Source organism: Polypterus senegalus, chromosome 1 (genome assembly GCF_016835505.1).
Source record: "Polypterus senegalus isolate Bchr_013 chromosome 1, ASM1683550v1, whole genome shotgun sequence".
Taxonomy (NCBI): Eukaryota; Metazoa; Chordata; class Cladistia; order Polypteriformes; family Polypteridae; genus Polypterus; species Polypterus senegalus.
In genome coordinates, this window is record NC_053154.1 from 252,461,966 (window position 1) to 252,738,273 (window position 276,308).

Genomic DNA, 276,308 nt, shown 5'->3' on the forward strand with positions numbered 1-276,308 from the left:
TCAAATGATGCTATTTAACAAAGTGTATTTAAGGTAAATTCCAGAGATTAAAAGCCTTTCTTCTTCAAGAATTCCTGCCATTTCAATGTATGCCCTATATATCTAATACTGGAGTCTGCCATACCTCAAAATTATCCCATTAAAACGATAATTTTTGGTCAAAGAGCAATGTACAACAGCTTCTGACAAGCACTCATAGCTTTTCAGTGTCAAGACCTCACAGTCCTCAAGCTTAATTTTTCATTATAACTGTATAGAATGTGATAACTGCAGGCCTAGTCACTTAAAGTGATGACTAGAGGGTGACATTAAGTCAAATTGACTCCTGAATGACATGATGCTAATATATCATACATTGTCGTCATATTTCTCTATTTCATGTGCAGTGTGATGGCAGGGTAATATTCTCTAGATTTGCTGGCCTTTGAGTAGTACGGTTACAAATGACATGTCTCTCGAGTCAGGATGATTCAAGTCCTTTGACAGCAAAATCATCACTTTTGTATTATTTAGTTTTTTTTTTATCAGTGATCAGGAAAATAGCACCAAACAACTAATTAGTTCAGCTTTAGTTTCCATGTTAGATGAGAGATTATGAAACAGAAGCACAAATGCAAAAGAACAATTCTGACTCCACCTATTTGGAATCAGGGCCAGCAGTGTCACCTTTTTACTTGTCACCTAACACTTAATACCCAAACTTTTCGCCTTTTTTCCTGCAGTCCCATAGCCAGCTTACTTCCTTAGTTGATGCTTTGTCCTTTTAACATTCTGCCTTCGGACCCAGATGACTAAAGCTGGCTACTTTTCCATACACCCTAAAGGAGTGTCGCAAATGGTTCATGCCATGTAATTGTGATTATCTGGCATAGATCTTTTTAATTTTTTTTTATTTCAAGCAGCACACTTTAATAAATAAATCAGATATCTGCAAATCGGTCAAATGTCATGTTTAAAACTTATGGTCAAATTGAAATATCTTTAATTAAGAGTATTTAAGTGTTTATTTTCTTGCAGTGGATTAGCCTATCTTTAGAAAAGTTCACACAGTAAGCCCAGTAAGCACTTAACTTGATGAATAATATCAAATGCTGCCAGACTCACAACTGCATCTATAAACAACAGGCACTCTTCAAACAACAGCTTTGACAAACCTGAATGTGCATAACATCACGAGATCCATGTGAATAAAGCAAAAAAATCAAGACCACAGCAAAATCAAGTAGAATATCAGGAATGACCTGATCTATGTTGCAAAATATCAGATGTTATCCCAAATGGCCAAAGCCCTCCTTACAGTGTTTTTTTTTCTAGGATCCTATTTATTAAATATAACAATTATTTTTGACTGCCTACCCATCTTTTCATTGTACAAATCCAGAGTAGATAGAAGAGAACACACACTGTTGGCAGCAGCTCCTGATTTCATTCCGTGCAGTTTCAGATTCTCTTGTTTACCTCAACAAGTACAAAGATGTGATTTCATATTGACCGTCTTTTCTAAATTATTCAAGATATGGTTATGGTTGCAGATCCTGTGTGATGGCCTGGTGTCTGATTAAGAAAGTAAATGGTCAGGCCCACAACTATTACTGTTGGTTGGAGTACAAGAAACTGCGGTGTGTCCACGTAATTATGCTTTGAACCACTTAGTTGTCCCTTTACCATACCTCTCATACAGAAGCAAGGTAACTTTTAAACTAAATCCAATGGCTATAACCAAGCTGCCTTTACAATCCACTGTAAGTGCTAATTCAAGTGTGGATATACACACTACATCTACTGATGGCCTTTTTATTTACTGCCCTTATTCTTTCCTGCAGCTGTCTTTGCGTCGTTGGCATGTCCTCAGTCTGGGAATTCAGGTTCTTAAGTATTTTTTAATACTTATTGCTTTGCTTTTTGTCCTCTGTGGTCAAGACTGCATCCCATACATTATGAGTTTTCAGTTTGTGCCCATCATTGCTGGCAAAATTAGCTTTGACTCACTATGATTTTGATGTGGATGTAGTAGTGAATATATCGAGAATTGTTTCTAAAATAACAGTTGCAATTGCTGGCTAAATCATTCTATCCATTTGTCACTGTGGTACCAGATGTGTTATGGGATGCCAGGCTCAGAATTTAATCTGGAGCCCGAATACATATAAGAGCATAAAGCAGGATGCTAGAAAAATGTAAAGAAAAAAAAGTAAAAGGCAGATGTGGTTTATAGATCCTTTCCTGGCAATGTAAGGCAAGCATTGGCCTTACCTGAAGAATAATATCAAGCCATCAAATTTAGCCACCAAAGGAGCAAGAGCCATGTTTGCTAAGAACAACCAGCAATCAAGACCTGTGATGTAATGTACTGTATTCCCCCTGTAGTAGTAGGTTGTTGTACCTTGTTAGCCATTATGGGTGCAATGAGAAAAGAAGCAACTTGACTACAATTTAAATACAACTTGCCTGAAAATTGGGTCTGCGCTGCCTTGAAAGCCTGCAAATTGTAATCTGTTCAGTTAGCCAATAAAAGCTGTCATTTTGATTGACTTTTCGTTGTATTCTTGCTGTAATCAGGAAGGCAAATATCTGTTTCAAAGGTCATTCTCTATTTTATCTGTCCTCTCTCATTTATGTGAAACCCTTGGAGGTGGGGCCACCAGTTGTAAAAGCCAAAGCTGCTGATATTAACTGTCATTTTTGAACTACACTTTGGTTCTGTTTGTTATTTTGAGCTGAGTTTTTTTTTTTTTAATGTTTTCTCTCTCCTATTTAAAGAAGATTTTTTGAGACTTTTTCAACTCTAAAAGTCTAAACCAGTGTAGGCCAGAAAGCCTCCCTTTTGAGTTGGGGTTAGGCTGCCTTTGGAGATGTCAGTCCAGTGGGAACTGACCTGAAATAAGGGTGGGTGTGAACATTTTAATAGTTTTTGGAGGACTGCTTCCCATAATGTGCACTTGTTTAGAACAGAACACAACACTGAACTCCTTATTTTATTTATCTATTGCTTTTACCAAGTTAATTTGAGTCTTGGTCACACAATGAAACTGTTATACCAGTTAAGAAAATAAGAAGCAGCCTGACAGTTCCGCAACTCAGACATCCAACTCATGCTTTTCCCCCAAACTAGTTGCACCAGGTAATCTTTTGACACTGATTATTTAACAGTAAATGCTATGTTGTTTAAAGCAAGTAACCAGAAGATTCAAGTTTCGACCTTTTCCAAAGACTGAAAATAAAATTTAAAACAGAAATAAGCTTTTTCTATAGGATAGAAGTTGCTGTTTAATAGTTGGAAAAGACTATTATAAAAGTCTGTTTCGATTGGACTATATACAATAGTCTGTTATAATAGTCAGAAAAGAGTTGCTCACCAAAATTCTGTTGTTTTACCAGAGGCAATCCACTAAAACGAAAACCGACTTGAGACAAAAGAGTTAAAAGAGTCAAAACCAGAATATAAAATTCTTTTTTTTTAACTTTTATTGAATTTATTTAAAGCATGCAACATTCCATATAATCAAGTCAAACTTAACAAAATTAAATTCAATTCACCTGCCACCCATTAGAAAGAGAGAAAGGCCAACAGCCAAAGTAAAACTTTGAGAGTAGTATAGAGGGAAAGGAGTCTCTCTCCCCAATATAAATGCTTTTTCTAAAATATTATTGATTAGATCTTACCAGGTTTTTAAAAAGTTTTGAACAGATTCTCTGAGAGAGAATTAGATTTTTTCCAATTTCAAATAGTATCAGTTACCCACTGACTTAACAGAAGTGGGCGAGGACACTTCCAGTTGAGCAAGATAAGTTTTCATGCTAATAGTGTAGTAAAGGCAATTACAGTTTGTTTGTCCTTCTCCACTTTAAGCCCTTCTAGGAGTACACCAAATACAGCTGTTAATGGGTTAGGAGGGATTGGGACACCAAAGCTGTCTGACAGGCATTTAAAAATTTTGGTCCAGAATGATATTAATTTGGTACACGCCCAAAACATGTGACCTATTGAGGCTGGAGCTTATTTGAAACGTTTGCAGGTTGAATCTTGCTCTGGAAACATTTTGGACAATTTTAAATGAGATAGATGTGCCTAATAAAAACATTTTAAGTTGAATAATTGAATGATTTGCGCATATGGCGCTGTGTGTGACTGCTTTCCATTCCTTTTATGAAATGTTAAGTGAGAGATCCTTTTCCCACTGTACTTTGGGATCTTTAAAATGGAGGGACTTTAAAATGGTTTTATACATTATAGAAATGCTGTCTGAGTCTATAACACTGATCATTATCTCTTCTGGAATTGATTGTGGAATAGAGTGAATGAAGGACAATTGGGTTGTTAGTATATTGGTGATACCTTGTATTTACTTGTGTAAAAAGCAAGGAATATAAAGACGTACTCCAGGATTTCATTTCTATTGCAGACCAAGATAATGTGTGTTAATCTATTTGTGTCTAGGTTTTTATAGCTTTGTCGCCCAGTAATAAAAATGAAAATTATGTAGAACCATGCCGCCTTCTGATTTAAGTCATTGTAGGGTCACCCTTAGAGGTGTGGATATTTCGAATCCCAAATAAATGAGGTTACAATTGAATCTAATTTCTTAAAAAATGATTTGTTAATGTGTATGGGGATGTTTTGAAATAGAAACAGAAGCTTAGGAAGGATATTCATCTTGATAATGTTTCTTCTCTCTGCTAAAGTAAGATGGAGGGCAGACCATCTATGCACGTCTTGTTTGATTTTGTCCGTGCAAACAGCAAAATTTTGTTGAAAAAGAGCTTTATATTAACTTGTGATGTTTACCCCTAGATATTTAAACCGATCTGCAATGATACTGTAAATGGGAAGTGTCCAATCTGATGCTGTGTGCTAGAGAATTTACTGGAAAAAAACACACTTTTGTTCAAATAAATTTTGAGTCCAGACATTTTTTGATATTTTGCTAGTACAGTTAGGGCTGATATATACAGTACATATAATATGCATATAGTGATACTTTCTGTTCAAGTCCTTCTCTGAAAATCCCTTTTATCTCTGATGCATTTTGAAAGTGACAAGCCAATAGCTCAATGGTGATTACAAACAGCAGTGGTGACAAGGCGCATTCTTGTCTAATACCGCGTTCTAGATAGATAAATAGATAGATACTTTATTAATCCCAAGGGGAAATTCACATACTCCAGCAACAGTATACTGATACAAAAAAAAAAAAACAATATTAAATTAAACAGAAATAAAAATGCATGTAAAAGCAGACAATAACTTTGAGTAATGTTAGCATTTACTCCCCCGGGTGGAATTGAAGAGTCGCATAGTGCGGGGGAGAAACGATCTGCTCAGTTTGTCACTGAAGCTACTCCTCTGCCTGGAAATGACACTGCTCAATGGATGCAGTGGATTCTTCATGATTGACAGGAGTTTGCTTAGTGCCCGTCGCTCTGCCACAAATGTTAAACTGTCCAACTTTACTCCTACAATAGAGCCTGCCTTCTTAACAAGTTTGTCCAGGCGTGAGGCATCCTTCATCTTTATGCTGCCTCCCCAGCACACCACCGCGTAGAAGAGGGCACTCGCCACAACCATCTGGTAGAACATCTGCAGCATCTTATTGCAGATGTTGAAGGATGCCAACCTTCTAAGAAAGTATAGTCAGCTCTGACCTTTCTTACACAGAGCATCAGTATTGGCAGTCCAGTCCAATTTGTCATCCAGCTGCACTCCCAGATATTTATAGGTCTGCACACAGTCACCTCTGATGATCACAGGGTCCATGAGGGGCCTGGGCCTCCTAAAATCCACCACCAGCTCCTTGGTCTTGCTGGTGTTAAGGTGTAAGTGGTTTGAGTCGCACCATTTAACAAAGTCTTTGATTAGCTTCCTGTACTCCTCCTCCTGCCCACTCCTGATGCAGCCCACAATAGCAGTGTCATCAGCGAACTTTTGCAAGTGGCAGGACTGCGAGTCGTATTGGAAGTCTGAAGTATATAAACTGAACAGGACCGGAGAAAGTACAGTCCCTCGGCGCTCCTGTGTTGCTGACACAATGTCAGACCTGCAGTTCCCAAGACGCACATATTGAGGTCTGTCTGTAAGATAGTCCACAATCCATGCCACCAGGTGTGAGTCTACTCCCATCTCAGTCAGCTTGTCTCTAAGGAGCAGAAGTTGGATGGTGTTGAAGTCCAAAAACATAATTCTTACAGCACCACTGCCTCTGTCCAAGTGGGAGAGGGATCGGTGTACCATATAGATGATGGCATCCTCTGCCCCCACATTCTCCTGGTATGTGAACTGCAGAGGGTCGAGGGTGGCGGACCTGTGGCCTCAGGTGGTGAAGCAGCAGCCGCTCCATGGTCTTCATCAGATGTGACGTCAGAGCAACAGGCCGGAAGTCATTCAGCTCACTAGGACGTGATACCTTTGGGACTGGGGTGATACAAGATGTTTTCCAAAGCCTTGGGACTCTCCCCTGTTCCAGGCTCAGGTTGAAGATGCGCTGTAGAGGACTCCCCAGTTCCAACGCACAGGCCTTCAGCAGTTGTGGCGATACACCATCTGGACCCACTGCTTTGCTGGCACAAAGTCTCCTCAGCTCTCTGCTCACCTGGGCTGCTGTAATTGTGGGTGGGGATGTCTCACCTATGCTGGTATCAGCAGAAGGATGGTTGGAGGATGCAGTACTTCGAGGTGAGAGTGGGTTAGGGTGATCAAACCTATTAAAGAAGTTGTTCATTTGGTTTGCTCTCTCCACGTCTGTCTCGATGGTGGCACCCGCTTCGAGCTGCAGCCAGTGATAATCTTCATCCCATTCCACACTTCCCTCATGCTGTTATTCTGCAACTTCTGCTCTAGCTTTATCCTGTACTGCTCTTTCGCTGCCCTGAGCTGGACTCGGAGTTCCTTCTGCACGTGCTTGAGCTCATGCTGATCACCACCTTTAAAAGCCCTTTTCTTCTGGTTCAAAAGGCCCTTGATGTCACTTGTAATCCATGGCTTGTTGTTAGCATAGCAGCGTACTGTTCTTACTGGAACTACAATGTCCATACAGAAGTTGATGTAATCAGTTGTGTCAACAGCCTCTTCAATGTTCTCACTATGTGACCCAGCAATATATCCCAGTCTGTAGTTCCAAAGCAGTCTCTCAGAGCCTGCTCTGCCTCAGGGGACCACTTCCTGAATGATCGTGTGCTTTTAGGTAGCGCCCTCACTCTTGGTTTGTAGTGAGGCTGAAGCAGAACCAGGTTATGATCTGCTTTCCCAAGCACAGGTAGCGGGGTGGCACTGTTTGCATCTTTAACGTTTGCATACAGTAGGTCAATAGTCCTATTTCCCGGGTGTTACAATCCACATACTGGAAGAAGGCAGGTAATGTTTTGTCCAGCGTTACATGGTTAAAGTCTCCAGCGATTAGCACAAGTGCCCCAGGGTGCTGCGTTTGTAACTTAGCAACTGCGGAATGGATGATGTCACTCGCAATCTCCACGTTCGCTTGAGGGGGGATGTAAACAATAACAACAATCACGTGTCCAAACTCTCTGGGCAAGTAATAGGGACGCAGACTTACAGCCAACAATTCGATGTCCCTGCAGCAAGTGGAGATTTTAACGTTTACATGTTCTGAGTTGCACCACTTTGTATTGACATAGAGAGCGAGTCCTCCTCCTTTCTTCTTCCGCTGGTACTTGCGTCTCTGTCCACTCTAACTATGCTAAACCCGTGTAGCTCCACATTAGCATTATCTGGGATGGTAGTGGTTAGCCATGTTTCACTAAAACACAGCACGCTGCATTCTCTGTAGGTTCTGACATTTTCACCAGCACAGCCAATTCGTCAATCTTATTTGGTAGTGAGTTCACATTTCCCAGGATCACAGAAGGCACCGACGGTTTATAACACCATTTTCTCTCAAGCCGCCTGGCTTTTATCTTATCTTTTATCTTTGCGCCAGCTCGGCTGCCCCAATATCGTCTTCTTACCCCGTCAGGTAAATAGGGAACCACACCAGCATAAGCATTTCTTCTCAGTGCTTTAAGTTGACTACTTGAATAGGCGAGTCTCGGAGTGTAAAAATCCATGTCAAGTAGTAAAAATAGTAAAAAGTGTCCAGGGAGCGATTCCACATAAAAGAAAGTGGTAGAAGTGATCAGTGAAATAGAGAAAAAAATAGAAAAAAAAGGTAAAAAGGTAAAAAGATAAAGTCATACATGGAGCTGCTGAAATGGCTGCCACTCGCATGCGGCACCGGAAATTAAGTTGGAATTTAGTTGGAAGTAGTCTGAAACGGTGTTGTTATTACAAACTGAATCTTTTGGACTGGTATACAGTAGTTTGATCCATACACATATGTTCAGGCTAAACACAAATTTATACAAAGTGGTGAGTAAGTAATCCCATTTAACCATATCAAATGCTTTTTCTGCATCTAAAGATTATAAAATGTCTGGAGTGTTGGATTTATGGGTGAATATTTTATAGTAAATAGGCGACAGAGATTGGAACCTAATTGTAATAAATCAAGTTTAGTCTTGTGCTATTACTGAAGTGAGCACTTTTTAATTCCTTCTAGCTAGGACTTTCTTAAGTATCTTAAGATCACTATTCAGAAGTGAGATTGGTCTGTATGATGCACATTGTAATAAGTCTTTGTTTTTCTTGGGAAAAATGGTAATTAATGCTTGGCAAAAAGCTGGAGGTAGAATTTTACTGATTCTGGCTTCTATAAAATCTATACTAATAAAAGGCAAAGCCCTCACTCACTCACTCACTCACTCATCACTAATTCTCCAACTTCCCGTGTGGGTGGAAGGCTGAAATTTGGCAGGTTCATTCCTTACAGCTTCCTTACAAAAGTTGGGCAGGTTTTATATCGAAATTCTACGCGTAATGGTCATAACTGGAAGCTGTTTTTCTCCATTTACTGTAATGGAGATGAGCTTGAACGCCGTGGGGGCGGAGTTTCATGTGACATCATCACGCCTCCCACATAATCGCGCAGTAAGTAGAAAATCAGGAAGACCTCCAAAAAGCGCTGAAGAAAACATTCATTATATAATTGAGAAGGCAGCGAAACAATAAGAAGCGAACGAGTGACATATACAACTATATTGATGAGTTCTGCTACTTCGGAAACAAAGCACGATGTAAACCTACACTTTAAATTAAGTTCATAGACAAGCTGCCGCTGGCGTTTGTAATTTAGTGCCTGCCCATATAAGGCCGTCCGTCAGCGGCAATCCAATAGCAAACTCCCACTAAATATTCACGGGTTAAGGACTGTGCTTATGGAGAGGAAGATGAGATGGTCAGGGTGGTGTTTGGCACAAACTCAGCGAAACTGCGAGAGAAAGTTTTAAGTGCCAGGACTAAGGTAACATTAAATACAGCCATGGACATAGCGAGATGGCACCAGCACAACTGGGAACCTCGCTGCATGTACACCGAGCGGCTCACGTGAACTGGCGCAGTGCACAGATAAAAGGCAACAGTTCCAAAGAGCTGAACAAAACCGAATTACACAATTGAAAAGGCAGCAAAAAATATGAAGCGTCTTGATACATACAAGCATATTCATAAATGCTGCTACTGTGGAAACAAAGCACACGGTGGAAAAAGTCAATGTCCGCTAAAGGAAGACAGTGTAAAAAACCCGTGCATGCAGTGTGTCAGGTCTCAGATAAAGAAGAAGACGAGCTGTTTATTGATGCAGTAAGAAACGAATCGATGAATGAAACCTGTCATCTTTACAGCGATTGACAAACACGGAATGTAACTTGAACACAACACATCCTACAAATACGACCCTGATTGAAAGAAATAATGATAATCAAATCCTTGATGACAGCAACATTCAATAACACTCACAAAACAAATACTGTATATTGACAGTCATGTTACGTTATTTTTAAAATGTTCCCTTTTCTTTTTCATAACTTCTACTTCTCCACTGCGATACGCGGGTATATATTTAAATGTATATATATACCCCGATCTACAGTACATACTCTCGGTTGGACAAGCCATACGCTGTGGCGAATTGTAGAGTCTTAAGCCTCTAATGCCGACATTCGAGGTTCGATTCCGAGAGGGATGCACTGAGTATGTAGCGCTACCGATTCATTTTACCTTCGCATCTCCTTGGTTTGGGGCGTATGAAAAATATTCGGTTAACGAGAATCATGTTACGTTATTTTTAAAATGTTTCCCTTTATTAGCACAAGCACAGCTGAGAAGCTTCGATGCATGTACTCCATAACGCGTTAAAAAAATAACGCATTTAATCACACTTTCAATTCCAAGCAAACGGGAACTTTTGTCAATGCATGATTTCCTGGTACATCCATTACACTGATGCACACATCACAGCTACAAAAATGTTAGAGTCGGAATAAAGCGCGTTCCTACGACTGATCATTTCGACTTCCCGTGCGAAGCCTTGATAAAAGCATGGTTTTGTGCACACTGAAAAGCAAGCAAAATTAGATGCATTACAGAAAGCAGACTTTGTGGCTCTTACTGGGGATCATTGGACTTCCGTGACCGTTAGTAATTCTAAATACATCTAATTACAAAATGTTCAATGATCACACTGTTTTAGCCTAATGTACAAAATAATTTTGGCTAAGGTTACTCAGAGTTTAAAGATTAAGTTGGTCAAATTACCTTTTATGTTTCTGACTTATTTTTTTAAGAAGAAAAACTGCACTTTATGTTGAAATTTTGGTTATTATTATTTAAAGACAATACTATTCTGAAAATCTACTTAAAGTACTTAAACTACCACTTTATTTTTAAGTCTGCCCAATTTTAACCAGGGATGATATTTTTGTTTCTGTTTTGAATTCAAATGCAGTTTAAAGGCTTTTTTTCAGAAATTAAAACAGCTTCAGTTTACAATATTCATGTCCATGTCTATTATTTGATTCTGTCGCCCACTAAAACACTTTTAAATTAAAAAAAAACATTTGCGATTTGGGGCAAATTTACGTGTGCGATTACATACGATTAATCAAGATTAATTCTTACACAGCCTCTAATTAATTGGATTAATTTTTTAATCGAGTCCCACCCCTAATATATATATATGTGGATATATATATGTAGATTTGTATATATAAATGTGTATATACAGTATATATGTATGTGTGTATATGTGTATATATATATAACTATGTATATATATGTGTATAGATGTGTATATATATATATATATATATTTATATATATATATGTTTGTATATGTGTCTGTGTGTGTGTGTGTATATATATATATATATGCCAGCAACACTCATGACAATGACAAAACAATTACATTGTCAATCATGTTACGTTATTATTAAAATGTTTCCTTTTCTTTTTACTTCTCGCTGCCAATCACAGGTATTTTGCTATATATATATATATATGTATATATATAGATATATATATATATATAGATATATATAAATATATACATATATATATAAATATATATATATATAAATAGATAGATATGACAACAACACTCAATATCAATGACAAAACAATTACATTAACAGTCATCTTACGTTATTTTTAAAATGTTTGCTTTTCTTTTTCATAACTTCTTTAACACACTACTTCTCCGCTGCGAAGCGCGGGTATTTTGCTAGTTTGCTAATAAAATGAGAGCTAACTTGATTGAAAATGTATTTATATAATTCAGCAGGGTAGCCATCAGGACTTGATGCTTTCCCACACTGAAGTGAGTTTATAGTGTCTAGTAATTCTGAAAGTGTCAGAGGTTTATCCAGTTCCTCTGCACTGAGAGTATCTAGCTGTGGTATCCGTAATGTATGAAAAAAACACATTAGATTGTGTCTTGTATTCTTTAAACTGAGTTGAATACAAGGACTTATAGTAGTCTCTAAATATGTGCATTATATATTTAATGGCCAGTCATTCTATCGCCGTTTGTGTTGAATACTAATATTGCACTGCAAAATTCCTGTTCGTGAATTTGTTGAACTAAGATCTTATTAGCTTTATTGTTCTTATTGTTCATAGCAATGATGTCACGATTTAAAAATGACTTGTTCTGTTTCTTTTGTTGTCAAAAAGTTGAGTTCTGATTGCAAAGCCTGTCTTTTCCTAAAAAAGTGCCCCATTTAAAGACCTGGGATGTTCTTGATCTATTCTGGTAGTTTTAGTGATTAACTCTGAGGCCTTCTTGGTTTCCAATTTATTTTTGTGGGGGAAATAAGAGATAATATGTCCTATTAAAAATGCCACAGTACTCCTGCCGAAACTTCTGAGGATGCATTTGTCTCTAAAAAATATGTTGACATCAATACTATCTAGCTGCACTTGTTCATAAATCAAATCAATAGGGGGCTCCTCCACTGCACTGCACTATGATTTATCAGTGAGTGTTACATAAATCAGGAGGGATGCTCCTAGCAAATGGGAAATATGCCCTTGCAAACAAACTATCCATCTGTAGCAGCTTCTAAAATGTGACACAACTAAAATATAAATTAAAAAAATCTAAATCTTCTGAAATGTTAAAATCTCCTGAAAAAAAAAAAAAAAAAAATTTTACAAAATACAAAAATACTTTCTAACCTGGCAAAACAATTTCCCCAGTTTTAACAGATTTAAGATTTTTATTAAACTAATAAAGCAAAAATGCAAAAACAAGGAAGCAAGATCAAAAGTAAAAAGTGAAAAATTCAAACTACCTAGAAAACACCTAAATTACAAAATGCAAAAACTGAGTAAAAATAGAAAGCAAAAAATAATACTCGAACTGAACAAAGCCTTCACTCCAAATTTCAAAATCCATATACAAAATTTCAAAAACTGAAAGCTAAAAAGTATGAAATGATCACAAAATCTGTGATACGAGAGTACAAATAGGTGCAGTACACTAATCCCTCCTCGATCACGAGGATTGCATTCCAGAACCCCCCACGATAGGTGAAAATCCTCAAAGTAGAAACCACATGTTTGTATGGTTATTTGTATATATTTTAAGACCTTTAAACTCTGCCACACTGTTTATAAATATTCCCCGCACAGTTATACAGCATAAACCCTTTGTATTCTCTTAGATATTAGGTAGGATTCATTGAGATTATGTATGTAAACACACTGTTTATATACAGTAAAACCTAAATATTATTTTAAAGATATCGAGCATCTCCGATATCACATATGTTACAGACATTACGACAGACAGGCCACCAGCAATAAATACGTACAATGCAAGAAAAATTGTATACAGTAAATGTGTGTACAGTGAAACTAAACGTATGTACATGTAGTAAGTACTGTAAGTAGAAAATTAATTATGGTTACTCACCAACAATGACACGACAGCTTGTCCGATAACGTTGAGTTAATTTTACTGCACAACAAAGGAAAGCATTACATCCCTTCTAAAGGAGCCTCTTTAGGCGACTGTGTAGCACCGCCGTTGTTCTTCTTCCGGCAGTCTTCAATCTAAATCCCTAAAGCAGATTCCATCTCGACTACCGCCTTATTACGTCCACTTACAACTCATTTTGCGCCCTGGTTAAAAGGACACTGCAGCCGTAGATCTTATATTCTTTTCCTCCTTTTTAAATAAAAAGAATTGTGGACTCATTGATGCCGTAATGGCGTCCTACAGCGGTGTAGCTTTTCTCTTCCTTCAACATATCCAAAACTTTTACCTTTTCGGCAATTGTTAACATCTTCCGTTGGCGATTGGGCACGGCCCCTGAAGCAGTAGCAGGAGCAGGTCGTTTTGGAGCCATAATGAAGGGCTTGACTACACACAAATATAAACACAAAAGAGCACAAAAGTATAAAATCCGTAATAGAGTGAAGCCACGAAAGTCGAAGTGAGATATAGCGAGGTATTACTGTACAGGAAATGCTAGCAAATGCCACTACAAAGTTACAATGGCTGAAGGAAGCTTAAACAGTCCTAAGGTACTGAAGAGTAGTAAAATAAATCATGTGGAGTCTCTTTCTTAATTATGGGTCTCACCTTCTCCACCATAAAATACAATTAATAATAGCATAAGAAATTTGACAAACAAGAGGAGTCTGTCTGGCTCGTTTGCTTAACTAATTGCTAAACTTTCCCAGGATCTCATACAGATACTTCTTAAAAGTTGTCAAGAATTTTGATTCGACTACTGTATAGGTCTCAAAAGTTTGTTCCAGAATCTCACAACTCTTTGCATAAAGTGCTTTCTGGCTTCAGTCCTAAATGCATTTCTATCATCATATTCAAAGAGGTGTAATTCTGGGAGGAGACAGGGCGGGACAGCAGGCGTGTGCATGTGCGTTACTTTTCATGCTGACCGGGATTTATGTAGCGGAAGAACGTGGAAGTTGGCAAACGCACAGATTTATGCATCTGGATTTTTTTGTGCGTAATTACATTTCCACTTTTGTGCTTACGTCATGTTATAGTGCGAATTCTACGCATGTACGCGGTGTTATGAATGAGGCCCCATGATAGGTAGTTGGCTTTTTCCAGTCCGCAGCTCTGTCCTGGGGAGACAAAATAAACAGACCAGGAGGTGTTGTCCTGGCACCCATGTCCTTCGGGCATCCTCCATGGACAAACCCTCTAGCCATGGCCATAGCGACCACAGTCATAGCAATGCCGCCCCCCACCAGTTCAATCCCTGTGGGACTGGAAGCAGGATGGAAAGCCCTGCCCCTTCGCAGCGCAGCCCTTCATTGCCTCCGAGGAGACGTGCTCATGCTGCACTGCTGCTACTCCTGCTCCTCCTCTTGCTCTGGGGTGCACCGATGATCTGGGTCCCTTTATGGGAAGAAGAAGGACCCCGTGCCATTTGTGCCCCTTTAGATGCCTGCGAGACTGATACAGGCTGACTTGGTTTGACAGCTGGCCTCCAGTATGCTCCTTTGTCAGCCCCCCCCAGCCACGCTCTCAATCATCACTGAGGTGTCCTGTGTCAAAGGTGTGGCTACTCGGCACGCGGAACCAACCAATACCACAGCCCCTTCGCTCAGCCCTCCCTTTTTTTGTATGGTACAGGAGTCGCTTACCTGTACTGCTGCATCTGTGTAACTGGAGAGACCCGTGCCGAACTTCCTGAGGCACTCCTGCATCGTCCCTAGGGGTATTCCAAGATCTCTATTGCCAGCTTCAGCCGGCAGACCATCTGTAAATAGGCTTGTATGGGTTGGAGCACAATCTCCAAATCCCGTACAGCCAACAGCAGGTTAATATGGCCCCTTTTATAGTTCATCCGGAAGTGCTTCAGGTGCTTGACCACCTGCCTCCGATTGCACCTCCGGGTGTGGCTGAAATACGGCCTAGACGGGCCCAGGAACCCCTGCAGCGTGTCCTGGTGGCCACCCCGGATCCCAACAGGGCTGTGGAGAACTCCATCTCCCATGGAGCCCTATGGGTATCTGAGGCACCACAGTCACCCAGGGGGGCTGCCACCAAGTAGCCCAGGGGAGGTACTGGACAGCCCATGTTTGCTCCCCTGGAACATACACAGAATTGGCGTCCCGGCCAGGCATAGGCCACGGCCGTCCATCACAATAGTCTGAGCATCACAACTCTTGATTTATGTTCAACAGTTTTAACAATATGGGGTAAAAAAACACAGTAAATTAAACTAACAAAACAAGCTAACAGAAGATAATTAGCAATTGCATACATTCAACACAAAAAGGACCTTAAAGAGAACTGTTTAGATAAAAAGGAAAAAAACACAATACAAAAATGGTCTGAAACAAAAGCCGCTGGCCAAATCCATGAAAAAACCATCACTTCAGATGATCACTACAAAATAAGTGGTCGAACAATGAATGAGAGAAGGTTACTACATGAAAGTATGTGAAAACTATTTTGAAGTTTCTACATCCCACTAAAATAAATGGCTATATTTACAATTCTCTAGCTTTCCGGATTTGGCTTTGCTCGATATAAAGTCCCTTGTGTGTGACGCATTGGGATTATTTATAAAACCTCAGCTATGTAAAGCTTTTAGAAATTCATGTGTGGAGCACAGGGAGTCTCAAATTGGCAATGTACATTGAATCTAGAGTGAGTGAAACATGAGGAAAGTCATGTGTGTTAAGCAGAGAGAGAATCACATGTGTGAAATACATATGGCAACCTGGCAGAATGAAATATAAAAATCTCATGTGAACATCAAAGAAAACGGGGCACCGCACATCTAGAGTTTATAACCTTAAATAAAATCTACTGCTCCTCACAATATGGACATTTCTCATTGGATGGATATCATGAACTACTTAGTGTCATGATCTCTGTCTTTTTGGTCTAGATTTTGGATTTTGGAGTATTAAATATGTGTAATTTGGAAATTTATTTTTTGTTTGTTATCTACTGTCTTTTGTGTTCCCTTTGCAATAACATCATCTTATTGTGATTATTGATACATTCATGTAGCACCTTTGCACATAAATTAGTTGATAAAAATTCTGACACAATGTTATTAAAGGTGAAAGAATTTCAGTAATGTCTTTGATATTTACCTAAAAACTGAATGAAAACTATTGCGGAATAGATTATCCAATGAGCTTTATTTAAGAAAGAAAGATTCCTGGTACAGCTTTCCTATTAGGATTTCAGTTTCTACCGAAACACAAAATTTCATCTGATCAGTTGATCCCCACTTGCCGTAAGGTTACGGTTGTTATATTTACCCAAACCTATACCCATATGGGAGGCCCCCGAGTGGACGGAAAGGCATGCCAGCCAAGAAAAGGGAAGGATGTCTCACCCATACAAGGCTTCCCTAATGGATGTAGGAACATCCCGACCAGAAAAGAAAATGGTAACTTACCCGAGTGGGAAGCCCCAGACAAATGGACAGGTTTCCTGACTGGACATGTGTGTAGCACCTTCCCTGGTCAGGATAAAAGTGGAGGACAGGGAAGGACTGTCTTTGGGGGGTGTTTCGGGAATCAACAGGGCATGCCAGAAATTGTAATCTGGCAGTGCAGCCCGTGGGTGCCACAAGAGGGCGCTGCAGGGAAAGGTACTCTTCTGTGACGTGGAACTTCAATTAAAGGGACTGCACTTTTATATGCTTAAATGATTGAGAGTTTTTCATTTTAGATTATAATTAAAGTTGAAATTGTTCATGAAAACATGTTTGTACTTTGCCACTATGGGTTATTGAATGTACAGTAGATTGATTGGCAAATATCACTGATTAAAATGAAATCTACAGCATAATAAAGTGTGCAGAAAATGAGGAGGTCTGGATACTTTCTGAATCTGTACACTGTACATATATATATATATATATATATATATATATATATATATATATATATATATATATACAGTATATATATATATGTATATATATATATATAAACTGCTCACAAAAATTAAAGGAACACTTTGAAAACAAATCAGATCTCAATGGGAAAAAAATCATGCTGGATGTCTATACTGATAAGGACTGGGTAATGTGTTAAGAATGAAAGGATGCCACATTCTTTAATGGAAATTACAATTATCAACCTACAGAGGGCTGAATTCAAAGACACCCCAAAAATCAAAGTGAAAAAATGATGTGGCAGGCTAGTCCATTTTGACGAAATTTCATTGCAGCAACTCAGAATCGTACTCAGTATGGCTCCTATGTGCTCGTATGCATGCCTGACAACACTGGGGCATGCCCCAAATGAAATGATGGATGGTGTCCTAGGGGATCTCCTCTCAGATCTGGACCAGGGCATCACTGAGATCCTGGACAGCCTGAGGAGCAACCTGGGAGATGGACTGAAACATAATGTCCCATAGGTGTTCTATTGGATTTAAGTCAGTTGAGTGTGGGAGCCAGTCAATGGTATCAATTCCTTAATCCTCCAGGAACTGCCGGCATACTCTCGCCACATGAGGCCGGGCATTGTCATGCACCAGGAGGAACCCAGTACAATACAATACAATACAATTTATTTTTGTATAGCCCAAAATCACACAAGAAGTGCCGCAATGAGCTTTAACAGCCCCTGCCTTGACTCTCTAAGAAGACAAGGAAAAACTCCTAAAAATCTTTGAAGGGAAAAAATGGAAGAAACCTTGAGAAAGGCAGTTCAAAGAGAGACCCCTTTCCAGGTAGGTTGGGTGTGCTGTGGTTGTCAAAAAGAAGAGGGTCAATACAATACAATACAATACAGAACGGAACAAATCCTCAATACAGTATAAAAAATGTACAAGCACGGAGCAGAAATTAACAGTAGATGATATCACATAATATGATTTGGATTTGTTTAGAGTCCTGGAGACCTCAGCTATCAAGCTGCCTCCCCCATTTGGCCTTTCCACAGCTTGAACAGCGCTGGGCCAGCCAATTCAATGAAAGGACCCCTCTAACCCATGATTCCTGTGATCCTCCATCAGGGATGATTTTACCTTAGGCAGGCAAAACAACTTGGCAGGTGGGCCGTGGCACCAAGTGCCACATTTGAGTACCGAGAAGAGAAACAGAATAGGTGAGGTTTAGTAACAAATTATAACTATCACATTACTTATGTTTTAGTTCTAATGACTGCCAACAGAGACGCACAGTTAATCAGCAGCTTTAGTCAGGATATGCTAAACTGAAGTAATGAGTCTTCAGCTGGGATTTAAAAGCTGAGACCGAAGGGGCATCTCTTATAGTAGCAGGCAGACCATTTCACAGTTTAGGGGCTCTGTAAGTAGAAGCTCGACCCCTCATTGTTATTTTATTAATTCTGGAATCATAAGCAGACCGGCATCTTGAGAACTTAAGGTGCACTCTGGTTTGTAAGTCATAATAAGTTCAGACTAGTAAGCTGGACCTTGGCCATTTAATGCTTTATATGCTAAAAGGAGGATTTTGAAATCTGCCCTAAACTTAACTGGGAGCCAGTGTAAGGATTTAAGAACTGGAGTTATGCGTTTGTATTTTTTTGTTCTTGTAATAATTCTTGCAGCAGCATTTTGGATTAACTGGAGGCTGTATAAAGAACAGTTTGAACATCCAGTGAACACAGCATTGCAGTAGTCAATCCTACTAAATAAATGCATGTATTAATTTCTTAGAATCCTGCTTATTTAGAAAATGCCTACATTTCCCAACATTTTTAAGATGGAAGAAACATGATTTGGACAACTTTATTAATGTGCACTTTAAATGGCATGCTAAAGTCAAAGATAACTCCTAGATTGTGGGCTGATTCAGTAAAATTAATGGTGGTTCCAACTGAGGTAAACAATAACAGAATATTGTTGTGATCAGCGTCATTCCCTCCAACAATTAACATCTCTGTTTTAACGGTATTTAAAGACAAGTAGTTCTCATCCATCCACTCCTTTAATTCACTAACATAACTAATTGAAGACAACATCAGAGAAACTTCATTTGAAATAGGTCTGTAATTATTAAGTATGTGTGGGTCTAGGTCTGACTTTTTAAATAATGGTTGTGACAGATAGGGGGCACTGTCGTCCCCTTGAACCCTCAGATCAGATGCCAGACACCAGGTAAAAGTCCAATAATAATTTTTATTTGGACACAACAGTGCACAAAGCACCCTCCACTCCACAATACTCATAAATTAAATACCAATTAATAATCAATAAACAATCCTCCTCTCCCAGACGCATTGCCACCCTTCCTCCCGACTCAGCTCAACCCTGGGATCTCCCACAGTCTTTTATATAGTCCTTGACCCGTAAGTGCTTCTGAACCCTCAGTCCATGTGACTTCCTAGCACTTCCGGGTCAGATCAAAACTCTTCTTTTCATCCTGGAAGTACATCATTTCTTCTGTCGCTGTGACTAAGACGTACTTCCGGGTTAGAGGTAAAATAGAAGTCTCCGAGCCTCCCTGCAGCGTCCCCTGGCAGCTCCGACGTTATTCAGCAGGGCTGTACGGGAAAACTCCAATATCCCTGATGCCCTGCTGGAATTCAGGGCATCTATATATGTCGTAGGGATGGCTCCCTCTGTCGGCCTGGGGGTATTGGCCAGGATGAATGTCCAGCCATAGTCCACATGGTTTAATGACTGACACTTTTAGTGAATCAGGTACTGTGCCATGCAATAATGAACTATTGATAATGATTAGAATTGGCACTGAAAGAACATCCATTGCAATTTTTACTAGTTTTGATGGCATTGGATCTAGGGAACAAGTAGTGGGTTTCATTTCAGAAATTAAAGTTAAGACTTCCTGCTCAGTTACAGGATTAAAATTACTAAGCTAGTATGCAGTTTGTACTGTGATGCTAAGAACTGGGATCTTACATTTTTCTTATAGTTTACAATTCTGTTATTCTATGGCAAATGCCAATTAAGCTCCACGGTGCCAGGCAGTGAGCACAGGGCCCACTAGAAGATGTCAGGCCCTCAAGCCACCCTCATGAAGTCTTTCTGATTGGTCAGAGACATTCACACCAATGGCCTACTGAAGGTCATTTTGTAGGTCTATGGCAATACTCATCCTGTTCCAAAGGAGTAGATACCGGTCCTGCTGATGGATTATGGACCCTCTACGGCCCTGTCCAGCTCTCCTAGAGTAATTGCCTGACTCCTGGAATATCCTCCATGCCCCTGAGACTGTGCTAAGAAACACAGCAAACCTTCTGACAATGGCACATATTGATGTGCCATTCTGGAGAAGTTGGACAACCTGTGCAAGCTCTGTAGGATCCAGAGGCCTCATGCATAACGGCGTGCGTAGAATTCACACTAAACCTTGGTGTACAACCAAAAGCAGAAATGTGCGTACGGTACAAAAAAATCCACATGCATAAATCTGTGCATACGCCGACTTCCACGTTCTTCCACTACATAAATCCTGGTCTGCGTGAAATGTAACACTTGTGCGCTCTCCTGTTGCCACACCCAGACTCCTCCCAGAATAACACTTTTTTGAACATGCAAATAAATATAAATAGCCCCTTAAGTTTTGCGTTCTGTGAAAAGATAAGGGGAAAAGCACAGGGGGAAAAAGAAGAATTTCAGCGAATACCAAGCGGAGGCAAGGAAAACATACTATTTGTTGGTTTAAGCAGTGATATAAACAACAAAAGGAAGTTGATCGAGTAACAGAGTGTCAGAGAAACTCGAAAGTTCAAGTTCAGAAAGACGTAAAGTCCCCGAAATAAAAAGAAGTGGTCAGATATCAAAGTTGCAGTGAAAAGACGAGTTGTAGCCAACTGACTGAGTGTCATATGGAAGCGTATTAGGGTACAGAGAAAAGAAAAAAAGGGACACAGTTGAAAAAAATGTCCAAATATCAACTTTAATCTCGAAATTTCCACTCTAATTATTTTGTCATCAAAGTAGAACGTCATAAACTTCGTCTTAAAATTGTTTAATTTACTAGTTTCTGAGATCCCATTGTAACTAAAGTAGCATGTTGAATGCTTTTTTTTGTGTTCTTTTATGTGCTCTATGTGTGTGAATCACTACATGCTTCTTAAATGAGCTTTCTCTTACGTCGACAGGACACAGAATACATTACGTTTATTATATTACAGCCTTCTGAACAATTTTAATATTAAGATGTATACTTGTTACTTATATCATTTTCATAATGATAGGAATCAAAGCATGTATTAAACATGGGAACACTTTGACGCAGTCATTAGCGATGAGATGGCGCCGTGTCCAGAGATTGTTCCTGCCGCCTGCAAGATGCTTGCTGTGCCATGCGCATCCTTCGATGAAATAATTAACTTCAGCAGTACTGTCTCTCTCAAATGTACTAACCTCCAATTCCTGTCCTTCCTTTTCTTTCTTCAAGTAACCGATCGCAACACAATCAGCTCTGTAATAGATGCAAAGCCATCTGTAAGCTTAGAACGCCGATTCTTCAAAAATTTATGAAACATTGAAATATACTCGTCGAACATGTTTAACTATTCCATTCATCTATCCATCCAGGGTCACGCCAGTCCCAGCAGGCATACAGCGCAACGCAGGAACAATCTCTGAATGGGTGCCAACTCGTCGCTGCCGCTGTCCACCGTGTCCTCACATGTTTAATTATTAACAATATACATTATTTTAATGAAGTTTAAAACGTATCTGTATAATGTAATAAACATGCTTAAAAATGATATCAAGAGCTCCAAGAAGATAGCGCTTGGAAATCTAGATCGACATAGAAGCCAATCGTCTTCATATGTAAATACGCACTTTATAAAGTGACTCAGGTTCTGCAATATTATAACTGTAGTGCAAGTTTACAGTGAAGTGATTGTACTTATAAGTAGAAACAGTTCTGCCAGGAACAATTGATGGACTGATTGAGTACGTTTATAGCTCTTGGGATGAAACTGTTTCTGAACCGCGAGGTCCCTACAGGAAAGGCTCTGAAGCATTTGCCGTACTGTATGGGAGAAATTCAAAAAGACTGTGAGCATGGCTGAGACAGCATGTGCTAGATGATGTATCCCGATAATCCGATCAGCTGCTGTACAGCTGTGATTCTACACTGAGATATAGTGGTTTAAATACTCAGTGGTTCACTGGGAATAACAACACTAAAGCAGTGATGGTATTTGGAATAGTTTGGGCATTCAGTGCACCATTGTATGGTTACGGGTTGATTACAATGAGATGCCTTATACTAATAAACGATATGCGGTTAATTTCAATGTATTTGATAAAGCCGCATCAGGGATGTGAATCTGAAAAATAAAGGGAAACCACGCAGGAACAGCAGCACTGCTTTAACGCTCGGTGCTGCCAGTTTGAAAAACCGAGCAAAGAACTTGCATATGGCAGGGATTGAGCTGGCGTGAAAATGTGCATGGCTTTACACCAAGTTTAGTTTTTATACATATGTGAGCACAGAAATGGTATTTGGAATAGTTTGGGCATTCAGTACACCATTGTATGGTTACGGGTTGATTACAATGAGATGCCTTAAACTAATAAATGATATGCGGTTAATTTCAGTGTATTTGATAAAGCCACGTCAGGGATGTGAATCTGAAAAATAAAGGGAAACCACACAGGAACAGCAGCACTGCTTTAACGCTGGGTGCTGCCAGTTTGCAAAACCGAGTGAAGAACTTGCAAATGGCAGGGACTGAGCTTGTGTGAAAATGTGCATGGCTTTATGCCAAGTTTAGTTTTTATACATATGTGATCATAGAAATGGGCATACGCAACATTTTTGTGCATACGCACTGTTTGTACATGAGGCCCCAGGTACCGCCTCATGCTACCAATAGTGACACTGACCGTAGCCAAATGCAAAACTAGTGAAAAAACAGTCAGAAAGAGGACGGAAAAATGTCAGTGGCTTCCACCATTCCTGTTTTGGGGGTTGTTTCAGTGTTGCCCCTCTAGTGCACCTGTTGTTAATTTCATTAACACAAAAGCAGCTGAAACTAATTAACAACCCCCTTTGCTAATTAACTGACCAGATCAATATCCCAGAAGTTTCATTGACTTCATGCTATACTCTGATTAAAAACTGTTCCTTTAATTTTTTTGAGCAGTATATATTTAGAGGTCGGTAACATGATCTTCTTCTTGCAACTGAAAGGACGCGGAGGATTTCTGTCAGCTGGCCGACCAACCACAAGTGTTACATAGTAGGTAACCATCTAAATATTAGATTGTGATCAGACCCATGCATTTAATACTCTGATCTACACCCTATCAAATAAGCAAACCAGCAGCTATCGCATAATTTCTGAGGCTTCACCTCAAGTGCTGACATCCAAGATTCACTGTAAGGGGAAGCAAAAGTGTGTACACCTGATGAGCCCCAAATAGGGCAAAACACGTGTCATGTACTCTTTGTATTATTTGGCTGGTACTATATATACAGTGATCCCTCGCTATATTGCGCTTCAACTTTCGTAGCTTCACCCCATCGTGGATTTTAAATGTAAGCATATCTAAATATATATCATGGATTTTTCACTGGTTCGCGGATTTCTGTGGACAATGGGTCTCTTAATTTATGGTACACGCTTCCTCAGTTTGTTTGCCCAGTTGATTTCATACAAGGGATGCTACTGGCGGATGGCTTAGAAGCTACCCAATCAGAGCATGTATTACGTATTAAATAAAACTCCTCAATGATATACGATATGCTTCCCGCGCGGTGCTTGCTTGATTGTTTGCTTTTCTCTGTCTCTCTCACTCTCTCTGACATTCTCTGTGCCTGACGGAGGGGGTGTGAGCAAAGGGGCTGTTTGCACAGAGGCTGTTTGCCTAGAAGATACGGACGCTCCTTTAAAAAATGCAGCTTTATCGCAGTGCTTCGACATACTTAAAAGCCCAACAGCACGTATTGATTTTTTGATTGTTTGCTTTCCTCTCGCTCTCTCTCTCTCTCTGACATTCTCTGCTTCTGACACACATTCTTTGAAGAGGAAGATATGTTTGCATTCTTTTAATTGTGAGAAATAACTGTCATCTCTGTCTTGTCATGGAGCACAGTTAAAACTTTTGACTAAAGGGTGTTATTTCATGTCTAGAGGGCTCTAATAATGTTAACAGTGTGGGAGAGTTTATAAGGGCTTAAAATATATAAAAATAACCATACAAACATATGGTTTCTACTTCGCAGATTTTCATCTATCGATCGAGGAGGGATTACTGTATACCTACTCTCTATATATAAAATCCTAAGCCTAAAAGTGCAACGATTTTGTGCAACAATTTTATGTGACGTTTTTATGTCACTTTTTTGTCATGCTTTAAATAAAGCTTATTTTATAACCTACATATATATGTTTGGTATCCTACATTTCAGAATTTATCAAACTTTAATGTTATGCTGTTAGATTTTCAGATCTTATTCCATTTTAAAATTATAAACGAGAAAATATCAAGAACTCATGTCCCGCGAGGTGAGGAAATAAAAGACTTGTTTTTCTTGTGAAATTCCTAATAAGTTTAATGAGTCACATGACCCTCTTCCTATTGAAAAAACAAAAGTTGGATCCAAAATGGCTGACTTCAAAATGGCCACCATGGTCACCACCCATCTTGAAAAGTTTTCCCCCTCACATATACTAATGTGCCACAAACAGGAAGTTAATATCACCAACCATTCCCATTTTATTAAGGTGTATCCATATAAATGGCCCACCCTATATATATATATATATACTGTATATATACATACTGTATATATATAAAAATGACCAAGAGGGTTTTCACTTTGCCTGTTTTGCCCCGAGAGTACAGACAGCACAATATATGGCTCCTCACAGGCAAGATTGCTTCAACCCAATGGACTGATAGTATGGAGAGAATGCGAATTTTACATGGGCTGATGCCTCTAGAAAGGTTTATGTCTGTCAAGGGTTAAGACTGGAGACAAGCCGATAGTAATTTCTTCTAAGATAAATAAAAACTTTAACAGATACACAGTTAGTCTTTTAGGGCATTGCTTTACTACAAAGCTATTTTATTTAGTACTAAAAATAAATTTTAATTGATTGGATTCTTCAGCAAGAATATGTAAAACTCTATAAAGTATGTAGTAAAGATAGAAACAGAACAAGCTCCACATATTGAATTGAAATTATCAAAGCAAAATAACATGAGATGCATGTCTGTCAATTTCAGTATCCATGACTGCAACATTCATAATGAGAGAGAACTGCACAAAACACTCAATTTTTTCAAAGATGTTTTTACTTGCACAAATAATTCACATGGATCTCAATACAAATATCATATGTATCTATCTGCTATCTATCTGGCATTACATAATTTTCTTATTTTGTTCAGTTTTCTTTCTTTTTTCAGCAGTATCTCATTTCTTACAATTGCTTTCTGCCCAATATTCAGACATTTGCACCCATCTGGCCTTTTGATGATTAGAATCTGGACCTCTTTGTAAATGGGCTTCTTTTGTATATTATTCATCTGTCTCCATATAATTTCAGTCTTACAGAGCCAGCTGCGTAAATATCCATCTTGATATTTTTCTCATTGGCGCGTCTTATCTTTAGAGGGGAAGAAGGAAAAGAGAATCATTGTCTGTTCCTTACTGCACTTTAGCCATAGTAATCCAAACAACAAGATGTTACATAAAAGTTTTGGTTATTCTTTAAAAAAAAGTGAAAGTAAATACTTGTAAACTGTATTAAATTAAATAGAATAAATTGTGTAAATAACATAATATTCTTAAACCCAAATAATTCATTTCAAGGTTGCAGGAGGCTGGTGCCTATCCTGCCAGCACTGAATACATGGCAGGAAACAGCTCTAGTGTTATGTTAGTTATTTAGTTTCCATGTTTGAAAGTATGCTGTGTCTTATTCCTTGTGTTTTGTGACTGGTTCCCATAGAGGCAGTGCCACCTGTCTGTTACCGTTGAGAGGTTGCACCTTTTCCTTTATACGCTGACTAGAACTGTACGTTATATGCGCTTGGTGGATGGTGATTTTTCCTTTTTTTTTTGCTACTCATATTTCCTTTGTATTTATTGGCTTTTTGGCTATTTTGCTTCTGTTTTTGGGATTCTGATTTCCAGATAGTGTTTTGGGACATGTTTGCTTAGGATTGCCTTCTTGGCAACTCCTTTTGCCACTTTTTTTGCTCTTTTAAGTATCTATATATATAAAATTCTTTTCGCGTTTGAAATGGAAATTACATATGACCACGCGAAACGGAAATTATGTATGACCACAGAACATATTATAATACAGGATCTAATCACTTTGTTTGTGGACGCCATTTTTATGTTGTCTTTATGAATTGTTATTATTTGTGTGAGAGATACTTTACTGATATTGAAAAGAAGTTAACACAAACACACCGATCTATCCCATAGAAGTGCACCCTGCGTCGCCCTCTCCCAGCCCTCCTCTCTGGACTCCAGCACTGAGCCGTTCACCGCCAGGCGCGTTCTGACAGAAAAGTTTTATTTATTCGTCCACATGACTGTCGTGGAAACGTACACATTATAACTTTTTTTTAATTGGCAGTACTTGATAGTAGAAGAGATGAGGAAAACAGCTTTGCGTCTTTCTACTTTTTAACTGCGCTGAGCTGTAAACAATGTGAATGCGACACTGCCTTCAGTGGCGAGGGGTTGTGAGAACAAAGTGGATGCTCTGAGGAGCAGAATGTTGGGCTGCTCTGCCGGGTCGAGAGCTTCGCAGTTTCGGGCGGCGTCCTCTCTTCTCGCACTCTTTGTGACACTTCGAGTGCCCCATTGGCTCCTGGGAGAGTGGAAATCATTGCAAATGAATTTGATCGGCGCCGTCAAAGCAAAACTCTCTTTGTAAATTGTGCTGCACGACTACTTACTGTCCCTTAAGGTGAGTTCAGGTCACTAAAACCCCGCAACATTCAAGGTTGCTTTTGTGATAAATTCTTTTAAGAAGATGGAGGGTTTACATCTAAGAAGATGTATCAACCTCTTCGTGTTAAGTTTTGAACTTGGGAATTGTTTGGACCTTCTGACCATTAAGCACAGAATGGCAGCATCTACATTTCTCAGAATAATTTTTCTCTTAAATCACAGGCACGTAGTGCAAGGTTGTCAGGCAGAAATTTGCAGGATCGCATAGAAAATGTAATTTCTATACCCCACCAGTCGTGTAGCGCCTCTCACAAGGGATCTGCTACAGAGAGATGATCCAAATACGTTTAAGCTGCTGTTAGTGCTACTTACCTGTTGTGTTATAGCACCTTTAAAATGTACTTTACCCGAAAGCACTCCAGTACTGCTCAATGTATCTTTACTTCTTACATGTTAATGTTTTACTGTTTAATAATTTATATGCTACATTTTATTTTTTTCCCTTGCACTCAGTGAGCATAGCCACTGGGTAATATGCTAGTTTTATTATATTATTTTTTTGTGTGTGTGTGACATAAATATCCTTTTATAAAGATTCTTTGTTGGTCCTTTCATCCACAAGCAGGAGGTTTACAGTCACCCTCCATCAGGAGGGGCTTCTACAATAATTTTGTGAACTTTACTGACATTTTTTAATCTAACCTCATTTTGGCTTGGTGTAAACCAAAGCCAGCTATGAGAAGAGGAACTCATGGTGCCTTCAGGGACACCCCCTCCATTGGCTGCATCTGACCAGTCATTTTAGTTTTTTTTTTTTTGCAGTAATTTCTATGGATGGTTTAATGTCTTCAGTGATATTCCTACAAACTAGCTTAAGCAATTTATTTTCTTTTAATAATAATAATAATTTAGCAATTTGTATTTTTGCATATTTTATTCTTGCTTATTTTTCTTATTCTAATTTAGGAACTTTGTGTTGTATTTACAGTATGCAAACTATTATTTGATGTTTAATGTTTGATATTAGTTTTTATACATTGTTACTTTGATTTTTTTCTGTTGTTTTATTCTTTTATACTATTTTCAATATCGTATATACTCGCAGATAAGTTCTCCCACAGATAAGTCGGGACTTGATTTTACAGTATAGTTTCTGGTATTTTATAATGTTGGTCGTATAAGTCGAATGTGGAAAACTCACGCTATTGGTCCAAGAAATTATGATATGCTAATGCCCACCTAAGAGAGTAAGCGTAGAGCACACTGCCTTTTTTCTCTATGTCTGGTACAGCAATGCGCTGTAACAGTGTGTGCTCTTAACCTCTCTCTCTCTGTCTCTCTATTGTGCCGATGTGACCACACGGTAATACCCGAACTATTTTGTGTTTTTTGTATCTCACCCCCTCATACACCTTTATAATAAGAGCATCACTTTTCTACAATGGAGCATTCGATCAGAAGAAAATATGAAACTGGTTTTAAATTAAACGTCGTTGAAGTAACCAAAGAAATTGGTAACTGCGCCACTACAACAAAATTCGATGCGCCTGAGAAACTGATGCGAGTTTGGAGGAGGCAAGAATATGTAAAAAAAAAAAATGAAGCGTTGTATTTTTGAATGGGTGTATAAGTTGGGGTCTGATTTTATGATTGATTTTTCGGATGTCAAGACCTGACTTACACGTGAGTATATGCGGTATTTGCAAAGCACTTTTCATGGCAAATATTATCCTGTTACTAGGCTCACCCACCTTTTAAGGCGACCGACTTTTATGTTGACCACTTTTTAAGGCAATTCAATATGTAGATCAATTTGATATTTTATACAAACTCATTAATTTGGTTATATTGCATTTGAGCGGTATTACTTTAATACTCGTAGTTTCTGTTATTTTTGTGATGAAATTTAAACTTTTTTTCTGTATTGAGGTCGCCCTTTTGAACCCCCCTGATATTTACTACACGGTGAGGCATTTGTACTCCATCAACATTAATTATTTCCAGAGACATAATTTTGTCTATTTTTCCAGCGCATCGCGCACAAAAGCAAGGGAACGATGGAAGCACCAGCACTCTGCTCACATCATGTCGCTTCGTACCGCAAGCTGCAAGTAGTAAGTCTGTGATAAGTGGAATACAGCTACGCTTTCCACTCACGGGATGGAAGGACAATCCCAACCACTTTTATATAGTAAGAAAGAAGAAGAAGATATCACACAGTCTGGAGTAGAAAATCATCTTTTACCTGGAAAAACGAAACTACAAATCCCATCGTGCATTGCAAAATGAACACGGCGTGTGTGAAACTCCGCGCCTGCGTATCACTCACGGGACGGAAGGACAATCCCGACTGCTTTTATATAGAAGGATATCAAAAGAGAATGATCGGGCAGTTCCAAGCAGCTATAGGCCAGTAAGCTTAACATGCATCACAGGTAAATTATTGGAAGGAATTATTGAGGATACGATTGAGAAATATGAAAACAGGAGTTTTACTGAACAGTCAGAATGTGTTCAGGAGACAGAGGTGATGTTTTACCAATATGCTGGATTTCTATGAGGAAGCAACAAAAGGTTACAATCAAAGTGGAGAATATTTACATTTACTTATTTTGCTGATGAATTTTTCCAAAGCGACTTACAGCATTTATTATACCATTGGTTACATCACTTTTGGTTTTCCAGTTGGAGAACAGGCAGGCCAAGTGACTTGCTCATGGCCACATAGTGTCAGTAACGGGATTTGAACACACAACCTAAGGGTTTGAAGTTCAAAGACTTAACCACCACACAATATGATATAAGTAAAAAGATGGTTAGGTTTGCAGATGATACCAAGCTAGGTGGATTGGCAGATAAGATTGAATCCATTGAATCATTACAGAGGGACTTGTATATCATATAGGCTGGGCAGATTTGTGGCAGATGAAATGTAATGAGTGTAAATGTAAAGTATTACATGGAGGAAGTAAAAATGTTAGGTTTGAATACACAATGGGAGGTCTGAAAATCAAAGTACACCTTATGAGAAAGATCTAGGAATCATAGTGTTAAGGATAAATTTTGCACAAACATTAGGAAGTGTGTCTTCACACAGAGAACCATAGACACATGGAATACGCTACCAAGTAAAATACCCCAAGGAAAATTTGCAAACAATGTTCCTCTCCTGTATGGGTACTACTATAAGGGTAAGGGCTATGACTAATCCTTCTGAGACACAATCCAGAGTCAGGAAAATCTCAGAGCACTCTTCTGGATAGAGCCCTATCTAGAGGTCCCAGGTGTCCCTGCAGCTCTGACTACAAATCCTTATTTAAAAGGCCAGGCCGCCTACAGGTTGCCTGTTCAACATATGGGTGAACATAAAGCTGTACGTAGACCATTGTGACTCTCTGCTACCCTTGTCTTCAGTAAGTAGGGAGTTTCTACCAACTAATCCCAGTAACAATTTGTACCCATGGATTGATCAGCTCCTCAATGTCTGCATTATTGAGGCATTATTGTTGGTCTGCTAAGCCTGCCTGTGCCCTTTCTAATACAGTACTTCTTTATACTGATTTATTTTTTTACAAAACATCTAATTTAAAATCTCTTTGGTTTGACTCAGCTTCTGCTAGCCTCTATTCATAACTATTTTTGGAAAGTCTACCAGCAAAAAATATCTTGGACTTTAAAAAACACATCAGGTACCAATTTATTTTACTAGGTAGAAAAGCTTTATCTATTCTATTCCTGATATCCATTTTATTTTCTTTAAATGAAGGGTCATTATTGTCTTGTATACATGGAAATTTTTACTTGCATGTGCTAATGAATGTGCAACACATCACCATGATTAATGAATATAACTACATTACCTCAAAATGTCTTTCTTCCTTATCTGAAAAAATCTCAGAATATGTTTGTCACTACAAATGCAAGTTAAACCAACAGGACATGAATAGTGCAAGGGACAGATCGTCATCCCAGCTGGGATAGACCCTACTTACTTGCCCAGGCAGGAGGCCTTGATAAAGAACGGTCAGCTAGGGAGCTGCAACACTCCCCTTCCATACCTGGACATGGCTATGGAAAAGAACTACAATGGTGCTGTCTTCCCAGTAACCCAGGAAGAACACACTGGATGGGCTTGGGAGCCTGGAAGGACAGGACAATGGGTGCCTCCATACTCTGGGTGGCAGCATCACGTCTGGTGAACCCCAGTATGGATGACCGCAGGGCAGCCTGGGAGTTGTTTTCCCATGGGACTGCCCTGTTGGGATCTATGGGGGCCACCACAGGGAGTGAGCTGCCAGTTATTGATAGCACATGAACCATTGTAGTCCTGTCTGACCCGGAAGTGCTTCCACAGGTCAAGTTAACAAAGAGCCTCCCATTTGACCTCGGGAGTAGCAGCTGGCAGAGAGGATAGGTAACACTCGACAGGCAGGAGTGGAGGAGAGTGCAACGCAACGAAATGTGTAAGAAAATGCAATTTTCTGTTTAAGCTGGACAATTGGAAAAAGGGAACTGTAAAAGGTACACTGTATGCATAAATAAAAAGGCTTTTATTGACTCAGGAATGTGTCAGTAGTAGTTGTGTCTGGGGTTTGGTACTCTGTTTTGCCTCCTAATAGCCTCAATAGAAACTGTGCCCTCTTATCCTTCTTAAAGCTTAGACTGTGTGTTGTAAAAGAATGAGTCTTAAAACACTGGAAAGGTTTGGGGCAGTGACCCATATATTGTCTCTGGCTGCAAAAGGGTTTTTTAAGTAAGCACTGATGTGCATAGATTGAGCTCCAAACTGAACTGGATTGGTAGTGGAGAAGATGGCGGTTTTAAAGGGTGAAGTAAAAACCATAAGTTTATATTGTTATTTTTATATTGTCACACTTGGGTCACAGATTTGCACAGAAACACAGGAGGTTGTAGAGACAGGGACTTTAAAACAATGCAAACAAACATTTGTCTCTTTTTCAAAAGTTTAAACTGTGCTCTATGACAAGATGAGATGACAGTTCCGTCTCATAATTAAAAGAATGCAAACATATCTTCCTCTTCAAAGGAGTGTGCGTCAGGAGCACAGAATGTCAAAGAGACAGAGAGAGAAAAGCAAACAATCAAAAATCAATAGGTGCTGTTCGGACTTTTAAGTATGCGATGCACCACGCGGGAAGCATATCATATATCATTGAGGAGTTTTATTTAATACGTAGCTTCCTCATCCATCCGCCAATAGCGTCCCTTGTATGAAATCAACTGGGCAAACCAACTGAGGAAGCATGTACCATATTAAGAGACCCATTGTCCGCAGAAATCCGCGAAGCAGCAAAAAATCCATGATATATATTTAGATATGCTTACATATAAAATCTGCGATGGAGTGAAGCCGCGAAAGTGGAAGCGCGATATAGTGAGGGATCACTGTACTTTCAAAAATCTGATTTAGATATTGTAAATATATATATATATATATATATATATATATATATATATTATATTGAAAATTCTTTCTCTGTTACTAAAAAATCTTGTGCCATACCCAATGGATGGGGCACTTTCACGTTACTACTGCCAGCTATGGTCATGCTCATATCTCACAAAACTGAACTGTCCTTCTGTAATGGCTGTGCTCTCAGTTATGACAAATCATGCTCTTATAGGTAGCATAAAAAGAATATGTTGCATTTATGCAATCTGAGCTCTCTGTGGTCTCAGAAGCCCTTTTTGATATGTGTTTTATGGCTTTTGACTATTTTTCTTCCAGTGCTCCCTGTTGTGTCTTGTTTCACTGTCAATGTTGCTGATTTTTTGCTGGTTTTGACAAAGGTCTGATATTTATTTTCATTCTTTCCATTTCCCTTGCTGATTTTTGACCTTTGTCTTTCTGACTACTCTGCAGCTTCAGTTCACTGACATTACCCACTTTAAGAGCAGAACTTATATCTAGGAATTAATTATATCAAAGGATTTAAATTAATACAAAAAATAATTTCTGTCATAAATGACTGTCCATTCTCTGCCACCATCCCTGGTAGAAATGAGCTTTTCGATAAACTACAATTAAATAAAGATCCTGGGTTGAAAGCCAGTTTCTGCTGAATCTCTCTTAACAAAAGGCAATCAGTTTCTTTATTCACTATTAAATAATTTGTAAAGACTAATTTGCTCAGGAGAAGACTGTGCAAGCAAAATAATGTTGTTGCTGCCACTTTGCTATTTTTTCTGGGAACAGGTGTATTTTCCTGTTGGCACACATTCTGTTAAAAATTAGTTCTTTTATTTTGTCACTAATTGAAGGCCCACAAACACACTTCAGAACAAGGGGAAAAAACACTCAGAGTGAAAAGTAACATCTTGGCTTTAAATTCTGAGCAAAAATCTCTGATGTCATTGTCTACTGCTTAGTTCTTGGAAAGACAGCATGAACGTGTGGTGGAGGTTCTTTTTATAGCTTTTTTCAGGTATTGTTTCTAAAAATTAGTCAATGTAGTTGTCCTTCGACCTGCTGCTCTCTGTGTCCTACTTAGCATTGTAATTACCCCCTGAAAAATGAGCCAGAGGTGAATTTTTTTTCTACAAGAAAAAAGTTATTATGTATAACAGAAACATGTAAATACCAAAACTGCAACATAATTATGGTAGAAAAGATATGTCTAGTGTCCACCGTTGTACTGATGCAGATTTAGTACCCATCTTTTGTGTGAGCAATGCACAGCCCGACTTTGCACTTGTGTGAAATGTGTTTCTTTGTGCACTTTTCTTATATTTTTTCCACTTCTTCCACACAAGAAGGTAGAATGATAGTTCTTTACATGCATGACTGATGTTCCCCTTGTGTCATTAAAGTCTACCACAGCATAAGGCTTAGAGACTTTAACATCTCCATTTAAAGCCTAACATTGATAGTTGTCACACTGTGAACAATATTTAGGGGCTAACGTCTTGCCTGTCTTTGCACTCTGTCACAATTATTTTGCCTTTTTTGTCTCACAGCTATTGTCGTTGACATGGCCGAATTCACAGGGCGTCTCATGGCGTTTTGATTTCACAGTGCCATATCATGTATCCGTTTCTCTTTCCGTGTCAATGTCTGATTTCTCATTTTCATCACTATCAGTTCAGTTTCAGTTCATTGTAAAACTGCCTTTACGGCTTCTCGCTTGCCATTTGTGTTTTTTGTTGGAGGCTCCGCTCATCAATATTGATGAGATACCTCATACTTAAGTTAAAGTGGCAGAAAGCATAGAAATATATTTTTTTTAACAGCATGACATTATTTCAACCAACAGATGGCTGTACAATACTGCTGAAAAATATATTCAGGCTTAATACTATAAAGCTCATCATTACATGTCACCTCAATTCTGACTCGTGGTTTACTGTAATTGAATAGAATTGTGAGCTTGAGTCACACTTGGGGTTAATGCAAAGGAGGTTAACTGCAATTGCAACTAAACAATTCTTGGTTATATGAAAAAAATACCTCAGAATGTTTACATCTTGACTGTAATGCTAATATATTAGTCATGTTTTTGTTGTGATGTGGCAACACAAACATAAAAAAAGAGTGTGAGGCCTATGAAAAGCTCCATAAAGCAGGTCGGGAACTTTACTAACCTGCCCAGAAATGATAATCGCCAAGTCAGACAGCCCCCAATTTCTACCAGCAGGCTCTGGCATACATAGGCCGAAAAGTGGGGCGCTGGCATTGAAAGATCAAAACAAAACTTGTGTTAACATCTCTGCCTTGATGTGTCATGAAATTGTTGAGTTCAAAACCACAGCTGCAAAATCACTTCTAGTGTTGCCCACTAGAGGGAGAAAACACCATCAAAATACCATCCATCCATTTTCCAACCCGCTGAATCCAAATAGGGTCACGGGGGTCTTCTGGAGCCAATCCCAGCCAACACAGGGCACAAGGCAGGAACCAATCCTGGGCAGGGTGCCAACCCACCGCAGGACACACACAAACACACCCACACACCAAGCACACACCAGGGCCAATTTAGAATCGCCAATCCACCTAACCTGCATGTCTTTGGATTGTGGGAGGAAACCGGAGCGCCCGGAGGAAACCCACGCAGACACGGGAGAACATGCAACTCCACGCAGGGAGAACCCGGGAAGCGAACCCGGGTCTCCTAACTGCGAGGCAGCAGCACTACCACTGCGCCACCGTGCCACCCACCATCAAAATACCCCGACTAGAATCCCATTCATTATCCAACCCACTATATCCTAACTACAGGGTTACGGGGGTCTGCTGGAGCCAATCCCAGCCAACACAGGACGCAAGGCAGGAAAAAAAACTACAAGCACGGCACCAGCCTACCGCAGCGTGAGCACACACACACCAAGCATACACTAGGGACAATTTAGGATCGCCAATGCACCTAACCTGCATGTCTTTGGACTGTGGGAGGAAACTGGAGCAAACCCACACAGACATGGAGAGAACTTGCAAACTCCATGCAGAGAGGACCTGGGAAGCGAAAGGCTGCAGCGCTACCCACTGTGCCACCATGCCGCTGAATCCCAAAGGGCCAAGATTAATCTTGATAAAAATAAAAGTTTTATTTTCACAATAGCCTGTACAGGCACAAAGCTCCGAAGAGCACAAAGAGTTGCCTGAAAGGCAAGAGTAACACGGAAAACAGGGTCCCACTACAGTATTGAAAAAATCTAAGTGAAGACGGAGCAGAGGTTCAAAAAATCAATTACACAATCCCAATACACAAATCCAAAGACAAAGTTGAGAAACACAGCACAGGTGTGATATCTAGAAAATCAAAAGGCAATAGCAAAGACACAGATACTCACAAGAACTTCCCGCTCCAGTGCATTTAATGAACGACAAGGAATCACAGGGAGGCCTTCCTTTAAATAGGGTGGGGGCCACCAACAAAGCACAAGGGTCAAGGACAAATGAACACAAAGAAAAATGTACATAATAAAGAAAATAAACTTTGATACAAATAAATGGCATAAAATTACACAAAGCAAACAAGAAACACAACTTTGAACACTACAAATATGTTGGCTGAACCATGGCTTGATAAGACAAGTCCTATAAACAAAGGTATTTCTTACACAAATGAAAGGAAAACACAAAAGTGGCACAAAGCCAAATGAAAGCCAAAAAAGATGGACCTAAAAAGGTCAACCAAGACAACCAAGTCTCAGTGATACTTCAGTTCAGATATTAATTATAGTTTTCGTTTTTATTTTATTAAAATACATTTTTATTTTTATTTCATGCTAGTTTTCAGTGAAGTCAAAATTTTTTTTTATTTAGTTCTGTGTTTAAAATTTTAGTTTTTATTTTATTTAGTTCTGGCTTTTTTACATAATATTAGTACAATTTTAGTTTTTTTTTTTTCTTTTGCAAGACCACAAATGCTGGACTACACATATATCAATGCAAGTTATGTGTCAGTCAACAAAATACACTCACAGTTTATAATGCTGTTAAACACAACTTGACTATCAATGATCAAACAGATCAAGTGGCCTAATGAGTGTAGTCAGCAAGATCAACCCAAGAAACCAGTCTGTGCAAGCACGTTGCTGTTAAGCTTTAAACAAGCACGCATTCCGAGAGATTTGTTTATGTTGCAATGACGTCCATTGCGCAGATAGCCACACAGTGAAAATATTCACTTGAAGAACACCTGTAATGCAGGTACACAGACAAGATCCTCAGCCACTTGCGCCAGCAGACTGTATGGTAACGATTTCTGCTGCCAGTACCGAAGTAGTGACATGTGGTGAGGTTTATGGCTGGTGAGGCACTGACTCCTTCAGAATCAAAGTTACAAATATATGGACCCAAAAGAGTAGTTTATTCGCTATTCAATTGGCAGCATGCACATTGACTACTGGTTATGTTTCATATCTCCAGTAGTAAGCATACTTTACACACAAATACTGTAGGTAAGGTCCATATTTGGCTAAGAAAGAACGTTACATTTATAGTGGCGAGAGAACATTTGCTCTGCACCCTCCATTTGTTTTAAATTTGCCTCTTTAAAATCACAATTCATTCTCATTGAATACAAAATGAAAGTATAGAGTGGTGTACAAAAAAAAAACATGTTTCCATTTTGACTATGATTGAAATATTTAGTTGTTTTTAAAAGCTTTTAATTCTGATGCTATAATCAGTTTTAATATACTGTTCAACAAAAGGATAACAAGAAAAACAAAAGAATATTTTATTTAAGGTCAAAATTTAGTTTTTAAATATTGGATTTTTTTTTTCTTAGTCTGATCATATTTTTTATAAAATTGAAAAACGTGTATGGTCTTACCTTTATTTGTAAATTAAGTCTATTCGCCTATCCTTCTCCACGAAAATCTCCGTCACTTTCTTATAAAAGTCCTCCTTATTTTCCTTTAGTTTTAAAAGTCTTAATCTTCCATTTTGGCAGTCAGTTGGAACAAAAAATAAACGGACTGCTGCATTGCACTTGACTTTGCGATATCGCTAACATAGAGCATCTGCATAGGAGAACAGCAGCAATGAGCACCTGTTGGGCTCACATACACCCCCTTTAGTGTGGCACAGTACTGCCTGCCTCACCTTGTGCCTTTTCACTGCAGTTTTATGTCCGATCAGCAAGACTAAATATGTCACACACACTCATTAAAGATATTAGCCAGACTGTGGAAAGTCTGGGTGTATAGTAAACATGTCTACAAACATTATATTGGTGACATATAGAGAGACAGCAACAGGCGCATGCCAATTGCATGCATCAACCCAGTGTGTGAGGGAGAGTGCAGTGTGAGGCTCAGCTTGGCTTGTCATATTGCTGCCGCACCTCATGTTTCTCCCCGATTTTTACTATAAAAATGATTAAAACTATCGGAATCATGCAGAAAACAAATTTATAGCACAGACCAGCAGACAAATTTATTTGATGTTATCATTATCTGTTTTTTTTTTTTTTACTTTTCATGATGACAGGTGAGACCGCATGTTCCTGTATGACGTGCAGTCATGGTTCCAGAGAAGTGCTGGAATTTCACTAAGTACTGTTCCAGCTGGTCCTGCACTGAAACTCTGAGACTCTTTTCTTCTTCTCGCTCGCTACATCTTTGCTGTAATTACATTATTTCCACACATTACTTTCTCGCTTTCTCTGTGCAAACAAAACTTGCCATCGTCAACCACACGTGCTTATTGCTTCAACTCTTCGAGCCAAATGTGCTCAACAAACAAACAATGGTCCCTTATGGAAGTTGTGCCACGTGACTATAGTAAGCCCAAGTTACAAGATCACTGCATAGTGAACGGCGCAACGTAGCTGAATGCTCAGGGTGACTGACCCGGTTTGAATGAAAATGCTATTGCTGCTTTTTTCGTTTTTACTCAATTTTTGTTCTCGTTTTAGTTCATTCACATATCACTAATTTATATTTACATTTAGTTTTAGTTTCTCTGTTTGCCTTAATTTTAGTTCTCGCTCTTGCAAAACGAAAAACAATAGTTTTAGTTCTAGTTGTTGTTTTCTTTATGTAAATATCACTGGTCTCAATACATATTTCAGTAAATCAGGATCCCAAAAATTATGAAAAAAATAACAAGATAAAGGAAATACTCAAAAACTACAAAGTCAATGAGCCACTACTGGATTCTCTCTGGCTGAAAAAAAAAGGCAAAGGGAGGACGCAACAGCAGTGATGTCAGGATGGACCCGCCTCCTGGGGCTCTACCCACAAAGGACACAGAATTAAAAATACAGTACATAAATATTAAATAACAAACCAACATCAAAGAAATTACATTAAATAATATAATTATGCTAAAACAACAATAAAGAAATCTGAAAATATATACAAACTAGGTGAAGAAATCCTAGCTGTAAGACACAATAGAATGCATGGTCCTAACCAAAGTTGCTTGCACCATTTTTTAATATTACTGTTGATGCTAGCTATAATCTACCTGTACTTTGTAAAGCACTGTGTAATTATCCTTTCATATGATAAAGGTATAATATGATACAACTGCCTATTTCATTTAATTCACCAATTTTTAATATATCTGAGCCTTAAAAAACTCAAAATTCAGAACTGCTGCCAATATTCACAGCTGTGCTGTACTAGTGTTACCGACAACCCAACATGCCTTAAGGCTCCAAGACTCTTTTGCTTCACCTTTCACATGATCTCAATTTTCTTCAACAAAGTATATGCGGTATATAGTCATTTAAAAGTATGAAAACATGTTTTCACACTTTTGTGTCACCAGTGAGAATGCGATTGCCTTTTTAAAAAAAAGCTTTTATATTTTAAATTCCATTATATTTTATAATACAAAATATCACAAACCAGGCTGAAAAGCATTTTCAAGGATTCAACAGTTATTGTGTTCTAAAAACGTAAGGGAAATCATCCTGGTTTGAATTTCACACCCAGCCATTGTTGGTTTGGAGTTTGCATGTTCTTTCTTGTGTCATCCTGTGGTTTTCCTCCCAAATCCTCAAAGATGCATGTATTAAGTTAAATTGTGATTCCACATTAGGCCAGTCTGTGTGAGTTTGCCCCATGGTGGACTGCTGTTTCTCGCCATGTTTGGCTGCAACCTGCTGCAACCCTAGACTGGGTTAAGGGGTTGAGAGTTTTATGTTACAGTACGTCAAAAGGTAACTGAATGTTACTTGAACATAAACTCAGTCTCATTTATTTCTGCTCTTTGCTACTTTGATTGAACTGTCTATAACATGATCATCCTTCACTCAATACTCATGCTCTAATCCTGAAATTAAAGGTTATACAGCTCTTTTCAGAAACTTTATACCTGAAGAATTAGTTATGTTGTATATATATATTGCAGCAGAATAAGTTGCAAAATTACCAAAAAATGCACTTTGAACTTTGTTATTTCCATAGGTGTTGAAATTATCTTTCAAACACTATAAAGGTATCAGTGAAAGTGTTTCAGACACCCATAAAAATATTGTTATGAAACATCTACAAGTAGGTTTTCTAGTTTTACTGTTCTGAAACAGTACAAAAACTGGATTCCTTTTCTCTGCCTTTCAAATAAGTATCCATAGTATACACACCCAAACGCACAGTCAAGTTATCATTTTAAAGGGCAGATCTTAATCAGAGTATATATAGTTGGTAAAAAAAATTATACTGTGTATTCAAATTACAACAGCAAGAGTTACAGGATTCAAAAATATCTTTACAAAAAAAATAAAGAAAGTAGAAAACATACAGAGAGTAGAATGAGGTGTCATTTGAAAGCTGAAATACCCCTCTTATTTAGTGGATAATTGTATGTCCATCAAATTGCACAAAATTGAATCAGGACATTCAAGAAAGCTGTGGTGGAGGGAACGTTGGGGGCAGATCGGCCATCCTTGAGGGAAGAAAGAAAAACATTGCAATGTGGTATCGAGATATGCAATGCAGCACTTTAATTATAGGAATAAGTAAATTAATAATTTTGTGCAATTTTTTTGCATTTTTGTTTGTTTCCGCCAGGGTTACAATAGGGTTGAGTTTAAAGGGTTAACAGATAAATGTGATATGAATACCTGCTTTGAAGAACTGAAAAATATTAACATTTACAAGATCTGTCAGACTTCACTCCCTCCCATTCCATCATGCGCTGAGCTTTTGGTCTTTCCATTGTAATAAAGGCGCTACATTTTGCCCGACCCGGCACAGACTTGACACAGGAGGCACGTACACTATAAAATGAGAAGACTTTTATTTTTCTTCAGCTGGAGGGCACGTCTTCCCGATAATCCCTCCAGCCACAACACAGTCCCAAGCACAAATAAACTACAACAGTACTATCCTCTCTTCCACCACCACTCCTCCACAAGCCTAGTCTTCCTCCTCCCGACTCTGGCCGCTGAATGGTGGTTGCTGGCTCCCTTTTATCAGGCATCCGGAAGTGCTCCAGGTGATTGATTGCTGTCATCCGGCTGCACTTCCAGGTAAGGTGAAACCAGTGCCCAAAAGGGGCCAGCCACTCCAGTTGCAGCACCCCCTGGCGCCGCCTGCTGAACCCCACAGAGCTGCACAGAACAACCTCCATGAAGCCCTGGGGGAGTCCGAGATACCACTGAAACCCAGGGGTGCTGCCATCTAGCGTCCAGGGGAAGATACTGGGCTTCCCACCCTTGTCCCCCTGGCAAATGTGGTGAAGGGGCGTCCTAGCCAGGCATGGGCCCGACCATCTGTCACACCATGCTTATGTAGCTTTTACTCAGCAGCCAGTCTCTTCAGGCAAGTCCACAATTTGCATGAAAACATTAGAGTACTTTTACAGAGGTTTTACTTTACTTTCTGGTTGTGTATTTTCTCTGCTTATTCAATATTTGTTAGTAATTATTAATTGTTTAGTGTTATGCCTGGCTGAAACCGGCATGCAAGAATTTTGATAAAAGGATTGGGAGATCATAAGCCAGAATTCAAAGCTGGGATGTCAAAGGATTTAATTGTTTTGCTAAACCAGAATCAAAGTCAAAATTCTGGAACCACAAAGAGCAAAAACAATAGGGTGCTAGACTTTTAAGCTTTTTATTTACAAAATAAGCTATTGAACATCAAGATTATATGTGCAATTTCATAGTTTGCTACCTCAAGAAACATGTACCTGGTAAATGACCAATGCATCCCTAGTGACAGAACTAAGAAATGGTGGTGACCACAGAAATAAAATATTGCCATGATTTAAATAAATTATGACATTAACAGACAGTAACAGCTCAAAATAAATCAGCACATAATAATAAAAAATAATAAATAATGAATTTATAGTTTAAATAACTAAGCAGGAGTCAAGCAAAGTGTTGGGAACCAGTGGGCCCCTGTTTCAAAAAAGGTGAAAATAAACAGCACTCACGGGTACTTTAAACATGAAAGAAAGCAGAGCTACTGAGTATTCTGACTCAATCTCTGATGAGTCCAGGACTGACTGCCTCCTTCTCCTGCCAGGTGGTTTTAAGGTGCTGCTTAGTGGGGAAAGGGGTGGGGCTTAATGACAGTGAGTTAGAAGTGAGGACATCTGTCCCCTGACCGACATCCTTCTGAACCGTGCAATAAAAGAGGTGCTGCATTAACAAGAGTGCCCTCTCTCGTCCTGGTCGTAGTATTGCTTACCTGTCCAGAGCCCTGAGGATACCTCCTATCCGCACATGTGTGACAATGGGATTTAAAACTCATGAACAATCCCTTTTTTAAGCACAAAAAATTTTCAAAATCTGTCATGTCATAACATTTAGCAAATGATTTTAGACTTCAATGCCTCACTAAACTTGGACAATGAATGCATACACATTTAGAGTTTGTTATATTAGAGAGAAAATTAATATTCATTGCTTACCTAGTAGTTTTGTCCGAATTTCATTGATAAAATAATTGAAATTATGTCAGTATTCAATGAATTATTTCATACATCCCTCCCCCAATGAATTTAAAGATAAAAAACATGGTCAAATCCTTTCATTTACATGCATTACTTATTTGGATACCTTTTAAATAGATGAAGAACTATATGGCTTCACTCATTAATTGAATTTTAGCAATTTTATTTATTTATGTTTTCTCTTTTTATTTTATGAATTTATTGACAAGCATATTTAATTTTGTAAAGCATTAATTAAAGTGGTCAATTGGGGGCTACTATGTACATTGACATTCTGTGTGAAACATTTTGCAATTTATAAGAAATTAAGTTAACAGCTTTGCATATATATGGTATTTCACATTTATTATAATAAATTTTAGACAAAAATTTAATCAGAATCACATCTAAGACATAATACAAGGCTAATTTGAGCTGTACAGGTGAGAAGGAGCCTCAGGCTGTCGCTTGTATTAGCAATTACTTAATATCTTTTTCTTTCATTTCTGGAGACTATGTGCAGTTCTTAATTAGTCATTTTACAATTCCTCTGTTTGTCAGTACATGCTGCTTATTTATTTCATACACCTTATCAATAAAGTGCTGTGGTTCTTTGTTGTCATGCTACCTTGGTTACCCAAGATGATGCTGTGCAGTGTTGCAAGGAGACATCAAGAGATTTCCAGAGCTTCATCAGCCTACTCAAAGTGTGTGGTGTGTGTGCGCCCATTTATGATTTTTTCTCTTCATCCTTTTATAGCACCTACATGTGCAAGTTACTGCATCACAACTATAGTTAAATGTAGTTAATCAAGAAGAACCATAAACTACAAGCACAATAAATGTAAAAGTAAGGCTGTCACTTACTGCTGGTGAGTACAGTAAATCTGAGGAAGTTCTTAGTTTTCATGGAAAAGATCATTTACTGGCAATTGGTGCTTGTTGGAATGGATCCTCCAAGCTAATAGGCTAGCTCTACTGGGTTTGAAAATGGATGGATGCATTTCCATTATATACATATTGTGATGTTACTGAACTCTATTGGGAAACCCCCACTCCTTCCAAGGGACAACACTATAAGTGCCTATCATCGATGGGTGATGCAAGGAACACTATAAATTTAGGGAAGAGCATAACTTGGCCACTGACCTGGTCCCGACCCTGCATATTTGCTGTTTCTATGATTTGGAGAGTAACAGATCCCGCTGCAATAAATGACAGTGCTGTTCCTGTTTCAAGCAGAATAAAGCTGGTTTTGCTGAAGTACTGAGAATCAGCCTCGTGTTTTGGGGTACAAAACACTGACTCACGCAATACATTACCTGGCCATTATCTGGTGGGGATGTCAGCAGGATGGAAAGAACAGGGGAGATAGCATTCCCAATGCATTACCTCCCCAGGGATGATAGAGGGCAGCCCTCCTGGGCGGCTGTGACAGTTCAGATTGCCGCAGGCTATGCTGGGACTTGGAGTCTGGTGCAGCCCTGTTGGGTTCCATGGGGGACCCCAGGGGGAGCTGCAGATCCCTACCGTGGACTTTCACCACACCTGGGAGTGATTCCAGGTAATACTAATGAGGAACCTGGAGCACTCCCAGGAACTGAATAAAAGAAGCCACCTCACTCCGTTCAAGGAGCCAGTCGGGGGGTGGATGACAAAACTTGCTGAGAGAGAAGTGGAGGTGGGAGAGAAAGAGAAAAGGAAGAGGAAGAACAAAGTCAGGGTGTGCTGTGCTTTGTTGTTCTGTGCTGTGGGAGCAAAGAAAAAGTGCTCCACCCCTGAAATAAAGTGCGTTGTGTGCTGGAACTTGGGTCTCTGCCTGTTTGTGTCGGATTAGGGCAGCTATACATGCCCCGGTGGTCCACAATATATAAATATAAATAAACATATATTGTGAGATTTTTGAGCTCTTCTGAGACCCTACCCAATGGTGCTAAAAGCCGAAATGCGATTGACATGTCTGTCGAGGGTTGCTTTTCTGTCGCTGAGGCAACTGCAGGTTTGCAGTGCAATTGAGGCAACTGCAAGTGTCCAGTCTCCTTGTGTAACACATATGTCGTCCGATAGGTGATGCGGGAGTGGTAGCTCCCATTTGCATAAATACCCTGACTGCTCCTGTTTTGACTGGAATAATTTTGGTTTTCTTAAAGCCTTTGGACTTAGCATCTTCTGTTGGGTGAAGGACAGTAACTCACATGTCACAATATCAATCAATCTATCTATCTATCTATCTATCTATCTATCTATCAATATATTGTATACAGACATCACCATTTTCAGTGATTAGCATGATCCATTCCTATAGAAATTTCCCATGATACTTAAGGGAGTGTACAATTGTTAATCGTATCTTATGTAATGGTATACAGATCACCACAGAACATTAGTTGCTACCTGAGATTGGTTAAAATTGTGTGTTTTTCATTTTCTGACTGTTACTCTCTTTCTTCTCTCTTTATTTGCTAATCTTTTGGATTGTTTTTTGGTTGTGACGATCAATTTTCTTTAATTTTCAGGTATCAACCTGGCTTTGTTTCCCTGAGTACAATTATTTTCTGGTCCCCTCATAAAAAATTGTGCTCACTAGCTTCTAGACAGTACACCAGCTTATGTAGGTAGGGATTGATGATATAATATATCACATAACACCCTGTCACATGATGGGCAATGGGGCTTGGTAGCCCTAAACAATATAGTTGTGGCCTTGAAAACCACACAAAATGCAGTCACTTGTCAGAAATATAAAATGCAGATATGAAAACATGAAAATCTAATACTAATGATTAAAGAATAAATACAAAATTAAAATTACAAAATTAAGTACACAACTAAAATTATGATGTATAAAAACTCAAAACTGATAACTTTCTGATCCTAATATTAATAATGACCTATCTTCTGCACAACATGAGTGGGTGATCATAAAAATTGCACAAAAGAACTCATTAAAAATCCTTCTGTTTCTCTCACCCTTATCTCCCTAGCCCAGAATCTCTTCCTTCTACCAGCAGAGCTTTTGCCCTAACTCACTTCCTGACTATAAACTCAATGTATCAGGGTGTAGTTCTGTTTTAATTTGATTATTTTCAGCTTTTGTCATTTTTGTAAACTATCCTTGTTCCCTTTTTTGATTTTTATTTCATTATTTTACTTTTGTTTCTTTGTCTTGAATCCCAGTGAGCTTGAATTGGCTTTTGCCCCATGTCTGACCATTTCTGGCCAAGCACTGAAATCAGTTCAGAACTAAGGATGAACCTACTTTTCTAGCAGGAACACCAGACTGGTACTCCCTTTTCCAATACTCTGGTGTTCATGCACCCCTGAGCCTTCAGTACCTTTTAAAAGCCAGTTTTTCCAAGGTAGACCACTTGCTACCTGACCTTTTATACTAATATTGCTAGTATTGCTACTATTAAAGGGGCCACCCAGTCCCTGCTCTGCCAGCCTGGGGCTGCTTTGTGCACCTAATGACCAACAGGTTTTTCAAAACTTCTCTGTAAGAATGATTAGCCTTTCTGTCACCTGTTGGGCCATCTGCCACGTAGTGTCCTGGAGCAACTTTATATGCATATGCCCAGACTGCATCCGACAGTCCAGCTGGCACACACCACTGTCTGTCACTTTTCCAGACCATCTAGTACAGCAACAGGGTTTTCTGCCAACTGGGTGAAGCCTTCCTTCTGCTTTGGCATGACTATTAATATTAATTCTTTATTTAGAAATGACTTTATCTAAGGTGACTTAAGAAAACAATTCAGTGTTAATACAGTTAACACTTGAATGAATAGAAAGTACAAAGTTAATAAGCAATAGAGTAGTGGTTGTCAACTGTTTTTGGCCTTGCGGCTGTGTTTGACCTAATTTTGTTCAGTTATGACCCTAATTTTAATGTAAATTAGTCAATATTTTAGTCAAGTTTATTAACAAATAACTAGCTACATATTAAGCATTTAAATATAGTGTACATAAATACACACAGTATACATCCAAAAAAAACTTGACACATGGGTGCTTAATACTAAATGAATTTTAACGTCCATTTATTTTTTAAAGAGGTAACCAGGACTTCATCTTCACAAGTTTGTTAAAATAAGGCATAAGTGAAGAGAGCGCAGAGAGAAATATGTTTTCGTTTGCTGGCGGCTGATTCATTTCGAATTTTGGTTCACACATTAACTGAACAATGCATGATGAGCTATTCTGCAATTGTCTGTGTTTTCTTATATTTGGCAATTCATTGTGTCTGCTGGCTCCTTGTACAACCATGATAGAATGTTTTTTGTGAAGTCAACATTCAATGGAGACACCTAGTAGGGATTAATAAAGAGACCATAGACTGGGGGTACTGAGGAAAAGAACAACACAGGGACTTGTACGTCAAGACAAGAGTTTTGATCTAGCCTCATTTGGAAAGCGCTGGAGAGAGTGAAACAGAGAAGCAGTGCGGGTCAAGCTGTGAGCAGACTACCCACTCGAGAAGAAGAGAGGCAAAAGATTGTGGAGAGAGGTGAGCATCAGGTGAGGCAGTGAGGAGCATTGCTCAAAATTAAGAAGGTTGGAAGCATTGCTAATCAGACCACGTGATTCACCTGGAAGGCTCCGAAAGGATCAAAAATGTGCTACTTTACTGTGTTCTCCTTTTTCTGTATGTCTATCCCTTTTATGCATGTTATACTTTTGTATACTTTAGATTCTTTGGCATTATATTAGAGTTTGATAATGGCTAAGGAGTGTCACCAGTGTTTGAACATTACCAGAATCTATGTGCATTAATTGGAGAATAAAGTCTGTCAGCTGAAAGTCAGTCCGGATAATGCTGCTTACTATGTGCATATCAAGCAGACAAAAGAGAGTTTCAGAAAAGTAGCTTGTTAATATGAAATTTTGCATTGTAAGCACACTACTGTGAAATTCACTACATTTATATGTAATGATGATATATCCCAAATGAAACATAAAAAGACAATAACAATAATAATTTAATATCTCCTAAATGCAATATAAATGAAAGTGTCTCACAGAAACCAGAGGAAGGAAGAAGAAAAAAGAAACTGAGAATGCTCATAATTATAGTCAAAAGTATAGCTTCCTTGTGGGATCATTTGTTTTCAATCCTTTGTTACCCAAACTTTCCAACTGTAATTAAACATGTGAAATGAAAGTATATAACACTAAATAATGTTCCTTATTTAACTTAATATTTAACCTTTCCTTTAATTTTGGATATTCTCACTTGTATTGTCTTATTCCCTTGTACTTCTTTGCCGCCAACATTTTTGACCTCCTTGCTTTTACTTTCTGACTCTGATCTGCCAAGCCCTTCATCTTATTTTTTTGTGGCAGGGAACTTGAGAATTTTTTGGCAGCTTCTCCTACAACGCAAAAAAAAAAACAGATCCAGAATTGTATTCCTATAGTTCACAGATCACACTTATGCTCACACCCACTCGTACTCTCAAATAGTAGCCAGTCTGTCTATATTTGGGAAGTTTGAAGGTACCAAAGGAATCATGCATACGCGGGTAATGAACAGAGGTGAATGTTTTGTAAGGTGTTGTGAAGGCTAGGGGGCACCAGTGAGCCGCAAACCCCAAACATGAACACACAAGATAGTCCTGGATTCATATCAAGGCTGTTTATTAACAAGAACAAAACAAGTCATTTCTTCTTCTCTTTCTCCTCCTCTCCACTGCACCGCTCTCCTCTAGTTGAGTATTGCCTTCCTGCCTCCCAGCTTTGACTCACCTGGACAGGGTAGTGCGGTCCCTATTTATTGAGGACCCAGGAGTACTTCTGATGCTAGGGTTTTTGCCCATTGGAAGCTCTTCCGGGTCAAACAGAAGTCCTGAGTAAAAGGGAATGCATCTCCCTGCAGTGCCCTTTTGCGGCACTCATTGACCCCAACAGGGCTACATTACTGGATTACAATTCCTGGCATTCCCTGCTGGTGTCTAAACAGGCACTGATATCCAGGGCTGCCATTTAACGTCCAGGGGGAACAGACATCCCTTAGAGTCAGTTCTACTCTGTCCTTCCCTTTCATTCTGGTACTACAAATATATCCGGTCTGTAGCCTATCCATCTTGCTGGGGCTTTCTATCCAGATAAGGAATTTTCTCCTTTGGCTGGGCTGTCCATATATCCACCTGAAGAGTCCTGTTTGGGTATGTCCCCTTTCTCTCTCTTGGCGGAGATGCCTGTCATTCCACTTGGAGCCTCAACGTCCAGGTAAGGAACCGTCCCCTCTCCTGGTCGGGATGCCTGTCCATCCCGTGTGGCACTTTCAATGTCTACACTGTCATTGTTCCTTAGATACATAGACAGATAGATATACCCTCTGTGAACGTAACCCGGGCACAGACAGGCAGACATGTTGTTTTTCCACCACCACATGTTTATTTACAATATGTTTACAAGTTAAAGTACACAAAAACCCCCAAAGTCCTCACAGTCCTTGCTCCACAATGCCTTCTTTGGGCCGCCTCCACACTCTCTTCTCCTGCTTAGTCCTTCTTCCACCCGACTCCAGCCTCGATTGAAGGGAGGCGGCCCCTTTTATCCTCACCCGGATATGCTCCAAGTGCTCCCTGGCAATCACCCGCTGACACGCCCCTGTGTGGCGGAAGTGCCGGCTGCATCCCCGGAAGCACTCCGGGTGTCCCTGCTCTTCTTCCCCCCAGCACTTCCTGGTGAGGTCCAGGGCTCCAAAGGCATGGGGACGGCCCCTGGCGGTGACCACGGGCCCCTACAGGGCCCCCAAAGGAACCCGGGCAGTCGCCCCCAGATGGTCTAGGGAAGGCGCAAGCCCTCCTCCAGTCCTCCTGGGTGTCCCAGCCGGGTCGCCACCCCAGCCACCTGTGACACCCCACACTATAGTCTGGCTACATACCAGAAAAGCTTCTGACTTGATTGTCCCAGTCACAGCGAGTCATTATGCAGGAATATTGCTGCTAGTATAAAGGAACCCCAGTAGTGTTTCTTGACACACTTGTTCTGAGTAATTCATTGGCATGAAAGTCCTCAGTGTCATTGTGTCAGAGTGAGGATGTACAGCATTGTTCATAATGGCACTCCATTTTGTTTTAATTCTCTCCTTTGCTACTACCTCCAGTGGGTCCAGAGTGCATCCTATAACTGAGTCTGGTAATTAGCTAGAAAATTGCACTAACAATCACAGAGTTATAGAAGATGTGAAGAATGTCACTTCCAACATTTAAGGAATGCAGTCTTCTAAGGAAAAAGAGCCTCCTCTGCCCTTTTTTATATAACTCCACTGTGTTGCGAAATGAATCACACCTGTTATTGACGTGGACCACCTCTACAGTCCCTCCGTGAACAATGACCGGACAAAGAGGCTCTTAAGTGCAGTGAAAGTCTATAACAAGTTCCTTGGTTTTGATGATGTTAATTTGCAGACAGTTCTTCCTGCACAAAGAAACAAAGTTCTCAGCTGACTCTTATCCTCATCCCACTCTATCAATACTCTCCATAAGTGCAGAATCATTTCGGAATTTCTGCAAGTGAGATGACTTGATGTTATATGTATAGTCGGAGGTGTACAGAGTAAAGAGAAACAGAGACAGGACTGTTCCTTGTGGTGCTCCAGTGTTGCTCACATCCATATCAGAAAACAGGCCTGGGGTCTCACACACTGGGGTCTGCCCAACAGATAGTCCATTATCCAGGACACCACAGGCTCATCCATCTGCATAGCTCTGAGCTTACCCCTTAACAGGGATGGCTGAATGATTTTAAAGGCACAGAAGAAATCAAAATTATTATCTTCCCAGTACTGCCAGCTTTGTTCGATTTAGAATACTACTTGTGGAGCAGACAGATAATTGCATCCTCCTCACCAATCCTTGTCTGATGGGCAAACTGCAGTGGGTCCAGGTGGTCAACCACAAGAGGACTCATATAGTTCAGGACAAGCCTCTGAAAGGTCTTTATAATGTGAGACTAACGGCCACTGGTTTGTAGCCATTAGGTGAAAAGGTGCCTGCTTTCTTTGAAACAGGAACAATGCAGGATGTTTTCCACAGTAGCTGCACTTTCTGGAGCCTTAGACGTACTGAAGAAGATTCAAAACTGTAAGCAAAAAAGAAGAATTGCATACCATTAGGGAAATGATGGCATGTGTTACCATAGACACACACGTTCATTATGTATTGCTATTCCAGAGAAAATCAGTACAGTATATTAATACTTACAGTGTGCTTGAGAACCTTACTTTTTGAAGACTTCAGTACTTGTAATGTTTCACAGGTATTTAGAGGCAGATGTTTGTGCTTGGGTGGCACGGTGGCGCAGTGGTAGCGCTGCTGCCTTGCAGTTAGGAGACCCGAGTTTGCTTCCCGGGTCCTCCCTGTGTGTAGTTTGCATGTTCTCCCCGTGTCTGCATGGGTTTCCTCCTGGTACTCCGGTTTCCTTCCACAGACCATGCAGGTTAGGTGCATTGGTGATTCTAAATTGTCCCTAGTGTGTGCTTGGTGTGTGGGGGTGTGTGTGCGCCCGGGGGTGTGTGTGCGCCCTGCGGTGGGTGTGCGCCCTGCGGTGGGCTGGCGCCCTGCTCGGGGTTTGTTTCCTGCCTTGTGCCCTGTGTTGGCTGGGATTGGCTCCAGCAGACCCCCGTGACCCTGTAGTTAGGATATAGCGGGTTGGATAATGGATGGATGGATGTTTATGCTCCTTTAAATATTTAGTACGAATAACTGCATGAATTATACTGTACATTATGAGTATAGTATACTTCATATAGTTATAGATTATAAGTGATTATAGTTTCATCCTATTTATGTTACAGTATGTATTTATTTTATTCTATATAAAAAATGTAGGCCAACATCCTGGAGAAACATGGCCTCTTTTTACTTTAATATGTTTTCCAAAGAAAGCTCTCAGCAGCCATTTCATTATGTTTTACTTACTTTAACCATAGTGTTTAGACATTTTTGCAAAATTGAAAATAAAAAAGCAACCATATTCAGTAGGTAGTAGCTGGGTTGTTCAATGTCCAAGTGACAGCAGTTCTGTAAAGGACAGGCCAGACAAGAAAAGGTGATTTGAGAGAGGGAGTGAGACATACAGAAGCAGATCAAAGTAAGAAAACATGCACTGGCAGTGCCAACATACATCGCTGTGCCTATGCAAATGTAAGAACACCACCAGGAAGCAATACAGCTTTGGAAAAAAAAAAAATGTTTAGACAGAACACTGGAGGGCAAGCAGCCCGGCAAGGGCCGGCTCTAATTTAAGAGAGAGAGTGAAACGATGGGGGGTTACCAAAAAGTCAGAACAGCTAATGGATGCTAGGCGGCAGCACATTGTCCTAGGACAACAGACTTTTAAAAGTAATTACTGGCAGTAGTCCAGCAGTGGTTCTTTAGCCAGTTACGAGGCCACACATCACCACAGTATAGCTGACCACAAGCTAAACAGTTTCAATATGCTTTACAATTTTAAAGTGGTCTACAATACTATATTAACACTTTTGAATGATCCTATATTTAAAAAATTCAAGTAATTTAAGTACTGTATTTAATTAATATCATACATATGTATAAACGTATAAATAGTTACATGTATAAATAATTACATTATAATGACATTTTAATATTTTACCAATGAAGATAAAAGCACCCCATTGTGTTGCAATGTGAGTGAGGTAAAGGAACAAACATTTAATGGTGGAAAAATACGCGCTTTCTATAAAGTTCAGCTTCTTTAATAACATTTCTACAAAGCCTGCACCACAGTCAAGATCATGTTCTTTGACTTTTTCAGTGCTTTTAACATTATTCTGCCTGGACTGGAGAAAAAGTTTGAGTCTTTGAATCTTGATGCTCCCATACTCTCCAAGCTCATGGACTTCCTGACTAACAGACAGCAGTTTGTGAGGCTCAGGGGCTGGGTGTCAGAGATTGTGGTGTTTAATACTGTAGAATCTCAGGGAGCTGTCCTGTGTCCCTTCCTGTTTACCCTCTACATAACAGACTTTCATTACAATACCAGCGCTTGCCATCTACAGAGATGTTCAGAGTTATCCATCATAGGCTGCATTAATAATGGAGATGAATCAGAGTACTGGAAACTTGTGTTGCAGGGACATTGACTTATAACTCAACATCAGCAAGACAAAATAACTGGTGGTGGACTTCTGACATACCAAGAAGCCTCTGAGACCAGTCACCATCTGGGGGAGGATGTAGAAGGGTTCACATAAACAACAAACTGGACTGGTCTGAGAACGCAGTGCCATTGTACAAGATGGGCCAAAGCAGACTGTACTTACTGAGGAGACTCAGGTCTTTTGATGAGTGCAGCAAGCTGCTGGAAATGTTATACCAGTCCATAGTAGCCAGTGTGTTGTTCTATACTGGGGAAGCAATCTGAACATAAAAAAGCACAATGCCTGAACAAACTTATCAGGAAAGCCTTCACCATCACAGGGCAAACCCTGGACATACTGGAAGCTGTTGTGGAAAAGAGAATGATGGAAAAACTAGATGTCATCATCAAAAATCCCCTCCAGGACGCGCTACCTTGGAGCAATTTCAGCTACAGGAATTAGCTGTAGAAGCACCTCTGGGGGAATGTAAGGCCCAGTGCTATCAGGTAATTCAATGCTTCCACTTGATGTAATCGTTGTTTGTTTGTTTGTTTAATAATTGTTTGGTCTGGCTATATTATTTGTAAGAGGCAGGAACAATCCCTGAACTAGCTAGCGCTTCGAAGCCGTGTCCTCACATGTTTAATTATTAACAATATTAATTATTTAAATAAAGTTAACATTTTATCTGTATAATGTAATAAACATATTTTGCTGCATTTCATCTTAAAAATGATATCGTCATCATATGTAAATACGCTGTGGTAGTAGGGGGCACTAGTGCTCCCTTGAACCCTCAGGTATCACTCCAGACACCGGATAAAAGTCCAAGACTTCTTTATTATCTTTAGCACAGTGCACCAAGCACCTTCCACTCTACTCATAAATTACCAAATAAACACACTATTCCTCTCTCCTCCTCGCCCAGACATTTCGCCCTCCTACCTCCCAGCTCAGCTCATCGTCTGGGTTTTCCCAGAGTCCTTTTATACACCCTGACCCGGAGGTGTTCCTGCCCAATCAGTCAACAGTTCCTTTTTCCTTCAGGGTAAACAGTCCTTTTCTTCAACCTGGGAGCACGCCGTTTCTTCCTGTCACGTGACCGTGACGTACTCCTGGGTTATAGGGCACAGATGAGTCCACGAGCCCCCCTACAGCGACTCCAAGCGGCCCCCAAGGTATTCAGCAGGGCTGTGTATAAACACTCCAAGGTCCATGATGCCCTGCTGGAAGTCGGGGCACAATCCTGCTGTCGGGAGAGCTCCTCCTGGCAGCCTGGGGGGGAGGACCAGAGTATGAAGCCGGCAGTCCTCCACAACATGCTAAAGTGGCTCAGGTTGTGTAATATTATAACTGTATCGCAGTTTACAGTGAGGTGATTGTACTTATAAGTACAAACAGTTCTACAAGGAGCACTTGATGGACTGATTGAGTGCGTTTATAGTTCTTGGGATGAAACTGTTTCTGAGCTGCGAGGTCAGTACAGGAAAGACTCTGAAGCGTTTGCCATATGAAAGCAGTTCAAATAGGCAGCATGGCTGAGGCAGCGTGTGCTTGATGCTGTATACCGATAATTCTCTTTCCGATCAGCTGCTGTACAGCTGTGATTCCACACTCAGATACAGTGATATAAATACTCTGAGTGGTGCAGTAAGAGTAATATGGAAAAGGATGATCTGCTGTGGCAACCCTCTAACGGGAGCAGCTGAAAGAAGAAGAAGAAGGTGCAGTGAGAGTAACAACGCGAAAGCAGCTATGGTATTTGGAATAGTTTGGCCATTCCGTGGACCATTATACTGTTACAGGTTAATTACAATCAGATGCCTTAAATTAATAAACAATATGCGGTTAATTTCAGTGTATTTGATAAAGCCGCGTCAGGGATGTGGATCTAAAAAAGAAAGGGAAACCACACTGGAACAAAAGCACTGCTTTGATGCTGGGTGCCGCCAGTTTGCAAAACCGAGCAGAGAACTTGCATACACCAGAGTTTTAGTTAGCGTGAAAATATGTGTGGCTTTACGCCAAGTTTAGGTGTTATACAGGTGCATCATGATTTGAGTGTGGAAATGGGAGTATGCAACATTTTTGTGCGTACGCACCGTTTATACATGAGGCCACTGATCTGGTGCACCTGATTCTAATTTGAGGAATTTAAGGTAGTTATAAATGCAGAGGTGGGCTTAGTTTTTCCACATGAAAAATTTACATTTATGTTTTTTTAAATTATACAATGGACTACAGAATGTAAATGTGACATGGCGTTTGCTTATAACCACATCACCTTTTTCACTAGATACTGTTTAAATGATGATCACACCTTGATACAGTATGTCCAAGTAGGTACTTACTTTTTCACATGACTACAGCTTATACATTAATTTTACAAAAAGTGTATTGGGTGCGGCTTGCTTAAATGGGGCGGCCTATCTAAAAACATTCGATAAAAGTATAATTCAGTACACAAAAAGACGACATACTCAAATGATTTGTTGAATTTAAATGTACTGTTTACTTCAAAAAATTATAGATAGTGACAATGTTCATAGATACAGTTAAAATAAGTAAGTCCACATTTTGAAAAGCATATGAATTATGAATTGTCCAGTAGACAAAAAAATGATGTCAATTAATAATGATGCCATGGTGTAGCATCTAGCCTCTTCTTCACATTCGTCTCTTTCAGGTTCGTTGCTGCAATGTTAAAATTGAACTTTTTCAGGGCTTTCCTACATTACTAGTATATAATACAAGCTGAAACACTGAAAGGCAAAAAATTATTAGGCTTACCTTTCTTTAAATCCTTCAAAATCAGATCTGTAATTGTTGTTGTCACTGCCCAACAACTCGGCACCTGTGCTGCTTTGCTGTCGCTGATGTCGGACGTGCTTTTGTCACCGGTATCGCTCTCAGATAGTGCAGGCGTTGCTTGTGCAGCTGGTGGGCTTGTAGGTGGAGGAAGGATTCTGGCTTTGCGAAAACCATTCTGTATCCTTTCTGTTTTCACTTTGTTCCACGTCGAAATAACCCATTTACACACTTGACTTTACATTGCAAGTCCCTGCCGGCCAGACAGAGTAAATGTATGTTCACCATTCGTCATACATTTTTCCCATTTGATCCTCACAAGGCACTTAAATGCATAATTGACAGCATTATTAAGTGGCTGCAGTTTGCATGTAAGTCCACCAGGTATTACACAAACATGACCACCAACCTTCTTCACTGCCTTCTGAACACTATCCATCAGATGAGCAGACATAGAGTCGAAAATTAGCAAGGACTTCTTGTTAAAAAATCCAGCTCTAGGCTGCTTTCTGTAGCATTTGTCCACCCATTCCACCGTAACATCTTCATTCATCCAGCCCTTCTTGTTCACTGAGACCTCAATACTCTTAGGTAGTTTTTCCTGTGTCATTGTCACCCTCTTAAAAATCACAAATGGCTTCAGCTTTTGGCCACTTACCGTGCAAGCTAGAACAACCGTAAAACTTGTCCGCTCATGACTTGTAATAGTTACTGATATGGTATTTTTAACAACCTTATCGACAGTGCATGTTGATGGACCATCTGCATCGGGACCTCGTCCATGTTGATGATGTCATCTGGTGTTAGTTTCAGTGTCTTGATTTCCTTGCCGACAAAATCTCTAAAACTGTCAAGTTTCTTCTCTCAGTCATCTGGCAGTCTCTGTCCCACAGTCATTCTGCCTTGGATAAATAGACCATTTTGTTTCATGAAGTGAGAAACCCAATTATGACCCCCTTTGAAGTCATCAATTGCCATTTCAATCACCATTCCTCGTGCCTTTATTTTGATGGCTACTGTTGAAACTATCCGATTGTTCTCACACTGCACGAGAATCCATTCTTTAAGTCACTTCTCCAAGTTTGGCCATTTTGCTTCCCTTGCATGCCTACGATGGCTTCCTCATCTGTCCTCCAGTTTCTCACTTGTTTTTCATCTGCTTCAAAGTGGCATCCAGCTGCACGATCGGCATTTTATTTCACAAAAGCAACAACCTGGAGCTTAAATACTCTGGCATAGGACTTGCGTTTTGGCATGATATCAGTAAGTGCAAAATTTAATCAATTTAATTGTTCATGCTCAACTATAATGCCACTATAGAGTTGCAAATGCCTACAGGGACGTGCCAAATTAGATGCTTTTACTTCAGATTGGTAAATTCAGTAACGCCGTGGCTAATAACATGGGGCAGCATATCTTAGATTTTTAAAATATAAATGAGCATTTTCTGTGGCTTATTTTCTCGAATATGGGGCGGCTTTTCATTGGGGATTTATGGTATATCCCCCAATTGACTACCACATTTTTCAGCATACTGTTTGCTTGCCTTGGTAATCCTGTGGCTTATAGACAAGTGCGAAGTTGCGACGGCGTGCATCAGCTCTGCCAGGTAGACCAAGCTCGAAGGACCCTGTCAGGCAGTCAGTCCAGGAACAGGAACTGTAATTTCAAATCTGATGTGTGAGCAGGTCTTGGTTATGCAAAGAATAGTTTCACTACCAAAACAGTGCTTGTGTCAGGATGGGAATATGGTAGTAAAACTGTTGTTCCAATCTTCTTTGTATGATGTTCAGTCACCACAAAGTGTGCAGTAATGCTAGGATGAGATACTACGTAGTTAGTAGTGGGAAAGGGGATGAACATTTAAGAGTAGCCACATGGAGCAACAGATCAATGACAGCAAAAGTAGTTGACATTGTGATATATGGGCAGTTGGATGCCATGTATGTATAAGATGTCAAAAGGAAAGGCCTGGATTACAAATTAGTGACACAATGGACTGGGGAAAAATTACCCAAAATTCAATAAACCTAAGCACAAACACAGATGGTAGGAAAAAAGGACAAAATTTACTAAAAACCCAAAAAAAAAAGAAAAATAGAGACACGATCATAGTAGTAATGACTGACCAGCAGACCCCTCAACAATGAAGAACAATACTCCGTGATGATAATGAAGGATAAGTTATATAGTAAAAAAAAATGCATATTTTTAAAAAGTAAAACAAATAAAAAATATTAAGGATAAAATATAACTAAAATGACAGTCCTAATGAGGCTATTAAGGCTTTGGTTACAAAGAGATTGGGAAATGTTCTGTTGAAGCATCCCTTCGCTACTGTCTAGTTATTTGTGAGATCATATGCAGGCTGTGTCTACTGTACTATAAATGATTGAATAAATGATAAGTTACTTTTAATTTCCCTGAGCAAATAACATATAAATTTAAAAAGAAAAGAACAATGATAGTGTAAATGGCAAAATATATTTGGTTATTTTATTAATGATTAAATTTAATATGCTAAAAATGCGTGTTATACTAGGGTAACATTTGATGTAAAATACATAAGAGGCTACAGATGAATTTCAGAAGATATTCAGTTAATTCAAAGGAGAGACACATTATTCTGTTATATTAGCTTTGTCCTCAGGAGCGAAATACAATGCATAACAATGAGATTCAGTCTGTATTAATGTTGGTTTTCCAGTCTGAATGTAATTAAGGCTAAAATATACGAGGGAAATTAGGTAAAACTTAATCTGCATCACAATAAACACTAATGAAAACAGAAAATAGTTTTTTAAAAGAATAGACAGCATGGGCTCTATTTTATAATTGCTTAGAAATAGTTATAACATGTTTCCATTTCAACTGACTATTGTGCAAAACACCTGATTAGGCACATTGTTTTGCATTTTACCCTGACAATTAAGCTTCAGGTGTTAAAATAGAGAATTAGGCTATTAATAATTGATCAGCACTGCTTGGAGTTACTGTATTTTCAGCAAAATATATTTGCTATCCCATTTCCTATAAATGTGCTGTTATGGCATGAAGTAAACTCCTCAGGACTGTCATGAAATTGCACTCTAAGAAGTGTGTTAATTATCGTTACACTGAGATTCAGAAAAATGAGTATATATAGTGTAATGTGCTAATGATATTCATAGACTGAATTAACTAGAACCAAAGATTACCATGCTCTGCAGGCTCTAAAATATTCACAGTTTACTTTTTCTGTTTTAAATAATATGATGAATTAAGATGGACATAAATTCCATTCTAGCAATGTGTAGGTTCTGTGCCACTTTGGCCTTGAATTTGATTAAGTGTGTTTGAAAATGGGTGGATGTATTGAAGCATGGGTATATACTGTATATTTAGACCCTTATAAGGCATTATCCAGATTGGCAGCTTTGAGAATACTTAACTACTTTTAGTAAAGTGTAATGTACACTAAAATACAGTACTTTACAAAGGTAGTATAAGGAACTACTGTACAGTATATGTGTATTGGGGGTATATGAATGTGCTCTATAATAGACTAGCACCCAGTCCAGGTTAGGATCCTTCCTTGAACCACCCATTATCCTATACTTGATTAGTTTGGTTTGAAATTACATGAATGGGTTGAATAAATAAAATGAGTTTAAGATTGTGCTTTATACATCAGAGTTGATTACTTCAAAAGAAATGGGTAAGTGACTATTTATCTACAATGCATAAAATGAAATTCTTTAAAAAGATAAGTAAATCCTTGAATATTTGTGAGGGATTGCCCAACTGACAATGACACGATCACATGACAGGGCTAAGGCTCTTCACAGACCTCACTGAGTCAGAGAGAGACACAATGACAGGTGGAGATTTCCTGGAGATGCCACTTTGGGGTGTAATGCCTATCATGTATGCTATGTGTCCTGGAAGAGCAAAAGTCAGGGTGACTGTTCCCTAGCATCATGGGGAATATTGCATGTTTACATCAAGGACACCACTCTCTTCCTTATGCAGTTGCCCCTGACTATTGCCCTCTGGTGCATATAATTGGCATACACAGCATGCCTTCCTCTAATGGCTATTGAGCTACCAGATTGGAGTCTGAAAAAACTTTTCCGCCAGCTCAGGAGATCTAACTCTGTTCTCTGCAGTCTTGATAAATCCTCCTCTGTCAAGAAGGCACATCCTCACACACACTAATGGATTTTATTACATGATATAATAGTTTTCAAATTAACGTAATCCAATTCTGGGTCAAATTTGGGCAGAATGTCTGTTGCGAGATTCTTGAGACCCCAACAACCCCACAACTGCACTGTGTGCCGAAACGCTGATAATGCAGGCAGGCATTGCTTGTCTACTGCTAGTGCAACTGCAAGTTCACAGGCTCAATGCATAATGCATCTGTCGCCCGATGGGAAACATTTAAAACTGGCTGTTGACCTGGCCATGTCCAAACTTTTTGTCATCTCACTTGTGCAGGAAGGCTGTCTGTTCTTTGGATCTGAGAAGGGAGCGAATGCTGGACCACATCATTGTCACTGGTTCTAATGCTGTATGTGTTTGAGTGACAGCTCCTGTTTGAATAAATGCTTTGAGAATGTTCCTGTCTTCACAACAATTAAGCTGATTTTCTTGGGAACCTCAACTCCCCTCCTTCTCGGGGACATCTTAACAGCATCATAGGCCCCTGGGCAAAGCAATCTGCTGGGGCGTACATACATAGGCATGAGAAACATCATGGGCCCCTATGCTCCTAGAGCCCCTAGCCAGTGCCCATTGTGCCTATACATTAATTGACTAGAAGAAATAAAAATGCTTTATGTGTTATTAGTTTATTATTGTGACTAGGGCTGTGTTCCCAATACTATGCTTTTGTTTAAAAACTCACACATTTGTCTCCATTTATACCTTTTGTACACATTACTCCAGCATTTTCAACCCCTGAAAATGGAGACTTGAAAACACTCTCCAGAGAGTCCATCCTCTAGTCCTCCTAAGTTCTGAGATTTGATAGGCTGGAGCTTTTTTGGCAATGGAAGGCGCTGGGCAGAACCCACTATCAGGCCAATGTAGGGCCTATTCATGCATAAACCACACTCTGCCAGGACCAACTGCAAATTAAACAAACAACACATGGCTTTTAGATGTAGGAGAACTGGCATACCAGGTGAAAAAAAACATAAAGACACTGGTAGAATGTGCAAACTCAACAAAGGGGATAACTAAGCCAACAGCAACAACAACATTTATTTGTATAGCACATTTTCATACAGCAATATAGCTCAAAGTGTGCTTTACAAGATGACAAAAAGAAAGTTATATGAAACAAAAAACAAATAAGATTAGGCAAAAGAGTAAGTAACAAAGAAAAAGGTAAGTTCAGATGGTTGGGAGGACAGAGAAAACCCCAAAAAAACTCCAGTTAGGCTGGAGAAATAAACAAAATCTGCAAGGGTTCCAAGGTCAAAAAGACCACCTAGTCCCCACTGGGCATTCTGCCTAACATAAATGTTCTTAAATTAGTCCTCTTGGCTTTCAGGCTACACGTGATAGGATCTGATGAGGTCGGTCTTGTGAACAGCTGGGACGCCTGTCTTCAATCCATCATCACAGAGGGCTGTGTGATGCCTTGATCAGGTGGCGGTGATGCAACAACAACATTTATTTATATAGCACATTTTCATACAAGAAAAGATGTAGCTAAAAGTGCTTTACAAAATGAAGAATAGAAAAATAGAAGACACAATAAAAAATAAAAATAAGTCAACATTAATTAACATAGAATAAGTAAGGTCCGAGCGCCAGGGTGGACAGAAAAAACAAAAAAAAAACTCCAGAGGCTGGAGAAAAAAAATAAAATCTGTAGGGATTCCAGACCAAGAGACCGCCCAGTCCCCTCTGGGCAATCTACCTAACATAAATGAAACAGTCCTCTTTGTATTTAGGGTTCTCATGGAAGGACTCAATGATGATGGTCACGTAGACTTCTGGCTTTCAGTCCATCATTGTTAGAGCATCATGATGCTTTGAGTAGGTGGTGATGGTGGTGCAGGCCGCCACCACAAAGAAACCAGAAAAAGAAACAGAAGAGAGTGTTGGGGTCAGTACGGATTTTGGAGCCACTATGAATAGTTATTATGATGAATTGAACATACAGAGTATCAGGATTAAGTTAAAGTGAAGTTAGGAGAAAGCCATGTTAAAGTAATGTGTTTTCAGCAGTGTTTTAAAGTGCTCTACTGTATTTGCCTGGCGAATTCCTATTGGCAGGCTATTTCAGATTTTAGGTGCATAGCAGCAGAAGGCCGCCTCACCACTTCTTTTAAGTTTAGCTTTTGGAATTCTAAGGAGACACTCATTTGAAGATCTAAGGTTACGATTTGGAATATAACGCGTCAGGCATTCCGATATATAAGATGGAGCAAGATTATTTATGGCTTTATAAACCATAAGCAGTATTTTAAAGTCAATCCTGAATGACACAGGTAACCAGTGTAGTGACATCAAAACTGGAGAAATGTGTTCGGATTTTCTTTTCCTAGTTAGGATTCTAGCAGCTGCATTCTGCACTAGTTGCAAATGATTTATGTCTTTTTTGGGTAGTCCTGAGAGGAGTGCATTACAGTAATCTAGTCTACTGAAAACAAAAGCGTGAATTAATTTCTCTGCATCTTTCAATGATATAAGAGGTCTAATTTTTGCTATGTTTCTTAAGTGAAAAAATGCTGTCCTAATGATCTGATTAATATGTGATTTAAAATTCAGATTACAGTCAACAGTTACCCCTAAGTTTTTTACTTCCATCTTAACTTTTAATCCTAATGCATCAAGTTTATTTCTGATAACCTCATTGAATCCATTATTGCCAATTACTAAAATTTCAGTTTTCTCTTTATTTAGTTTGAGAAAATTACTATTCATCCATTCAGAAATACCAGTAAGACTTTGTGTTAGTGAATCGAGAGAGTCGGAGTCATCAGGTGCTATTGATAAGTACAGCTGTGTGTCATCAGCATAGCTGTGGTAGCTCACGTTGTAACCTGAGATAATCTGACCTAACGGAAGCATGTAGATTGAGAAGAGCAGCGGACCCAAAACAGATCCTTGTGGTACACCATATTGGATATCATGTGTCTCCGAATTATAATCACCACAACTAACAAAGAATTCTCTAATTGTTAAGTAAGTAAGAAACCAATTTAAAATGCTGCTGGAGAAGCCCAGGCATTGTCTAAGGCAATTTATGAGAAAACTGTGGTCTAAGGTTTCAAATGCTGCACTCAATTGTAAGAGAACAAGACCAGATAAACAATCTCTGTAACCCGCCAATCATTTATTACTTTAACCAGTGCAGTCTCTGTACTATGATTTGTCCTAAAACCTGACTGAAGCTTGCCATGAATAGAATGTTAAAACATTTGGCTGCATAATTATTACTTTTTCTAGAATTTTACTTAAGAAAGAGAGGGGTTGGGATCATGTGCTGATTACAGCGTGTTGCCGCACCACAAGACGAAACACCCAGATTGGGACCCAAGTGCAGCCATGCAAAATGCACAACATAACATTCTAAAAACCACGTCATTTGTTTTGAAGTCATGGGGATTATCCTGGTGATATCCTGTGTAAGGTAGGAACCAAACCTACACAGACCAATAGTTTTCAGTTCAGTTCAGAATCGTGTCTTGCAGACAATTGTTCAGGATGTGAGAAAATGATGAGGAGAAAATCCCACACAAATGGGAAAAGTACATGTAAATTCAACATGAAGAGCCCCTGTGTGAGGAACTGAGCCCAGGGGCTTCAATCTGTGAGGTAGATGCACTAACCAGTGCCCCACTGTGACACCCTAGATTATGTTACTCAACTGCAAAAATTAAAACGTAATATTTAGTCCTAACTGATTATTATTTTGTGAAGTCTTCTTTTGCTTGGATATGTTACATTAGTGAGACACCAAAAACTATAGAACATGAGGTCAGAAAACATTCAGTTTTTATTTAATTATAAATTCATAGCAATCACAAAAACACAACATACTCTGCAACAAAAAGATGAATGGATTCTAAACAGTGTATACACAGAGGAGAAAAAAATAATTGCTTTCTATATGAACTTTCAAGAAAAGGTCTCAGATCTTGGGGATGTAAGCCTCAATTTAAATGTGCTCTTCTAGCCTGTTATATTTTAATTATTCAAAAGAAAGCTCTTTTATGGATCATTCCCTTCAATTTTGTGGGTGAATCTTACGTTATAAGACCTGCTGGCACTCATTACTAATGATAAATCGTGCCACATGTTACACCTGTCAGCCTGGCATCTAAATCCTCCTGAATACTTCTGTGTTTACTGTGAGGAAGAGGAATGGGTCAAATAATATTAATGAATCAATTAATTAATTATCATCTTTGCTGTTGGCAATGCCAAAAATTAATGAGAGATTTCAGGAGAAGCTCTCACTCTTTTCCCCCCTTAACTTTCTCTGTAAACTAGGATTCAAACCATTAAACTACCATCAAGGTAACTGAATCTCATTTGCTTTAAGAAACAGAATAATATCATTCATTGATGAACATGAGGGCTAATAGAAATGGGATAATGTCTTAAACAGCAACACAAAAGGCAGACAAACGTAAAGCACAGTAGAGGCTGCTCTCAGTTTGTTCAGAGAGATCTTGACTTTAAAGATGCTTTTTGTTTAAGATTTTTGCTAATGAACTTGAGTGTGATGTCACAGTCAGCTTTCACTTGATTGCTCGAATGTACAACTGTGGATGGGAAAGCTAAACTGTTACACTGCGACTCCAAGCTATGATGTTTCCAATTTAGTAAAAACTTGTAAAACCCAGGAGTTTGCTTAACAGAGTTATTAAATAAGCAAGGAACCAGATTTTTGCTGTCTGTTTGCCATTGAAAGCCTAGCAAAATGTGACAGTACCCACTTTGTTCTTGTGTTCTTTGTTCATCTTCAATGTGTTTACCCCTAATTTTCAATGGAGTTCTTAAATATGTCATTCACTATTTACCATATCACAAACATATTCATGTTCATGTTGGCACTCTAGAAACGTTTTTTCTATTTATGTATTTTATTGTTTTAATGATGATGACATCTCACTGACATTTTGAATGTTTTTGTATTCCAATACCACCATTTTGTGGAGTCAGATGACCACAGACATATTTCGTGTATTTTGCCAAGACAGGGATAATGGCAGACCAGGTTAAAAAACATGGACTGGGAGATGAATGTTACTCAAAGCCAGGAAGACAGAAGAATGATTGTTAAAACCATAATGTTAAACCAAAACCAAAAAAGAGGTTTGTGAAAAATCAAAAATAAGAAAAAATGATCAGATAGAATGCTTATAGGTCACACCATCTTGAACACTGCAAAGTACTCAGCATTGCCTTATAAAGGATTATGTTAGGGACGTCATGTAACTGGACTTTCTGACACTATAGTGGATGCCCCACAGCCACATCAAGGGGACCTCCAGACCTTAAAGGACCCTTCATCAAACCTCCCCAAAGCCACCTGCATAAATATGTGTTTAAATTTTGGAAAAGAAAAAATATTTGATGTATTTTTTAAACTAAACAAAACAGTGGGAAAAACTGGTGTGTCTCAGTGATTTATGTTACAGGCCAAAGATAGAGAGGTGAAGTAATACTTACAATCTGCGTAAGTTAGATAGTATACAATGAAAAACTACATTATGATAAGGAAAAGAACACATCTAATACATGATCAAAGCAAGAAATTGTCTGTACAAGTGATCACAAAACTATACCAAAGATAACATCTATGCTTAAATCATCAGTGGAAGAGGAAATTGGTGAAAAGCTGCCAGTGTCATCAATGGAGGCAATTACTGTAAGTCAGAGCATCATGGTGAGCTCAACAGAAAAGGTTGTCCTGGTCCTTCGCTTTCCATTGCAGATGACCATAAGCTTTTTATTAAAGATTTGCCAAGCAACCTAAAAGCCCCAGACCCAGGTAGAAATAATTATATGTAGTATTTCAATAGTAATAAGTAAATAATAACATTGGGGTCTTAGTAAGTCTCATTATTACTTTATTAATGTCACAGCAGTTTAGCACTGAATTGTAACAAATTGTCCTTGTACAGCACAGTTTTAATTGAATTTTGTCTTTTTAAAAAGTTTGTTTACGTAGTGTCATACACAAGTGCATGGGAGGCAGCTAAAAGGCCTGAATGAGAGTAATTCCATACCAGACCAGGGGGTGGCAGAATGCACTAACTCTTTCTCTCACTTCTCTGCAGACCAGTTGTGGGAAATTCTGCCTGGCCCCGATCACATCATGTCCGTTTTCTAGCCCTACTGATGACATCACTTTCCGGTTCCGCCCAAACTGATGATGTCACTTCCAGTCCAGGGCCCAATGACATCATGTCCGTTTTCTGGCCCTACTGATTACATCACTTTCCGGTTTCCGGCCCCAATGATGACATCACTTGTTCCGCTTTCCCTTAAAGTTGCCATCTTTGTGCCAGCAAATTGGTTCTTTTGTGGACTTCAATCTGTACAATTCGATACCTTAATTATACATTTGCAGCCAGGAATAATATACTGTACGGGTGGCTGCACCAAACCTTTTTTTTTTGTGGTTCTTTTGTTGTGCTTACGACAGTAGTTTTTGACTTCACTGGAGAAACAGGCAAGTTTGAAATACAGAGGAAAGCCCAGGTAGCATTTTTCAAGAAACCATCACACAAAACAAAAAAAAATGCAGGAATGTGTCAATGATTTCTTATAATCACATTAGTACAGGACTAGGTTCCACTGCACTCATTTTTATGCTATGATTATTATGACCCAGTTTCAACTGCCCTGATGTGTTCCGTTTGTGGAATTATTGTTGTTATTTTTGTTATTTTAGATTATTATCCTTTTTCATGAAGGCCAGACGGTACTGGAAACAACCAGAGTATGATGTTTTTAGAGAAGTGTGATTAGCAAAAACTATGTGGAATCAAAGCATTTCATAAAATATTTTCACTACTCTTGTAACAAACCTCCCCATTGCACTCCTGTCTGTCTCCTGTCCTTTGGCCACTTCTATCTATGCAGAGAACACTGGCGGTGATAAATGCACTCAAACAGCTATTATCTTTCCTTTTCTGTTTCTCTTCTTTGCCATCATGAGCATTTGAATTCACAGCCACCCAGCACTGAAACAGTGTGAAGTAGCGAAGATGTGAAGCAACCAGCATCTATTTTTATGCATCTGTTACACAAAATTGTTTAGAGAAATCTGAAGATCTGCACACATATCATATTTGAATCAGCCGCAAAATTAATTTGAGCAATAAAAGACTTTTTCAAACAGTGGCTAATTTATGTTCAACAACAGCAAAAAAAAAAATTACATTTTGAAATACTAAGTGTGGGAATGTTAAATTAGGGTTCTACTGCAAATGCATTTTTCAGGATGAGGACTATACCTCCACTATTGCAAGGAGGCACAAGAGTTTTGCCCAGCACCTTTGCTTCCAGATGAGGTCGTCATTGTGTTGTGCAAATAAAGCCACAAAATAGTGCTGTCCACAAAAAACAAAATGGCAGAACAGTAGAATACAAAAATGGCATTATACAAAAATGAAGAGAATTACAAACAAAATATATCTCTCTATTATAAAAAAAATCTTGGGAATCTTGGGAGGGAGACTAGGAAGACGAGACGTGATCTGCTTGGACCTTCTCGGAAGACATTTTTTTTTTTTTATTATTAATTTTATTGCAATCCATACAAATCAATCAAGTTTTTACAAAAAGAAATATTGAGTTAATGTGACAATTTTGACAATTTGACGTCCCACGAGACAAGGCAGTCAGGCAACATTTAAAACAAGTTCACGGACATCTAACCTAGCAGTTGTTGGAATGCACTTGGCAGACACACTTCATGTGCTCCCAGCTCTTAAAACAATGACAAGCAACAAGCCGAACATGCAGCTCGCCAGCAGCAAGCCTGCAGATAATCGACTGCTTCTCCTTAGCATGCGTTCAGCAAACCCCCCTCTCCCCCTTCACAACTCGAGTGGCAGAGAGGCAAAGTGGCAAAAGGACAGCTGCTGTACAGGCTTTTAAATGATCGACGTGCAGTGTGACAAGCAAAACACGCAGCGCTTCAGCAGCAGCAGCAACAAGCCAGCAGATGATCCGACCACTTCTCCATAGTGTGCGTTCAGCTGCCCTCACTTCACAACGCAAGCAGCATTATACATCCTGTGAGAAAGAGATTTAACCACACCTGGGGCTGGAAATAAAGGACAAGTACTGTTTTTACAAAACTTTTAAAGTAAAAGTGAAAATAATGCATATGTAACAATTCCCATGAAAAAAACAATCTCTTTAAATTGTATTTCCAGTAAACCAAACCCAGGAGTGGGGGAATCGAAGCGAGCAAGTCCCCTAGTCATAAAAGTAATAATAAACTTAAAGGTTTTGAGAACATGGATGCAAACATCTTGAATGATCAGAAAAAAAATGTATCTAAGACACAAAAAAATTATGAACATATGGATTAAGACGGACATCCCAATTGCTTTACTATCACTCATAACTGGTCTTTAATAACACTTATTAAAGTAAAACATGAAGAGCCAACACAGGCTGATAGAAGTTTGGGTTGAGTTTGTGCTGAATCCATAGCAGGTAAGACCATCATTCTCTCTCTTTCTTTCCTAGGTCACGAAGCGGAAGCGGAAGTAGAAGCAGACAATGGCCGACAGTGAGATGAATCGTGTTGCCGCCATCGTCGAAGAACTCCAGGCACTCGACAAACAGATTCAGAAATTCCTGTCCAGACGAAGGTACCTTAGAGACTTGAAGGCTCGGCTGCAGGATAAACCATCCTCGACATCTGAAGTCGACGTAACATCAACCCCACCTCGTGCCGCTCAATTCCAAGGACAAGTAAGCTTCACCCCCGTGCCTCGTAGGAGCGACGACGACGCCAACGCCGATGAAGACCTCGCCGTGATTCAGCTATGCAGGCGGGGGTTCAAGGCCGGAACACCTCCATCGGCACAGGCAAGCATCTCAATCCAGAACCTGTTCAACCCTCTCTGCGTCCCCATTTTGCCTTCAACCCCGGGTGATGTAATCGTGGTAGGTGATTCAATTGTACGAAACCTAAATATCACATGCCCTAATCGAAAATCTTTTGTTTCTTGTTTTCCCGGTGCTCGAGTCCGAGATGTGATGAGACATGCGCCAACCATCTACGAGAAGCACAAGAGGGCAGTTGGATCCATTATTCTACACGCCAGCGTAAACGGCATAAGGCACCGACAGTCGGAGATTCTTAAGGCTGACTTCGCAGCACTAATTAAAGACACGAAGGAGAGGACCCCAGCGGCAAAAATCTTTATCTCGGGTCCACTACCTCTCGTCAGACGATCAAATGAATACTACAGTCGTCTGTTGGGATTAAACAACTGGCTGAAAGGCTTCTGCGAAACTCAAGACATCGGGTTCATCGACAATTGGGACCTCTTTTGGGAAAGGCCGCGGGATGGCCTGCATACGAATAGATTTGGCACCCGGGTCCTCTCCGAAAACAGCGCTAAGGTAATTTGTCTATCTTGACTGTCTATTTGTACTTTAAACCCCTTCCGTAATGCTACTGCTTTGCTAGGACATAATGGCTTAACAAAGTGCACAACATTAATAATCTAATAACCAATCTTAATGCACATAAACAATTTAGGCAGTGCAGCATAAACACCAATAATTTAATTGCAATTACTACTTAAGATCAACAATGCATTAAAACTATAAAAACAGATTGTAGATTACATAAAAAATACACACAGAGCGGCGCTAACAAAAATAACTTAGTTGCTGTTCTAAATACCAATAACGCGCATGGAATTCAGCTCTGCCCCTCCGAAACATTAAATATGGCACTATTAAATGTTAGAGCTTTAACTAACAAGACTTTTTTATCAATGATCTTATTAGTGATAGAAACATTGATTTTATTGTACGAAGTGAAACGTGGCTCAACTCAGATGGCGCGGCTGTTTTAATCGAATCTGCGCCTCCAGTTTACAGTTTTACTTGTGCAGACCGCCAGGGAAAAGAAGGGCGGAGGCTTGGCAAACATTTACTCAAGCAGGTTAAAGTGTAAAGATGTTAGTTTTGGCAAATTTAAGTCCTTTGAGTATCTCGCCGTTGTTATTCATGGAGATTCTCACGTTCTAGTTTTATCCGTGTATAGACCTCCTAAATTTAATGTGACTTTCTTTGAGGAATTCTCTAATGTCAATTTTAATTACGAACTATGACACACTCTTAATTGTAGGCGACTTTAACTTTTATATTGATAATCAGTGTGACTTAAAAGTAAAGGAATTTATGAACCTCCTGGACTCTTTTGATGTGAGAAAGCTCGTTAATCAACCTATACATAAAGCAGGTCATACATTAGACTTAGTAATTACCAAAGGACTAAAAGTTGATGTGAAGCAGATCATTGATATCGGTCTATCAGACCACTTCCTTCTACTATTTAATATAGAAATAATGATAGAAAACATTCATGACAAGCATATTGTTAAAAAACGCTTCTTTGACTCATCAGCAGCTTTAAAACTTACAAACATTCTAAGCAATCAGTCCGTTTATAGTGCCAAATATAATAGCGAGGATAATGTAAATAGTAAGGTGGAAGGATTTAACTCTAAAGTAAGAACTGCTGTTGACATAGCTGCACCTGAAAAGACAGTTAAAAAATCTTCTAGTATTGTTATTCCATGGAAGACCCAAAGAGTGTCTGATTTAAAAAGAACATGTCGTAGAGCTGAGAAAGATGCTGAGAAATTAATTCACGCTTTTGTTTTCAGTCGCCTAGATTACTGTAACGCACTCCTCTCAGGACTACCCAAAAAAGACATAAATCATTTGCAACGAGTGCAGAATGCAGCTGCTAGAATCCTAACTAGAAAAAAAAATCCAAACACATTTCTCCAGTTTTGATGTCACTACACTGGTTACCTGTGTCTATTAGAATTGACTTTAAAATTCTTCTTATAGTTTACAAAGCCTTAGATAATCTCACTCCATCTTATATATTGGAATGCCTGACACCTTGTATCCCAAATCGTAACCTTAGATCCTAAAATGAGTGTCTCCTTACAATTACAAAAGCTAAACTTAAAAGAAGTGGTTATGCACCTAAAATCTGGAATAGCCTGTCAATAGGAATTCGCCAGGCAAATACAGTAGAGCACTTTAAAACACTGCTGAAAGCACATTACTTTAATATGGCCTTCTCATTATTTCACTTTAACTTAATCCTGATACTCTGTATGTTCAATTCATCATAATAACTATTCATGGTGGCTCTAAAATCCATACTGACCCCAACTCTCTCTTCTGTTTCTTTTTCCGGTTTCTTTGTGGTGGCGGCCTGTGCCACCACCACCTACTCAAAGCATCATGATGCACCAACATTGATGGACTGAAAGCCAGAAGTCTACGTGACCATCATCATCAGGTCCTTCCGTGAGATCCCTAAATACAAGAGGACTGTTTCATTTATGTTAGGTAGATTGCCCAGAGGGGACTGGGTGGTCTCATGGTCTGGAACCCCTACAGATTTTATTTTTTTTCTCCGGCCGTCTGGAGTTTTATTTGACTTATTTTCTTTTCTTACTGTGTCTTTTATTTTTCTATTCTTCATTATGTAAAGCACTTTGAGCTACATTTTTTTGTATGAAAATGTGCTATATAAATAAATGTTGTTGTTATCTCCAGTCTGTTGTTCTTTTTTGTGTGTTTTTGTTTTCTTTCTGTTATTGCATATGATATTAACATTTTAAATTATCAGGTTTAATGAGCACATAAAAAGCACAGAAGTACTCTGTTATTCCATTTTATTAAAGCAGGCTCTATGATTGTTCCATGAAGTTTTACTACTCTACATGAGATCCAGGTGAGCACAAGACTTTTTGACACTTAACATATTCTACTAGAGGGAACCTCTGCCTTAGGAAAACATAAAGAAGGACATCAAATAAGAGGAGGGCACATTGGCAGTAAATGAAAATGATTATCTGTTTTGTGATATACTGTATTTGAATATGTCCACTGCACAAAAAAAACTCAAACCTCACCCTGCTTTTCTATGGCACTAAGAACAACCATTAGACAAGTGTTTGAAGGTGAGGAAAAACACCTCTGTCTTTAACAAAGAAAAGGAAGAGTATTGCTAATTGCAGCATGAAGGTAAGTGTGTGGTATATTGTGTTTTGATGCCAAGAAAGAGGTCACATTATGCGTCTAAACTGTGGTTTAACACTTAGCACATGGTGTGAAAACAGTTATTGGAGTCAGGAAGATATTGCAAGTGTTAATTGGGCTTTAGATGGTGACATAATTGACTCCTGACATCTCTCATTCGTGCAAGCAAGATAGTGTCACTCCAGCAGGGACGCATTTCCATTTCTGTCCATCTATCAGGCACCAAACGTGAAATGATCCATTGGCAATGCATGTCTCAATAACTTAGTGAAAGCAAATTTAAGCAACAAATGAAACAAAAAGACTAATCAGAAAAGTTAAACCATGCAAATAATTAAATATTTTCAGAGAGTGTAAATTCTCAGAATTGAAATTAATTCTTTTTTTCTTATAGTTACATTATCTTATATACCTATACTACCCATCCAAATAAAGAGTCTGTGCAAATGTTAAATTAATTCATCCAAACCTCCAACCATTTTCAAGTCATCTTAACACAGTTCAGGTTTAAGGAACCAGGGCTTGTCCAAGCAGCTTTGGTGTGCAAAGTAGGAAGCATCCCTGGAGCAGTCCCTCACAGACACAGTCATGCCAGCCTCCACTCATACAGGGGCAGTTTAGTCCTAACAAGCTTATAAGAGAACAACTGGAGGAAACATGAACAATAAACATGAAGAAACTGTGCAGACCCCACAGAGCCATAACCACTAACCACTGCACCACCCTGCTGCCTAGAAAATGATTTCCAATTACAATTTTAAAAATATAAACACATATCTTTTCTGTAATTTATGTAAACGTTTCCCTAAATTTCCCAAAAGATTGTAATAATTGTATTACTAATAATGCATTTGTTAAGGAATTAACATAGTAGCTTAGAAAGTATGTTACTTTTTGTGGTGTATCAGTGTTTGCTAAGAAAGGTGCTTTATAAAATAAATAACAATGATTCTAGATAATGATTAAATACATAGATTTTCTAGACATTGTATCAAGAATGAAATATAGGCACAAAGGCATATAGTGGTGCAGTATTGTAGCTTCTAAGGACTTGTTAAAAAAAAACAACAGAAAACTAGCATGCTGTCAGGTGTTGATTTAAACGCAGGCCTGTCATTCCATAAACAGTCGTCTAGAGATCCTGCTTTTAATACAGCTATTGAAAGGGATTCTAAATGTTGTCTCCCTTTCTGTACTGTTTCCTTAGCAACTACAACAAAACTGGAATAAATATAGGTAGTCTTCAGGCAAGTAAGATGTAATAATGTTACTTACTCTTGATAAGAACAAATGATTCAGCTGTTAATGACTTTCAGACTATATGTGTCTTGGTTTTCTTCCAGTAATTCCATTTGGGGGCAGAATTTTAAATATATTAACAATGCAGGTAAACTCAGGGTGATTCTTTCCTTATAGTAAATAAATAAGAAATGATGCACAGAATTTCCAAACGAGAAAAAATAAATTGCGCACAAAGTTAATTATATGCCGACTTTGCTCTAGAAATACTTTTGTGTGAATTATTACGGCAGAATGGTCTTTCAGTTGGGGAGCTTGTTTTAAAGCCCCACCTTCATAGATTCATGTCCCAACAAAGGAGAAATTTTACCAATTCAAACACTTGTATTCTCTTAGACACTTAATCTAATTCCTGGCCTAGCAGCGTCAAGTACAAGACAGTAACCAACCCTGGATGGGGTGCCAGTCCATCACTAGGGTGGCATGATGGTCAGAACTGCTGCTTCAAAGCTCCAGAGAACTGGGTTTGATTCACAGCTCAGTCTCAGTCTCAATTTCAGTGTTGTTATTTCCATGTCTAAATACATTTTATCTGAGTGTTCTGGTTATTCCTGAAAGTTGTGCATGTTAGGTTAACTGAACTGGATTAGTGTGAGTGAGTATGGGTGTGTGCTATGTTTTTTATTTATTTTTTTATTTTCCTTTTTTGTGTTGAATCCTCCTTATGCTACCTTTACACCCTTTGTTCTACTGTAAATGCAACTTTTTACTGGCAAGCATTCAGTTTTTATTTTTCCAGGAGGACATTGCACAAGTCTGTTAATTCTGATGCTTTCTCACCCCACTATAATAATCACAAGAGTAGAGTAGGCAACAGATGTAATTCTGGCAGCAACATACAAATGTGGATAACTAAGGCTATGTTGTTTGCCTTTGACCTGTAATTTGAAGTAAGACCAGTCAAGTAACAACTGGGCATTCAAAATTCAAAGGGTGAGCCAAACAATAAGAAAAGGCAGTAATAATAAAGAACATGTTCACTCCTTTTTTCAAATATAATGCCAACAATAAATAAGCAATAATCACAGGTAATAATAATCAAATATCAAAACAATTTCAAGGTTATACTGTATTACTTTAGTTAAGTGAAAACAAAATTAATTTAAACACCCCATAAATACCTAAAAAGAACCGTTCCATATGCTGCAGGAAGACAATTGTTTTCATTTGTCTCTGAAGAAACAAAGCTTGTTTTTGAAATGATTTGGCCTTTTTACATATTTACCCTGCATCTGAAATTTGTTTGGCATTCCAGGAATATTCTTACTTCTATTTTTAATGCTAAGACTTTGTAGACACCTTAGCATTCTCTGAGTAGATAGATAGATAGATAGATAGATAGATAGATAGATAGATAGATAGATAGATAGATAGATAGATAGATAGATAGATAGATAGATAGATGTGGGGTTTCACTGTAATCTTTAATGAGTCCCTGGTTCAGTCAATGGCATCCATTTGTTTTATGAAACTGTTTGCCACAATACCAAAGAATAATAAGCCTTTCTGGCTAAATAACTATAGGCCTGTTGCACTGATATCTTTAGTCAAGAAGGTGCCTGAAAGGTTTGTTAAAGACTTGACTTGCTCCTCCAGCTCCATTCATCTGCTGTGTTTCTCCTACTACCCTAATAGGTCAACAGAAGATGACATCTCACATCTACACACACCCTCAACCCATATGTATAGCAAAAATGGGAGTTTTTGTGAGATTGCTAATTACAGATCATACAGTAGCTGGGCTTCCAATAACATAGTTCGCATAAGCTTTTCAGTTAAATTAAGGGATTTAGGACTGGAAACAAAACTGTGTGAGTGAGTGTTGGACCCCAGGTGGTGAGACTCTGTGTCTCCAACACTATTGTCATCAATGCTCAAGCCCCTCAAGGATTTGATGTGAGCTCCGTATTTACTGACAACATGGTGGTGATAGATCTAATCTCCAACAATGAGGAGATGGCGTATTTGAAGGAGGTGGAAAGTAAATAGCCTTTAACTGAACATTGGCAAAACTAAGCAGATGGTTGTGAATTTAGTAGGAAGCAGTGGTGAACAATGGATCTACAATGGAAAGGGTGAACTGCTTCAGGTACCTTGGAATTCTGTCTCGGAGAACCTGATATTGACTCAGCAAGGGTACCTTTTGAGGCAAATGAGGAAACTTATGGCATCCCAATCAATTCTAAAAGCTTTATATACAGGCTTTATAGAAAGTATCATGACACTGAACATCAACATCCTGGTTTGGCATCTGCTCTGCCTAAGGCTGAAAAACCAATGCAAAGTGTGGTGCAAGCAGTTGAGTGCGGTGTATGGTAAGGGAAACCAAAATCAACAATGACTCCTCAAATCTCAGTAATGGACTATTCTGCTTTGCTTTTGTCCAAAAAAAGCATAAGTAGTAGTTTTAATCCTCAGGTCTCAATCAGGACATGATCAACAACACCTTTTGACCTTTCAATGAAAGATTTTGGCTTGTGCGGACAAGTGCACATCTTGTGCAAATTTTATGGTACTCCATGTCATCGTGCACTATGGCATGTGCAGATCCATAGCTGATATCCAAATGTGCAGAAGGAGTGGACAACATAATTCATCGGTCTTCTCTGTTGAAAGTATTTGCCGTGTCGATTTGGGTTGTGTGTGTGCTGTTGATGGACAGATCAAACTTCATTGGTTACACTTGTTCTTCTCACTTTAAACCTTTTCACTTGTTCATAAACTTTTCATTGAGTCCTGCTGTGTTCAGTTTAGACCAGTGGCCATTAACTTCTCATATCATGAAATCCTTTGAGAAGTTAGTTAAGCAAGAACTACTTAACAAAACTGAGACTCTTCTGTACCCTCACCAATTTGCATATAGATTTCAGGTGCTCTCCACCATCTACTGCCACAACTCAAGAGGAGACAGTGGACATGGTAGAGCAATACAAATATCTGGGAACAATCATTGATAAGAAACTAAACTTTGATCTTAACACAGTGCAAATCTGTAAAAGAGACAAGTCACAACTTTTCTTTCTTTAAGAACTCTTATTCCAAGAGATATAAGCATTTCAAATTCTGTTACTTGTAGGGATGCTTTTAAATGCTAAATTCTGCAGTATTATTTTGTGTACTGTTTATTCTTCTTTTTATTGATCTTGAGTGTGTTTTGTAAGGTTTCAAAAACTCCTTTGGGACTCCCCCCAGTGGAACAACACACTGAAGAGCGTCCCAAAGCAGAGTTGCCGCGTCTGTGGAAGACAGTTTATCAGTTGCTGGGCCAACTGCAGGCTCCCAATGGTGCTGAGGCTCACAGCTACAAGCACTTGCCGCCGATGGATGATGCAAGGAACATTGTAAATGACGGGAACAGTATTACTTGGCCACTAACCGGGCCATGACCCTGCCTGATTGCTGTGTCTGTGTATAGGAGAGTGGTAGATCCCACTACAATAAATAACCATGCTGTGACTGTTTAGAGTAAATAAAGTTGGTTTTGCTAAAGTACTGAGACTCAGCCTTGTGATTTTTGGGTGCAAGACAGGGACGTCATGTGTTTATGCAATAACATGGGTTGTCAAATGTTTTGTCTCTGTTTACCCATTGGATCACTGTAACAATGTCTTCTGTTTTTGTACTTTCCTCCTGCAAAACAAATTGCCCTTTGGGGTAATAAAGTCTACCTAACCTAACCTAACTTCTGTATTGAGCCAGCATCCTTTGGTGAACTTCAGCAGGTTTCACAGGTTTCATTTCCATTACCCAAAGAAATCTCACTACGGCACAATAATGCATTCCCGCAGCAGAGAGTCCATTTTCATTTGACTTTGGCTTCAATTAGACTGACAGCAGAGTACTGCACTGTGCGTGTTTGAATTACCCATAAGCTATCACAAATGTGTTGAATTGTGTCACCTTCTATCTGTCCTGGTTACCACGTTATTTTCAAATTGCCTTTACTTTTTGGTTTACCTTATAGATAGTACATCATTGACCCTTCTACAGGTGCAATGTTGAAAATAAAAATTGAACCTTGAAACATTTATTAATGTAAAATTTAAAAAATAAATCTAAAATTCAGAATTATACCCACAGTATTACAATTTAGTTGATTTTACTCTTGAAGACTCACTTTAGGGATAGCTGCAACAGGAAAACTTTGTACTGGGGACAGCTTAGCCACTTTATTGTTTCTGTTTTACTATGAATTGTATTGCCTCAGCCTTTTTCTTGTGGTTTTCCTCTTCTACGTAAGGATCTGGGACAGATACCAGGAATTAAATTTTACAATGGGGACAGGTTAGGTTTTTTGCTCTAATTTCGTTTATTTGTTTAGATCAATTAGCAGTGGAAATGGTCCATTGGGATGTGTATTGTTATTTATCTTCCACAGAGGGAGCTAGAGATGATGGACGCTAATTGGATATAGATGCCTTATCTATGTAAATGATACAGTATTGTTCTGTTAACATAGCTCTGTTACTCTGTTGCTCTTCGGAATGTGTTATGTAGAAATATTTCTATAGTTTTGTTTTTTGTACTTTCATTTTTTATTTTTTCAGGTTTTACACTCAGCATTGTACCATAAATGTTGAAGTCCACTTTGTTATTTCAGTTTGTAAGCGAAAAGAACACTGCAAACTGGTAACTGGGAAGTGAACAGTTCTTTGTCAATAACATCTAATATGGGCTTACCGTGTTCTGGACAATAACTGATAAACTGATAAACAACAACTTGGAAGACTTTCTATAAAAGCACCTTGATATAAAAAACTTAAAGACTTAATATAAAAGCACTTTCAGGGTCCATTGGGAACTTCTAAATTTTCAAATTTGGGGTTAAATTTGAGTTGTTTGAAGATGTACAATAGCCTTGGTAGAATCTTTGGAGATGTCTACGAGAAAGGGATCACTACACTGAAGAAAAGCTGAATTTGTCTAGTAACCTTTAGGTGAAGATTTATAAGCCTCACACATTGCTCAAATACTTTCATATTAAAAGGATAACAAGACAGATAGATTCAGAAGTGATGAAACCACTTGTCATGCATGCACATCTGAGAATCAATCACCCTCCAGTCCCTTAAAAGGGTGACCACTTGGTAGGAGGCGTCACTTGAGCAGGATTCGATGTAAGATAAGAAGCTCCACCATTATCGCTGAACTAGACGAAAGAGTGAGATTAACAGTGGCCATTCATTTTACGTGGCAACTATTTTGTTTTTCCTTTTATGCCATTGTGCATTTGTTTTGCTGAAGACTGAAAGTAAATGGCAATAGCTGAGCTGACACCCCAACAATACTTCAGTTGTCAGACTTTCATTACCTCACATTACCTCACACTGTACAGTGTAGAGACAATGACTAGATATGCATTTGTTTAGCATTCTGAATATATATTAGAATATGAGGAAGAGAAGGTGTGCTGCACCTGCTTACCAATACCAGATTACCAAGAGGACTTAAAAATTGGCTAAGATTTTGGAAGATGTAAGATGAATTACATTGTGACCCAATAATAACGTACCTGTTTAATAGTAATTTTTCTGATGGCATGATAGTGTCCTGCCTTTAATGAAGTGGCAGGAATACATGTAGCAATGGCAAGGAAAGGGAAATGAAGCCAAAAACTATGATCAAATAAACATGCAAGGTATCAAAAAATAGTTAACATCAGGGCTTTCCTGAAATTTCTCCTTCTGAATTGCTCAATCCTTCCTGTACTTCCTAGTCTACTACAGTATGTCACTAATGTAAATGCATCTACATATTTTTTCAATACTTATTAGATTTTTAAAGCATACTGAGGTAAACGTAATTGACAAAACATATTTTTAAAGTGTCTCAATTTAAAAGTTAGTGATTGCTAATCAAAGTTCTTTCTATACATAATACAAATTAATAAGCCTTAACCCTTAGATGCATATATAAAAATCATATAATACTATATGCTTAAATACATTTTTTGAATGATGCATCCAACTTGGTCCCTAATATATTAACATTAACAGTTTAAGGGTGTGTCACACATGTGCGATTAGGAGGCAGTCAAAGAGCCTAAAGGTGAGTGAAACATCACGGGATAAGGGGTTGTCACCCCTTCTTTTCATCAACAGAAATCAAGAAGAAAAATAATCCCCGCAACTTCCGGGTTCCAAAATGGCCGTGATGACGCCACTTCTGGCCAACCTTGATGACGTCACTTCCGGCACCCACAAATCACCTTACTTCTGGCCCATCAGAATGACGTTGTTTCCGGTTCCTGCTGCAGCTTTACACCATGCCAACCATTTCCTGTCACATGTTCTTATTCTGTTATATAACTGCCATTTTGTCCCAGTAAATTCATTCATTGTATTCCAAGACTTTGAATCGCTTCTTTTTTTACTTATTGTCTGGATGACACTATACGGGGACGGTCCCCAAAACTTTGTTTTGTCTTTGTGACGGATTATTTTCTACCACAGGTGTTAATAAGTTTTCAAAGCTACAGTGAGGCTAAGATGTTTATGAGTTCATATATCAAAAAGGAGGTTTTCATAAATTAGACTTAAACTTAACTGGAAGCACATGTAGTGATTTAACAATAAGACTCTAAAGCAGTGAGTTTCATTTCTGTTTCTGACATATCTTTAGGTTTGTAAAGTGGCAAACAAGCATTATACTACTAGAACAATCACATTGCATGTCTAATGGCTCAACAAAATGTCTATACATGATAGGAGAAGACAGATTTTCATTCGATATTTTGGTTACTTAATGTGAAATGAATGCTTACATACAAGAACTAAACACCTTTCTTCTTCTGTCAATAATAATAATAATAATTCTTTACATTTATATAACGCTTTTCTCACTACTCAAAGTGCTCTCAACACAGGAAGGACCCGGGACTCAAACCCATGACCTCCTTGCTGCAAGAGAGCAGCACTACCATTGCACCACCTGCACAAACATTAGCACTGTTTTTACCAATTCCATATCAAATGGCCTAAGACAGAGACCTATGCATTGCATTTTTATTCAAGAGATAGTGTATCACAAATATTTGTAGTAATGGATTTTATTAGTACAAATGTTTGTGATCCACCATCTGTTGGAATGACAAATGCAATTCATTTTATTCCTACATGCATTACTAAATACCTTCCAATAGATGGCACACTGCAGACATTAACACTGATGTCTGTGTTGATTACTTAGATGAGTAGCACAGCCAATGCTGAAAATAACAGGTTAAAAAATTTACAATTCTCAGTATCAAGTGTTCATCAATCCATTTCCTAACTTTCCTGTATTAAGTACTAGCCGTGCCCCATGACCCTGCCCAAGTATTAGTGAAATAGGACAGCGAGGAAGGCCCTGCCTGGCTGCCTACTCCTGATGTCACGCTTCCCTTTCCCCTTGGTCTGCAGTCTATGTCTCAGATTAGTGGGAATATATCGCTCTTGCACGTGAACTATGATTCTTAGAGCGATGACAGAAGTCGCAAAATAGAAATTATAGAAAAAAATTCAATCTTAATCCATTAAGTAGTTCTTGCATGAAAAGTGGACAGGCATACAGACAGAGAGACAGATGTTGGATTGTATATATATAGAGAGAAATGGACTAATTAATTTCTGAAGAAACATAACAAGAAAACAGTATTTCTGCAACATTTTTACAGATTGATTACGGCATACAATAAATCCAGATTTTGGTATGGCAAATTACCCTGATAAACCTGGAAGTTAAGTTTATAATGGAAATTCATGATATCCTTTACTATATGAAAACTGTGCAATATATGTTAACCAAACCCACCCCTACTGAAGAGGAGCTTGTTACTCCAATTTAGAATTTGATTCTGAATTGGTGTGTTCTGAACATAAAATAGGGAATGTGAGTCCCTGCTTCCAATCACGTCATGCCTTTTTAAAACATGTAAGAAAAACTCCACCTACAAAATTTTGTCTACATTTTGGGCCTGCAGTCCAGTTTAAAGCAAATGAAGTTGGTCATAGTATTATATGCAGCATAGGTTTGGCCTCCTTTCCGTTATTTCATTTAAAAAGTATTCTTGTTCTTTTGAATTGTGGCTCATCAAGAAGCAAAGTGTGAGCAATCTTTGGAAGAACCCGTGGCTACAGTACGGCTGTTCCTCCAAACGTAATGGCACAGATTTTGCTGGAAATTAAATACCATTTCTTTTGTGATTTTTTTTTTTTGCAATGTAAAACATTGATTGCTGTGAATTCAATTTTGGGCAAATCATTTCTTTCATCAGTAACAACGTCTTTAAGAAAAGCTCTGTTGGTGATCTTCCATATACTGTATGTTACTCTTAAATATTGCACTTCTGTGCAAAATATGATGTGCTAAAATGTTCAAGCCGTAACTGTTTCTAAGAACAATCTGATGATTCTTGGTAATGTAGAAGCATTTGCTCCTTTGGAAGCAGTTCAACTACTTTACAAATAACTTTAAGTACAAAATGAGAATAGCCAATTGAATGATGTCAATACAACTTCAAAAGCGTTAGCCTTGAGAAGGCAAAGCTGATTTCAAAGCAGAAAGCTGTTGATCCGCTTGCAAATTAATAGAAAGGGAAGAAAGTGGCTAAAAATGTTACATTTGTTTGGTTCAGTGGTTAGAGCTGCTGCAAAGCTCAAGGGCCTGAATTAAACTCCCAACTATGCCTTTACCTGTGTGCAGTTTGCAAGTTTTCTCTGTGACTATGTGGATGTTCTTTGTGTACATCAGTTTCCTTCAACATCACACTGACATGGATTGGCTCGGAATTGTCCCAGTATGAGTGAGTAACAATGAGTGTGCTCTGTGTTGGCCTGCTGTTGGCTTTTAATTTAAGAATATGTTGGTTACTGTGCTTTACACAACAATAGAACAAGAACAGGAGAAAACACCTAAGCAGTTTTTGTGGAGCAGAAAATCCAGTTAGTGCTCCTTTGAATTGACATGAGGTGGTGATTCAGGTTCTTAGTGAAGATGCCACTTGCAAGAAACCATCAGGGTTTTTTTCAGGTGTGTCTTACTAGGATCAGAGCTAGCAGTTACAGTCTTTCATGGCTATGGACATATATTTAATTATATAACACATAAAAATCATTAGCCAAAACTAACTAGAAATTGTTTAAACCACCCATGATCATTGGACTGATTAAATGAATCTACAACATGGCTTATTGTTAAGAGGAATTTTAAATTACTATCTATTCACTTACCTTTTATTTATTTATTTCTTGTATTGTTCTTTACCTGTATTACACTTGCAATACAGTCCTGGAGAGTGTTATTTCATGCCACTGTATGCTGCAATACAGCGCACATTTTGTAGGACAATAAAGCCACTTGACTTAACTTGGCTCAAATCAGTAAATAAATGTCTGTAGAAAATACAAAGAATAAGAACAACAGTAAATAGAAATTGGCAAGTTATTTCAGAAAATGTATATGATTTTAATATATTACTAAAAGTAGCAATTTACCTTTTTCACAAGGGCTGCAATGTTTGTTGGATTTTGTTCTCCAGTTTACTTTTTCTGTTGAATGTATTGCACTAATTGATTTAAATGTAGTCTTACCTGGATTTAATTAGTAATTTGTTGCTTCATGTGGATAATTATATAATTGGCCAAAACTGAGGAGATGCCAAAGCAAATTTAAAATGCCTGGGAATCAAAGTCAAGGACACGGTGTGGGACACTGGCAGTCGGTACACATGCTGAGGCCCTGCATTAACAGGATGCACAGCCAAAAAAGAAGGCTTAATGCTAAGAGAAGGGGAAATTAAGGTTGACTTTAAATCCAATAGGCAGATTGATGCAAAACCTGAGGTCGCAGTGTGGGATTTTCAAGTCATGAAGTTTGGGTATGCATGCAAGATGTACAGAGTTGATCTTTCACACATGACAACATTCCTGAAAAGATTAATCTAAGGTTTGAAATACAGGAGCAATAACAGTTATTTTATATATTATTTCAATAGCATATATTTTGGGTGCAGGTCAGCATGGTGATGAGGTAGTTGCCTCATAGTTCTAGCGTCCTTGGTTAATATCCTGTACCATGTACAGTTTACACTTTCACATGTCTGTGTGGGACTTCCACTGGGTGTTTCAGCTTTCCTCCCAGATCAACAAAGCAGTATGAATTAATATAATCTGTGATTCCAACAGAGGTGGGTAGTAACGAGTTACATTTACTCCGTTACATTTACTTGAGTAACTTTTTAAAAAAATTGTACTTCTAAGAGTAGTTTTACTACACCATACTTTTTACTTTTTACAGCACTTGAATCGTGTTGTGTTATTTGTGCATCTTTATTTTGTAAAGATGCTATTTATTTTTACTCATTTTTTATTTTATTATTTGGAAATAGAAGAATTTGCACATTATTTTATATTTTTGTCTGTCTTATTACATTTCTAAAAAATAAATAATTTATTATGATCAAACAGTTACTCAGTACTTGAGTAGTCTTTTCATCAAGTACTTTTTTACTCTTATGTAATTTTTTGGATGACTACTTTTTACTTCTACTTGAGTAATACTATTTTGAAGTAACGCTACTCTTACTTGGGTACAATTTTTGGCTACTCTACCCACCTCTGGATTCCAAATTAGCCCAATGTGAGTGTGGCTGTGCGTTCTTGCCTCCTGGGATAGGATCTGGCTCACCACAGCTCTGAATAGCTATAAACACATCTGTGAATTTTATTTAATGTTTCAGGAGTGTGAATCCAATACATTCTTTCTACTGTGCACTGGGAATTATTGCTTAAAACTGTCCCATCCAACAGATACTGTGGAAGTAGAGGCTGGAGACTACACACAGGTCATGCAGAGTGGTACAGTTTAATGTTTCATGTTATTTTTGCCTCATTTTAAGGTTCATTTTTACCTTTCAATGGTACTATGCAATTGAAAATTGGTATCAGAGCTACTGTATGTTGACTAAAATGCCACAATAAATTCCTATCATCTAGGACTGAGGAGGGTGAGATTTTGTTTTCTGTATTAATAATTATGTTCATTGTGTGTGGGTACAATTTAGGATACTGAAAATCTATTTGTCTGTTAATGAACATTGCCAGACACTTTATTTGTTCCATTAACTGTGGTGGATGCCCCTGGGGAAACACTCATTGCTTAGCAAAACAATAAGGATTAGCAACTAAAATATCTGCGTCACTGTGGCCTCATTAATACATTCAACTTCTCTATCATTTAATACATTCTATGACATAAGAATATAAAATAAGGTTTAAACTTAAAGTCTATATAAGTCTTCTACCTAGGAAGGAACCAAAACTGAGCATGATAACTCACAAATAATTGGCTTAACAAGTTAAGACAGAAAATTTACATAGGGTAGGAGCTCAGGCCAGTCATGCCAGTCAGTTGATGGGGAGATGCAATTGAAAGTTAAGTGTACACACACAACAAAGTAAAAAATAAAAAGTCAAAGAAAAGTACACTACACTATAATGCAGACATTCAAACACCTCCATATATAGTTCAGATTTTTTAGCAGTGGCATGCTTGGCTGGTAAAATCACAACCAGAGAGACCCACCAAATCAAGAGGCTAATTAAGAAGGCAGGCTCAGTTCTGGTTAGACAGACGTAGTAGTTGAGGAGAGAAAGATAACAAAACTGAGTGCCATTATGAACAATGCTGCACATCAACTCTCTGACACACTAGCACTGAAGACTTTCAGCCAATGAATTATTCAGAAGAAATGTGTCAAGAAATACTACTGGGGTTCCTATATACCAATGACAATATGCCTATATAATGCCTTACTGTAACTGCTCTCTTATCTATAGCAAAGTCAGAAGTTTCTTCTTTTTTTATAATTCTTATTGGTATTTTAGGGGGAGATTGTTGTTGTTGCTGTTTCTTATAATATTTCTTGAGCTTCTGAAAACAAGGTAAGTTTCCCCTTTGGGGCAAATCTATCTATCTATCTATCTATCTATCTATCTATCTATCTATCTATCTATCTATCTATCTATCTATCTATCTATCTATCTATCGTATATACTCACATATAAGTCGGTCTTGACACCCAAAAAATCAATCATACAATCAGACCCGCCTTATATGCCCGTACAAAAATGTGACAAATTTTTTTTACATCTTCTTGCCTTCTCCGATCTCACATCAGTTTCTCAGATGCAACATATTTTGTTATAGCAGCGCAGTTACCAATTTCTTTCGCTACTTCAACGACTAATTTAAAACCAGCTTCATATTCTCTTCTGATCGAACACTCCATTGTAGATAAGGGATGCTCTTACGATAAAGGTGTATGAGGGTTTTGAGATACAAAAAACACAAATCAGTGCAAACGTTGCTAGTTTGGGTATTACCGTGTGGTCACACAGGTACAATACACAACAAAAAAAAGGCAATGTGCTCTGTGGTTACTCTCTCAGGTGGGTGTTAGCATATCATAATCTCTTGAACCAACAGCGTGAGTTTTCCACATTTGACTTATATCACCAACATTATAAAATACTGGAAATTATACTGTAAAATCAAGCCCCAATTTATCTGCAGGAGAACTTATTTGCGAGTATATATGGTATCTATCTATCTATCTATCTATCTATCTATCTATCTATCTATCTATCTATCTATAAGTTTAGACACTACAAGCTTTATCTTCTTGTATTTTGGCAGTAGCTGAGCCTAACATGATTTCCAGTGTAAAACTGATGTATCACATGATTCACAAAAATCATTAGTGACGTTTTGGGTTTGGTCATCTCTTCATTCATAATGAAAGCAAATTAGATTACCATTGTAAATAACAAAATATAGCCGAATGGTAAAAGTCAAGCATTACCACACATTGATAAAACGACTTGTCAGACTTTACATGGAGCCTTGATATGGATGATGGTGCATTGTGGAGGCTACAAAAATGCTTAAGTGTGCATATTTGGGTTTTTCAATAGTGCAGCATTCTAAAGGATGAAAAAGCAGTCCCTGTGCTAGATGACATTTTCATTAAGACTATAGAAAAATTACTTTAAAAGGATGTTGAAATAAATGTTACATATTTTGAACTGTTTTCCTTTAACAGTAAAAAGAGAAGTTATCAAAGACATTAACAGAGTCAATGAACTTCAATATCTTTTATATTTGACTATGTTAACTAGAAAAAACTAACTCAAAAGTCAAAATTAAATGCTATTTCCCTGTCTATAACCCTTTCTATAAATTATCACTGCTTTACAAGGACAAACTAAGCTCACAGCTGAAACAAAAATATATCTAAAGCCTGTAGTCTAATTCTGAAACATGTTCAGATTTTGCTCACTTCTCTCACTAAAATCTTCACTTAGTGATGTCTAAGCTTGGATGCTTTGAAATGCATGCAATCTTCTTTCATAGTTCAGTTGTGCCAACATCACATACCACAAAATAACCACAGAATGCTGGCATCCAGGTTGCCCAGCAACATGCTGTATCTGCAGCTACAAGATGTCAGCGACCATAGTAAATGTCAAGTAAGGTGAAATGCTATAGAAAATAATACAAATACATCTCTAACACTAGCCAGTTTTGATTAAAACTTGAGGCACCTCAACATAGTGGGTTGAAGGCATGTGCTACTGCTTCAGGGTAAATCCATCAGACATTCATTCAAATGTATCACAGATAAGTATATCAACTTTTAAAAAGAACGACATGTGGGATGTGTAGGTGATGGTGGAGGTGTGGTTTTTTTGTTCTTACATAGCCCAAAAATCAGTTATTATTGTTGTTTTTCTTATTATTAATATAAATTTGATCACAAATAAGAAGTATGTGATTTTTGGCTTTGGGCAAAATTTTTCACTTGTTTGTTTAAGTACATGATGTTTTTGAAAACAACTGTGAAATCCAAGATTCTATCATGAGTAGACCACTTGCAGCAACACCCACCAAGTTGTACATTCTTAGCTGTAGATTAAGAATATCACAGTAATCCGCTGAACAGCTGAGAATATTCCTTTTCAGATATGCTCTCTAAGAAGACGATGTTGGCAGGTTCTAACACCATTTAAGAATTCATTTGCTCTGTTGTTTTCATTTCTTAAGATATTAGCTCATCAATAACTTTAGAGTAGAACTGATTATTATCTTTTTTCGGCTGCTCCCCTTAGATGTTGCTACAGCGGATCATCTTTTTCCATATCTTCTGTCCTCTGAATCTTTTTCTGTTACACCTATCGCCTGCATGTCCTCTCTCACCACATCCATAAACCTTCTCTTAGGCCTTCCTCTTTTCTTCTTCCCTGGCAGCTCTATCCTTAGCATCCTTCTCCCAATGAGAAGCATCTCTCCTCTGCACATGTCCAAACCAACACAATCTCGCCTCTCTGACTTTGTCTCCAAACCTATCCATCCTCATCACACCCAGTGCATATGTTAGCATCTTTAACTCTGCCACCTCCAGCTCTCTCTCCTGCTTTTTGTTCAGTGCCACTGTCTCCAACTCATATAACATAGCTGGTCTCACTACTGTCCTGTAGACCTTCCCTTTCATTCTTGCTGATACCCGTCTGTCACAAATTACTCCTGACACTCTTCTCCACCCTGCCTGCACCCTCTTTTTCAACTCTCTTCCACAATCCCCATTACTCTGTACTGTTGATCCCAAGTATTTAAACTCATCCATCTTCGTCAGCTCTACTCACTACATCCTCACCATTCCACTGACTTCCCTCTCATTCACACACATGTATTCTGTCTTGTTCCTACTGACCTTCATTCCTCTTCTCTCTAGAGCATATCTCCACCTCTCCAGGGTCTCCTCAACCTGGTCCCTACTCTCACTACAGATCACAATGTCATCAGCAAACATCATAGTCCACGGAGACTCCTGCCTAATCTCGTCTGTCAACCTGTCCATCACCCCTGCAAATAAGAAAGGGTTCAGAGCCGATCTCTGATGAAATCCCACCACCACTTTGAATGTATCCATCACTCCTACCGCAGACCACACCACTGTCACACTTTCCTCGTACATATCCTGTACAGCTCTTACATACTTCTAAGCCACTCCCGACTTCCTCATACAATACCACAACTCCTCTCAAATCACCCTGTCATATGCTTTCTCCAGGTCCACAAAAACAAAATGCAACTCCTTCTGGCCTTCTCTATACTTCTCCATCAACAACCTCAGAGCAAACATTGCATCTGTGGTGCTCTTTCTTGGCATGAAACAATGCTGTTGCTCACTAATCATCACCTCACTTCTTAACCTAGCTTCCATTACTCTTTCCCATAACTTCATGCTGTGGCTCATCGATTTTATCCCCCTGTAGTTACTACAGTCCTGCACACCTCCCTTATTCTTAAATATCGGCACCACTACACTTCTCCACTCCTCAGGCATCCTCTCACTTTCCAAGATTCCATTAAACAATCTGGTTAAAAACTTCACTGCCATCTCTCCTAAACACCTCCATGCATCCACAGGCATGTCATCTGGACCAACGGCCTTTCCATTTTTCATCCTCTTCATAGCTGTCCTTACTTCCTCCTTGCTAATCCATTGCACTTTCTGATTCACTATCTCTGCATCATCCAACCTCTTCTCTCTTTCACTCTCTTCATTCATCAGCCTCTCAAAGTACAGTAATCCCTCACTATATCGCGCTTCGACTTTTGCGGCTTCGTTCTATCGCAGATATTATATGTAAGCATATCAAAATATATAACGCAGATTTTTCGCTGCTTCGCGGGTTCTGCGGACAATGGGTCTTTTTACTTCCTGTACATGCTTCCTAAGTTGGTTTGCCCAGTTGATTTCATACAAGGCTATTGGTGGATGGCTGAGAAGCTAACCAATCAGAGCACGCAGTTAAGTTCCTGTGTGCTGAATGGCTCAGCGACGGATCGCTGAATTCGATTCCGCGGCGTTAACCAGGAAGTCTCACCTCGCTCATTCAGCATTAACATGTTTTGCTGTGTAAAGAGTTAACTTTTGTGCTCTTTTGTGTTTATCTTTGTGCATAGTCAAGCCCTTCATTATGGCTCCAAAACGATCTGCTCCTGCTACTGCTTCAGGGGCTGTGCCCAAGAGGCAACGGAAGATGTTAACGATTGCCGAAAAGGTAAGTTTTGGATATGGTGAAGGAAGGGAAAAGCTACACCACTGTAGGACGCCATTACGGCATCAATGAGGCTACGATTCTTTTTATTTAAAAAGTAGGAAAGGAATATAAGATCTACAGCAGTAGTGTCCTTTTAATCAGAGTGCAAAATGAGTTGTAAGTGGATGTAATAAGGTAGTAGTCTGGATGGAATCTGCTTTAGGGATTTGGATTGAAGACTGCCGGAACAAGAACAATGGCGGTGCTACACAGTCGCCTGAAGAGGCTCCTTTAGAAGAGCTGTAACGCTCTCCTTTGTTGTGCAGTAAAACTAAACTCATCGTTATCAGACAAGTCATCGTGCCATTGTTGGTGAGTAACCATAATTAATTTTCTACTTGCAGTACTTAGTACATGTACGAATGTTTAGTGTCACTGTACACACATTTACTGTATACAATTTTTCCTGCATTGTACATATTTATTGCTGGTGGCCTGTCTATCATAATGGCTGTAACATATGTGATATCGGAGACACTCGATATCTTTAAAATAATATTTAGGTTTTACTGTATATAAACAGTGTGTTTACATACGTAATTTCAATGAATCTCACCTAATATCTAAGAGAATACAAAGGGTTTATGCTGTATAACTGTGCAGGGAATATTTATAAACAGTGTGAGAGAGTTTATAAGGGTTTAAAATATATAAAAATAACCATACAAACATATGGTTTCTACTTCGTGGATTTTCAACTATCGCGGGGAGTTCTGGATCGCAACCCCCGCGATCGAGGAGGGATTACTGTACTCTTTCCATCTGCTCAACACACTCTCCTTGCTTGTGAGTATGTTTCCATCTTTATCCTTTATCACCCTAACCTGCTGCACATCCTTCTCATCTCGGTCCCTCTGTCTAGCTAATCAGTACAGGTCCTTTCCTCCCTCCTTAGTGTCCAACCTCTCATACAACTCATCATACGCCTTTTCTTTAGCCTTCGTCACCTCTCTTTTCACTTTGCACCTTATCTCCTTGTACTCTTGTCTACTTTCTGCATCTCTCTGACCGTCCCACTTCTTCTTTGCCATGCTCTTCCTCTGTATACTCTCATGTACTTCCCAATTCCACCACTAGGTTTCCTTTTACACATTGCTCTGTCCAGATGTCACACCAAGCACCCTTCTTGCTGTCACCCTTACTACATCTGCTGTAGTTTCCTACCTGTCTGGTAACTCTTCATTACCACCCAGGGTCTATCTTACCTCCTCCCTAAACTCAATCTTTCAGTCTTCCTTTTTCAACTTCCATCATTTGATCCTTAGCTCTACCCTCACTCTCTTCTACTTCTTGATCTACAGCGTCATCCTATAGACGTCCATCCTATGCTGCTTAGCTACACTTTCCCCTGCCACCACTTTGCAGTCTTCAGTCTCCTTCAGATTGACTCTTCTGCATTGGATGTAATCTACCTGAGTGCATCTTCCTCCAATCTTATATGTAACCCTATGTTCCTCCCTTTTCTTTAAATATGCATTCACCACAGCAATGTCCATCCTTTTGGGAAAATCCACTATCATTTCACCTTCTTCATTCCTCTCCTTGACACCATACCTACCCATCACCTCCTCATCTTCTCTGTTCCCTTCACCAACATGTCCATTGAAATCCGTCCCAATCATCACTTTCTGTCCCTTTGGTACACTGTTCATCACTTCATCCAACTCACTCCAAAAATCTTCTTTCTCAAACATTGCACACCCAATTTGCGGGGCATATGCACTAACAACATTCATCATCACTCCTCCAATTTCCAGCTTCATAATTATTACTTTGTCTGACACTCTTTTCACCTCCAAAACACTCTTGGCATACTGTTCCTTCAGAATAACCCCTACCCCATTTCTCCTCCCATCCACACCATGATAGAACAATTTGAATCCACCTCTGATCCACCTGGCCTTATTCCCTTTCCATTTAGTCTCTCGCATGCACAATATATTTACCTTCCTTCTCTCCATTATATCTGCTAACTCTCTCCCCTTACCAGTCATACTGCCAACATTCAAAGTTCCTACCCTCAGTTCTATTCTCTTTACCTTCCTCCTCTCCTCCTGCCTCCGGACACATCTCCCCCTCTTCTTCTCCTTCTTCGGACAACAGCAGCACCCTGTTGGCTAACAGTACTGGTGGCGGCTGTTGTTAACCTGGGGCTCGACAGATCTTGTATGGAAATTTTGTATTGTTGTCCACATATTGATTCGGCAAAATTTTACACCGGATGCCCTTCCTGACATATCCCCATTCATCCGGGCTTGGGACCGGCATGAACAAACACACTGGTTTGTGCATCCCCTGTGGCTGGGTTTTTAGAGTAGAACTGATGCTTCTCCAAATCATGAGGAGCCAGTTGAGGTGATTCAGGCACGTACGTAGAATTCCCATCTTGACATCTCCAATTAGGTATCCAACACACAGCCCATTGAGAGAAATTCCAAGAGCAGACTAGGAATATGGTAGAGGGATTATATCTTTCAGCTGATCTGGTAGCACTGGGGAATTTCCAAGGATGTTTTGGAAGAAGTTGATAAGAATAGGATGGTCATGTCAACCCAGCACAATATTACAACTATAACTTTCATCAGGCTGAACAAAGTGATGATAATTGTTACTGATTTTTTTTCATTTGAATGTGACACTCTCATGTTGCCAATGTGATTGATTTGTTAGTCATGTCATTATCAAAATTGTTCATATGCTTCAAAACATTCCATTTCTTCATAAATACAAATAGGATTGGGATTTAGAGGTTCTGATCTGGCATGTGTATTGAATACAGAAAAAGATTATCCTTGCTCATGTAAGATTTTTTGCAGGCTAAATCAGGTCTTCCACATGGACTTGGTGTACTTTACTCTATCTATTTTGCCCTCTATCTTAAGAAGCTTTTTAGCCCATGCCAGTAATAAGCAACTACAGTACATTCAACCATTTATTGGAAAATTTAGTGTAATCTATGAACACTTTTTGGACACAAATTCTTAGGAGTAGTTACTTTGTTTTTCCAGTGTGGAAGACTAGGGGTGCCACAGAGTCCCAAACCCCAGACACAACTGACACATACACAGTTACAGGTTTAAATACAGGATACTGTATTTATTATCCACAATGCCTTCCTTCACAAAGACAATCACAACAACAACAACCAGGATTTATCTTCGTTCTCTGTCTTCTCCTCCCGACTCCAACTTCCCAAACGAGATCAAGCAGCTGCTTTTATCTTGGACCCAGAAGTACTTCCAGTGCCACTACATAGCCCAACATGAGTACTTCTGGGTCAATCAGAAGTTCTCTAAAGCAGGGGGCACACCTCCATGTAGAACCCTCTGGTGGTACCCACAGATCCCAGTAGGACTGCCTAACTACACTATGGATTCATGGCGAGTATTAGAATGTGTTGTGAAGCCCAGGGATGCTGCCATCTAGTGTGTTGTGGAGGCATATAATTTTGAAACGAGGCCTCCCTACATCATATTGGCCTCCTGGCTGTTTAATGGAAAGGTACCAGTCCCAGCTGGGACTCCCATCCATGTGTGTGATCCTTTACACCAGTAACAGTATACATTTGCCACTGATGCATAAATGACAAATGTTTGGTGTACACATGACTCTTATACTATGCAACTGCTCCCATCACAGCCATGGAACTCTGTAGATGATTTATTTGTCTATTTTTGACCTGTCACACACATGCACATAGGGGACAACTGCGGGGCTGTAGTGACTGTAATTCTATAACTGCACCAGGGATTACCACTGTGTCTTAATGCCTTTTACCTATGTAGACTGGATGACTGACAGCTTTAACACCTTTGACGCCACTTCTGGTGCCCACCCACCTGGACCTGCCTCTTCCTGCCAGAAGGACTGAAAAACATTAGCTTCACCATCTTTGTCAGTTCAATCTGAAACTTGTGTCTAAAGAGACATCTCTGCAGCTTTTGTGTGTTTTTTTTATTTTTGTTTTCAATTCAGTTATACAGGCTGGTACCCCAACTCTTTATCTTTGTCATCTTGCTTGACTTCTAAACCACTAAATGTAACCCTTAGAAATTTAAGTTCAGGAGATAATACATGTTCACTTGAGTTTTTATTCATTGCAGCAAACTGTGGAATGACTTGCCTGTTTGCAAAAGGAATAGTTTCAACACTTATACCTAGATTTATCATATATTGCACTAACAAGATATGTTTTCTTTATTCTCAGCAGCTGCAGGTCTGGTTATTGATACTACAATGGCATTTCTTAGTTATTTCCCTGCAATAAACTACTATAATCATTATAACCAAAAACCTTTCAATTCACTTTTTCCAGTGCTTAATGCTATGGGACATGATTCCGCCACATGTACCAGGCTACTCCTCCTCTTGACCATGGAATGAGATGCCAGGGCAGTTGAAACATTTAGGTAGCTAACAGGTTATTATGATTAGACCAAAGCTATAAACACTAGTATGTGCCATACCACACAGTAGGATGCACGGTAGTGGTGTCCAATTAGCCTAATTATCAGACAGACTTTGACTAAGGTGGACGTGTCAACCTGCAACAACAAAAGCACAAATGTAATGAAAAGAATATTTATGTTATTTTGTAGTGTAAGAGCCAATCTTAGAAAGTTAAAGTTTTGAGTTAAACTAATATTGTTATTTGTTTAATTTGAATAGAATATAAATTCCTTTCATAGTCATAACTTATGGTATAGTCTTTTCCCCCTATAAGTTAGCAAGAGATAGAACCTTCTTACTATAACTGAGTAACAGTGTGATAATATGCTAGGTCTAAAAGCTCTAAAAGCATTTCAGCTTCGAGAAAATAAAACAAGACCTGGCATACCTGAACTAATTGTTTTTTTGCGTAACGAAGCTTAAATGCTTTTAGTCCTTGTACATAGTATAAGACTATACTTGTATAGAGAAAAAAGAAAAAACTGACAAAAGTAGGTCTCCTTAGAAGTACGGACAGAGATCAGGAAGTATTTTCACTACCAATATTTCTGATGTAGCCAAAAAGGAGACTCAAGGAATCTCTGTCAAAAATACATGTGCATTTAAAAACCTTGTGCATTTTGCAGTGACCAGCATATTCTCGCCGAATGTAAAAAAATCAAAGAATTGCCACATATAGAAAGAATAGACTTTTTAAAATCTAAAGGTTTATGTTTTCGCTGTCTCAAACAGGGTCATCTAAGTAAGAATTGTAAAGAGAGAATGAAATGTCAGACATGTTCCTTACAGCACCCAGATATCCTGCACATTCAAGGGGACAGTGGAGCAGTATTTAAAGCTACGGCTAGTGTGGCAACATCTACTGAAACGGAAACCGAGACTGGAACTTGTACCTTTACAGGGGCTGGAGAAGAATGTGCACTGCAAGTAGTTCCTGTTAAGGTAAAATCCAAGAAAAGTGAAAGGTATGTAGAAACATATGCCTTTATAGACCTCGGCAGTACAGTAACAATTTGCACTGAAAGGCTCCAGAGACAACTGAGCCTTCAAGGGAAAAGGACGCAAGTATTCCTCAAAACTATGAGTAATTACGATGATGATTCAAAATGCTAACCCAATGTTCTGTTTAATCAGATTTACAAGTCTGTGGTCTCAATGATGTTGAATATATTGATTTGCCAAAGGTCTTCACACAGGTCTCCATTCCAGTGAACAGAGAAAGCATTCCACTACAAGAAGATATCGATAAGTGGGCATATCTTAAAGAGGTACGTCTATCTCATATTGACTCTGAAGTTGATCTTTTAATAGGAATCAACTATCCAGAAATCTTCAAGCAGTCACGAATCATACCTAGCCAAGGAGGTGGACCTCACGCTATGAAGACTGCACTTGGATGGGTAGTTGGTGGACCATACAAAGAGATAGACGACCTCACAAAACAAAGTGGTAAGATGCCTAAACATTCAATCAATCGTGTCTCAATAACAGAAATTGAAGATATGCTGCTGCAACAGTATAACACAGATTTTCCAGAGCGCAACTGTGAAGAAAAATAGGAAATGTCACAGGAAGACATCAAGTTCATGCGCATAGCTTCAGAATCTGCAAGACTGGTAGGTGGCCACTATTGTTTAAATTTGCCTTTGAAGGATGAAACACTTAAAATGCAGAATAACCACTGCATTGCTGAACAGCGTGCTACTGGACTCAAAAGAAAATTGAGCAAAAATTCAGGTTTCCACGAAGACTATAAAGCCTTCATGAAAGACATTATAGACAATGGCTATGCTGTTAAAGTACCCAAAAAAGCCTGAATTGCAATGAAGGCAGAGTGTGGTACATCCCACATCACGGTGTGTATCATCCAAAGAAAAATAAGATTCGAGTAGTCTTTGACTGCACTGCCACCTACCAGGGGATTTCACTTAATGAACAATTACTAAAGCCCCTAACCTAACTAACACACTCATTGGCGTCCTTACAAGATTCAGAAAGGAGCCAGTAGCCTTAATGGCAGACATTAAGTCAATGTTCTACCAAGTTAAGATACCAGACAAAGACACAGATCTTTTACGTTTTCTATGGTGGCCTGAAGGTAATCTAAGTAAAGACCCTAGAAGAATTCAAAATGACAGTACATCTTTTGGTGCTACTTCTTCACCCAGTTGTGCTTCTTATGCTTTAGGTAGAACAGCCGAAGATGCCAGAGATACATTTCCTGAGGAAGCTGTTAACACCGTTCTCAACAACTTCTACGTGGATGACTGTTTAAGGTCAGTGACAACAGAAGAACAAGCAATAAAGCTGGCAAAGGACCTCCAAGCTCTATGCCTCAAAGGGGGATTCCATTTGACTAAGTGGGTGAGTAACAACAGAGCAGTTTTATTGTCCATACCTGAAGAAGACAGAGCTCATGAACAAAAGGACTTAGATTTGAGCCACAGTCTCCTTCCCACAGAGCGTGCCCTGGGCATCCAGTGGTGCACAGAAACTGACAGTTTCAAATTTCAGATTAAGTTGCAAAACAAGCCCGCTACAAGGCGTGGTATCCTGTCTGTTGTTAGCTCAGTTTATGATCCACTTGGTTTTTAGCACCTGCTTACTGCCAGCAAAGCTTATTCTAAGAGACTTATGTAAAGAGAAATGTGGGTGGGATGAAGAAGTAGAAGTCAAACACATTCAGAAATGGAAAAATGGATGGATGATTTGAAGTTACTTACAGACTATAAAGTGAACAGATGCTTCAAACCTACTGGGTTTGGAACCATAAAGACAGCACAAATGCACCATTTTGCAGATGCTAGTGAAGATGGATATGGCACTGTCACTTACCTTGTTTTAACAAATGAAGAGGGCAAAAGGCATTGTTCATTCCTGATGGGCAAGTCAAGAGTTGCACCATTGAAACAGGTCACAATTCCAAGAATGGAGCTGACAGCAGCCGTTGTGGCAGTTAAAATGGACAAAATGCTTAAAGGTGAGCTTCAAATGCCCTTACAAGAATCTACATTTTGGACTGACAGCACCACGGTGCTAAAATACATCTCAAATGAAAGCACTCGATTCAAGACCTTTGTAGCAACAGAATCTCCGTGATCAGAGATCATTCACAACCTTCACAGTGGAGGTATGTCACATCTGTCCTTAATCCGCTGATCAAGTCTCTAGAGGGCTGAGCATAGAAAACTTTCTCAAGAACACCACATGGTCACATGGTCCAAGTTTCTTATTGAAGTCAGAACGTGAGTGGCCAAAAAGACCAGATCAACTGAATGATTCACTGTTTGAAGATGATCCAGAAATTAAAATTTGTGCAGTTAAATGACAAGAGTAGAGGAGGCGACCGAACCCATCAACAAACTAATCACTTACTTTTCAGATTGGCATCGCTTGAAGAAAGCAGTAGCTTGGTTTCTCAAGTTTAAAGACATACTGTTGCACTTAAGAAATGAAAGAAAAACATTTCAACTAGAAGCCAGTCAGACTAAAGCTTATCCAAAAGAACAAAAATCACTAATCACAAAACACATGAAAAAATATAAACGGACTTTAAAACCAAGTCCAATTTCTCTAGATGACTTAGTTAAAGGCTGAAACAGAGCTTATCCGTCTAAGTCAACAGCAAGAATTTCCAGAAGAATTAAAAGCTCTAAAGAAAAGACTTGTGTTAAAAAGAACAGTCAAATCTATAAACTCGACCCGATCATACAAGATGGAATATTAAGAGTTGGAGGAAGACTCTGTAAAGCTGCAATGTCCGAAGAAGCTAAACATCCTGCAATTCTACACAAGCATTCACATGTTGCTTCTCTCATATTGCAGCACATTCATAAACGCTGACATTGTGGGCAACTATGTGCTGCACAATTACGCCAGAAATACTGGATACCTCAAGCAAATTCAGCTATCAGAAAATAATTTCAAAGTGCACAACATGCAGAAGATACAATGCAAAGCAGGTGAGCAAAAATGGCAGATTTGCCAGAAGATCGCCTAGCATCAAACCAACCACCGTTCACTAATGTTGGAGTTGATTATTTTGGCCCCTTCCTAGTCAAAAGAGGAAGAAGTTTGGTCAAGAGGTACGGAGTAATCTTCACATGTCTAACAACCAGAGCTACGCACACAGAGATTGCACATAGCTTAGACACTGATTCTTGTATCCAAGCCATACTCCGATTTACGGATAGAAGAGGACAAGTTAAAATCATGTGCTCAGACAATGGAACAAATTTCGTTGGAGCAGAAAGAGAGCTATGAGAAACTATTAAAAAACTGGAACACAAAAAAATCAGTGACGCCATGATGCAAGAACAAATCAAATGGATTTTTAATCCACCATCAGCCTCTCACCAAGGTGGAGTGTGGGAAAGACAAATCAGAAGCATAAGAAAGATTTTAAATTCAACACTAAACCAACAAACACTCGATGATGAAAACCTTCCTACAATGATGTGTAGAGTTGAATCAATACTCAATAACAGACCCCTTACGAAGACATCAGATGATACAAATGATTTGGAACCACTCACACCCAATCACTTGTTATTATTGAAGACAAAACCTGAAATACCACCTAAACTCATTTCAGAAAATGAACCATACCCAAGAAGACGCTGGAAACAAATTCAATACATGGCGATTTGTTTTGGAAAAGATGGACAAAAGAGTATTTGCCAATACTTCAAAACGTCAAAATGGCTTGCACCAAGAAGAAATTTTGAACCAGGGGACGTTGTTCTAATTGTAGATAAAGCTACACCTCGCAATTCCTGGGTAATGGGTCGAGTCATCAAGACAATGCCAGATGCCAAAGGTGCAGTCAGAAGAGTTTGTGTGCAAACCAAAACCAGCACACTGGACAGACCTGTGAATAAACTGTGCCTGCTTCAAGAAACAGCCAATGTTTGAAATATGAAATTTTTAAAATGTTTGTATGCAGTGTTATTGCTAGTGATTTGAAAAGAATAGTTAATATAAAAGTAATTGTCTCCGCTCCTGCATAGCCAATTAGGGGCCGGAAATGTAAGAGCCAATCTTAGAAAGTTAAAGTTTTGAGTTAAACTCATATTGTTGTTTGCTTAATTTGAATAGAATATAAATTCCTTTCATAGTCATAACTTATGGTATAGTCTTTTCCCCCTATAAGTTAGCAAGAGATAGAACCTTCTTACTATAACTGAGTAACAGTGTGATAATAAGCTCAGTTTGTTTAGAACAGGTTCCAGTAAAGAGGGGCTTGAAAGACCCATTTTAAGCTTAGAAATGGGATAAGCATACAGTTTTCTGACCGTTTTGAAATGGTTCAGAAATGTTAAGTAAGAAGTAACGATTTGAGATGTAACAAGATTAAGCTTAGAACTGAACTTTTCTTAACATTAATTTTTCCTTTTTTGTTATTTTAATTTTCCTTTTTTGTGTGTGAACTGTTTTACTTCAAAGCTTAACTAAACTTTCAAAAACCAAAATATTTTTTCTGTGGAATCATTTCTGTGCATCAGGCTTTTGTTGAATCCCATTTTTTGAGTTGAAGCTGCAGAACTTTGGTAATTTTGGGAAAACGCAGCTACATGTAGTATATGCAATTAATTATCTGGAGGACTTTCATTACACCAAAATAGACTCTATTACATTTAATGTCATAGCAGTAGGTATCAATATAAACCTAATAACAATTGGTAATAAGATGATTTACAGTAGTGCTGGAAGCAGCACTAGCTTCAAGTCAATATGCTCTCTAGCCAGATTGCAAGTTTTAGTTGTACATGCAACATGTTGAACGTCGAATGAAAACTACAGCCCAGCACTTCCAGATAGGATCAAACATTTTTAAATTCTCTTTTAGTAAATTATAATATGGCTATTAATGATGCTAATGAAATTTTTCAATTTCAGGTTTGTGTCAGGAATTTTTATTTGCCTAGTCTACAACACTAAGTGCCAGATCCTTTAAGTTAATGGTAAATTTACCATTAGTTTTTGCCTAGTTTTTGCTTGAATATAATTTAGTTTTAACATAGATTCTGTTCCATCCCCTATACTTTAAAGGTAATGGAATGTTCTTAATGTTAGCTTTGTGCAACAACAGTATAGATCTTAGTTTGAAGTTAGACAGTTAGAAAGAAACATGAGCTGTTAGACAGTGTGGCAGAAGTGCTTGGTTGGCGCCGACCCGACACAGACTGACACCGGAGGCATGTGAAAATGAAAATAAGATTTATTTATTCTTCAGCCGAGGGGCACGTCTTCTCCGTGTCCCACAGGCCCTACATAGTCCCAAAACACACAACCAAAGAAAAACATCCACAAAAATGACTCTCTTCTTCCTCCACTCCTCCCAGACAGCTTGTCCTCCTCCTCTTTTTCCCGGCTCTTCTTATAGCCCACCCAGAAGTGCTTCAGGTGATAATTAACCTAATTCAGACTGCACTTCCGTCTGTTGCGGCATTCCAGTCCCCCCAGGCTCGCTAAGCCGTGCAGCTTCTCCCAGTGGTGGCAATGGAGCCCAACAGGGCTGAGCCCTGAAGTCCCACACCTGTGGCCCCGATGTAACCCAGGAGGGCTGCCACCACGCATTCTGGGGGACGTAGTGTGCATCCCATGGCTGCTTCCCCGGTCCCAGCATCAAAGGGGTGTCCCGGCCAGGCATTGGTCCAGGCCTTCTGCCACAACAGATAGTCATTAAGGGCATGCAGCTTTCTGACCTTTGTGTACATTATGCACATAGGTCAACCTACCAGATAGAAACCTTAAGATATGTAACCTAGATATTTAGCATGGGTTAGGTGCATTGGTGATCCTAAATTGTCCCTAGTGTGTGCTTGGTGTGTGTGTGTGTGTGCCCTCCCCGGTGTTTGTTCCTGCCTTGCACCCTGTGCTGGCTGGGATGGGCTTGAGCAGACCCCCGTGACCCCGTGTTAGGATATAGCAGGTTGGACAATGACTGACTGAATATGTTTCATCTTTTTCCTTGTATTTTCAACCTTTTTTCTTATTTTTTGTGTGAACTGTTTGCTTTGAATTTCACTAAAATCTTTAAACGAAAACACATGGACTATGCAGTTTTTTTGTACAACATGCCATACTACTGCTAGAATTAATTTCTGGTAACTGCATTTTAACTATTTTGAACTATGTGGAAACCCTCGACAAGTGTAGTTACAAACCCTGTTGCTAGGTATCATTTATGTCATGATTGGGTGGCACATAGTATTATCTAGTACTTGAAATTGTTTTTTTTGAGTTCAAGGATCCTGTTTCTGACATTTTTTACTCAGAATTCACTATTGTTTACATGCTGTGTTTTGTTTTTGTAGTGTCTTGGATGCTGTTATAGGTCTTCATTGTCACCATTTTGAGTTCCCATTGTTAGGTCCACTTCTCTACATTTCTAGGTATGTGGTCTCTGAGTTTGTGAGCAGTTCATAATGCGATGGGATAAAAGGACAGTGAGAGACTTGTTTCCTTAGCCGATATGTAAATACCAAAACCTCTATCAAAAAGCCTTGCTGTAAATATTCTTGCATGTTTCTTGCTAGGTTTTGACCTCTTGTTTGTTCTTTCAACTTCGATTTTGTTTCACGTCTTGGCTTATTAAATTGCTCTTTTTGAATTTGGACACTGTTTAAATATTTTGCTTTTTGGTGTATGACCTACTCTGCCTGTGTTTGGCTCTCTGCTTCTTGGGTTATGCACTTGTTAAAATCAGCTACTTTTTCTCATATTTTTCAACATGTCTGCTTGCTTGTGGTGTGGTGTCAAACTGCTAGATTTTCTGGATACACAATATTAATTACGTTTTGTGATGGTCATGGTCGGCTCCATGTTTCCTGGAGTCTCTTAAACCTGAAATCATTGATAGTCATGAACTGAGATTAGCCAGACAAATGAGGACACAAACGTCCTGCAAGGAAGTGCTCATTTTTTAATTAAAACAACAACCAAATAAACAGTATTGAAACAGTGCAGTGATCAAAGTCTTCAGTCAGTAATCTATGAAATACAAAGTGAATGTAGAGATTAAAACAATGCAATTAATAAATGATCCATTAAAACAATGTTAAAATCTCAAGACAGTAATCAGTTCTAGAAAAAAAAATCTAAAAAAAAAAAAAGTCTCCTCTGCTAACTCCGATGGGAACCTGCAGCCAGAGGAGACATCCTGTTGACAGACACAGTCAACCTTTTATCACAAGTTTGGGTCAGTGCTTTCACGGACACTCCAGCAGTGCACTGCACTAAGCCTTACTTCGCTCCTTCATCTCCTGCTGCCACTCCTTGGCCTTATGGGGGAGCTCTCTGCAAACTAAAAAATACTCAGTCGGAGTGGCCCTCTTCAGCCCTATGGTCCTCCTAGGGGCTCTCCTCCCGGCTGCCTGTCTCCCTTCCTCTGCACCCTGGTGTTCCTCCATTTCTGCTGCATTCATTTGCACTCCATCTTTCCTCTTTAACCTCCTTCTCTGGTTTGTTCTCCCCCTTCCCTTGAGTTATCAGGGGTGTCGCCTCTGAGGTCATGACCAATTGGTAATTGGTGTGACAGATCAGTTATAGGTGCAATTCCTTAGCTGCAGATTCCAAAAAACTTGTAAACTTTTTACTGTAATTCTTTCTCAATATTGTCCTTCAGTACTGCCCTGCTTGCTTTGACTTTTTGACCCTGATTTTTGTCTCATGTCTTGGTTTCATAGCACTGTAATTGATCTCATGGCTTTGACCCTTTTCTGTTTGATCATGCATCTCCGGGTTTCTCACAAAAAATGGTCCTGTCAGTATGCTTGCTGTCAAAGCAACACTACATACAGTAAACTAAGGACCCTGTGAAAAAGACAAATGTATCCACTCCATTACAATGAAATGCAACTCCATATTGTATTGGATGTCATCCTTAAAGGCTTTGTGTCATAAAACTATTTAACTTTGCCAGGAGAAATTAGAACTCTATGTTGCTAGCAAATAGCCAGTTAAGAGACTCCTTTAAGTCCTACCTGACTTCTAAAGAGTGCAAGAACACCACAGAGCAAGCTGTTACCTGGTGTTCCTGTATTTGTAGAAGGGTTGTCCCTGAGCGCAGAAGTGACTCTGGGAAGGGGTTTATTCCCAACTCAGGCCAGAGGGGTGTCTGAGTTTAGAGTCACAAGAAGAACTGGTTTAAAGATTCACTGGATAAAGAAAGAGAGGAGGTAAGAAAGGGAATACTTTGATGTACTTGGGAGGTTAGAAAGCAGCTGAGTCACCTGTGTGGGTAGACACAGAACGTTGAAGGTTTCCTGACTTTTCTAATCATTTTAAACATTATGTTGTTTTATTTTTAAAATACATACACTTGTAATATGACTTGGGAAAAGACCCTGAAAGGGTCCACCTTCCTGTTACAAGTGCCTTTTGCTTAATGTCTCTGCAGTCAGCTTGTCCAGTCAGCTGCTCTATATTTACCAACGCTACTTTTGATGCACAATGTACAGTATATATTATATTTAAGAATGTATTTCTGCTAATTAAAGTAAATTGTCTTAGATCACTGATTTCTAACACAGTGACTGAACTATACCTAGTTTTCACATGACGCAACTGTTTACTTTTTCATTTACCTGGATAAACATCTCATGATTCCTACTTGAAATAACAGCAGAGCGCGATGTTTTGTAACAGATTCTGTGAGATCTGGCTATTAAAAACACCTGTTTACTGCTGGCATCAAGGCTAAGGCATTAGGATAACCTGTTACACAATAAATAACAGCTGGTTTTGAAAACACTTTTATAAATGTGTATGTCTCAGGCTTGTTGATTAAATCTTTGCTATATTAAATATTTGTCTCAAGCTTGTTAAGCATACGATGTTATTATATCTGAGCTACATTTCATCTGTATTAACTAACATTCCCTGTACTGCTGCACAATTAAAAAGTGGTGATGTGCTCTAAGCTATTCTACTATTTAATGCATTATTTTAAAATAACTTCATCTGATTACTGTAAAATATTAAATTTCATTACTCCTCTAGAGAGAGTATTTTCTTTAACAGTCTATTCCTAGTTGTCTGAAGGACATCTCCAAAGTTAGCCTTATAATGACTTCCCTTTTTTTTTACTTTTCTCATCCATCGTTAGCCCTGTGCTCTTACTCACTTATTTTCTTGTCCTGTCAATGTTTCTACTCTTCCCTTCAAATGTACTTTGTCTTATATGCTCTTTGACTAGGGCTCGATTTCACATTATATCTTACATGCTCCTGACCTTATGTTCAGAGATATGTTAGCCTCTAAAAAAGACCAAGCTGTTTGCTGTCCTGGTTCTGACTCTTTTATGTTTTACAACACATCACATCACAGCATTAGCCTTTAAGTTGAGAGTTGTTTAAAAATGGCTGAACTGACCTTTTCAATATTTCTTATTCCTCTTGTGAATTCAGTTTACCTATGAACTTGTTCTCCGTTTGGTTTATAAGTTAGGTATCAAACAGAGTATGCCTATAAGATGGGCTACAGTCTTTGGACATTTGTTTTTACTGACTCACACAATATGCTGCCAGCTTTTAATATGTTTAGTGTTCCTGGGGATTAGGAAATATAACTTTTTTGGGTTACACATTATTTCAGTGTATCCACAGAGATAGTAATTTAGTAAGTAATTATATTCTTTAAAAAAAGCAACAAGTTTCACTATAGTAGCATACATCAAGAATAAGTGACTGCTGCTTGCAAACGAAATTTCCAGTGATCAGAATTAATTATATGAGTAGCTAGGGATGACAAATACACTCCATCCTAATATCCTAAGCAGTACATGTATGCATATTTCTTTATAGTGAACATAAAACCATACTCCAAAGGTACCGGTACTAGGTGCAGAAAGAGTGCTGTCACTGTCAGTGCAAATAATTCACTGCAACGCTTATGCACCACAGGAAAATAGACACAAAACATTGGATTGAATCTCAGACCTAAACACACATTAGCAAGGTCCAGACTAGAAAAACATTTTATTTTATACACTGTTAGCAATGCAGTATCAGGCAGAATTTAGAAAGGAATTTGGCAAAAAATTACACCTACTGATCTAAATCAAATGCCAATTAAATCTGAGAAAGGTTTTGCAGGCTAGTGAAAAGCTGTGTACCTTTAAGATATTGACAGTTCACGGTAGTAATATGGCTTTGTGATCTGCAGCTGTTCTTTCATAGTTGCAGGTAGAATGAATTGGTTAGCTGATTAGGATCATTACAGAATTAATGAAATGTCTGTGAGCTAATGTTGGCACAGAAGTTGTCAAATGCCATATGAAGACTTCTAGGTATAAGTGTATGCATGGACTAAAAAGTAGGACACATGAAAACTGACTTAATGTGCATTATGTTTCTAAAATGGGAGGTCTGATTTTCACCATATACCTCTCAAATAGATTCTTCTGTTCAAGCAAACTTCAATGTCTCTGTAGCTCCTTTCAAATCAGCCTTAGACATCTTGTGCCATAGTGGTTGATGTGAACTTCTAATAGGTTGGCTGTGACCATGTATTTTAAGAATCAATCTGGGTATGTGAAATGTTGAAACTTTTTAATCTATATCTATTAAACATTTACCCTAGCTTTTTATTTACATAATATCTGATATTATCGCAAATTATGCAATATGCGATTAAACATAACTTTTTAATAAAAGAAATGGAATATGAATTCTCTTTTACTTTTGAAGAACACTTACAAGTACATTAAGAAAAACACATGTAAAAATAATTCTGAAAAAATAATTTTTTATGTCCAGCAAACACCTAGAATTGATTTTTCCTTTGTTTCATGTCATACTGCAAGAAGCACAACACTTACCATGCTTCTCTTTAAATTTTTATAAAACCATTTACTTCTTACTTTAAAATTGAAATGAAGTAAAAATGAGTACAATGAGATACTGTAAATGTCATTATTTTACTTACTAGATATATGTCTTATAAATGTAATTTAAGTCTGCACGTCAAGGTCCACATCTTCTTTCATTACCAAAAATGGCATACCCCTTTGTTTAGTCTTACTTAGAATTGTTTAGTGCATGGACATGTTTTGCATTACTGTGCGGCAGTTTTGAGGGATATGACTGCTTTCTTACTGACTGTTAAGTATTATTTCAATTAGAAATAGGCTAGGCTAGCAACAATTAAAACAAAGTACTGTATAGATAATATCGTAATGCATTAAGAAAGACATTATGTTCCTTACATTTAGAATTTTTGTTGAAAATGCAATGTTTTTGCTCCAAGATTTAGACTCATTTAGTGTCTTTCCCCGATAGGTTCTTTGGTTATCTGCACCGGAATGATTAAGGGCATATTAATGCTGATAAATTACAAGACATATAAGTATCAATATGAAAACACTTTGCTAATGTAAAATTATCTTTGATGTAAACCTAAGCATAAAGTGAGGCCTGTTTTACAGTATTTTGCTGAAAACAAGATATAAGGGATTTAAAAATGAAATTCTGCAACTATCACAGTGCAAACATTGTCAGCTTTCAACTTCATATGCCAGAAGTATGGACAAAGCTATGGTGCTTATAACATTCAGTACCCGTTTAATCATTTAAAATGTGTCAACAATTTATTTCTCTAGCTGATAACGGCAAAACAGATTACACTCGTCAGGTTTTCTCTTTTAGGATTATTAACATTTTCTGTTTAAACACATATTCATTTCATTGCAAATGTCAGTGTTCTTGTACTGTTTGCTTATTTGCTTTAAGCAATTTTATAACTTCAAACTTGCCATTATAAAGCCGTGTGCTCAAAGTGAGGCATAATATGTCACTGCATTTTCTTTTCAGTTATATTTGTGTCATTTGATTTACTATTTTTATTTGAGGGTATTTGCACAGACAACTTAATTACATAATATGTTTTTGAGATTAATAAATCTATAAAGACAAATATATTGATGTGGTAAACGAGACTCAACATGTTTTTGTTTTTAAGGTTAAGATTTATTTTAAACATGTCATTGAAAACACAGATAACAAAACTATGGAATTATTTTTCAGTTTTCATCTTACTGTTTGTCATATTTGTCATATTCAGTGATATGAGAACTTAGACTAAACTTGTATAATATGAACCACATGTACAATGACACTAGACTGTGGTGTCACATCACACATTGCTCAGACATGCAAGGAAGAATTTCACTGTATTCTGTACATATGACATTGCTACTACCACTACTACAACTGTGTAAATAAAAGTTTAAAGCTAATTAAATATTTGTAAAAACTGAAACTAACAATTGCATATTATCAATAGCCAGTATTATCTTACTAAAAAGTTTCAAATACCATTCCACATTGAGCAAGGGTGTAGAAAAATCCACAGAAAGCCTAATCCATTTGGAAAAAGGATAAATTTGTGATTAGGTGACCCATTAGCGATCTTTCATGAAGACATCTTATCCTGACCAATGTAAAGTAAAGCAAGGAGGAATGTAAGCAAAGCTCACTTTCAGAACTGTAGATGTGATATTAGAACATAAGAACGTTGGAAACACTTTGATGAGAACAGGCCATTCAAACCAACAAAGCTCATCAATCCTATCTACCTAATTTCTCCAAAATAACATCACATTGAGATCTGAAGGTCCTTGAATTCCTACTGCCAACAACACTACTTTTTTCCTGTATCCATGTTTCTCTGTGTGAAGAAAAACGTTATAACATTGTATAAAAATTACTTTGAACAAGTTTCCAACTGTGTTCCTGTGGTATTGTTTAACTAATTTTAAAGTAAAAGCTTGGATCCACTGTATCAGCTCCTTTCATAATTTTAAAAATGTTAATTCAACTCCTTTAATCCTTCCTCGTAGCTCATATCTCATAGTCCCAGAATCAGCCTAGTCGCTCTTCTCTGAACTTTTACTAGTGCTGCCATGTCTTTTTCACAACCTGGAGTCAATAACTGCACACAGTACTCCAAGTGAGGACTCACAAATGTACATATCTTAAGCATAACTTCTATTGACTTGTACTCTATACATCGTGCTATATAACCTGATGTTCTTTTTGCCTTTTTAATTATATGTATGTTAAAAGTGATGAGTCCATTATGACTCCCAGGTTCTTTCCATAAGGGGTACTTTCTTGCTTAGCTACCATTCCAAAACGTTCGGTACTCTCTGCAAACTTAACTGGTTTGCTATTTATATATATTGAAAATAGCAGTGGTCCTAGCATATAACCTTGAGAGACACTACTTTTAACATCAAATAATTCTGATAAGGTTCCAAAGTCCTTTGTTTCCTGCATTTTAGCCAATTTCACACCCATCTACACACTATGCCCTGAATTCCCACTTCTTTTAGTTTCATGCCCAGTCTCTCATGTGGGATTTTATCAAATGCCTTCAGAAAATCAAATAATTTCATGTGCACCTCTCTGAATAGTATGCTTTTGTTGCTTCTTCATAGAATTCCAGCATATTAGTAAAACAATATCTCCCTTGTAAACTGATCGGCCATCATCTTTATTCTGGCATTCATTTAAAATTTTTCAATTATTTACATGTTCAGTGACTTTGAATTGTACAACAATAAACTAATCCTAAGACAGTGTGTGCCATAGTGTGCATGAGTGGGCCTTACAATATACGCGTACCTGCTTGGTATGGTTCTGAATCACTTATCAAAATGTTTCTAAGACAGACTCTTGGAACTTGGTTTAAATGAACTGTGTTACTGTATGCCTAGTTAAACATTTTACTTTATGGTTGGTCACCTAATATCATTGTGTGAACTGGCCCCTATCAAATTCATTGAAGAATTTCAAGTTAAGGTCCTGATAAAAAGTTTTGCCAAAGTTTCTGTTTTACGATTATTCATACTTTGAAACTGTGGAAGGAATTAGAAGTTAACGGAACTACATCTTCTCAGTTATCCTAGGAAAGAAAATCTTTTTCGAGTTTCTCTGTATATGCCTTTCTTTGTGCTCCGGTTATCAGTTACTATCTTCAGTTTACTAGCAGTCTGGCTGAGTACTACTTGTTCAATAAATGGAAACAATGTACTTCAAGGCAAAGATGTCCTTCCTTGCTGCTTCAAAGCATGACAATCATGTATTTTAGATTATCCTATATAGGATCCAAATCACAAGTGTCATTAGGTATCCAGTTCTTTAGAGACTTTTGTTTTGACAATGATTTATGCACCATTTACTCTATCACAGTACATCTTGGAGCTGTAGAACATAAGCACACCTAAGTACCACTACGTTTAGAGTCACAGATTCACAAACATTAGATGTTAACAGAAATAACAGCACACCATTCAACAAACAGATATTTATTGACATGAATTGATTACATAATATTAGGACTAAAAACACTAGAAAATAAGAAAGTATAATGAGATATGTGCAAGCAAAGTGGCAGTGAAGACGAGGAAAACAAAACACTCCAGCTTACAAAGATTCTGGAGGGAAAAAAAAACAAAGGCCCTTCACTCTTGGGGGAAAAAAACTTAACAATTGGCATTCCATACAATACTATAAAATTTGTCTCTATATAGTGCTCCTCACTAAGTGCAGGTGCAAAGCTCTTCACAAATTCTCAGGTAAAATACAATGTAATGCAATATACTGTGGTGCTAGCACAATTATGGTGTTAAGTGCTTGACTCATGAGTGCTTCAGTCAATTGTTGAAATACTTATGGTACGTCAATTAACTACATCAGATAACAAGCTCTTTTTGCCATTTTCTTAATTATGAACACACTGATGAACAATATTCTGTCCTAAGCAGATCATTCTTCACAAATATGGTTCAAACTGATAGGTACACTGCTGTGTATACACCTATAATACAGAAATTTACATAACAATAAGATTTGTAAGCTATTTTTGAACTGTCAGTGTGAAATTATTTATGAGCCCTCAGATTAAATTCAGGAACAAAAAGAAGTCACAGGGGATGGAGATCTGGGGAATGCGGGTGGTAAGAAGCAACAACCACATTTTTTTTTTTGGTTAAAAATGTTTAATGATGAGCGGTCACAATTACTGAAAGTATCAGTGGTTTATTGTACACTAACAATTCAATCTGCACACACATCAAAACCTAACTTAACACCGTCCGTCATATTTTCTTATTTTAAAACTACTACACATGAGCACAGCATCTTTACCCAATAAGTACAGTGGCTGTCTAGGAAAATACAGTGATTGTGGTCTTGATGTTCGATATGACCTGACATGTTTTTTTAAGTTGTAGAACAAAAAAAACGCACACGGTTGTTGAATAAATATCAGAAAAATGTGTCTAAATTAGCTCAGCACAGTGCCACCTGGTAAACTGTACAACAAGACTCTAGGCACATAATACCCAGTGGCACAGTCGATAACTACACCCCACTCCAATGCTATTGACTGATTCCAGGAATTTTTGGTTTTCTCCTAAAAGTGTATGTGTGTACTTGTACATACTGTATCTGCACTGTTTACCATGTGAGCATGTTCAATCTCCTACTAAGGTTAATTTTTAAAAAGCCTCAGGTAAAAAACAGTTCTCAAGGCAGTCTGCATCCCTACTCAGAACGGAAAAAATATAACATCGCTTCCAGGTCGACCACAGCTCTGAATGACAGTGCAGGAAGTGGGCATCACTTGCCTACTAACCCTTGACATATCAACATGACTCAAGCAACTTCATGTGGTTTGACTATTTTTTCCTTTGTTATAAAAAATAACACAGGCAAATAGGCATAACAAGTTGGAAACAGAACAGCTACTGTAAAATATACACCGTACCTCAATAACATGACACTTCTGTAACAAGCAAGGAAATGCAGATAATGGAAATCAGATTCAGGGTCAGGGATTTGACTTGTGAAAATGTCAAAAGGGTTCAAGTCTCCTGAAAATTCCTTGAGAATACGTGGTACAAATGACCTCTCAACAGGTTCTTTCAAAGGTGGACCTGGAATACATTAGAAGAGCTGATTGTGCTTATCAAGCATTATAAAAGTACTCTAGAGCCTAGATTGAGAGACAGAGAGTATTCTGAACAAAAGAAACATATATAATCAAAATCAAAATGGGTAGAGCTGAATTATCATATTGTTTTCCAACTGCCGGAGGCTTGATGAGCTGTTTGGAAGCTGTAGTGTTTCTGCTGCTCCTTTTAACCACTGCTGTAAGTTCCTACATTTTATTGAGCATTTCGAAAGGACCTGGTTTGGTAAGTAATAATACTATTGTTACTACTCACTTAGTTGCAATATTTAGAAAAGCAGGTCATGGTTACCTGCATTCAATAAGAGAACTACTGCTATTCCTCTGCTGTCTTGTCAGTTACTTTCACTTGACACAAGACATGGTGATCATAGTCCTCTTTCTTTCTCTGTATCAGGTAATCCTGGAGTGCAACCAATTGAAATCAGAAACAGTAAAACTGTTGAGTTGACTGATTCTCTTGTAAATGAATCAATAATGTTTTTGGAGTGAAGTAAGCCATACAAGATGTGGCTACACAGTTCAAAGCAAGGGGTGCACCACCACTTAGCCTTACCCCAGAGCTTAGTAAGAGCACCAGCCACACTTTTGTGCAGCCTTGATAGAGCGGGTATGTCATATCCCAAGTTCCTATGGGACTTTGAGCTGCACTTTATAAAATTGTCTATTCTTTTCAAAAGACAGCAATGGAACTACTATTCCTTAAAGAATATCACAAATTCAGTACTCTCTGCTAATGGGCAGCCAACCATAGACCGGGGAACCCCTCTGCTCTACCCTTGGCCATTAAATGGGCTTTCACCTAGTCATGGTGTTACTTGGAATAAAATGCCTAAAATAAAGATCTTTATCTAAAATAATGTGTTTAACAAATAATAAAAGTAGGAAGGATAAAAGTGTCAGAAACAAAAAAATCAAGTGTAATACAGCACCTTCAATCCAATTATCTACTTATTCAAACCTGTAAGAGCCAATCCTTGAAAGTTAATGTTTAATGTTAAATTCATATAAGTGTTTGCTTAATTTTGATAAAATATAATGTTCTCATAGTTAATTACAATATGGTATAGCCATTTAACCCCTGGACGTTAACATGAAATAGACCTTTCTTAGCTATATTTGGGAAACAGAGTGTTATTTAAGTAAATTAGGAAACAGTCTTACTGCTAGTATGGAATTAGATATATTCACAAACAGGACATGGCATACAGTATTCTGATCATGCTTAGCATGCTTAACTTGCTTAATGTGCCACAAGTATGACTGTATGACCAAACTTAGAAAAATGAAGCAAAATATATTAGCCTTTAACAGAACTTTTCTTAAACAAGAACTTTTCTTTAATATAATTTTTTTCTCTATTTTTTGTGTGAACTGTTTTGCTTTGAATTTTACTATAACTTTTAACAATGAAGATACTTGGTCTGTGGAATTATTTGATATGCGTCTCACACTATTGCCAGAACAAACTAAAGGCTGCAGAACTTTGATAATTTGAGACAAACGCACCAATTTTTTTGTCAGAAAACTGTCATTGGAAGGCTTTGAACTGGAAACTACTATCTGAGGACTTGTCACCAAAAAAAAATGCTAAACTACTGCAAGATACTGTGCTCTTCTCTTCTACCTATGCATGACCAGAACTAAAAGCAAAATCTCCATACCTGAATTTAAGAGGATGTACGAGACTATGATAGAATATAAAGGTATCGCGGATGATTGCTTATGTTTTTTGCCTGAGATAAGGAAGCTTGACTTGTCTGTGTTGGTGGAACATTTCAATTGTGACATAGCTGCTGCCAAGAAGCTGTTTGCCTGGAAACATGCTGTCAGCTACTTGTGCATTTGTAAAGAGGTCCTAGTGGACCTCAAATAGAGTTTCATGGAGTGATCTGAGTACGGACTCAAATTCAAAGAACGTGCTTAAGGATTTTATAGATCATAAAGAAAAGGCAAGATCAGCTTTCCAATCTTATGACTGAAATCTAAAGCCGTAAAGACAATCCTACAAATGTTATCAAGATGTAACAGCTGTTTGAAATCTTTTGCGATACACACATTCAGAAATGAAACAAGATATATAAGCCTTAAACAAGAACTTTTCTTTTCTTTAATATCAATTTTTTTCTCTATTCTTTGTGTGAATTTTTCTAAAACTTTTGAAAACAAAGATACTTGGTCTGTGGAATTACTTCAACACATGTCACACTATTGCGAGAACCATCATATGAAGAAACTAAAAGCTGCAGAACTTTGGTAATCTGGGACAAACACAGCTACAATGCCCTTTATAAATCTTGCCATGCTGCTTTATTACAATTATGGCACTGCTGTATTCTAGCCTTCCAACTCCAAGTTGTCTGGATTAATGAAATTGGAGTAGATTTAAATCCAAGCAAGGTAACTCCAGGTCTCCTTGCCCATGTTGCCCTTTCTTTCCATAAAGGTCCATGGCCCTCAGGGTTTATGAAGCATAAAGGTCTCCAGTGTTCTCATCCTAGGCTTGGAGGAATGACATCCAGCTACTGGCTTTTTCAAAATGGCCATGTCTTTGAGTCAATGTTCAGACCGTTCCACTAAACAGATAGATAGATAGATAGATAGATAGATAGATAGATAGATAGATAGATAGATAGATAGATAGATAGATAGATAGATAAGATACTTTATTAATCCTAAGGGGAAATTCACATGTACAGAATTTGTAATCCCACTGCCTATTTAATACAATATTTCTAATACAATATATTTTAATCACAAAAAACTACAAAAAATGAACACCTGAGAAGAGTGGCCCATTCTAGCCACTGCCAGTCCTTATTACAGATCCTTTGGATAGGAGAATTTGTGGGGACTATAAGGTCACAATTAACCCATGACTAATTGTTGATTCCTACCCTATTCACTGTGCTCAAGATTTGTTTGTGAGACTTGATAATGGTAAAGAGAGAGAGAGAGATAGAGAGAGAGGTTGGAAGCATGCACTGATATACTGCGTTGCCACACCCACCACATGACAAATTACCTCTGGATCCCAAATTTGGACCTAAGTGCAGCCATGCCACCAACACCCACATTTTCCCTGCAAGTTGGAGGTCCCGATTGAAGGGCTGGATGCAGGTTAACAGTTTAGTAAAATTGATTTAGCACAAGCATATCAGCAAGCTAAACTGGATAAGGAAAGCAAGGCATATTTAAATATTAATACATGGAAGGGACTGTTCCAGGTGAACAAATTACCCTATGGAGTAGTCTGTGCCCCTTCCATTTTTCTGTGAATAATAGACAAATTAAATGGTTTGAAAGGAGTGATCTGCTATTTGAATGACATATTTGTTACTGGGCTTGACCAGGAGGCACACTTAAAGAATCCAGAACCTCTGGGTTTAATGTTAATTCAGATAATTGCTCACTGTTTCAGAGTCAGACATCCATCCATCCATTATCCAACCCACTATATCCTAACTACAGGGTCATGGGGGTCTGCACCAACACCAGATGCAAGGCAGAAAACAAACCCTGGGCAGGTTTCAGAGTCAAGTGAAGCATTTAGGGCACATAATTATGGAAAATTTATTCCCAACCTTTTCATACTTGTGAAACCCATGACAGAGTTACTGCAGAAGGGACAAAAATGGTTGTTGTCAGACCAGGTGCATTCATTCAGCTTTTGTAAAAACCAAGCAGCAACTGGTTCATTTTGATCCAAGCTTGCCTGTGTCCTTAACCTCTGATGCTCCCCTATGGTTTGGGAGCTGTTCTTGCACAATAGTACATAGATGGCACAGAGAGCCCCATTGCATATTGTTCTTGGAAACTCAGTTAGGCTGAGCAAAATGATTCGAGATCAAAAAGGGAGGCACTTGCTATTGTTTTCAAGCTATTAAAATTTCATGAATATCTATATGGCATAGAAATTGAGTTAGTCACTGATCAGAAGACTCTGGTCAAAATTTTAAGTCCAAAATCTGCAATCCCCACTTTAGCTGCTGCAAGACTACAAAAATGGACATTAATCTTGGCATCTTACCAATATGAGATTCAATTAAAAAAAACTGCCAAGCATGGGAATGCTGATGCGTTATCAAGACTGCTGTTAAACGTGATTGGTCCAAATTCAAATTCCGAATACAAAGTGTCTTTCTTAGATGGTCCTCCAGTTTCAGCAGCAGATATTGCTCAAGTGACAGCTAGAGATTCAGTTTTGAAGAAGGTGAAATTCTATACACACAGAGTGTGTGGCCGGAGCATCTAAGTGAGGTTGAATTGAAGCCATATTTTCAGAGGAGAACAGAGCTAACAGTATCGAACAACTGAGTAAACTGGGGGCTGAGAGTGGTAATTCCAGGATTGTTACATAGTACCCTTCTGGACAAGTCACATGGGGGAACACTCAGGAATAGTAAAAATGAAAGTGTTAACCTGGACTTGTTTTTGGTGGCCAGATTTGGAAAGGCAGATAGAGGAGATGATGGCTGTATGCAGATTCTGTCAAGAAAATAGGAATCTGCGAGAAAAAGCATGTGTACATTCTTGGAGTTGAGCAGAAAGACTCAGGCAGAGGATTCACTTGGATTTTTTGTGAAAAAAATGGACAGATATTTTCAGTGTTGGTGGATGCCTATCCTAGGCGGGTCAAGATTGAAAAGATGAATGCCACTACTACCACTGGATTGGTTAATATTTTAAGAAAACAATTTGCTGCCAATCAATGGTTTTCTGGAAGAGACAGTATCAGACAATGGTCCACTAGTTAAGTGAGATGAATTTGTTGAGTTCCTTAGACTAAATGCAGTAATACACAAGACTTCAGTGCCTAATTGACCTGCACAACGTATGGTGCAAACATTCAAATTAGAATTGGAAAAACAAACAGGGTGACACAGATCATTAAAGCAAAAGATAGCTAATTCCTTGTTTGGTTTTGCTTCATCCTGGGAATTACGTCAATCTGCATCCTGCCCTGCAAGCAGGTCCTCCAACTTATAGGGAAAACTTGGGGGTTGGTGGCAGGATTGGCACTCCAACCTCCGTAAAAAAACTCAACTGTTCCAGTGTGGTGCTGAGGTGTCATCTGTTGCACCTAGGTCCCATTTCAGGGGATTTGTCGTGTGGTGGGTGCAGCAACACGCTATCAGTGAATGCTCCCAACCTTATTGTACCACACCTCATGGCACAACTGCCTTGCCAGTCTACTAGCCAGACACAGTGGTCTGTATGATTTATTTTAATGAATTGTAAAGTCTAAAGATTTTTGGTAGGTTGCTAGCTATGTTCATACTGTGAAGTTTGTAAACCTGGAAATCTCCCAGAGATATATTAGGTTAGGTCTCCCTTATAGTTCATACTGTATAAAATGAGTCAGAATGGCTTTTTCACTTGGGAAATGGCCTGTTTTACACCATCTACAGTGTTGTATTCCTTATGGTTTATAAAATTCAAATAACAGTGTCAAATATTGTTCCTGATGCTTAAAACAAAGACGGGGATACCAGCATGACTTCATTACTCTGAAAGAATCTGGGTCTGGTAAAGCACTGCATTATGACATTAAATAAAGTTGAAATCCAGCACTAGCCAACAACGAGCAGACCAATGTCAAATATTTAAAAAAGAGAGTTAGACTGAGTTTACTGTATGTTACAAAAATCAGATTGAAATTGGGCTTACTAATGGTATAGTGCAAGACTGGCACGCTTTACTTTTTTCATTTTTGCGTATTTTCTGAGGTTTGTTTTTTAATCATTATATAGAACAATTCAGTATATGTGCATACTTGCCTCAAAAAAGATAAAAAGAAACCAAAATAAATTGTTTAGCAGTTCATCATTTGCTTAATAAGTTTAAGAATGCATGAAACACAATGGAAATCCAATGTTAGCCAATGAAAAACATTTGAAAAATAGGTTTCTTTGACATTCAATGTGTTTTTATTGCGTATGCATCACATTTCAAACTGATTTCCTGTATGATGTTAATATATTCCTCCTCTGTTCCTGTGGGTGTCCACTCATACAGTACTAAAAAAACTGCAATGAGATTAATTTGATGCCAGTTTTTAACTACTTATTGACTATGAAACCTGGTTAAACCATTTTAGGGTTGTGGGAGTACTAAAAGTTAGACAGGAATTCACTCAGGACGAAAAGACAGGACACAAAGTACACTTGTTCATATAAGTCTGTCTGATAAGCATATCTTTGAATGTGGGAGGAAAGTCAGAATACCATGGGGAAAGTCCACAAAAACACAGGATGTGCAAACTGCACACAGACAGCAACCCAAATGGGAACTGAAGAAACTGTAGTACTGTACTAACATCTGTGTGGCTCCACTCATCAGCAGCTTGGACTCAAAATATTTGTAATTCTTTCCTTTGGCATTTTGTTCTTGGAAGCTTTATAATGTAATGGTGTGCTCTTTGAAAGGTGCCACAGCCTATATAATAAAGTTCAATTAGTTTTTTCAAAATTGAATAATCAAATATGTGTTACCATACAATGCTTTGTTTTTTTAAAAAATAGTTTGCTTTACCAATTTCTGTTATCTTGTGATTAACTGTTGACTGTAATGGCAATATGTTGATATCAAATAACCACGAGGAAAACTAGCTAAAAATGAGCATGTGTTGTAAGAGTTATAGTAATGGTAATGAACAAAATATATTAAAAAAAACCACGTGTTGTCTTGAAATTAGTTTTCTTGTTTAACGCATTGAGACATCATTCTATAATAATCGGGAAATTCCAGAAAAATGAATGATGTTATGAAAACATATCCGACTAAAAATAACCCGTTACTACAACTCCCAGTTGTGAAAATCATTCACGTTCCATTTAGTACGTATGGCGGAAAAACAACATATGTAGGGGGTTCCACTCCTAAAACACTACAAAAATATCATAGTACCGCGTTTGGCCCGCATGACGTTAGCGGCAACTTCGTTCATCGCGGCACGCCAGAGTATTGTCGTCCCACGTGAAAAGGCACGCGCCCGCAGCCCGTGGGGCGCGCCAAGCGGAGTCCCGAGAGAAGCGGCCGCCCGAGAAGGAGCAGCGCTCGGGCGAAATTTGGATGCTTACGGAACGGCTTATGTAACGATCCGCCCGGTACGCTGATCTTTCACCTGCATTGTCGTGCGGATTTAAAGCGGCGTGACAGGGCTGCGTTGCCGCGGCAGAGCGCTGCGTTCTTAGACCTGCAATCGCCTTTTCTCTGGAAGCCTCTGTTGATACAGTTACTGTAGTAGTTGGTAATTGAAGGCTGCGCCCTAGTTTGTGTCCAATCAGAGAGTATGTGCTGTGGAATGAATAAGGCAGCAATGCGTAAACAAGCGCCGGGAAACTCCTCCGCCCCTTTCTCGATGAGTCTCGCACTGTGAAGCTAGTTCCGTATTCTCCACTACTTTATAATACAACATCATTCACTCACAGTAACAACCCTGAGAATATACAGTAGTGAATTTACAGCCGAGCCCCACGGCCATGGCCTCTTCAAAATAAAAAACACAAGAAAGGTAAGGGATGCGGTTTACTTCCTAAATGAATCAATAAAGACATTCCTCTCCATAAATAAATAAATAAATCCAGCACGCCGATGCCGTAAATTGTGTTTCGTTTTCAAGGGGGTAGCAAAGTTTTTTTGGGGGGGGAGCAGGGAGGAGGGGGGGATGCTGGACTGGGACGTGCGATCATGTGTCATATAGATCAAGTTGCCAGGCATGTGAGTTCGACCTTGTTAGCCGATAGCGCGGGGGTTACGGAGAGAGAGAGACAGAGCGAGCGAGCGAGAAAGAGAGAGAGAGAGAGAGAGAGAGAGGGAGGGTGAGCTGCCTGAAAGTAACCCATAGAGAAACTACAGACCCCCATCTGTTTGGAAAGTGGTACTTTTTCCATCGATTTTCTACCAGATCTCGCGTGTGTCGTACGGATTCGTATGTGGTTCGCGTTTAACGTGGTTGAGGCAACTGATATTTCGAGGCGTTTTTTTAGTGCTATAAACCTGGTTTAAATAAGCTGACGCACATTGTGACGCTTGTGGCTTCCTGGTGATGAGGGGACAGATAACAGTGCATTCACAGTTTAACAGTAGAAAGCGAAGCAAGCCGAGCATTTCTTTGCTGCGTATTCAGGATTTTTCTAGCAATCCCATGCATGACCAACTCACGGGCAAAGGGAACGCATACAACGTGTGACACAAAATTCGCGAACATGACTCCCGATGTCGCTGCCTTATATATATTTGTGTATAAAGAGACATTTCGGTAATACGTATAATGTGTACATATTTTAAACGAGTATAAGTCTAACGCTTGTTAGTTAATGTCGATTGCACTCTTAACACTATAATGACAGCTTAAATAAATATTGAAACACAGGAAATACATAGATCGATGTGTGCCCGCTTTGACTGTCGCGAATAGTGCAGGTGCAGGTGTATTGAGGAAGAAATTACGCGAATGGGCCGCCCACTGTACGGCTGCACACCTGCGCACTAATGCAGACGCCCACAAGGAGCATGTCGGGTTACCGTCGGGTCAGTAGGTCCTGGGGATGTGGCGGTGTTGGGGGCCGAGTTACACTTTTGGGTCCTTGTCCTTTTAGGGGAGGGGACAGTTGTATCTAACGGAAGTTGAACATATCTTTGAATTCAGCTCCAAACAATAGATAATTGTCTTAGTGCATTGCTTTCAAAGTTTCCGTGTCCTGAGGACTTACACAAAACGGCCTTAAGATGCTTACTAATAGTGATTATCATACGCCACATTTTCCTTTTATTACTGCTGGAGGTCATAGTCCTTTGGCTTGTAATTTTACTTTACCAGTCATTTTTGTGTTAGTTTGTTGAAGTCGAATTCATCTGTGAATACATGATTTTGAGTTTTGTAAATCTTTTGGAGGGATTTGTGAACTTTTAAGTTGGAATGTTAGTTTTCAATCTGAAATGCTTAATTTCTCAACATTTGATCCGAAAATGCCGAGTGAAATTTTTATTTACCGGGGAGTATTAAATGGCATATGTTTATTTGTTATTTTTAGTTTCCGTACTAAATGTTAACAACTGCTTAAACATAAAGAAAATTGCAAAACAAGTGAAAATCTAGACAGCCCTAATTTTTCTGCCGGTTACTTTAACATAGTTTGATTCTTAGGTTTTACATTAGCTAATCGTAATTTACACAGTATAAATAAACAGTACTAATCAAAGAATCTTTATTTTGTGTTATTGAATTAAAAGTAGACATTATCACATGACACTTTGCAGCGATTGTTAATACTTGTTTTAAAAATGGACAATATAGTAATATTTTACAATAGATTAATACTAAACTATTAGGAATAAACACATATATAATACATACATAAAATGCTTTACTGGTGTATATATATATATATATATATATATATATATATATATATATATATATATATATATATCATGGGGGACTTTGGTGTATACCCAACCAATTTTTTAACCAGCAAGTGTCAACATGAGTGATGTAACTCTAGGACAGCTAGAGCTGTGAAAGTGGATATATATTAATAGAACAGGGTAACCCCTAAAAATCTAAATAGAGCTTTCAAGGTGAATCTTCTAATAGAATAAATAAATCTCCATCCATCCATTCATGAAAACCATTCATGAAAACTACATAATTGACTTGTCTTGGTGAGTCAGAGTCTCTACAGAAGACCTAAGCACAAGACAGGAGCCAACTGTAGACTTGGTTTCACTCTGCTCAAAATCCTGCAGAAATTAAAGGTCTGCAGACTCAACGTTCCAATAGAATTAAAGGTCTACAAACTTCTTGGCTACTTTACAACAGTCTACATACAGTACTTAACTTTTGTTCCTCAACAGACAAGGAGGCATGGCATTGGGATACACCAGGGCTTAACAGTTAACTGACATTGGCCACATTTTATCTGTTTGAAAAATCAATAAAAATTAGGATTGCATTAGTGGAGAATTCTTAAAAGTAACTCTACCAGTTTTCGTGACTGTGAGGGAGGCATGGCTTTCTAGCCCCTGGAATGGCATAACACCATTTTGAAGGAATGATTCATCTGTGCTTTAAAATATACTTTTTTTTATGTTTATTTTTTCCATAATCTGAAAACCACGCTGGTTTGAAAAACAAGTGTGCTGCTGAGCATCATCATATCACAAATGCCAATAACAATGTATAGTGGTTATAAGTAGATGCCATTGATTTTAATTTAACAAAAGCCTTACCAATTTCTTTTGTAACAAAAAAAAAATACAGTACCCCCAAACTAGAGACACATTTACCTTCCACATTTATGCGTAGTACATCCATTTAAAAAATTATCAAGAGTGGTCTGTTATCAAGAGAAGTCATATTTTGTAAGTTGTAGGTGATTGCAAATATTAAAATTTAATTCACAGCTCTATTAAATCAAGTGGGGAATTATAGTGCAGTATATTGGGTTATACTGGCTGAACCTGAAGAAAGGCAATTCTGTTTTTTCACAGATGTAGTAAGCACTATTTGTCAAGATAGATCCTTCTTATCATGATAGTTTGACTGGTTGCTTATCACACATGAAAACCCCTTTAATTTTAGTACTCCCAAAGAAAACGCCATAGACACAATTTTTTTTTCTCTTTTCTGCAGTTACTGGTTCATTTAAGCAACTACTATAGAGGCTGTCGACATTTCAGTCAATTAAGTGCCTTTGAGAAAAATTCAGTAACTTTTAAGTTTGTCAGTTAATCTGAAGTGTTGATTGATGTACAGCTTGTTGATTAGAGCTTAAGAGTTTGAGGACATCTAATCATAACTGAGAATTTATTCTTACCAGTAAGGGTGGCCAATGTCCATGCAAGGATGCTTTTGTAAACTTTTCATGTTTCTTTTGTTGTTATTAGTCATTCCATATAAATAAAAACCACAGACTACTATACTATATACTGTTGCTTTATTATTATCTCAGTTGTTAGGTTTTTTACTTGCATTCCTTGTTTGGCCCTGGAATTCAAATGAAAAAACGTGTGTTCTTCAAATCTTTGACATACGCAGCCCTTTAACTTTGCTACTAGAATATCCACCAATCATCAAACATGCTTGCTTTAGCCCATTAACATAAGGACCAGAGACCATCCCTGTAGTATGGGGCACAAAATAATTGACTGACACTGCTGTATTCTGAAGTTAATTTTTTATTAGTAGTTTTGCTCAAACAGGCAGCAAACTATAGAAGAGCAGTAGATGCTACATTTAATGTTGTTTAAAGTATTAGGTCTTACTCAGAAGTACCCTGTTTTTACTGTATTGTTATCGTAATTGAACTATGTCTCTTACCCTGGAACTTGTTCAAATAGTTTTGTGATCATGCTGAGTTACTGTAAATTTCAAAATTATGTTAATAATATATATAATATGCGTGACATCCTTAAAATAAGTATATCATGGAAATCAGTGTGTAGTGCTTGGTTCATTCTTTGTTGGGGCTGACATGTTTATAGGTTTTGCCATAAGTAAACTTGCTTCAGTATGTGATTCATACTTTAGTGTGGAATCAGTGTGCCATAAAGCAAATACAAATACAGCCTTTTTGCACATAAATATGTTTTTAGTTTGAAAACTATAAATTAAAATTATGTTTCTAAATTTCAATGAACTTTAGATATACAGTAAGTGTGGGCTTTGTTAGAAATGCCAATAGTCAAACTTATTTCCTCTTTCATTTTCCTGTAAACTAAGGCCGTGTAAAAGCAGATATGTCATATAGTTACATTTTCATTTATGTATGTGCTTACAGGTTTGTTACCTTGTAATTTCTAATGCAGAAAATGATGTTGTAGTTTAACTTGTTACATTTAATTATACTTGCTGGATTTGTACTTTTCCCAGTGATGTTGTGTTCTGCTGTGTGTTTAATATAAAATAAAAGTTGATTACTTGATAAATGGGCTGTACTTCAGAAGAAGTGTATTAAAAATTTAAACCAGTCCTTGACTATAATCAAATTTGTTGATGGTGGTATTCACACAGTTATGTGCACCCACATTTACAGAAACTTAAAGTAACCGATCAACCTAATATATACATCTTTGGGTTGAAAACTAGAGTACCTGGAGAAAAACGCTTTACAATGACCAGGCCAATATTTGAAGCCAGTGTCCGGGAACATGATGCACCTTTGTGAGCCACTGTACTTCCCAATTTATTGCACTTACTATAGGAAATTTCTGACTGACCTATGACTGCATGGTTGGTCATACTTGCTTAGTTTTTCAGTGTTAGGCTAGAGGTATTTCAAGATTACAATTAGATAACAGACACTAACACAAAATTGTCATATACGCTGCTATCACTAATATCCTTTATCATGTTAGAACTCTTTTTTAATCAAAAGACATCCCAAAAATATATTTGTCTATAAAAATTCAGTTTTGAGTCTGAATTATGAGAATCTGATATTTTAGCAATAATAACAATATCAGAATACACCAGGAAGATTGTATAGATAAAATAAATCATACAGAAATCTTTTATGAATCTGACTTATGTTTTGGATAGGTTGATTTTTGACATTGTATACAACTTGTAATGTCTCAAGGAAGAAAGTAAAATGAAACTGGAAGTATTTTTAATGTTGAAAATCTTGTGTTAAATCCTAGAATGTCTGAAGACACAACTTCTTTAAAACAATAGTTTAAGTATTACTATTTTCCTTTTTTTGTTACTTTAACGTTGTTTGTGGTACAATGCAGTAAAGTCCATAGCATACAACTATAATTTAGTTTACATATATTATATTCAAGAAAAATAGCACCAGATTTTTATTTAGTTATTTGGGAAAATAAGTATGTTAAATGTATATATTTTTATATGAGGAGTTTCTCAAAATATATACTTATGCAGATTATTTTATTTCTTCATTTCTTTGTTTATTTTTACTTTCAGGTAGCTTTCTACTGATTTTTTGACCTTCTGTTTTGAAGAATGCATTACTCACTAGATGAAGACTTCATTGACATGAGGCTAATGCTGGGAATACCCTGGCTACGTACTGTAGCACAGCAGTTTCTGTGATTCTCTGTCACACTAGTCAAATCATCTTCCAACCTGAAGGGTCTACTGGTCTTATTAAGGCTAGACATGGCCACTCAGAGGAAACATTTGGTCAGAGATTTTAACCACTACATCACCTGTTACATCTGTAAGGGATACCTTATCAAGCCCACCACAGTGACCGAGTGTCTTCACACTTGTAAGTAGTAAGCATTAAACTGTTGAGTTTGTTTATTAAATTGTATTAATATATTGCGGTAATTATCAGTTCTTTGTGTCTAAATGTTTATTGTTGTTTTTCCCCCAACAAGCCTATAACATTTAGTTCTTTCTATTATAAATCCAAAATAGAAATAACGTATTCTATAAGCAAAACCTTTTACCACACTGCTGTCAGGATGTACTGAACCTGATATGAGAATTCACTTGATACCTCTCTGAATGAACGGGTATGGGAACCATGCCTTATTTTATCAAGTCTTTTCATTGCTGTATATCACATGTGATGTTTGTAACTTTGTATATGCCATGGTTGCATTATGTTGCTAAAATTAATCTATGAAGAAGGGAAATTTATGCTCAAATTTTTTTGAGGCCACAGCTAATGTAAATATGTTATTTAATCAACAATAATGATAATTAAATCCAAGCTGCCCTAAGAAATTCTCACTTAGCAGTTTGCCCTTAAAATAGAGAATCATTCTGTATGACTTCAATTGTGGATTAGCCTACTGTTTCAAATTTAGCTTGAGAGAGGTCAGTTGAGCTTGTATATTCTGTATATAGTATTTTCCTCTTTTTCATGTCAATAGTCACTCATGCCGGCAAAGAAATCCTCAGTAGTCAGTTTGAGCTGTTTCAATGTCCACAGAGGTGGGCGATTGTGCACATATCACACATACAGAATATTTAATAAATAAAAATGTGTCTTTGATGAAGTGAATAAAAATACTCCAAAAAAGGGTTCCAGGGAGTCTGGAGCCTAAATTAGCAGGCATAGGTTGTATGGCAGGAACAATCCCTGGACAGGACTCTGGTCCATTGCAGGGTGAGCACACATGCACACACACACACTTCAGCAGCCAATTTAGCATTGCTAATCCACCTAACCTGCATGTCTTTCAGGAAAGTTAATCATTTCCTAATATACATTGAATGGTATTCTATGCATGCATTTTCTAACTTCTTTAAAAAATTAGGTGTTTATTTTGCAACTAGTAAAATAAGCAGACAAACTTAAAAACATTTTTGTCATTTCAGTTAGTACTTGTGTATTTTTCGTAATTTCAAAGTTTGAATCATGTAAGTGAAATTTAGATAATATTGTAATTTTATATTACATACAATCTATGACACAGGATATGATGTAAATATGTAGCAGAACAGTTTTGACATTATATAAATGCAATGATATTTAAGAAGTTTTTTTTACTAATAAGAGATTATTTTGTTATGGTATGGTAGAGCAATATATTGGTCCTTCATTAAATTTTACTGATTGAAGTGTGTAGATTCATGTTTTTGTTAATTATATGTCTTTTGTTTCATTTAGATTTTCCTATTAATTGTGGAATGCAGTAGGCTATTAAAGTCCTAAAGAACTCTTTAATCAGTTTTCTATGGTATAATACGAGGGTGTTTACAAAGAGCGTGTAGAGGTGTTGTCTTTTTTTTTACATTTCACATACTTATTAGCAAAAGGATGAGTTTTGTTGCAGGTCATACTTAGCATATTTTTGTGAAACTTTCCTTCCCATGTCAGCTCATTCATAAAGAGCCAATTTAGTGTTGCTTGTTAACTCAAGAGTCATCTTTTTAGGATGCAAGAGGAAACTGGAATAATGGATAAGTGATATCTGAAAATGGGGGAAAGATACAAACTTAGCACAAACAGTGCAATGAACGAATCAAGTGAATCTCCTTGGAGTTTTAAGGAAGTAGATCTAACCAGTACATCATATTCCAGAGAGAACTGAGTAGTTTAAAGTAAGTGTGATCACTGGTTATAGTTGATCACTATACATGTCATGTATGTGTCAAGAGGGAATGATGTATCTTCAATTGTTAAAAAATTAAGGGTTTGGTATGTTACATTCTTATTTAGTGGTATTTATTGTATAGAATTTCAGGTCTGGAGTTATTATTTCTTATATATTTTACAGCCTTAAAGATGAATATATTAGTGATGTCCCCTCAAAGAAATAAAGTAATTTCATAAGTTTACTAATAAATAGTACATTGCAGTACTCACATCATGAAGTGGCAGTGTGAGGCAGAATCTGTGGCATCATATGGTCTCATAGTCAACACACTAGCATATTGCTGGTTGTTTTATTGATGCTTAAAATATTGATGCCTCTTTACATTATGTAGTGAATAATTTATGTAAGGAGTAAAAGTATGTTTGTAAAATTCACTTTTAAATATTTTAAAGAAAGCCCTAAATAATAATTTATATAATAATCAATAATAAATGAAATACTGTTATTGAATGTATCCAGTAGGGAGCTACACAAAGTTAATTTATATATTTACATGAGTGTTATAAATTAGCCATATGCTCCACTTAACCATAATGTCTTTGTCTGCATTTGGACTAATCGGCTAATTCTTGTTAGGAGAAATATCATTAAAAATGGAAATAATAATTCATTATTAGTACTTCCCTGATGGTGCTTATTCTGATATTTTCCATCTTTACATAGTTTACTTGCATTTTATTATTTTTCTTTTCTTTTAAAGTATGGTGTACAGTATTGTTTTGTGTTTATAATTTTCACATTTAAATTTTTTTAGAGTTTTTTAAAGCCCAGAGTTCAGAAATTGCTCAAAACATGTTTTTCATGACTATAAATTTTATTGAGTAAGTGCTACTTGTTTTGTGCATTTTATGCTTATTTGTTTATCATATCATATTTTAAAGTGTAGGGTAGATATAGAGGTTCTTACTTTCAGTTTGGTAACTGTTGAGATAATCCTTAAGAAGCTGTTAGGTAAAAGTTACACATTTGTAAATTAAAGGATCAATGAAAAATTAAATTAAAATTACTATTTATTTATTATTACTATTTATTTATTTTACTATTTTACACAATGGTTTCAAAAATTCAGCTGTTAAAAATTATTAACATTATACTATTTTTTTTACTAGCGTTGTACAGTAAGGTTGTGCATTCTAAGATTTTCAGTTATTTAGGTTGCATTCTAGCTGTGAAGAATGGCATTCAGTAGGGGCAGAATTAATGGGAATGGAATAAGAGATGAAAGGGTAAATTGTGGCCAAAACAAGCAGAATTCTAAGTGAGAAAAATGAAACTGAACCAAAATATCTCTAAAATTTTAACTCAAAATTGTAGTCATAATTAAAATAAAATGAATAATTTGCTGTTAACTAATTGTGCAAAAAAGTTTTTTTTTTTTCAAATCCGGAAACATGGATGTTACCAATAATATGTTAACATCTTAAATAGGAAAAGGCCCATGATATCATGCCATAATGATATGTGGTCATGTAGTAGCAGTGGCCCAAGTAATCATCAACAGTATGGCCACAAGCCTTGGAAAAAGACACACAAAATTGTACCACTTGTAAAATACCGTACTAATAAAAATGACAGTAAAATTAGTAATGTGGCTTTCTTTTACATAAATGCTCTGAAATAATTTGGCAAAGGGTTTGGTGTATACATATATATTTTAATTTGGTTGATATATTTAGTTAGTTTCCTGTATATATTTATTTTAATTCAGCAGGTTTATTGGAGAGCTGCAAGTGAATTCTCCATTCTACTTGAACCACTCTGACTCCATATTTACAAAGCACTTTTGATGTTTCTATATTACTGAAAATTCTGAACAGCTTGCAATACTCGGTATATTACTAGGTGTAGAAGGACAAAACAGAAAAAGGAAGATATTACAAATTAAAAGTTCAGTGCAACTTTGACCCAGCTTGTGTAGCTTCATAATATTTAAATATTACCATCCATCCATTATCCAACCCGCTATATCCTAACTATAGGGTCACAGGGGTCTGCTGGAGACAATCCCAGCCAACACAGGACACAAGGCAGGAAACAAACCCCAGGCAGGGTGCCAACCCATTGCAGGGTACGCACACAGACACACACACATCCACACACCAAGCACACCCTAGAAACAATTTAGAATCACCAATGCACCTAACCTGCATGTCTTTGGACTGTGGGAGGAAACCGGAGTACTCGGAGGAAACCCACGCAGACACGGGGAGAAATTTAAATATTACTTTCATCTAAATTGATTTGTAAAAAAAAAAAAAAAATTATGACACCGATAATATTTGTGAATAAATGTTTTGAATCGTATGTTTCAACTTTTTATTTACAGAAAATATGACATTGAAGATATTTTTAATTTTTATATAAAACTCCATTCAAATCATCCACAATAAATTAGTAAAAAGTATTACACAAAAGGCTTTAGATCTTTTTTCATAGAACATAACAACATCATAAAATTTATCTGGAATTAATTAATGAAACACTCTGTAGTAATAGAAGATTAAATACAAAAGTTATCCTTGTGGTATTTTAAAGAAGGTATGTTTATTTTTTTAAGAAAGTTAATTTTACCTGTCTCGCATAGTTACTCATTAATGTGCACTATTTGATCAAAATGCATTTATTTGAATCTGTACAAATGAGATAAATAAAACTGATGTGACAACTGTTACAGAAGATGTTGAGCTCAGTGAATGTCTTGTGTTTAATAGGGTTTGAGGGCATGGTGCAAATCAATTACAATATTAAATAAGTGTCTTAAGTTTATATCCCTGAATACGCCTTATTAGGCATTTCATGTTGAGATGTGTGGAGTCATGTTTATTAGAGTGAAATTGTTTAACATGCATGTTTTACTGCTTACCTGTTACTGTACTGAATGTTACATGTCATCACAAAATGTAAAGCAAAAAAATAAAGGGAATATTTCCTACGTATAACACAGAAAAGCACAGTCTTCTTCTTCTTTCGGCTGCTCCCGTTAGGGGTTGCCACACCGGATCATCTTTCTTCCATATCTTTCTGTCCTTTGCATCTTGTTCTGTTACACCCATCACCTGCATGTCCTCTCTCACCAAATCCATATACCTTCTCTTAGGCCTTTCTCTTTTCCTCTTCCCTGGCAGCTCTGTCCTTAGCATCCTTCTCCCAATATACCCAGCATCTCTCCTCTGCACATGTCCAAACCAACGCAATCTCGCCTCTCTATGACTTTGTCTCTCAACCATCCAACCTGAGCTGACCCTCTAATGTACTCATTTCTAATCCTATCCATCCTCGTCACACCCAGTGCAAATCTTAGTATCTTTAATTCTGCCCCCTCCAGCTCTGTCTCCTGCTTTCTGGTCAATGCCATCGTCTCCAACCCATATAACATAGCTGGTCTCACTACCGTCCTGTAGACCTTCCCTTTCACTCTTACTGATACCCGTCTGTTACAAATTACTCCTGACACTCTTCTCCGCCCCTTCCACCCTGCCTGCACTCTCTTTTTCAGCTCTCTTCCACAATCCCCATTACTCTGTACTGTTGATCCCAAGTATTTAAACTCATCCACCTTCGCCAACTCTACTCCCTGCATCCTCACCATTCCAATGACCTCCCTCTCATTTACACACATGTATTTTGTCTTGTTCCTACTGACCTTCATTCCTGTCCTCTCTAGAGCATATCTCCACCTCTCCAGGGTCTCCTCAACCTGCTCCCTACTATCGCTACAGATTACAATGTCATCAGCAAACATCATATGTCCATGGGTACTCATGTTTAATCTCGTCTGTCAACCTGTCCATCACCATTGCAAATAAGAAAGGGCTCAGAGCTGATCCCTGATGTAATTCCACCTACACGTTGAATGCATCCGTCGCTCCTACCGCAGACCTCACCACTGTCACACTTCCCATGTACATATCCTGTACAACTCTTACGTAGTTCTCTGCCACTTCTGACTTCCTCATACTATACCACAGCTCCTCTCGAGGAACTCTGTCATATGCTTTCCCCAGGTCCACAAAAACGCAATGCATCTCCTTCTGGCCTTCTCTATACTTCTCCATTAACATCCTCAGAGCAAACATCACATCTGTGGTGCTCATTCTTGGCATGAAACCATACTGCTGCTCACTAATCATCACCTCACTTCTTATCCTAGCTTCCACTACTCCTTCCCATAACTTCATACTGTGGCTCATCAAGAAAAGCCACAGTATTTAATGCATAATAGTTAATTACTTTGGCAAAAAACATCAAATAATACAACTGAATATTGTAATTCTACCTACACATTTCTTACCAAGTCCATATGTCTTTATGATGGAATCGTATATTTTCAATTTGTGAGACTGTACATGGTCCACACTACCACATCACAACAAATTATTCTGACAGATTTACAAGATTTGCTGAAATAACAATTAAACCTGATCACATTATACATTACTTATCTCTGTTTTCACTGTTACAGCAAGGAAGCTTGAAAATAAGCAAGAAAACATTTTTTAATTTTTCAATTAGGGAAAAAAGTGTGTTTGACTCCCACAGCCTGTGTGTTTTTTCTTTTTTTCTAAAGTATTAGATGTGGCCTTTTTTGACATATTTAAATTTTTCATGTTCCTCACAACTAATGCAAAATTGAAATATTTTCAGTATAATACCTTGACTAAGAGAAGTCCCCCATAAACGTGTTAACTGTTTTTAATCAATTTTATGCGTACTTACTAGCCGCATATCAGTTTACATTCTTGCGTTTCATCTTTAAATAATCAAAATGATTGGCTTAATTGCTCAAATTAAAGAGATACTCCACGCAAAAATGATCTTAAAAGTAAATTATATGTTACTTACCCAGTATAGTTTGTAGAGGTGACTGTTTTAATCTTATGTTTTTTGTGGAGAAAGGACATAATGAAGATTCAAATTGAGGAGGACCCAATGGTGACCACCTCTGGACAATAGGAAACAATGTGAAAAACATAAAAAAAATTCTCACGTAACTCATGCCGCATAATCTACATGTCTGTTATCTTTTTGTGTTCTCACATGCAAAAAATGTGCCTTTCCTGTTTATTTTTTTACACTGAGTTTTCTGAAACTAAGTATTAGTATTTTAGGAACATACACATATTTTGCACTGTGGAAGATCAGGCTCGACACAGACAGGCAGACTCCAATGGTTCAAACACCACCACACATTTATTTGCAATATTTACAATAATCAGTCCCGTACACAGCCCAGTGCCCCTGCACCACGCAGCCTCAGTCCAGGCTTCTCCCAGTCCTGTCCTCTCTTCGCCGCCTCCACTCCTCTCCTCTGAGCTTCGTCCTCTTCCACCCGACTCCAGCTCGTCTACTGGAGGGAGGCGGCCCCTTTTATAATAATATGGAAGGGCTCCAGGTGCTCTGTCCAACGACACTTCCTGGTGTGGCGGAAGTGTCAGATGAGCACCTGGAAGCCCTCCGGGTGCCCCTGGGATTTCTTCTGGCAACACTTCCTGGTGTGGTGGAAGTGCTGCCTTCCAGGGTTCCATAAATGTCCAGGTGCCCCCTGGTGGTGGCCCCGCCCTTCCACAGGGTTGAGCTTCACAGCTCCGTGACCCTCATGCAGTCCAGGGAGGCTGCCCTCCTGCACTCTGGGGAAAGTACTGTCCCAATTCGGTCCCCTGCTTCTTCTGGCATCCCGGTGGGGCAACGTCCTCAGGTGTCTGTGACAGCACATTCTGAAAATAAGTACATTTAAAAAAAATATAATTTTTGGGTGAAGTATTTCTTTAATTGGGGAGTTTAAAATAAATGCCTACAAGTGCGTTGTTAAAACATTTTAACAAGCACTTTTTAAAAACAACAGGTTACCTGGACAGATGATGTCATACCCTAATATATAATATAGCCCAAGGCAATGATCAAAATTTAAGTGGTTACTCAGCCTATTATGTTTACAAAACTCTTGCCAGTATTATATACAACACATCAAGTAAGTATAGCCTTGTTTAAGATGAAGTCATTGACAGGACATCCTGCTAATTTTCTGGCTGATTATCCCAAGGTTTAGAATTTGAAACAATCCACCGTTCCGGGTGTCAGATAAATAAAGCTTGTTTAGAATTCAATGAAGAGACTCAATAATTTTAGTAATATCACGGATGCTGTATTTTAATTAACTATAGATTGTAGAAGGAACAGTGTGAATTACCTTAAAGTAAATATGTAGAGAAAATAATGGACTGAACTACCATTATGATGCATTCTTTGAGTTGAGTAGGTGAGTGCAAAAAAGATCATAACAGGATGGCTGAAGTGGTGTAAGTGTACAGTATATAATACTGTAGTATGCAATTGCTGAATTTTCAGCCACTCTTATTAACTTCTCTGCAGTCAGCAACACACGTTTGCAGAATTCTGACACATTTGATTGTAGTCTTTATTCTAAGGTAATACAGTAATTGATTAAAATACAAAAAAAGCCCAAATGACATTTATGTATATCATGTATTTAAATTTGTAGATTATTTATGCTCTCTTTTGGCATCTTGGCAGAAAACTCCACATGTTAATCATATTGCTCCTATTTCTTTTTTTAAAAAGATCAAATAGTATATATCAGAGTAACTCAGAAACTGGTGAAAACTAAAACTACACATTTGAAAACATTGTAGAGAAGAGAGTGAACATAGTCAGCATGTGGTCTGAAAGTAAACAGAAGGTTATTAGTGAGTTCATGCTGCGAAAGGAAAATAAGGTTTGAATCACATTTCAATTGTTATTCTTAAAAATAATCATGCTGATAAAAGGGAGAGAATAGTGTAAACACTAGCAGTATTGATAAAAAAAAAATATTCTTGAAGCACGTTTTTTAATTTTACTTTTTCATGGTTTATTCTCACTAGTATTTCTGTTCATTAAATTAATGATCTAATGACATTTCTCTAAAATGTTTGTACCGACAGATACCATTGCCTTTGACTAGATTGCTTTCAACAGTGAATGCATAATACAACTTTTGTGTGGCTTACCATAATTATGTATAAATAGGCACTTACTGCGCTTCCCATCTCCCCTTTTATATTAGATTTCTGTCACAACTTAGTTTGGATTAGTCACTTTAATGGCAAGAGTTTTAATATTTTAGATTTATCAGTATAACATGCTTCATATTGGATTTTCATCTTTGAGGAAAACACCTCAGTTAAATGGGCCCTTGTATCTAAATTATGATGTGATATAGTTGAAACTAATAGTAACACCCTAAAAATAGCAAAATCCTGTAGAACAAAATGAAACAATAAACCATGTTCTTTTTTATTTTTAGTAGACTTAAGATTTGTTGACCCTGTTTTCTCAAAAGTACTTTAACTTGTTTTTATTGTATTTTGAGTAAAATGGATATGTTTTAGCAGTAGCAGTCTTTTATTGGCTAACTAAAAAGATTACAATATGCAAGCTTTCGAGGCAACTCAGGCTCTGAGTTGCCTCGAAAGCTTGCATATTGTAATGTTTTTAGTTACCCAATAAAAGGTGTCATTTTGCTTGGCTTTTCTCTACATTCATAATGGCTAACACGGTACAACACCCTAGTACAGCAGTAGCAATCATAAGGATTAAAGTAATGTTATATGCAAAGTTATGTTTAACTGGAAGTGCTTCACATCTTTAATTGAAAGAAATGTTGCCAGTTGTCCAAAGTGGTACACATGGCTGTATTTAGAGGCTTCTGCTTCAAATATGCACCCAGTGGGCAAGAAATCAAACAATTCTGCTGATCATTAATATATCACTGATACATACTAAGTAATAGAAACTCAGGACATCATAGAAAGGTGGAAAAGCTTTTCCAGACCTTATATTATTGTAAACGTAACTGATACAAGAAGGAAAGCTGCATTGCTCTATTTATCATATCAGCATAACCCAGCCAAACAAGCATAATGCATTTTTAATACTTCAATGTGACAAATTATGGTAATGGCCATCCCAGTAGTCTTTCACAATTCTTTTGGCCCATATGTTGTCAAGTTGTGAAAATTACGATATTGTTTTCCAGATGTTAGAAGAGAGAGGAGACCTTATAATGGATGGTAATAGTCTTTCGCAATGTTATTGGCTCAGTTACAGTAGCAGGTTTGATAAATGTCTATCAGGGGAGGTAGATGCGCACTAATAACCTTCTCAGCTACTCTCACTATCTGCTATAGTGTGTTACAGTCCAAAACAATACTGTTCCCATACCCAGACAGTGATGCAGCTAGAGAGCAGACTTTCAGTGGTACTCCTATAGAATGTGGTAACGATTGGTGAGGGGAGGCTCGCTGTCTTTAATCTCTGCAAAAAGTACAGATATTACAGAGCCCTCTTGGCTATAGAAGCAGAGTTAAGGGACCAAGAAAGGTCATCTGTGATGTGGACACCCAGGAACTTTGTGTTCTTATACCCTCTCAACCACTGTGCATCGATGGCGAGAGGTGGGTAAGCAGTGTTGGATTCCCTGAAGTCTGTTATCATCTCTTTTGTGTTTTCAACATTAGGAGAGAGATTATTGCACTTACACAAGGCATCCACTCTCGCCACCTCCTCCATGTATGCTGAGATATCAGTGTTCTTAATAAGACCCCCCACTGTGATGTCATCTGCAAACTTGATGATCTGTTTCAAACTGGACTCTGCTGAGCAGTTATGTATCAGCAATATAAGGAGCAAAGGGCTAAGGACACTGCCCTGTAGTGCTCCTGTGCTCAGTATGATGGTCCTGGAGATGCTGGTGCCAGTGCAGACTGACTTAGGCCATTCTGTCAGAAAATCTAAAATCCATAATTGTAGTTAAAAAGCTAAAATTATATTATTAACTTTTATCTTTTCCCTCACTATTATATAAAAATTAAAAAGCTAAAATTATATTTGTACAGTAACATTTATCTTTTTCCACACTATTATATAAAATTGGAGGTCTTTTTTATTGTAGATTTAATTCTTGGACACCAAAGTGTACGTGTGACGCCATCTTTTGTAATTTTGGAATTAATTAAGGTATAGGGCAAAAGTGCTCCATTTATACACAATGGCTTTAATGCTGTCATTCAGATAAACCTCTTTGTTGTATGACTAGCTACTGTGAATTTTGATACAAACATGAAAAATAACACTACCAATACAATGTTTGTAAGTTGTTAAAATTGGCCAGTCTACCAGTGATTGAAACATGGTTATTACATTGATACGTAAATTTGAAATGCATGCTCATAAAATATTTGATTTTATTGCAAGATTTAATGAACTTTCCCTAAGAAGCTCTTATGCTGATGATTTTGTGAAGATTACTGAAAACATAAAAAGTTTGTGGATTTCCTGCCCCAGTTAACCAAGTTTCACATGTCTGCTTATTGTCACTTATTGTTAATTTCTTTCATGATGTTTTAGTAGGTTAAGGTAGGTTAGCAAATCAGGTTCTAAGCACAAAAGGATTCTTAAATAACAACTAAATAAATTGTTAAGCAGTAAAACCATCGCTGTGATTTTCAATCTTCTTTTCTTGGTTTTTGGCTATTTAAGCTGTTATTTACTTATAAACATGCTAGCTGTAAGCAGCTACAGCCTTTCATAGTTGTTTGCGTTGGTACCTCCTCAGTTCATCATCATTTGTCATTGTTAGATTACCATGAGACAAGAAAGTTCCACAGGAAAAAAGGTGAATTAATAGTAAAATGATAAATAGGTTTATTTATTTAAAACTGTGGAAAAAATATGATTACTAAATTTATAATAACGGTAAATCTTTGAAAAATCTTTCTATGCGACACATTATTTTCTTAAATATTGAGTCCCAAATTAAGGATGCATACAAACAGATTGTTTAGGGATAAATTAAAGGTGGGCTTATTTAACCAACCGTGTACTCAAAACTTTGGTACTGCCCCTGAGGGCTAGCTTGCAAACTTTGACATTTAAACATTTTGTTGAGATATCTAGCCATTCAATTTTTGGGGAATAAACTTGGTTTGTTTTGTAACTTGAGCAGAGTCGAGTGCTATCTGGTGTACTGTTTAAACTTGGCGATAGTAATTTGTGCAATTTTGAAGAACATATTTTGCTCCCTCAGTTATGCACGCCCATTTCGAGTCCTGAGGAACTGATTTCTTCAGTGTACCCATGCATATAGCAGTTACCAACAAAAGAGATCTCCTGGCTCTGAGAACGTGCTATATTCATTCAGACCAACAAATTAACAAATGTTATTAATATTTAAGTATTTGCTAGATTTGAAGCACTTGAGGCTTTTTATAGCATTGACTCCATATTAAACCAGGATGATGCCATAAATTACATAGTTCTACTAAATTAAACTAATAAAAAAGTTTTACTTGTGAATAGTTATTTTTATATGTATTCATGAAAAAAGTGTTTAGAATGTTTCCATCACATCACATTTTAAGTACAAAGTTTAAAAGAAGCTTAATTAAAATTTAATATATTACAGTATTTATGTATACAGAATTCTTCAAAATCTATTTAATATGAAAATATTTAGTTACTCCTATATTTTTAAACATATATATAAAGAAAACAACTATACATATTCATTAACTTACATTTAACTCTTCCTAGTTTTTTTAATCCTGAACTTTTCATTGGAGACCTATCGTTTGTACAGTTTTCCTGATGCTTTCCAGTGAATCATTCAGCAGTATTCCACCCTCATACTGGTATCCCAAAATCCTTAGTACCTTCTTTCCATGTCCTTGATATCCTGATGGAACCATTCACCTTATTCTTCACTCACTATTTCTAAGATTTTCAGGGAAAAATTCTAAATGCAAATTCCAAAAGTGAACTTTGAGAACACAATTCCTCAAACTTAACTAATACATTTTTCAAAATATCTTTATAATTTGCATCTTTATTTTTACCTTAAATATTTAGAAATTACTTTTTGGAACGATACCCAAGCCTCTTATTTAGTTTGTTCATTGTTCCATCAAATTCTGCTTCAGAAATCAGTTTTCTAGTATTGGGACTTGCAACAATACGCACTTTCAATTTAGCCTTGAAATGTCTAGCAGAAAGTCATAAAATATGTAACATTTTTTGATAAGGATTTGACAAATTGCTTCATTAAACCAATTTAAGTACAGTATGATGTGGTGCGTGCAGCACTTTATTTGGATCTACCAAGCTATGCCTATTGATGTTTTTGGCACCAAGCTATAGTTTTTATTAGCTGGCTATTACTTCAGAACCCAGGATAAATTCTTAGCTGTACTGTCCCACTTGAAGAGAAAATGAGAGAATTGTTTATGCCTTGACTGCTGACCCAGCAAGATACACAGAACTTCAGATGCCCATTTATGAACCAATGATGCTTATTGTAGTTAGTTTTGTCGAGAAGATTTTGAAAGCTTTCATAAGTTTCTTTCAAATGTGCAGAATGGGCAAAGGTATTGATGCAAATTTATTAATGTTATGAAGAAGTAGTCTTTTTAGCCTTGTTTTACAATAATCTCTGCCAAATTTCTGCACTAGGCCACGTACATCAGTGCTTGCATTAACTGCTTAGTAAACCAAGGATCCATCCACCCATCCATCCATTATCCAACCCACTATATCCTAACTACAGGGTCACGGTGGTCTACTGGAGCCAATCCCAGCCAACACAGGGCGCAAGGCAGGAAACAAACCCCGGGCAGGGCACGCACACACACACCAAGCACACTCTAGGGACAATTTAGAATTGCCAGTGCACCTAACCTGTATGTCTTTGGACTGTGGCAGGAAACCGGAGTACCCAGAAGAAACCCACGCAGACACGGGTAGAACATGCAAACTCCATGCAGGGAGGACCTGGGAAGCGTTGCCCACAGCGCCACCATGCTCCCTCCAAGGATCCATCTTTCTTGAAATATACTTCAAACTCTTCTTCACTGTTTTGGTGTCAAGAGAAAGTTATGTCTGAATATAGTACATTTTTATATTTTAATCAGAACACCTAGAGCTCTGTAGCATCTTTGGGAAGGCCCATATCTCTTACTAAATCCTAATGTTCATCCTGAATGAATGACTGAGACAGATTCTTCTTCATCACCTGATTTATACAGAATCAACAACAACAACAACATTTATTTCTATAGCACATTTTCATACAAACAATGTAGCTCAAAGTGCTTTACATGATGAAGAAACAGAAAAAAGACAAAATAAATAATTAAAATTAGGGAACACTAATTAACATAGAATAAAATTAAAGTCTGATGGCCAGGGAGGACAGAAAAAACAAAAAAATCTCCAGACAGCTGGAGAAAAAAAAATCTGCAGGGGCTCCACCTGAATCAAGACCATCAGGTGGAATAGGGATTGGTATATCAAGTCCATGTTTTACAGGTCTTATTGCTGATGGAAACTGAGTATAAACTATTTCTTTCTGATTCTTTTTGCTATATCTATGTATTTTGCAGCAATAGAAATATCAATCATCACTATGATTTTTGGGGTCCCACAATATCATTGGATACCAAAAGCAAGTTCCTTTTTCCTACATTTTGTCCATTGTCTTATTTCCTCAACTCAAATAGAGTAGACACTGTGATGGGCCAACTGTTGATCCTGGTGACTAAGTTTTATTCCAAAGTAGATATAATTTTTTTTCACAAAATCTGACATGTTCTGTGTCTGTTTTTTTTTTAACTACAAACTTTCCACAACTGTAGCAAAAAAAAATCAGGACTGTTCACAACCTCTAGAAGCAACCATTTTTTCATTGTATACTTGTGTTATCCTATTGAGTTTTTGAATTCTCAGTCAGGTCCTGTTTTACCAATCCATGAAATTAATTTAAAAGTAGGTTTACCGATCATGTTGTTGAGAAAGCTTAGGCCACCTAAACTCTGCAGTGGGACTAGATTGAAAGTTATAGCTGTTTGCAGTCATATAGTAAAGTCTGAAATAATAATGAGGTGATGGAACAGGCAAAATAGCTTTCATCTCAAGAATATCTCTGATTCCCAATAACTTTTCATTCTCTTTTAAATGTCTGCAATTTGCTGTTTGTGTCAACATTGCCATGACCATAAACAAGCCATCAGGTCAGACACTGAACATTGCACGCATTTATATAAGAACAGATTGCATTTCTCACAGGCAGCTTTATATTGGTTGCTCAAAAGTGAGGTCGGGCAGGTCATTGATAATATACACTTCACAAAATAAATCAAAAATTATTTTGATAAAGAAGCAGTTGGTTGACATCTGACATTTATTAACCTTGGATGACTAAATGTGATTATTATTTCAATTTTCATCCATCCATTATCCAACCCGTTATATCCTAACTACAGGGTCACGGGGGTCTGCTGGAGCCAATCCCAGCCAACACAGGGCGCAACGCAGGAAACAAACCCCAGGCAGGGCGCCAGCCCACTGCAGGGCACGCACACACACACCTACATACCAAGCATACACAAGGGACAATTTAGGATCGAGAATGCTCCTAATGTCTGGACTGTGTGAGGAAACTCACACAGACAGAACATGCAAACTCCATGCGGGGGGACCCGGGAAGTTCCCAGTTCCCGGGTCTCCTTGCTGCGAGGCACTGCGCCACCTTGCCACCATTATTTAAATTAAATTTAATTTAATTTACATATTTCTGTAAATATAATTTCAATATGTATTATTACATGGAATACATATTTATTTCAGAAATTAAATCATATGCTGTTCATTCGTCTTTAAATTTGTAGTAGTAGTCTGCCTGTCATAGATGGGTAACTTAGCTAGTACAGAAGGAGAGAAGGAAAAGACCAGCAAACTACACGATGAGATCAATTAAAGGTAAAATGAGTAACTGATTATTAAACTGGTTGGAACCCCCAGGGCTGAACCCAGAGAAAAAGTTATTTTACTTGATACTATTTACAACTGTGTGTGATCCTCGTGAAATATCAGTTTAAAATAAAATATATGGAAAGAAGTGGGAGGAAAAAAAGTGAAGGACTGACAATTATCTGTTTCAGTTTGTAAATCATTTAAAAGATACTTATAAAAGAGAACTCTTCAATATAAGAATGATTAGAAGTGGCTGAATAAAAAGAACAGCATGCCAAAAAGTGAAATAATAAGTTACATTATGGGCAAGGACTGACTTCTAATAAAGCAACTGTGTTGTGACGAAAAAAAAATTGGGTACTACAGTCCTTCAGGACTGAAAATCAGGACTCCAGTACTACAGTAATAAATTTTACTTCTGTGCTGTTCGCTCTTGCTCCCCTCATGTTCACGTTTGTGATCCCCTTGCCCTTTTATTCTCTTATTTGAAATCCAGAAACACAAAGTGACCATGCAGACTGTTAGGATACAGTAACAGAGACAGAAAATGGAAATACTACTTAAAATGGCATACTATGTATTTATTTTAAACTCTTAAAACCTAAGTTGTTTAGGCTATAATAGAACTGTGTTTGTATTTAATAGTTTGATTTAACAGTTGGGACAACCAAAATATATTTAAATTATTGTTTTTCTGCCTTGAATTGGGTCCTGGCCTGGGGCTGTTTCCTGCTTTGCTTGTAGTGCAATCACTGAGATAGATTTAGCAGGTTAGAGAACTCTACAATATTATTGTTGATCACTATGTCAAAATACTCATTTTCTCTTGATTGCATTTTTAGATAAACCTTCCGCTTATAATTTGAAAATGTTCTTGTACATTTGTAATACTACAACTGATTTGAAGAAAATGTACACTTATTTAAGAATTGTTTAGTATGCTTAATCATGGGTGAATTGTAAATAATAAACTTTTATGTGTCCTTCATAAAACATAATGACAGGAGCTTGTTTGTAAGTCTTTTGCCTTTTTCTCACATTGATCTTCTCTAAGATGCAGTAACATTTATATTTATCTCAATGTCAATAGCAAGACAACCTTCTTTTCTTTAGCACATCTTTATACACAGGATGTTGCTCAGACTTCTTCACAAGATATCAAAGAAATAGTTGAAAAAAAAAGATTTAAATGAGATAAGGGTATTAATGAATAAATAACATACAAAAATAAATCATGTGCGTTTACATCAAATAGATATGTATAATTATTGGAAAACTGGAGTCCTTATACATTATATAGTATACTTTTTTAAGTTTCTAAAGAAGAGACCGATGATAGGTTTAGATAGCTGGAAGGACAGAAAAAACAATTTTAAATTTTAGTAATGCAATGGTAATAACTTCCAGGGTTAGGATCAGACCTTAGAACTCATGGAGCCATATGCCTAGCACATGGAGAGGTAGGCCCAATGTTCCGGAATTTGTGGAGCCCAGCTCTTCTTTAAAGGACCGTGCAAATGCAACTTGTCCACTACAACAAGTAACAGGGAAATATTCTTAACTGCTTGAGTCTACCTGCTGCCAATTACCATACTGTGGGAACTCCTACTCTATTTGCACTTGTCACACAGAATCCCTTTATTTCAGATTTCACCATATCACTCCATGGTGGTAAATTAAATATGCTTCCGTCATAGCAGTCTACTAACAGAACTTGAATTACCTTTTTATTATAAGGGTTATATTGAAATCCATCCCTGTAATTTAGTATTAGGTTTAGATGAAAAATATCTGATCAGAACTCCTTTATAAAGAAATTAGTTCAAAGTTTAGGTCACAGCAAGAGTAAAGTCATAAATAGTAGATTTCTGTACATTCCACAATGCCTTAAATGTCACCAGAAGTAAGGAAGAGGTTCTTTGGCATTTTGCAGGCAAGTATGTAATGTGGCAGTGTTGCTATACTGTGTAGATTATGTTGCTCCACAGTGTCATGACTGCACGCAAGGTCTTGTAACCAACAAATAACCACACTAGACCAGGACTGAAACACTGAACTGATACAGCTGAGGAAATGTTTTAGATATGTTACCCCTACTGCTGCTGAATCTGCCCACATCACTGACAAGACAGAGAGGGGCAGGCTTCATGCTGTTGACTTTACGGCAAAGTAACCTGTCACAGGCCCTCTGCTCACACTTGTACTATGTGACCCTAAAACAGGGCAATGTCAGGGCACATAAAGGAACTGTGGTCACATCTGATGAATGCTGATGTGCTTCAGTGGTCTTCCTTCTATCTTATCCTTTTCCCATTCAGCACCTTTGTATAGGATGCCATGGAGCATAGCACTAAAGACATGACTCTTTGCCTGCTAGTATCTAGCATCTTCATCAGGCCATTTTGATAGGGTATATAAGTGTGTGTGTGTATGTGTGGTTACTCCTCTGTGTATTTTTTAAGCATTGTCCTGTACTTTCATTGTATAAGCAAATGAGCCAGATGTGTGTATAGATTAAAACATTCTGGATAAAGAAGTATGGTTTTATTTGTTTTATGTTCCAGTTTGCAAAAGCTGCATTGTCCAACACTTTGAAGATAGTAATGACTGTCCCAAATGTGGCATCCAAGTTCATGAAACAAATCCTTTAGAAATGTTAAGGTAAGTCTCAAATTCAGTTCTGTTGATCTTCTACATAATTTTAGAGTTAGGAAGTAGATACTCTGTTCAACAGTCTGAAAATATCATAAACAGATCCAAATTATTTTACATCTATGGTAAAATTAGAGTAGAGTTGCAGTTTATATTCAGATAAGTTATATAGTTATTCCACCCATTTTTCAAAATCTTAATTTGTATACAATGTATCTATTTGATATTTTGGTTCTTGTTTCAGATAATCTTTCTTTTCAAAATTTTTGTGTTTATGTAGTGACATAGTTAATTTTAGCCTAAACTGTATTTATTCCTTTCTCGAAGACCCATTTTAAATAACTTCTTTATCCACTAATTTTTTTCCAAATCAGTCTCAGTTTCCATTTGCATATTCTATATATATTTAACACATTTAGACCACTGGACTGAGAGTTTCCTTTTTAATTTTATCCCCAGTACATTCTTTAACAGCCTGATGAAATTCTGTGAAATGAAAGAAGTGGGTAGGCTGCTAAACTTCTTTTTAATTTCTCACTTGTATATTAATCTGTAAATCCTAGTTTACTATTGAGAGTATATTATCATGTAATGTGAAAACTTTTGTTATTATGTTAGTCATGTGTACCAAAACATGGAATATGGGACTCAAGATTCAATTTGGTAGTACAAGCACATTGGACATATGTATATAAAATACAGGGTGAGTCAAAATTATGTTAACACTAATGGTACAGCTATGTATATACTTATATGCAATTTATGTGCCACATATGGCACATTTGTTGAACATGATGGCGAACAGGTTGAGACATTCCTGTAAATCATCTTGAACATATGAAGTATGTTTTGTGAATAAATTGTTTTCCTCCATTCAAATGTCAACATAATTTTGACTCGCCCTGTATAATGCAAGATTAAACCTTGGTCAGTCAGTATAGTATTTCGTTCTGGGGGACATATAGTTATGGTAAGTAAGACAACCGTCATAGATCATTCCAAGGTCTCTTATTTGCATCCATATGACATGTTTGTTTAGGCCATTTTTTTCAGATGTACATTATATAGCATGTTATAGTATAATACTCTCTAGACAGACTAGTGAAATGCATCATCCACTTTTATTAATCTTGCATTATGAATTTAAAAGAACATTGCTTGATTTGTTTTAACTGTATTTTTTTGAGTTGTGTAATTGCTTGATATTGGTATTTGCTCTTCCATTTTCATACATTTTCTGAACTTAAATGTCAGTCAGAAGAAATAGTGTCCCATCCAGGGCTGGTTCCTGCCTTGTGTGCCTGTAATTGGCAGGTTCAGGAGTGAATAGATGTAATGTTTCTGGGAACTAGATCCTAACAGTCCACAATGTGGATGTTAATAATTAACCATTGTTTAGCTGACTTTACAGTACGTTGCAGTAAGTGATTGGTTTATCAGGTATCTTGAACATAACCAGAGGTAACCCTCAGCCTTCCTTGAACTATGACAATGGCTGTCCTTCTTAGCTGACAACAGGAAAAATAAAATGTGTATGTACATGTGTCCATGGATAATGATGGCTATACGTGGATGATTGGAGAGCTGTCCATTCATCACCATATTTTGTGTTTGAGCTGTCTGCACATCAGTATCAAATGAGACACACAGCCACTTTTGAGGAATAGCAGAAAGGAACATATGCAAATGTGTGGCAACCACTTAAGTTTGAAAGGCAAGCTGGCAGCCAAATTTGCCAAAAAAACTATAAAAAGATATGCTTATACATTCATATAGGCATATGTCAAATTTCACTTCTGTTGTATCACATTCACTGCCAAGTACCAGCACCACTTTAGTGACCATTACCAAATTAAGCAAATCAATGACACAGATATTTTGTCAGCTACTTCTAGTCTGTTACATTTGTAGCATGTCTGATGCTTCCAGTAAGCAAGTTTGTTTCATGTGTGTGCTGATAATTTTTAACAGTGTATGCACTTCACATGTACTGAAGTATGGATGAATCCTGACAATTAAAATGTTGATGAACACATTAGGGCATCAATTCAGGGTGTCCAACTTTACACAGAGAAGCTGCCAGACCCAAAATAAAGTTTCCTTCTGCCCAAGAGAGTGGGTCAGCTTCCCATTTGAAAATGAATTAAGAAGTTTATGTATCTATTTTTTAAGGGAAAGTGCATCCTCTGATGGTTAAATAATTGAACTTTCTTGTTACACATCCCATATCTGCTTACAGGTGTGTTATTTTGTCACATTGTCAGATTGAGCCAGACTTCATTTTGCTTTAAAGAAATATCCTCTTAGGCCATTTTTTTGTAGGAGTCTCTACTGACATGTTAGCTCATTATTCATTAACAACTTTTCTTATTAGATGAAATTCATAAAGGAAGCTGTTGGTAGATATGTAGTGTAACCATACACTTTACTGTTAACTCTGGAATGCGGGTGGCTTTTTGCATCCCTGTTAGGTCTATTCTCGTAACAACAATAATAATAATAATAATAATAATGATACATTTTATTTATGCAGTGCCTTTTCCATGCTCAAAGCAGTTCAAATTATTTTAGAAGAAAAAAAAAAAAGGGGATATACAATATTGATCATTAATAAAATCTGCATAAACACTAAATAAAGATAAATACAGGATGTACAAAGCATTGAACTTGAATAAAAGACAACCAGAATAAAATACAAGAATACGAATAATACAAGAGAACCCTGAACAAATAACATAATTGGTGGCACAAACACAAATCTTCCTTGGCATTTAGACAAAGAAAGTAAACCGAAGGGTCAGAATGTCAGGGTAAGTTAAAAGCCTTCCTAAATAATTGAGTTTTAAGTTGTCTTATTGAAAGAATGATTTGAGTTGGCTGATCTCATTGATTTAGGGGAGGCTGTTTCAAAGTGAGGGTGCTATAGAGCTCTGTCACCAAAAGAGCACAGGTTAGTTTGGGGCACAACGAGAATGCCAAAATCAGTGGACCTTAGAGGGTGGACAGGAGCATAGTGATGGAGGAGGTTACGAATGTAGTGCATTGCAAGAACATTTAAAGCTTTATACATATTTAATAGAATTTATACTCTATCCTGTAAGACAGAGCAGAATTGGTGTTATGTGCCTCCAATATAATGATTAAAGTCTATGTAAGGACTCTTGCAGCAGAGTTCTGAATCAACTGAAGCTGTGATAACAGATTAGAAGGGACACATGTTAATAGGGAGTTACAAGTACAGGATGTTACTGCACCATGGATAAGTTTCTTAACATTGGGAAAGGAGAGGAATAAGCGAAGACTTCATATGTTATGGAGGTGGAAGTAAGAAATTTTTCTTTATGTGATCAATATAGTAAGAATAAGAAAGGGAGTAATCACAAATGACACATTCCTAGCAGAAGAAGAGGGACTGTTGAAGGGTGACTAAGAAGCAGCTCATTTTCTTAAGCTGAGCTTTAATGCCAATTATCATGACTTCAGTTACAGTTTAATTTTAAAGTGTTATATTCCATCTAGGTTTTAATTTTACTGAAATAAGCTGTGAGCTGAGAAAACTCTTACTTTTAACACTAAAATAGATCTGAGTATCATCCGTATATAAATAATAATCCAATACAAAGCTAGTTGGTAAGTTGGAGGTGCAATTGTTTGATGTTACTCGTTGGTGGCTGGGCAGTGCCATCCAGTCTGGTTCTGTACATGTTTAATCAGGGAGAGGTCCTATGACCAAGGAAGTTGAAGAGCCTCTAAAGCAATGTTTCTAAACCTTTATGTTACCACAACCCTCTTTTTCTCATGTTAATGTCTTTGCAACCCACTTTCACCCTTGGTTAATCAAGCGTGATTATCAGAAAGTACCTCTTGGTAAATCATCAGAGCCTTCCCCCTTTAATGAATCAAGCGTGATCATTGGAGCGACGACCAGCTACAACCTGCATCTGTGACCCAATGCCATGATTAACAATTGCAAATCATTACCCATCAGTGACAGCTCGTGGCCCAGAGGTTAAGAAACACTACTATAGAGCACACTGAGCTGCATGGGTGAAATATGGGCGGGCATTATCTTGTTCGAAGTACACATCCCCATTTCACACTGAAAAGGGATTGGTTGGATGCTGTCCCTGACATAGGCAGTCCTGGTTAATGCCCCACCCAGAAAGACCAGACAAGAATGAACACTTTAGCTTGTTTGTCTGGCATAAGCACTGTATGTTGCAGGCATATGCATATATGGCCATGGTGTGCTTTACAGACCCTGGGACTTTGATATCAACTTAATCTACCCTCTATCTTTACCTTATTTTATTACAGTATTGCAAACTCTTTTTTTACTTTCAACTAGTGTGTAAGTTAGCAGTTTGTCCATTAATTTTTTTTTCTTTGTCCACTTATACAAAAAAACATACCTGGGCATACTTATTAGACCTTTTAAGCACATTTATTTTTTTAATTACAATGTAAAAAAGGAGTTTAAGATAGATAGATAGATAAATGTGTCATTTGTAAGTTCTCTTTAAACATAAAAAGAGGTTGTTGACACTTAAGTAGCAACATGTACATCCTAACCTATATAGGTGAGTAATCTTTTACCTTTAAAAATATCTGACTGTCAATGTGTTTATTTGATAAAGGTATATATTCATTTTTTGGTTTATATTTTCCCCATTTTATGTGTTTTTTATGTTACACATTGTTCATTACAACTCAGTGGAACACGAAATAAGTGCATGACAGGTTGGGAGGTAGACATGCATTTAAGAGTAATCCTTCAGCCTGCATCTATAAAATACAAGTGTTTCGTTTAATTATCTTACATTTTGTATACATACTTTTAATACTGTAAACACAGTATAAATACCCTTGCATAGTTTATGTGTCATTTCCTCTAATACTATGCCATGCTAACCTTGAATATATGCTCGAACCACAAAGCAGTTAGTTGTCTAAAATAACAGGCAAATGTGGTTTGGAAGCTATAGAGGAAACCAATGGCTTACATTTTCAATCTGTAGCACTAACTTACAGTATCACTTTTAAGTACCAGTGTAGTAAAGTATGTATTGTTGGTAACGTTTTTATACTTATAAGCAGAAATATATGACACTATATTTATACAACTGTCTTTTTTACAAGCATAGGTAAGAGATGACATTCATAGATACAACTGAATAAAACTGCAACACAAAAATACATTGCGCACATTGAACTTCCTATTTAGGAAGTGAATAATCTATACTAATAAAAGGCAAAGCCCTCACTGACTGACTCACTCACTCACTCACTCACTGACTCATCATTAATGAGTTCCCGTATAGGTAGAAAGCTGAAATTTTGCAGGCTCATTCCTTACAGCTTCCTTACAAAAGTTGGGCAGGTTTCATTTCGAAATTCTACGCGTAATGGTCATAACTGGAAGCTATTTTTCTCCATTTACCGTAATGGAGTTGAGCTCGAAAGTCGTGGGGGGCGGAGTTTCGTGTGACATCATCACGCCTCCCACGTAATATTGTGAACTGACTGTCAACGCAGTGCGTAGAAAACCAGGAAGAGCTCTAAAAAGCACTGAAGAAAACATGCATTATACAATTGAGAAGGCAGCGAAACAATAAGAAGCAAGAGAATGACATATACAACAATATTCATGAGTGCTGCTACTTCGGAAACAAAGCAAGGTGTAAACCTAAAGTTTAAATTAAGTTCATAGACAGGCTGCTGCTGGCGTTTGTCATGCCCACGGGTAATGCGGGATACAAGTTTAATGAGAGCACGCAGGATATAAACAAGAGTTTTGATCACTTTGTAACTAAGTTAAAATTGCACGTGAAGGGCTTTGCTTATGCAAATTCCGAGAGACTGTGTTTGTGGGGGACTGACAGTTAAGGCGGGTGGGGGAGTCACATCATCATCTCCCCTCCCATTCACCTCATTTCGCTCTGAGCTGAGCCCCGCAGCTAACGCACGCAGTGTTACGGAAGCGACTTTGTGACACCAAATACTCACAGAAAAATCCACAAGTTAATACACACTCTGTCTGTACAGTTTCTCCACACTGAATCCCCCAGGCACTACTTACAAAAGGTTACATTGACAATCGTGTTATGTTATTTTTAAAATGTTTCCTTTTCTTAGCACAAGCACAGCTGAGAAGCTTCGATGCATGTGCTCCATAACGTTAAAAATCACGCATTTAATCACACTTTGCATTCCAAGCAAAGGGAACTTCTCTCAATGCATGATTTCCTGGTACAACGATTACATTGGTCAGCGCTTCCCGATTCATTTTAACCTCGCACCCCCTTGGTTTGAGAAGAAGTATGAAAAAATATGAGGTTAACACAGAAAAACAGATCACCAATTGAAGCTTTATGAATAATCGATTCGCCATCAATAATTGTTTTGGTAAAGCCATACTCAGTGTAATCTTCCTTCCATTTTATAATTTTTCCGCCACTAGCCATGATTAAATGAATGGTGAAAAAAGTAAGAGCGAAGCGAGAGTGACTTATTCAGGCAGGCAGGTGACAGTTCAATAGCTCGAATTTGGATATAAGTTGGTTCTATTTAGTCGCCAGAAATATCTTTGTTAGGAATGGAAGTTGAATTTAGTCTTTAAATTTCTATGGTAAAGAAAAAGTTATGCAATGATGACTACATTTAACTATATAAAGTCAAAACTTGTTTTATATATAGTCACTGTCGGAATAAATAAAGTCAAAACTTGAATATATAAAGTCAGCATCGGTATATATAAAGTCAGTGCTGGAATATATAAAGTAAGCGCTAGAATATATAAAGTCAAAACTTAAATATATAAAGTCAGCGCTGTGATATATAAAGTCAAATCTTGAATATATAAAGTCAGCGTCGGAATATATAAAGTAAGCGCTGCAATATTTAAAGTCAAAACTTCAATATATAAAGTCAGCGTCTGAATATATAAAGTAAGCGTTGGAATATCCATCCATTTCCCAACCCGTTGAATCTGACCACAGGGTCACAGGAGGTCTGCTGGAGCCAATCCCAGCCAACACTGGGCGCAAGGCAGGACCCAATCCTGGGCAGGGCACATGCATCATTTTCAAAACATTAACCGAACAGTGTTTTTTTAATTTATTTTTCTGAATACGTTTTTGTTCACTTAGTTCAGTTCAGAGTCGTTTCAATCAATAGATTTTGACTTTGACTTTATATATTCAGGAATGAGTGTATATACTCTGATGTTGACTTTATATAATCAGGAATGACTTTATAAATTCCGACGCTGACTTTATATATTCAGGTTTTGACTTTATATATTCCAGCACTGACTTTATATATTCTGACGGTGACTTTATATATTCAAGTTTTCACTTTATATATTCGGGAATGACTTTATATATTCAAGTTTTGACTTTATATATTCTGACGCTGACTTCACAAAATCAATTCATTTGCCTGTTTGGCACCCCATAGTATATGTGTGTGTGTATATATGTACACATGTATGTGTGTATATATTTATATATATATATCTATATATATATATATATATATATATATATATATATGCCAGCAACACTCATGACAATGACAAAACAGTTACATTGTCAATCATGTTACGTTATTATTAAAATGTTTCCTTTTCTTTTTACTTCTCCAACACTCATGACAATGACAAAACAATTACATTGTCAATCATGTTACATTATTATTAAAATGTTTCCTTTTCTTTTTACTTCTCCGCTGCCAAGCACGGGTATTCTGCTAGTCTATACTAATAAAAGGCAAAGCCCTCACTGACTGACTGACTCACTGACTCACGTATCACTAATTCTCCAACTTCCCGTGTAGGTAGAAGGCTGAAATTTGGCAGGCTCATTCCTTACAGGTTACTTACAAAAGTTAAGCAGGTTTCATTTCGAAATTCTACGCATAACGGTCATAACTGAATCCTACATACGTACATATATGCGGCAATAGCCTGCAGCTTGTTCACAGTGTGAGGCGGAGTTGCATCCCCCATCACCACGCCTGCCACGTAGTTGGCTGCCTGCCTATATTGCGTCCTCCATCTCCATGCCTCCCACGTAATTGACTGCCTGCCCATTTAAGGCCATTCGTCAGCAGCACTCCAAGCTGTGAGGAAACAGTAAAAAGGAGGCGTGTCATGTTGTGGAACATTTTCTAGACGGAAACAACTTCGTCACGCTGTCGCTAATTACTCACAGAAAAATCCACAAGTTAATAGACATGCTGTCACTAAATACTCGCAGGCAAATCCACAACTTCATAGAGACGCTGCCGAAAACTAAACAATGCAAGAAAGCAGGAAAGAAAGAAAGCAAGGTAAAGAAACGGAAAGAAAATCTTATTTATAAACGGCGCAAATATATTCACATGTACTTAACCTATATTACAACTATATACACATATAAATTAGACACCCAGATACACACAATCCCCACACGTTCCCCAGTCCTTTATCTGATCTTGCTTTTAAAAATTTATAATCACACAGCTTGGGAAGTCTGCAGTGAATCTAGTGACCAATCCTGATCTGCGCCGCGAATACGTTGATTTAATTTACATGTCAAGAAGTGCTCTTACCGGCTCGGAGACTGTTCCTTTATTATACTCGCAGGAAAATCCACAACTTCATACAGACGCTGCTGAAAACGAAAGAATGCAAGAAAGCAGGAAAGAAAGAAAGCAAGGTAAACAAACGGAAAGAATCTCTCATTTATAAACGGCACAAATATATTCACATGTACTTAACCTATATTACAATCTCTTATTAATAAACGGCGCAAATATATTCACATGTACTTAACCTATATTACAACTATATACACATATAAATTAGACACCCAGACACATACAATCCCCACACGTTCCCCAGTCCTTTATCTGAACTTTCTTTTAAAAGTTTATAATCATATGGCCTGGGAAGTCTGCAGTGAATCCAGCGACCAATCCTGATGTGCGCTGCGGACACATTTACTTAATTTACATGTAAAGAAGTGGTCTCTCCGGCTTGGCGACAGTTCCTTTATTGAAGAATGAAGTCCGTCTCACCCAGGTGACTTGGCGTTAGCGTCCATCCATGGCCGACGCCCACTCCACAACAGAATAGTAAAGCCATCAGCTCCGAATATCCCTTTTAGGTTAGCAGGCAACCCTTCTACGAGCACCCAACTGTCCTTATTATGGAGTCGTCCTTGCTTTACTGCTGGTTATGTTAATTTTAAAATGTTTCCTTTTCTTTTTCATAACTTCTTTAACACACTACTTCTCCTCTGTGAAGCGCGAGTATTTTGCTGTCTACACATATAAAAGGCAAAGCCCTCACTGACTTATCACTAATTCTCCCACTTTCCATATATATGGGAAGCTGAAATTTTGCGTGCTCATTCCTTGCAGTGTACTTATAAAAGTTAGGTTATGTTTCATGTCCTATTACAACACCCAAGGGGGGAAAACGGGTGTACCCCCTAAACTGTATATATAGATAGGGGAAACCCTTCCTTACTATTTCTGCTACTTCCAGTTTTCCCATGCTCATCCCCCCTTTCCCGGTCCCCCTTCCTTTTTCCACACGGCCGCTGTCCACACACCTACCACGTGGTTGGCTCCCCTCCTATATACATTAACGACATCCCATGCTCATGTGCCTCCTCACTCGCTTCCTTTCTGTTCTCAGCTGTTCGTGCTCACTGCTCCCTTCTTCTTTGCTCCACCGCTTCAAGCCTGTTATTGTTTGCCTTGCTTCATGTCTGCCTTCTGGTGACTCCTGCCTTTTCGTTTACTCCACCCCTTTACTATGAAACTTACAACCATCAAAACTTTGTAATGACGCCAGGCTTTAGATCGAATCTCTGCACAAGAACCTCATTGAGGCAACTGTCTTAACTGAAACAGGCTCAGAGAAGACTGTATTTATTCCTCGCATCCCTCTCATATCCTCTGACCTCCCATTCCAATTCAAACGCCTCGAATTTCCAGTAAGGGTCTGCTTCGCTATGACAATAAATGAGTCACAGGGCCAGACTCTAAAAAAGGTCGGCATTGACTTGACACAAGATTGCTTCTCACATGGCCAACTGTACGTTGCATGCTCAAGAGTAAGCTTAGCAGACATTTTACCGCCTGAGGGCAGAACTGCAAGCGTTGTTTACAAAGAGATCCTTACCTCCTAAAAATGTGTATTTCTCATACACAACATTTACAATCATAGTCATCATTCTCAATACTAAAATAAGCCTACGACAATTACATTGACAATCATGTTACATTATTTTTAAAATGTTAACTTTTATTCATAACTTCTTTAACACACTACTTCTCATATTTTGATAGTAACAAAATAAACAGCACAGATAATGAGTTATATTTTTGCAAAGAACACACATAAACTGAATTTATACAGTCATTTAGTTTTAATAGCCTTGTGTTTAGTTTAAGAAAAGCAGTACAGTGTGCTAAAACATCTGCTGAATATCATGTTATATAGTTCTTCAAATAATTTAAATGTTGATATTTAAAAAAAGCTACATGGAGGCAGAGGTGCTGTGCAGGACAGTAGAGGCTGAGTTAAAGAAAGAATTCTGTCTTGAACAGGAAGAGTTCTGCTCACAATGTTCAGAAGCACTATCTGCTTGTCCAGCATCAAGGATCCTTCTTCTGCTGAGGCTCATAAGAAATTGTTTGAGAGCATTGTAATCCAAATCCACTTAGCACAGTGTAAATCTGTGAGCTGAGATGGTCTGTGATGTGAGTCAATAAAACACTTGGTATACTCAGCAGTCTTCTCATTGTGGAGAGGTGGAATATGGAACCTGGGTCACTTCACAGGACAGTGGGGCCTGAGTGAGAGAGACCACAGCTGATATTACCCAGAAGTGCTCCACTTCAGTATTCAGAAGCAGTATCTGCTCGTCCAAGACTGGGAACTCTTCTTTAGTTCAGTCTGATAAGAAACTGCTTCTTAAAGTTGTTGTAATTTAGATGGTGCCAGTTTGCAGCAGGCCACTGGAGATTACCACAGTGCAAACCTGCAAACTGAGATCTGTGGCTTGTAGTGTGTAGATGTCCATGACCAAGAAGCTCCTTTGGCAAAAACCAATAAAATGACTTGATATGTACAGCCATTCAATATAAACAATAAAGAATGAATCCTGGCTAAGGACTGTGTTTATAATTATGAATTTTTACTCTTTATGCGTAGAAGCTATTTTTGAATCGACTGGTGTGTGTTCCAATAGCCCCGAACCATTGCCCACAAGTACGAAAAGTGGCTATGCAGGATGGCTGAGATTTTTCATTATTCTGTTTGCATTTTTAAGGCTGTGAGTGTTGTATATGTCCCGAACAGAAGACAGCTTAGTGCCATTAATGCTTTGCATTGCTGTATTTTCTTGTGCTGAGCAGGTGCTGTACTAGGATATGAGGCAGCCAATTAAATGAAGATTGACTGTATGCCTTACGGGCCAGCTTAGGCAAAAAAAATATATATTTTTTGCTAGTTTGTGGCCATTTGTTGTAATTTGTTTGTTGTTGTCTAAGGCACAGTAGTGCAGTGGTTAGCAGATAACATTTTTGGCAATAATTATCAGTCTAGCATAGTTGGCAGATCTTTCCATATCCCTCAGGGACAGGGACATCTTTGCACCATTATAAGCCACTCAAAACTAGTTAAGATCCTCTTTCCTCTTTGATTTCAATGCATTTCACAGATTTCAGTGAAGTTCCTGATCATCTCTGAGATTTCATCAAACTCAAGATGAGTCGAGTTCTGATGGGTTCACTTAAAGTATCACTAATAATAAATTTCTGAAGGAGTTAGTATTTGATCTACTTTTAATTTATGAAACCTGAAGCTGTAACAAATATGTAAAATTTTGGGAAAGCTATTTACTTGGGCTTTGTTTTTGTTGATCAGATGAGTATAGTTTGAGACTATCTATAATAATAAAAGGCAAAGCCCTCACTGACTCACTGACTGACTGACTGACTGACTGACTCATCACTAATTCTCCAACTTCCCATGTAGGTAGAAAGCTGAAATTTGGCAAGCTTATTCCTTACAGCTTACTTACAAAAGTTAAGCAGGTTTCATTTCGAAATTCTACACGTAACGGTCATAACAGTCGATAATGGTCGACAACGTCCGCCATCATGAACTTTCTTATTTATGGCCCCATCTTCACGAAATTTGGTAGGCGGCTTCCCTGCGCTAACCAAAACCGATGTACGTACTTATTTCGGTGGTATGACACCATTGTCGGCCGCCATATTGAATTTTCCAACGTCACCAATTTTCAAACTTCCCGTGTAGGTAGAAGGCTGACCCCATCTTCACGAAATTTGGTAGGTGGCTTCCCTGCACTAACCAAAACCGATGTACATACTTATTTCGGTGGTATGACGCCATTGTCGGCCGCCATATTGAATTATCCAAACGTCACTAATTCTCCAACTTCCCGTGTAGGTAGAAGACTGAAATTTGGCAGGCTCATTCCTTACAGCTTACTTACAAAAGTTAAGCAGGTTTCATTTCAAAATTCTACGCGTAACGGTCATAACGGTCAACAACGTACGCCATATTGAACTTTCTTATTCATAGCCCTATCTTCACGAAATTTGGTAGGCGGCTTCCCTGTGCTAACCAAAACCAATGTACGTACTTATTTCGGTGGTATGACGCCATTGTCGGCCGCCATATTGAACTTTCCAATGTCACTAATTCTCCAACTTCCCGTGTAGGTAGAAGGCTGAAATTTGGTACTTATTTCTGTGGTATGATGCCACTGTCGGCCGCCATATTGAATTTTTAATGGAAACCGATGTCTGTACTTATTTCGTTGGTATGACACAACTGTCGGCCTCCATATTGAACTTTCCAACATCACTAATTCTCCAACTTCCCGTGTAGGTAGAAGGCTGAAATTTGGCAGGCTCATTCCTTACAGCTTACTTACAACAATTAAGCAGGTTTCATTTCGAAATTCTACGCGTAACGGTCATAACGGTCAACAACGTCCGCCATGTTGAACTTTCTTATTTATGGCCCCATCTTCACGAAATTTGGTAGGTGGCTTCCCTGAGCTAACCGAAACCAATGTACGTACTTATTTCGGTGGTATGACGCCACTGTCAGCCGCCATATTGAATTTTCCAACATCACTAATTCTCCAACTTCCCGTATAGGTAGAAGTCTGAAATTTGGCAGGCTCATTCCTTACAGCTTACTTACAAAAGTTAAGCAGGTTTCATTTCAAAATTCTACACGTAATGGTCATAACGGTCAACAACGTCCGCCATGTTGAACTTTCTTATTTATGGCCCCATCTTCTCGAAATTTGGTAGGCGGCTTCCTGCACTAACGAAACCAATCTACGTACTTATTTCGGTGGTATGATGCCACTGTTGGCCGCCATATTGAACTTTTCAACAGTCTTTGTTACTTATGGGCCCATCTTCAAGAAATTTGGTACACGGGTTCCCAACACTAACTGAATCCTACTTACGTACATATATACGTCCATAGCCTCGGTCACCGTGTGAGGTGGCGTTGGGTCCCCCATCCCAATGCCTCCCACGTTGTTGGGCTGCCTGCCTATATAAGACCGTCCGTCGCTCCGGTCTCTACATTCCCTTCCTTGCGTCGCTACGGGATTCACATCTCTCTACTGATAACTACAGCCTTTTTGTTTAATCCACGGCTTCTCCTCTGTTTTATTGTTTGTTTATTACAATTATAGTTATTGTATAGGTATTTTACACTTACTTTACATTGCTCAGGTACCCATTTCCTTTATCATTCCAACCCCATTACCATGTCTATCGAGATGATCACTATCGATCAAAGAACTGTCACTTACCGAGTGGTTTCCATGCCCGGAGATACCACCTACCTTTTCCATTCTCTTTGTTACATATTGCACGGCCATATCAGGCTCACTCTTGATATCCGGAGGAACATTCTGTCTTATGTATTGAATGGCTGGGACAGGTTCAAGGTGTGGACTGATGACAGTACAGGAGATAATTATACTACACAGGACCACTAGAAGAGTGAAATGCTTAAGCCCTTCACCTATGGTTCTGCATGTGAGTTGATGGCTGCCGCTGAATTGTTCGGTTGTCGCTTTCAAGTGTACTGAAATGGCCAAATATTTTACACCTTTCGACAACCGCCAATGCCTCTTAAACATCTTAGATTCACAGGTGACGATTTCAGTAGTGGACACTTTGATGTTTATGAATGTTTAAACTCTGAAAAGCTGGATGTGATTTTATCGATGAAACCGGTTGTGTGCTTACAACGCTTGACAGATGCCGAATGTCACTTCAACACAAGTCCTGCAAATACTGTTGTAATTGAAACAAACCATGAAACTCAAACCGATTATGACAGCAGCAATCCAAGCTGTGAGATTTGAGACAAGATTACTGTTCACATGGCCAACTGTAAGTTACATGCTCAAGAGTAAGCTCAGCGCACAGCTTGGTCATATTACAACCGGAGGGCCGAACTGACAACATGTTATACAAAGAGATCCTTAACAAATAATTATTGGCATATTTTCCCACAGTTTAAAAAAGGTTTAATTTTCTTCTTAATAAAAATTTGAATGCAGTACTTCGCCGCTGCGAAGCGCGGGTATTTTGCTAGTCTCTAAATAAATTGATTGAAAATACTTTATGCTGTTTAATACATTTTGTTGATTTTTTTTTAAAAACATGCGGAAAAGTATATCTTCTCTCTATACTGGGAATGTGAATTATGTGAATTATATAATTTAAATATTTGTCATTCAAAAAAAGATTAAAGTAAGTTCACAAAGTACATTTCTTCTGTAGACATCCGGACTAAATAATCGTACATATTCTTTATCGAATTTACAGATAAGATCTATTAATTCCATTATCCTTCTAGTTCAAAATGTTGTGTGTTATGCTTGGATTATTATATTTTTTGATTTCTTGAATATGCACTTACAGATATGCACTTACTATTAGGGATACTTCGATCAGTTTTTTTAAAGCTGATACCAATCACTAATTTCATGTTATTGGAGCCTCCAATTCTGATTTTTTTTCTAAATCCTTTTAAAAAACTGCAGTAAAATAAGCCTCGACTAGCTACTGTTTGCTGTAAAAAAAAAACTTCCATAATCCGTCGCATAAAGGTGTAGTGCAACCAATTTCTCATAAAGATTAAAAAGCTGGGTCTGAAAACATTGTTTTTTGTGATCGGCCAATTCACTGATCAAGTCTTTTGTAGTGAAAATCAGCCAATTTAGATTGGCAGCCGATTGATCAGAGTATCCCTAATTGTTGTAGCAGTCATTGCAGAACAAGAACTGTTTTCAATAAAGATGATAGTTTTTGACAATATATATTAAGAAAGCAATCATCTCCTTATAAGTAAATTAGCATTTGTTAGTTGCCCGTTACTTTAGCTGGACATGTTTTTATGTGATACATGATCAGTGGGCAGAGATTACATATGCACAATTTGAATTAATATTTAAACGGCAAAGTGGCATTCTTACTTCCATGTCTCCTACAAGCACTAGTGAATAGTATGATAAGATAGAGAGTAAAAAATATTAGAAAAGACAATGAATGCAATACCCAAAATAAATACAATGTTGGACAATTTAAAGAAGTGAAAGCAAAGTCAGTAACCAAAGGTGACAAGTTATTATCCATAAGGAAGTATTCTAGTCTTAGGTAGCTGTGATTCACTAAAGAGAAAGTCATGCTTTTTAAATTTTGAGTTTAAAATGTTCCAAGATTCTGATACTTTAAGAAGTACTAAATCATTGAGCATTTTGATAATAGTGTTATTTTTGAGGTATTATATAAAATGCACTTGAAAGTTGCATATTTCTTATTACAAATATTGGCAACTGAACAGAGAAATTCGATACATTTGTCCAAGTTAAACTATAAGGCATCACAGAACAGCACAGCCATTAAACAAAACATAGTAATAAGGAAAATAATGAGATGGTCCCTGTTCAAAACTTTGCATACACTTAGTTATTACTACTGTTTATTTACCCCTTTAGCATCAATGATGGCATGCAGTCTTTTGTGATAGTTGTGGATGAGGCCCTTGATTTCCTTAGGTCGAAGAGCTGAATGTTCTTCTTAGTGAAAAGCCTCCAGGTTCTGTAAACTCTTGAGTTGCCTTGCATGAATTGTACCTTTCAGATCTCTCCAAAGTGGGTCAATGAAATTAATGTCAGGAGACTGTAATAGCTACTGCAGCACTTTAACTTTTTTCTGCTGTAGCCACCAAAAGGTCAACTTGGCCTTATGTTTTGGATCAGTGTCACGTTGGAAGATCCAAGTGCATCCTGTGCACAGCTTCCAGACTGATGAATGCAATATACTCCATTATTTTCTGGTAACATGCTGCATTCATCTTGCCATCGATTTTTACTAAGTTACCTGTGTGCTGCTGTAGCTCACACACCCCCCAGAGCATCAGAGATCTACCTTCATGCTTCATGGTATACTTTTTGTCATGAACCTTGTTTCATCCTCTCCAAACATGGCGTTTATGGTTATGACCATAAAGTTCAATTTTGGTGTTATCACTCCAAAGGACTTTGTTCCAGAAGTTTTGAGGCTTGTCCAGATACTGTTTCCAATACAGTATTGTAAGTGGGCTGTTTTGTGGCATTGCCACAGTAAAGGCATTTATTTTCTTGCAACTTGACCATGCAGCCTATTGTGCACCTTGAAACAGCAAGACCACTTGTTTGCAAAGAAGCCTTTATCTCAGCTGAAGTGGCTTATGTTTTTTTCTTGGTAGCTCGACAAATGATCCTTGTAGTTGTGGTTGAAACCACAGTTGATCTACCTGACTATGGCCTGGTAACAACAGAACCCCTAAGTTTCCACTTTATTATCTCAGTTTGAATACTACTGACAGTTATTTTCAGATCTCCAGACATCCTTTCATATTCTTTTACTGATTTATACAAATCAACAACCTTTTCTTGCGGGTCCTTTGACAGTTCTTTTACTTTTCCCATGGCTTGGCATCCACCGAAGTCAGTTCAGGTCTGTAAGAATTTAAATTGACTGTTATACACAAACACTGATTACGATCTGAGAGGTTACAGGTGTGGACGCTCTCCCTTATTTACCCTAAAAATGAACCTGTGCATGTCAGCTTGTGTGTATAGTATCATCCCCAGCATTCAAGGGGATTAACTTTTTATCAGGCCCATTTAGGTTATTTCAGTTATCATTATGATTTAACACTAGAATTACCAGAGCCTACGAAAAAACTCGTAATTCCGTCCCACCTTAAACTGCTTCTTAAATCCCTTCACACCTCTCCGCCAGCGCCCTTTGTCTTCTAAATGTGCTGATAAAGAGAAGCTCGAAGCAGCCGGCTATTCCATCCCCCCACCAATTTAGAACGTGCACGAACTTCTCTCAGCTCAGGCCTTGATTGAGTATCTGGGAGTGAAGTGGAGTTTTAGAGCGGAAATAATAGATCGTTGTTTGGAACACACGCATTTCATGTCTGTTCCGTTTCTACAGTAATCTGTGTCAACACATTGTTAAAACAGAAACTTTTTTATATTCTAGTAGTAGATGACAAAATGTAGGCATAAACTATATAATGTATGAAGCCTGAAGTCCAAATAGCAAAGAAACATTTTCACAAGAATAACACAATTGCACTTTTATTCAAACATATAACTGCAGAAACAAAAAGCCGCCTTAACATGCAACATTGACACCAGTTTACTGTAACTGACTCCGTGGCTCAATAGACTCAGCCCCCGCTTGGGAATCAAGGGGTTGCGGGTTCGATCCTGCGCCCCTCCATTTTGAGAAGTAAACTGCTCTTGTCTTACTGTTTTAAAATAAAAGCATACATTTGATTTCAGTCTGTAACAGCCGGTGCAGTTTATGATCCTTGTACAGGTTAGCTTTTTTTTATTCACTTTTCACTCTCTCAGTTGCCTTCAGAATCAATCCATACAACCCCATCTGACACGGCTGTTTTCACTAAAACGCGCTATAGCTCTGCAGTGTACCACGATGCATACTAACGCACAATCACCCCGTTGCTGTATGCTTTTTCTTTTGTACTACAGGACATGCAGAGGAAAGAATGGTAAAGACCAGTAACTTCGCGCTATATGCAATCATCAGACACTCCCCATCTGCCCGTGTCGTTCAAACACAGGAACATATATTGGTGTAAAAGTATAACAAAAGTGCACTTTTATTCAAGTGCACTTTTTCCATCGCCTTTTCCTGTAAGAAGCATTATACACACTTCTCTCTATCCAGCATACAGCAACATGCGGGACTGGCAGGAACACTCAATAAAACTGAATAAAAAGAAAATCAAGTGACGGTGAGATACGAAGAAGGCAGCTTCGCCAGCGTCTGTGTGTCAGAACCAGGTGGGGGGGCGTTAGTATGCATCGTGGTACAACGCAGAGCTATAGCGCGTCTGTATTCTGTTTCTTTTGTACTCGAGGGCACGCAGAGGAGAGAATAGTAAAGAGCAGTAAGTTCGGCGCTATATGCAATCATCAGACACTCCCCATCTGCCCGTTGTTTTGTTATACTTTTCAATACTTTTTATACTGCTCAAACTGGCATGCTCAAAAAATACACGTGTAATGCCACGAAAAGTGCACGCAGACACTTCATTTCGCAATCTCACCGTCACTTGATTTTCTTTTTATTCAGTTTTATTGAGTGTTCCTGCCAGTCCCCGCATGTTGCTGTGTGCTGGATAGAGAGAAGTGTGTATACTGCTTCTTACAGGAAAAGGCGATGGAAAAAGTGCACTTGAATAAAAGTGCACTTTTTTTATACTTTTACACCAATATATGTTCCTGTGTTTGAACGACACGGGCAGATGGGGAGTGTCTGATGATTGCATATAGCGCCGAAGTTACTGGTCTTTACCATTCTTTCCTCTGCATGTCCTGTAGTACAAAAGAAAAAGCATACAGCAACATGCGGGACTGGCAGGAACACTCAATAAACGAAAAGCAAGTGACGGTGAGATACGAAGGCAGCTTCGCCAGCGCTTGTGTGTCAGAACCGGGGTGATTGTGCGTTAGTATGCATCGTGGTACACTGCAGAGCTATAGCGCGTCTTTAGTGAAAACAGCCGTGTCAGATGGGGTTGTATGGATTGATTCTGAAGGCGACTGAGAGAGTGAAAAGTGAATAAAAAAAAAAAAGCTAACCTGTACAAGGATCATAAACTGCACCGGCTGTTACAGACTGAAATCAAATGTATGCTTTTATTTTAAAACAGTAAGACAAGAGCAGTTTACTTCTCAAAACGGAGGGGCGCAGGATCGAACCGCAACCCCTTGATTCCCAAGCGGGGGCTGAGTCTATTGAGCCACGGAGTCAATTACAGTAAACTGGTGTCAATGTCGCATGTTAAGGCGGCTTTTTGTTTCTGCAGTTATATGTTTGAATAAAAGTGCAATTGTGTTATTCTTGTGAAAATGTTTCTTTGCTATTTGGACTTCAGGCTTCATACATTATATAGTGTATGCCTACATTTTGTCATCTACTACTAGAATATAAAAAAGTTTCTGTTTTAACAATGTGTTGACACAGAAAACTGTAGAAACGGAACAGACATGAAATGCGTGTGTTCCAAACAACGATCTATTATTTCCGCTCTAAAACTCCACTTCACTCCCAGATACTCAATCAAGGCCTGAGCTGAGAGAAGTTCGTGCACGTTCTAAATTGGTGGGGGGATGGAATAGCCGGCTTCTCTTTATCAGCACATTTAGAAGACAAAGGGCTGCATGGAGAGGTGTGAAGGGATTTAAGAAGCAGTTTAAGGTGGGACGGAATTACGAGTTTTTTCGTAGGCTCTGGTAATTCTAGTGTTAAAAAGGCACATGCAATTTTTTTTTACTGTGTTTTAAAAATAATGCCTTCAAATTGGTGGCCATCATTAGTGATACACTCTTCGAGACGATTTCTGAACACTCTCATGACTCACTCGGCCATTACATTGAGGAATACCGCCAATTTCATGGTGAATAGCGTCCTTGAGGGCTTCAAGGTTTTGAGGTTTGTGTGTGTATACCTTCGACTTGAGATAGCTCCACAAGAAAAAATTGCACAGAGCGTTATCAGGTGAACATGAAGGCTACCAGATATCGGTGCACAGACTGTTCAGCTTCCCCAGAAAAATCTCCCGCAAAACTTGCCTGGATCTCCATACCGTATGACCTGTTGCTCCATCCTGTTGAAACCAGGCATCCACCACATCGATTTCCTCCAGTTGGGGCTGCAAAAAGTGACAGTGACCATTGCTTTCCACTCCTCAAAAAAATAAGGGCTTATAATGTCAAATTCTGCAATGGCGCACCAAAATGTAATTTGCTCACTGTGCATGGGTCTCTGATGAAGTTCACGAGTGTTGGTTTCAGCCCAATAGCGAAAGTTTTACTTATTTACACAAACATTCAAATGGAAATGTGCCTAGTTGCTGCATATGACAATGGCATCTCGATGAACAGTTTGCAGAATGTTTGCGCATAACTCTCTACAGCTCTCCGAGTCTCCTTCAGTGAGTTTCTGCACTACCATCATTTTGCATTGATGGAAATTAAGGTCCTTATGCAAACTCCTCCTCAAAGATGTGTTGGAAATGCCTAAAGCAGAAGCATGTTTGCACGCTGAACGCCAAGGAGACTGCAAAATTTGCCCTTACAACTTGGATGTTTTCAGGCATTTTTACAGTTCGAGGATGGCCTGGAGATTTTCTGTTCAATGTTGTACCCATCTGTCTAAATTTACCCACCCAATGAAGAGTTGTTTTCCGATTTGGGATGTCACTTTTAGGAGGAATGCTGAAGTACGTTCAGAAGGCACGTTGCATAGTGATGATGGATTAGTTTTTTTTTTTTGAGGAATGCTTCGACAGCAAAAAGCATGGTGTGCACTGAACTAAGGCATGTTTCTGACTGCAAGCTTAAAGGCATCGCCTATCACAAGGACCTAGGCCCCAAGCACAACTGCATACCAACAAGACCCAGGTGCAAGCATATATATTTATTATACAGAATACCTTAAAAAGGCTTCAACAAAGCACACCTCCCAGGCAAGCTTTGTCCTCTTTTGCCTGACTCCAAGTTGCCTGAACCCAGGAGTGCTTCCAGTGCTAGGGCACAGCACAATGGATCCACTTCCGTAAAGCCCCATAAATTATTGATAATTACTCCCAGCAGCTTCCACTGACAGCACCCATGGAATCCAACAGGATTGCTCTACTGGACTACAGTCCCCAGCATATTTTGCGCGTGTCTGTGTGGGAATCCTGACCCATGGGTTCTGCCATTTGGTGTATCAGGGAATCTGGTAGTCTTGACAACTTTTCTGCCCTGTTCTCCCATAACACTGGCCTCCCATCCAGGTATTGTTCTTAGGTCCAATGCCGCCAGGTCTTTGTGTTTGGTTTTGCAGGTTCATAGTGGCTGCCGGTTCTTTGTTTTCACTCTAGATGATTATAATCCCAACAATTAGCACTATTTCTCAGTTATGTGGCTTATTGGTTATTTCATTCTGCTATCATAAGGTGTTCTATTATTGTAATTTTTTCTGTTCCAAGGATATAATCCAAATAATTTCTGGACTGGAGAAGATTATTAGTGGTCAAGTCTGTCTGTCTGTCTGACTGTCTGTCTGTCTGTCTATCTATCTAAAATATACAGGACCTGTAAAAATGTACTTCAGTTCAGCAATAGTCAATGACCCTTTTTGTTTGAGAAAACTTCTCTTCCAAATGCTTATATATTTGTTGCTCTTTTCCAGTACTTTCGTGTGAATGTGAGTTTTTCAAATTTGCTTCTACATATATGCTGTGCTGTGCTGATTCTACTTGCCTAATGTCAACATTAAAAAGCATTATGCTGTTTAGATATAATTACCGCTTTCATTTCTTTTGTCTCCTACTGCAAAACTTTATTTGCAAATCTTTAAGATTTTCTGTTTTTTGCACCGAAGGCTCTGCTCTGTTAAATGATGGTTTGGAATTATTAACTACTAGCAAAATACCGTGCTTCGTAGTGGAGAAGTAGTGTGTTAAAGAAGTTATGAAAAAGAAAAGTAAACATTTTAAAAATAACGTAACATGATTGTCTATGTAATTGTTTTGTGACTTTTATGAGTGTTGCTGTCATCAAGGATTTGAATATCATTATTTCTTTCAATCAGGTTCGTATTTGGAGAATGTGTTGTGTTCAAGTTATATTCCGTGTTTGTCAACCGTTGTAAAGATAACAGGTTTCATTCATCGAAGTGTTCACTACCCAAATCGGTACTCGTGAATCTAAGATGTTTAACAGGCATTCCTGGTACAGTGTAACCTCGGTTCACAACCATAATTTGTTCCAAAACTCTTGTCGTAAACCGAATTTGGTCGTGAACCGAAGCAATTTCCCCCATAGGATTGTATGTAAATACAATTAATCTTTTCCAGACCATACGAACTGTATGTAAATATTTATTTTTTTAGTTTTTAAGCACAAATATAATTATACCATAGAATGTACAGTGTAATAGTAAACTAAATTTAAAAACATTGAATAACACTGAGAAAACCTTGAACAACAGAGAAAACTAACACTGCAATAGTTTGCGCTATAGTGCTACCAGCTGCTGGCTAAAAGCACTTTTTTTAATGAGTTTTAAGCACAGGGAAAAAATCCATAATTTAATAAACTACCAAGAAAAATAGCATTGCAACAATGCACGCTACGAACAGATCGCTGGAAACAGAGGTGAAAACAAAATCAAGACCAGTGCATTCTTTAACTGCCTTCCTACCTTAATGCGTCCAGCTCTCTTTTGCGCTGCCTGTGTGTGTGTCGCGCTGTCTCTCTCGCGCTGCCTGTGTGTGTGTTGCGCTATCTTTCTCGCGCTGCCTGTGTGTGTCACGCTATCTCTCTCGCGCTGCCTGTGAGTCAGTCAGTGAGTGAGTGAGTCAGTCAGTCAGTCAGTGAGGGCTTTGCCTTTTATTAGTATAGATGGACTACAACTTAATGTATATTAAGAGTAATTCTGATTAGTTGCTTTCTACACATTCTCATAATAATTTCAGATTGAATTTTATTTGCCATTTACAGAATACTGTTTCTAGTTATAAGTTTGTGTATATGAACATGTTTCATGAATATAAGTTTTGATAAATAAAATTTCTATGTACAGTTAGGTCCATAAATATTTGGACAGAGACAACTTTTTTCTAATTTTGGTTCCGTACATTACCACAATGAATTTTAAATGAAACAACTCAGATGGAGTTGAAGTGCAGGCTTTCAGCTTTAATTCAGTGGGTTGAACAAAAAGATTGAATAAAAATGTAAGGCAACTAAAGCATTTTTTTAACACAATCCCTTCATTTCTGGGGATCACAAGTAATTGGACAATTGACTCAAAGGCTATTTCATGGGCAGGTGTGGGCAAGTCCGTTGTTATGTCATTATTAATTAAGCAGATAAAAGGCCTGGAGTTGATTTGATGTATGATGCTTGCATGTGGAAGATTTTGCTGTGAACAGACAACATGTGGTCAAAAGAGCTCTCCATGCAGGTGAAAGAAGCCATCCTTAAGCTGTGAAAATAGTAAAAACCCATCCGAGAAATTGCTACAATATTACAAGTGGCAAAATCTACAGTTTGGTACATAGTGAGAAAGAAAGCAAGCACTGGTGAACTCAGCAACGCAAAAAGACCTGGACGTCCACGGAAGACAACAAAGGTGGATGATCGCAGAATCATTTCCATGGTGAAGAGGAACCCCTTCACAACAGCAAGCCAAGTGAACAATACTCTCCAGGGGGTAGGCTTATCGATATCCAAGCCTACCATAAAGAGAAGACTGCATGAAAGTAAATACAGAGGGTGCACTGCAAGGTGCAAGCCACTCATAAGCCTCAAGAATAGAAAGGCTAGATTGGACTTTGCTAAAGAACATCTAAAAAAGCCACCACAGTTCTGGACAAACATTCTTTGGAGAGATGAAACCAAGATCAACCTCTACCAGAATGATGGCAAGAAAAAAGTATGAAGAAGGTGTGGAACAGCTCATTATCCAAAGAATACCACATGGGACACTAGTGTTTATTGATGATGTGACACAGGAGAGAAGCAGCCGAATGAATTCTGAGGTGTTCAGAGACATACTGTCTGCTCAAATCCAGCTAAATGCAGTCAAATTGATTGGGCGGCGTTTCATGATACAGATGGACAGTGACCCAAAACATACAGCCAAAGCAACCCAGAAGTTTATTAAAGCAAAGAAGTGGAAAAATTCTTGAATGGCCAAGTCAGTCACCTGATCTTACCCCAATTGAGCATGCATTTCACTTGTTGAAGACTAAACTTTGGACAGAAAGGCCCACAAACAAAACAGCAACTGAAAGCTGCTGCAGTAAAGGCCTGGCAGAGCATTAAAAAAGAGGAAACCCAGCATCTGGTGGTGTCCATGAGTTCAAGACTTCAGGCTGTCATTGTCAGCAAAGGGTTTTCAACCAAGTATTAGAAATGAACATTTTATTTCCAGTTATTTAATTTGTCCAATTACTTTCGAGTCCCTGAAATAAAGGGATTGTGTTAAAAAAATGCTTTTGTTGCCTTACATTTTTATTCAATCTTTTTGTTCAACCCACTGAATTAAAGCTGAAAGTCTGCACTTCAACTGCATCTGAGTTGTTTCATTTAAAATTATTGTGGTAATGTACAGAACCAACATTAGATAAAAGTTGTCTCTGTCCAAATATTTATGGACCTAACTCTATATTCAACTTATGCTTTCCAAATCAAAACATGTATAGTTGAGGATATTTATTAATTTAGGCATGATAGTGTATGGTATGGTTATTTTTTCCTAAAGTAACTATCCAGCCATCCATCCATTTTCTAACCCGCTGAATCCGAATACAGGGTCACAGGGGTCTGCTGGAGCCAATCCCAGCCAACACAGGGCACAAGGCAGGAACCAATCCTGGGCAGGGTGCCAACCCACCGCAGGACACACACAAACACACACCAAGCACACACTAGGGCCAATTTAGAATCGCCAATCCACCTAACCCGCATGTCCTTGGATTGTGGGAGGAAACCGGAGCGCCCGGAGGAAACCCACAGACACGGGAGAACATGCAAACTCCACGCAGGGAGGACCCGGGAAGCGAACCCGGGTCTCCTAACTGCGAGGCAGCAGCGCTACCACTGCGCCACCGTGCCGCCCCTAAAGTAACTACTTTTACGTAATTTTTTCAGATTGTACTTTTTTACTTTTACTTGAACTACTTTCACTTGAGTAACTTTTTCAGATGTACTTTTTTTACTTTTACTTGAATAGATTTTTTTGTCAGTTACATTTACTTAAGTAATTTTTTTCTAATTACGGTAACATTATTTCTACTTGAATGGAGTTTTTTAGTGCTCTTTCCACCTCTGGTTAGATGCTGGTAACACTTGAATATTGCATAAGTGAAATAAATACACAAAACACTGAAAATTATCTAGAAACATATTCTCTTGTTTCCTGTACATTTGCTTTTTTATATTTTAATGTTACCTGCAGATGATTTTATAAGCAGTAACTAAAACAACAGTACTATCATTTATACTTATGTTAAGATTTCCTATTACTGCTGTTGAGCTTTGTTTCAGTGCTTAAACTGTTCAAAATTAATCTACTGGAAGGCTAAAATGGTTGTCTACTGAACCACTTACAAAAGCTTAATAAAACTGACAATACTCATTCTAATGTTGACAGCAAAGAGCTTGGCTGGGTAGGTACTTTTTTAGGCATACCTCTGGAAATTCCCCTTCTTATAAGAAGCCTGACTTGACTGCTTTAACATTTTCAAGTCTGGCTTTATTTACTATTGCTGATTAACTCCACTAAGTACAAAATTGTGGCCAAGTTGGAATACAATTCTGTAGCCACATTAGGTCCCTGGAATTGAACTTGAAAATGACTGAGATAAAGAGAACCTGCTTGTCATTCATGAAGTGACTACATACTTAGAGAGATGTACAACTACAGTATATTGTGTAGGTAGAAAGTGGGAGTAACAAAGGAAATGAGTTGTTTAGGGAGGTTCTAGTGAAGTTAAAGATACGTGAAGAAGTGAAAACTGAATAGGTGAACTAGGTTTGTATCTTTTTTGAAAATTTGCATTTTATAATTATTCTTGTTATTTTGGAATTTTCCTTACAGATCTGTGACTTTACATACTGTATCTCATAGACTTTGTGACAGATAGGGGGCGCTATCGCTCCCTTGAACCCTTGTCCAAGACGCCAGACCCGAAGTAAAAGTCCAAATGTTGACTTTATTTATTAAGAACATTGCACAAAGCACCCTCCTCTCCACAACTCTCATTAAACAATACACAATACAATACTCAATAATCAATCCTCCTCTCCCGGACGTGTTGCCACCCTTGCACCCAGCTCAGCTCCACGTCTTTTTCCACAGTCCTTTATAGTCCTCGACCTGGAATTGTTTCGCCATCTCTGTCCACGTGACTAGGAACACTTCCGGGTCAGAACAAAATCCTTTTTCTTCACCCCGGAAGCATGTCATTCCTTTTGTCCATGTGACTCGGATGTACTTACAGGGCGTGGGGAAAATAATCTTTGCTCCTCCCTGAGCACCATCTAGTGGCCCCTGTGGTATCCAGCAGGGCTTTGGATGAAAACTCCATTGTCCATAATTCCTTGCTGGTATTCGGGGCACCTCCATGTCACACGGAGGGCTCTATCTGGCGGCCTGGAGGTATTGGCCGGGATGACTGGCCGGCCGTAGACCACAACTTGTATAATCATAATATATTTGAGGCAGCACAGTGATACAGTAGTTAGAGGTACTCCCTTATAGCCCTAACAAACTTGGCTTTATTCTGGCTCTTGTCTTTGTAGGTTTTTTATCAGGTACTCCAGGTTTTTTTTTTATTGCTTCCCAAAGGTATGCAGGTTAGGTTAATTGAATGCTAAAATGGCTTTTACAGCATAACTGTAGTCTTTAATGAATGTCATCCTGTTTAGGGTTGCTGTCTGAATCACATGTAACGTTGTTAAGGTCAACTCTTGCCTACTGTGACCCTTAAATTAGATTTAAAAGTGGAAAGAAGGAAAGACAATACCAAAAAACATTTTTTGAAACATACAGCCTGTCTATATATGCTTTTTTGTCAGTGTTTTCTATTATTTTGTGAACTCAACAATTCAGTGAACATTTTTATTCATTTAGCTTCAGGTCAAGTAGGTTTTTATCTTTATGCGGTGCCCTTCACTTTAGATAGGTTTAGGGTGCTTATGAAGATCTTCAGATTTTACAAAGTAACACACACAGCACTATGGAACCTTTACATTCATAAATGAATATAATTTTAAATGTAATTTAATATAAATTTTGTACTGTTTCTAAAATTGAAGAGAAAAATTTGTCTTAAAAACCCACAGATACAACATTTCAGAAAGATGACTGGATTGATTATTCTTAGGACTTTTAAATGCTCTCAATCATTTACAGAAATGTGACGCAATCTGTGATGATACCTTGAAACATAGGCTGATTATAAAGTTTAAAGGGAGACATAGTGGCAGAGCAGTTAATGCTGCTTGCTTCATGGTTACAGTGGGCTGCACGTCAATCATGGCATAATGACTGTCGATGTGCAGTTTGTATATGCTCACCACAAATGTGTGTGTGTGGTTTTCTGGTGGAGTTCCAGCTTCCTTCCCACATGGCAAAGATGTGTGTGTACTGTGTGGCATCAATATAGTGGTCATGAGTTTATCCAGGTATATGAGTGTGTTCTGTGAGACCCATGCTCCATCCAACATCAGACCATAGGTGTTTTGCATGTTTCAGTGAACCTCATTGTTTTGTTTATCTGCACTGCACATTTAATGCATAACCTTTTAGAGCTCACAAAGTCATACTAAAAATATTGTTACCCTTCGTCTTTAAACAACAAAAAACTCATAGTTTTCTCTGAACTGAAGTTGAAATCAACAAAAATATTTGGCATTCACCATTTTTTATTTCACAATTACTATAACAGTAACTTTGCTTTAACTTAGTTAAATATTAGTTCTTGAAATTTGTTGTCTTATCTGGTGGCCCTTTGCTGTTCATAGATTTTAAAGACATAAACTTCACCTTCACGGTTTTTACTGCTTGTAACTTGGTTAGTGAAGGACATGTCTATGTTTCCATAATTTATAGTGTCAGGTTTATCTGGTATTTTTATTTAAATAGTTTGTTGTCATAGAACAATTTTTCAGAGTTAAAGGAAATTATTTTTCTCTGTGTTTCTAAGAGTTTTCTACAACAGGGTGTTTCCTTACTATACCATTATGTTTACAAAGCATATTTTTAATACACTCTTAATTCTCATTCATAGAAGTTGTTCTGTGTTTCCATAGAATTTTGCAATGTGTTGTATTGGCCTGTTATTTTCAAAGTGTTGTAAAAACTTGCATTTTCGTCTGAAATTTCCCACATGGGTAATTCAGCAAAGAAGTTTCTAGTTTCGAAATGAGACAGTATGAACAGACTTTTTATAGATCACTTAGTTTACAGTAATAGTTTTTTTAACATGTTTCTGTTTTTTTCTTTTTAAAGGCTTGACAACACATTAGAAGAGATTATATTTAAACTGGTGCCTGGACTCAGAGAAAGTAAGTTATCTTGGGATGTTCATGCAACTATGATGTATTAAAAACACAAAAGTACAACCTTTGAAATATGTTAAGAAATGTATTTTATATTACCATACAGTAGATTAAATGCAGCAATATATACAGAAGAAGCAAAGACATAAGTGTCTTTTGGTGCTTGCTTTTAGCATGTACAATGTCCCACCAAAATATCTACCGATAATGATAATCAGTGGTTTGCATTTTTTGTAATATATTGGTATATTTGTTTGCAAACTTTGTTTGTTACTTGTTTACTATATTTATTCATTCATCTTTCATGATCAGCAAAATACGTAAGTGACAGTGGTTTTAAACTTGGCTTGATTAAGATGTTAGTAAGGCCACTATTTGTACATATTTTTGGATCTATTTGTAAAGAGAAAAAAATATTATAATGTAGTCAATAAAATCAAATTTAAACAGTTGTGAGGTCTAAGACTTAATTAAATCCATTTTGATTTCTGAGAGCATTTTTTCTGTTATACAGTATGTCTTCCTACAATACTTTTATAAATATTAGTGTGTTTTATATCAAAATAAAACAAGACATAGGTTGATTAAATCACTTGCACTGGTTTAAGGATGACCATTTGTGATTTTGTGCCTTCAACTCCAGCTACCAGAATAAATTTAAATTGAGTTGAATTGCATCTGTGTGAATACAGATATGCGTGAATCAGTGTATGTCGTCAAATAAAATATAAAATATAAAAATAATACGTCGATTGTCAGCTATACTGTCAACATAGTTTAAAATATTTGGTAGAGAAAGTGAATGAAAGCACACTTTCAAGTAATTGTGACTTTGTGAAAAAACTGTTACCATAACAGCAGCCAGCAAAGGTTCACGAACCTATAGTGGTAGTAAAGTTTCTTGTTATTATTATTTTTTTGGTGTTTAGTACACTGTATTAATCCCCAAAAGAAAATTATCTTTTCATATTACCTACAATATTTGATGTAATTTCCAATGGGGTGAATCTCTGTGCTGTATCACAAATCTGAATATCTACAATTCATGTTACATAGTGACCCTCTGAACTTCTTGGTCATGATATTGAATTCAGTAGATTTTAACATATTTTGGAATTAAAGCATAAACACTTACCAAAACTAAGGCAAGAAAGGACCAGGTCTGAAAGCTCTATCGATAGTAGTCTTTTATTTTATTCATTTAATTAGTTTTTAGATGTTTAGGCATATAGTACTGTTGGAAATGAATATAATGATAGACTGAACTTTTCCAGTGCTGTATTACATGTGAACACAGATTAGAATGAGGAATTACTAAAAATATAAATGAAACAATAACCCATTTGTGAGCAAAATACATAAAATGCAAACTTTTGAAATTAAATGTATATTTATACAGAACCTATGAGAAAAGATTGATGACAGGAAAACGAGTGTCTTCTTTTTAGGAACAGAAAAATGTAGAGAATTTATTTTAATTATTTCTTAACACCACTTCTTCTTTTGGCTACTCCCATTAGGGGTTGCCACAGCAGACCATCTCCATATCTTCCTGTCCTCTGCATCTTGCTCTGTTACATCCATCACCTCTCTCACCACATCCATAAACCTTCTCTTAGGCCTTTCTCTTTTCCTCTTGCCTGGCAGCTCTAACTTTAACATCCTTTTCCCAATACAATGGAACCTTGGATTGTGAGGATAATTCGTTCTGTATACATGCTTATAATCCAAAGCACTCGTATATCAAAGCGCATTTCCCCATAAAAAATCATGGAAACTCAGATGATTTGTTCCACAACCCAAAACTATTCATATAAAAATGATTAATACAAAATATAAAGTAAAAATACATAAAACAAATTAATCTGCACTTTACCTTTGAAAAGAATCATGGCTGGTGTCAGTGAGTTTCTAAACTGTTTTGGGATTCCACCCAACGGGACGGCACGCAGAGGAGCCTCCCGAACCAACTGCAGGCTCCCAGCGCTATAGCAGTTCGGCATAAAAGCCAATCCGAAAAGATCGCAGGCATGCTACAAGTGCCTGCCGTTGATGAGTGATACAAGGAAAATTATAAATGCAGGGCACACTAACCAGGTCACGACCTTGCCTGACTGCTGTGTCTGTGTATAGGAGAGTGGCAGATCCCGCTACAATAAATAACCGTGCTGTTCCTGTTTCAAGCTGAATAAAGCTGGTGTTGCTAAAGTACTGAGACTCAGCTTCATGTTTTGCGGTTCAAGAAAGAAACTTGCACGTTACAACACACACATGTGGTCACAAGGCTATAGTAAACAGTATACGCTTGTACGCATGTTGACTATATGAGTGAGGCACGCTGACTGAGCCTGAGAATGGGAGGCGATTACCCACAATCCCGCAGCGAGAGAGTGAAGAACCATCAGTTCAGTTGTGATCACATGATGCTCTGTAGACAAAGCGTATACGTACTACTCGTATAGCAAGACCTCGCTCGTTTATCAAGTCATAATTTATTAAAATTTTAGCTTGTCTTGGAAAACACTCGCAAAACCAAGTTACTCGCAATCCAAGGTTCCACTGTATATCCAGTATCTCTTCTCTGCACATGTCCAAATCAACGCAATTTTGCCTCTCAGACTTTGTCTCCCAACCATCCAATCTTAGCATTTCTAATCCTGTCCATCCTCGTCACACTCAATGCAAATCTTAGCATCTTTAACTTTGCCACCTCTAGCTTTGTCTCCTGCTTGCTGGTCAGTACCACTGTCTCCAACCCATATATCATAGCTGGTCTCACTACTGTCCTGTAGACCTTGCCTTTCACTCTTGCTGATAACCGTCTGTCACAAATTACTCCTGACATTCTTCTCCACCCATTCCACCCTGCCTACACTCTTAGTAGAATTCAGAAAGTAATCTTTCCCATTTATTTCCTTGGTTTTCTTTATGTTTCTATGTGAGGAATAGTGCATCCCAAAGGATCAGGACTAGTGGCCTACATTGAAGTCTCACTGTAAATAAGAAAATTATAAATGAAAGTGTAAATGTAGTAGTGGCTTATAATGAATTTCCTAGGTAGAAAATCAAAGTAAATTATTAACATCTATCAATTGAAATTACGTTATTGCATTCTTTGGATTAAGTTATATGTGAAAAGATATACTTTTATAAATGGCTGTACACCCTTTATAGCAACAATGCCATAGTACTGTATATGTGTTATATATATATTGGATGACGTACATTTTGAAAAGTCTTTTACAGTTTATGCTTATAGTTTACACAATGTTAAAACTCTATACACAATCCCAAAAAACATTCACATAACATAATAAATGTAAGACACACTTTATATAAAACTATATGAACTGTTCAAAAATGATATTTTTCATCAAAACTCAACATAAACCATCAAATGAATCGCTCAGCCTACACAGCAACTACAACCTGATGGAATGAATGTAAAACGTTGCAATCCCATTTGCATTTTCAGTGTGCAGTGCGTAGTATTCTGTTGTAGATGGTTAGAATCGAATTCAAATATTTAATCAAATGTACATGAATGTAGTCATCATAATACACAAAAATGAGTAGAACATCAAACTTGTTTTTTTTCTAAAAACAGTACATTTTGAACCTTACTTGGACATGAACATTAGGCTTATAAGCAAACCAAATACAGAAGAAGATACAGGAAACAGTTTTTACAAGGAAAGAAAGAAAATGAAGGATAACAGAATCTTTTCTGATTGCTTACACGCAGTTTCTGAAACGATAGCACATTTTTGCAAAACTCTACACACAAATCCTGAAAACTCTAGCACAAAATGAAAAGTCCATAAAACTCTTAAGAAAGTCAAAACTATATAAACCATTATAAAATGTATACTACTGCATCAACACTCCACATACAAACTATCAAATGAGTACACCATCCTAATAATGAACTACACACTGATGGGACTAAATCCAAAACACTCCATGTTGCAGTGCACGGCAGTCTTCTGTAAATAGTTCAAAAAGTATTTAGGCATTTCTTCATAATATATGTATGTAGTCAATAAAACATATAAGGAAAATTCAAGTTTATATTTCCAAAAACAAGTACATTTAACCCTGTGTTTGGACAGGAACATACTGTATTGTATGCTTTGAGGCCAAAATACAGAAGGTGATACAGAATTGTGTTTTGTGAAAAGCATGTATTGAAATTGCAACCTGATTGCTGAAGCTGAAAATATTCACAGAACGTAAGTAAACGGTTTCAATGATGGTGCCTCAAGTGCCAGATTTTGTTTTTTACAGAAAATATCTGTATTTCATGTAAATCAAATAGAGGAATTGTTAACATTTTGTTTGAATAATATATCACAATGTTTTTGTTAAATAGTGCCTTAAGCAAAGCATTCAGTAATTATGTAATAACCATGCTGTTTTCATTAAAAATTCTAACATGCTGATGTTTTGACTTTTTCTGGGTAGAGGAGCAAGAACAAGAAACAGAATTCTGGAGGAAGAACAAATCAAAAGAAAATGAAGGTAATGAATCAACATGTCTTTATTTTATAATTATAGGTTTCAAAGAACTCACTATTACAAGGTGCTTTACAAAGCAGAGGACAGTAAATGTGCAAAAGAACTGTTTTTGGGATAAATCTCATTATAGAAGTGTGTTAAAAGATATTTATGAACTATGGTAGTTAAACAATGTGAGATGACAATATGCTGTAGAACAAGGGTGTCAATGTCAAACTCAATTGTTTTGAGACCCAAAAATAACTAATTATATACCCAACGTGGGCTGAAATGCAACAGCAAACAACATTTTCTTAACAAGTAAGGCATAAAAGCAACTCTGCTCATCACAATTGTATATTCTACTTTGTGTCTATTTTGAAACAACCTTCCCTCTTTAACACTTTACTTTTTTTGGAAACTGCAACAGGTTAAGAAAGCTACCAGCAGACATGAGACCAAAATCAGTTTTGAGTAAAATAAATTACATCAGCAAATGATATATGCAACAATTTATAGTTAAACCATGAGATTATAAGATTATCACATCTTGGGCAATGTACACAACATTAAAAACACTAAATGTCTTTATGACAATGTGGCATGTTACCTTTTTTCCACATTTTCTTGTTGGGTCATTATGAGCAGACAATTTTCATTCTGCCTGCAGGTTAAAAACTAAGTTGTGTTTTGCTGTGCAGGTAAACTCAAACAGACACTGGATATGCATTTCCATGTCAGGAATACATCTAAAATATACTTGATTACAATGCATATGTTAAAAGCAGGTTAAGGAAAGTCTTTAAGAAAACAAACTGTCATTGTAGGCCATGTGTAAAATGTTTTAAATACTGATGAAATGGGCTGCTTAAAAAATATCCAAAGGCCAGAGCCTACAGGCCTTGAGTTTTGACACCCATGCTAAAGCAGAGTGGAGTATTTTAGAATTGTTACAAAAGATTTATGTTGTTGAATACAGGTACAGATATACACTAGCTAATTTAAAATCAAGAAAGAAGAGGTGAATTTTTACTTGTGATTTAAAAGAGACTATTTTAATGACAACACAATGGAGATGTAAAGAGATTTGGAATCCCAGATGGGAAAACATTGTTTAATTACCTTGGCAGTGTAAAATAATGAACAGCAGACAATGAAAATGCTATGGCTTAGGGTCAGTAGTAAGTTTCTGGTATGAAATTCTCCACTGCCTGGCAGCTGGTTCACTCTGAACAACCAGCATCCTCCAGTTATGTTTATTTAATATTTTGGGGTCAAAATAGTTGGGGCTTTAAAGGTAGAGCAGAAATTTCATACGTCTCTGTGGAGGATTGTTCCTTCACATTAAGGATGAAAATGTCAAGGAAGTTTTACTCACTGTGCTGGCTTCTGCTAGTGCCAAAGATAACTTAAGTGATTTCTACCATAAAATGGATGAACCTTGAATTACATGAATAATAGTTCACATGCAACCTCAGAAGCTAAGTGCTTTTCCGTAGCGTGTGTTTCAAAATAAAATCTTGGAAGCTAAGCAGCCTAACTATTAAAATATACTCATCAATTGTGAATATTCAATCTGTGAACCTCAGAGGTTGAATTTCCAGTGTTTGTCCACAGGCAAAAGAGTTATACCTTTTCAGTATTATTACTCGTGATGGGAGATTAAAAGATCATGGTTTACAAATAATTAGCAATTTATTAAACAGCAAATGCAGAATTACATACAGTGACCGAGTAATTGCAAAAATAGTATATAACAGTTTTTAATAATGATGTGTGTTCTGAGAGATTGCCATAGAATCTTAAAAATTTCTTTGTATCCTGTCTCTTTATACTCTGTTATACAGCCCAAGGCAAGTTATTTGACCAAACTGAAGTAACAACTGAAAACAAACACTGTTTACAGTTGATACAATTACATAAACCTATTCAGATCAATAGTTATCAGATGGAATTAGACATGATTCTGTGACTCCACGGAATGTGCACCTGGCTTTGTAAACTTGAGTTTGATGTCAAAAAAGTTCAAAAAGGGGTTCAGGTGTTTTGGCATCAAATAGTTCTCGTCCCCATGAAAGGGTCAAAGGCTAAACTAAACTTTGGTTTTTCTTCTGTGAAAGAGTCAGCTTGCTTGAAAATCTTTTCAGAGCTTAATTATTTAATAAACTGTTTTACTGTCCAGCCCCATGCTGGTTTATCTGAAGCCAGTGACAATTGTTTTCTCAGTAGATGAATCCAGTTTTCCTGTCCTTTGATGTCCAGACAAGGTTACAGCTAATGCAATGTTTAGGATAGGCATCTGCACTCAGATCATTTGTGGTGGGTTGATTAATAAAGATGTTCTCCTGGCCACGCTCGCTCCAGTATCCTACATGTAATTATACATTTTAATATACTCTACAGAATTCAGCACACATTTAATAAAACTTCAGGACAAATCATGTCAAACTATTTTTTAACCACCTTTAAGATCTTACTGCCAGTAGCATTTAAGTTAAAGAATTTAGTATTTTTAGGGAAAAACTAAAAACCTTCAATGCCTATATAAAAGCGGTTATAACCAATGTCACAAAAAGACGGGCAGCCACCCGTATATTATTATCCTGGCTGCAAAAGGTTGAAAATTGATTGAGTTGTTTACAAGACTGAGTCCGGAAGTGACATTGTCAGAGGTGCCGGAAGTGACGTAATCAGAGGTGCCAGGACCCGGCGGTATTTCCCCGGGAATGGTCTACATGGAACTGAGAGAAACAGTCAGCACACTCCACCACCCCCTGGTCTAATGTAGTATTACACTTACTCAAGCCCTTTAGCTGTCTCCTAATCGCACGTGTGTGACACCATGTTCATATTTATACTTCTTCAGATGCAATCACAAACCTGTCATCACTGAAATGACTTTGATTAGGCCTAATTAAAATATTCTGTTTCTGTAGGATTTCACTGAAGGTTTCTAGGTTGCATAATGCAGATGTAATCATGGTCCAAAAGGATCCAGCACATTATTTTAATGATTACATTATTGAAAGGTATAGATGACATAAGGCATACAAGAGAAGTTCAGTGGCATCGGCACCAACAATCTAGCCTCTTTCATACGCCTCAGCCATTTACGCTTCTACCATGCATCGGTCATCACCCCCATATCCACTGTTGTAGGGGTGGTGGCTACTTGGCACCTGGTATTATTTATTAACGGGGGCCCCATCATTCTGCGCCCCTCTTCCCTGTACAGTACATGCGTCACCTACCTGTACAGCCGCATCTAGTTGGCTGGAGAGTCCCGCACCGTGTCACATCAGCCACTCATGCACTGCTTTCGGAGGCACATTGCCGATCAGCTCCAGCGTGTTGATCACCTTCTTCAGTGGTCAGATAATCTGCAATAGATCACATACAGGCTGGAGCACTCTCTCCAACTCTCGTATGATCCATAGATTGTTAGTTTTATTGACTGCCGGCCCATTTGGATTTTGTTCATCAAGATCTACTATGCCTGCGTGTTTCTTGTGCTGGTTCAGTCAAAAGTGTTAAGGATTTGGGGTGGAGATTTACTGACCCCACCTCCTCCCATTTTGCAGTGGGATTCTGGCCAACACCCTCCACTCTTTTATCTGCATCAGGGAGTGCAGCGAGGCATTCCACTGCTCCATTCCCCATCTACTTCACCCCATTGGGCATGTAAGACTCCAGGCGATCTTTCTCTTGCTCTTAGGTTCAGAGTACAGTGGGCACCGGTCTTCATTGTCTGACTCCTTGCCGCTTGCCCCGGATCAGCATGCTTCAGTCACAGACATGGATCCGAGCATTCACCATCTATAAAGTAGGTGTAATGGACAGACACAAAACTGTCCCTGGGCCCATCACCTACCTTTCGTATCCCATCAACCAGCACCTGCTTCTTCTCGGTCGCCTCCTTTTCTAGCATGCTGCTCCAGGCAGTATCTGCGACTGCGTGCACCTGGCTGCTTGCTGCCTTTGGATCATGCATGGCCATCATCTTTCTCATCAGGCTGTAGCAGTCTGTCCGTGAGCCTCTCAGTTTGGTGCTATACACGTGTTGATGTGCTTTCATGTGCAGGCGTTAGTGCTGCTGTGTCTGATTGTCCACAAGAAATTATTTTTAAAATGGGGCTTCTGCCAGAAGCCAGGGATGCTCCAGCCGCCCCAGCCCAACACAGACAGGCAGGGACACAAGTTCAAGAACAGTACACATTTATTATATTGGGGAAGTGCTTTTCCCTCACTCCCCACAGCAGTACAGTACAATGCACCAAACACAATACACAGTCCTACCTTTCTGCTTCTTTCTCTCTTTGCCTCCACTCCTCCTCCAGCAAGCTTTGTCCAGTGGCTCCTATTATAGTGCACCCGGAAATGCCCCAGGGCCTCCACGACCTTCTTCAGGCATCACTTCCAGGTGTGGTGGTAGCGCTGCCACAAAGGGCTCAGCCGTACTTGCAGCACCACTTCGCGGGACCCACAGAGCCCAACAGGGCTGCTCCAAACTCCCACTCCCCACATGGGGTTCTGTGGGGCTCCCCTCTAGCATCCTGGGGAAGATAATGCCCCAAATGTGCTCTCACCTTCAGTCCTCCCACCCAGCTGGCATCTCAGCCAGGTAATGGCCGTGGCCATCATTCAAAGGACAAAAGAAAGTCAGATACACAAAACCGTACATAAGCCAACTTCCACAAATTTTTGCTCCATAAATCCCAGTTTAACGCACATGTACACACCTGTCTCCCCAACTCGACTCCTCCAAGAATTTTGTGTACAGGTAGACCCCAAGTTACGACTTACAAACAGGGCCGCAGCTGTGATGCATGTGCCTCAGTAACTGCTGCTCTGTCATCTTCGGCCTGGGGATGCTGCAAGCGGTGGCTGGACAGAGGCTGGAGGGGGGCGATTTCGCTGCTCGCGGAGTGTAGTGTCCCTCGGGTGGCTCCCATGGTCCATAGTCACCGGGGCCACAGCTATCTGTCATGTGCAGGACGGAGGCTTGATGGGGTGGTTCGCTGCCCGCCCACCACGCCACTGCAGCTACTGCTCCTGACTGAATGCAGGCTGAATGGAGCAGAGGGGGGCGTTTCACTGCCTGCCCACCACACATGGCTGTCCCATTCGTTCTTGGTGGGTGGCTCGTGATGCTTCAAGTGGTGACCAGGTTCTGGTTGAACGAAGGCCATTGAGGGTGAACGAGGCGGGGGGTAGCATTGTAGTGTGCCTCAGGTGGCTCCCTGTTGAATGGGGGCGTTGGTGGGCAATTCACTACCCGCCTTTGGCCGCACCGTGTTTGTTCTCGGTGGGCGGATGGTGCAGGCAGCATACTTTAGTGGAGGTGACTGTGGGGTGGGTGGGTTGTGAACCACCCCTTGCCTCCCCCATTCATTCTCAACAGCAAGCCTGCTCGTAATGTTATGCACATAGCAGGAAGTTGTCTCTTGTCAGTACATCAGACGTGTTGACAACAGGTGCCTTCAAGCTGTGATAGCGTGTACAGTGCTGCGCAGAAGAGCTCATCTTAACCTTCTGTCTTGACCCTTCAAGAATGTCTCTAAAACACAAATCTGATGCAAGTGCTGGTGATACAGTAAAGAAGAGAAAAACCATCACTATTGAAAATAAAGTAGAAATAATAAAAAGGTCAGAGAGAGGTGAAATTCCATCATTCATTGGCAGAACACTTGGTTACAGTCAGTCAACAATAGCATTCATTAAAATGATGTACCTGTTCCGACTTACATACAAATTCAACTTAAGTACAAACCTATAGTTCCTATCTCATACTTAACCCGGGGACTGCCTGTATTTGAATATGTAAATAGCCCTTTCAGTTAAGTGTTCTGTTAAAAAACAGTGGCAAAAGCATGTATTAAAAAAGAATTTCACCAAATGCGAAGTGGAGGTCTAACTCAGTGAAGTGGAGGCAAGGAAAAACATGCTTTTTCGTGGCTTAAGCAGTGGTATGAGATTCAAATAGTTCAAGTTCTGAAAGTCGCGCAGTTCCTGAAATAAAAAAGAAGTGGTCAGATGTCAAAGTTGACATGAAAATGCGAGTCATAGCCCATCATCTGAGTGTCATACGGAAGTGATTAGAGCACAGAGAAAATAAAATAAAATTGGGACACATCAAAGAATAAAAAGGTTGAAATGTTGAAAAATCTCAAAATATCCACTTTAATCTTATACTGTAGTTTATTTTGTCATTAACCTCCTTAGCGTTACATTTTTTTTCAAAAAAACATAAAAAGTATCATTTTTTGGCTTGAAAAAATACATATTTATTAAATCTAATCTTTGTACTGTAAAATGTGCAAAACACTGAAAGTACAAATTTAGAAGTGTAGAAAATACAATAATAATACAAATAATAATAATAAAATAATGCTAATACCACATATGCTGTCACAATGTGTCATTGGTGTGGTATACGGTATCATGAAGCACTGTGAAATGCACAATCCAATGTCACAGTTGGGACAATACTTGTTAGATTCCTCTTAGATTTTCTTTCCACACTGATCTGTTTTTTAACAACACACTGCACATGTGCAGTTGACGCGAGTGTCACTTTCAGATTCATCAGAATCACTTTCAGTTTTACTGTTCATTTCAACATCACTGCCTGAAGACAGATTCACTTTGTCATCACTTCACATATCACTGTCAAGAGTGTGCAACATCTGGGCTGCTGAAAAATGTTTCTTACAAGACGCTATTATGAAGGTAGGAGAAGACGTGTCTGCACCATTGCCTGGGTAACACTCGAGCCTGTAGCTTGTGCAAGACACAGGTACATAATTTTCTAAGAAACGCACAACACTAACACTGTTGGCACTTTTACTGCATAAGTAATACTCGGGTCTAATGCTGACGTGAGATGCGTCTATACAGTTGCCCAAGTGCTTCTCGGGACTAGCACTTTTAGCACTGTTTTAACAGCCTGAGTGATGCTTGGGTTTAATGCAAAGGAGGTTAAAGCAGAACGTCATAAACTTCTTAAAATCGACATTTAATTTACTAGTTTTTTAAATCCCATTGTAGCCAAAGTAGCATGTTAAATGCTTCATATTCTATATGTTCTATGTGTGTAAATCACTACATGCTTCTTAAATGGGCTTTCTCTTTCACAGACAGGAGTGCACAGGCACTGATTGTGACACAGAATACTTTACATTCATGATATTACAGCTCTCTGAACATTTTACAATACTAAGATGTATACTTGATATCATTTTCATGATGAAATGCATTAAAGCATGTATTAAACATGGGGGCATGGTGGCACAGCAGTAGCGATGGGTTGGTGCCCCATCCAGGGATTGTTTCTGCCTGCCTTAAGATGCTTGATGGGATGCACTTGACCCTCAATGAAATAATTTATTGCAGCAGTACTGTCTCTGTCAAACATACCACCCCCCAATTCTTTCTCCATGTAGCCAATCGCCACAATATAAGCTCTGTAATAAATGTAAAGCCAACTGTAAACTTAGAACGCTGATTCTTCAAGACTTTTAAGGAACATTGAAAAATCTTTGTAATACATGTTTAATTATTCCATCCAGGGTTGCATCAGTCCCAGCAAGCATACAGTGCAAGGCAGTAATGGAGCGCCAGTTTATCGCTACCGCTGCACCACCGTGCCCCCACATTTTTAATTGTTAACAGTTGTGAAAAGGCGCTATATGGGCGCTGACCCGACACAGACTGACATCGTGAGGCACACTTAAAATAAATAAACTTTTTATTTTCTTCACCTGTGGGGCATGTCTTCCCCATGTCCCGCAGGCACAGCACAGTCCCAAAAGACACACTAAACAAAACACCACCACAAAAACACTCTCCCTTCCCTCCACTTCTTTCAGCAGCTTCGTCTCCCTCCTCCTGACTCTGGCTGCTTGAGTAGTGGGTGCAGGCTTCTCTTATAGACCACCAGGAGTGCTTCAGGTGGTAATTAGCCTAATTAGGCTGCACTTCCAGGTGTGGCTGCATCACAACCCAGACGGGCTTGTTAAGTCATTCAGCTCCCCCTGGCGGTGGCCATGGAGCCCAAAAGGCATGAGCTCCGGTGTTCCACGATTGTGGCCCTGGGGGGCCCAGGGGGGCTGCCACCAAGTGTTCCGGGGAATGCAATGAGCCTCCAATGGCAGCTTCCCCATATTCAGTGCCAAAGAGACGTCCCGGCCAGGCATCGGCTCAGCGGCACATCCCATGAGGGCTGGTCCTCTCTGGGATGGGGGAGTCGGCATCATCCTGTCCACGGCCCTGTACTGTGAAAACACAATTAACAGGTCTGGGAGTGTTGCCCCGATGTCCACGCACTCGAGACGTCCTCCATGGACAACATCTGTGACCACAGTTGGCCGCATTCGTAACAACGCCGCACCCCTCCAGTTCGATTCCTGTGAGAATGGAAGCAGGATGGGAACTCCTGCCCCGACGTCTGCCCAGCTGAGGAGATGTCTAGCATTGCTGGTAGTCAAAAACCAGACAGGAGAGGAGCATTTAGTCCCAAATGACAGATTCTGAGAAGCAGGCTTTCTGGTAATGTGCTTGCAAGACAGAGCACTGGGCAAGAGAAGTTCAGACACTTAAATTAATGTCAGTGAGAAATTTTCTCAGCGAATATTACTCTCAGTTGTGCTTCCTCACTTGGAGCTGCTGGATGCACACTTTGACAATTGGATTTAGAATGCAGACTACCAGATTCCAGAGCCAACTAAGAGAGAAGTCACCTCCCTCTAGTAACTAATCTGGCTTCTGGTATGTTAAAAGGTATCTTATTTTTTTTAGGTGGGCACACATAATTGTAATTTAATTAGGCTCACCCATTTCTTTATATTTGTCTTTTCCCACTTGAGTGAATCCTGGACCATCCCCCAAATGTTACAGGTGAGAAATTCAGCATCATCTTAGAATCTCACAGAATCTTTTCAGCACTATATGACTCATCAAGACCCTGCAACCTTGTTGTGCATTTCTTAAGTTATGCTGACAGATAGCAGGGTCTGATCGAAGCCCACAAAATACAGTACTGTATAAGGTAATTTCCATAAAGATACAGATGTGGCGACATTCCAAAAAAAAGACAGAAAATAAATCTGTCAATTAACAAGGCATGAGAAAGAATCCTTTATCTATGTCTACTTTTTCTTGCCATGCTAAAGCTTCACCTTGAAGATCCTGATAATTTTTTTGTTTTGGTTAACATAAAAACTTTTCAGAATATGGGGATCTCCCCAGTTTGAAGCAATAGATGTCAGGATCCCGTTAGAACACTAGTCTATTTTATGTTATTTATTTTTTGTATTTTTACTGCAGTTGTTGGTTTGTTTGTTTTTTTTTGACAGATACTTGTTTTGAACATCCTAATTCATTATAGTCCCATTTTGGATTTTTCATGCTGTTATATTTGTTATCAATTTTTAAAAATATTTTCGTGAAGTCATCACAGCACCATTTTGTTAGGAGGCAACATAACAGCACCATTTTGTTAGGAGGTGGCATTATTTTTATGGGTAATAAAAAAATATGGGTTTATGACGTTATTGTACTTCTGCTGTAAAATGTGCTGTTGTGCTTGATCCTGTGTCTGAATTGTTTGATCAAGAAGAAAAAAATTGCCATTCAGTTTCGTGTCTGCTTTTTGCTAGTCAATTTCACAGAATTGTCACTTACCTTAAAGGTTATGGCACTTAAAGATGTTCTCATGTATTAGTATATTTCTATTTCTATTAGTATATTTCTAGTCATGATTCAGCAGAAGTAAAACCTCACTATGGAGTTGTACTGCAAGAGGTCTGTTTGTACTTTATGGAGTTAACATGTAAAGTATCTCTTTTTACATTGCTCTTCATTAATTTTGTTAGTAAACATTTAATTAAGTGAATCAACATGGTAATAACAATACAGTCCAGCATGTTTTTTTAAATTTTAATACAAAATATTATTACATGCTGCTATGAAATTAGCTCAAAAAGAGCAAGTAAACATAGCTATACCTTAATGAAAATTAGTTTGTGTTGTTTTAAAAGATGATGGTCCAAGGACAAAAAGACCCAGAATGGAGGAGGACGATGATGAAGATGGAGACCAAGATTACCACAGAAGTGATCCTCAAATTGCTATCTGCCTTGACTGCTTACGTAACAATGGTCAATCTGGAGAAAACATTGTGAAGGTTAGAAAAGTTAAATCATGATGAGTTTTTAAGTTCATGGAATTTGTTTCCTTCACCCAGTTATTAGGTTGAAACATTATGTAATAGTGTAGTATTTATCCATGCCATGGAATTATTCTGACATCAAGAACATACATTCATTGTCTACACACAGCTAAAACTACAGCAGCATTTAGCCATTAAACAACTGGGTCTTACACATTATAATTTCATATACAAGACAAATTCAGACCTTGCAGTGAAATTGAACAGAAATACTTCTGATATGCATGAATATATTTTACATAAATACTTTATATTCTTAAACCATAAATAGTCATCAGGCCTTTTAAGTACGTAATAGCTATCAGTCCTTAGTCAATCTATGAGAATTGCATGTTCATACTAAAAAGGTACTTTTAATGCTTGCATGGTTACAGCATTCAAAAAAGATAATAATTTAAAACTAATTTTTATTGTGTGATTAGTAATGTACAGTACAGAGATAAAGTATCCAATTTTTATCAATGCTTCCTATAATATAAAAATTAAGCTTCCTTCTTTTAAGTCAAGAATTTTTATTCCACTATCAAAATAATGCATTTTCCTTATTTTCATATAGGGCTTAATGAAGAAATTTATACGCTGCTCAACCCGAGTAACAGTTGGAACAATAAAAAAATTCCTTAGTTTGAAGTTAAAACTTCCAAGTTCTTATGAGGTAAGCATTGTTTATAACTCCCTGGTCTCTAAGACTATGAACATATTGAAATGTTATTTCATTAAAATATATTTGATGTAATGATTCATAATCATACGTTTATTATACTTATTTATATTTGTGTATATTATAAACTGTTTAAATGAAAGTCTGTCATGATTAACATACCATTTCTATTTTATATTGGTCCTCAGAAAATTACTGCTGAATTTTAAAACACAGTCAGTGACAACCTTCTTTTTGTATTGATACTTTACCTGGAGAGGGAAGAGTTGCTGTGTCTTTCCACACCTAAAAATATATCAAGTGAGCCACAGGGGTGGGAAATTATCACAAGTATAATAATACAAGGGAGAGAAACACAAAAGAACAAGTCAAATAAGTAAAGGCAAATCAAATATCTAGTTGCCACATTAGCCCTAACTACCAGAGGTCTTGAATCCTCATCTGCAAGGTAAGGTGGCTTTCACACTTCACACTTTTCACACTTGCTTATTTAGCAGGTACTTCACAAAAGTACTCCCTTTTGGCTTACATTTCCCTCTTTCTTGATCCTGAATTTTTTCCATCCCTCGGTGATCCTTTTCATTGTATCATATTATATTGCTCATTTTTGTACAAGCTATGGAATTATTCTAACATCATGAATAGACAGTTACTGTCTACAGGTACACTTGGTTAAAACTTTTTCACAGCAGCTTGTAGCCTTCAAACGAATGGGTCTCTCAGACAGTGTTTGCTTTTCCTCTTGGGCACAAAACCATAGCTATCTCAGTGGTTAGATGTTTGCTACCACTTGTCAGCACTCTTCTTGTCTTTTGCGAGCACTCCATTGGCATGTCTATGATCATGTGCCATTTAGTGTCCTGGACAAATCTTCTCAGACATTCAAACTTCCCAACTATCCTGGTGAATTGTTTATATACAGTGAAATTGATGTGAGAAGACATACAGACGAGGTAGTTAAGCTGATTACAGAGTTTGTACAGGTTCCTGGAAAACCTGGACTTAAAAGTCAAGGAAAATATTAAAGTAAATTCCAATGATCACATATCATGAGATAAAACATGCAATATTTTGACAACAAAACCACCACATCTTGCAATAATATCATGTTTAATGACCTTGCATGTTAATATAACTTTGCATTGTGTTCTGTGTGCGAGCATGTGGGTGAACTGGTATAGATATGTGTAGCCGTTAGCCTGCACATCAAATTATTAATGGTTAGTTAGCATTAAGTGGTAAATAGAAAAGGTAATTACATTTACATGTATTTGCTTGGCAGAGTGACTTACAAAAAAAATAAACATAATCGATGCAACATTAGATTAGATGAGGTTATTTACAGTATTTATAAAATTACAATTAAAACAACAAAGGTTGAGCCAAAGTGCTATATAAAGAAGCATTAAGCTAGGGCCTGTTTTTTCAGCAAGTGTAGTAGGACAGATAACAAAAGTTTATTGCCATGAGAGAAAAGATGTGATTAATCAATTTACAATCATAGGTTACATTTGATGAAGCAATTAAACATAATCTAACAACAAATTAACCAGCAATAGAAAAAAAACTTTGCTCTGTGATATTTTATATCAATTAGATGGATATTCAGAGAGCAGATGGGTTTTCAATTGCTTCTTGAATACAATGAGGGAGTCAGCAGTACAGATGGAGGTGAGTAGCTCATTCCACCAACTAGGAACTACACAGAAAAAAAGTCTAGATTGAGACCCAATACCATGCGACGGTATCACCAGATGCTGTTCATTGGCAGACGAGAGCGAGTGAGAAGGAGTATAGGCCTTCACTAGTGTCTCCATATACTCAGGTGCTGACCCATTGACTACTCTGTTGGCAAGTATCAGGGATTTGAATCTAATGAGTGCTGCTACAGGGAGTCAATGTAGTGACCTAATGAGAGGAGTGACATATGTCCACCTCGATTAGTACTCCTGCCAGAAACAAGTTGCAGTAGTCCAGATGCAACAAGACCAAAGCCTGGACCAGAAGTTATGCTGCATACTCTGTCATATAATGTGTGATCTTGCGGATGTTGTACAGCGTGAACCTGCATCAGTGAGAAATGGTAGAAATGTGGTCAGATAAAGATAGCGGCTCATTGATCACTGCCCCAATGTTGCATACTGACTTGACAAATGTTAGCAACAGTGCGCCAATCTGTACAGAGATGGGGAGTTGAGCAGGCTGTCTGGCTGAGATCACAAGAAGTTCAGTTTTTGCCAGGGTGAGCTGTAGATGATGGCCCTTCATCCAGGTTGAGATATTAGTAAGACATCCAGATACTCTAGCTCAGTGTTTCCCAAACTCGGTCCTGGGGAACCCCTGTAGCTGCAGGTTTTTGTTCCAACCATATTCCTAATCAGTGACAACACCTGATAGTAGCACTGATCTCATTTAATTAGCTGGTATTATTTTTCTTTTATTCTACATTCAGAAAAGCACAGCAGCCTGATTTTTACATTTATAAGACATTTAGAAATATTTCTGCTTTTGCTATCGATTTAAATGTTTAACTCTCTTTTGTTGATTTCATTATACTTTGCCCTTTCTCTGTGCCGTTTTACCCCCTTCGTTGTATCTTATTAATAACAGTTTAAAACGAGCAGATCAGACACCCAGGCAAACAACACTGAATAATCAAAGGCTGCAACTACTTTAGAGTCAGACCCACTAATTAGAAAATAATGGATCAATTAAACAATTGGAACACCTTGAAAAGTAGGATGAAAATGAAGATGAAAATACTGTTAAAAAGAAAAAATACATTATTCCTTTTTTTTTAATTTATTTTATTTTATTACAATCCATACATAGCAATCAAGTTTTTACAAAAAAAGAATTATGTTAAGAACAGATCGATCCCCACCCTGAGAGAGAGAGCAAGCCAAAGGTGTAAAATTTAAGGCTTGTAAACATACCTAAATTAATAAATTCTCTGTACTTTATAAACTTATTTTAAAATATTACTGATTAGATCCTGCAATGTTTTGAAAAAAGTCTGTACAGATCCTCTAACTGAGTATTTGATTTTTTCCAATTTCAAATAATATAACACATCAGTTTCCCACTGACTTAAAAGAGGAGAGTTTGGGTTCTTCCAGTTTATCAGAATAAGTCTGCGTGCCAACAGTGTAGTGAATGCAATCACAATTTGTTTGTCTTCTCCACTTTAAGCCCTCTGGAAGAACCCCAAACACAGCTGTTAATGGGTTAGGAGGGATTGTGAGTCCAAGGCTGTCTGAGAGGTAATTAAAAATTTTTGTCCAGAATAATGTTAATTTGGTGCAGGCCCAGAACATGTGACCCAGTGAGGCTGGGGCTTGGTTGCAACGTCGCAGGTTGGATCATGCCCTGGAAACATTTTGGAGAGTTTTAGTCGAAACAGATGTGCTCGATATATAATTTTGAGTTGTATAATTGTATGCTTTGCATATGGAGCTCGAGTGAATTCTCTGCATTGCTACTTTCCACTCCTTTTCTGATATATTAATTGAGAGATCTTTTCCCAGTGTCCTCTTGGATCTTTGAAAGGAAGGGATTGTAAAATGATTTTATATATTGTAGAGATGGAGTCTAATCCTTGAAATTGAGCAATATTTTTCCAGCGTGGATGAGGGTGCAAGATGAGGAAAATCTGGAAGGTTCTGTTTAACAAAGTTCCTGATTTGAAGATAGTGAAAGAAATGTGTAGCTGGAATGTTAAATTTGGAATGTAATTGTTCATAGGATGCAAAGACGTTGTCTATATAAAGATCTCTAAGCAAGTTAATTCCAAATTTTTCCAGATATTAAAACTGCATATGTTTGTGAAGGTTGAAAGAGGTGGTTCTCTTGCAGGGTGCCACAGATAGAAGCTTCTCCGTCTTAAAATGCTTTCTACATTGGTTCCAGATTCTAAGTGAGTGGAGCACAATTGGGTTATTAGTGTATTGCCGATAACGTGTGTTTATTGGAGAGCAGAGCAAGGAATACAAAGAAATACTGCAAGATTTTACTTCTATTGCGTCCAAGCCTGTGTATGTTCTTCTATTTGTGTCCAGGTTCTTATCGCCTGTATATTTGCCCAGTAATAAAACTGGAAGTTAGGTAGAGCCATGCCGCCTTCTGCCTTTTGTCTTTGTAGGGTCGCTCTTTTGATGCGTGGATGTTTTGAATTCCAAATAAATGAGGTTATTGTTGAATCTAATTGCTTAAAGAATGATTTATTAATGTATATTGGGATGTTTTGAAATAAAAAGGAGCTTAGGAAGAATATTCATCTTAACAGTGTTAATTCTTCCAGCTAGTGTGAGATGAAGGGTTGACCATCTATGCAAGTCTTGTTTAATTTTTTCCATGCAGACGAAATTTTGTTGATAAAGAGCTTTATGTTTACTTGTGATGTTTACCCCTAGGTATTTAAACTGTTCTGCAATGATAAAAGGTAGGGTGTCTAATCTAATATTATATGCTTGAGAATTCACTGGAAAGAGTACACTTTTATTCAGATTAATTCTGAGACCAGAGAGCTTTTGAAATTCTGTGAGTGCTGCTAAGACTGCAGGCACAGAATTTTCTGGGTCCGATATATACAGTACCATGTCATCTGCATATAATGAGATTTTCTGTTCCAGTCCTTCTCTGCTAATCCCCTTTATCTGATCAGTATTTCGACAATGTATTGCCAGTGGTTCAATGGCAATGCAAACAGCAGCGGTGACAAGGGCATCCTTGTCTTGTGCCACGCTCTAGTTTAAAGTAGTCTGAGCAAATGTTATTGATGCAAACTGAAGCTTCTGGGTTAGTATACAGTAATTTAATCCATGCACAAATGTTCGGGCCAAACCCAAACTTCTCCAAATAGTAAAAGGTATTTCCATTCAATCATGGTGAATGCTTTTTCTGCATCCAATGATAATAATATTTCTGGGGTGTTTGATTTAGTTGGTGAGTATATTACATTAAACAGGCGTCGAAGATTTGAAGATAAGTGTCGGCCCCTAATAAATCCAGTTTGGTCTTGTGATATTACGAGGGGAGCACTTTCTCCATCCTTCTAGCTATGATTTTAGAGAGTATTTTAACGTCGTTATTCAGAAGTGAAATTGGTCTGTATGATGCACATTGTAATAAGTCCTTATTTTGTTTTGGAAAGACAGTGATTAGTGCTTGGCAAAGGTTTGTGGAAGAGATTGGTTATCTCTGGCTTCTGTAAATGTTGCTAATAGAAGGGAGCTAGCTGAGCGGAGAATTTCTTGTAAAACTCTGCAGGGTAGCCGTCAGGGCCTGCTGCTTTTCCACCTTGGAGTGACTTTATAGCATCTAGTAATTCTGATAATGCCAGAGGTTTATCAAGTTCCTCCACACTAAAAGCGTCAATTTGTGGTATCTGTAATGTATCCAGAAATGCATTAGATTGTATATTGTCTTCTTTAAACTCAGTAGTATATAGGGATTTATAGTAGTCTCTGAAAGTGTGCATTATATTTTTGTGTTCGACGATTTTATCTCCGTTCGTGTTAGTGATTACCGAGATTGCGTATGCGTACATCTTGCTTGTGAATTTGTTGCTAAAAGCTTATTAGCTTTCTCCATGTTCATATAATGATGTCTGGATTTGTAAATTAGATGTTCAGTTTCTTTAGTTGTCAAGAGGTTTAATTCTGAATGTAGAGCCTGCCTCCTCTTATGTAGAGTCTCGCTTGGTAGTCTGGCATGTTCTTCATCTATTTTAGTAATTTCGCTTTTTATCTCTGCTACTTTCTTCGCTTCGGATTTATTTCTGTGGGAAAGATATGAGATAATCTGTCCTCTTAAGAAGGCCTTAAGAGTTTCCCAGAGTATTCCTGCAGAGATCTCAGGGGATGCATTTGTCTCTAGAAAGAATTTGATTTGTTTGGATATAAATTCAGTACAATTCTCGTCAGCTAATAGAATACATTATTCCTATATAACTATTTGGTACATTTTAATATTTTTTTTTTTTAGCAAACTTAGTTTTCTAATTTGTATTTTTTTCCCTAAACACAGAACTTGGGGAATATCAGTTTAATTAACTCTTTTAGGGCTAATTTTTTTTTTTTTTTCTTATCTCCCAGGGCTGAATATTTTTCCAAAAACTTAACATTTTTTAAAAAAGAACACAAAGCAATTGTTTAACATATCAAATCAACAAAAATATTTACTTTTGACAAATATTACTGTCTTGCATGTTGTATGAGCCTGCATACTCTATGATTTCACATACATATCACATACATTTTACACAGCAAAGTCCTGCAAAGTCTGATCTCAGTCCAAGCAGCCAATTTCAGTCATTGCCACATTGCACTGCTTACAATACGTGTTGCTTTGGTGCCTACTTTTCAATTGTCTGTTGCTGCACTTTCTCACATATATTGTTAGTGTGTGCTATAGAGAGACAAGTCACCCTTTTGCCATTGTGCCATTCCACTGCCACCAAGTTTTCTGCCCGCATGAAAACCGTGATTGTCACCTCTTTTCATCTTCTGAAACTTTATGAACTTTATGCATGGCATTATAGCCCGCTCACCCATGGGATTTGCTTCTGTTTATTACAGAAGTGAATAAAACTTTGCAGCAGCAGCACGTACCTATCACCATGCTACATAACCTGTCCAAAGCCACCAGGGGACAAAGCACGTTTGGACCAATGCTCCCTGAAGTTATATCACCAGTTCTGTCCCATCTCTATTTGTAATACCACAGCACGCTTCATCTTGTCTTTTGTTGTGTGTTTACACTTTGAAAAATGAGAATGCGATGCAAACGCAGCCCGCGATTGAAAAATTTCTCTGCCTACCTGTTTATCTCGTCTGACGGTAGCTGAAAAGCAGCATCAGGAGAGAGCAGCCTGAAGTACAGCAGCTGGTGATCTGTCGTGTCCAACAGCGAGCCATGCCGTCTTGTGAAGTCCGGTAGCCAGATCGGCTCTCAACGGATCAATGTCTGTGTATTTATCCCACGCGAACCTTGCTGTAGATGCATCGGCTGCGAAGCGCCAGCTGGCAGCAGATCTGCTGGCGGCATCGGCTGGTGTTTGATCAGCTGATTCCGCTTCTCAATCTCTTGCTCAATCTCCTGATCACTGTCAATAAAATCCGATTCTGAAAAATCAGAGTCCGACTCCGCGATAATGCGCAAAACATTGTCATTGTCTGCCGAGTGTTTTCTTTTCTGCACTCGCTTCACTCCATTGTCACATGTCGATACCATCTTGCCATTGTTTACATTTCGCAACTCACGCACACGCTAGGATTAGTTGCCGAGTCAACGAGTCTATCATTCTTCCAAGCACAGAGGGAATGCCTGTGACGTGACAGTGAGATTTGTCGCCATTAACAGCTGATTATCGCCCTCTATCCCTGGATGTCGACTTTAGTCGACATTCGCCCTCAACCCCTCCTGTCGACAAAAGTCGACATCCGCCCTAAAAGAGTTAATTAGCCCAGAAGATCAATTAAAAACAGAAGCTGGTTGGAACAAAAACCTGCAGCCACAGGGGTTTCCCAGGACCGAGTTTGGGAAACACTGCTCTAGCTGATACAATATTGTCCTCCAAAGTGAATGACAGGTACAGCTGTGTATCATCCACATATAACTAATATGAGAAACCATGGGATTGGATAATGGAGCCCAGCAAGGTGGTGTACAGAGAGAAAAGTAGAGGACCCAGCACCAATCCTTAGGGTACACTTGTACATGTCTGATATGCCCTTGACGATTCTCCTTGCCATGAAACACTATAGGACCTGTCTGAGATGTATGACTCGCAGTCCCGTTGATGGCCAAGGTCAGAGAGGATGTGAAGAATGATGTCGTGGTTGACTGTGTCGAAGGTAAAGGAGGATCAGGACCGATGACATGTTAGTAGCTCTAGCAAGTTGTAGCTGGTCGACTACAGTTAGTAGAGCTCGGTCAAGTTCCTCTTGATGTCTGGTTGGTATTGAGCAATCCATTCTGTACAAGGAAGGAAGAGACCTGCGTAGAAATGGCACATTCAAATGTTTTTGGAAAGGAAGGGAAAAGAGAGAGACCGGCGTTTAATTATTAACTTGGGATGGACTGAGTGTTGTTTTTTAACACTAGAATCCGTGGAGCCTACGAAAACAGTCGTAATGCCGGGCCACTTTAAATTCCTTTGCACCTTGTCAGCAGTGTCTTTATTTTGCAATTATGTCAATCAGCACAAACAGCCTGCTATTCCATCCCCCTCAAGTTTTTTTATCTGGTTGTGAGGTGCCTGCAACTGTATAGGGTAAATAATATATCGTTATTTGGAATACATACATTTCATGTGTGTTCCGTGTCTACAATGATCTGCCTCACGTTTCCTGTCATCCCACATTTGCCAAGATTGTTGTAGACACAGAACACACATGAAATGTATGTATTCCAAATATCAGTGTATTATTTACCCTATACAATTCCAGACACCTCACACCCAGATAAACAGACTTGAGCTGGGAGAACTTCAGCTGCATTGGTGGGGGATGGGATAGCAGGCTGCCTGTGCTGATTGACATATTTGCAAAACAAAGGCACTGCTGATGAGATGTGAAGGAATTTAATGTGTCCTGGCATTATGTTTTTTTTTGTAGGCTTCAGGAATTCTAGTGTTAAGAAGTGAGGTTATCAAGGCATATTTGAAGATGGTAGGAAATGTGCCTGAGCTTACTGAGGTGCCAATGATGTGAGTAATTGCAGGAATGAGTAAGGGTGAGGTAGCTGGAAGAAGATGTGAGGGAATAGGATCAAGTGGACAGGTAGTGGGGTGATTGGAGAGGAGGTCAGAAACATCAGTGGTAGAGAGTGGAGAGAATGTGGAATATGTTGGATGATGTTTGAAAGGAGCCATAATGAGAGTCAGTGCGGATAATCACTAACTGCTGATAGCAGCCATCCTATCCTGAAAAAAGGTTGCAAAGTCATCAGCAGACAAGGAGTTTATGAGAGGAGGTGAAGGAGTGTTAGGAAGGGAGGTGAAGCGGAGAACAGAGAGTGTGTGTCAGTGGGGCTGTTAATTCTTTTCTGATAGAACGTTACCTTAGCATTAATAGTGGCAGAAAAAAAGGATGCAAGAAGGGATTGATACTTAGCCAAGTCAGCCTGTGCTTTTGACTTCCTCCATTTCCTTTCGGCTGACCTAAGCCCAGTCCATTGATTGCGGAATGCGTCAGATAGCCAGGGACAGGAGGGTTTTTTTGTGTTCAGGCCTGGAAGAAAGAGGACAACATTGTCAAGACAGGAGGACAGAGTGGAGCATAGGGTGTTTATGGCAGTGTTGGTGTTGAAGGAGGACATGTGATCAGGCGGAGGCAGAGCAGAGAAGACTATAGAAGAGAAATGTGTAGGAGAAAGGGAGTGGAGGTGTCAGCGGAAGGATACAGTGAGCGAAGGAGAAGAGTCAGAAAAGGGGAGTAGTAGAGAGAATTGAATGAAAAAGTGGTCAGATGTGTGCAGAGGAATGACAGTTGCATTTGTCGGAGTGCAGTTGAGTGTGAGAATGAGGTCCAGCAGCTTGCCTGCCTTGTGAGTGGGTGGGGTGTGGAGCTGTGCAATATTGAAGGAGGAAAGAAGAGCAAGAAAGTCAGCAGCAGGAGGGCTATCCAGGTGGATGTTCATGTCCCCGAGAATTAGAAGTGGGCCATCAGAAGAGAGCAGTCCATCCAGCTTTTCAAGGAAAATCCTGAGCAAACCTGAAGGGCGATAAACATCAACAACGGTCATGTTAATTGGAAAGGAGACAGTAGTAGCATGGTATTCAAAAATAGTGAAGTTGTATACATTACCCAGAGGGGTGAATTTCTAGCTCTTAGATATAAGAATACCTGTCCCCCACAACCTCTACCAGTGGAGCAGGATTGGGAGAAGTTGAAGGCAGAGGAAAGTGCTATTGGTGTTACGATGTTTTCTGGTCAAATTCATGTCTCTGTCAGAGCCACCACTTTGAGAATATGGGTGAGTGTGCTTTGAAAAAACATATGAAAGGAAATAAACATTGTGAAATGAGGAAGAGTAAGGAAACCAGTAATTGTTCCTTTTGTTGGAGTGTCGTCACATCTAACTGACACACCTGTGAGCAGTTCAAATGCCAGTGGATTAGCTGGCAATAGCGTTGGTGAGAACTCTGGTTGGGCTAGTGATGTTTCTACTATATAATCTTTTTATTCATATATGTTTAAAAGTGAATATCTTTCATTTGAAATCTTCTGAGTGTTAAATGTGATGAACAAGCGGTCAGCAATTTAAAATAGGCCACGTGTTTAAGTTCATATGTGCTCCAATTAGGTTCGTTATTTTGCTGTGGATATTCCGAGCCAGAGTATAAAGTAGTCCTGGATTCTCATGCTGATTGGTACTGGAAAAGTTATTAAAAACTCCTGGAATTTCAAATGTTCTGAAGGTTTTGAACCCTTTGGTTATCTATGCAAGGATAGTGGAACAAGAGGTTTATGCTCATATACAGTGTTTGCTCTGTATGTTTAATAGAACTTACAGAATTAAGGGTGGCAAAGTGTGGCTATGGTTAATAATTAATAATTCTTTGCATTTATATAGCGCTTTTCTCACTACTCAGAGCGTTCAGCAATTGCTGGTTAAGGGCCTTGCTCAAGGGCCCAACAGAGCAGAGTCCCTTTTGGCATTTTACGGGATTTGAACCAGCAACCTACCGATTGCCAGTGCAGATCCCTAGCCTCAGAGCCACCATTCCGCCATAGCATTATTGTATCACATAAGACATGATTTGAATCCAGTTCCAGTCATTGTTTGAACATTCTGCACTTGTCTGGAAGGATTTTTCTCTTGGTACTCCGTTGTTCATTCTTGTGGTGAAGTGTGTTAGGGGTCTATGGCAGTGTGTGAGTTTTTAAATAGAAACAGAACATCTCAGGCTGCTTGGGTGTGGGGGTGTGTATGTGGTACATGAGTAGAGAAAGAAGAGATAAAAAAAAAGGCAAGGAACAGCAGGAATTAAAATCAAGTGAGACAATCTGGGGCAGAAAGACTGAAGATTGGGAGTATGAGCCAGTGTGATAGAAAGAGTGAAAGGCAGTTGGTGGCCCTGTGAGGGAGCAAGAGTAATATTACTCCAGGGGTGGGTCGCTGCTGCTGAGCAATCCATAAGCCAGAAGTAATCAAATGCTCAAGAGATCCTCTTGGACCAAAGGAAAGTGGCAGGATGATGGAGACCTGTTCTGTGTATCCCAGTTGTGACTGGGTCAGGTGGCTGTGACAAGAGCTGAAATGGGGGCTGTGTCTGCCACCACCTCTGCCTGCTGCAGACATCCAATAGGTAATCAAGGAGGTAGAAGTGAGATGCACTGGGCTCAGAACAAGAGAAGAATATAGTCCAACTCTATCTCTGTGATTTTAAACTTGATTTTAACCTTTGGTTGGATTATTTTTAAAGGATTGATTTTAACCCTCACTTGAAGAGCATTTGGTTTTATTATGGATTATTTACTGATTTTATTTATTGAAAAGACACTGCTCTGAACTTTATATATTTTTGGACACTTCCTATACTTTTTACACTAGTCGGTACATGACTATCAATGTTCAGGGTCAAGAAGGAATGATGCCAGTTGTGGGTAACCAGAGCATTACAACTCCCATATCCCAGAGAGGTGCATGTTTGATAAATTATAGACTTCAAATTTGCCCAATGTTAATACGTGTGGATATGTATGCCAATAGACAATATGATGGATTGGCACCTCCTCCAGACTTTGGTTTTCTGTAACACCAAGAATTGAATTGACCGGCATGAAAATGAATGGATGGGTGGGTAGATGTAGAATTAAAATGATATTTTGATCTAAACATTCTTAAAAACCATCCCATTCTTGCTTTTCAGTCAATGGGTGTTGCACCTGACCCTCATCCTTCAACCCTCATGGTGAGGTCACATGATGGCCATTCACAGCCTCTTTGGGTTGAGTCTTATTGGGCTCTATGAGGCTCTTTCAACCATTGGCTCACCAGTTAACAGCAGTCCCTGGCCTGGCTACAGTATTTGGTCCTAGTATTGCTTTTTGGGGTAAGATTTTCCTGGATTTAATCAGGAGTACATAAGGGTTATTTGTGGGCTACGTTTTGCTTGTTTTGAGCATGTATCATGGTTATAATGCTCCCTGGGCACTTCCTAATTGGTGTGAACCACCCATAGCTTACTGGGAAAGCACAGATGAGCATAACTCACATTTCAAAGGATCATATCTCTTGACAAGTCTGGGAACATCTTGGCTTTCCTAGAAGAATATGCAGGAAGCAGCTAAGTATAATATGGTCTTGTTAGTCCAACTTGGTTTGTTGCACCCATGATCCTCCCCAGGAAAATCAGAATAAAAGTGATTATGATAAGATTGAAAAAAGATGGATGGTTACATTGAATATTGTGGTATTTATTTTATAGAAAGTTTAAGTGGACACACCTAACCCTGATCTACTAAAAGTCTATAGTTGTTTTTGGCAGGATAATTGAAAAATAGTGTAGTTATAGAGTACATGTCCCCTTATAATAATATACTGATATAACAAATAATGAAGGAATGTTTTGTCATGACATAATAAATATTAAGTCAGCCCACACAATATATTTGTGTAAAAAATAAGCATGCCTTATGTGGGTCAAATGAAAATTTGATTATCTGAAAGTGATACCACAAAAATCATTTTGCAGATTTAATTTAAAACAAATATGTGACAGTCTGAGACACGAAGTACATTAAACCCTTCATTCTATGATAGGAAGCATTTTTGAACAAATTGAGTAAATTCAAGACCTTTGTACAACTGTGTAAAGTGGCTCATCTACCAAATTTATTTAACACTAGAATTACCAGAGCCTACGAGAAAGCTCGTAAATCTAGCCCACCTTAAATCCATTCTCACCTCTCCATCAGTGTCTTTTGTCCTGTAAATGTGCCGATAAGCAGCAAGCAACCTGGTATCCCATCCCCCCGTCCACTGTTGCAGTTCAATTTGCAAAGAAGTTTCTCAGTGCACAGTGTTTATCTTCAAGTGAAATGCTGGAGCTTTATAGGGTAAAAAAGTACATCATCATTTGGAATGCATACATTTCATGTGTAAAGTGGCTCTTCTACCAAATTTATTTAACACTAGAATTACCAGAGCCTACGAGAAAGCTCGTAAATCTAGCCCACCTTAAATCCATTCTCACCTCTCCATCAGTGTCTTTTGTCCTGTAAATGTGCCGATAAGCAGCAAGCAACCTGGTATCCCATCCCCCCGCCCACTGTTGCAGTTCAATTTGCAAAGAAGTTTCTCAGTGCACAGTGTTTATCTTCAAGTGAAATGCTGGAGCTTTATAGGGTAAAAAAGTACATCATCATTTGGAATGCATACATTTCATGTGTGTTCTGTGTCAACAACAATCTATGTAAAATGTACAAAGTAGTTAACACAGAAATGTTTTTCATGTTTTAGTAATAATTGAAAAAATGTAGACATGAAATGTATAAGGTGTGAAGCCTGAAATACAAATATGAAATAAACACTTTCACAAAAGATACAAGTATAACAAAACAAGTGCACTTTTATTTATGAATTTAACTGAAGAAAAAAGAAAGCAGGTTACGGTAGGCCGTTGATAGGACAGCTTGTGTGGTGCAATGCTAAGAACTGCTGCCTTCCAATCAAGAGGTTGCGGTTTTGATATCAGCTGCTTCCCAAATTTACCATTTTCAGTGGTGAGCTGCTCTTATTGTTAACATCATACAATAAAAGCATACATTTGATTTGCGTCTGTACATTTATAGTTAAAGTTAGCGTTTTTTTTTTCAGTTTTATGACTGTGGATGTGAATTTTTTTATTCAGTTTTATTCTTGAGTGCTCCTGCTCACGCTGAATTAGTATGCACCTTCTGATCCATGATGTCAAAGAAGCACTGACAAAAAAGAGAGACTTAGGTATATATGATATTTGGAATAATACATTTTACAACCTGTATTGTACATTTCAGAAAACGTTGTTGCACTAATGCAACATTATATTCATTTGCATACCTTCATACGGTTGTAGTTAGTGACTGCATTTGTTTTTTTGTTCTGACCTTGTTGCTGCATGTTGATATTTCTTTTGAACTCCAGGAGATGCAGAGGAGAACATAGTACAGAGAGGTCAGTTCCGCGCTATATACAATCATCAGATTCAAATGTTAACAGTTCCCACACACACCCAAGGACCTTCTTTATGATATTTGTATAAGGTGTGAAGCCTGAAGTCCAAATATCAAATAAACACCTTGACATAAAGTACAAGTATAACAAAACAAGTGAGCTTTTATTCAAGAATATAACCGAAGAAAAAAGAAAGCAGGTTATGGTAGGCGATTGATGCGACAGCTTGCGTATTGCAATGCTAAGAACTGTGCTGTTTCTTTGAAGGACAGGTGATTGGCAGGATGACACTGGACTTTGTCCTGTATGCAAACGGTGCCTTCTTTCGCCTTTACACCTGGTGCAGCTGCGTTGTTCTTATATGTGAGTGGACGTTTCTTGCAGGGAGGGCTTTTGTTCTCTTTTTCCGATCTGAGTTCACCTCTGTTATATCACGTCTTTATTTGAAAACAGCCGTATCAGATCAGGGCGAACGTGAATGCGACTGAGAGAATAAAACTGAATAAAAAAAACACGCTAACCTTTACAAGTACCATACATTTACACCATCTGTTACAGACTCAAATCAAATGTACGCTTTTATTGTATAATCGTAACAATAAGAACAGCTCACTACTCAAAACGTTTATTTTGGGAGACGTTAAGACTCGAACCCAGAACCTTCTGAATTGGAGTCAGCAGCTCTAACCAGTATATTACCCGAGAAGTCAGGGCAACATGCAACACTAACCTGATTTCTTCATAGTCTTGGGAAAAAAGCACATTTGTTCTGTTAAACTTGTATCTTTTGTGAAAGTGCTTATTTGATATTTGGACTTCATTGTCACACCTTATACACTTCAGGTCTACATTTTGTCGTTAGTACTAAAACATGGAAAAAGTTTGTCTTTTAGGTATGTGTTCAACATTTCTGTCATCCTACACTTACACAGATCTTTGTCGACATGGAACACACGTGAAATTAATGTGCTTTCCGAATAACAATATATTTTTTTAGCCTGGGTACCTGACTCACTGATAAACAAGGCTTCATTTGGGAGAGGTTTTTGCAGTTTCTCCGACGATGGGGTGGGGTGGTGGTATAGCAGGCTGCTTGCTGCATGGGATTATCGACACATTTACAAGATAAAAGACGTGCCATTGGATTTAAAGTAGGCCGGATATACGAGCTTTCTTGTATTTCTAGTGTTAATGCAATCATATAGTGTTCCTAGATACCTCGAAGGTATTAGCCATAAAGTCAGTTGTCTTTATCACCATATTGAGGGTCTAAGATTATTGTCAGCAAAGTACTGAATCAGAATGTCTTTTGTGGAATGATAGCTTGGAAGAAACTTTTGTTCCCCCATAGAAATATGGTGCTCTGCACAAATCAAGTGAATGATAGTTAAAGTGCTTGACTGAGGTGCTAACAAACTGATGTCTTCCTTTGGGTGTAAGTGTATGTGTCTTTGTTGGTATTGTTGTTCTGTTGAGACATACAAGTAAGAGTTCCATTATACTATATGACCTATGTACTGTTTATGCAAGACAGTGAAGTTGATCTTGGATGAAGTACTGAGTGTTTCCGAGTGCTGCATTTTACTTGTGTTGAAGTGAATTAAAATTTAACATTTGAATCGGAGCAGCTAAAAAGGGTCATGTGCTCAAACTTTGTAGTGCATTGAGGGTGCTGTGCACTGAGCAGTGCAGACAGGGCACAGCACAAATTGAGACAGAGACCAGCAGGACACTATGTTAACAACCAATATTGTAGCAGTTAATAGCAAAAAGTAATTGTGTTTCCTTTGTGAGAAGGAATTCAGGTGTAAAAGGGTTACTAGATCAAGCAGTACATATAGTAAGGGCCTAAGTGTTATTTTATAAAAAGGATCACAATTTTAGTACAGTATCGGTGGTGCCTGGTTTGAAAGAAAGGAATCAAAAAAGGGACTCTGAATTAAGAAAACAGTCATGCAGGGAGACAAGCAGGAAGAAGAAAAGGTTTAGTAACCACAAACCAAGGCACGCAATAGGTATTCAAGGGGTCAAAGTATTACAGGACCTTAAACTGACCAGTAGCTGTTAAATACTTCCTTTAAATTGATATGCAATTTCTTCATTTAAATAATTTAGTTTAAATTATTTAAATTTTAATGAAAAGTGGTTGAGTATTCAGTAATGTAAATTTTAATAATGAAGCTATTACAATGCAAGTCTTGTTTGATGTTTGAAGTTCTGGAGTCTGGCTTGGAAAGACTGCAAACCAGATGTGAGTCAGCTGTTCTGCAAGCTGACAGTCATCAGGGCAAGGTGACATTTAAATCACTAAGATACTTTAGTCTATTTAGTGTACAGCTTAAGCATTTTTTTGTAACAATTAAAGTAGTAGCCACTATCAATGCTTTCCTGTGGACTGTAACAGCTATTGCTTCAATTCCATACCTACATGCTCGGCTCCTGTAAGCTTGCTGTGGTCCTTTCTCTCCCTTTTATGCCACACTTCTTCAATGTGAGTGTCTCTCCAGTTCAGTGGATCTTAATCACTGCACATTTCTCTCTTCTAAACTCATCTTTGACATTGTCCTGGAGATCCCAGGAGTAGAAGCAAGAACTTAAAGAGGTGTCTGCTTGAGCCTTCAAAAAAGTAGATCAGAGGCTTTAATAAAGTAGATCCAGTCAAATTGTCGGCTAAAAGGTGAATAACATACACAAGGACACCAGTGGAAATTAAAGGGAAATCAGTTTAAGAATGTATCCAAGATGCACTTATTTACTCAAGTAGACGTGAGTATCTGGAACAAACTACCCAGTCATGTACTTGAAGCAGAAACCTTGACAACCTTTAAGAAGTATCTGGATGAGATACTGTGATAGCTTAGCCATTATTTGAACAAACAAGCTTGATGGACTGAATAGTCTATTTTAAATCATTACAGAGGAAATTTAGAGAATACAGGCTTGGACAGATTTGTGGCAGACAAAGTTCAGTGTAAGCAAATGCAAAGTATTACATGTAGGAAGTGAAACCTTAAGATTAGAGTACACAATGGGAGTTCTGAAACTTGAAGCTACACCTTATGAAAATGACCTAGGTGTCATACTGGACTTGTCACTATATACTATACATCAAGACAGTGCACAGAAGCCATGAAGAAGGCTTACAAGATGATATGTGATGTACATTGCGTGCAGAGTGCAAGTCAAAGGAGATTGTAAGAGACATTTTTAGTTAGTCTATTGTATGTTAAATTGATTTAAGTATTAACTTGTTATATAAAAATGTTTTGCTATGTATTATTATATAGAACACATAACTACATAGATGAAAGGTTTGAATTTTATCCCCACAAGCTAACATGTAAATGGGATATATTTATATATTTTTTTTTTCATTAGTTTAGTGTTAGTTCTGACTTGCAGTTGGAAAGGCATTGAGGTTAAACAGTTTCATACCATAGCATATAGTAGTGAAACTGTATGTTCATTAGAATACACAATAGACAAGTAACTTAACTTTAAGCTGAGACCTTAACTGAAGTCTAATATGAGAAAAATAAGATTGTAATGAAATAGGGAAGACACCCTATTTCCCTTTTAACTTTTTCTCAGCTTTTATTTTGTGTGTGTGTATTAACTTCTTCCTGATTTTTATGATTTGTTCTTTGGATTTTCATTAAAGTTTTTAAAATGAATTTTATTGGACTGTGGATTTTCTTTTATTATGTGTTTGACTTATTGTGGATTCTACCTTGCTAACTCAGTAGATGCACAATTTTAGAAATCCGCAAAACCCGTACAGCTACAGAGGTTATTCATAAACTCTCTAAATAGATACATGGTTGAAGTTTTCTAAATTATGAAAGGTAATCAGTGTATCCCAACTCTTACTTTAAAATGAGTTCATCAACAAGAACACATGGACACAGTAAAATTTGTTAAGGGTAAATTGTGCACAGTTTCCTTACACTGAGAGCTACTAAAGATAAATTTAGATTGTATAGTATACAGTAGGACTAGGGTTCTTTAAAACTTGAACTAATGTTATTTTGGAGAAATTAGAAATTGGACAAGATTGTTGAAATCTTACTGATAGGAGAGCTCTTAGATGCAACAAAACCACTTCTGTAAATTTGAGTTCTTTCAATTAAATAATAATATTGATGGAGGTGCAAAAGGGTATTACTGCCAAGCTATGTATTGAAAGAAGTTTTGACAACTTTTAAAAAAGTAGTTGAATGAGATACTATGAGAGTTTAGCTGATAACTTCTTTAGTCAAATGAGATTGTTGAACAGTGGTCTCCTTTCATTTTTTAGTCTTTACTTTCTTAGTCATTTTGTAATAAAAGTTCAAAGTATAGTAATTGTCTCGCTAACATTCGAATGTATGTAATAGTAGTTTGAACTGGAGTATCCTGCCACAGTCCTTTTAAATGACTATAGCTTACAATCTAGCATTATTTTCTTGAAATTTAAACATTACATCATCAATTCAAACATATAAAGTAAAAGCAATTTAAAAAATGGATTGTTTACAGCCTTTATTTTGAAACAGTTGTAGACTATGTAGTCCTGCTATATTTATATACAACCTTGTGATACTTAGTGATTAATGGGGGTCAGGGGTGCAAGACCCCAGCAAATATGAAAATCTGTGAATATATTTTGGGCGTAAAGCACAAAATGATAAATACTCATGACACAGTCCAGTTTCACAGATGCTGATGTTAGTGGTGTAGTTATGAAATGAAATTACCCCGTAAACAGTCTCCTGAAAGTTGTCTAAAGTTTTGTCCAGTTATCATGTGGTTATGTGTGAAGATCTGTAGAAGTTGGGAGTGCTCCCAGACAAAGACATTTTCTAACCCAGATAAAATCAACAGACAAGTGGGCACAGGACAAGAACATACATCCAGAGCAAACTTCAGTCTGATGGATGTAATTGTAATCCAACTCTCCAGTGAAATGTTGAAACAAAAAAAGCATTGGCTATTGTAATCCAGCTCTCCAGTGAAGTGTTGAAATAAAAAGAGCACTGACTATGATTCTTGCTATGGCTCACACTTAAAACTAGCATCCTTATCTTTCACCCAGCAGCCCTGAAGGGCTGCTCAGTGACACAGTACTTCCAGGGTTGCTATGATTTGCAGTCCATTTAAGTAGAAAGGATATAAAGCACTGTTTGTGTTGTTCCACAATAGGTGACAAAACTCTTAAAATAATTTCCATGAAATTATTGATGACAGACCCAGAAATGGGTAATTGGAAACCCATGAATCGCCAGTGCCAACCTATATATATATTTCTAATATGACTGTTATTCTCTGCCTATTAGGTTGAAATACTGATAAATAATAGGTAGTGAGGCACATGCAGTGCCTGAAATATTCTCAGGATGAATTGGGTAGTATTTAGAAAATCAGTTGCAGGTACTGCATCCTATACATACATCTAGCTCATAGTAATTTATGTATAATTAGATATGGGCCCATTTTGAGCAATTTTATTGTTTTATTGATATTAATGGTTTATGTTTGCTTGGCCACCCTGAATTGATCTGCTTGTTAATGTAATTTATCAGCTACTGATGATGATTTTGAAATGATGTGAGGGTTGACTGTTCATATTTGATTAACAATTTGTAATTTGTAATAATCATCATTTGAAATGCTCTTGTGATCACAAGTTCTAGCTTAGCTTCAATAATTTATTTGGCTTTACAGCTTATTCACTGGATGATTTAAAAACGATTTTCTAAAGGTATGTAGAATATTTGTGCTTTGTTGTGTACTGAGTGATGTGCCTTGAGGGTGTTCATATTTTTCCTTCAATTTTCCAATTCTGTTTTTTCACTATTTTTAATGTATAAATTATAAAGAATTACTTAGCAGTTCTCTAAACAAATAATAAGAGATACTACTAAGTTCATTGACAAAATATTTTTCTTGACTCTAGCTTGACGTACTATGCAATGGTGAGATCATGGGAAAAGATCATACCATGGAATTCATTTATATGACAAGGTGGCGACTTCGTGGGGAGAATGTAAGTCCTGATTCCTCTCACTAAATATTTCTGTAGTGGTTTCCTTTTGTAGCAGTTCCTCAAATTGGACTTGTGGTCACTGGAATTTCCTTCAGGTGATTCCTTAATTATAGGTAAGACACTGGTTGTTTCTTATTCTCCTCAAACCTGCTACATTAGGCATGGAATCTTCACAGGCACTGGAAATAGAAAGACAGATCCTTTGGCAGAGTTCAGTTTTTCAGAATATATCAGTTCTCATATGAAATTACATTATTTTGAGCATGGCAAATGGTTCTGAATTACATGGTCCACTTTAGCGTGCCATTTTTATATATAGACATTAAAATAATTTGTAGACGATTAAAAAAATGAAGTATTTACAATTAGCCTAAAACAAATAGTGAAGACAACAAATGTGTACTGGCAACACTTAACAATAAGCAGACAAATGGAAATAATTCGTCATATGGAGAAACTGACTGGAAGTGATTTGTAAAGCTTACAGTTTTTGCCAAAAATCAAAGTGCAATCAAACTTTGAATGGTGTAATATGAACTTACTGTCTGGAGGCCACAGGTACTTTTCAGCAGCAACTAGAAGTGGTGTGTCATTTTCTAATCCATTTAATCTTGACCATATTTGCAATTAGTACTGTAGCCTATCCACAGGATGCAAGGCAGGAACAATCACTGGACAGGGTGCAAATCTATTGAAGGTCGAACACACACACACACACACAAAGGACAATTTAACATCATCAATTCACCTAACCTATATGTTTTGGGACAGTGGTTGGTAACAGAAGCACCCAGATGAAACCCACAGAAACACAAGGAGAACATGCAAACTCTACTCAGAACCCTGGTCTCCTCACTGAAGCAGTAGCATTACCACTGTGCCACCTTACTGCCCCCAAGTAAAAATATTAAATGAAAAATAAAAGCATGCTTGACTTTTTTCAGGACATCCAGATCAAAATGAAGCCAAAAATGGCAACTTACTCTTGCATTTTAACTTCAAGTCCTATAGAACTAAAATTTGCAAAGCTGGCTGTTTGCATTTTTTACAAAAAAAGACACTTTATTCTGGATAGAGTGATAATAATCATACTACTGTTATTTATATAGTACATTAGTAAATGTAAAATAGGAAAATTTATAACATTAAAAATAAAATAATCTGCTTGTAAAAAACAAATTGCTTTGAATAAATAAAATACACCTATATGCATTTCAAAGTTAATGATTAGTAAGCGTAAATTTTTTTTACTAGTTATATTTTAATTTTCTCATTAAAGACAACAACTAATCATAAATTAATCCAGTATGATGCTGTATATGTTCATTTGGCCACATGGAAAACATGCAGTAGAATGCTTGTTATACAATTGAAAAGAGTGATAGGATTTCCTTCTCTAAAACTCAGTTTTAATGGCCTGGGAAGACCAAAAGCCCCAGCAGTTTAAGTATATGGCTGTGGTGGAATAATTATTATATAACGCTTATAGCCATTTGTATGAAGTACTTTTATGTTGCTGGCCACACTGTAAAAGAAGAAAAATAATAGCAAATAACATTTGATATGGTGGAGGTGAAAATGCTGCAAGCAGTGTGACTCTTTCCCAGATAAATAAAGAAACTTAGGCCTACTTAAAACTGAAAATGACAAAAATTTATTGAAATAGTAATGTAATTTTAAACAAACTTAAATGTTTATTTTGCTTTTTACATAGATTTTGGTGTATATTGTTGTGGAAGGTACAGACTACATAATAAATCAGATTTCACACCAAAACTTCCACATGTACTAAGATTATGTTAAAAATTAAGTGCTGGCACGAGCTAGTGCTTTCAAAATGTGCAAAAGTAAAACTATGTTATTCGTAATTGGGAAATGCTAGTAAAATCAGAAAGATCAAAAAGATTGTTTTGCATTTTGTTTTAAAACTAGAAAGTGTAAAGTTCATTTCTTTATACTGTTACTGGGTGGCACACTTGACTGAGGAAGGTAGAAATGCTCCATGAAGACATTAAGGCAAGTCAGATTACTGAATACATTTTTTAACACCCTATAGAGCTTGAAAGTGGTAACTGTGAATTGTATGATCACAAGAGTTCTCAAAGGTGTCTGGTTCATACTATGAAGTGATAAGCAAACCACGCAGAGTTCACTTTACAGGGATTTCAGAGAAATCACAGAAATGTTTGGGAACTTTACTCAACTCTGTGAAATGCATTGAAGTCAATGGAAGAAGAGGAATTGAACTATTGTAGAGTGGATGATATGGTTCAATAGTCTTTTAAGTGTCCCTGAGGTATACGAAAGTGTTTGCCAACTATGATGGATCGATTATTGTGGCCAAAAATATGATCTCATCTGTGAGGCAGCTGTGCCATGTACCACTGTGACTCAAACAACAAAAGATATAGACAAAACAATAACTAAAACCAAAAGGCGAAAATTGCCTAAAACTACAAAAAAATAGAAAAAAATGATGAATTATTGCACTCACAGAGTTCCATTCTTTGGCCGTATCATGAGTAGATGGCATGGACCTGGCTCATTCCATTGTTTGAAGTTATTGCACCGGACGCAGCTGATATGACTTTTTTGTTTCTGGTCTTTCTCTACAGATGTTTCACACTTTTTTTCTTCCATTTAGAAGATAGAAAGCCATATAAACAGTAATAAATGTTTTGTTATTATTATTATTTCACCTTGTTTCATGCGTTTTCTGACTTCGGGAGGGGGTTGAGAGGGCTCCTTTAAGGCTTGTTTTGACTTGTAGCTGCAGCTTATAGCTGATTACATTTGACCAGCCAAGTGGCACAGTGGTGAATGAATGATTGCACAGGGATCAGTGTTGTATATATCAGTAGCAGTACTCATAATATTCTCATTATACTCAACTAATGTATCCCTCAAATGAAATACTTTTTATAAACACATGCAGGGTACAGATCCAGCAAGTACAAAGCAGATTAGGTGGCAATGTAAAATGAAAGGAGAAGTATGCATGCATGAAGGTCCTGTGCGTGGCTGCTACAGCTTTGTATTGTCACACTAGCTTCACAAAGCATCATGGGGCACTGGGGAAAAAAATGTTTGTTTAAGCCTACTGCACTTCGAATTTCCAGGAAAATATTAAGTAGACAAGGTCACCAGCAAACACAAGGTGTTCACTGTGAAAGTGATCAACACTAATGCTGTATCAGTAGAAATGGAGATGACACACTTCTGTGACTTATTATCCCAAACAAATCTGTGACATTTCAGATTTGCAGTCCACTAAAACAGTGTAATTTCTTAAGCTATCATTTGGCTTAGCGAAACTCCTTCACATACATATATTTGTACATATTGCACATTTATGGAAAACATTTTCTTCTGAGATGCTCTATTCACTCAATTTCAGATATGGAAAAGTATAGATAAATATTATCATATTTGGAATGACATACCCTGCTATACAATACTCTGTACTGTTGTCTTTTGAAGATTGTCTTTTTCTCACTTATTTTCTGCTTGCTTACATGCCCACCTTAGATTTAACCACCTGATCATTTAACCACAGCTCAGGTTTAGGTTTTCAGCGCTTGACCTTAAACAGAGCCTAAAATGTTTGAACAAGTATCATTAAACAAAGTAACTAGACCATCAATGCTTAGCTGAGGTAGGAGGAATTGCACAGTATCCATAAAAGCCGTGGAGAACTTACTGGCAGTAGTGGACTTTATTGTGTGAGAGCCAAAGAATGACCACAAATACTGACTGTTTGGCATAATAAGGAACAGTCAGTTATAATAGACAAGTGACCTGAAAGGCAAATAACACCACTTCACTATTACAGACGGCTAAACCATATAATAAAACAGGATCCGGTGTATGTCCATGCTTATATGTTGGGCACCTCAAAAACTGAACATGATTAAAAGAATCAATGAAGTTTAAAAAGTCTTTAACTAGAGGTTTATTCGGACAGCAAACATGACAATTAAAATCCCCAAGAATTAAAAGTCTGTCATAATTTGGTGTAATTTCTGCCAGAAATTCAGAGACCTCATGAATAAAATCCTTGTTAAATTTCAGTGGTTGATACACGACACAGAATGAGATCAGTCCATCTGAAACAGCTGTAATTCAAAGCTAGAGTAACTGTCAGTTGTCGACAGTAATACTGGCTTTTAAATATTGACACTAATCCACCACCACAACCAGCAGACCTAGGGGAACTAAACAACTTACAGTACGGAGGGGTGGAGTGGTGGCTCTGTGGCTATGGTGATTAAAGGATTAAAAAATCACTAAAAAAATCACTGACAGTCAGCCAAGTTTCAGTTAAAAATAAAAAATCCAATCCTCAAAAGGGGAAGAAATCATTTAAAATAAATGCTTTGTTGGCTAGAGATCTAGTATTGACCACAGCCATAATTCGCCAGACAGAAGTTCCTAGAATCCATTTCACCTTTGTAGCGATGCAGCAATCCCAGGCAGGGGAGCTGATCCTGGTCAAATCAGCAGACAGCATCCATTCATACATAGGTTCCAGAGAGCACCAAAAGATGAAACCACCATAAGCCAAACTGTAAAGAGGATCAGTCATTGGTTAAGATGGCAGGTAAGCTTTGAGGTTTTCGAGTACACCTCCGCATTTTGCCTATCTTCTGTTGCACTTCCGATGGAGTAATATGCAGGGCTTACAGCACAGACACACCAGTATAACCAGCAGAAAAAATGGAGAGCAAGTACAGTACACTGGCCTAGTCGATCATATTTAAAAAATTCATCAACTGTTGATCATGTTTTTAAAAGAATTTGAAGGTCATAGACCAGCAAAGAAAAGACATTGTGGATTTAAAAAGGCCATAAACAGACAATCAAAAACAAAACAGACCAAAACAAATCCAGACGGCCAACCACACACACAATCCTCATAGTTATAGCATATTATTAATTTGCAGACAGTATTATTCACCTCTCCATAGGTCATGTCACTTCTCTCCTCCAGTCTCTCATTAGCCCTTATAGGGTCTCATACTAGAAAGTAGAATTTTTAATTGAGTTTTCTTTGGGTTATATTTTAAGTATAACATTTTTATTGCATTATAATTTCCTTCTCTTACTGTCAATGCTGCAGTAATGATTTTGCTGTCTCTAAGGTACCATCCAACCCACCTATTACAGTTTCATCTACAGCTTATAAATTACATAGTGCCCCAAATAAATGTACTGTAAATGTAATGTAAATGTACTGTATACATCACTGTGATCACATTTATTTCTTACTTGTAAATTTCTGGAATATTAGTGAAATGTGATATTTCCCCATCTAAACTCTTGTTGACTGTTATGTAATCTAACTGTAGTAAATGTTTGCTGCTCAATCCTTTTCTTGTTTCATTCATTTTCTTGCAATACACATTAAACTAAATGCCCTATATTTATTACAGTTGGCCCAGTCACCCACTTTATTTAATGCAGCAATAGCTAGAAGTTTCCAGTCTTCAGGAAGTCCTCTTATTTTATGCAAAACTGCACAATAAAGTTTTATGTCTAACACATCAATGCACCATCCTTGAAGTCTCTTAGGTAAAAGGTATCTGTTATTTGTGATTTGATTTCAGGCTTTTTAAATTTACTAGTTCTTGTTACTCATTAACTTGAGAAAGGGTTGAAGGGTTGTATTCCAATTTTTTTTTCAACTGTTGTTCTTATTTACTCTCAAACCTGTTAGTGCTCAAGTTTTTTGACTTGTGCATTTACTTGCTGTGTCTTAATTCCTAACTCATCAACTGAGCAGTTCTTTTATGTTTGTTATTCCACTTGAATTTTGGTAGTTGAAATTTTTAACTTGCCATCCCCATTAAGTAATATGTTTAAATATGTTCCTTTAGTTTTCATACACCTTCATACATAATCTTTCATACCAGTTCATTTTGTTTTAAGACATATCTTTTCTGAATTTGCTTTAATTAAATTTTGTGGTTTTAGTTTTTGCATATACACCCTACTATTGAACAAAACAATATATTATATTAATGATCATTAGAATCTAAATGCTTGATCCCTGTTCTGGCTTTTGTCTTGATTATCAGAGAATATTAAATCTAGACAGGCAACTTATTTCCTTTGTGTTAAAAAGTGTCAATGATTCCATACATCAGCTCCTCTTCATGAACACCACAATTTGTTGTATTTCCCCAGTTTATATTCAGGAAAAATAATCACATCATTTTCATCTAATCTTGTTTTTCTTAAAGGAATACTCCACCCAAAAATGAATTTATTTATTTATTTATGTTACTTTTAACTAAACTCATGGTGTTTATAGTTATTGGCGAGAAAGATTTTAAATCTCATGTTTTATTCAAAACATAGAAGACTTCAATGGCTAATGAAATGTACCAATGCTGAACAAACAGCAGACAAAATCAAATCGTCCATGATAAATATTTCAATTTACTCTTGCTGCATAATACATATGTGCCAAATATATGTAGTTTTGGTGAAATATTGCTAAATAGCCCACTTCAGAAAATCTTCTTGTGAACAGATGGGTTGGGAGCATTCATACAGGATCAATCTTTTGAACTGAAAGCTTGATCCTGTTTGGCTCATCCAACACTTCAAACAACAGGGTAAGTAACAGATAAAAAAATATTTTTGTGTGGAGGTATTCTTTTAATGTTATTATAAAGTTTGGTGGAGTATTCTTTTAATCCTGTTATACTATAGAGTTGTACATTGACTAACTTTAACTGTCGCTATGTAATATTGCAAGATTTTACAAATGACCATCTTGTATTTATTTACAAGGCACTTTCAAAAACAGACTATTTATATTTTATTTAGGATAGCTCCATTTGTCATCAATGCAATGGAGAATTTGAGAAGTGCTTTTTTCCTTTCAAATGCAGGGTGTCTGCTTAGTAACCCCTTCAATAAAGAGTTTGTCAGTGCATTGGTCAACAATATTTAAATTAGTGCCATTAGGCACACTTGAAAGGACACATTTTAGAAGTTTCACATAAGCTTACAAAGAGAGAGAGAGCAGGATGATCTCGGGATTTTGTAATCAACTGAAGAGTAATGAAAGATTAGAAACTTTCAAATGTCACAGGTATTTGATCCACATTTCACATTTGTGACAGATTTTACTGTGTTTCAGTCACTTACTAAAGATAATAGATTCTTACAAATTACAACGTTTTGTTATATGTGTTACATGATTGGTTTCAAGAAAGTCATCTCTAAATCTGGATAAGCAGGGATCAGTCATTGCTAAATTTGTTTGCTATTATTCAGAGCCTAAAAGCAAAAAAGTGTATTATACCCTTAAATGTACAGCAAGCAAAGCAGCCAGTTTTCAATTACAGAATTTCAGCATACTGAAGAGATATTCTGGTTATTTGTATTAAATTATAATACAAACTGTACCTTAAAAATGTAATGTACAGGTGCTGGTCATAAAATTAGAATATCATGACAAAGTTGATTTATTTCAGTAATTCCATTCAAAAAGTGAAACTTGTATATTAGATTCATTCATTACACACAGACTGATGTATTTCAAATGTTTATTTCTTTTAATTTTGATGATTATAACTGACAACTAATGAAAGTCCCAAATTCCGTGTCTCGGAAAATTAAAATATTGTGAAAAGGTTTAATATTGAAGACACCTGGTTCCACACTCTAATCAGCTAATTAACTCAAAACACGCCTTTAAATGGTCTCTCAGTCTAGTTCTGTAGGCTACACAATCATGGGGAAGACTGCTGACTTGACAGTTGTCCAAAGATGACCAGTGACACCTTGCACAAGGAGGGCAAGACACAAAAGGTCATTGCTAAAGAGGCTGGCTATTCACAGAGCTCTGTGTCCAAGCACATTAATAGAGAGGCGAAGGGAAGGACAAGATGTGGTAGAAAAAAGTGTACAAGCAATAGGGATAACCGCACTCTGGAGAGGATTGTGAAACAAAACCCATTCAAAACTGTGGGGGAGATTCACAAAGAGTGGACTGCAGCTGGAGTCAGTGCTTCAAGAACCACCACGCACAGACGTATGCAAGACATGGGTTTCAGCTGTCGCATTCCTTGTGTCAAGCCACTCTTGAACAAGAGAGAGTGTCAGAAGCGTCTCGCCTGGGCTAAAGACAAAATGGACTGGACTGCTGCTGAGTGGTCTAAAGTTATGTTCTCTGATGAAAGTAAATTTTGCATTTCCTTTGGAAATCAAGGTCCCAGAGTCTAGAGGAAGAGAGGAGAGGCACAGAATCCACGTTGCTTGAGGTCCAGTGTAAAGTTTCCACAGTCAGTGATGGTTTGGGGTGCTGGTGTTGGTCCATTGTGTTTTCTGAGGTCCAAGGTCAACTCAGCCGTCTACCAGGAAGTTTTAGAGCACTTCATGCTTCCTGCTGCTGACGAACTTTATGGAGATGCAGATTTCATTTTCCAACAGGACCTGGCACCTGCACACAGTGCCAAAGCTACCAGTACCTGGTTTAAGGACCATGGTATCCCTGTTCTTGATTGGCTATCAAACTCGCCTGACCTTAACCCCATAGAAAATCTATTGGGTATTGTGAAGAGGAAGATGCAATACGCCAGACCCAACAATTCAGAAGAGCTGAAGGCCACTATCAAAGCAACATGGGCTCTCATAACACCTGAGCAGTGCCACAGACTGATTGATTCCATGCCACGCCGCATTGCTGCAGTAATCCAGGCCAAAGGAGCCCCAACTAAATATTGAGTCCTGTACATGCTCATACTTTTCATGTTCATACCTTTCAGTTGGCCAACATTTCTAAAAATCATTTTTTTGCACTGGTCTTAATTGATATCCTAATTTTCCGAGATACTGAATTTGGGACTTTCATTAGTTGTCAGTTATAATCATCAAAATTAAAAGAAATAAACATTTGAAATACATTAGTCTGTGTGTAATGAATGAATCTAATATACAAGTTTCACTTTTTGAATGGAATTACTGAAATAAATCAACTTTTTCATGATATTCTAATTTTATGACCAGCACCTGTATGTTAGAAGAACATTTTAATAATGGCCGTTTGACTTGGCAGATAGTTGCACCATATAAACAATCCAAACAAGACCATAAACTTCCCTCAGTCAAATATATATACACAAGTCTGAAAAAATATATATACTCTACAGTTATGGCCAGAGGTTTTGAGAATTACACAAATATAAATTTTCACAAAGTTTGCTGTCTCGGTTTTTTTGATGGCAATTGCATATACTCCAGAATGTTATGAAGATTGATCAGATGAATTTCAGTTAATTGCAAAGTCTCTCTTTCCCTTGAAAATGAATTTAATTCTAGAAAAACAAGGCTTCAGGGCGCCCAAGAAAGTCCAGCAAGCACCAGGTCCATCTCCTAAAGTTAATTCAGCTGTGGGATTGGGACACCACCAGTGTAGAGCTTGCTCAGGAATGACAGTAGACAGGTTTGAGTGCATCTGCACGCACAGTAAAGCAAAGACTTTTGGAGAATGGCCTGTCAAGAAGGGCAGCAAAGAAGCCACTTCTCTCCAAGAAAAAGCAAAAGGTACAAGGATGAGAGATGCAAACAATCCTCATACCTGGCCATAAAACCCTTGTCTCTATTCATAACATGTTGTAATGTGTTCAGTTTTAGCAAGAGTTTAACTTCCCATTCTTTTCTCTCTTGCTGTGTTCTGAAGTTGCCCATAAGCACTGTGACTTTAAAGTCCTTCTCACAGTGTCAGTTTTATGGCCAGGTATGAGGATTGTTTGCATCTCTCAGACTGACACAGACAACCTGACTGATCCACATTGTATGGAAATTCAAAAGATTTTGTTGGACAGTTATCTTATCCAAAGATCTTGACCATACATTGTTCTTTTCTCTTGTTAAATGAACCTTAGCCTGAAGGGCTCTATTAATTTTTTACATTTAAGATTTCTCACTTAAAGATTTACCAATGTTGTTTCTTGTCCTAGTGCGTATATAAACACAGGGATCTCCAGTTTCTATATTACATCTGACCTGAAGAAGGGGCCTGAGTTGCCTTGAAAGCTTGCACATTGTAATCTTTTTACTTAGCCAATAAAAGGTGTCATTTTGCTTGACGTTTCACTACAAGGTTTTCAGGAATTAGATTTTATTGATGGTGAATAAGATTTTCTGATTATCCTGTACATCAATTAAAAAAGGATCAGTCTTTGGTTTGTTTTTTTTTTCAATTCAATCTACCACTTTAACACAAGAATTACCAGAGCCTACGAAAAAACTCAAAAATACATCCCACCTTAAATCGCTTCTCACCTCTCCATCAGCGTCCTTTGTCCTGTTAATGTGTGGATAAGCACCAAACAGCAACCAGCATGCTATCACATCCCCCCACCCCGCACAGTTTTCTCAGCTCAAGTTTGTTTAGCTGCGTGTCAGTTGCTTAGAGTTGTATAGAGTGAAAAGTCTAGCAAAATTACATCTTTTATAAATAGTATATCGTTATTTGGAACACTTGCATTTCATGTGTGTTCCATGTTTACAACGATCTATGCACAGTAAACACATTGTTAAAACAGAAACGTTTTTCATGTTTTAGTAATAATTGACAAAATGTAGACATGAAGTGTATAATGTGTGAAGCCTGAAGTCCAAATATCAAAGAAATACTTTCACAAAATGTACAAATATAACAGAACAAGTGCACTTTTATTCAAAAATATAACTGCAGAAAAAAAGCCGCGTTAGTGTGCAACATTGACACGCATTTACTATGACTGCCTCTGTGGCACAACAGTGTCAGCTGCTGACTGGGAATCAAAAGGTCACAAGTTTGATCCCACACGACTCTGTTTTGAGAAGTGAACTGCTCCCATTCTTACTATTTTAGAATAAAAGCATACATTTGATTTCAGTTTGTAACAGCCAGTGTAATTTATGATACTTGTAAGCTGTAAGGAATGAGCCTGCCAAATTTCAGCCTTCTACCTACACAGAAAGTTGGAGAATTAGTGATGAGTCAGTGAGTGAGTGAGCAGCTAATACCATTGCGCCACGGAGGCAGTCATTGTAAATGCGAGTCAATGTCGCATACTAACGCAGCTTTTTTTCTTTCCGCTACGCCATGGAAGCTGTTGTCTTTTCCTTGAACCTTTTGTGAAAGTGGTTATTTGATCTTTGGACTTCAGGCTTCATCTATACTAATAAAAGGCAAAGCCCTCACTGACTCACTCACTCACTCACTCACTCACTCACTCATCACTAATTCTCCAACTTCCCGTGTAGGTAGAAGGCTGAAATTTGGCAGGCTCATTCCTTACAGCTTACTTACAAAAGTTGGGCAGGTTTCATTTCGAAATTCTACGCGTAATGGTCATAACTGGAACCTATTTTTTCGTCCATATACTATAATAGACTTCTGCTCGATGCCCGTGGGAAGCAGAGTTACGCCTCCCACATAATTTAGTGCCTGCCCATATAAGGCCGTCCGTCAGCGGCAATCCAATAGAAACACTGCCGCTAAATATTCACGGGTGAAGGACTGTGCTTATGCAGAGGAAGATGAGATGGTCAGGGTGGTGTTTGGCACAAACTCAGGGATACTACGAAAGAAACTTTTAAGTGCCGGGTCTTAGCTAACATTAAATGCAGCCGTAGACATCGCACGAGATGGCACCAGCACAGCTGGGAACCTTCGATGCATGTACACCGAGCGGCTCACGTGAACTAACGCTGTCCACAGACAAAAAGAAACTTTTCCAAAGAGTGCTGAACAAAAACCGAATTACACAATTGAGAAGGCAGCAAAAAAATATGAACCGTCTGATACATACAAGCATATTCATAAGTGCGGAGTTCATACTGCGGAAACAAAGCACACGGTGGAAAAAGTCAATGTCCCGCTAAAGGAAGACAGTATAAAAAAAACCTGTGCATGCAGTGTGTCACGTCTCAGATAAAGAGGAAGACAAGCTGTTTATTGATGCAGTAAGAAACGAATCGATGAATGAAACCTGTTATCTTTACAACGATTGACAAACACGGAATGTAACTTGAACACAACACATCCTACAAATACGAACCTGATTGAAAGAAATAATGATAATCAAATCCTTAATGACAGCAACAATCACAAAACAATCACTGTATATTGACAATCATGTTACATTATTTTTAAAATGTTCCCTTTTCTTTTTCATAACTTCTTTAACACACTACTTCTCCGCTGCGAAACACGGGTATATATATATATATATATATATATATGTATATATATATATATATACCACGATCTACATACTCTCAAATAGACAAGCCACATGCCGTGGTGCAATGGTACAGGCTTCGCCTCTAGCGCCGACATCCGAGGTTCGATTCCCGAGAGGGGATGCACTGAGTATGTACGCGCGCTTGCTGATTCATTTTACCTTCGCATCCCCTTGGTTTGAGACACATGAAAAAATATGCGGTTAACGCAGAATCATGTTACGTTATTTTTAAAATGTTTCCTTTTCTTAGCACAAGCACAGCTGAGAAGCTTCGATGCATGTACTCCATAACGCGTTAAAAAAATAACGCATTTAATCACACTTTCAATTCCAAGCAAAGGGGAACTTTTGTCAATGCATGATTTCCTTTTACATCGATGACATTGATGCACACATCAGAGCTACAAAAATGTTAGAGTCGGAATAAAGCACGTTCCTAAGACTGATCGGAGGCAAATTTCATTTCAAAAGACTACCCGACGGAAGCCTTGATAAAAGCATGGTTTTGTGCACACTGAAAATGAATGTATATATATGTATATATGTGTTTGTGTGTGTATATATATATATATATATGTATATGCATACAGTATGTATATGTATATATATATGTATATAAGTATGTATATGATGTGTATATATATATGTTTATATGTGTGTGTGTGTGTGTGTGTATATATATATATATATATATATATATATATATATATATATATATATATGCCAGCAACACTCATGACAATGACAACACAATTACATTGTCAATCATGTTACGTTATTATTAAAATGTTTCCTTTTCTTTTCATTACTTCTTTAACACACTACTTCTCATCATGGCCTGGTATTTTGCTAGTCTATATATATATCTATATCTATATCTATATATATCTATATCTATATCTATATCTATATCTATATATATATATATATATATATATATATATATATATATATATATATATATATATATATATATATATATATATATATATATAGCATGTGTACATATATATACACACACATATATACTATGGGGTGCCAAACAGGCAAATACATTGATTTTGTGAATATATAAAGTCATTCCCGAATATATAAAGTCACTGTAGGAATATATAAAGTCAAAACTTGAATATATAAAGCCAGTGTCGGTATATATAAAGTCATTCCTGATTATATAAAGTCAACATCAGAGTATATAAGCTCACTCCTGAATATATAAAGTGAAAGTCAAAATCTATTGATTGAAACGACTCTGAACTGAACTAAGTTAACAAAAACGTATTCAGAAAAATAAATTAAAAAAACACTGTTCGGTTAATGTTTTGAAAATGATGCATGTGCCCTGCCCAGGATTGGTTCCTGCCTTGCGCCCAGTGTTGGCTGGGATTGGCTCCAGCAGACCCCTGTGACCCTGTGGTCGGATTCAACGGGTTGGGAAATGGATAGATAGATATTCCAGCGCTGACTTTGTATATTCCAACGCTGACTTTATATATTGAAGTTTTGACTTTATATATTGCAGCGGTCACTTTATATATTCCAGCGCTGACTTTATATATTCCGACGCTGACTTTACATATTTAAGTTTTGACTTTATATATTCCGACAGTGACTTTATATAATCAAGGTTTGACTTTATATATTCGGGAATGACTTTATATATAAAACTTTTGACTTTATATAGTTAAATTTAGTCATCATTGCTTAACGTTTTCTTTGCTATAGAAATTTAAAGACTAAATTCAACTTCCATTCCTAACAAAGATATTTCTGGCGACTAAATAGAACCTACTTATATCCAAATTCGAGCTATTGAGCCGTCGCCTGCCTGCCTGAATAAGTCACCCTCGCTTTGCTCTTACTTTTTTACCGTTCATTTAATCATGGCTAGTAGCGGAAAAATTATAAAATGGAAGGAAGATTACACTGAGTATGGCTTTACCAAAACAATTGGTGATCTGTTTTTTTGTGTTAACCTCATATTTTTTCATACTTCTTCTCAAACCAAGGGGGTGCGAGGGTAAAATGAATCGGGAAGCGCTGATCAATGTAATCGGTGTACCAGGAAATCATGCATTGACAATAGTTCCCCAAAGTCGCTTCTGTAACACTGCGTTATAGTGATGGGTCGTTCTTGAACGATTCGTTCATTTTGAACGAATCTTTAATGTGACTCGGGAAGAACGAGTCGTCTCGTGGGAGTGATTCGTTCAGTTGCGCATGCGCATTTGCACAACTTCCTACAGTTTCTGTATTGGAATTGATTCACCTGTTTCGAGTCTTCGGGTTTGAGTCTTTCGATCATTACGTGACAGCCCCATAAGCTTAACCAACTCAGTCTGAGCCGGAAACAGAATTGATTAGTTCATCGATCGAGTCTTCGGGTTTGAGTCATTCGATCATTACGTGACAGCCTTATAAGCTTAACCTATGCAGTCTGACCCGGAAAGAGAATTGAACGAAGTCGGTAAAATGATCCGAACTTCCCATCACTACTGCGTTAGCTGCGGAGCTCAGCTCAGAGCGAAATGAGGTGAATGGGAGGGGAGATGATGATGTGACTCCCCCACCCGCCTTAACTGTCAATCCCCCACAAACACAGTCTCTCGGAATTTGCATAAGCACAGCCCCGCACCTGCAATTTTAACTTAGTTACAAAGTGATCAAAACTCTCGTTTATATCCTGCGTCCTCTCATTAAACTTGTATCCCGCATTACCCGTGGGCATGACAAACGCCAGCGGCAGCCTATCTATGAACTCAATTTAAACTTTTGGTTTACACCGTGCTTTGTTTCCGAAGTAGCAGCACTCATGAATATGGTTGTATTTGTCACTCGCTCGCTTCTTATTGTTTCGCTGCCTTCTCAATTATATAATGCATGTTTTCTTCAGCGCTTTTGGAGCTCTTCCTGGTTTTCTACGCACTGCGTTGACAGTCAGTTCACGTGATTACGCGGGAGGCGTGATGATGTGACACAAAACTCTGCCCCCCACGGCTTTCGAGCTCAACTCCATTACAGTAAATGGAGAAAAATAGCTTCCAGTTATGACCATTACACATAGAATTTCGAAATGAAACCTGCCCAACTTTTGTAAGGAAGCTGTAAAGAATGAGCCTGCCAAATTTCAGCCTTCTACCTACACGGGAACTTGGAGAATTAGTGATGAGTCAGTGAGTGAGTGAGTCAGTCAGTCAGTGAGGGCTTTGCCTTTTATTAGTATAGATATATATATATGACAGCAACACTTATCACTCACAACAGTGACAAAACAATTACATTGACAATCATGTTACGTTATTTTAAAAACGTTTCCTTTTCTTTTTCATTACTTCTTTAACACACTACTTCTCTGCTGTGAAGCGCGGGTATTTTGCTAGTCTATACTAATAAAAGGCAAAGCCCTCACTGACTGACTGACTCACTCACTCACTCATCACTAATTCTCCAACTTCAACGCCAATGTCGTCCGCCATATTGAACTTTCCAACGTCACTAATTCTCCAACTTCCCATGTAGGTAGAAGGCTGAAATTTGGCAGGCTCATTCCTTACAGCTTACTTACAAAAGTTAAGCAGGTTTCATTTAGAAATTCTACGCGTAACGGCCGACAACGTCCGCCATGTTAAACTTTCTTATTCATGGCCCCATCTTCACGATATTTGGTAGACGGCTTCTCTGCGCTAACTAAAACCAATGTAGGTACTTATTTCGGTGGTATGAAGCCACTGTCTGCCGCAATATTGAACTTTCCAACGGTCTTTGTTGCCTATGGGTCCATCTTCAAGAAATTTGGTATGCGGGTTCCCAACGCTAACTGAATCCTACTTACGTACATATATACGTCCATAGCCTACAGCTCGGTCACCGTGTGAGGCGGCGTTGGGTCCCCCATCCCCACGCCTCCCACGTTGTAGGCTGTCTGTCGCTACGGTCTCTTCATTCCCTTCCTTGCTTCGCCACGGGATTCACGTCTCCCTGCTGATAACTGAAGCCTTTTTATTTAATCCATGGCTTCTCCGCTGTTTTATTGTTCCTTTGTTACAATTATAGTTATTGTATAGATATTTTAGACTTAGTTTACATTGTTCAGGTACCCATTTCCTTTATCGTTCCAACCCCCATTAACATGTCTATCGAGGTGATCACAATTGATCAAAGAACTGTCACTTACCGAGTGGTTTCCATGCCCGGAGATGGCGCCTGCCTTTTTCATTCTCTGTGTTACATATTGAACGTCCATATCAGGCTCACTCTTGATATCCGGAGGAACATTGTGTCTTATGTATTGAATGACTTGGACAGGTTCAAGGTGTGGACTGATGACGGTACAGGAGATAATTATACTACACAGGAGCACTATAATAGTGAAATGCTAATGCTGGCTGCCGCTGAATTATTCGGTTGTCGCTTTCAAGTGTACCAAAATAGCCAAGTATTTTACACTTTTGGACAACCGCCAATGCCTCCTAAACATCTTAGATTCACAGGTGACGATTTGAGTAGTGGACACTTTGATGTTTATGAATGTTTCAACTCTCAAAAGCTGGATGCGAAGTTATCGATGAAACCGGTTGTATGCTTACAACGCTTGACAGGTGCCGAATGTCACTTCAACACAACAAGTTATGCAAATACTAACGTAATTGAAACAAACCATGAAACTCAAGCCAATTATGACAGCAGGAATCCAAGCTGTAAGATTTGAGGCAAGTATCCTTTTCACATGGCCAACTGTACGTTGCATGCTCAAGAGTAAGCTCAGCGCACAGCTTGGTCATATTACAACCGGAGGGCCGAACATGGCATACAAAGAGATCCTTATATTTTCCCTCAGTTTAAAAAGGTTTACTTGTTTTCTTAATATAAATTTTAAGGCAGTACTTCGCCGCTTCGAAGTGCGGGTATTTTGCTAGCACATTATATAGTTTATGCCTACATTTTGTCATTTATAACTAAAATATGAAAAACGTTTCTGTTTTAAAAATGTGTTTACACAGATTACTGTAGAAATGGAACACACATGAAATGCGTGTGTTCCAAATAACGATCTATTATTGCCACACTAAAACTCCACTTCACTCCCAGATAATCAATCAAGGTATGAGCTGGGAGAAGTTCATGCACGTTCTAAGTCGGTCGGTAGCCGGCTGCTTGAAGCCCGTCTTTATTGGCACATTTAGAGGACAAAAGATGCTGGCGGAGAGGTGCGAACGGATTTATGGTGGGCTGGATCTACAAGTTTTTTTGTAGGCTCTGGTAATTCTAATGTTAATCCTTTAAAACATTCCATCAAATTTAGTTTTAAAAATGCTTAATAAAATAAACAAAGAGTGAAGAATTTGATGTTGTCATTGGGTCACTTGCTTTTGGGTACTTATTACATGGAAAAGATGTATAGCCAGTTTGCAAGGTTACATACTGCTTTACTTTAAGTGAATTTTACATATTTTTGCTTGCTTAAAAGGTTGATGCAAATTTTTGAAATTAAAATATTAAATATACATGCATAGTGCACATGTTTTCTTATCTTCTGTAATCATTTGAATAAACACAAAAATACCAGTTTTACCTTCACTGTTATAAAATTCACCATAGTAGGTTGCAGTTTCATGGTTTGTGCATTACATTTCAAATAGTAAATAGATAAGGAAGTATTTAACCTAAAAGGAAATATTCTACAAAAATATAAGAAAATATTTTTTTACCATTAATAGTTGAAATAGTTCAGATTTATGAAAATGTATTGTATGGAAAACATGACCTGATTATTTGTTACATTAAATTTGGTATTTCATTTTTTGTTTGCTTAGTTTTTTTGTAACTCCAGCATTTAGAGGACTCAAAGCAAAAGTGATACCTTGTTGAAACTATCCAGTTTTTTGAAAAGTGAAAGATCATAGAACACATACATCAGCACTTCACAGTGCAGAAGGCAAAGGTTGGCAAACCACAAAAGCTACAAAATGATTAGATCATAATTGATATTAACACTAAGGCAATGGAGTGAAGAGTATTCTTCAGAATGTACAAATTCATGCTTACTATGTAAACTTAAGTATTTTTGTACTTCTGATAAATGTTGTATTATAAATGGAATTTCAAAATCCACTATAAAAATGTATAATACATATATATGTTTTTATTCACTTTCTAGGTGATTTTTTAGTTTTAATTAAGGTTGAAAAGAAAAAATAAAAACTATTCTCTTTTTTAATTTCAAGTTTTTACATTTGATGTTGTTTTCTATTTTGGGCAAAAAACACAGAAATGTTTTTAATTTTGATTTAAATGAGCAGACCTTACCTTAGTTAGATAATGATGTTCAGGCTTGGGAGATTTTTTAAGTGAGCTTAGCTCATATGTAAATAGCTTAATAAATAATAAATATATGTCATATTTTCATTTTTAAATAACACAGAAGGAAATGCTTATTATTTTTGCCTCTTTTTTATAGTCCTATCCAATGGTACTGCAGTATCGGCAGCGGATTGACTTTGGATAAATTTAGAAGAACACAAAGTGAGTTTGCTAAGAGGACTGCTGCACTAACCGTTAAACCCATCGACAGATTGCGCAATGAATGGATGTGCCTGATCCAGGGACACAAAAGCATTCTTCGTTTTGTTCTGCATGCAGATCGAACCTTGTTCTTGTTTCATCTCTTTATTCTGTTTCCTTTTTTATGACTTTTTTATTCTATATATATATTTATATATATACAGTATATATATCTATCTATATATATATATATATATATATATATATATATATATAAACTTTGTGCCATTCTTGCTACTTTGACTTTGTAGGTTTAGTGTTTTCATATTTAGTTATTACCACAATCTTTAAGGTAACACCTAGCATGGGTTATCCACTTGTCTTTCAAACTCCATATCTGTATAATTGATTCATTAGTCATGCTAGGATTAAAATAAAGTTGGGTCACGTAATTCTAAGAATAAAGTATGAACACATTTTTTATATTAAGTACCCTGTTTCCATTTGCCATCTTACAAAAGATTTTTCAAAATGTTTGAACTAAACGGAAGTAACCTTTTACAAAATAGAGAGTGAATATTGAATGCATTTCATTTGCAGACAACAGTAAACCAGTAAAATGGAAAATATTTTTTTTTTTAATTAAATAGGTTAATGCTGCCAAGACAACTGTGAAGTGTTGGGATACCTGTAGGGAAACATTGGATAATTTAAATAAAATGCAGTGTCTCCAAGTAGTCTGATTTAAGATGGTGGAGCTACCACTGACAAGGACTTCCAACAGTAAGAGTTGGGTCCAGTTGTTCCGACGAGAAATTACCATTATCCAAGCCTTTAAGTTGCCCTCAATGCAAATATATGACAGTAGATTCAGAAAACTAAGGGATTGACTACTTTACAAACATACAATTTTTTATGTGTAGTCATTACCAACACAGGGTCACAGGGAACTGGTGTCTATCCCACCAGAAAAGAGCAAAAAGAAAGAAAACAACCCTCAGTACTCACTTGATTTATGAAAGCTACGGTGCCACCAGTTAGACCAACCACAACATTTTTAGGAAGAGTTAGAAAATCAGAACATCCAGTTATACAAAACACTTGAACATGAGAACAATGCCCACACTTCACACAAAAGTACAAAAAGGTAGGAATTAAACTTGAATTCCTGTGAAACTGCAGTACTAACCAACACAACTGTTTAATAATATGTTTTAGTTCTGACAGAAACATTTAAAACAACATAAGTCCTTTGATATTTTTACCCAGATTTTTGTAGGAGAATGTCTTGGAAAGCCAAATCTCAGCTTGAATGATAGACAGAATATAGGAACAAGACTTTGCTAGGACACCAGTCCATCACAAGTGATAATTACACACACACACACTTATACACTCACTGGTAGTGGACCATTTTAACATATGGTAAAAATTGTGAATTTACTTCGTAGGCCAGACATATTTAGCGGAACTATAATGATGCTGATAAAAAAAGAAAACTGCCATATTGCTATGGTAAACTTAAAGTAATTTTGAATGCCTTAGAAGTATAATGTTATTGCTGTATGCAAATATTTTTCATGCTTAAATTTCTGAAATATATAAGTATTTATTTTGTTGATAATTATCTGTAATAATAGAAAGAAATCATTATGTTCTTATTATTCTTCATTTGCCGTAGAGCCTAGTTTTGTAAACAGGATGTTTTAAATGGCTTTTCCAAATACAAATGTCATTTGTAAATGTATTTTCAGCAAAAACACATAACAGGAAGATCTTCAATTGCAAAGTCATGTAAAGCATGAAATTTCACATGAGAAAATTTTCTCAAATGGTCTCTGTTTCCATCCACCTATTTTACAATCTTGCATTAATATTATAATTTGACCAAATTTCTATCATATATTATCTACCTCTCTTCACCTACTGAAAACGTGTGAATTACAGAAGATAAATAGATAGTCCTTAGTATGTGATAACATAAACTCAACTAAAACAGGATGATTTTACAAGCTATGTTAGTCTGAATGGCCTGTTTCCGTTCATCTTATGTTTTTAAGATTTCTGGCATGTGTAATATACATGGTTCATGAAAACAGGGTATATATGACAATAAAAAATATAATTTTAGTTACTGTATATACAGTAAGGACTTATTTCAAGGTAAACATGTTAAATGTTTTTGTTCATGTGTTAACTGTTTAGAAACACTGAATAACTGAACCATTTCCTATATAGAAGGTGTCCACCAAAAACAACATTGCAATGCTCTATTTGTTCTAAATGGATTAGTTAGTTGGCAGACAAAATTCAGTAAAGTTCCAATGTAACTCTAAAGGAAATGAAAATTTGTAAACTATAGATAGTAACAGACCATAACAAAGGACTTTCCAGTTATTTTAAAGCATATTGTTCCTTAGCACATACTTAATTGTGAGAGCAAATGCAAATCACTTACTTAGGACGTTTTTAATTTTTATTTTTTAAGGTATGGTACTGGGTGTTTGTCAGACAGTTACTACAAAAGAACCCATAATGGGATACAGCCAGAAAATTCATTGACCATGTTAGGACCATGAAATAAATTTAAAGTATAACACGTGGCTGAACAATGAATATTAAATGCCTCTTCCAGCTATATTGATAAGCTATTTATTTTTAAAATGTTTAACCTCATTTTGTATGGGCCACATTTAACAATCGTTAGCTTTAGCAATTTGCACTGGGAGAGATTTGTATAAACTCTCTTGCATTTTATATTTTTATTCTGACTAATTTGCCTCTGCATTCTTAATTACAACACAATACATTTTATTTGCAGTATTTTAACAGGGACTACAGGCTATTTAAGGTGCATCTGCCCTTCAGTATCATAAGATTTTATTTTGGACTTTTTCTTTGCTTTAAGATCAGATACTGCCCTAGTCTTAAAGTTGTGTTTTCCACTTTCAGTATTTAATAATAGATGTAACAAATTCTTTTGCAATTATTAATTTTACATTTGAACAAATAGGTAAACTTTGATTGAAAGACAGATATAGGGTACAGATTTAGTGTAAAATTACACATCAGAAGGAGATAAATGTATTCTACAATTTCAGAATGGTTATAAGTAACATGGATGTATATTTCTGGGTCACACACACTGTTGGTACAAAACAAAAAGATTTTTCATGCTATCAAAATTTTTTCATTCCATTGTTATACAGTGTATGGTGCACAAGGGCAAGTGACAAAAAATGTAAAGGTGTGATGCGCACAATTAAACAAGGTGACACGCACATTCAAAAGAGGTGACGCACAGAAATGTAGGTACCTTGGCAAAACAAAAGGAACACACTGATTGGTGGCAAGGTTTGCCTGTCAGTCCACAGGGGAAGTTTCCGGTTAAGTGGTATGCTGAGTGACAGAAAGTTAATGTAGCATTTTGTTTTCAATTAAATTGTTGGTGATCACAGTTTCCGATGTATTTACATTATGGTGTACATTAACAGGCTGACATCGACTTCTTTTTTCCCAAGCAAGAGTTAAAAAAAAAAAAAAACCTGATCCCAACGTAAACTGGGGGTGCTCCCTATTCTTTTTTTTGCTGGCAGTGCAGTGCTTGATATTTTGTTAAGATTCTACATACCTTTTTATTGTAATAGCAATAACTAAAGGAGTAATTTGTAATCTAACGTGGTGCTCCGTGGTGATTTTACATTCAATCAGGTGCAGTATCATTGGAGAGGTGTAGCAGCAAAAGAGACAAAAAGTCAAATTCCTTTAGTGATTATTGTTACAATAATATGGTATGGTATGGACAAACTGTTAAGCACCGCACTGCAGGCATAAAAAAAGAACGGGGAGCACCTCCAGTTTACTTTGGGATCTTTTTTTTAGTACTCTTGGCATGTGGAAAAAAACAAATGAATGTCCACCTGTTAATGTACACCATAATGTACATACATTGGGAACTGTGATTGCCAACAATTTAATTGAAAAAAAAATGCTATATTAACTTTCCCTCACTCAACACACAACTTAACCTGAAACTTTTCATGTGGACTGACTGACCTTGCCACCAATCAGAAGGAAATGCTTATTATTTTTGCCTCTTTTTATTAGTCCTATCAAATGGTATTTTTACTTGTCGTCGCCCATCTGATGGTGAGCATGTCATCAATTTTGCGCGGCACCACATTTAATTCTGCACGTCACATCATTTGAATGTGTGCCTCACCTTAAGTGTGCAAGTCTCCATTTTTAATTGTGCACGGCACACCTTTAAATTTTTTGTCACTTGCCCTTCAGGGCCACTGTAGTATGGACATATAAAATATTGCAGTTATGTATTTATAAAGCTTGATACATTCCTTTAGAAGAAAAGTCTCAGTGAATAAATGCATAAAACCTTCATTTTCCCATGCAACACACAAATCTGATTACCTTAGTCAGTTTTTGTGCCAATTTCTGATCTCGGAATTTCTAAGCATCTCTTTATGTTTAAAAAGGCACATTTCCTTTTCCTTTTGGGAAGTATTATATTTTTATATGTTAAAAATACCTTTTTTATATTTATATACCTAGACAAGAATGTTGGTTGAAGGCTCAGTGTTAAGAAACTAAGCTATTGTACTAATGTGATGTGGAAAGTGTAGTTTCCATACCAATTAATGTATCATGTATCTTAAAGCAAAGTTAAGGCCATTCAGTATATAAAAATGGTTAGAAAGCAGATAATTTGCTGTTTGTGTTTGTTAAGTTGTATTATTAGTATTAGTTATGTAAACTTTTTCCGTTTTCGCTCAGCTATATCAATTTAATGGAGAAAGAAAGGGAAATGCAACAGTTATTCAAATGCCATGCCTGTTATTTCTATTTGTTTAACAATAGTAAAACAAATTCTTCCTTGGTTTGCAGTAACCCTTGTTTTATTTTGTCATTTAAATTTTTTATAGCAGCAGCTATTTTGTTGATATAACAGTTTTTATTCTTTTCTGTCAAGAATAGTTGATAAGCATATAGAATACAGAGAAGAATGGAATGCTTGAATTTAGAAGATTACATTTAAGAATGCAGAGGTATTCAAAATACCTAAGTTTAATAGTATTTTATAGGCTAGTCAATTTAATTAAAAGTATTAAAGGTTTTTGAGAGTAACCTGCCTTAAAGTGAAACCTTTATGTTTAAAATTTGATGTAGAATCACATCTATCGTATGCTCCACACAACTAGAAATAATAATTTACGTTCTGCTTTGAGAGAAAATCCAAATCTAATAAGAGACTGTATTCTATTACCTTTACTTAATATAAGACTTTGGAGAAGAGTTGGAAAAAAAATCTTACAGATGGTACAGTGGTTTATCTGTTAGTTTCTAAAGTTGTTTTGGTGGATATTAATTTAAAATGTTTCTGTGCTGTTCCATTATGAAGAATATTATGTATTTTTGTAAGAAAAAGCACTTTTAAAGATATTTTATCTTTAAAATATATATATATATATATATATGTTGTACATTTTCCAGACAATAAAAAATGCTGCTTAGAATAATCTATTCTATTTTTCAATGTAAATGTGCCTAAATGGATTTCAGTTGCTTTAGCCCACTGTTTCTTAGGGACTACACACAAATATATACACAACATTAACCAAGCAGCTATTGTGTTCTATTAGGGAAAACAGTCACACTATCTTCAAGGTATGTTGCTCTAGGAGGTTCAACCTGTGGTAAAAAGCGTGTTATTATCTATGCCTTTCTCTTGTTTTCTTCCCTTTTGTCCTACATTCTTCTGTTAAGTTATAATTTAAAACATTTCATTGAGTAAAAACACATTAGAAATTGAAATACAACTGCTACAACAATAAACAGCAGAAAAATGTGTTGAGTGGATTGCCACATAAATAATTGCAAAGTGGATTTTGAAACGTTTCAGGGTCATTTCCTAACTACTGTACTAGTGCTCAGTATTTAAGCTGTTAGCATGTATGATCATATTTTTTTCTGTTGTAGAAAAGAAAAAATATGTGAGGATAACGTAGGTCAGATATAAACACAACAAATTCTGGGTTCAAATATTGGTATGCATTAAGCTATTATAATAGTTATTATTTTTTTATTGTAACATTTTTGTAGTCCAGAATTCCAACTTCGAACAGATCTGTGTAACATGGAAAGAACCATAATAAACAGTAATAGGAGTCGGGCATAACACTTAACAGCTTTGCTAGTGAATGGTTTTCTTGGCCACTCTAGTAAATGTATTAGTGTGTCTTTCATGTGATGTGTTGCTCTTTTAGGCGTTTTAAGTGCAGAACAGTTAAAGCCAGACATCAGATGTGTAAAATAAATTATTTACAAGAAACATGTATGCTTTCAGTGAGCTGGTTTACTTGCTTACAAAAAAGTGCTGCACTTGTTTCCAAGGCAATATTAACAATGTAATTTTGTCATAAATGCTGCAACATTTGTGCAAGAAGTAACAGTAACTTTATGTATTCTGCCTCTCCATTTTTGTACATTTTTAAAATGATGTCGTATTTAGAACTAGATTATGAAAGGCATATGCCAGTGTTTGCAAAGTTTGTAAAAGAACATATGAATCAAAAACTGTGAACTTTATTTATCAAAGCAGACATGTTTCCAGATTTAGATTTTGCTAATGAGATATCAACACTAGCTGCATTCACTTACAGAGACAGTCACAGAGTCATATATAGCTAACCAAGGAACATTGTGGCGATCTAAAATTGACTCTTAAAGGCTTCAAATGATAGAAAATGCTGACAATACCTTTAGGTGAAAAATGCAAGTGTTAGTCACATAAAACAAATTTTACAGTAAAGTAGATCAGAGTTCTAAATGATCATGGCTCAATAAGTAATGCATTTAACAAACAAATGGAACTTTAAATACTAGATTGTAACTTATGTTAAGATAAAATATCTGTACATATTACTTCAGATAAACTTATTTCCTATTTAATAATAATTATTATTATTTCGCCAATTTCAATTAGTTTTTTTTTTTAAAATGTGCAGATTTTCTCAGTTTTTGAAGTCACATTTTTACACAGAACCATGAGAAAATAATTATTTAGCTACTACAGTGCTTAGGCAGAAAAAATAGATGACTGTAGAGCATTTTAGGAATGATTTAGTGAACACTGATAGTTCCATATTGGAAGCACACATGAGCCATTTGTTTGAATTTTTTTTGCCATATTTTTCAAATTACCGTTTTCTTATATAGTGGACATGACTCACTGAAAATCATTTTGAGCAGGACACTACAAGAAACTAAAGAGGTTTAGAACAGATTGTGACCGGAAAACTTAAAATCACAGTTTTTCTATTTAATTGGTGTGCTGTGAACAATACTTTATTGTCCAGCCCTGCATTTGAACTTGGGACAGCCGTGAGTACATTGTAGCATCCCAAAATACTAATTAAATATTGCCTTGGATACTTCCTGAGAGGGCCACTGTCAGGTTTGCAGTAAGATACCCTAAGTAGAGCATCTACAGTGTCATTGTGTTACTGTTTGTGACCAATATATCTCAAAACTGCAAAATTTGCATTTTTGGGTCATTTTTTTGCTGCCAAAAGTTCATTTACAAGGCACCATATAGCTTTTTGCTAAGTCTGTTTCAGTATGGGATATTGCACATTATGTTATCAGTAATTCAATAAGAAAACCCTAACCCATATGTATAGTGCTACAGTATCTGTATAAGTACAAAAGCAATACATTTACAAGTGTCGTAAACATTCGGTCTATTTTCTTTGCTTTTAACATTCTTTGTAATTTATTTTTATGTGCAATAAATAAATAAAAAAAAACTATACTAATAGACTGGTGTTTTTTTTGCCCTTTCTGATTAGGATATGAAATACAAATTGAAAAGGTTTGTGTAAAATATAATGTTTAACTATTCTATAAAATGTTTGTGGTATAGCGGGTCCATGGCTCAGAAAAAGGTGGCCGATTTTTAAATAAATAAATAGTTGAATGGCCAGCTCAGTCTCCATAGGTGTGTGTTATCATCCTGGTGCAGGGGATTGGTGGAGTTATTGGGGTGAGATGCACTTGCATGAGGGGGTGCGGCCTGTGCTCAGTTGCTTTATTGGCTACCTGCAGTGCAAAACTGAGACACTGTGCCCATGTAGGCATATAAGAAAGAGCCTGCACGAGAAAAGGAGAGAAAAAAGGAAACGAGATCAGCAGGAAGAAAGAAGGAGAAGAAAGAGAGGCGATTTTTCAGATTTGAAGTCTACAAGTATAGAGGAGGAGAAGCAGACGGTCAAAGCTCTATGGAGGAGCTAGTGATTGATGCTCCCTTGACAGATCGGTTTCCTATTGTTCAGCTGCGTAAGGATCCAGCAGGCTTTAGCTTTTCTGAGAAAGGAAGACGGGGGAGCCAGCTCATAGAGGCAAAGCAGATGTGCCTAAGGAGGAAGCCATGTCGAGAGCTGCAGGCTGAGGAAGGGACTGCAGATGCTGTTGTCACCAACTACTGTAAGACTTAAAAGGGGTGAGCTGTAGAGCTGAGATTGGCAATGTTCTGTGCTAAAGTAGAGATGAGACAGAGGTGTAAAAGGACAGAGAGCGAATGAAAGAAGTAGAGGAAATGGGATTGGGAGACAGAAGTGTGAGAGCCTGTGCTGGAAGGAAAGGCAGGTGGCCAGGAGCGAGCCATGGGGCTGAAAGAGCTGGAGGCTGTGGAAGGAGTGCACCTACTAAGTGCTTTCCTGGGAGTAAGAGCAGCCCAAACTGCAGTGTCCCCCAAGGATGCAGACGGACTGGCGGCAGGGGGCATATAAAGTCTTGGATTGTGAGCCCCACTAGGAGCCATGGCCCAGTAGGGACCTGGGCCTATGGAGTGATGGTTGGCTAAACCTGTTTGGATATCTCATTTGCCACATCCCATATGGGATCATGAGTTTTAGAGAAGCAGTCTCTACTTGTCTTTAAACTCTGGTTTTAAGAAAATATTTAATAAACTGTTTTTAATCTCCACCTGAGCAATGTTGAATTTTGATAGATGATTGATTTATTTATTGAAGATATGTACTGTACTTTTGGACTCTTTGTTTTTTGTTTGATGGTTTTTAATAAAAAAGTAAAGGTGCAAAATAAGAGAAGTGATAATATGGACATGGAGCAGACTGTCCAGAAATGCGAAAAAGTTTCCACTGTCTAGGAACAAAATGAATGAGATAGTGAAATGACTTTGTTGTCAGGTAGTCAAGTGACCTCAATTTTGTTATTTGTATTTGAAAAGTAAATAAGTAAAGATTAAATTATTGTAAAAGAAGTTTGCCACTGATCGTTGTAAACAGAAGTGAAGTGGAGGTTGAAATCCAATAGAAAAAAGTCTTCATTAAATACAACAAGGTTAAAACAATGCTCGGATCTGTCTCTTTAAAGCAAGCTTTATGGGTCCAGCCGTCTCTCTCTCGCACACGTGTGTGTGTGTGTGTCTCTCTCTCTTTCTCTCTCTCGTGTGTGTGTGTGTGTGTGTGTCTCTCACGTGCGTGTGTGCGTGTGTGTGTGTGTGTGTGTGTTTCCCTCGCGTGTGCGTCTGTGTGTGTCTCTCTTTCTCTCTCTTTTCACAGGGAATGCATAGGGAGAGACTGAACACTTGCGGAAATCATCGGCACGTACAAACCGAAAGGGAAACTGGCTTGTTCGTATACTGAGTCTGTGGTCGTGAACAGATGCAAAAGTCTGGCGAACTTTTTGGTCGTAAACTGATTTGTACATGTTCCGAGATGTTCGTGAACCGAGATTCCACTGTACCTGTAAATGACTGTTTTTACCACAATTAAAATTGTTTTTCAGATTTACTGAAGAAATATTACCTCTCAACGGGTCTGCAGTGTTGGAGAATTCTACAGAAGGTGCTTAGAAAGTTGACACAGACAATCAGCACAATCCATTTATACATGAGGCCCAAGGTCTTTATATCCTGTGTATTTGCCACCAAGTAATTCAATTGAAAGTTAGGTAGTGCCATGCTCCCTTCTGCTTTAGGTCATTGTAGAGTTGCTCTTTTGAATGCATGGATGTTTCAAATTACAAATAAATGAGGCTATGATTGAATCTAATTTCTTAAAAAAAATGTATATGGGGATGCTTTGAAATAGGAAGAGAAACTTGGGAAGGATTGCCATCTTAACAATGTTAATTCCCCCTGATAACTTAAGGTGGAGGGCAGACCATCTAGTCACGTTGTTTATTTTTTTCCATGCACACAGCAAAATTTTGTTGAAAAAGAGCTTTATATTTGCTTGTGATATTTACCCCTAGATGTTTACACTGATCTGCTAAAATACATGGAAAGGTGTTCAGTCATGATATTGTGCACTAGAGAAATCACTGGAAAGAGCACAGTTTTATTCAAATAGATTTTGAGTCAAGATATCTTTTGACAATCTGCTGGTGCTAATAGGACTGCTGGCACAGAATTTTGTGAGTGAGATGTATACAATACCATATCATCTGCATATAGTGTGGTATTTTCTGGTGAAGTCCTTCTCTGAGAATCCCCTTTATCTCTGATGCATTTTGTATATACAGCCAATGCTTCAATGGTGATTGCAAAGAGCAAAGGTGATAAGGAGTATCATTGTCAGGTACCAGATTCTAGTTTGAACAAGTCTGAAATAATGTTAACACAAACTGAGGCTTCTGGACTAGTATAAAATAGTTTCATGCACATATGTTTGGCTCGAACCCAAATTTGTGCAAAATGGTGAATAGGTAGTCCCATTCAACCATATCAGATGCTTTTTAAGGTCTCTGGGGTGTTAGATTTAATGGGTGAATATATTAGGGGCGGCACAGTAGTAGCGCTGCTGCCTCGCAGTAAGGAGACCTGTGTTCGCTTCCCGGGTCCTTGCTCCAGGTGCTCCGGTTTCCTCCCACAGTCCAAAGACATGCAGGTTAGGTGCATTGCCGATCCTAAATTGCCCCTAGTGTGTGCTTGGCGTGTGGGTGTGTGTGTTTGCGCCCTACGGTGTTTGTTCCTGCATTGCGCCCTGTGTTGGCTGGGATTGGCTCCTGTGACCCTGTGTTAGGATATAGCAGGTTGGAAGATGACTGACTGATGACTATATTATATTAAAGAAACATCAGAGGTTAGAAATTAAGTGTCTGCCTGTAAAAAATCCAGTTTGGTCTTGTGATATTACAGAAGGAAGCACTTTCTCAATTCATCTGGCTAGAACTTTGCACATTATAGTAAGTCATTATTTTTCTTAGGAAAGATGGTAATTAATGCTTTGTGAAAAGTTTGAGGTAGAATTTTGTTGTCCTTAGCTTCTATAAACGTTGCAAATAATAGTGGAGCTAACTTATTTGAAAATGTTTAATAAAATTCCATTGGGTAGCCGTCAGGGTTTATAGCATCTAGTAATTCTGAAAGTGTTAAACATTTATGCAGTTTCACAGCACTAAGAGTATCTAGCTGTGGTATCTGTAATGAATCAATAACCTCATTAGATTATGTCTTATCTTTTTAAAACTGAGTAGAATATAAGAATATATAGAATATATAATGACTCTGTAAGTCATATTTTCATGGCAAATAATTTTATCTCCATCTGTGCTATGTGATAGACGGGGACACCTGGAGGAAGGAGGCACTTTCCCCATGGCACCCGGACAGTCCTTGATCCCTCAGGGACAGTGCTTCTGGGACACCAGGAAGCACTGACAGAACAGGGATGGTTTACCCCATGAGTGCTTCTGGGTGCAAGAGCAGCACTTCCGCCACACTGGGGAGCACATCCGGGGCAAGATAAAAGGGGCCGCCTCACTCCATTCGGGGAGCCAGAGTCAGGTGGAAGAATAACGGAGCTTGCGAGACAGGAGTGGAGGTGGCCAAAGGAACCAAGGACTGGACATTGTAAATAAAACTTTGTAAGCTCCGTTGTCGTGTCCGTCTGTGGCCGGGCTAAGCTTCTTACATGGCATCCCAGGTGGGACGCTCTGCCTGGTTCAAGGCAGGGGCCCATCACTGAATAATTTGTAAGAGTAGCCGGCACAGACAGACTGTTTCCTGAAGAGGCATTAGCTCTCTTGGAAATGTGTTCTTTTGAAATTGTGGCATATTAAATAACTAAACAATATCGTAATATACCAGAAAATGCGATATCCCTCCCATCGTGATTATGGCGGTACGAGAATCACATGAGAAAAAATATCTTTTAGCTTACATTTACTGACGGTTAACGCAGTTACAGACGGGAGGCAAATGGACAGACTTTATCCAGGTGGGAATCTGGATCAACACAGGCTGCCATTTCTCGTCCCCATGCTGGGAGTTTTTTCAAACTTTGTCGACACAGCCTCGAAGGGTCTGGCTGCTGTCCAAGCCTTTTATACTGTTCTTCTTCAACTTGCTAGTCTTCTCTGTCTCCAAACAAGGGCTGAATTCCTCCTCCACAAAATACAGAAATATCATAGTGCTTACATGCCAGTTCTCATTCTCCCAATAAGGAAAGAAGATTTTGTGCTGACAGAGGACAGAAATACACTATCCTGTGTTTAAGCTGACTATACAAGCCTCCAGTTGTCTTTGGCTATCTAATCCAATGCTTGGCTAGCAATTCTAACTGCTGAGCCCCTGTGTGCCAAATTTAACATGCACATGTTAATAAATCCATCATAGAGACAGTGACACTAATATTAAAGAAAAATGTAGTATAACAGAGACTCACACTGTTTCAGCACGACACGAGGAACACATGCTCCCGCGACACACACACATTTAGAAAGAGCAGTCCTGTGGTTGGTCGTGTTAGGATCCTGGCAACACTGCACCTCCTGATGGGTAAGAAGACGGCCAGAAGCTGCCTGACGACAGCGAGCGGCCCGAAGAAGCCCTTCGCCAACAAAAGGATCGGCGGGCCTAGAGAACCAGCCAGGCCATGGAAGCTACCTTCGGACGAGTGGCTTCCATAGGTAGGTACTGGACCCAGGCGAGGGTCAATCTGGGACGTGTATCACATTTTTCCGGGTGCATGCCTCATAGGGGGAAACCATCCGAAGGCATTTGGCTGGCCAGAGGATGTCGCTCCCGGAGCCGACGGCGGGACAAAGTCTGAGGATGACCCAAGCCCGCTGTTGCAGAGAAGATCTCGGTTTCTTAAGGAGCATCTGGAGTCCCAGCCCGTGGAGAGTGGCCTGAGGGAGCAGGCTGCAGCAAAAGGTCTGGAGGGCCCTTGTTATGCAGGTAAGGGGGCAGAGGGTGTGTGCCGGCCTCCTGCTAGTAGTGCAGTGCAAGCAGCGGCGGTGATCCAAAACCCAAAGAAGGACCTGATAGAGGCAGCGCAGTGTTGGTGTGGCAAGCAGTTTGCGAGTCCTCTGCTGGCTGAGTTAATTTCTGTGCTTGTGGGCGTACGTGAGCTGGAGGAGGTCCTTCTGCCTGTCCGGTCGTTTTTACAGGAGATCCACAGCCTCTTAGAGACCATCCAGAAGCTGGAGGAGAAGGTGATTGCGCCTCTGAAAACAATGCGAGAGTGGGCGGAGCAGTGCGGCACTGAATTCTCCAGCCAGAGAGACGTGGTGGTACAGGTAAGTAAGATCTGTACTGCACATGAAAGACGTCGGCTGAGCGAAGTGTGGCAAGTATCATTTCATTCCAGTCAGCAAGTATCCAAACCTCTTACAGTGGACGTGGGGTGAGAGGCCGATCGTACTGTAGGGGCGAGTCCAGTGCGGGGGTGCGCGAGGAGCCGGCTGGTGAGTGCCAGTTGCCAAATCATACCACTCCAAAACCGGCGGCAGCCTTGCTGATGTCCACAAAGATGCAGACGATGCGGGGTCTCTTTTTGTCCCATAAGGAAACCCAGACTGTCATTGCGTCCCAGAGTAGAAGGAGGAGTAACCGGATACAGAAATCCGGACCTCCTCACAAGGGGCTGGCTGGGCCCATGCGTCCACCCCGAGCCTGGCTGGGGACCAGGCGAAGCACAGAAACCTGTCCTGTTGCCATGTCCAGAGGGCACGGAGACATGGAGGGAAGCGCCGGTGCTTTAACTGCAATAACTGTGGTCACAGGTGGAGGAGCTGTCCGTATACACTTACGGATGACGCCATGGAGTGGCATCGTGGACGCGCCTCCCTGTCCTTGTTTTGCTTATCTTTTCTAGGGTGGAACTGTGACCCAGGACATGCCAGTGCCCCAACTTGTCGAAGGACAGCCCTCGCAGGATGGGCTGCTTCGCCTTACAGGCTTCAGCTGGTGGGGGGGCAGTGTGATAGACGGCCAGGAACCCTGCCCCCCCAGGACGCCTGAAGGAAGGAGGAACAGTAGAACGGTCCTTGATCCCAGGGGGACAGCGCTTCTGGGACACCTGGAATCGCTGACAGACCAGGGATGGTTTACCCCCGGAGTGCTTCTGGGTGCAAGGGCAGCACTTCCACCACACTGGGGAGTGCTGCCGGAAGTTCATCGTCAAGCACCTGGAGCACATCCGGTACAAGATAAAAGGGGCCGCCTAACTCCATTCGGGCAGCCGGAGTCGGGTGGAAGAAGGATGGAGCTTGAGTGTCTGTCTGTGGCCGGGCTAAGCTTCTTACAACTGGTAATTGCTGTTTTTGCATTGCGGACTTCCTGCTTGTGTGTTTGTTGGGCTAAGATCTTATTGGCCTTCTCTCTGTGTTCATAATAATGATGTCGCGATTTAACGATGAGCTGTTCCATTTCTTTTGTTGTCAAAAGGTTTAATTCTGATTGCAAAGCCTGTCTGTTCCAAAGAAGTTCCTCATTTGGAGACCTGGTGTGTTCTAGATCTATTTTCTTAATTTTTCTGATTAACTCTGATGCCTTCTTGGTTTCCAATTTATTTATGTGAGAAAGTTATGCAATATTCTGTCCTCTTAAAAATGCCTTCAGAGTCATGTGAGCTCCATTATCAGAGGGGCATGCTCAGAGATAACGACAACATTGTACTTATAAGATTTGATAGTGGGCCAAAAGTTATTGTCTATGAGCAAATAATCAATTGAGTTGAGAAGGAGTATGCGCTTAGGTTAGGATTTAACAATCTCCGTCGGTCTGATAATTATAAGTTATCTGTTGCGAACTGTTATCTTTGCAGTTATCGCTGCTGTAGCTGAGGATCTTTACAGGTGTCGATTTAAAACACAATTAAACACTCCTGCCATTGTAATTTTGAGAGTGTTCACATTAGGGACAAATGCAAATACATTTTGGAAGAAATCTCTATTATCCATGTTAGGTGTGTAGATTTTAATCAAAATCACTTTATTATTAGACTAGCAAAATACCCGCCCTTGGCAGTGGCGAAGTACTGCCTCAAAATTTTTATTAAGAAGAAAATTAAACCTTTTTAAACTGAGGGAAAATATACAAATAATCATTTGTTAAATATCTCTTTGTATACCACGTTGTCAGTTTGGCCCTCCAGTTGTAATATGACCAAGCTGTGCATTGAGCTTACTCTTGAGCATGCAACGTACAGTTGGCCATGTGAAAAGTAATCTTGTTTCAGATCTCACAGCTTGGATTGCTGCTGTCATAATCGGTTTGAGTTTCATGGTTTGTTTCAATTACAACAGTATTTGCAGGACTTGTGTTGAAGTAACATTCAGCATCTGTCAAGCGTTGTAAGCATACAACCGGTTTCATCGATAACTTCACAACCAGCTTTTGAGAGTTTAAACATTCATAAACATCAAAGTGTCCACTACTGAAATCGTCACCTGTGAATCTAAGATGTTTAAGAGGCATTGGCGGTTGTCGAAAGGTGTAAAATATTTGGCCATTTCAGTACACTTGAAAGTTACAAGCGAGCAATTCAGCGGCAGCCATCAACTCACATGCAGAACCATAGGTGAAGGGCTTAAGCATTTCACTCTTCTAGTGCTCCTGTGTAGTATAATTATCTCCTGTACCGTCATCAGTCCACACCTTGAACCTGTCCCAGTCATTCAATACATAAGACACAATGTTCCTCCGGATATCAAGAGTGAGCCTGATATGGCCGTGCAATATGTAACACAGAGAATGGAAAAGGCAGGTGCCATCTCCGGGCATGGAAACCACTCCGTAAGTGACAGTTCTTTGATCGATGGCGATCACCTCGATAGACATGTTAGTGGGGGTACAGTTGGAACTATAAAGGAAATGGGTACCTAAACAATGTAAAGTAAGTCTAAAATACCTACAGAATAACTATAATCGTTATTCGTATAAACAAACAGCAGAGAAGCTGTGGATTGAATAAAAAGGCTGCAGTTTTCAGCAGGGAGACGTGAATCCCGTGGGGAAGCAAGGAAGGGAATGTAGAGACTGGAGCGATGGATGGCCTTATATAGGCAGGCAGCCAACAACGTGGGAGGCATTGGGATGGGGGATCCAACGCCGCCTCACACGGTGACCAAGCTTTAGGCTATGGATGTATAAATGTACTTAAGTAGGATTCAGTTAGTGTTGGGAACCCACATACCAAATTTCTTGAAGATGGGCCCATAAGTAACAAAGACCGTTGGAAAGTTGAATATGGTGGCCGACAGTGGCATCATATCACCGAAATAAGTACGTACATTGGTTTCGGTTAGCGCAGGAAAGCTGCCTACCAAATTTCGTGAAGATGGGGCCATAAATAAGAAAGTTCAACATGGCGGACGTTGTCGACCGTTATGACCATTACGCATAGAATTTCAAAATGAAACCTGCTTAACTTTTGTAAGTAAGCTGTAAGGAATGAGCCTGCCAAATTTCAGCCTTCTACCTACAAGGGAATTTGGAGAATTAGTGATGTTGGAAAGTTCAATATGGCGGCCGACAGCGGCGTCGTGGCACCGAAATAAGTACGTACAACGGTTTCGGTTAGCGCAGGGAAGCTGCCTACCAAATTTCGTGAAGATGGGGCCATAAATAAGAAAGTTCAACATGGCGGACGTCATCGACCGCTATGACCGTTACGTGTAGAATTTCAAAATGAAACCTGCTTACCTTTTGTAAGTAAGCTGTAAGAAATGAGCCTGCCAAATTTCAGCCTTCTACCTACACGGGAAGTTGGAGAATTAGTGATGAGTGAGTGAGTGAGTGAGTGAGGGCTTTGCCTTTTATTAGTATAGATAAATTGTCACTTTGACATATCCCCTTCACAATCGGATATTACTGTACATGTGACACTACAAATGGAATACTTCTGTGTATTAAGATTCCCACACCCCTAGTTTTCTTTGTATAGCTGGAGTGAAAATTTTGGCCCCACCACTCTCTTGCAACCTAATCTGGTCCTTGCTTAATAAGTAAGCCTCCTGTGAAAATATTATCTTGGCATTTAGACCTGTTTAGTGAAAGAGTACTTTGTTTCTCCTTAATTCATGATTGAGACCCTTGATATTCCAGCTCACAAAGTTCACTATTTGGTCATAGAAACATTGCTTTTGAGCTTTTATTTGACATTTTGCAGTATTAGGTTAAGTTAGTACATTGTTACATTTTGACACAGATTTAAAATTATTGCCAGGTGTTATGTTGACACGTATGGTCTTCAAGTGTGGCAAACCACATTTCATGAAGTCCCGGTCCTCTTATATGAAAGAGACAGAGCACCTCTAGAGTGAAACAAACTCCCCAGCAGTGGTGTAGAGAAAGTAAAAATTTAAATGTCTTGTGTAGATAGAATAAACCAAGGATATGATCTTAAACAGTCCCAATATAATAAACCAGGTTATGATGTAAAAGAAAAAGATGGTTATTTTGTCATGGCCAAAGTGTGCATATAATTAATGATGAAATTTCAATGTAATAACCGGGGTGCACATAAGTGGTGTGCAGGTGCGCATGTGATATCAAAATAAACAATGCATGCCAGATCTAATGTTGTAACGTGCATTTGCGTACCTAAGATTTTAGGAAAGATATGTGCTAAACATAGGACTGCAGTATGAGCCACTGCTTTTATAACTTTCTTCATTCATCAAAATGTCCAAGAAGCAAGCTCCATTAAGCAATTACTTTGGTGTTCCTCCACCTCCAAAGGAACGCCAGACTGAACCTGCACTGCAAAAGAAGCGTGCGTTCTCAGAAAAATGGCTGCAGGAGGTCACCTGGCTTCAAACAAATGACGGCTGCACTGAAATGTGGTGCAAACTATGCCATGAAAATCTATGCCATGTGGCGGATAAAAACAGCACCTTTTATACAGGTACTAAAAACTTCAATCATCCTGCTTTTGTTAAGCATGCGAATAGTGGAGAGCACCAGAGAGTAATGCAAGTGGTTGATAACATACACAGCCAGGACCAGAGGCCCAGTTTTCCGATTTACAGATGGCAAGAAAAGCTGACTGAAGAGCAGCATCAAGCACTGGGTAACGTTTTTTGGCCTCTCACAAAGCTAAACATGCACATCCTATGTGTTCATATGAGGAGGATATTCCGCTTCTCAAGAGGCGTGGATTTAAAGTTGGGACCGCTTATCATTCTCGAGAAGACGAGGGGCGTATCATGCAGTGCATCGCACAGACAATAACTTTAGATTTTTGTGAAAAACTGAAATCAGCTGAATTTTGGGGTGTCCTTTTCGATGGATCAGAAGATATAACAAAAATGGAGCAGGAAATTGTGTACATTGTTTCTATGTCCAGCAACAGACAATTCAGCTCAGATTTCCTTGGAATAATTAACCTGGGGGCCAATTTAACAGCACAGGACATAGTGGATAGACTTGTTCAACTGTTTCATACTTGTGGTTTAGTGGAGTGGAAGATGAGGCCGGTCTCAGTATGCACTAATGGAGCCACTGTCAGTGTTGGAATTTATAATGGGGTCGTTCCAAAATTACGTCAGATGGTGGACATCAGGGATTCCCTTGTACATATCCTGTGCACCGCCCACACCTTGGAGAACTGCGCCAAGTCAGCTGATCGCACGGTCCCATACTGTGAGTCATTTAATCAATCCACAATGAAGTTGCCAAGCTTTTACTTACAGAAAGGGGGTGCAAAATGAATTGCACAATTTAAGCAGATCTATGAGGAGAAAGGCATTGCTTTTGTCAAATTTGGAAAGTTTAACAATATCACATGGCTTACATGGAGACAGGAGACTCTGTTGAAAATATGGAGAATGTTACCAGCCATTCACATTCAAGTGGCAACAAGTGATGACAGTGGCCTAAAGCATATCTGCACAGAGCATTTTCGTTGTTTTCTAGCCAACATGCTTTATTTTGGGAACATTTTACAGTTCACTTCCCTCAGGTTCCAGCAAGGTAATCTTGCAAAGATGAGCTTATGGTTGCTATTGGACAGGGTACTGATGCAAGTACAGGAAGGAGACTTTGTCAAATGCTGATGTTGACATGGACAAGACTGATGTGTTGAGAGCTCTAATTCGTGAGTTTGAAAGCAGATATGAATCCCTCAAATCATGTTATCACTTTTTGATTTTTGATCCTACAACTTGGCCTCTTGAAATGAAAGACCTCCACAGTTTTGGCAACACAATACTTAGTAACATCCTTGAGACATATGAGGCCAGCATGTCAGTTGACAGAGTCTCCACTTTAAGAGAGTGGATGCATTTAAAGCAAGCAGGAAAATGTTTGGCAGCCTCCTCTGTGCATGACCTGGTGAATGTAGTGAAGACAAGCAAACCAGGCAGTTACTCCAACATTCAGAAAGTCCTTCTGTTGTCCCTTACACTGCCCTTGAGCAGTACTGCATGTGAGAGGGGACTTTCATATCTGAATATAATAAAAAATAACAACAACAACAGCATTTATTTATATAGCACATTTTCATACAAAAAATGTAGCTCAAAGTTCTTTACAAAATGAAGAATAGAAAGATAGAAGACACAATAAAAAATAAAATAAGTCAACATTAATTAACATAGAATAAGTAAGGTCCGATGGCCAGGGTGGACAGAAAAAACAAAAAAAAAACTCCAGAGGCTGGAGAAAAAAAATAAAATCTGTAGGGATTCCAGACCAAGAGACCACCCAGTCCCCACTGGGCAAAAATAAGTACAGATCCTGCCTGTCAGACTCTCACCTCTCATCTCTAATGCACATCCTGTTGTCTAAGTTCACAACAGAGACCTTTGACCCAAAGCCAGCTGTTGACTTGTGGATGAAAACTGCTAATTGCAGGCTGAACCAGGGAGAAAGGAGCAGGCCTAGTACATCTGTGACTTCTACTGTTTTTGAAATAGAGAAAGGCAGTGAGGAGGGGAGTGATGATGATGATGATGATGATGGCATAAGATAACTTTGAATGCTTTTAGATAGCAGTAACTGTTGTCAGTGCTTAAAAAGCTGTCATTTCATTTGGTTTTCAGTGTTTGAAAAGCAGACATTTCATTAGAAAGCTACATACTGCAGGGCTCTAAAGAACAGATATTTTGTTGTACTGGTTTTTATTCATTCTCAGTTGAAATTAAAGTACATGTGATGTCAGGTTATCCATGTATCCCTCTATTGTGTTCATCCTATGAGGTGGGTCATGGAAAGAAATTATTTTTAAAAAGTGAGGACCAAGCAACAACCCCAGGTTCTCCCCTGAGAACAAGACCAAATATGTTATTTATGTGCGCCACTGGTAATAACTAAAGTTTACACACAAAAAAAGCTGTTTACTTTTTGGTAACCAATTAGCCAAAATGTTTCCATAAGCCATAAGCAGACAAAATGTACATATAATTAATCAAATAGATATCAATATAATAATTAAAATTAAAAAAGGGAACGAGATGGCAGAAAAGGAAATAAAATATAATATATAGTTACAGCAAATGTCACATTACAGACTGTCCAGGTTGCAAGCTTCAAGCAGAATCTTCTTTGCCTTGCCAAAACAAGGTGTGACTCATGATTGTGTGTTTCAAAAGAATGTTTGGATCAGTCTTCTTAGCTCTTTATCTGCTTTATCCAGAGAACTAAAAATATAAAACTTATCTTCAATAACCACTTTCAGCTTGGCACAGTACAAGAGGCTGTCTCTGATTTCAACTCTACGTGAAAATTGTTTAATGCTGTAGAATGCGTCACGTTTAGCAGCTGTTGCAGGGGAGAAACCTGGAAAAACATGAATGTCTTTGTTTTCAGATATAATCTCCTCTTTCAATCTGAGAAGAGATATCAAGTTTTCTTTGGCCTATGGTTTGTTGAAATGGACAATTAGGCTTTTCTGTTTGGAGGCATTTGATCCATATATACGAAAGGCTACTGAGATCTCGATGTCCGATTTAAAGTCCTCTACATTTTTTTTTAGAAAATAGTTCAATTATGAATTTCAGTGGGTTTGGACTTTCCCGTTTTTCGGGAAGACATTCAATTGTAATGTTCCTTCTATATCTCTCTTCCAGTGCAGCCAGTTTGTCAGCGAACACTTTGCATTCTGATTTTGCAGCCCTTGATTTTTCATCTGTGCTGGAAACCGATTGTTCAAATATATCAATATAAGTCATAAACGTTTGCTTAACATCTTCAAGTTGAGAAACAAGTATTCTAATTTTACTCTCTAACTCACTGGTGTCGAACTCCAGTTCTGGAGGGCCGCAGTGGCTGCAGGTTTTCATTCTATCTTCTTAATTAGTGACCAGATTTTACTGGTAGTTTACTTCTTTTGCTTTAGTCTTAATTAAATTGACTCAGACCCCTTAGTTGTATCTTTTTCCTTAATTAGCAGCCAAACAATAATGAGACACGAAACAAGCCACCACATGACCAGCTCACCTTTGCCCATCACACAGTATCTAAAAATAAAGAAAGATGAAGGTCTCAGTAAGGCTTAACTCTCAGGTCTCCAAAAGATTTTGAAGGTGTTCTTAGAAAAAATAGAAAATCAACAGTTTGAGAAATGTGTGCTGTGGCAGAATAAAAGCAGCAACCAGCCGTGGAATTAAGTAACCGGTTTAATTAACATCAAGAATCACCTTCTTGTTAAGAAACTCGTTGGAATGAAATTGATTGGAGTTTAAAGCCTTAATTTAGCTTGTCATCTGTTGGCTCGTTTCACATCTAATTTCTGTTTGGCTACCATTTAATGAATAAACAAATTAATTCAGAGGACTGAATCCTTAAAAACAGAGCTATTAAAATGAAGGGAAAAGAAACTAATTAGCAGTGAAAACTGGCCATTGATTAGGAAAAAGGGTTAGAATGAAAACCTGCAGCCACTACGGCCCACCAGGCCTGGAGTTCGACACCCCAGCTCTAACTCACTCGTATGTTCCTTAATTTTTCATCAATTTTTCGTAGCATTTCTGTAAAGGTTGTAGTAAACGTAGTACTTAAATGTATCTCAAAGGTCTTTTATAACCTGAAGCTGTTAGTCAAGTTTCTCATTTAGGCCCCTTATTTATTTCTTTATATCTCTTATATCCCTATTGTCATTCTTTATATCTTGCTTTATATCATTTATGTCCTGCACAAGCACAATGATTATTACTTTCAGATCAGACAATGCATTTTGATCTTCCCTGATCTCCGTAGGTGGAGTTGCAAGTCTAGTCAGGAATGATGTGGAAGACTTGTGGGTTGTATTAGCTGTAGTTAACAGTGGGGACGAAAAAGCCAATAGTCCTCCTGGAAACAATGAATACTCTCCTAACTCATAGTTTCATTCCCACTAATGCTCTCGTCTGGACCCGATGCCGATGCTGCAGTGTCAGGTCCTCGATAGGTCCTTACCTTCGCCCATCTGCTTCAGGTCAGTCTCTGGGAGGCCATACCATGAACCTGAGGCCGGTTTAGACTTTGATGGAGATTTTTGCTGCCTTATCCTTTTCCCTTTCCTTCTGAGCACTTTGTTTGCTGCTCATGCTTATTTGTACTTTTAAAATCCTCTTGGGATGAGTAAATACAGGATACCTTGGAATGATAATGAAAAAATATAGGTAAAATAATGCCACTGCTGACAGAGCTCCCTCTACACGTCCATCTCCTACAGTGGACGAGACCCAACAATTCTCTAATTTTACACGGAAAATTGATTATCTTGGATATTTTTATTTTATAGCGGTTTTAACTCAAAATTAGCCTTTTTAATGTGTCATTGTTTTATATTATAGAAAAAAGTTTCAACAAGATAAAAACATCTGTTTGCATAAGTACTCAATTTTTGTGTTGAGGGGATGCTTTCAAGTTTAGAGGTGAACACAATTGTCTAACAAAGATCTGATTGCCTTACAAGTAACCTTCAATGGTGAATCATTAAAATAACTGACACATATTCTGTGGAAAAAAAGCAACAGTTATAGGACCATTCTTCAAAATATGAATCTAAAGAACTGTTGTGAAAAATGAATATTAAAGAGCATTCAAAGTAAGGTAGAGATAAAATAATATAAAGGCATGAATAAGGAAAAAGGGTACAAACCCAGTGTTTGGTGGTCGAGGGGCCGTGCTGTTCCAGTTAAATGGAAGTGGAAGTTCTGTTAAACCGTTAAGAGGTTCTGAGAGAAACTGCAGAGAGGCTAGTAAGTACTTTTTAAGACATTACAGAGTACATCAGCTAAGAATAGAGTAAAGGTGGACCAGTCAATCGCATCCAGAGGTCTGAGGAACACTGGCCTATATAGGAGGGTAGTACAAAAGAAGCACCACTGAACTTTGTCAAAAAAAGTATGACAGTGATCCAGTTGTGATGAGGGAAAAGCTCCTGTGGTTAGATGATACCAAAGTTATAAGAGATTCCTATGGCTACAATGGAATGCTACACGTTCCTCAGAAATCATCATAGCTACAGTGAAGTATGGTGAAGGTAGCATTATGCTGAAGGACTACTTTTTATTGTTAGTGACCAGGCATCTAGGTGAGACTAAAAGAAGAATGTAAAGTGGAAAATACAAGCAAATACTACAAGAGAGCTGATTTTCATCTGCTAAACAACTTATTAAATTTGAGAATTTTATTTTTTTAAGTTACTTCCCCAAAATCAGCAACAGTGAAGTCATATTAAAAAAAACTACACTAATAGTATGTGATTACATTTTTGGTAGACTACACTAAATACCTTTTTAAACAGCACTTTACAGTATCATGTTGCTAAAAACGTAGCTCAGATAAGCTTTTGGTGGCTCAATGGCTTTCATAAACAACAGTTTTTAAGTCAAGTGACATAAAAAATAATTGATGTCCTATTGTTAACTATTAGTTAACTTCTGGTTTGAGTGAACGCTGACGGGACTGGTCGCCACTGCTCGGCGGTAACTAAACTATTGATTTTAGCTATGACTGGTGATTTTAATGGTGATATTGCCGTTATTGCTGATATCTCTGTGTGGCTGTGTATGCATTAGCTTCAGCCTAATCCTGTTTCGAAACGTACCTGGTTTATTCTCTTGACACCTGAGCTGCTTGTGGCCTCGTCTGCAATGTGGAGTGGTAGGATATTCACCTGGTTTATGTTTGTTTGGTGTCTTCTGTCGCTCGCTATCCAACCTGCGACGGGCCTCCTCCAGTACTCAGCTGCTGAGCTTCTACGACTGTGTCTCCACCAGTCTGTGCTGCATTTCGACCCAGATGTCATATTTCTCCCTCATAGGAGATACATCCATCGTGGGTCCCACGGGAGATTCCGAATGGACACCTCAAAAGGAATTAACTCCTTCTGGTCTAACTCTTGGCACCCTCCATATAACACAGATAGGAATGCTGACCACAGCGTGTTGGCCAGCCTAGCTTGGTCGGCTAACACTGCTGCCAAATGCGGCAGCAACATTGTCAGTTTCGGTCTACTGAACATCCGCTCACTCACCGTCTACTGAACATCCGCTCACTCACCGTCGCCTTCTCCTGCTGTTAGCTATTTTGAATCAACTGTGTGTCAATTGTCTGGGCATATTCCTACCATCATTGCAACTGTCTTACTGCCCCCCTAAATCCAACAATGATTTTTTGAACAATCTTGTTACCTTTCTTACCCATTTATCTACAATTACTTCAAACATAATTCTGTTGGGGGATTTTAATATACATTTGGACAATATCAATATCCCTCTCAGTAGAGACTTTTTATCTTGCCTTGAGAGTTTTGGATACCAGCAGTACACTGATGTTCCCACCCATTGTAAAGGACATATCTTAGACCTGATCTGCTGCTCTGGTGTTGTCTCTCTCGACCTTACAATAGATTAACTCACTGTAACTGACCATTTTCTCCTCTCATTTAATACTAAACTTACTTTCTCTATTACTAAGCTCCCCTGTCTCATATCTTTTCGTAATATTAAGAATATTAATTTGAATTTTCTGTCTTCTAGAATTGATTCCCAAATGGACTTTTATAATTTATCCACTCCTGAAGAATTGGTCTCATATTATAACACTGGTCTCAATGGTATTCTTAATTCTCTTGCTCCGCTAAAAACCAGATCTGTTTCTTTTTCTGACCCCTAGTTTATGCCTGAACTTCGGCTTCTGGAAGCTAGGGGCAGGCAACTTGAACGGTTATACTGTATAAAAAACTGGACTCTTTGTCCACAAAGGGATGCATAAAAATCATGTACTTTATTACAAGGACTGTATAGCACAAACCAAATCTAACTATTACACTCAGTTAATTTCTTGTAATAAAGGTAACACCAAGTCTTTGTTTTCACTACTTAATAATGTTACACAACCTCCAGACTCTTTACCATCTCACTTTTACTCGACTGCTTTCTGTAATTCTCTTATGTCCTTTTTTAATGAGAAAATCCAGAGGATACATCAACACATCGGTCCAGATTCTTTCTTTTTTTTTCTTTTGAACTACACTCGCCTATTCACTCTTTTTCTTCTTTCCAGCTTCCCACTTCCTCAGAATTCTCAGATCTCCTCTGCAAATCTAAGTCATCTACTTGTCAGCTGGACCCCCTCCCTACAGTTCTGGCTAAAGCCTGCCTCCCCTCTTTGGTCCCTCTCATTTCTCCCATAATTCACTCTTCTCTCACTACTGGTACTGTTCCTTCATCTTTTAAAACTGCTGCAATAACCCCAATACTGAAAAAACCTGGTGCTGATCCTACTAACTTCAAAAATTTTTGTTTCTAATTTCCCCTTTTTCTCCAAAATTCTTGAAAAAAATAGTAGCTATCCAACTCCCACCTATCTCATAATAATCTATATGAAAAGTTCCAGTCTCATTTTCGCCCCCTTCACAGTATAGAAACGGTACTTGTTAAAATTACCAATGACCTTCTTATGGCTGCTGACTCTGGTTTAATTGCTATTCTCATCCTCCTTGATCTGAGTGTGGCCTTTGATACTATTTGTCATGCCACTCACCTTAATAGATTATCTTTGATTGGAATTACCTACACTCCACTTGATTGGTTCAGCTCCTACCTCTCAGGCCGCACTCAGTTAATTCAGCTTAAAACTTTCACATCTCCAACCACTGCTGTTACTTCTTTTTATTATTTACCTTCTTCCCCTTGGCAATATCTTTCGCAAATATAAAATTAATTTTCACTGTTATGCTGATGACACCCAGCTCTTCCTTGCTAGTAGACCCACCTCTTCTTTTCCACCATCTTCGCTTATTGACTGCATCGCTGAAATTAAATCCTGGTTCTCTTCAAATTTTCTTAAATTAAACAGTGACAAAACTGAGGTTCTCCTCATAGTCTCCAAGTCATCATTATCCAAAGCCGATAATCTTTCTCTTGTTATTGATAACTCTGTTGTTTCCCCATCACCTCAGGTCAAGAGTCTGGGTGTCATCCTCGACAGTACTCTCTCTTTCTAATCTCACATAAATAACATCACCTTAGTTCCACCTACATAATATTAATCGCATCCGCCCCTTCCTCACCCCCCATACCACTGCCATTCTTGTTCATAGTCTTGTTACTTCTCATCTAGACTATTGCAATTCACTCCTCTTTGGTCTCTCTAATAAATTTCTCCATAAGCTTCAGCTAGTCCAGAATAATTTTGCAGCTCGCATCATTACTCGAACCTCATCTATTCACCATATTACTCCCGTCTTGCAAGAGCTTCATTGGCTCCCGATTAAGTTTCAAATTGATTTTAAAATTCTGCTATTAACATTTAAGGCCATTCATAACTTTGCCCCTCCATATCTGTCCAACCTTGTTCATGTTGCCATTCCCTCCGTAACCTTAGATCTTCTTCAACCATACATTTGACTGTCCCTCTCACCCGTTTAACCTTCATGGGGAGAACAGCATTCAGCTGTTCTGCTCCTAAGCTCTGGAACTCACTACCAATAGGGCTTAGAAATATCAAATCACTTGCAACTTTCAAATGTAAACTTAAAACGCATCTGTTTAAAATGGCTTTTTCTTTATAATTACAGTGGTTTTGTTTGGTTTTAATTTGTATATTTTCTGATGTTGTAAGTTGTTTATAATGTGGTTTTTATTTATTTATTGTTTGTTCGGTGTCCTTGAGTTCATAGAAAGGAGCCTTGTATAAATAAAATGTGTTATTATTATTATTATTAGTTGTGAAGGGTCCATGATTAATTATAGTTCAAATTCTTAAAGCAGCATTTTTTAAATAGTTATCCAATGGTCAGTTAAACCTCTGTTGAAATTGAAGTAAATTTTAAGATACACCAGTTTGAAAATTCTCCAATGATTTTCAAGGGGAGATTTTGAAATTTCAAAAAGTTGTACAGCATGCCCTAAGAAATATCTCAACATGAACTGAAGTGTCTTGACAAATTTCTTTGATGAGGGCAATGAACTGCTTGAGTCCCTAAGGCACAGTTGCCAAAGACACTTCCCAAATTGCCCACTAAAGGGGGTAAACACTCTCAACATACCCTATCCAGAAACCCAAAGGTCCAAGACAAAGCTTGATAAAAATAAAAGATTTATTTTTACAAAACCTGTGCAGGCACAACGCTCCAAAGAGCCCAAAGAATTGCCTGAAAGGCAAGGGTAAACAAAGAAAACAGAGTCCAAATATAGTATTCAGAAATCGTAGTCGAGAAACAAAGCACAGGTTCGAAATCCAGAAATTCAATAGGCAATAGCAATAATACAGATATTCACAAGAATTCTCCTCTCCCTAGTGCATTCAGTGAACTACGAGGAACTATGGGAGGCCCTTCCTAGGGTGAAGAGCCATTCCTGGCGGTGTTTGGCATGTGGCCACACCCCATGGGGTGCCACCAAAAAACACAAGGGTTATAACCTAGGTCACACCCCTTCCCCGACACACATATACAGTAATGCAAATAAATGATACAAAGTTAAAACAGACAAGAAGCACGACTGTGAACACCAGCCAGTGGGGAAATGCTGGCTGAAACATGACAAAGAGTAAATGTGCCATGTGTCATAAATTGGTGTACTGGGTGCCAAGTTGCAGACAGATAGATGGACATGACAATCACAGTAGGAGCTTTTCATATTATATGCAAACACACCTGAAAACTGATACTTGGGCAAATGTTCACAAGGCCAAAGTGAGCATGGAATGTCTGATTGAGCGTTTGAGTGCACAAGTATTTTCCATATATCCTGAACAACATGGAGCCAATATGCATGGAAGAATATTCCAACATTACTCCAAAATAGTGTGAAAAACTGATATATACTTACCCCCAAAAGGTAAAGCTGTTACTCTGTATAAAGTGCAAAAATGTTCTGGAAGGAATGCTTAAGCAAACAATGGTATTCTCTTTTCATCTTCTTTATTCCTAAGCAAACGGAATGGCACTTATAGAACTAATGTTGAGGTCAAGTGCTTTAAAATAAAACTTTCAGAATTCTTTTTTATACTGGGATATGTTAGTCAATAAAGTCAGAGTACTGGTCAAGGGGCTGAATCCTTTTGCAAGGCACTGTATTTGTACTTGGGGCTAGTAGTTAGAAGAGGATTTGACATCAGGCAGGAAGCAATTGTTAACTAAAGATGATGTGGTTTAAGTGATAATTGATGCTCTAGAGTAGAGAATATTAGAAACTAGAATTTTAGTAATGACAATCTCACAAAATAGTGTGTTCTCCTCTGACATTTTTTTTATAAATGATTAAAAGAAATTTGGACTGCTGCTGAAATGCAAAATTCACAGAGTAAGCAATCAGGGTGACTTTTACAAGAAAATAAAGTTTAGGTTGCATGAGTTTTGACATTTTGCATTGACCCAGTTATCCCACAGAGTGTAATTTGGTTTCTTTAGTGTTGAGCTGAAAGAAGATTGGAATTATCAAAGTGTTTGTCATTGTCAAAATTCCATTGTATTATCAGAGGAAAATGAGATCTTTATGCTGAAATATTATTAAAACATTCTAGTGATACACAAGATCATATTAGTTAACCAGATATCCCAATGTCAACATTGAAATGGTAGACAGAAATAAATCAGAATCTTGGAGGAAAGCACAGGTGTCAGGCAGTAGGAATTTGGGTCCACCTTTACAAAATGTAACTGGTGGGGTACGATGTCTATAAACTGTAACAAGTTGTTGACAGCCTGTCATGGTTCGTAACAAGTTTCTGGAAGGTACTATAACTCAGAGTGTAAAGGTTCAGTTAAGCAGAAGAAGTTTGTTATTAGTACTGAGGATGGTATGATTTGTAATAAGAACAAGAAGGAATTGGATTAGAATACGGTTATTAAAAAGATAAACACTTTACAGTATGACTTGTAAGACAAAACTACTCCTTTTTGTATCAATCTAAAATATTTTTGTTTAACGTTATAAAAATAGCTTTCGAATAGACTGCATAATGTTTTGACCAAACATAATTAATATATTTTATTAGTATATGTCCAAATTTATTTTTGTTAATTAGTAACACATTTATTGTTACTGGTATAAATATTCATGAAATTAACTTCTAAAAATACATTGATTTTTTGGTGATCTGTAAGTTTTTTGTAATGTTTTAGTAACATTTACAGTTATCATAAAGCACTTGAAAAAAACCAAAAGGAATCAGATGCTAAGTCACACATGTTAAGAAGATGGATTAAAGGATCAACACTCCATTTAGGTAAGTATCATGTTTCCTCTGTCTGCGCACATTATAGTTTCTCAGTACTGACGCAACACACAGTTTAATTTAGCTGGTGTGGTCTATGGCCAGCTTGTCATCCCAGCCAATACCCCCAGGCCGCCAGATGGAGCTGTCCCTGCAGCATGGAGGTGCCCCGGATACCAGCAGGGAATCTTGGATTATGGAGTTTTCCCCTAAAAACCTGCTGGATACCCCAGGGGCCAACAGAGGATGCTACAGGAAGGCCCAGAGAGTCACTTGTGCCCTATAAACCGGACGTGCGTCATAGGCAAAGCGACAGCGGAAGTGACATGCTTCCAGGGTGAAGAAAAAGAAGAGTTTTTGATCTGACCCGGAAATGCTAAGAAGTCACATGGCCTGAGGGTTCAGAAGCACTTCCAGGTCAGGGACTACAAAAGGATTGTGGGAACTCCCAGACAATGAGCTGAGCTGGGTTTAAGGGTGGCAGCGCGTCTGGGAGTGGAGGATTGTATTATTGTAGTGTATTGTGTTACTGAATGAGTATTGTGGAGAAGAGGGTGCTTTGTGCACTGTTGTTTAATAAAAAGTCAACTATTTGGACTTTTACTTGGTGTCTGACATTTTTAATCGGAGGGTTCAAAGGAGTGATAGCGCCCCCTATCTGTCACAGTGGTTAGATACTGTATGGTGTTACTGCTTGCAAAGAGTTTACACGGTAGCCCAGAAGTACAATGTGCAAAATCCAAATAAAAATGTAACTGAAACACTGTGTGCTTAGATCTCCCTATTGTATGCCTGTCCTTAATTAAAAGAGAGTTAAGAAGCTTCCATTTGAGAAGGTGAAGATAAATGGAGGTAAATGTTATTTGAATAGAATGAAAAGATCCCATAGCAAAACAGGTGACTTCTGAATTTCTAAATAAAGAAACATTGAAATACAGAAAGCTTTACACTTTGAGTTCACATTACAGCATAAACCAGCCTCTAAAAAATAATATGGTTGTAGGAAAAAAAAAATTGCAGCTACAGAAGTCCCGTAGGGCCAAGTCTGACACCTCTGATTTAAAAAGACAAAAATAACCATATCTTAAAAATTCTAGTTAAGCACATAGGTAAAAAATACATAATGTAAATATTACCCAAATTTATTTGAGCAGCACACCTTCTGTTCTACGTCTTTTCTGAACTGAAATAAGGGAAGCTGCATTTCATAAGCCATTTTGGTACAATGTGGAGCTGTTATTCCATATAATCCACATGTTATATTACCTGAATAACAGATCAGTAGAGTGAGTATAGAAATGTGAAGATTTGGGCATAAATCTAAGCTTAGCCACTGTCTCATTGCATCATTGTAGCAATCAATCAGTCTGTCTTTATAAGCCCTACAAATGAGCAGATCTAATAGGAAAGCACATTGTTCTTTGCTATTCTTTGTCTTTTGTTCTATATAAAAGCTACCTAATGGTAGGTATTAATCTAGCATATGTTAACCTCTTTGTGTATAGATGTTTTTTGGGAGCAGTTTTCTATTATTTTTGTGATGCAGACACCTGTTGCAATAGCTTTTCTGTATTCTTGAATGAATTAAAATCACTTTGACACACTACATCTCATAGACCTCTTAAAGTTCGACAAATCAGAATTGTTGGTATATTCTGCACACTGTACCTGAGAAATGGTTCTCAAACACAGCTTAAAAACATGCTCTTAAAACAACACCGATGCCAAATACAGCAATAAAAGGCCATCCCTGTACTAAAAAAAAGTGGCTCATTACTTTTGAAGCTTATTTTCTAATTTGTAATCAGATATAGATGGCACAGAAAGCAGCACATCGGAACAAGAGCATTTTGTTCATTTTGGTTAAAACAGGAATATGCAGTAGCCTTGTCCATGTTGAATTCTGCTGGTTTTCTTCCTGACTCTTTGGCTGGGCAGTTGCAAAGTGAGGCAAGTGTCCAAAGCAAAGCTTTAAGACATGGTGCAATGACAGTTTTCTTGGTATCCAAGTTAATCCATTTATGACTGTCCACCATTATCATTAAACACTCTATTTTATTACAACATGAATTCTCAAACTGGCTTAGACCAGTCCAGAGCTGTAAGAGGCTGGAAATTATCTAGACAGCATGATACACAAGGCAGGGACCTACTCATGCACACACCCACCCACTCTCAAGGGGCTATTTTTGGAAACATCAATTAACTTAATGTCCATCTTTAAGGAGATGTGGAAGTAAATCTCACACAGGCATTGGAAGAACATGCAAACTCCACAAGTGTAAGGCCTGGGAATGGGGATTGAACCGTGAGGCAGATAAATTACATATCTCCTTTTAGTTTATACTAGGCTGACCCGCCTTTTAAGGCGACCGACTTTTAAAGTGGACCACTTCTTAAGGCAATTCAATATGTAGATCAATTTGATATTTTATACAAACTCATTAATTTGGTTATATTGCATTTGAGCGGTATTTCTTTAATACTCATAGTTTCTGTTATTTTTGTGATGAAATTTAAACTTTTTTTCTATACTGAGGTCGCCCTTTTGAACCCCCCTGATATTTACTACACGGTGAGGCATTTGTACTCCATCAACATTAATTATTTCCAGAGACATAATTTTGTCTATTTTTCCAGCGCATCACACACAAAAGCAAGGGAACAATGGGAGCACCAGAACTCTGCTCACATCATGTCGCTTCGTACCGCAAGCTGCAAGTAGTAAGTCTGTGATAAGCGGAATACCGCTACGCTTTACACTCACGGGACGGAAGGACTTTTATATAGTAAGAAAGAAGACGATATCGCACAGTCTGGAGTAGAAAATCATCTTTTACCTGGAAAAACGAAACTACAAATCCCATCGTGCATTGCAAAATGGACGGGGCGTGTGTGAAACTCCGCGCCTGCGTAGCACTCACGGGACGGAAGGACAATTCCGACCGATTTTATATATAAGGGTTGTCTTTCCAGTTGTGCCTTCTTTTTAGAACTTTCTAGCTTAATTATGGGATGTTTTCCAAACTGGCCTCAGCAATGTCTCTTCTTTTTGAATGTCCCTCGTATAATGCCTTGAAAAAGTATTGTTTTTCACATTTTTTTCTCAGATTCTGAATTTATAATATATTAAATACATTTTTTCAGCCTACAAAATAATGTACATGCTGCCAAAGTATAATAAAATTGACAACCCTTCAACAATTAGCTATAAAGGAAAAGTATGGAGGTGGCACGGTGGTGCAGTGGTGGCGCTGCTGCCTTGCAGTTAGGAGACCTGGGTTCACCTCCCAGGTCCTCCCTGCGTGGAGTTTGCATGTTCTCCCTGTGTCTGCATTGGTTAGGTGCATTGGTGATTCTAAATTGGCTCTGGTGTGTGGGTGTGTTTGTGTGCGTCCTGCAGTGGGTTGGCACCCTGCCCAGGACTGGATCTCACCTTATGCCCTGTGTTGGCTGGGATTGGCTCCAGCAGACCCCCGTGACCCTGTGTTTGGATTCAGCGGGTTGGAAAATGGATGGATGGGTGGAAAAGTATGGAGCCCCTCAAGGGACAATGGGTGAGAAAAAAAAATAACATGTCCATGTCCCTTAAGGGGCTCCGTAGTAGAAAACCATCAGTATGAGATTTTAAAAAAATATTCCTACCCTTTGTAATTATAAAGCTAACCTTGTTCTGATGCAGTATATAATCTCACGCCATTTATTCATGGCTTCCAACTGGTGGATCACCTGTTCTCAATTCATTGATAACGGTTAGGTTAGGGTTTGAGATTTTGAACAAAGCAGATACAATTAAAGGCACTTTACAGAGCTCAGTGTATTCTGTCATAAATATGTGAAAAAAATATGAAACTACAGCAACAATAGCTTGGCGATGCCATCTTTCTAAACTTATTAGTCAGACAGAAATATATGTTATGATTTGAGCTTCTTTTTATTTTTTCTTGGGTTTCCCTGAAGCTGGAAAACTCAACATTCTTTTTTAATTTCAAGGTAAAAAATAAATATAAATACATTTTACGACTACATGGCCACACAATGAATTGTTAACAATATATTATTTCATGAAGAGCTGTTGCAAAGTCGCCAAAGCACTGCTACGCGTACATTAGGGAACAAGGTGGTATAAGTCATGTGAAGAGTCCATCTTGAGCCAAAGGAAAGGAAAAGCTGCACAAAAATGAGAGTGATGCCACATTTTCCTAGCACATGTCAATGTTGGCTGTGTTACAAAGCTGATACTGACACTTGGTATTTAGAGAAGAAGTGCTATTGCAAGAAGAAGAACACACATCTGGGATTGGCAAACCCAGTAATTATACTGTGTTTATTAGAAATGATTCAAAGTTACAGCACCCTGAGGAGATCGGGAGACATTCTCTCAAGCTCCTATTGGGCAAGCATTTTAGAATAGCCTGTTAATTGGCTTTTTATTAGTGATTTGAATCATCTAAAAATAGTGCTATTATTTTGGCAACAATTAATCAATGTTCAAAGCAGCACAATATTTGATCTTTAAGAAACTAGTGAAGTAAATGGGTGGATTATTTATTGGCTCATTATACTCGTGTACAAAGTACACTGAAATGAAATTCTTACATGTGCTAATAAATATGCAACTTATCTTTACTCTCTGGCACAATTATTAACTACCTTACCTTGAAATGTTTGTCATACCTGAAAAATACTTTATTTTTATCTGAAAATTCAATTAATTTGTTTGTTGCATTTTTACTGCCTTGTACCAAAATCTGCTTACTTCATGGTGCATCTGAAGGATACATCATCAATTATTGCTGTGTGTGGTGAATTATTAAATAATTATAATTTATGACGTATGTGAAAATCACAATGTTTATCTCTTCTTATGTCCCAACTTGAAACATAGAGCTGCTAAGACACAAGAAGGTAGCACCTCATAAGAGCTGGTGAAACAGGGTACCGGATTCAAGGGGCATTTCTTGTTTGTAGTTGAGGCTTTAGCTCTCCAGTTATCCCCTGGAGGTTTGGTTACAAGAAAAATTCCAAATTCCGGATGGCTTGTTAAACTTCAACAACACTATCCTTAGATATTAAATCATTTTAATAAACAGACTGCTAACAGCAAAAACAAAACACGGGTATCTGCCAATACCTTTCAAATGAAGAAAGCTTAATAAATGTATCACAAGTTTCAGTATACTGTACACTGTGTTTCTGTACATGGTGTATGTATTTCAGTATATATGCAGTATATTAATATATTATAAAGAAAGAAGGTTGTCCTGTAGCTGACAAGTCACATACATTGCTGATTAACAATGATTATCAATGAATTAATTAATAGCTCTATAAAAGTACATTAAGCGCTCAATCAACAGAGCTAAGAATGATAACTTAAGCTGTCACAACGTGGCTCGGGGATTTTAAAGAGCAAACTGGAAACAAAATGGTTCCCTTCCGTGCAGGTGATATGTATTACCACTACACTCAAACCCAGGATAGAATCCCTTCCTGACCGCCTTGCAATTACCTAGTCTGACAACAGTCTACTTTTGAAGCTTTTCTGTTGGCACGCCTAGTGGCCCTAATTTTTGTTTGAATTAATCAAAATAATTAAACAGGGATGACTAGGTTGGCACCACAAAATTTTCTAGTGGCAGCTTGAAGTTCCTTCACTCGACCGCAGTGGTTATGATTTCAGAATTTTTGAACTAAGCTTTGCCACCCAGAAAATATTGCCAATAATATTCATCCACTTAAAGCCCAAGCAAGTTACAGTATATTCTATTACATACTGTATGTAGTATGCTGTGCTTAGAATAAAACATGGATCATGTGACCTTTGTTGGCAAATAGACACATTTTGAGGGAGCTCTCTGGGGCCACCTAAACTTCTCCCTCTTTACTAATCTTACTCTCTCTAAACTGCATTAGGATTAAACTTTAATTTCACCTCTATCCTCTGGTTCAAGAATTTCCTTACACAATTTGCTCATTGTGGAAGTTTGTTTTTTTTAAACCTGGTTCATTGTTTTCAGTTGTTGAATCATTCTGCCAAAATGCCTTTTTCTCCCCCGACCGCTTCATTTTTATTGTATATTTAAATTACATCTTCCTCTCCATTTTGTTCACTTCTCTTATTGCTAACATATCCCCTCTAGTGTCAACCTAATGTGTGTATTAATACAGTTTGAAGTTTGGTTGCCCTTGTTGTGCACCAACTGTAAATGATTTAACTTTCTCTGATTCCATAATAGTGATTTTTATCATAATCTTGCATATAAGCTTCAGGAATTTCTTAATATCATCTGTGCTTCTATAGATGGACCTTCATATGTGTAAATGGGTGTAATTGGTTTTATTAGAGACTTCACACTTGGCTATGCTAGTAGCCTGGCTCAACATGTTGCAGTAGAATTCTTTAACATCAGGAACATTGTTCATCTCTGGAAGCCCTTGTGTGGCAAATCCGGACCATGAGCTACTTATTGTATGTGTATGGCCTGTGAAATTTGAGATTCATCTCTCACTGATTCAGTAATGTTTTGGAGCTAAGCCTAGTAATAATTTATTGGTATTAAGATGATGGAAAGGTGACATTTTGGCATCCATTGTATTCATTACAAATACTGTAACTCTGAAAACCTTATTAACAACCCTTTGGAATTTTTGTAGCCTTATTCTGAACTATTTATTGAAAACTCTCAGCTAAAAAGTATGCTGTTTTTAGATAATCTGTCACTCCTCTAGGCTTTCCATAGAAAATGCTGCCACACTGAACTCCCCAATTATGCTGTCTGAGCTTATGAAGGCTTTGAAAAATTGCCAGGTCCTGATGTCCTGCCTCTGGATTTTCATTTTGATTTTTGAAAGCAGTTGGTTTTAGTCATGCAGTGTTGATCTCTGCTGCCTCTTGCACCAAATTCAACTTATATTAATTTGGCAATGATCCCCTTTCTTTTTAAACAAGGTTTAATGAACTAACCCAAACTGTAAGACAAAAACTGCCAAAACACCATTCCCACACATTGCTTTAATTGTTTAATTTAATTTATTAAATCGTGTCAAGTGTTTTAAAAAATGAATTTATTATACTTTTGACTAAATCTGATTTTTTTTTTGCTGTTCATATTTAGTTTAATAAAAATGACAGTTAATTTAAACACAACCCAATATATGTGTTAGATGAGAATACAGGAGCACTTTGAAAGCACACTGATGAAATTATATTTCTGGTATCAGCAAGAACAGAACCTCAATAAAGAATCATGTGCATTAGGTGTTCTTTGTTTACTAAGAAACACAATTTTAAATTAGTTTTGTGACTGTAAACCAGAACCATTAACATATTTACGATAATCCTTTTTTCAGGAATTTTAGAAATAGGCTAATGCTCTGTTATTAATCTTAACTGCTGGACCCTATGTTCTGATTTGCTAGGAATAGATTACCTTAGTTGTGAGATGTACTTAAAATTATGAGAGAACAGCAGTCAGCGAGCAGCATGAGCGATTAAGATGTTGTCTTCTCCAAAACTTTTTTTCATTCAACTGAAAATAATAAGAAAACACATTAGCTTTCAAACGGCAGACATTCACTGGTGATTTATAGTATAAATTCTGAAGTGAAATGGCAGTGGTCCAAAAAAATGCATTTTTTATGTATTTATTCTGAAATCTGCTTTCAAAAATCCATATTGAATAATACACTTTTCACCATGAATGAAACACACATATTATTTTAATCATTCTGTGCTTACTTGTTCCTTTCTTCAGTTCAGCGAGGAAAAAATTTGAAACCACAAGGCCTTGAGTACAAATTTTAATGCTGAGCCTACATTTGTGACCTTGGCACTTATTCACAGAACATCTACCTTGTCAATCAGTTCTGAATCACTCTATCATGTTAGAATGGATCTTATTGATCAGAGGCAACATGTACCTTCACATCTTTGTTGGATTAACATGAAACCATATTATCTGGATAAAAGAGGCAGCTTCTGTGATAGATAGATAGATAGATAGATAGATAGATAGATAGATACTTTATTAATCCCAAGGGGAAATTCACATACTCCAGCAGCAACATATTGATAAAAAACAATATTAAATTAAACAGTGATAAAAATGCAGGTAAAACAGACAATAACTTTGTAGGATATTAACGTTTACCAAAGGTGGAATTGAAGAGTCGCATAGTGTGGGGGAAGGAACGATCTTCTCAGTCTGTCAGTGGAGCAGGACAGTGATAGCAGTCTGTCGCTGAAGCTGCTCCTCTGTCTGAAGATGATACTGTTCAGTGGATTCTCCATGATTGACAGGAACCTGCTCAGCGCCCATTGCTCTGCCACAGATGTCAATTTGTCCAGCTCCATGCCTACAATAGAGCCTGCCTTCCTCACCAGTTTGTCGGGGCATGAGGCATCCTTCTTCTTTATGCTGCCTCCCCAGCACACCACCGCGTAGAAGAGGACACTCGCCACAACCGTCTGATAGAACATCTGCAGCATCTTATTGCATATGTTGAAGGACTGTGAATTAACTCTGTCAGAACAAATAGTTTATCATGATATGCTATAAGAAAAAAGCATTATGGTCTGTGACTGAAATCCTTATTAATGACATAAAAACTGAAAAATATTCTTTATTAGAAAGCATTTATTCATTCTTAGCAATCAAAATGCCTATTTGGCAAAATATAGCTTATTGTGATTCAAATATTACAACAAAGTTCCAAATGGACCTTTCTGTAAGCTGTCAAAAGCTTGTGACTTACAATGGAGACAAACCTGCATGCTTTGTCAAGAACACCAATTCAGTGATGCAGACAAAAGTTGAACTTGTATTAACAGTACTGGGCATGAAGCAGGAACCAACTCTGGACTGGGTGCAAGACATGAAAATAAGAAAACAAATTGAAACATGCACTGTTGGCTTTCTTAGGTATCAGTAAAGTCAAATGGACAGGTATTAGACACTTCAAACATACAATATATGCTGAACATAATATATAATACATCAATAATGAAACATAAATAACAAATGGCATTCTTAATTTATAATTAAGATGAAGTTTGCACGAACAGTAATGAAATATAATACAGTGAGTTTACACATCAATTTAAAAATCATTCAGGTTTATGCACCAAATTCAAAAGCTGAAGTGCAAAAAAAAAACTGAGTTTTATGGACAAGTAGAATTTAAATTTAAAAGAACATACAAATAAGTTTTACTGATATTCAAGGAGTGAAGAATAAAAGCTGAGGGACAAGTGGCTGATAAATATGGGCTTGGCGATATAAATAATGTTGGACAACATTGAATAGAATTTCTCAAGACTAACAACCTCTTCATTTCAGACAGGTTCTCTAAAACCTAAGCAGTATCTCAACACATGGATTTCACCAGATGGATTGTAAGTAAATTAGGTTGGCCACATATGTGGAAGTCAAGGAAGGAAAAATGTAATAACATCACAATGATAAAGCCTGGAGCTATTATGGTGCACGTTATCAGCTACTACTATGTACAAATGGACTAAAGTTGAAAAAGAGAAGCAAGGAATCTGTTGGAAGAGTTGAAGAAAGCTGTGTTCAAATAATGAGTCACAAGACAAGATAAAAATAAATATACCAAGAAAACAAAATCAGAAAATGTTTAAGCAAGGACAAAATCACATTTTCTAACCATTTAAAAAGAAAGTTTAAGTCTAGAATTGACATAGCATGGAGGTGTAAATAGTGCCATCATGTGGCTGTATCATATACTGAAAGCAGTTTCAGTGGCCATGCACAGCTGGTTGCGTCTTCATTGTGTGTTTGTTGGTATGGCATAAACTGAATCTAATCCTGTGGCAGAGAAGATATTGCAGAAGGTTTAATGTGCTTGGCAAGCAAGAATTCCTTCTTGTAACATTTTACAGTGATTCGATACATTTTTGGTAATATGAAGGACTTGTTTTGGACATTGAGAACTGGTCATAGTGTGTCTTTCTCCAGTCGTAGCTGTTTATCTTAACTCATGGGTTCATGTGTAATGGATGAGGAATACATTGAATACCTTTGTGTATCTAGAGAATCTTTAAAGGGGGTGAAGGGGACCGTGTGGTTTGGGGGACCAACACTGGCCACCACCAATTCCAGGTACTTAATCCCTTTCCACACACACACAAAATATGAATGCATATAGTAAATGCTGAAACTATTTAATAAAATGAAACACAAAAGTCATGATGACACCATGAAACCACTTAGGCCAATCTCACTATGATTCCACGGCCTTAGAGATGGCCCTTTTTGTACCTATAATGAAGTGATAAATGTGTAAGTCTACCCCAAACAAATGAAAAGGATTCATGGAAATAAAGATAAAAGCTGACATGGCTTGAGGCCATGAAGCTATTTCCTTGAGATCCCTTGCCTACCTTGTAAGCTCAGAGGGCATATATAAATAGACATATGATATATGCAATTTACAAAACACAGAAGAAGATGAGAAATTGAGAAACCATCAACTAAGGTGACCTTTTCTGACATGAAGCCGTTGCATATTTTGAAGCAATGTTAGTCCCGAGGTCACTGAAGACCTACATCTGTATTTCTTTGACTCTGCAGATAACTGAAGCAGACACTTTAACTCTTCCATTAACATGAATCCAATTTCCCAGGTGCTTTCTTCCGTCTGTCCAGTTTTATTCTCAAACCCACTTAGTTCAGTTCAGAGCCTACCTTGGCAGTATCAGAAGTAATATGGGAATGGATGGGGCAAGAGCGCATACACAAATTGATAGTACCACCTTAACCTTCTTGCAGCAAAACCTGCAAATATCAAATCAACTATAGTGAAGTAAAAAAAAAGAACCAAGAAGAGGAAGGTGAGAAAATCAAAAGAGTTCTAATTACAGTCAATCTGATTAGAGCCATCAAGAATCAAGGGAATACATTATCCAACATAAATATCCCAAACATGAACATAGCTATATTATAAAAAAAAACTGAATAGCAAGCTATAAAAGCATTGCATTTTTATAGTAGCCAAATCCAAAATAATGACTAAATTTGAATTTCCCCTTGGGATTAATAATCTATCTATCTATCTATCTATCTATCTATCTATCTATCTATCTATCTATCTATCTATCTATCTATCTATCATATAGTGCCTTTTCCTATCTATCTATCTATCTATCTATCTATCTATCTATCTATCTATCTATCTATCTATCTATCTATCTAAAGAAAATGAACAAGTATATGCATTTATTTTATAACAGGCAATATAGAAAAATACTAATTAAGTATATCCAAGAAGAAGAGGCACAATAAATATAAGGTTGTAGAAAAATGCCTATGAATACAAATAAATCACATACAAAATAATCAAAACGCGGGAATCAGTGTCATAGTAACTCTAAAAAACTACTTTTTAAAATACACATTTATTGAATTTGTGTCCTCGGCCTGCTGACATATAGGAAAAGAAACAGAGATTAGAGTTCTGCAGGCTATGATGCAGCATTTCATCCACTAAAATATGTCTGTGTGCTCTCTTGTCCTCAATGTTGATGGAAATGAAGTGCTACACAGTCAGCAATTCTATCTTATTTAGAAAGGAAGATATCAATAATCAGTCTGCTGAAATCCTTCATCATGTTGGTTAAGAAATCCGTATACTCAAAAAGAATCTGCCTGTATTGCCTCCAAATGCATTTACAGTTCTTTTTAATTTTAGGTTATTTATGCACTGTCTTTAATTCTTCCACTACTGCAGGCTGTTTTTTAAATTGTATTTTTAATAAATACTTTACATTGCATTAGGGAATATATTTTCTCACAGAGAAATAGGCTTAATTCTCATCACAGCTGATCTGCATTATCTGCCAACACCACTGATACAAATGCAAATTGCTGCCAGGACAGTGTTCTTGAGTGGCGACTTTCTGAACCATACTACCCTCTAGAAAGACTGTCCATTGATCCATTTGATGTGGTGCCTCCCAGCCGCCATGAGTCTAGAAGTCACCAAGTTGCCCTTCTTCCAGTGCCAAATTAGAAAAATGTAAACTTTATTGTACTTTCATTTGTATAACCTAATCTAAAAGACAACATATCTCCTGGACTTGTTTATCTGAGAGAAATAGCCTGCTGTAAGAGCTATTGAACCTTGTTGATTTTTTTCCTTTATTAATTATTAAACAATACACATATAGACCAGTTATGTAAGCTGTTATAAAAAATTTTGACAAGTCCCTCCTAAAAGTACCTAGTCATGTAGTCTTATAATGCAAAATATCTAAACCTATCAATGAAAGTTATGCCAGATCTTTGCTGTTTTTTAAAAACTTTAATATTTCAAAAACTTAGTCCATTGGTTGGTTTTTAAGTTTATGCTTTACATTTTCAACTACAGTTTGTCTAGTGAATCTGTGCACAAATTCCTGTATTTGTTAACTTTGTATTTTGTTCACCCAGCTAGATCAAGACACATTGCTCCTACAAAGGCTTATAAGCACCCTGTGAGTCATCATGCTTATCATAAACCTCGTTTCTCAAATAGCTAAAGCAAACTATAATGTAAAACTATACCTGGACATCATTCTAGCAAGGTCAATAAACACATTTCCAAAATTCCACAAAATACTTTTTATCTTAGTTTACATATTAATCCCTGACTCCTGGTACTGACATAATTTTTCTTCCATATTGTATGACAAGGAAAGTACAAAACTACTTAAATTACTGTAAATAACAGAAAGACAAAAATAATTGTTTAAATACCAAAATCCACAAATCTAATTCCAAAAACCCCTAATTACCAGAAACATAATCTTAAACCAAATATATCTAAAAGTCAAAAAATTCAAAAATCAAATCTTCAATAATTTGATTACAAAAAATGTAATCAGAAAACCATAAACCAAAAACAGGTAACAGTGAACTTTCATCAAAGTAGAAGCACAATGGGTGAGCAGAAGAACACAGTTAACAAAGCTGACTAATGCCACAGTAAAGTAGCTATGGCAGCAAGTGTCTTTAAATAGCCCTCAGAAAACTTTGGCCCTAATGACGAAAGCAGCTGAGGGTCCCCCACCCCAGCAAAAAAGCAAGAAGTAAAGGGTACACTATCAATGTAGGCCAGAAACAATACATTTGAACAGCAAATACAAATCAAAGGAGATCAGCAGATTTAGAAAGTCTTAACAGGCAGAGTTCGAAACCTAAAAAGAAAAACAACACATATGAGTGTCTGCCCACCTCCACACTTCATTCCTTTCAAGACATTTTTCGGAAACTATGATTAATGTAAAAATGTTTGATTATTTTGACAGGTGTGAAAGCTTCATTTGAACTGTGGAATGCATCAAAAATTCTGACAATGGGTTGCTTATAAAAGATACAGAGAAATTCCAACTAGACGATAATATGGTGCATTTTCTGAAACCAAATCCACAAATGACAACCACCCCATCCACAGTATGTGAGGTATTGCTTTGTCCATTATATTTAAGTATCCAGCTCAAGGGTGTTCAGATAACAGTGACACTAGATTTAACATTTTTAACAATAAGCCGTCCTAATTCATGGTGCTCATTAGAAATGTAATGATTTACTTCATGAGTAAGAGGTGCATAATAAACGAGCATAGTTGTGTCAAATATGTGAAATAATAAAACGTGTTCCTCAATTTAAATGCTTTAAATTTACATATTCTCGATTATAATAGAAATGTGTATATTTTCTCCCTCTGACAGGAATTCATAGCAGTCTAGATCCCTAGTAAAGGATCAGAAATCACAAATATAACACCATATTCATAATCACTGACCTCGTAATCGTCTAAAACAATATCCCACATGCTTATCTTTGAAATTTGTCATTTTTAAAGTTCTGGGTGTGGCTCTTAGAGGCCTAGGACCACCAGTAAAGATTTAAATATCACAAATATTTGTTACGGGCAACTTCAAAATAGCATAAAATGACACTCCACATGTTTATATTACTGATCCCTGTTTTATTAAATTATTGTGGAACGGGGTAACGTTGACTCCTCCTATTCAATTAGCGGTTGAACCCCAGGTGTCTGATTTTTTGACATGCACAATTTGGAGTCTGTATGGTCATTTGTGCTAAAGACAGATTTTAAGATTTTATGTGCAACATCAAGAGTTGCATGTGAGGGAAAGGGAATGCCAACCTACAACAATGAGAAGCACACAGCAGCACAGCTCAGCATGTCAGTGTGTGAAGGTGGGTGACTGTATCTGCTGTTGTCATCTGGACTTGATGAGGTATGAGTGGCAACTAGGAAAAAGTCTGAGAACATACCTTAGAGGACCATTGATCCAGGAGATTCCAGAGGCACTTAATTCTCATCTTACAGTGTAAGGCCTTGCTTTATATTTCATGCTCAGAACGCTTATGTTCACGTTTCATGGCTGCCATGCACTCCCAGCATTCTGTTGTCGAGTCCCCTTAGCACATCAGAAATTAAGGCGACGCATGTGTGAGTTGCAGTACCAGCAAAAATTTGGATGGCGTGTGTGTTTAAGTTTTAGTATGTGACATCAGCATCATTGTTGACTATCGACATGTGAGGACAAGGCTCTTGCACTTCCAACAGGATCAATGTGTATGCTACAATGTTTGATGAATGATTCAATGTGGTGAATGAAATCATCAAATTTAAATGTTGCCATGTGAAAGTATTCACGTTGCATTTCTTCATCCATTTCTCGCATAGGCAATACTAGTGTTGGCTATTTCCCATCGTAATGACGCAATACATTTAAAGGTCTCACATACCATGCCATCTTTTTTTTTTTTTTGTACCTTCGCAGCAGCATCAGAATGCAAAGGATTTCTATCTTTAACATCTTTCTTGCCTCAACTCACAGCACAGCGAAACCGGATGTTGTTTTGTCACCGTGATGATTTCTTGCCCAGCAACTTGGTGGAATCCTCGAGATTTACATAAAGAATGTGCACAAATATAAACAGTACACTACTTGTGTATCAGCAGGGTCCACAACCTCACATGTTGAATAGTGTCAAGTAGATCCCCGGCCTTAGGGAGGACATGACAGCATGGCATAAGTGCAGAATACCTCCTGACCAACAGATGGCAGCATGGGAGTAACAGATGGTGAAGCTGCTATCAGCTTGTCTATTTAAGGTCAGTATGGACTGATGGGAGAATAGTAACAGGGTCCACAACTTAAAGGGGTGGAACCAAATTAAGGTAATGGAAAACTGGAAAGTTGCTGTTGAGGCTTGGTCTTTTATGGACCATAGGGAACTTCATTGCAGGACCGCAGCTGTCACTAGTAGAGATGGATCTACTCTAATCCAGAATGTCATGTTGTCATGTTTAGGCCATTTGGGTTGAAGCCACCTCACACTAGACATTGATAGGGAGATGGGGCAAGTGGGCAAGCTATCCCAGGGCAAGAGTCAAGAAGGCCAGTACAGAGAGGCAGCAGGATTTTTATTATGTTAGTTTGTTTTTTATTCTTTTGTACTTAAAGCCACTCAGCTGGTAATCGACAAGGTAGCCTTTTCTCTGACTTCCTATGAGAACTTTATGAGATCCGTTTGCATTACCCCATCCTGCACCTGAAAGGGATTAATCTTTTTTACAATGTAAATTAGAAAATAAATTAATAAAAAAAAAGCTCTTTTCTTTTTCTTTGTTTGCTCAGCCAAACTGACTTCACGAGCTTGCCAGCTGACTGGCCGCTTTTAGCTGCTCCTCATACTTTCTTGATGATTTCACTGTTGATTTAACAGCCGGGGATAGTGTTTCAGAGATGTACAATTTGAAGAGAATTTCAAATGGCCCCAGCCACTTGCTTTGGCAGGAGAATGTCAGCCGTAATGCACTTGATGAGGAATAAAGTCTGCCAGCTGGCAGGAGTCCATTTTTTGCTTCTTTCTCAGAGGTCACGTGACAGGATGGACTGCAGACCCTCGGAGCAGCATGATAAAGAAAACCTCACAGAAGCAGGCCACCAAAATCTTCTAAGGAAAAGAAAGGCAAACTTGTATTAAATGGAAATTCAGTTTAGGATTCTTATATTTATGTATTCTTTTTAATCTCATTTACTGATTTCAATCCCATTATGACAAAGTTAACATAAGGCTTAAATGAAATGCTGGAATTATTCCAATCTCATTTCTTTCTGCTCCTTCTCAGTGATTAGCTGTAAGTGTTCATTCCATAACCAAAATGCAAGGTGGGTAACCTGAGCATCCACATACAGAGAGGCTTTATTTGGACTTACTAGACAGTAAATGGAAGTCATTGTGCTCTGCGTGCTTAGGAATAAAGTCAGGTAAAATGGCCGCGTCCTGATTAAGTAGATGTCTACTGATTCTTTGAAAATTGATTTTAACTATTTTGGGATTGAGTGCACCATTAAATCTGTTGTTTAAAATAAAGATCAGTACCTGAAAAGAGATTGTATGATAAAACAAAGCCACCACCGTTCTATAGAGTGTCCTACAGTATGTCAGGGTATCAGGGTGTGATTCATCCATCTATCCATTATTGAATCTGCGTAATGCAAATGTTGGTTTCCGGAGACCAAGGCTTTCGTAATAGCATTGGTAACACACACACACATAGCTACACTCGTTTGTAACAATTTGAAATCACCACGCAACCTAATACATATGTCTTTGGGATTTGGGAACTGAACCACAGAACAACCCACACAGACATTGGGAAAACGCATATTCCACATGGACGATGGCTAGACTGTGATTTGAAGTGAGAACTTGGTGTGAATGTGGTTATGGCTATGCCTCAGCTTGGCAGACAGTGCTTGCCTTGTGTTGGATTCTCAGAATTGTAGAAACAGGCAACATAAACAGATGAACATGTGAATACATATGAAATTTGACAGACGAGAGGAGACCATTCAGTCCATCAAGCCTATTTGTTTAGCTAATAGCTAAGCTGTTCCAATATCTCGTAGATCCTCAATAGCTGACTTGGATTTGCTGCATGTGAAATGTGAATATGCTCTTCTAGGCTTAAGAGACTTTGATAATAGTCTTTCATCTCACTATTTGTGTACTTCTTTTAATGTTCCGTACGAGGTTGATTAGCAGTCATTGAAGAAGGAACTTAGTCTGCAGGAAGAGAGGGATGAGTGGCATGTTCCCCAATAAGAAAAAACAGTCTTACAAATATATCTAAAGTACCAAGCAAAAATGCCAGCAGCAGGAAAAGAAAAGAGACCGCCAGATGACATTTTAGACATCAGGCTCAAAATCATGTAAAATCAAACTTGCGTCACTGTTGTAATCCAATGCCAAACATACAGTTGGACTGGTGGTTCATAATTCAGTCAGTCAGTCATTTTCTAACACGTTTATTCTCTTGTGGAGCCTATCCCAGCTAGCGCAGGGCACAAAGCAGGAACAATTACCCTGGATAGGCCACCTGTTCATCACATGGCAAGCACACACACACAATACACATAATTTAGTATTGCCAAATTTATCTAAACTGCAGGTCTTCAGACTGTAGGAGAAAACCCATACAGACATGGGGAGGGCATGCAAACTCCATGCAGGAGTGACCTGGGATATGAACCCAGGTCTCCGTACTGTGAGGCAGCAGCACTAACACTGCAACACTGTGCTGCCTGGTTCATAAGACTTTACAACAATGAAGGACAGCAGGCTTTAACATATAAGAAAAAAATGTTCTTTTAATGTACTAGATCGAGGTGCCCAATATGTCGATCGCAATCGACCGGTAAATCGGAAAGGTAGTGCAGGTAGATCGAGTTGCATTCATAAAATATTTTTTGTTAAATGTTAGTCTATCATATATCCTCCCTATGGCATTTGCTACTTGATTGACATACAGAGTGGCCAGTCTGAGATTTTTTTTCTTCTAACACACTGGTCATCCTGCACGCACGATCAAACGCGCGGGCTACTGCAAAACTCTGGCTAAGTGATCTAGTTAGCCTTCCAATTTATATCAACTAAAGAAGGGATTTAAAAAAAATTGTTGGTTATAAGCTGGATGTGGAATTGAAAGAGGATTTTTTTCTCTCACAACGTCACAATTGAAGTGCGTTTGTCTGATCTGTCAATCTATCATTGCTATTCCAAAGAAGGAAAATGTGGAAAGGCACTTTCGAACTGTTCATAAAAACTGCGAGACTGACTTCCTTCCGAAAAGCAATCTGAGCAAGAGAAAGGAGAGGGAACTAAAATCGCGCTTAATTGGAGAACCGTCATTTTTCACTTGGCTGAATTCAAAAGCAAAGGCAGACACACCAAAGCATCATTCCAGGTGAGTCACTTGACCATTAAGCATAAGAAGTCCTTCTAAGATGGAGAGATGATAAAAGATGCCTTCTTTAAGGCAGATGGCTAGGGAGAAATTCCTGCTGAGAATTCAAGACCCCTGGCCGGAGAAAAGGAAGTTTCTCCTTGTCATTAAACTTGCAGGATATAAGCAACTTAATAACGATCAATGGCCGGTAGACTTGGCATTTTTTTTCCAATGAGTGAGCTTAATTTACAGCTGCAAGGAAAAGAGAAAACCATGGTCAATAAGATTAGCTCAGTTAATGCTTTCAAACGAAAAATGCAACATCTGTCCTCAAAGCTTCAGCGCCTTGAGCTGGAGATGCAATGGAAGGCGTGTGCGCAACATGACAGCATACGCTACACAGAGCAGATTGAAGATTGTCTGTCAGACTTTATCTAATGGAAAAAAAGTAACGATTCGAGTGTTGCCCAATGTAGTGGAGTATGAGTAGCATTTCTTCTTCACAAATGTACTCAAGTAAAAGTAAAAAGTATTGTGCAGTAAAACTACTCTTAGAAGTACAATTTTTTTAAAAAGTTACTCAAGTAAATGTAACAGAGTAAATGTAACTCATTACTACCCACCTCTGATACTTAGTAAATATATATATATATATATATACAGTAGGACCTCGGTTCACAACCATAATTCGTTCCAAAACTCTGGTCGTAAACTGATTTGGTTGTGAACCGAAGCAACTTCCCCCATAGGATTGTATGCAAATACAATTAATCCATTCCAGACCATACGAACTGCATGTAAATATATATATATTTTAAGTTTTTAAGCACAAATATAGTTAATTAAACCATAGAATGGACAGCATAATAGTAAACTAAATGTAAAAACATTGAATAACACTGAGAAAACCTTGAACAACAGAGAAAACTAACACTGCAATAGTTCACGCTATAGCGCTACCAACCGCTGGTTAAAAGCACTTTTTAAATGAGTTTTAAGCACAGGGAAAAAAATAAACATTTGAAAAAATCCATAATTTAATAAACCACCAAGAAAAATAACATTGCAAAAATGCACGCTACGAACAGATCGCTGGAAACAGAAGTGAAAACAAAATCAAGCCCAGTGCATTTTTTAACTACCTTCCTACCTTAATACGTCCAGCTCTCTCTTGTGCTGCCTGTGTGTCTGCATCTCGGGCTGCCTGTGTGTGTGTGTGTGTGTGTGTGTGTGTGTGTGTGTGTCGCAATCTCTCGCACGCTGCTCTCTCTGGCGCTACCTCTGTGTGTGTGTGTGTGTGCGCGTGTCTCTTGCACTGCCTGTGTGTGTGCGCACGCATGCCTCTCTGTGCTGCCTGTGTGTGTGTGTGTGTGTGTGCGTGTCTCTTGCACTGCCTGTGTGTGTGTCTGTGTGTCGCGCTCTCTCGCTCTCTCTCTCTCTCTTGCTCGCTGCACAGGAAATGCACAGGGAGAGACTGAACATGTACAAACCAAAAGGGAAACTGGCTTGTTCGTATACCGAGTGTGTGGTCGTGAACCGAGACAAAAGTTTGGCAAACTTTTTGGTCGTAAACCAAGTTGTACATGTACCGAGACGTTCGTGAACCGAGGTTCCACTGTGTGTATATATATATATCCACTGTGTATATATATATATATACAGTGGAACCTCGGTTCACGAACGTCTCGGTACATGTAGAACTCGGTACATATATATATATAGTCACGCACGAGCGCATCGGGAGCAGCTGACGGACCCGACATGCACCGTGACAAACCCTGCCAGAGGACGAAGGCAGCGTACTAACCTCTCTCTCTCTTTTCCCATAGACAAGACGAAACGCCACCACCATAAGCTGGCCCGAGCTAAACAAAGAACAGCACTTCCGGGTTCCTTTCTTCCTTCTGGTCCCACAGTGATGACGTCCAACTCCCATACACCACCATGACTTCCCAGCATCCATCACGTTTAATTTCCGGTCCACCTCTTTTTATTGTCTGTCCAAACCCCTCCATTTTGTCTTATGATTTCATGCTTATGTCTGAACTGAGACCTAATTTTTTTGCAGTATACAGGGCTCAAACCCCAAACCTTTATGCTTGTGTCTGTGCTTTCTTTACAATATATATATATAAATAATATTATATATATATATATAAATTAATATAGCATTTTTAATGTAGGTAGATCATTTTGACCCGGTCGTTTTAAAAGCAGTACGCAAGCTGAAAAACTGTCGGCACCCCTGTACTAGATGCTCACTCTTCCCAGTTCTACTCATGTGTGCTATAAAAATGCTGCAAACAAACAGAAAGGAACCCCAAACCTCTTTAACTGACCAATCACAGATGAGTATTTGCATTTTGCTTTCTGTGCCCAGACACCACAATCACTTTTAAAAAAGAAAATTAGAGATTTCAGGAATAAAAATGGAGGCTATTAAAATTAATATACTGTAATTTCGTGAGAGTTAAAGGTAAAAGGATTGAATTGCAAGAATTAAAGTAAAAGGTCAGTTAGGCAGACTGATCAATTTTCATTTCATTCAGTTTCATTTCATGTAATTTTTCTCAGTTTTGGTATTGAAAGTTGAGATGTCAGATACTAAAGGAAACACACCAGAAGACTGGCACCTTGTTGTTAACACTGTTTTAATGAGATGACTTTGTGGACAGGGCAAAGGATGCTGTAGTCCAGCAATTTGACTAGCAAAATCTTTGTAATAATTACAAGTGTTGCAAAAACACCACATTGAGATACAAACATTAAAAACTGAACTAGTTATGTGTGGAAACTTATAGTTGACCCTACAGTTGGCCACCAATTCAGTGAACATTTCTTAGTCATTAATTATTAGCTTAAATGGTGTGACAGAGGCT

At 38.0% G+C, this 276,308-nt stretch overlaps 1 protein-coding gene across 3 annotated transcripts; it reads left to right on the forward strand.

Moving 5' to 3' along the window:
* The first annotated feature begins 117,584 nt into the window (after positions 1 to 117,584).
* Positions 117,585 to 225,410, forward strand: LOC120540827 (polycomb group RING finger protein 5-B). 3 transcript variants are annotated; one of them, XM_039771927.1, is made up of 9 exons: positions 117,585 to 117,756; positions 123,582 to 123,888; positions 142,099 to 142,195; positions 170,855 to 170,910; positions 175,369 to 175,425; positions 185,439 to 185,584; positions 186,186 to 186,284; positions 206,389 to 206,478; positions 225,187 to 225,410. In XM_039771927.1, exons 2-9 carry the CDS (start codon positions 123,777 to 123,779, stop codon positions 225,232 to 225,234), a joined length of 705 nt encoding a protein of 234 aa, XP_039627861.1. In that variant the 5' UTR covers positions 117,585 to 117,756; positions 123,582 to 123,776; the 3' UTR covers positions 225,235 to 225,410. The 3 variants fall into 3 exon arrangements, with proteins under 3 accessions (XP_039627861.1, XP_039627845.1, XP_039627852.1); XM_039771911.1 differs by lacking the exon at positions 117,585 to 117,756 and adding an exon at positions 117,777 to 118,163; XM_039771918.1 differs by lacking the exon at positions 117,585 to 117,756 and adding an exon at positions 118,480 to 118,529.
* Positions 225,411 to 276,308: the final 50,898 nt, after the last annotated feature.

Bases quoted from the DNA above. Each gene is read 5' to 3' on its own strand.
- LOC120540827 (XM_039771927.1), top strand. From the start codon at position 123,777: ATGGCCACTCAGAGGAAACATTTGGTCAGAGATTTTAACCACTACATC. The intron at 142,196-170,854 runs GTAAGTCTCAAA...TTCTTTTTAAAG, and splicing joins AATCCTTTAGAAATGTTAAG to GCTTGACAACACATTAGAAG. The intron at 186,285-206,388 runs GTAAGCATTGTT...TCTTGACTCTAG, and splicing joins AACTTCCAAGTTCTTATGAG to CTTGACGTACTATGCAATGG.